Consider the following 231,263-nt stretch of genomic DNA (forward strand, 5'->3'; position numbering starts at 1 on the left):
TCCTTCTCTTTCTGTCACCTTCCCTGCATTAAATCAATCATTAAATCCTGCTAATTTTACCTCCAAAACATATATCAATTTTGTATACTTCTGTGGCAGAAGATGTTAGTTGTCTCCATTGTTCATTGTTCCCTTTGTTCTTAGTCATAAAACCCCAGGTTTTCAACTAGACTGTAGTCCTAGAATAACCATTTTATTTCTCAACACTCCTTGCAACCACATGGGGCCGTGTGACTAAGTTCTGTCCAACGATCTGTAACTAAAATGTCATGTGTAATTTCTATAAATGCCCTTAAAGGGAGGGGACAACACCTTTTCTTCTCTTCCTCATTCATGTTGACTGTAATTAAAATAACATGGCTGGAATTAGAGCAGCCATCTTGGACCAGGAGGTAGAGACTACATGTTGGAAAATAAGATGGAAGGATCTAGTCCCTGGTGATCGGGAAGCCACCAGTCTAATTCTAGGCTAACTATGGGCAGAGTTCAATTATGTGAACAAGAAATAAACATCTTATCTTCCCAAGCTACTATAATACAGAGTTTTCAGTCACAGCTACTCCTAATTTCAAATGATAAAACATCTCTCCATTTCAACCATCAACCACTTGGTCCAAGCCCAGCCCATCTCACCTGAACTACTGCAATAGCATCCTAACTGTTCCTGCCACATTCAATCTCGACCTCTCTCCATTCAATTCTACACACTCCAACCAGAGTATTCCTATAAAAATATATGTACGATTAAATCACTTTTGTTTACAATCCTTTAATGAATTCCTATTCATTTTAGGACAAGTTTAAAATTCTCAAGACAGCCTATTCAATCTCACATTGGTCCCTAAAACTTCAGCCCATCCCTTGATATTTCCCATCCCACAATCTGTGCTACTGTTGCATTCATTGTAAATCTCTCCCCGATCCCTATTGCTTAACTAACTCTTACTAATCTTTCAGGTCACTGATAAATGGAAATTTCCTCAGGAATTATAGCGAGGAGCCACTTCCTCATGACATCTTGCACTGTTCTTGATAGTCTTTTTCTCCTTTCCACCTACAGCATTATTTGTGCAATTTTCCTTTAATGTAGAGGGTTCAAATGGTGTATGGGTCTAAAGTGCTCCCATAGAGCACTTTCTTTTTCATTAAACTTGAAACACTTCAGTCAGTAAATCTTCTTTTTGGTTTGTCACAGGTTCCAACAATTCATGTCATGTCACTGACTTAGGTCCCTCTCCTCTATTATCTAGGCCTTTGAAACTTTGGCCTGTCTCCCCCACTAAACAAGAAGCTCCATCAGGGTAAGGATAGTGCTTGTCTTCCACATCATTCTATGCCCTCTATCTTAATATGTTTGGGACATATTAAGGTGTTATAGAAATCCCTGTCCAGTGATTGAGGGCAATGAATGAACCACCCTTGCCACCATTTTTAATAGACTATTTTTTCTTTCTTTTGTTTTTTTATATCACATACTATAGGGAGATAAATGTGGGAAGCATCCATTTGGTAATTATTGCATACCAAATTTTGAACAAATTTAGCATTCTAAAATTGAAACTTTTCCCTTCTTTTCTACTAGTGGACTAAGTAGAAAGTAAAATCATATATTTACACTCTTGAAAGTTTTGAGAAAGACACAAGAACATTTCATCTGGGCCATTTTAGTTCTGCTCTCAAGGAGTTAGGCACTTGGATGTCAGTGACCCAATTCCACATTGGCTTTTTAAACTCAAGATACTCCGAAATGTGTGTTTCTATAAAGAGTCTGTCCTTGCCAATGGCAACACCAAAAATAAATCCAGATCACATTGCTGAAAATCCTTATCACATCAAACATGGTGCTAAACACAAAACAGGAATTTTTGCTTTATATCAATAGTTTTAAAATGAAGATAATAACACATCCTTGTACTGTCTAGACATTTTTTTTATGTTTTCTATTTCCTCATCCCTTGAAATGGCAAAAGTTTAAGGATTTGTATTTATTTTCTTATTTTTTGAGGTTACAAAAACTAGAGACTCTTCTAAAGCCCTGGGTCTTCTACATTTTGACAGAGAGCATTGGGGATGAGTTACTTCTAAAAATTATAATTCCAGGTTCTACACCCCTACACATCACTATGCATTTTCATTGCTCTGAAAATTTCTTATACCACCTTAACACACACACACACACACACACACACACACACACACACACACACACACACACATTTTGTTAGGTTTTCCTCACTTGGTGAAGACTGTAATCCTGTTAATATCTCTAACTAGAGTTATCTAAGCTCTAGATAAAAATACCAGAATCCTTTAAAAAAATTTCCCCTGTACAGGGGAGGAGGGGGAGGAAGGGAGAGAGAGAGAAATCAGTTTAAACTTATAATGTTCAAAATCAAAATTTTAAATGGAATATAGTTTCTTAAAAGATCTGTATAGAAAATATTTCCATAAGCAAACTAGTAAGGATATTTTCTTCCGTTAAAACAAAGTAAATCTAGTGATGTTTATGAAAGTCAATCATAAATGTGACAACTGATGTCATGAGTTGTTTTTTTCATCAGTGTAATATCTCACCAAGTATGAAAACATCAGATCACTAGTTTTGTTCTATGTTTGTACAAATAGCTAAATGATTTGTTGAAACATTATATATTTTTCTATTACTCTTCCTCTCCCTTCTACTCATACATTTTTTGATTTGAAGACCAAAAGTAATCATCTTCTGTAATTTCAGCTCTCCATTTAAAAATATTTCTACTGGGCCTTCCTTCAACTCATTGGAAAGACAAATCACATTGTCTAAAAGTTATGGATTGTGTGCTGCTGTAGCTGTTTCTTTTTTGCTGAGAGCAATCTGTCCACCCACCCTCTGCCCTTCAAAAATGACTTTCCACAAAACTCATAGTTCTCTAAAATACCCTCTCAACATTTTTCAGATGATAAAGTTGTTCCATATTTCCATTAGATGTCTCAGAAAATCCAAAATCATTTGAGTCTGTCACTGATGCTATCACTGATAATAATAATAATAGCTAGTATTTATTAAGCACTTAGTCTCCTCCAGGTGATGTGTTAAGTATTTTATATGTGCAGACTCATTTTATCTTCTCAATAACCCACCATTAGTCAAGAATCTTTGGGTTGCAAATGGCAAAAGTCCACCTCAAAATTTTTTAAGGAAAAGAAAAGGCATAGGCTTGCATACCTGGAGGTCTTGGAACATAGTTGGCTAAAGACATGACACAGCCTCACTGATATCATCCAGACACTTTTTTCTCTCAGCTCTACTTCCTTCTAAATTGTTTTATTCTCAGGCTGTCTCTATGTTATTTTGAAATGAATGCCATTAGCTCCATGTTTACATCCTATCAACAAAACAACCTGCTGTGAACTGTCTTGTGTCCCTCCCAACTAAATTCATATGTTGAAGCCCCAACCCCCAATGTGACTATACTGGAGATATAACTGCCTTTAGGAGGCAGTTAAGGTTAAATGAGGTTGTAAGGTTGGGGCCCTAATCTGATGGGATTGGTGTCTTTATAAGAGAAGATGAAGACACTGGAGAGCTTGTGCTCTCCACCATGTGGGGACACAGCGAGGAGGCAGCCACCTACAAGCCAGAAAGTATCGTCACCAGAAACTGACTCTGCTAGCATCTTGATCTTGGAAGTTTCAACCTCCAGAACTGTGAGAAATAAATCTCTGTTATTTAAGCCATCCAGTTTATGGTATTTTGTTATGGCAGCCCAGCTGACTAATACACAACCCTCGAAGGGTTTCCCCAGCAACCTCAGCAAAAGTCCCAGAATTGATTCTGATTGGCCTTGTTCAGGTCACAGTCCACCACTGAAACAATCACAGCAGTGAGGGTTCTTTTATTACCACGTCTGGGTCACCTGCTGACCCTTCGAGCTCATTCTGTGAGATCAGTCTTAAACTATTTGGATCAAAGTTAAGGGGAGATTATTCTCTATAGGAAAATTATTACCACAAACAAAAAAAAAAAAAAACAGAAAGTGATACAAAGAAAAACAAAACAGGAGTAGATCTGCTGTACATATACTACGGAAAAGGTTATTTCCACTTTGTATAAGAGGAAACAGGCTGAGTTGGTGAAGTTACTTGCTGAAAAATTCAAGTCTGGCACATAGCAGAGCTGGGTGGGACTCAGACTCCCAAGTCTAAACTCTGAGCCACAGTACTCTTCAACCTTCTTGACGCTGAAGACCTTAGGGAATGATATGTAATGCTATTTGAGCCCTCTTCATGGCCACTGCCCTGCTTCCCTTATCACAGGGAAATTTAGCAAGATGCTAAATAAGTAGTATGCCTCTTTCTCTATAATTTTTATCAAAATGATAAAAACAAAACCCCACAGCCAAAACAAAAACAAGAAATGATAACTTTTCTGGATTGGATCAATGGTCCATTTAGTCCAACAGCATCTTCAGCAATACATTTGGGATGCAATTTGCCCCTGATTACAATTTTAACAAGAACAACATTTCCCAAGCATTTTAGGGTCCTTTAATCATGGCTCTTTTAATGGTGAATGTATCAAAATATTTTTAAGCTCTTATTAATATTTCTCTCAACTCACTGTCCACCACAGGAAGTAGTATCTCCTTTTTTTATCCTAAGCATGTCTCACTTAAGCTCCAAAGGAGGCTGCTCTCTCTTGTGTTCAGGATTTGGTGAGACAGTTTCTACTGACACCCAAATCAGACTGTTGATCTTATAGATTAGCTGGGATTTTACTTCCCGATGCACCTCTCCTCTTTCCAGGTTAGATCTTGGGCAGTTAAGTTCATCCTCATGAGCCATCCTCCCGTGACATCTTTTCTGAAAAAATGCACTTAGCATTTGAGATATGGCTCATAATCATTTAAGGAAAAGCATGCTCCAAGACAAGGCGTCAATAGAGGCAAAGACTAAGCCATCTCAGTGTCTCTGGTCCAGATCAGCTAGGAACAGAAATCACTGTGCAGTGAGGGAGACAATGGAGAAGCAGGAAAGGGGTTGGTAAGCAGTAGGCTGTTGAAAGAATCTTCATCCATTGGATTTATAATAAAACTAGATTCCACAGCAGAGATGTGAGTCTAGAGTGTTCATGAAAACCCTTCAGGCTATTTACTTATGGGCACTGTCACAGTTTATTACAATATTGCTGCAAGGGCAAAATTCTCTAGTAAGGGGATCAAAAATGCGTTCTTTATAGGAAAATGTTACAGGGAAAAAAAAAAGAAAAGAATGTTTGCTGAAGATGCTAGATTGTCGAGGGTCAGTCAGCAGGGTGGATAAGTGACAGGTTTCCCAGAACAAGAATTTGTTCCATTAATTTTTACCAGAAAATTACTTAAGCATTTTATTGGGAATGTTCATTTCTTCCCAGAAAGGAGATTGCAAATTATTATGTCATATACAAAGATTCTTTCCTACACCAGGTTTGGGGCAACTTCTCTTTTATAGTAGCCAGCGTGTTTAAAGGTAATGGCCATGGAAATTCACGTGACAGTGTTAAGAATTGGAAGCTGTATAGCCGAGGGGGATCTGAGTGTGGGTTTTGCAGCCAGATGGACCTGGGTGTTCAACCTTAAACCTTAGTTTATTCATATGCAAAATGAAGGTGATAATCACTACTTCGTTGAGAAGGGAATATTAATAAATACTATTTGGGCTTCCCTGGTGGCGCAGTGGTTGAGAGTCCGCCTGCCGATGCAGGGAACACGGGTTCGTGCCCTGGTCCGGAAGATCCCACGTGCCGCGGAGCGGCTGGGCCCGTGAGCCATGGCCACTGAACCTGCGCGTCCCGAGCCTGTGCTCCGCAACGGGAGAGGCCACAACAGTGAGAGGCCGGCGTACCAAAAAAAAACAAAAAACAAAAAAAACCAAACTATTTTATTCTTATTTTTTTCTCTGAATGTTTATAATTAATCACTTTTATATTGATCACTTTCATGATCATCATTATCATAAACAATAATATTTATTATTGCTATAAAGTCTTCATGGCAACCAGGACCTGTGCTTATATCTACCATGGCCCCTTTCAAGGCCTCAGGGTAACTTTTAAAAATGTAAAAAATTTGGGCACCAGAATTTTAGGGAATAGTGAACACTGAGTTTTCCACACTATGGGAATCGGGCAAATTCCTAGACCAAATCCAATTCTGAGCGAAGTTTTCACACACACACAAATTTGTAAGTAGAACTGTCTCCTCCCAAGAGCCCATTGCCATGGTAATCCACTAAATAAAATAGGCTCAAAGGAAATATTTTTAATGCTTTCTTGTTCAGAGGCCTTGGTTCAGAGATCTTGTCTTCTAAATGGACCATCAGTAAGTTCCTGTTGCCCTCTGTCAAACATCAAAAATCCAGAGCAATTCAGGTTTACACATCACATAAGGAAACATACCTTCATCCCCTTCTCCACCTTCAAACTTGTGTCTGGGGACTGCAGCAGACCTGAGGTTTGGTGGCCTGCTTGTTCAACCGTGGAGTCCTCTCCAGCATGAAGGAACAAAGGGAATCCATCTAGCCATTTGTCTATTCATTCTGGGAGCCCCTGAGCAGCCAGGACAGAGGCATGGCAAGCCCCCCCCCCAAATACATCAGGCCTCTGTATGATTAGTCATATTGCTCCTTGGCAAAAGCAATGTCCGTATTTTAAGATGTAAATTAAAGGAGCATTTAATGGGAATGCAAACACTGCATTTTTCAATGCTGGATTAGACCTTTTCTGTTTTCCGATCAATAATGCACTTACATCACCTATCTCGGTAATCATCACACTTTAGTGTAATTCCTTGTTTAATCATCTGATGCCCTTACTAGACTGTGAATTGGGGGTTCCGGAGAGAGCTGTGTCTGCCTTGCTTAGTGCTATACATCTGGAGCCCAATACAGAGCCAGTACACTTGATGAGCAAATGTACAGAGGATAGGTGACTGAATAAATATTTCAGTTGATTACTTGAAATCGTGAAAAACAAAATGTACTGGACAATTAAGGAGATGATGATTTTATCTAGGTTACTGCAACAGGGAGAATGTTCATTTTGTCAGAAAGGGAGGGGGTCTGGGCTTTTACAGAGTTGGATAGACAAGGGCGTCATCCTCAAGTCTCATGAAGAAGGATGGAGACAGGTCCTACCTTGGCACATGTGAGGGCAGTTAGCCATTTCCCAGAACACAAGAATGGCGGGATTTCTCTACCAGTGCTGCTCTCCAGGAACACGGGGCTCAGATAAAGTTCCACATTGTCAAAATAAAGTAGGGATTCCCTGGTGGCACAGTGGTTGAGAGTCCGCCTGCCGATGCAGGGGACACGGGTTCGTGCCCTGGTCCGGGAAGATCCCACGCGCCGTGGAGCGGCTGGGCCCGTGAGCCATGGCTGCTGAGCCTGCGCGTCCGGAGCCTGTGCTCCGCAAAGGGAAAGGCCACAGCAGTGAGAGGCCCGCGTACCGCAATAAAATAAAATAAAATAAAATAAAGTAGATAAAGCATTTAGCACAAAGTCTAAGAGCACATAGTAGGCCCTTCTAAGTGGCAGCAATTGTTGTATCAAATCAACAGAAGAGTAAAGGGTATCCTTCCTAAGACACCATCACTGTTTCCTTATCAGTAGCCGTTCCCACCAGTGTCTGAGGTTCTTGGGAGCTTCTCACTCTAGGCTGCCTGCCAGGCTCCTGGTAATTTCAAGGACCCTCACTAGTTTCCTCCCAACACTTTCACTTATCAGATGAGGCATACTTATCAGTCCATCTCCCTTGGAGGCCTGTTCCTATTCAGCACAGTGCCAAACACACATTTCGCAGAGTAAGTGCTCCGTAAACACATAAATTAATGTATGATCAAGAGCCTGAGCTTTAGAAAATCTAACGTCATATTGATGATAAAAATTGTCCTTGTTTTCCCTCTCAGTAATGCACATATTTGGCTGCAGAAGCTTGTGGGTTTATGTCATTAGGCAAAAATTTATCACGACTCTAGAGTCCTTTTCCTGTCACATTTTAGAATCATTCTTTTAAATTTTTCGAATATTCCTGTTCTAAATGCATTACTTTGCACTTGTCCACACTTAAACTCATCTACCGCTTTCCTGCCCATTAGCACAGCCTCCTAAGTCTTCCCTGCTCACCAGGGAATTGGTACTCATCAACTTGGTTTTTCCCTATTCAGAATAGTTCAGCAGCATTAGCTGTAGACTTGGAGATTTCATAGTACAAACCCTTCTGCAGATCATTTATAAAGGTATTAAATAAGACTGACTCAGACCAACCCCTGAGGAACCCCACTGTGCTTATCCTTTTCCTTCTAAACAAATGTGCATTACTCCCTACTCAGTTTGCTTCCCGTCTCTAAGCCAGTACTGAATCTGAGACAAAATCCCTTACCCAATCTACGGTGACAACAGTTCCCATTAAACTGTACTTTGGGGTCTCACAAAGCACAAAATATCACCTGAGGAACAGAGGCAATTCATAGTTTGCCAATATGACAATATCCTCACCACAGTGCCATTTAAGAACTATTTAACCCAAAGGTTAAATGCTGTCCCCATAGAAATTCAGGCACAACAGATGGCCAGCAGAACTGAGGTGCAATGGAATATTTGAAACCCACATTTCATCAAGAGCATTTATTTAGTAGATGGGGTTTCCAAATCCTGAAGACTTCAGATGAAGATGTGTCCATTTAGGAATGTTGCTACCTTTGAATTGAGGCTTTGTCAGTTGTTTCACAGAAACCTTGAAGGGCTCTTTGTGAACTTAAAATTCTTAATATCCATGAGCCAAAATTACTCTCTTTGGCTCAGTTTGCACCTATGCTAACTTTAACATCTGTTAACTTCAGGAGTCACTAAGAAGGACTCAAAGAGCTCCTCCTGTTCAGAGCCTTCTTCTACCCCTACTGCAACAAGAATGCCTCTCTATCATTAAATTTCTCACACTGTAATGCAATTATCTGTTTATGTATTTCTTCACCGGAACATGAGTTGACTTACAGTGGGGATCACATCGTATTCATCTCTATGTCACAGGAGCCTAGCACATAGTAGGTGCCTACCGCATATTCCTTGAATGAGTGAATGAATGAACAAATGAATAACCAAACAAGCCACACAGCACTCTTCCCCATCCTAACCTTGTACTTCAAGGAATTAGAAAAGAACAAAGTCCAAAGTTAGCAGAAGTAAGGAAAAAAAAGAAGAGCAGAGAGGAAATAAATGAATAGAGACCAGAAAAACTTTAGAAAAGATCAACAAAACTAAAAGCTGGTTTTTCAATAAATTTGACAAACCTTTAGTTAGACTAACCAAAATAACATAAAAAGAAGACAAATAAAATGAGAAGTGAAAGAGGAGACATTGTAACTGATACCACAGAAATGCAAAGGATTATAATGAACTAGTCTAAACAATTTTATGCCAACAAATTGGATAACCTAGAAGAACTGAATAAATTCCTCAAAACATATAACCATACAACCTAGAAACATACAAGACAGAATCATGAAGAAATAGAAAATCTGAGCAGACAAATAAAAAGTAAAGAGATTGAATCTGTAATCAAAAACCTTCGAATAAAGAAAAGTCCAGGTCTAGATGATTTCACTGATGAATTCTACCAAGCATTTAAAGATGAATTCACACCAATCCTTCTCAAACTCATCCCAAAAATTGAAGCAGAGGGAACGTTCCCAGTCTTATTTCATGGAGCCAGTCTTACCCTGATACGAATCCAAATAAGGACACTACAAGAAAAGAAAACTACAGGCCACTATCCCTGATAAGGGCTTCCCTGGTGGCACAGTGGTTGAGAGTCCGCCTGCCGATGCAGGGGACGCGGTTCGTGCCCCAGTCCGGGAAGATCCCACATGCTGCGGAGCGGCTGGGCCTGTGAGCCATGGCTGCTGAGCCTGCGCGTCCGGAGCCTGTGCTCTGCAACAGGAGAGGCCACAACAGTGAGAGGCCTGCATACTACACACACACACACAAAAATATCCCTGATAAATATAGATGTAAAAATTTTCAACAAAATACAAGCAAACCAAACTCAACAGCATATTAAAAGGATCATACACCATAATCAAGTGGGATTTATCCTTGGGCTGCAAGGATGGTTCAACATACATAAATCAATAAACATGATATACCACATTACTAGAATGAAAGATAAAATTCACATAATTATCTAAATATATGCAGAAAAAGTAATGGAGAAAATTCAACATTTTTTCACAATTAAAAATACTCTCAACAAGTTAGGTATAGAAGAAACATAGCTCAACATAATATAGGCCCTATATGACAAGCCCAGAGCTAATACCATACTCATGGTGAAAGGCTGAAAGCTTTTCCTCTAAGATCAGGAAGTAAATTACACCATGGATGTCCACTTTCACCACTCCTATTCAACATAGTACTGGAAGTCCTAGCTAGAGTAATTAGGCAAGAAAAAGAAGTAAAAAGCATTAAAATTAAAAAGGAAGAAGTAAAATGGTCTCTATAGATGATATAATCTTGTATATCAAATAATCCTAAAAACTCCACCAAAAAAACCTGTTAGAACTTCTAAATGAATTCAGTAAAGTTGTAGGATACAAAATCAACATACACAAATCAGTTGCATTTCTATATACTAACAATGAACTATTTGGAAAAAGAAAATAAAACAATCCTATTTACAATGGCATCAAAAAAGATAAAATACTTAGGAATAAATTTAACCAAGGAGGTGAAAAATCTGAACACTGAAAACTACAGGACATTAAAAAAGACACAAATGGAAAGATATCTCATGTTCATGAATCGGAAGAATTAATACTGTTAAAATGTCATTTTACCCAAGGCTGTCTATTAGATTCGATGCAATACTCATCAAAATTCCAGTGGTATTTTACCCAGAAAAAAAAAAAAATCCTCAAATTTGTATGAAACCACCAAAGACCCCAAATAGCAAAAACAGTCCTGAGAAAAAAGAACAAAGCTGGAGGCATCACACTTCCTGATTTCAAACTATATCACAAAGCTACAGTAATCAAAATAGTATAATACTGTCATAAAAACAGACACATAGAACCATGGAATGGAACTGAGAGCATAGAAATAAACCCATACGTATACTGTCAACTAATATTGACAAAGGAGACAAGAACATGCAATGGGGAAAGGATAGTCTCTTCAACAAATGGTGTTGGGAAAATTGGATAAGCACATGCAGGAAAACGAAATTGGACCCCTATCTTACACCACACACAAAAATTAACTTGAAATGGATTAAAGACTTAAACATAAGACCTGATACCATAAAACTCCTAGAAGAAAACATGGGAAAGAAGCTCCTTTACATCGGTCATGGCAATGATTTTTTGGATATGACACTAAAAGCACAAGTGACAAAAGCAAAAATAAACAAGTGTTACTACATCAAACTAAAAAGCTTCTGCACAGCAAAAGAAACAATCAACAAAATTAAAAGGCAATCTATGGAATGGAAGAAGATATTTGCAACCACATATCTGATAAGGGGTTAATATCCAAAATATATAAAGAACTCATACAACTCAACAGCCAAAGAATACAAATAGTCTGATTTTTAAAATGGGAAGAGGATTGAATAGATATTTTTCCAAAGAAGACAAACAAATGGCCAACGGGTACATGAAAAGATGCTCAACATCACTAGTCATCAGAAAAATGTAAATCAAAACTACAGTGAGATATCACTTCACACCTATTAGGTGTGAAAAAGACAAGAGATAAGTGTTGGCGAGGATAAGGAGAAAAGAGAACGCTTCTGCACTGTTGTTAGGAATGTAAATTTGTGCAGCCACTATGGAAAACTGTATGGAGGTTCCTCAAAAAATTAAATATAGAACTACTATATTATCCAGCAATTCCACTTCTAGGTACATATCTGAAGGAAATAAAATCATTATCTCATAGAAATATCTGTACCTCCATGTTCATTGCAGCATTATTCACAAGTGCCAAGACATGGAAGCAACATAAGTCCCCATCAATGGATGAAATTAATGGATTAAAAAAATGTGGAATACATATACATTGGAATAGTATATATAATGGAATATTATTCTGCCATAAAATGAGGGAAATTCTGCCATTTGCAACAACATGGATGGACCTTGAGGGCATTAAGCTAAGTGAAATAAGTCAGACAGAGAAAGAAAAATGCTGTATGTTTTCTCTTACATGCGCAATCTAAAAGAACCCAACTCATAAAGAGTAGAAGAGTGGTTGGCAGGTACTGGGGCGGGTAGGGGAAATATTGGCTGAGTACAAACTTCCGGTTACAAGAGGAATAAGTTCCAAGTGATCTAATGTATAATATGGTGACTATAGTAAACAAGACTGTATTATATACTTGAAAGTTGCTAAGAAAGTAAATCTGAAATGACCTCACTCCCCCCCAAAATTGCAATTATGTGAGGTGATGGAGGTGTTAACTATCTTATTGTGGTAATCATTTCATAAAACATGTGTATCAAATTATTATGTTGTGTGCCTTAAACTTACACAACGTTATATGTCAATTATATCTTAATCAATCTGAGGGGAAAAGATCACTCTTGCTACTGTGTTCAGGAAACTTTAAGGAGGTATGAGTGGTGGGATAATGGAACTGAATTACTAATTAGCGGCAATTTGGGCATTTACTGCGGGTCTCCTATGTGGGTCAGGCAGCTTGCTAAGAGTCAAAGATTTAAAGGTAATAAGATGTGGTCTCTGACTTCACAGATCTGGTCTTGTGTGGGCTGCGGATAGTTGATTACAGTGCGGAGCGATGCAGAAGCCGCGGAGGATGCAGGATGCATAGGAGGAAAAGCACGCCCATGTCTGGAGTCAGATTAGCCCAGGTTTGAATCCTAGCTCCACTCCTTGCTAGCTGGGTGACTTCACACTAACTGACCTTCCTGAGGTCGGTCCTCACCTGGAAAATAACATCACTTCAGTGCATTCCAGAGATGGTTAAATGAGATCATGCATTTAAAACACCCAGGAAGACACTTGACACAGAGGATTGTGCTCAATAAATGAGGTCAGTCCTGTTACAGGGGATAAGCAGTACACTAACGAGGCTCAGAGGAAGGGGATCCACCCCGATAACCTTCTAATCCTGCTGGGGGAAGAGGGGAAAATGTCGCAGAGGAGGTAACATCTGAGCTGGGTCATGCAAAATTAGAGTTTTCCAGAGAGGAAAACAAGATGCTCCAGAAAGAGATTTCTTGAGCTTAGCGTGTCATTTTGAATCCTGCCCATCTACCTCCTGGAACAGCTTTTGTCAGTCACTCTGGGATTCAGAAAGAGCACCTACCTTAGAGGTCAAGAGAGCCAGGACAGCAAAGGTCTTCCTTCCACACGTTCTTCAGTATGCAGGAAACACACCCACTGGCCAAAGAGGAGGGGGAGGTTGAAGTAGACGTTGGGAGAGATGAAAAGCTACAACCTTCACCTTGAACAACTCCGGGGTAAGGGGGGTGGGGGCATCATTCTTGTTGTACTCTAAGCGCACAGCACCTCCTTGTGGCAGTACAGGGAATAGCCCCTGGGGTGAGGAGTACAGCTGCTCTGCAGAGGAGCGCTCACAGCCACCAAGACTCAGAGAAGCCAAGCCATGGGCTTCCTCTGTGCCAAAAGGGTTGTGACCCAGACCCCTGTAGGTCCTGCGCAATGCAGAGCTTTGCAGCAGCAGTGACTGCACCGCCAGGTGCCAAGCATTGTGCCTGTGGATACCAAGGTAAACATAAGGGAGTTACACCTAGGAGAGGGAAGAGCTTCACTGGATCTGCATGCAGGTGTGCAAAAAAATGGACTGCTCTAGGCTTCTCTACGTTGAAGGCAAATTTTCACTAAGATCACACTTCAAAAATGTTTTAAAACCATCTTCCTGGGCTTCCCTGGTGGCGCAGTGGTTGGGAGTCCGCCTGCCGATGCGGGAGACACGGGTTCGTGCCCCGGTCCGGGAAGATCCCACATGCCGCGGAGCGGCTAGGCCCGTGAGCCATGGCCGCTGAGCCTGCGCGTCCGGAGCCTGTGCTCTGCAACGGGAGAGGCCACAACAGTGAGAGGCCCGCGTACCGGGAAAAAAAAAAAAAAAAAATCTTCCTTTACCCCTTCAAACATTTCCCCTCCCAGCTTCCCTGAGGCGGCCCCTTGTGCGGGGGCTCTTTCTCCACCTTCCCTTAGATCCATTCACTGCTTTGTTTGCAAAGTGGACTGAGCGGGGAGGGTAAGCCTACACCAGAGGAATGAATCACTTTCCGTGTGATTTCCATAGGTGGCTTACCTGTGACAGGGAATTTTTCAACAGGGACTCTTCCCAGTATAACCCAGCTTATCTCAGTTGACACACCTGCATCTACCTGCTTCCAGACCTCAACACCCTGACAAAGAAGGCCTTAACCTGCCCCTCAGCTTGACTAACCTTTAGACTGGTTAATTTCTGACTATAGCCCCATTACTGACCTCCCTTTTCTTAGAGCATTAACTTTAGAAAATTTGTATTGTAAATTCTCTCTCTGCCCCTTTGCCACTTAGCTTCTGCAATCTAGGAGTCATTCTCTAGGAAGCGGGGGTGGGGGCAGCCGGGAGCAGCCCTTGGAAATGTAATCATCAAAAAAGATCGGGCTCCTATTGCCCTAATCCATGGGCAGTAGGAGGCTAACTTCAACAAGCAAACACAGGTGGCCTAATCACATCAACCAACCTTCTCCTAACACTCTCCAGTACTTTCCCATTGGCACACCTCAATATTAAAAGCCCTCCAGGCTTTTCGTTTTCCCGTGGAGTTGAGTTCCCTCCCTTGTTGCATAATCTTGAGACCCCTATTGCAATAGTCTCAAATTAAGTCTTCCTTGCCTGTTTAACTCCACGCAGTGCAATTTTTCTTTGCCAACATTTTCTCCTTTAAGTAGACTCCCTCCTTTTGAGGCTCTGGCCATCCCCCAGCCTGTTCGCAGCAGGCCAAGGGAAGTCTCAATCATAGCAATGTTTCCCAGCTGCTACTTTGCAACTTAACAGCAACAGCCTAGGAGATGCGCTTGAGTTCCTTTTGTTATGAGCAAACTGGAGAACATATGCCAAATTGCATTATGCTGCATGAGGATGCACTCTTCCTTTATTTCTTTTTATCCAAACTGTTCCAGTTACCCAAAGCTCAATTTTGCGAATGCGTAGACATAAAATTCCTTTTCTACATTCCTATATCCTAGTCAAAACAAACCATTTTCTGCCTGCCAAAATCTGGCGAAGGGACAGCATGAAAAAGAGGAAAGAGCACGAGGTTCTGGCCACTAACCAGCTGGTTTAATCTTAGGACAACCTTCGCCCTTCTCCAGATATTCTTTCCTCTGAATAGTAAAGAAGCACAATGAGAAGGAGGATTCTCCATGTTTCATCATTCGTATTCCCACTAATTACCAGGTCAAATAACATGACTCCCACCGTGAGAGGAACCAAAGCCAACTCTCTCTGAAGAGGATATTTATATAGTTACAGGCCCCCTGTTGCTCTATTTATCATCTTGTGTGTGTTTAAACGCTGCAGTGGTAGAGCTGAGAATAAGTTTTCTTTGCTATCATTTCTAAGCACAAGAAAAATAGTAATTCCATCAGTGGCTGAAATTCTGTACTAATGCCATTAGCATATATGTTATTGCTACAGTAAATCTAAAACAAAACTATTTTTAATTGTAGTAGTATTATGTACAGTGATGGGAGGGGAGTGATTAAGAGCAATATGAGATCCAAAATGAATCATCTGTATATAGAGACGTCTTACTGATCCATGAAACTGGGGTTTATGTTATATAACAGGTGGGGAAAAAATATATTCATATTCTTTTCCCCTCCCCCAACAGTTCTGACCATGGCCCTGCCTTTCTCCCTAACTCCCCACCTACCTCTCACTTCTGTACTTCATTATGCTGATGGCAAGAATGGTGAGAAGCGAGCAGGAAAGCCTAGATTTCCACAAGAAAGGCAAAAAAAGGATGATGAGAGAAAAGAGAGGAGACAGAGAAGTGTGTCTGGGTTTGGAAGAATATTTAAAGTTGTGAGTTGAGAGAAAATGAGATCTTCTGGAAGGAACTTCTGTCCATGAGGAATATTTCAAGAGAGGCAATGATTGGGACAAATATTTTAAGCTCTGCTATATATTAGGAACGTTCTTTGCCACCTCGTCAGACTGAGAAATTTTTTTTAAATTTTGCCTTTGTTGTTGATACGGGTTTTCTTAAAGTCACTACCATGTATGACTGCTGTACTACACCAGAAAGCAGCACAAGAATGCTTGCTTTATTCCAGTTATGATTACGGACTTTTTTTTTTTAATCCTGAGTTCCACTATCCTGCAGTCTGCAATTTATATTAAGTGCTTGGCATTATAATCCCGAGGGGTCCATCACCCTAAGGGGAACACCACTCCATAGCTGGCATCTAGCGTTTGATGTTTTGATGTTTGAAGGGGTAAAGGAAGATTTTTTTTTTTTTTTTTTGCGGTACGTGGGCCTCTCACCGTTGTGGCATCTAGTTGGCATTTAGTGTTTGAAAGACTGTGACAGAAAGTGACACCTCAGAGGTGGCTCCTACGATTGTCTCTACCGTCTTTATCAATTCCCGGTAGTGATAATGAGGTATCGTTTTCCACTAGTATGAACGGTCTTCAAGACATGGCTAAAAGTATTATGGAATCTCTTCCTGCCCTAGCATGAGCAGGGTAAACAAATCTAGCAAGTGCAGTAGTCTGTATCCTTCGAAATTTACCCCAAGCTTGATTCCAGACAGAACAGTTACTGATTCAAGGGATTCTTGCTGTCAGGGTATAACTGTAAAGTTACCTGAGTCTAGCCACATTTTCCTCTCATAGAGATATGGTGACAAAGATTTTCTCCTTGACCAAACTCTAATTGGTATCCTCCGAGATCTTTTTCAACTAAGCCCCATCCTTGGGCATGTCCTCAAGAGCAAGAATCCTACTAAGTCAGTTTAGCTAGAATCCCCCATCCTCCACATCTCCATACCTAATCAGGGTCTCCAGTCACCACCATTCCCCAGGTGACATCTGATCAACCCAGCCTGCCTTCAGCAAGAATCCCATTAGATCAATTTAGCCAGAATCCCTCCCCTCCCCTTGATGTTTCCTCTTAATAATTTTCCACGCACCAAGTCCTGCACATACACTGTTTCTTGGCTATAAATTCTCACTTTGCCTTGTTGTTTTTAGAGTTGAGCCCAGGGCTTCCCTGGTGGCGCAGTGGTTGAGCATCCACCTGCCGATTCAGGGGACACGGGTTCGTGCCCCGGTCCCGGAGGATCCCACATGTCATGGAGCGGCTGGGCCCGTGAGCCATGGCCGCTGAGCCTGTGCGTCCGGAGCCTGTGCTCCGCAACGGGAGAGGCCACAACAGTGAGAGGCCCGCGTACCGCCAAAAAAAAAAAAAAAAAAAAAAAGCAAGCTACAAAACAATATGCACTTTTTAAAAAATTTTTGTTGAGGACAAAAATATATAGGCCTAGGGAAAAATAATCCAAAAGAATATACCTTAGAGATGTTCATCCCCCCCCACCTCTCCTCCCGACCTGGGGAGGTAGAATTACATATGATTTTTATTTACTTTTTTACAAAATTGGCACATGCTTAAATTTTATCAACAGATAGTTTCTAATCCATGGAAGAAAAACAAAAATATTTTTTAAATACCAAAAGCAAATGAAAAATAATACCTGGCCATTGAGAGCCGTGTCAAAACGCTGACATTTGTTCAGATGTGCACCTGGGAATTTTCAGTAGCAGAAAGACAAGGACAAAGCAGTGGGTTCAAATAGCTTGCCTTCAGGTGGCCAAGAAGAACTTTTGCTGAGCCATGAAAAATATTAAAGAGAGGAAGAAAGAGACTTGGGAGAAGACAATAGCCGTGAGGTCAATGCGAGATGACCAGAACTTAGGTGGGGAAGCAGGCCTGGCAGAGGAAGATGGAAGGAGAGAGCCAGGAATCCTAAAGAGCAAGAAATGGTGAAATTTTATAAGAGCCTCAGCATGTGGATGGGTGACGATGAGAAGAATGTCCAAAATGACTTCTTCTATTACAGACCCGGGACACGGCATGCTATGGGAGGAGGCGGGGTCTCTGGAATTCCTTTTTTAAAAAAACACATTATAACTTCATCATCCTACACTTAGCAATGGCAGGGCTTCTTAGAAATATCCTAAATCAGGCAGGCAAATTCAGAGATAAAACAAGTAGAGGAATCATCTCCTCATTAGTTTTAGAAAAATATTTGAAAGGAAATAAGGTTGTGATGAAAGCAAGTGGAAAGGAACAAGAACTGTGAGTCAGACCAATGTTCACAGAAATACTTTTTAAAATTGGAAGCAACATGCCTATCACATAGCAAATCTTAATAAATGCAGATATAGTTACCTGTCACAAGTTTTAGCTCTCCTAGTAAATTAAGAGCTCCTTCTAAAGTTTTCTCTCCGTAGTCTCACTCGAAAGTGCCTAATACATGGCCTTGCCTGTAGTAAGTACTCAACAAATGTCTGTGGAAAGAATACATGAAGGCAGTTAATAGTTCTAGTTTGTCCTTCCTGAGTGCCAAAGAAAAGGACAAGGTATGATTAACCACAAACTGGATGATTGCTCCCTGTAAAGTGAACTCACCTGGACTCACAGACTGTCGCAGGCAGAAGGAATTTTAGAAATCAAGTCCAGTGGTTTTCTACCACCTTGGGATGGGGAATGGCTCATACTCAGCACCAATCAGAGCAACTCAGCTTTTCTCTGTTTTATATATTGAGCTTCTGAATAAGATTTCACTTGTGCCAAGTTTTTGAAGACAACGTCTCAGAATCACTGAATCTGAAACCCTCTCATTTCATACGGGAAGGAAACAGCAGAAGAAAGATGCAGAGCTGTGGCTAGAAACCAGTCCTTCTGAGGCTTTTCCCAAAGTTCTTCCTAGCACGTCAAATAAGCCCCTAATTTGGGGTATGTTTTTTCAAGCCATTTCCATGCAGAGTTGCCAAATGGAACACCTGACGCCCATTACATTTGAATATCAGATAAACAACACAAATTTTTTTTAGTATGTCTCAAATACAGCTGCACTTGTCCAGCTGTCCAAACACCAGGGTCCATAAATGCTTCATCTTTGAAGCTGCTACGCACCAAGGTTTTCAGTGTATCACTATCAAGAGACGACTCTTTTTTAAAAATTTATTTTATTGAAGTGTAGTTGATTTACATTGTGTTAATTTCTGCTGTACAGCAAAGTGATTCAGTTATAGGTATATTCTTTTTCACATTCTTTTCCATTATGGCTTATCAGGATATTGAATATAGTTCCCTGTGCTATACAGTAGGACCTTGTTTATCCTTTCTGTATATAATAGTTTTCATCTGCTCATCCCAAACTCCCAATCTATCCTGCACCCACCCCCCGCTCCCTTGGCAACCACAAGTCTGTTCTCTACGTCTGTGAATCTGTTTCTGTTTGGTAGATGAGTTCATTTGTGTCATGTTTTAGATTCCACATGTAAGTGATATCATATGGTATTTGCTGAGAGACTATTCTTTAATTCCCAGTTTGAACAATAAAAACCCAGCTCGTAAATCATATCCTCCATGTGCTATTACGGAAGGAGCAGCCATTACCCCAACAATCCTGACCTTCATTAGGGTGGATGAAGGCTTTCCTGTCGAAAGTGAAAGGCACAACTGCTCAGTGTTACCTTAAAGATAATGCCCTCCGCATGTTCACAATTCAGTGGATCCAGCAGATGTGCCCATTTGGGACTGATGAGAACATGCGTTTGTGTAAGGGAGCTGTAGTATCTGTGTTGCTGACTTTGAGGGTCAGCTAAACACTCAAACCATAAGTCATCAGTTGCTTCCTTGTCTTGGGCATCAAATTATCAGTACATTTCTTTCCGGGTAAACAAATATCTTTTCACTCTGGTTCCATCCCATAATGAGCTCCATCACATATGGCATTTACCAAGCATGCTGCTAGACAGAGAGAGGTAAAGTAAGACACTCCCACCCTTGACGTGCCCACATTTTAGAAAGGGAGGTAAACGGGAAATATAATGTAGATCCTGAGTGCTGTAATGAGGGTAGAGAAGCATGAACCACTATGAGGAGAGGAGGGACGTGAGATAGAAGCAAACTGGAAGTTAGGCAAAGATGAGAGGGTGAGTTGCAACCACAGGGACAGGACAGCATGATCAAAGGCACAGAGGCATGAAATGCCAGTGTGCTCAAGGAACTAGGAGTAGTTTGGTGTTGCTCAAGCGTAAAGTTCAAGATGAGAAAAAATGACAAGGTTAAAAATCTGACCTGACTTTATAACATAAAATAGAAAACCACTAGGAAAGCTTTAGGCAGGGAAGTGACACGGTCAGGTATAGGTTTTGGGTAAAGCTGTCTGGAGGCAGTATAGAAAGGGATGCAAGGTGGGATGAAGGGCAAGGGAGAAAATGTACGAAGCCTGGCCTCAAGGAGTCATGGCCGGTCCACATCGAAGATGGAGACAGTCTCAGCTAGGGTAATGAGGAAGGGAAAGAGGAGATGGGCTTGAGAAATATTTCGGAGGTCAAATAGGCAAGATGCGGTGGTTGGTTTTATGTAAATGGTAAGAGCGGGAAAGGAGAGGATGACACCCTGGTGACCAGGTGGGTAATATTCTGCCTGATTAGGCAGCAGTCCCCCTGTTGACTCTCAGATACCCTCTGGTGTCCATTCCTTTGTCATCACAGATTGAAATATGTACTCATTTGTGTGCTTATTTGCTTAGTAGCAGTCTGCCCCTCCAGACTGAAAACACAGTGGGGTAGAATCATGTCTGGTTTTGCTCATCCTTGTACCACCAGCACTAGCAAAATGAGTGGTACATAATCAGCACTCAATAAATAGTTGTCAAAGAGAAAGACAAATACTGAATACTGCATGGTATTGCATGTGTGGTATATTTTAAAAAAGGGGGTGGAGTCTAAACTCCTAGAAAGAGACAACAGAAAAGTTGTTATCAGGCTGGGGGGGGGGTAGGGAAAATAGGGAGAAGTTGATAAGAGAGTACAAACCTTCAGTTATAAGAACAACTAGGTCTAAGGACCTAATGTATAACATGGTGGCTATAGTTGACAATACTATTGTGTAACTGAAATTTTCTAAGAGAGTAGAACTTAAATGTTCTCATCCAAAAAAAAAATGGTAAACATGGGAGATGAAAAATGTGTTCATTAACTTGGTGGGAGGAATCCTTTCACAATGTATACATATATCAAATCATCACGTTGTATACTTTAAATATCTTAGAACTTGGTCAATTATACTTTAATAAGGCTAAATAAATAGTTCCCAAAAAATACAGAATGAGAGAGAATATACAGGAAAAAAGACACTTTTAATGAGTTCCTTTTTGGACACCGTGAATTTGAAATGACTGCAAAACTCCAGGTGTAGATAACCAGGAAGCAGCTAGAAATGAGTTTGAAACTCAGGGAGATTAGGTTTGGAGATAAAGACTTGAGAGATACCCACATATAATAAAAGCCTAAAAGTGAGAAGGGCATCAGGAGCAGACCTGATGAAGTTCAACATTGAAAGGGATTTCCTTCCTCCTACTTCTTAGTCAATTACCTTTGCATTTGTCTTCTGGAAGTACACTGTCACTGTCCCCTGGGCAGCTCACAGAGGGAGCATGTGGCAGCTCCAGGGGACATGGCTCTGTGCTGTGATCCAGGGAGGGCCCAACCTTTATGACCTTTCCAAGGAGACATCATATGCCTATAATATCTTCCCACCTTTTTGCAACTCGATTCTCCCAAATTCTTTAAACAACCCCCGATTTCCAGGAAAGCCTCTTCCATGAAATCCTCCCACACTGGACCATAGAAAAGCAATTATCCTGAATATCCTGGCCATCAAATAGCAAATTGCCACTCTGCTTTCTTTGTTTTTAATTTATATTTTTTAATTTATTTTATTTTTGGCTGCATTGGGTCTTTATTTTTGCACGTGGGCTTTCTCTAGTGGTGGAGAGTGGGGGCTACTCTTCGTTGCAGCGTGTGGGCTTGTCATTGCAGTGGCTTCTCTTGTTGCAGAGCACGGGCTCTAGGTGCACAGGCTTCAGTAGTTGCAGCACACGGGCTCAGTAGTTGTGGCTCATGGGCTTAGTTGCTCCGCGGCATGTGGGATCTTCCCGGACCAGGGCTTGAACTTGTGTCCCCTGCACTGGCAGGCGGATTCTTAACCACTGCACCACCAGGGAAGTCCCGCCGCTCTGCTTAATCAAAATGTAGAAATCTTACTCTTTCCCAGTTCTTTTTCAAATGAGATACCTTTTTTTGACATCTACCTTTAATATCAGATTCAGCCTGTCTTGATGTCCTGTTGGTCTATTACTACTTGGTTTATTGTTTCTAGTCAGTTGACTGTGTTTTTGGCCACAGCAGGGGTCTGTGTGCTTTGACCTAGTTTGGACCCTAAGAAATCACAGGCTATGTCAGTTAAGGTGACCAGACATCCTGGATTTTTGAGCACCATCCTATTAAAAATATTCACCCTATAGCCAGGTGATACGTCAAACTATGTATTTTGGTTCCGAAGAGGTGGCTGGGGCAGGAATGCTTGGTAAATTGCCTGGTATTTATAATTTTTATGCTTTTTTGGAAATATATATGCTTTTCAGAAATAACAACTGAAAAAGGAAGTTGGGCTTCTAAATTCCTGGCTTTGTCTAAAGCCCACAGGGCTTCTTTAACTTGAGTTTAAAAAAACAGTAACTAGAAAGGATAATACCCAAGGTCAATACAATAAATATATTTATGTCTATGTACCACTGTATAAGTTTTCAGTGATGGGTCAGTTAGGACTGAATTTATATGCAAATAACAGGAAGCCCTTTTCCCCCTAACAAGTTCGGAGACAGGCAGTCCCTCACTAGCACAGTAGCTGCCCAGGACCGATGACCCAGGCTCCTCCTGCCTGTACGCTCTGCCATCCTTAGCAATACTGGCGTTATCCTCACACTTGTCATCTCTTGGACGGGGATGGTTGCTCCACCTCCAAGTTTAACGTCCCCAAGAAGATGGAGAAAATGAGTTGAGGAAAAGAGAGAAAAGAAACTTCTTTGTCATTTTATTCATGAAGGGAAGCCCTCCCCAGTGATTTTCACCTCCATCTCATTGACCATTTCCAGCTACAAGAGGACAGAGATCAAGTTTGTAGCTTTTATGGCTTCTATGATGGAAGTAGGCATGCGATGGGAGAAATGAAAATTGGGAGATGCCAATCAAGTACTTGTAGACTTAAAAATATTTCTAAGTCACATTATTATATCTGCATATTTCCTAAAACCTTGCAAGCATATCTTAAGCTAATTTATTTTTGCTGATGTTGATTTCTATTTGCAAGATTCTTGGAGTAATCTTATGTCAAAATTTCCCCTTTATATGAACAATATTACCCTCTTCTATCATATAGTCTATTTTATCAAAGTGAGGTAGGAAAGGATTGAAAATATTTCTAGATGCTAGTCCAGGTAATTGGGTGAATACGATATATTTTTAGCCACATTACTTTTAAAATTAGTTCCTGGAATTTTCCTCAGTGATAGAACATCTTTGGATGGCAAGCAACAGTACCAAAGATAATTTTACCTATCTTCCCACATTTTTGCCCTGCTTGCCACATTACATAAATTGGAGTTGATGCAGCTGTGAAGTCAGAGAATGGGTTTTGTTTATGTGGGGGCTTTTTCCTAAAGAAGTGCTTTGTCTCCCTCTGGTGAACAAACTTATCTTTGCAACATCAGCTGTAGTTCTCAGGCCCGGCTACACTTTAGGATCACCAGGGTTGCAATAATCCCAATACCCAGGCCCCATCCCAGACCAATTCAATCAGGTCTGGAATAGGACCCAGCCATCAGTATTTTTTCTAAAAGATACGTAGGTAATTTTAATGTGCAATTAGGGTTAAGAACCACTGAGTTAAAAGAAGCTCTAAATCAATGATGAATACTGGACATTCATTCCTCCTCTAAGATTGCCAGAAAGGAAAAAGAGAATCTATGTATGCAAATTCTATAATCTTCCAAAGGCCCTTTTACAATTTCTAGAGGGGAAATCACCAAGGACTTGTTAAGAATATGAGAAATTTAAATCTGAACTTCCCTGGTGGCGCAGTGGTTAAGAAGCCGCCTGCCAATGCAGGGAACACATGTTTGAGCCCTGGTCCAGGAAGATCCCACATGCCATGGAGCAACAAAGCCCGTGCACCACAACTACTGAGCCTGCACTCTAGAGCCCGTGAGTCACAACTACTGAGCCCCCGTGCCACAACTACTGAAGCCCGTGTGCCTAGAGCCTGTGCTCCACAACGAAGAGGAGCCACCGCAATGAGAAGCCCGTGCACCACAACGAAGAGTAGCCCCTGCTCGCCACAACTAGAAAAAGCCCGTGCACAGCAACGAAGACCCAACGCAGCCAAAAATAAATAAATAAATTTCTTTTTAAAAAAAGGCATATATACAACTATAGACGTTCTTACACATGTAACATGGAAGCTACATCTTATTTATTCCTTTTTACATATCCTAGAAGATTTCAAATGAAGATATATAGATTGAAACTGGTTGCTGTCTTTTTAAAATCTTCTCAAACTAATTCCCACTGATAATGGCTGTTTTCATCATAATACATGCATTATTGGTACAAAATTTAGTTATTACAAAGGAGACCAGTTCTATTTCTGGCAATACTGGACTAGATGGTTCTGATCAACTTTCTCACTAAGTACTACTTAAAAATTATACAAAATATGTATCATTAAAAGAGTGAAAAGAGTGAGAAAAAACATTTGCAAACATGTAAATGACAAAAGAGCTCATATCTAGAAGATACAGAATTCCTAAAAATAAATAAGGAAAAAACTGACAACACAATTTAAAAATGGGCAAAGGACTTAATAAAAGGAGATAGTCAAAAAATATATGAAAAGATCTCAACTTCATTAGTAATCAAAGAAATGCAAAATAAAACCATACAATACTAAGCGATTGTGAGTGACTGCAACTCTCATACCCTGCTAGTGATAATGTACTTTTCTACAAACATTTTGGGAAACTGGTAGTATCTTCTAAAGTTGAACATACAAATATATCCTATGACTTAGCAATTTCAATTCCAGGTACACCCCATAGATATGCATGTTTATGGCAGCATTATTTGTAAATAACAAGAAACTAGAAAACTAAATGTCCGTCAATTGTAGAATGGATAAATTGTGATTATATAATGGAATACCACATAGCAATAAAAGTGAAAAAACTATAAAGAAAAACATGGATAAATCTGACAAGTATAATTTAGCACAAATGGTGTCAGACAGAACAAATGCATACTTTTTTTGAATTCTATGCTGTTAGAAATTAAGATAGTTGGGACTTCCCTGGTGGTCTAGTGGTTAAGAGTCCTCACTTCCACTGCAGGGGGTCTGGGTTCGAGGATCCCTGGTTGGGGAACTAAGATCCTGTATGCCTAGTGGCACGGCCATAAAAAAAGATAGTTGGTTACCTTTACCTTTTTTTTTTTAACATCTTTATTGGAGTTTAATTGCTTTACAGTGTTGTATTAGTTTCTGCTTTATAACAAAGTGAATCAGTTATACATATATCCCCATATCTCCTCTCTCTTGCGTACCTTTCAGTAATAGGGAGATGTCATGCCTGGGACGGGGAAAGAGAGTAATGATAGAATTTTTGCTTTGAGTTTTCATTAGATAAATGTATTCACTTTGTGATAATTCATTGAGCTGTATACAGTTTTGTGTACTTCAAATTTTTAAAGATTTTAAAAAACCAGGATATTAAAAAATAGTTAAGAATCGAGTCTTCCTTGTGCTTTTCTCCTTAAGTGGAGGAATTTTTTTGTTTTTGTTTTTTTTTAAGGGCTTCAAATGCTTGGCTTTTTATTTATTTATTTTTGGCTGTGTTGGGTCTTCATTTCTGTACGAGGGCTTTCTCTAGTTGTGGCAAACGGGGGCCACTCTTCATCGCGGTGCGCAGGCCTCTCACTATCGCGGCCTCTCCCGTTGCGGAGCACAGGCTCCAGACGCGCAGGCTCAGTAGTTGTGGCTCACAGGCCCAGTCGCTCTGCGGCCTGCGGGATCTTCCCAGACCAGGGCTCGAACCCGTGTCCCCTGCATTAGCAGGCAGACTCTCAACCACTGTGCCACCAGGGAAGCCCAGTGGAAGAGTTTTAATTGATGAGATGTAACTGGCAGTGCTCCTCAAACTTTACTGTACATGACTTACCTGGAGATCCTGTTTAAAAAGGCAGCTTTTTTCCAGGAGTCTAGGGTGGAGCCCAAGCTTCTGTATTTCTAGCAAGCTTCCAAGGGATTCCCAGGCTGCCGGGCCATTGACTGCACTTTAAATAACAAGGACCTCGGGCAGTCCTTCCAAACTATGTTCCTCAAAAAGTAATGCTTCACAAATCATTTATAGATGTTATTAAATCTATTAAAATTTTAATCAAAATTTACTTTAAAAAATAATATGAAACACTTTTAGGCTCTTCCTCTTATTTATGATGAACAAACATGTTTGGCACCTTGCTGGATGTGTACCAGTTGGCAACTGGCATTAGGTATGTTGGACTGTCTACTACAAGAGCCAACAAACTTTTTCTGTGTAGGGCCAAATGGTAAAAATTTTAGGGTTTGCAGACCACATGGTGTCACAGCCACTCCACTCTGTCACTATAGTATGAATATAACTATAGATATACAAGTGAAGGGCATGGCTGTGGTCTACTAAATAGATCCCTGGTCTACTGGATCACTGGTCAACGATATGTATCTTGTCTTCAAATTTCCACTTAATGTGTTATCTGAGAGAATATTTTAAATCTCTCATTTGTTTTCTATTAAAATTTTCAAAAACTAGTTTTAACTTTTACCACTAATCCATGTGCATATTTTATCTCAAGAACATCATTTTGGTGTTGTAAATGATTATTCACGGTTATTCGTTGCTAAATAAGTTTTAAAATGGTCTTCTAAGGACAAGCAGCGTCCCAAAACAAATGATAAACAGAATGATAATACAGGGGGGCTAAGTGTTAATATATAAATCGTATTCTTGAAGCATACACTGCGGGGCTAAGTGTTAATATATATATCGTATTCTTGAAGCATACCCTGCTAGACTACTGGCCTAACTGCACTAGTTTCGTGGGACTAGCCATCGGTCATCATATTGCTGAATTGGTGTACACATTGCACAGAAATTGTATCTCTCAATTTAGATTGTATATAGAACCTAGTCATGCCAAGTCCATACCACGAGGCCCATCTGCTATTTTACATAAACTTATGTTCTTGATGCACATGGAAGGTATAATCAGAGAAAATAAAAAGTGAGTTTTAGAACCAAAGACCAAATTTTTAGCTAACTATTAATTATACTAGTCTCTGCTAGCTCAAGCCTTAGGTTCAAAAAGCCACAATGAAGCCTCCCATTTATGAAAGTTTAGCCTACTTGGCCATGAAACAGGTCTAAGCAAAGCCTAAATTTCCTTTTTATTTGGGGGGGGGGAATATAGATATTTTCTTACTGATTTTAATTTTTAAAATTTTTATTGGAGTATAGTTGATTTACAATGTTGTGTTAGTTTCTGCTGTACAGCAGCAGTGCATCAGTTATACATATGCCCACTCTTTTTTAGATTCTTTTCCCACATAGGCATTACAGACTATTGAGTTCCCTGTACTATACAGTAAGTGCTTATTAGTTACCTATTTTATACATAGTAGTTCCTTCATTAGTTCCATATTTGGGGAAACTAGGGACTTGACTGTGTGTGTGTGACACTGAGACAGAGTTCAGATATTGGTTCAAAGCTGCTAGTCACCTATAATAAATGAAAAGCTTTGAAGATTCAAATTAGCCAGTAAAATTCCAGTCTAGTGCCCAGTCTGGTCATTCTTTGGGATTTGGCCAAAGCAGATATACTGATAGCTACTATGCTTTACCAAATATGTGGAGGGGCAGGAAAATGCCCATCTTGACCAAACTGCAATCATAGCAATTACATCTGCAGTGATGGTTGTAGGCGGAGATCAAATATGTAAAGTACAGTACTTTCATCTTGCTCCAAAGTAGTGAAGACGACCAAGATTAGGGAAGCTGGGCAGCTGGGAAGTGAAGCACAATTTGGTATGGTGGATTATAGTAATCGGAACATCACGTTCGTGGGTTCCTCCTTCTGGCTGAGATTCGAGACTCAGATCAGTGAGAATATTCAGAATATTGGACTACGACTTTGCAAAAACTGGTATAATTGGATCAAGTGATGAACAAACCTCTGAAAGCCATAGGGACAAAATATAACAGGCTTGTTTAACATACTACCAGTAATATTTTACTAATTTTCTTTGAAGTTGTTCCGTTAACTTTAATATAAAGTCTTTATTTCTCTTGAATGCTACTGAAGACGAAAACAACTGTAACCAAAGGAGAACTCAGCAGTATATATCCTCTTTCCATTTTTAGATATACAACATTTAGCTTTCTTCTGTTATGCTTTTAAATAGTATTTATCATCAGCTTTTGATAAGCATTTGCTAACCTGACTTGTAACCACAAATCAGGTATAACTTTACATAAGAAAAAAATTAAACTTATAAAACACATAAATTAGAAAGTGATTACCCTAAGTATTATCACTTATTATTTCCTTTACAAAAGGCTTCACAACAAGATTCCTCTAATGATCTCCCCTAAGGCATTTAGAATTAATTCAACTTACACTTGTCTTATATTCCATTTTGAATTCCAGCTACAGATTTTCAAACTGTCACCCAAAGCTGCTATCAACCACTTCATCAAGTGGAATTATTAATACCTGTATTCTAAAGTGAGCTTTAATAAAATGCTTCAATTATAATTCTATTACTTTTAAGTCACCATACCTTACAGTTCTTTGTCAAAATATGCCTCCAAAACATTTTCCAAAGTATGATCTCTTGCCACAATAAAGAACGAGTGCAGTTACTCTACAGGGAAAAAAAAAATTTCTTTTAAATATCATGCTAGAAGCCAAAATCTTTCTATTGAGGTAAAGTTTCATACAATAAAATTCATTCATTTCAAAGACAATTTTATTTATTTATTTATTTTTTTTTTGCGGTACGCGGGCCTCTCACTGTTGTGGCCTCTCCCGTTGCGGAGCACAGGCTCCGGACGCGCAGGCTCAGCGGCCATGGCTCACGGGCCCAGCCGCTCCGCGGCATGTGGGATCTTCCCGGACCGGGGCATGAACCCGTGTCCCCTGCATCAGCAGGCAGACTCTCAACCACTGCGCCACCAGGGAAGCCCTCAAAGACAATTTTATGTTTAGAAATTGCATACAGAATACAAAACAATCAAGGCATAGAGTATAGCCATTTCCCCAAGAAGTTTCCTCATGTCCTCGGATCCCATCTCTTGACCGCAGCCTCAAGGCAATCACTGATCTTCCTTCTCTCACTGCAGTTTTACTTCTACTTGTGGCTTTAATTTGCCTTCCCATGATAACCAATAACCTTGAGTATCTTTTCATATGTACAGTGACAATATACAATATACATACAGTATACTGATCACTGCCTGTATCTTCTTTAGTGGAGCACCTATTCAAGTCTTTTACCAGATTTTTGTTGAGTAGGTTGTGTTCTCACTACAATTTTAAGAGTTTTTAATATATTTTTATATATACGTGCTCTGCCTGTACATACTCCAATGTTTTCTCCAGGTCAGCAGCTTATCTGCAACCTGTTGTATTTCTCAAGACTTTGCTGGTTTTCCTATCAAAGTTTTCTCTTTATTGTTGGTTTTTAGTAGTTTGACTATGATTTTCCCAGGTGTACTATTCTTTGGATTTATCTTAATTGGAGTTTACAGCCAATGTTTCAAAGCCAATGTTTCCTCATAAAAGTTGTAAAATGTTTGGCCGTTATTTCTTCAAGTATATTTTTCTGCCCTATTTTCATTCTTTTAGCCTTCTGGATCTCCAATTACACCTGTTAATCCATGTGATATTATTCCATAGGACCTTCAGGCTCTGTTCTTTCTCCAATCTCCCTTATCCTCAGATTGGACAATTTTAATTGATCTGTTTTCACGTTCACTGCTACTTTCTTCTGACACCTCTAATCTGCTGTTAAATCTATCCAGATTGTTTACATCAGTTATTTTTGTTTTAAAAATTCCACTTGTTTTCTCTATTCTTTCCATCTCTCTGCTGAGATTCCCTTTGCCTTACTCATTGAGATAGCATTTCCTTTAAATCTGAACATGCGCACAACAGCTGCTTGACAGTTTCTGCAAAATTCAACAGTTGTGCCATGTCAAGATTTATTTTCATGTTTTTTTCTTTACCATAGGACTCATTTTCCTGTTTCTTTCCATATATGCTAATTTTTGACTGGTATGTCACACATTATAAAAGATATGTTAAAGAGAATCTGTGCTATATCTTCCTCTGAAGTGTTGATTTTTGTTCCAGTAGGCATTTTGATTACTGATTGCTTTCAACTTATGCAGACTTGGTGTTATGTTTTGTTAGTATAAGCGTGTGGAAAGCCCAAGGTATTTCTCAAGCCCTTCCAATTGTCAAACTGTCTCCTTTGCAGATGTTGTTGAGGCTTGATTTCAGTCTACATTCTGGGATGTAGACACTCATTTACAGTATGAGAGCTGAAACAAGAAGCCAGTGTAATCTTGTTCAACCTTAGCTGGGAACATGCATGTTGGGTGACTAAAATTTTTGGCCACTCTGGGGATGTCTGAGAATGACTACAAAAGTGCCTAGGTACTGATTTGGGGATGACAAATAAAGTTTAGCAAATAAGCAAATTTGTAATCATGTAATCTGTGAATAATGAGGATCAATTATATATATACACGTGTGTGTGTGTGTGTGTGTGTGTGTGTGTATATATATATATATAAGCATGAAACCATGTAGCATAATAAAAACATGTTCATGCTTAAAGAGGTTTCAGTTTTAAATTAACTATTTTGATGGAAATTTTCCCCAAACACATATAAGTGTCTCCTAAACAAGACACCAAAGATAACATTTATTCCTGTCTCAGGGACATGATTATAGTAAACAATGCTAAAATCCAATGAAACCTTAAAGGTTTCAGATGCATAAATGTGTGCTCTTAAAGAGCCCCAGTTGGCAACAATTCTTGATGCCTCTGCCTTGCTTTTTGTTTCTTGTTGGTATTTTTTTAAACCAAAGCTTAATATACGTTAGTTGTGTGAACTTGAAAAAGTAAATTTTATGGGTCTCAGTTTTCTCATCTATAAAATGAGGAAAGTGTATTTCTAAGGTCTCTTCAGGTCTAAAATTCTATCTTCCCTAGATAACAGTATAATTTTTTGGCCTCTAGATGTTATCGCCTCTTCCCTTCTAACTTTTTGCTTCTTAATCTTCTGTGTCCTGGGAAAATCAGAAAACCAACTCTATTCAATTATTTAAAAATAAAAGACATTCTAATTAAAGGCCTGAGATCTTTTCTAAATTATGTGCATACATATTTTAGCAACTAGAAGACTTGTACACACTTACTCCCTGAATCTCAGCTATAATCCAAACAGATATGTAAAATTACCTGTATTTCCTAACAGATACAGTAAAAGCAATTCCTAAAACACTGTTAAATATAAGTAAACCAAATATCTGACCTGTGATATCTATGTATAGAAAAACAAACAAAAAATAACAGCATCTTTCCTAGGTTCCTCACTGGTCCCATGCCTGGGATAACAGGAAAATACATACAGTTTGAAAAGAAGCTATTATTTAAAAGCCTTAGAAAAGTAGACAAGCAAACTTACTGTTGACTTATTTTCTTTATTGAATTAAAATTACACTATTATAAAATAGCAATGTACACACAAAGGGATCTGATGCACCATAGTATATACAATTATCTTTAAAAGGTCAGGATGCAAGTTATAATGATTATGAATATAAATTTTATATTAAAACATTCTCCATAAGTGATTTATTTGACTGTTTTGGTTCGAAGTCGTCGTTTGAGAATCTGATGATCACTTTCTTTCACTTTATGGTCCATAAAAATCTGAAATTAACAATTTCATAATTTTTTATAAATAAAAATAAAAATGAAAGCTTGCTTACAATTAATAAGCTATGTTCACGTTCCATGACAGTACTTTCTGTCCTCCTGGACTGCAGATATACAATCTTCTATAAAAAAGCATGCCTAAGGTAGTAGATTTTATAAAGATTCTTTCAATACTACCTAATTCTGGAATTAAAATAATCCACACTTTTACTGAATTCATAGCTTGAAATAATTACTAAAATATTTGGAGACAAGTGCCTCAAATAATTTTTAGGAAATGATTTTTTGCAGTAACAAGTATATAACTTAGAAAGTAGAAACAGCATTATTTTGCAACTAAGAAAAGAAATAACTTCAGCCAAGGGAGAAAATTATGTACTTATCAGACAGATGGAGAAAAGTAACCAAGAGAACAGTACTTCCAAAAGCATGACCTAATGATCCTAATTCTTTACTACTTGCTTCAAGTGTCTATCTTATATCTGATAGCTACTGTTGCAAAAGGTCTCTCCCGATTTTTCTTGGCCATTTTCTGTTGAAGGCTTTTTCTTTAATTCCTTTTCTACCTTCACTTCCATCCACTAGGCAGATGCAAAAATGATAGAAAATTAGAACTTTCCCTGTAACAGAACAGCCTGTTCTAAGTAAGGAGAATGAGTCATAAAGTCAGGGTGACAATCTATATAGTCTTTTCTTAAGAAAACCTGGAAGCCTTAGAGGGAAAGTGGGAGGAAATGACTGAATGTCAATTCTATATTTTTAGCAGGCAGACTTAGGGCCAGATTTGTACAACTCTTGTGATAAAGATAATAAGAAAAACAGATGTTAGAAGCCAATAAATTATTAAATAGTGATAATTCTATTGATGGAATTAAAATTGCTCTTATGAGTTTATAAATGCAGATGCATGTGACACTTGTATACATTAATGCAGCGTTTATATTCAATTACTACAAATTTAACACATCCAGTACCAAAAGTACAACATTTAAAGCGTGTTTTAAGAGATATGGTCTACAGAATAAAAGTTCAAACCATTACATAATTCAAATTGTTATGAATACTTCAGAATTAAGAAGAACATAAACAGTTTTACTTTTAAGAAAACTTAAATAGTAGCTTACCACTTGGCCAGATATATCAATAGGAGATGAAATTTCGTTTGTGTATAATTTCCGTTTGGCCCGTTTTGGTCGAGACACATTTTCTTTACTTACTTCTACATTTGAGAGCTTTGAAGAGCTTATTGTTTCAATTATCTTCTTTGCTATGAAAAAAATACATTAGTTAAATCTTGAAATAATTTTCTAACTGCAAATATTTGAAATCCTTAATAAAGAACCATATTAAAAAGAAAAGCACTGCAATTCATAAATGGTAAAAGGACACGAATAGAAAACTCACAAAGAAAAAAGAATTAAATGCCTAATAAACACACAAATTAGTGATCAACAGCAAAAATAAAAGGGCAAATAAATAAAATATCACTTCACTAATGTTCAACATATTGAAAAGGTTTGGTAAATTACAGTACAACCAGTAAAACTCAGGCATCTTTAATGACTTGGAAGAGGTTTATACTACGTTAAGGAAAAGATCAGGATACGTATATAGTGGACCATGCATCACTAAGAACAATAAGGTGGTAGAGCTAGTTCAGTACTCACACGTAAAGACGTCCACAATGAATATTAAGTGAAAGTAACTTGTGAGCCCTTTACTTCTACTTAACAAACGCGTGCACATGCACACATAGAGTAAAAGAAACCAAATTGTTAACAGTTGATTGCTTCTGGTAAGTTGAATAGGAATTTTAAAATTTCTTACTTTGTACATATGCTTTTTTTTTTTAATAGACACATATTGATTTTAACAGAAAACATACTTCCATTTGGGAAAACTGCTGGATAGAAAATCCATGTACATATGATATCAACTATATATTTCTTTAAATAGAAAACACATTTAAGGAAACATGCTGAACTGAGGTCTACTTGTCAAGGGCTGAGCTGAGCCTGAGAGCTGAGCTGCCAGATGTCAGAGTGGCTAATTAAGACAAATCAAAATGAAAGTTAAAGTCTAACCACTTAACTGCAGTTGAATAAGCAAGAGGCTAAACCCGAGAAAGCGCCAACTCCCACCGCCCTTCTACATTCCCCCGTGGAATCATGCACAGTCTGGGTCAGGTGGATCAGCACAGAAGTTGGGGTGATCTTATTGCCAGGTGAGCCCTAAACAAAAGGCTCTTGCACTTGCAGTTTTATGGACCTTGGTGCTGGAGACCAGCGGGGAGGGCGAGGAGCGGAAAAGTAGAGTCAGAGTGGAGAAAAGTGTCTTCAAGTTTCCCTCCGCTTCCCCGTCATAACGTCTTTGGCAGAGATGCCTGAGGACGTTCTCTACTGAAGGCTCCCAATTAACAGGATACACATGAAGGCACCTAGGCTAGGAATGCAGATATGTGTAAGAGTATGGCTGGCAAGAGACCTGAGTCCTCGACTAACTCCCTTCACAGACTAGGACGCACTGGCTGTGTATCAAGTTTGATGCGGGGACGGTAGCTTTCCCTCATGAGACCTAACAGGTAAAACCTTTGTAATTGCCTAAGGTCAGCCTGAAACAAATCACACAGAGGATTTTGGCCTGGAGCTTCGAAATTCCTCACTACTGTGTGCCAACCACTATACTAAGAGCTGAGGATGTAAACTACACAGACATTTTGCACTTGTAGAGCTTATATTCTACTGGAAAAGATAATAAGAAAACAAAAAGTTATATAGTTTAAATAATTCATTTTGCACTTTGAAAAGATCACTCTGGCTTCCATGTACTGAATGGGTAAGAGATAGACAAAAGGGATAAACTGGGAAACCAGCGTTACTGAGTAATGGATTAACAGTAGTTATCAGAGCAGCAGAATTTTAAGCACTAATCTCTGTTTTCTTCTTCTCTCCCTTTATTTCCAAGTGATCAACAACAGACATGTATTGCAGTTACAATCCCAAACAGGGATACTTTATATTACTAGAAATAAGTTTTTAAAATTCCCCACCGGGTGTATAGGTAGGGAAGCTGTTAAGGAGCTGAGCCAACCAAGCAAGGGCGCCATTACCAGGTGGGCGCCTCCCTCTCCTTGAAAACATATTTCTTTTTAACATATAAGCAACGGTCAACATAATTTAAATAAAATACAGAAGCACCTACAATAAAAAGTCCCACCTCTCCAAATTTAGACATTTAACAGTTTGCTGTTTGTCTCTCCAGATATTTTCTATGCTTATACAAACTATACCTTTCAGAGAATGTAAATATTTTTTGAAAAATATATACAAATGGGTCTAAGTCTGAAGTTCCCAAACTGTGTACCAAGACACGCTGCAGCAAATTCACGAGAGCAGCTCCGAATATTTTAAATTTTTGAGGAAAACAGTGACACTCTGTAACTCAGGGTAGTTCAGTTTCAAAAAGATATCACATTGCCTTCCTTCTGATGATTACATATTTTGGCAACCTGGATTTTCAGGAGCTGAATTTTCAGTGATTGTTTGGCCCTAAGTATTAACGGATGGAACTATTAGGTGTTTCTTTGGGTGCATGGACACAATGAAAAAAATTACTGAGACATTAAGGGCGCTGTGAACCAAGAAAGTTTGGGAAGCTCTGCGGTTAAGTTTTTACAGAAAGTATTTTTACACAACCAATCTGACTCAATTCAGCTGTCCCTGCTTTCAGTCCTTTTCCCTCCTCATTCTCCCCACCTCCAGTCTCCAATTTACCCTATTGCTACCATTCAGGTACTCTAATGAAAACTCACTCCTTCCTGCCCCCTTCCTCCCAATAATCTCTCCACATTCTAGATGCCAGATGCATATTGCTACCTGTAATTGCCTGCACATTCCCTACACTTTCCTGGTACTCTATTTGTGTTAAAACTGTTCCCTCTGGTAGATGTGTATATAAATATATATTTATGTATACGTGTATAGAGAGAATATATATCTTAGCACACATTTATACACAAGTATTAGTATGTCTACATTATATTATAAAGAAAAAAGCATTAAGCAACTAAACTCAATACATATTTATAGAAATATATGCTTTTGATATATATGATTAGGTAATGTTTATACATGCAGAGAAAAAAACAGTAGGAGAAAATATACCATAATACTAACAGTGGTTATCTCTAGGAGGTATAATCTTCCAACATTTCAACACCCAGGTTAAATCCCATCTCTTCTATAAAATCTTCCCATAGCCCCCAAACAAAGAGCTCTCTTCCTCCAATACTACCATGCACTTTCCTTGTATCTCTACAACTATTACATTAAGCAGCCTTCTCTGCATCAATTACTTAAATACAGATCTTTCTCTTCCATTACCCAGTGAACACCAAGGCATATCATCCTTTCATGTTTCCTCCCTAAATACCTAACATAAGACACTGTCTACTGTAAATATAATAGTCACTGTTGTTGAGTTTATACACCAATCAGATATTAGAAAACACCATATATCTAATGTAAAAGGTCATTTAATTAATATTCTGCAAACCTTTTGATTGAAGAATAGTTGGAGAATGTTGTAAGAAATCTCCAAATTTCTGTAGCGTTCCTTCTTTTTTCTTAGCAGGCACGTTTATACTAATTGTGGATGCCTGACTCCGTAAAGAATAAGTTTTCTTAGATGATGGGCGTGTGGAAACCTAATAAACAAACACTTCTTGTTATTGTTGATGAGGAATGTTAGAAGGAAACAGTTACAGCCATAGTTGAATTAAAGAGGTCAGGCACAGGTTATGAATTCTCAGGCAGGGAACTTGAGATTAAGAATATAAGGAGAGGGGGGCTTCCCTGGTTGCGCAGTGGTTGAGAGTCTGCCTGCCGATGCAGGGGACACGGGTTCATGCCCCGGTCTGGGAAGATCCCACGTGCCGTGGAGCAGCTGGACCCCTGGGCCATGGCCACTGAGCCTGTGCTCCGCAACAGGAGAGGCCACAACAGTGAGAGGCCCGCGTACCACACACACACAAAAAAGAATATAAGGAGAGGGATGAAAGGGCCGGAGAATGAGTGTGATAGAATGATAAGTCAGAGGTGAACACATCAAGGGGTACTTGCTACTTGCCAAATGCCAAAGGTTATATATTCAGAGCTGAATTAGATGAATAGAAAATGAAAGACAAATAAGTTATAACTGGACAATACCCAACTTCTGAATAATTATTACTAATCAAATTTGACATTTTTATTTTCATCTTCTACTTTATAAATGTAAGTTATGAAAATGGTCAATTTTGGACAAATTAGAAGACAAACCTTTTGTTCCTTTTTGACAGAAGAATTTCTATGCTCAGAAACAGGGGACTTCAAATTCGTTCTGGGTGTAGCATTCTTCTTATTTTCAAAATTCACAAAGTCCTAAAAATAATGAATTTCAGCACTGATTAATTTCTTGACAGTGTTTTCTTTCTCTCTCTAGACTCCAGGGGAGGAAAAAAAAGAACAAAAGCAAACTAACAAACAAACAACAACAAAACAAGAAAATGGTTCTTAACCAGGGGCAATTCTGACGCCAGGGGACATAGGCATTGTCTGAAGATATTTTTGGTTGTCACTGCTGGGGATAAGGGGAAGGTTTAATGGAAACTAGTGGGTAGAGACCAGGAATACTGCTAAAAACCCCTTAAAATGTACAGGGCATTGAACTGTCCTAAACAAAGAAATATCTGGCTGAAAATGTCAATCACGCCGAAGTTGAGAAACCCTGACTGAAGGTACAATGTTTTTTGCCAACTTCATTGAAATATTACTCATATATAACATATGTAAGTTTAAGCGCACAGCATGATGATGCAATACATGTTTTTATCACAAAATGATTGAAGGTATGAATTTTTCACACGCATCATGATGAAATTACATTAGTTAAATGAAGGGATAACATCTTTTATTTGAACCCCATCTTGACAATACAACATAGCAATATATTTATCTACCCTTTTCCCAACTCCCAAATCATGCTGAGCATAACCTCTCATTGATACTTAGTGACACTGAAAACAAAACTCTGCAGTATAAGCACAGGTAAAACGTGAAAGTTAAGAAATACAATCTGTTTTTGCTACTAAAAAGGCATGACCTCTCACTCTTCTTTTCCCCACTTAATCTTAAGACAAAGTCTTTTGTAGTACATTAACTGAACTGAACTTGTGCAAATATTAATCGTACTAAAGATTATAAGCATAAAAGGAAAAAAAAAAGGCAAGAACAGAAGCAGAGAGATCATGACTGAACCTCAGAATTCAAGTTACCCAGTAAAGTCTTAAGGATCACAAGAAGAAGATTTCGTAAAAGACGAAAGACAGATGGTAATCAGGGGAAGCAAAGGAAGAAAGATTGTAACTCCATCATACTTGTAGTGTTCAATAAAGAGCTCTTTGGAGTCTTCACTAGATTAGAATATAGCACTGTATAAATTAGTTTCCTGAGGACTTTACAACACTCAGTTTATTACAGCAGTAAAGAGCTAGCAAAATCAGTTAAAACTTTTAAGTTTCTACGTGGTTTACCCTACAACAATCTGTGTATCTATTCTGAAACTGGGAGTATATGCCGGCAGTAAAATGAATAAAATAACTTTATCTTAACCCTCTGAGTATACAAGCGATTTTTCCTTTTCTTTTGAAAAAAATGAATCAAGTCAACATAGATGTTAGTCACCATGTTAACAAAGATGATGAAATTAAACTACTTAGTACAGTTGGCCCTTGAACAAAACAGGTTTGAAATGCATGAGTCTGCTTATACGCTGATTGTTTTCAATAGTTAGTAGAGACTACATCCCTACATGATCTATAGTTGGTTGAATCCACGGATGAGGAACCTCACATACTGAGGGCCGACTGTAAGTTACACAAGATTTTTCTGCGCTGCGGCTGGCACCTAACCCTCATGTCGTTCAAGGGTCAACTGTGTCTTAATGGTATCGAAAGTGTACTAAATATAAATTAAATAAATATAGAATAAAAGTTAACTAAGGCGCTCCAAAACAATCGCTAAAGGTGTTCTATGTGTAGAAGGAAATATGCTAAATAATATTCACTCAGCAAACGTATTACCTGACAGAGAGCCTCAGGAGTATGGTTAATATTATTTCTGCTCTTCCACCAACTCGAAAATATACTACTCTTTAAAGGCGTGAAAAAGACAAGTTGGAAAAAAAGTTACTGTGCCAGAGAGTTTATAATTATAGTTTTAAACATAAATATTTCTGTTAACATAAATATTGCCATTTATTATGTATCTACCACATGTGGAACAAAAGCAAAACATTTTAAACATATTATATCTAATTCTTTATTTCCGAAAGGAGGGAAGTGAGGATCGGAAAGTTTATGTGACTGGCTAGAATATGATAGAAGGTTTGGTAACCCCATGATCAGAAAGCTGCGGCAGGAAGAAGTAAATAGTTCTTGGCCTACCACTAAACTGAGACCCAAATTTTAATACTGGCTCATAGAAGAAGAATTTCTCTTCTGAAACCAACTATGATCATAGAGACCTAAGATTTTAGTTAAATGACAAAGATTATATTCAAGCAAGTTAGTCGTTCCAGTTTCTCTAATTCCTTTTATCAATCCCTTTTCTCTTCCATTGGAGGGAAAGTGACTGAGTTTGAACAGGACCGGTATCCTGAAATAGCTCACTACTAAAATTCACCACCATTTGACCTGTCATAGCTTCACTAAAAGAAGGAATAATCTATATATTTTAAAATCTATAAGCTTTTTGTTTGAGGACTATTCACCACAGTAATATTCTTAAAACAGTATTAAATATACCATAAACTATGATTTTGGTCTCTAATAGCAGTGCTTATGAATAGGAGGGCAATGTAACAGAGTTTAACTATATATTATCACTGAGCTTAATAATAATAAGGTTTACTTGTTTAATTCACTTAATAGTTAAGTATTTACCTCCTCCATTTCATTACTCTTCCTCTTCCGGGCCTTGGGAATCTTAACCGTCACTGGTGAGGTACAACCCAGGTGTTTCACTGCCATTTTGTTTGGCTGTAAAGGTGTAAATTGAATCTCTAACTCAGGTTTTGGAAATCGAGTACTTTGATTATTTTCTGTTGACACTTCACAAGAGTCAAGGACTACAGATCCATCCTACAACAGAATTTAAAAGGAAAACAAATCTTATTTGCAGAATATGAATTTCTAAATTGCCAAAAATTAACTGTCTCAATTACCTATTAAAAACAATAAATTGGAAAAGATAAAAAGTTTGCTTGATCAAATTTGCTACAGCAAGGACAGAAAGACTGAGTTATCATCTACTTTCTCCAGGTTTGTACACGGTATGTTAAAATTGAGAGAAACTTAGAGATCAGTATTTCCCAAACCTGTGTCATCGTAAGAATTATCTAGAGAAATTGTTTAAAAGATTCTTGGACCCTACCACAAACTTACTAAATCAGAACTCTCCAAGGAAAGAGTCAATGATTTTTAATAAGCGCCCTAGTTATGGTAAACTAAAGTTTGCTGTAAATTCTTTACTGTTCTTCCCACTGAGAGATAGAGTCTCATTCCCCTTCCTTGAATTGGGGCTGGCCTTAATGGCTTCCATGACTGATAGCACGTGGTGGAAGTCACATGATTCTTCTGAAGCCTTGTAAGGAATGGCTTGTGTTATTTCCCCAGATCAAAATGCCTTTCTCTTCCCATTCTCTGCTTGGTAAACTTCTATTCACCTTCAAGACCCAGTACGATGTTACTTTTTCTAATCCACGTCCACAACCACTCAGGCAAAATTCATCATATCCTCCTCATCAGTGTTCCTTCTTAGCACTCTCTTTATAACACTTAGTCCATAAGGTGAAACAAGATAGTCATTAAATACCTGTCTTATTAGACTTCTTATTCCTTGAGGATGGCGATCATATCTTACTTATGTCTTTATCCTCAGTGCAAGGTTCCCAACAATGAATGCTCCCAATAAATGTGTTTTTAAAATAAATATTTAAAAAGTAATTTTATTTTCAACAAGTGACATAGAATTTGTATCTATTTCATAGGCAATCTGAGAAACTACGTTATCCGATGCAAGTCACAGAACCCTAAGCCCACTTCAAACTAAGGAAACTCATTGTGAGGTTATTGGGATTTGGTGATACAGTTATAAAATGGGTAAAATTTCCAAAAAATGCTATTTAATAGAATGCTTATTAAATGGACTGCTTATGAGGGAAAATAGTCATCCATATTTTATCTTTTGTGGGATTTCCTATTTCTGACCATCAAATTTGTTTATAATCAAAGATCTGTTTGAGATCAGTATCATTTTGAGAGGAAATTAATACCATTTGGGGATCAAATTTCCCCAAAAGAATTGCATCTCCCCTCAAAAGCCTTCAGTTTTCCTTTCCATAGCCAAGAGCACACACAGCTAACTGTATAGCAAGATACCTACAACAACTGATTAAATTATACTTGCAAGTATTATTTAGTAATTAATGGTCATTGGTAAAGAGGGTTAAAACGTGGACTGTGTTATCAAATACTCACTTCTACTTCATCCCTGGAAATTTCAAAACTTGTTGACTGAGGTTCAGTTTCAACCCTGCCAGGATCCATTGAACTCGTATGTCTGGGCTGGATATCCATGGTCTGTTTTTCCTAGTAAGGAAATATTAAAGCAACAAGCCACCGTAACCGAATATACATTAAAATACTTCACCTAAAGAATATAGTATCAAGATTTGGGTGGATTAAATAGTGGAAGTAATTAAAGACTTCTTCAATGACCAACTAACTCTCCTTCTTCTTCTCTTTCATCCTCAGAGAGTTAGGAAAGGCTGGGCAACTTTCCAGCCTCTTCTGAATCTGATCTAAAGAGAAATTTGAAAGATTACTTTCAACTTCCAAGGTGTTTTACATATATTCTCTCATTTTACTTTCACTGCAACTCTGAGATTTGGCAAGAATTGTTATTCCTACTTTCCAGATGAAGAAATAGAGAGAAATTAAATAACATGACCACTGTCTGTACTGAGTTGGAGCTTGAACCCCCCAAATCACTTTGATAACACAATTTTGAAAAACTAGAGGTGTCTTAGGAATGCAACTATAGCATTCGAATAGAAAAGACCACACTGATAACTAAACCTTTCCTTGCTGCACACTCTTCATCTCACTTAATCAGTCATAGGGTATGCTCTATTCCTAAACCCTGCTTAAGGGATCTATAAAATAATCAGAATACATTTTTAAACTTGATAAATTCCAACGTGCACCTTCTAATCACTACCATCAAAATCAAAAGTCAAATACATCTCTTATGTCACCTACCCATAATTGTCAAATAAAAAAGATGCTATTGCATTCATAATGGGGAAAGCAACTAGCATGTACTGACTTCCACTGTGGTAATAACTGTGCTAATTGGTTTACAAATGCTCTCGATTAATTTTCACAATTCTATTAGAAAGACATTATCATCTCTGTTTTAAAGTTTGGAAATGTTAAGTAATTTTCCTAAAGGTCCCAAAACCACACTGACAGCAGTTGATACCTAGTTTTTCTAACTTTCTATTCTGTGCAATTTATACCACATGCTAATACCTCTGTTTTGAGCAGTCTTTCTCTTAGAATCATGAAGTCTTTTGATGTAAGAGACATATACACACAAACACATTTAATTTTATTATTGTCTGAAGGCTGCAGAACAGCAGATTTTCAAATGCAGATTATTTACTCTGAAAAGACTAGCTTCAGATGTACCCTGATTCAATTTACCTGGGAAATAGCTATCTGTGAAATGCAATACTTTCGTTACCTAGGGTTCCTAGCCCCAATGCAATATTACAAAAGTAGCTCCTGGGAATTCCCTGGTGGTCCAGTGGTTAGGACTCGGTGCTCTCACTGCCGGGGCCTGGGTTCAATCCCTGGTTGGGGAACTAAGATCCCTGCAAGCCGTGTGGTGCAGCCAGAGGGGGGGGGAAAAAGTAGCTCCTGAATGACTCACATCTCCTCACCATTATGCTTATTTTCAAAAACAATTTGTATCTTTATCATAAATTTAGGATGGGTTCAAGTATTTAAATATCACCAAGCATTCAGGCTGGGTCATATTTCCACATTTTAAAGGCAGATTAGGGACTAAATCATCAGTTGTTTATTTTCTAATTATTCTATCTAAGAGATATGACCAAAATATTGGAGAAAGTACTATTTCTCAATTAGTCATTGATGAGTCAACCATAATGATAAACTCTGAAAACTCAAAATTCATGACCAATATCCAAATTATTTATTTATTTTTTTTGCGGTACGCAGGTCTCTCACTGCTGTGGCCTCTCCCGTTGCGGAGCACAGGCTCCGGACGCGCAGGCTCAGCGGCCATGGCTCACGGGCCTAGCCGCTCTGCGGCATGTGGGATCTTCCCGGACCGGGGCACGAACCCATGTCCCCTGCATCGGCATGCGGACTCTCAACCACTGCGCCACCAGGGAAGCCCCTATCCAAATAATTTTTTCAAACTATGATTCCCCACTGATCTACTTACATTTTTATTCTTTAAAAGTTAATCAATTAAATAATTTTGAATACTTCCTATGTTTAATTTAAAAAGGCATAGAAAGAACATGATTCTACTGACTGTTTTAGAAGTTTCTGATGTGATCTTTTTTAATTGTTCAATTTCATTATCTTTCTGTATATTACTGGAGATCAGTGCTTTCAGCTGTATTTCTAAAGCTGCAACCAGCTGATCACGTTCTTCCCGCCACTGTTGGAGGTTACCATCTTTCTCAGCCAACTGTGCTTGAAGCATTTCCTAAACAGAATATGGACAAAATGTTAAAATAAACCTTGCAAAATTATGAATCTAAGAAATTTCTGAATTTCTAAATAACACAATAAATACAACTGTGAACAGGATATATAACAAATTACGTAGTCAAGTCTCGATAAAATATTTACTTATAAAGCCAAACACATAATGCCTTCATATATCTTAAATGTTCACATTGGGCACTTCTTTCAATAAAAAATTACAGCTTTTAAACTAATTCTAGCATTTCCCCCAATATCTGAGAAATGAGATGGTAAAATTACAATAAAACAAATGACAAAACTAATAGCAACAAACAATAGAGAAATGAAAATTAAAAATACCGTTTTCACTGGGTTCAAAAATCATGAAATAGTTAGTGGTAAATTAAAGAAAATACGTGCAAGACCTAAACATGACAAACTACAAAACATTGCTGAAAGAAATAAAAGAACACTTAAATAAACAAAGAGAGAATCTGTGTTCAAGGATCAAAAGATTCAATATTGTTAAGATGCCAGGTCTCCCCCAAAAGATCTAGAGTCAAAGCAACTTCAAAATTCAAGCAAGCGCGCACGCACGTGTGTGTGTGTCTGTGTGTGCTTTGACAGAAATGAAAAAGCTGACTCTAAAAATAATATGAAAATGCAAATGACATAACAGTCAAAATTATGTTGAAAATGAAGAACAAAGTAGGAACGGGCTTCCCTGGTGGCGCAGTGGTTGAGAGTCCGCCTGCCGATGCAAGGGACACGGGTTCGTGCCCCAGTCCGGGAAGTTCCCACATGCCGCAGAGCTGCTGGGCCCGTGAGCCATGGCTGCTGAGCCTGTGCGTCCGGAGCCTGTGCTCCGCAACAGGAGAGGCCATAACAGTGAGAGGCCCGCGTACCACAAAAAAAAAAAAAAAAAAAGAAAAAAAGTAGGAGCAATCACACTACATCATTTCAAGACTACTATAATAATAATAATCAAGACCGTGATATTGGCGTAAGGATAGACAGACATCAGAAAGCAGAGGATAGGGTCCACAAATGTTATGGTCAATTGATACTCTATAAAAATGCCAAAGAATTTCAATGGAGGAAAGGACAATCTTTTCAACAAAGAGTGATGGAACAACTGAATAGCCAAATGGAAAAAAAGAAAAAACCTTAATTTTAATCTCACACAATGTATGAAAGTTAACGCTTGGACAACTGATTTATGACAAAAGATGCAGAGCAGTAAAAAAGAAACAGTTTCTTCAACATGTACTACCAGGTTGATCGTTAATACACATTTACAGTGACAACAACCGCTTTTACCCCATCTCACTCCAACACAAAAATTACTTCTAGGGTCTAAGTATGGAAGGTAAAACCCCCAACTTTTCAGGAATAATGTAAGAAATGCCCTTGAGGTTCATAAAGGAAAAGATTGGGAAAATGAATTACAATACCTAAGAATTTCTGTTCTAAAAAGGCAACAGGAGAGTAAAAAGTAAACCAGAGATTGAAAGAAGGTAACTGCAACACGCTCCTATCCAGAAAGTATAAAAGTATAAGGAACTCCTATAAAAAAAAAAAAGATAGTCCAATAGAAGATAAGCAAGGGGACTTGGATAGGCAGAGCCAATAAACTAAACATCCAACAATACTAGTTGGAGTATAAATGGATACAACTATTTTGAAAATCAGTCTGGCATTCTACTAGAGTTCCACATACGTTTACCCTATCAACTAGCAATTCTATTCTTGGCTATATAGGCAATAGAAATGTATACACATGTGCACTAAGAGAAATATATAAAAATGTTAACAGGAGATCTTACGCATTAACAGCCCCAAACAGGAAACAATCAACATATATTCAACTTTAAATTGAACAGACTGAGGTATACTTATACACTGAAATATTCAGCAATGAAAACAGACTAACTCCAGTTACCTGCAATAGTATAAATGATCCTCACAAACATAATACTGAGTGAAAGAAACCAGACACAAGAAATGCATTCTATATATTTATGTTTTCATTTATATAAAATTCATAAATGAGCAAAACTAAAGTTTAACATTAAAAGATAGAACAGTTATTACCATTCAGAAGAGGGTTCCATTTTTTAAACTCGGTGGTAGTTAAGTGGGGGCTGGCTTTATAATAATAATTCACTGAACTATATGTTTGTTTTGTTTACTTACTGTGTTATGTATGTTACAATTTTAAAAGCTTTAAAAAACATCAACAATTTATTTCTTAAATATCATAGACACATATCCTAGGTACGATTGTAAAGAAATATATGGGAGAAAGGAGAAAGCTAGCTTTCTCTAGGATTAAAAACTCAAAGGAGGTTTACTTGCTGGCATTGCTGCTAGAGGGACTACTGATTAGGAAAAGAAAGTAGGCCCATTCCTGGGTTGGAGGTAGAGTGACTGACTATGACAGCCAAGAGCTTTGATTTCACTTCTTGCCTCTTATTACTGTCCAGGAAGGTTGGATGGGCTGTGGACAGAAAGAGAACCAGCAGCAACATTTCCTGTTAAGATAAATGCAGCATTACAATCTTGCTCAACCCAACACTTCCTGAAGGCACCTCCAGTCATGTGGAGTTCGCACATGAAGTGAAATATATTGCCATCTCATTGCTGTAGTAATGACAAGTATTAGTCTCACATAACTTGTCACATGACAAAGAGAGTCAAGACTCTAAGGAAACACAACAACTAAATGGAACGTAGTATCCTAGATTAGATCCTATATCCAGAAAAAAACAGTGGGAAAGCTGGTGAAATTCTAGTAAGGTCTATAAGTTAGCTAACAGTACTATAATAATATTGATTTGTTGATTTTGATCACTGTACTATTGTTATGTAAGATCTAACATCAGAAGTTGGGTGATAGGTATACAGAAATTCCCTGTACTAGTTTTGCAACTTTTCTGGAAATAAAATGATTTCAAAATAAAAAGATAAAAAAATTTTAAAAATCATTGGAAAAAATCATCCCTAACTTATTGAAAATTAACAGTCCTGTTTGTACAGGAAAGTTTAGCTGCTGTAAGTAAAATTCTGTCATTAACAAAGGAAATGCCAATAGATGACAATGTGATACTGCCACGTTACTATTACTGTAAATAGAGAACTAGTTTTTCATTTAAAAATAATGTTAATGTATTACTCAACAGCTTTCCTCGGATCAATGATGACTTTAAACTTCTTTTTTCTGATTGAGTGTCAAACAGACTAAGTTGTCGATTTAAATAGGAGGAAAAAAGACAAGCTAAGATAGAATCACTTAAGAACTAGAGCCAGTCAATGTAAAACTGAACGTTATTTCTACCTATAGTCTTCTAGAAACTGTTTAGTTGACTTTAAAAAAAAGACCTGATAAAATGAGCTTTTGAGGTAAAATATAAACACCATGTTAGTAGAATTTACAGTTCAAAATGTAAATGTTTTACAATACAGTAGGGATAACCCTGTGGCAGTCAAAAGAAGAGATTTTTAAGTTCTGAATCTAAATATTGAGATATAATTATTTCCCCAACAATAAGAACTTCAAGATAAAATGGGCTAGAAAAGTCATCTTACAAACAGACAAACTGCCTTTGAAAAAAAGACAAAAAACAAAACCACGCAACCATGTAGATACTGATAAGAATATAAGAATCCCAGGGAAAAATTTAAGAAACCAAAGAAAGCAGGCAAAATACATAGAAGAAAAAGTATGATTGTTACCAACCATTTCGTTTTGTTGCTTCAAACAATGCTCTCTGCCTTCAGCATATTTTTTCATCTCTTTGTTTCGTAGATTCTCAGCTTCTTTTGCTTGAGTGAGAAGCATCATTTTTTCTTCTAACCATTTTTTTCTATCAGCTTTATATTTCTGTTCAGATTCCTATATGTATACATAGCATAAGTAACTATCATATGCTTCAAAAGCAATTAATAAATCTGTATTTACAACATTTCCATGTAATCCAGCACTTTTCATTTCACCTCTTCAAAAAGTTAAAAACAAGTGTTTTTCTTTAAATAATGACAAGATTTGAGTTTATTTCAGATTATCAAAAGAACATTGTTGGTTTTCTTTCCTAAATAGTTATTTCGTTTATAAACTTTACTTTGCTATAAAGTGCATTTGAGGACTTTCCATCATCAGTGAGCTTAAGAAGAAGACACAATTGAAATTTCTGAAAGAGTTACAGAGAACCAAGCCTTCTTAAATGCCAGATTAAAAAAAAAAAATTGACTTACGGTAGTCATTTCTAATTGTATGGTTCCAGAAATAAAATTTTCCTGGGTATACAGGATGCCAAATAAAGAATAACTTGTGCAACAGGGCAAACATTTATTAGTTTAAGGAACAGCTGGACAGAAAATATAGTTGATCAGTAAATTTCAAAGAGGTTTCCATAGATCCTTTGGGTTCAAAAATGTCTAATTTATACATTCAAGTAAAACTTCATTTGAAACAAAAACAGTAATACCACATTAAAAGCTATGTATTTAAAAATCCCATTTATTATCTAAGATATGTGATCACATTATTTTAGAACAATGTAGAACATACTGGTATTCCTTAATATGAACATTCTCAATGTAATTAATGTTATTTTTTTTCATAATTAATGGAATGGAAAGGGTAAATTCTAAAGTATATAATTAATAGTTACAAAAGAAAGTAACTGATTTCTTTTGTATTTGTTCAGTATCTGATTATATACAGCCTGAATTTAAGAAAATAATCTAGATGCAGTCTTTTCAAAATCACTGTTATGTTTTCTTCAATCCCAAAACTACAGTTGGATTGCAACTTCTAATAAATAAAATGTACAAAATTGTACGTAGTATTTTTAAGTCCCATTAAAAAAATATTTCCCCCATATGTTGTATTCTACACATAGTGTGTGAAAGCTAAACATGGAAAAACATATAAACACAAAACAGAATATCTTCTCTGTAGTAGTATAGTTTCAAATGTATTCCAGTGTTCAGACATTCAACTCTATTCTTTTCCAGTTTAATAATTAAATTTACAATAATCAAAATAATTTTCCTAATAGTCATCTTCTCCCCAGCAGTATTTGATGAGTTAGAAGTTTAAAGCGTAGAAAATAGGTACAAAGACATAAGAAGTGATGATTTAAAAATTAAATATGTAAAACTGAAGACCCAACCACTGCACTTTCATTGGCACTTACTTAGCAGCTTGTATCTTGGGAATTTCTTCCCTGTGTCACTTGAGTGTATACTGAAAAATTATATATTAACATTTCCCAGCTATTGGTTCATCCATATCTAAATTAATTATAAAATATTTACTAAATTATCCTTTTATGAGAAATATAATGCATATATATAAAGATACAATTACATATATAGATAAAAATCATACCTGTAACTCATCTTGAAGCTTACTGAGCTTTATATTAAGTACATCTGTGTTATCCTCAAGTTCTTTATTTGACCTTTGATTGCTTTTGGTTTCCAAATCTTTGCATTTTTCCTTCCATTTTTCCAATTCTGATTTGAAAACATAAAATTATTTTTAAAGTACATGCAAAAGTTATACCACATAGAGCTACATGTGGCATGGGATACAGACAAGAATCAGCAGAGCCCAGAAGCAGAAGTACACAGACCAAGATAGAACCGAGACCCTTCTAAGAGCTTACGAAATTCTTAGAGAAGAACTACAAAAACCTCTCAATAACCCACTGAATAGTGTTCTGACTATACAGTATAAATGCATGCCAATATACAGGAAACTTCATGTTCTCAAAAATTAAAAACAAAAACAACCGGCTGATGGTATTCTGAAGGATACAGTCAGAGTATTTATTGAGATAAACATAGAAGATGATACCAGTTGCTATACAGAGGTGAAACTCAGTTGAAAGTTTATTCTTAACATCTGGGGAACACTGCAAGCTATCATCCAGGTATTATGAAAGTGTCCTTATTCCTTCTCTGACTTAGGTACAATTTTCATCATAATGAAAAATGACAAGGGACAGGATGTTCCAAAAACACACCAAATACTTTTTCATTATGAATTATTATAAACACTGAACTATGTTTAAAAAGGAAAGAAATCTAGGAAAATAAAGAAAATGAAAGTATGCTTTGAGATATTTAAGCAATCTTGTTTCACCTGTGGCCAGTCTTTCAGTTTCCTTTAATTTAGCCTCAAGCACTTGATCCTGTTCTACTTGAGTTTGTTCTTGTTCTTCTAGGGTCATTCGCATGTCTTCAATTATTTTCTCTTTAACGCTTAGATCTAAAAATTTGGAAAGAACATTTCAGAAATTACTAACATCTACATCTAGATATCCAATTTTTCCTTTGAGTTCTTCTAAAATTAAAATACACTTTTATTAACTATAATAGAATATGAGTTCCAAATAGAAACTTTGTCCTGTTCACTGCTATATTTTCAATGTCTAGAACAGTACTGGCATATATGAAGGATCAACTAAATAACTGATGTACAGATGGATGCTTGGATGAATGCAAGAATAAATGGATGGAAAAGGAACTTTTTCAGATAAAACTAACAATTTTCAATATAATTAAACTATTAATAAAAATAATAAAAACTATTATTTTACTGTACTTTGCTTTATTGTGCTTCACATATACTGTGTTTTTTACAAATTGAAGGTTTGTGGCAACCCTGCATTAAGCAAGTCTATCAGTGCCATTTTCTAACAGCATTTGCTCACTTCCTGCCTCTGTATCACATTTTAGTAATTCTTGCAATAATTCAAACTGTTTCATTATTGTTGTATTTGTTACAGTGATCTATGATCACTGATCTTTACGTTACTCCTGTGATTGTTTTGGGACACTATGAACTACACCCATGTAAGACAGCAAGCTTAATCCATAAACAGTGTGTGTGCTGTGACTGCTCCAATGACCAGCTGTGCCCCATCTCTCCCTCTCCTCTGGCCTCCCTGTTTCCTGAGACACAACAATACTGAAATTAGTCTAATTAGTAACACTACAGTGACCTCTAAGCATTCAAGTGAAAGGAAGAGTCACATGTCTCTCACTTTGAATCAAAAGCTAGAAATGAAAGGATTAAGCTAAGTTTAGTAAGGAAGGCATGTCAAAAGCCTGACTGGCCAAAAGCTAGCCCTCTTGCACCGAACAGCCAAGTTGTGAATGCAAAGTAAAGCTCCTGAAGAGACTTTAAAGTGCTACTCTAGTGAATACTCAAATGACAAGAAAGCAAAACAGACTTATTGCTGATATGGAGAAAGTTTCAGTGGTCTAGATAGAAGATCAAAACCAACCACAACATCCCCTTAAGCCACAGCCTACTCTAGAGCAAGGCCCTAATTCTCTCCAATTCTGCGAAGGCTGAGAGAGGTAAGGAAGCTGCAGAAAAAAAGTTTCAAGCTAGCAGAGGTTAATTCATGAGGTTTAAGGAAAGAAGCTGTCTTCAAAACATAACAGTGCAAGGTGAAGCAGCCAAGTGCTAATGTAGAAGCTGCAGCAAGTTATCCAGAAGATGTGACTGAACTGCTGGAATTTCATGACAAAACCTGAACAGACGACGAGTTGCTTCTTATGGATGAACAAGGAAAGTGGTTTCTTGAGACGGAATCTACTCCTGGTGAAGACTGTTGAAATGACAACAAAGGATTCAGAATATAGCATAAACTGAGTTGATGAAGCAGTGGCAGAGTCTGAGAGGCCTGACTCCAATTTTGAAAGAAATTCTACTGTGGGTAAAATGCTATAAAGCAGTGCACGCTACAGAGAAATTGTTCACGAAAGGAAGAGTCAACTGATGCGGCAAATCTCCTCGTTGTCTTACTTTAAGAAACTGCCGCAGCCACCCCAACCTTCAGCCACCACCACCCTGATCAGCCAGCAGCCTTCAGCATCGAGGCCAGGTCCTTCCTCCACCAGCAAAAAGATTACAACTCCCTGAAGGCTCAGGTGATGGTTAGCATTTTTTAGCAATAAAGTATGTTTTCATTAGGTATGAGCACTGTTTTTTTAGACATAATACTATTGCACACTTAACAGACCACAATATAGTGTGAACATAACTTTTATGCACTGGAAAACCAAAAAAAAAATTGTGCAACTTATTTCACTATGACCTGCACTTTATTGTGGTGGTCTGGAACCGAACATGAAACATCTCTGAGGTATGCCCGTACTAATAACAGAGATCTTGGGATTTAGAAAAAACATTATTTGTCAAAACACTTACTTTTAGTGTTAATATTCTCAAACCAAAACTAAAACTTTTACCTCCTAAAAACAATAAATTCTCAATCCCAAATTTAAATCTCAAGTAATTATTTTTTCTAGAAAAATTTTCAAAGCCAAATATTTACTCCTATTGTTTTTAAAACCAACTCATCAGGAATAACTGTATTATTATAACCTTACCAAAACTGTTTCTGGCCCTTGAAAAATGACTACAATAATGGCTTATAAACAATTCTATTCTAATCCTGCTTGATAGAAAGAGATAAGGAGGAAAGATTGGTTTGTCATCTCTGGTGATAGACACATAGTAGCAGGGCTCACTTCTGACACCTCTCACCAAGATTGCTATGAATGTCAGAGGTGATGAATCTATAAATGCATAGCTCAAACTCAGGGCACTAAAAGTGACAAAAAAAATGACACAAATATCAAAAGACGGCTCCCTTAAAAATGCTTAATATAAAGTAAGCTTAAAACAAAACAGTGAGAAAAAATTTTAACGAGTAATTTTCAGTCTTTCTGTTCAGTGATGTAAGCTGCCAGGAGAGCTAATGAAACAGAATTCCTCTTTAGGATTGAAGGAGTACTGGTATTCTATCTAAAACTTTTTCTTTCAAAAAGCATGATTTGCAAATATATTCAGATTATACAATTAATTATAATTTTATTCAAAGAATCTGTTCCTTTTACACCCTATCTATTGCTCTAAATTGGAGGGCTCAAAAGAAGGAGTTTAAGTATCTAGATAGCAATCAGTAAGGCCCCAGGACACCAATGTTAACTTCGCTAGTGGCTATCCACCTATTATTTGAAAGGTAGGAACAGTAAAAGAAACAAGAGCATTCTTATATCAGTCACTGCCTCCAATAACTTACATTTTATCTCAGGAAAGAATCCAGAAATATGCAACAAATAAAACAGAAAATAAAGCAACATAAAGACAGGAATGAGATATCTCATCAAAGCTATCTAAAGATATCTATGAACTATCATGGCTAAATAAATGCCTGGCAAATGAACAAGCAATCAAATGTTTAACATTCAGGGGAGAGGATCACTGAAAGCTATATAAAGAAATGACACACAAATGTCATGTAAAACTCTGCATTAGAAACACTCAGTGACTGGGAATTCCCTGGCGGTCCAGTGGTTAGGACACGGCACTCTCACTGCCAGGGCCCCAGGTTCGATCCCTGGTTGGGGAACTAAGATCCCGCAAGCCGCCCGGCGTGGCCAAAAACAAAAAAAAATACTCAGTGATAGTTCAAATGTACTTTAGAATACCAGTATACCAGACGTACACAAGTACAAAAGATTGAGACCATGTGATACCTTGTTTCACTTATCACACTGGCTGTAAGTTCAAAGTGTGATAACACCTAATACTGGCAAAAATGTGCGGAAATGGGCACTCTATACACTATTATTGAAAATATAAACTGGCATAATGACTTTGGGGAGCAGTTTAGCAATATTCATCAAAATTTTAAACACAACATGTGGGCCAACAATTACACTGCTAGGAATTTCCCATACAAATATATTTACATGTGTGCCCAAAGACTTTTATACAAATATATTCATGTTAATGTCTGTAACAAAAAATAATGTCTGAAATAACCAAAAAAATTTTTTGTTAATAAAAGGGGTCATATTACTGGAGAGTAGATTAGAAGATATGTTGATTGTTACTCCCTGTGAATATGACCTTACTTGGAAACAGAGGCTTTGCAAATGTAATCAAGTTAAGAATAAGGTCATACTGGATAGAGTAGGCCCTAAATCCAATATGACTGGTATCCTTATAAGAGGGAAATTTGGACAGAGACAGATAGAGTGAAGACACAGACACATTCAGAGGGAAGATGTCCATGTTAAGACAGAGGCAGAGATTGGAGTTATCTCAGAAGTGTGAATGCGGAGTGATTGCTAATGGGTGCAGGGTTTCTTTCTAGGGTGATGAAAATGTTCTGGAATTAGATAGTGGTAGTGGTTGTACGAGCTTGTGAATTTACTAAAATCCACCATACTGTACACTTTTAAAGGGTAAATTTTATGGTATCTATATCTCCATTTTAAAAAATTAATAAGATAGCTAAGTGAATGGCATTCAGTATTTAAATAGAAATGTAGAAGCCAGGGAAAGCCTTAAGAGCTAAAAATGCACTTTTTTTTTGTCAGGGAATGTCTCATACATACTTAAAATCACAAGAGTGAATGAAGTCTCAAGAGAGAAAACACAAAGAAAAAAAATGATGATGGCTTAATCAGGAAATCTGTCAAAGTGGCTGAGGCTCATTCTGAGAGAAAGGCAGTAACCCTAAGAATAGATCACAAAAGCCGAGGTAAGAGTTTCAAAAGGGGGCAAGCTACGCCTTACCTTTATGTTTAGTAAAAATATGCTCATACACAATAAATACTACTTAAAAAATGAAAATGAAAGAAAGTGAGTAGACAATAATTCAAAATAATTAAAAAATAAAGGAAAGATTGCAAAAAGCTAAAAGATTTGAAAATATGTAGGTTACAAGTGATCTGGGTGAAAGTTTAAAGAGCATGGAGAAGATGGAAGATTAAAAGTACTCAAAATGGGCCTATGCCACACGTCTCAATATCTGGCAAAGAAAGAAAAAATTAAAATACGATAAAAACTATATCCTGGTCCAAAGAATGTTTTTCAGAGTATCTATTCACATCCAACAATGACAAAGCAGCCAAAGTAAAGGGAAACTCCAAAAAGATTACGGAAATAGGAGATATTAGAGGACAGTGGCCTAAAAAGGTAGGAGAAAATAGGACTGTGTGCAGAGATATATTTTCACATCAAAGTTACTGATCTAAGTGAACCCCACAAAAGTCCAAGTCATCCAAATAAGTAATAATCTTGTTGTCTTACACCTGCTCTTTAGTTGGCCAAGTACAAATGGCATGAATTAGTGAAGACAGTCTGGAACTTAAGACTGAAACAGACATGGGTTCAAATCCCAGCTCTACTACTCACACAACTAAGAAGTTAAGGGGTGACTGATGGGAAGCAGAGGAATCTGCATAATTTTATGAACAGAAATCTGTACATATCATCTACAAAGATAATTTTGTAATATTTCAAATAAAAAAATCAATCCAAATTGATAAAAAAAATTTAGCACATACAATTTCAATCTAAAGTATTAGTTTTTAAAAACATTTTAAAAATATTTTTTAATTTTAAAGATATTTTATTTGAAGTATAACCTTTATATTATTTTGACTAGAAATCCATTCCATTCATTGTGACCTATGTAACTTTAATTTTATTTTTCACAAAATACTGGCCATTATCTAGAAATCAATGTTGCTTTGACTGAATATTTCTTTTTTTTTGCGGTATGCGGGCCTCTCACTGTTGTGGCCTCTCCCGTTGTGGAGCACAGGCTCTGGACGCGCAAGCTCAGCAGACATGGCCCACGGGCCCAGCCGCTCCGTGGCATGTGGGATCCTCCCAGACCGGGGCACAAACCTGTGTCCCCTGCATCGGCAGGCGGACTCTCAACCACTGCGCCACCAGGGAAGCCCTGACTGAATATTTCTTAATGTTTTACTTCTCCAAGGATAAACTTTATGGTGGTAAGTTACTCTTTAGAATCAATGCTTTTCTCTTTTAATAAAGTTACATCTTATGTTACCCTTCTTTAACTTTACAATTTTCAAAGGAAAATATTAAACCAATTGTTATTTTAACTACTTATTTTGCAGTCATTTTAGTACTGGAAGTAGAGGTTTGTTTCTGACCTTTGCACACTCTCTCATACTGCTGTATAGATTCTTCCACTTTATGATTACTTAACTGCTCCTGCAAAATAAAAGAATATGAATTAAATGCAAATGTAACTTAACTACAGCCCATTATTTAATAGTGGGACTTGAAAACAGGGCTTAATATTAAGTTTGAAATCTGTCTCCTAGAAGGCTGACTAATAGTCTCCAGCTCCCAAGTTTGTTTCACCTCAGAGAAAAGGGCAGGGTGAGAGTGGTAATAAGAAAAAAAACAAGACCCCCAAACTTTAAACCTTTAATCTACCCCAAAAATGCCAAATCCTCTTCTTCGCTCAACATTTCAAGCTAGCATGTATGTTCTCTTACACAACACAAAAAGCATAAAGAGAGAGAAATGAAAGTTTACTATGTATTTAATGTGGGAGGGACAAAGAAAACCATAAATAAATTCCTTAACAGTAAACTCAAAATGCAGAAAAAATAGAATCCCCACATGCCATACAAGTAAAAAGTAGCTGGGAGGTTTGAAAAGGACGCAAGGTTAATTTCTGGGCACTGGAAATCCTTCAATTCTAGTTTTAACCTGCCAGGTAATCCAACCTTCACTCCTCTCATCTAACTTCAGCAATATCTTCTCATTTTATAAGTTTTAGAATAATCATTACAGAACCTGGAAATCTCTGAATACTATTATGAAATCAGCTGGAGATGGAAAGACGGTGAAGAGACAAAGAATGAAGGAGGAAAATGATGGAGAACGATGGACAGAGACGGAAACAGATGGAGAACGAAGGAGGTGGACTGAGGGACGGATGGGGACAGAAAAAGACGAAGAATGACAGAGGTGGACAGACGGGGAGGGAAACAGACGGAGAGCGACGGAGGTGGAAGGAAGGGGACGGAAACAGACAGAGAACCACGGAGGTGCTCGGGCAGTGATGGAAAGAACTTATCAATAGATGGTGTCTGGCTACATAGGGGTGCACTGTAACAGGTTTTCAATCTGTTTTGAAACCTCACCATACCATTGGGTTGACACTGAAATCATCTGTTATCACCAAGTACTCATAGCTGTTCCCCAAAGTCCCCTAAGGTGTTGGAATCGTGAAATAATTGTCTTCCTGAAAGTAGGATTTTTTTTTAACTAACAAATTTATTTATTTTTGGTTGCACTGGGTCTTCGTTGCTGCGCGCGGGCTTTCTCTAGTTGTGGCGAGCGGGGGCTACTCTTCCTTGCAGTGCGCGGGCTTCTCATTGCGGTGGCTTCTCCTGTTGTGGAGCACGGGCTCTGCTACTCCACAGTATGTGGGATCTTACTGGATCCTTAAGTCCCTAGGATTTTTTTAACAGCTTATTTTCCTAAAAGCTTCTAAAAAGTCTCCTGAAAACACCATGACTCTTGTTCTGTGGGTGTAGGGGAACATGCAGGCAGACTAGGAGACAGTCCCCCCGAAACCCTGCTCCCGAGGACTGGAAATCTCCCTAAACCTTGGGACGTCCTACTGCAGTGACAGATGGAGAGAGGGTTGGTCTGAGACCCAGAAGCAGGGGTTTGCGGAGTTGGCTCCACAGAGGAGAGGGTGTGGTGCTTGGGAGCCGCAGCCCACACTTTGCAGCCACCTGCTGTCCAGACGGTGCCCAGGATACCGAAATCCAGGGTGGGTGGGGAGGCCTCGAACTCGGGCACTGCGGGCAGGGCTCCCCAGCTAACCCTGACCCTGGCAGAGCTGGGGCTCCAGGACCCTTCCCTGACCGCAAATGCAAACGCACCTCTGCTGCAACCCCAGCAGTGCTGCGCACCCTGACCAGACAACTGGGCTGGGTTTACCACCTGAGAGTTCTCACTAAGTTGTGACAAAACAAAACATTTTTAAGGCAGGATAAGGAAAAAAAAAAATTTTTTTTTTCAAATATAAAGTTCTCTCTGTGCCCACCCCCTACCCCACTTTAGTGTGCATTATGCATCTGCATTAACCCTTCCTTAGAAGACACAGGAATGCCTGCTGGATCGTAAAGAGCTATTTTCTCCTGGTGCCAGCAGGATAACGCTTTAGGAGATAACCTTCCTGCTTATGGTGAAAGGGGCCATGACTACCCACAACTCCCTTTGTACTGCAGATCTGGATTGTGTAAACTGTCAACAATATACCACTGGATGTATAACCCTTTGTCTCAAAAGGTATGTAAACCCTGCTTTGACCTCTAATGGGTAGAACAGTCTTAAGAGCTTTCTGAAAGACTGTCTCCCAGGTTACAATCCTCAGATTGGCTCAAATAAAACTATCCATTTCTTACTTAAAAAAAAAACAAAAAAGAACTGATACATTTAATTAAACACTAAAATATACCAACAGAATCTACTAAAATCACCTTTAAAAACAAAACTGTTACCTTAAGTTGCTGAATGGTTCGCTGTTTCATATCTATTTCCTGAGAACACTGGTTTTTCTTTTTCTCCAGTTCATTAATTTTAATCCTCAACAATTTCTCCTCATCACGCATTACAGATACCTACAAAGTAATAAATCAAATTAAATATTTCTAGAAATACTAATTGCTTTTTGTTTAAGATTCATGGCCACTTGTTCAAAGATTCATGTCCTTTAAATCACATGAGAAAAATTACAGATTCTAACATACATGATATGGCTTCAAATTATCAGAAAATTTCTTGATGATATGGCTTCAGATTATCAGAAAATTTCCTGATACTCCAAGGGAGATACATATGAAGAGGCCATTTTCTTTTTACAATATTTTAAGACTCTCAAACCCTGTAAGTGCTCTCAAAAAAGAAACAACATAGACTCTTGCATGCAACAGCAAAATCATTATCATGGAAAAATCAATAGAGATACTCTAGGGGAAAAACACTGGCTCAGATTTCCAAGATCTATTAAGTAATGTGATCCAGTAATATAAGAAATACTTCAAAAGCTAATACTGGCACATAGAGAATGAAAATGGAACAATTACAAGATCAAAAGGTACCCATGCAAGTGAAGGTCAATTGATTTTTGGTATTACTGGTAATTTAATTCTATAAACCTATTAAAGAAATAAAAAAGCATTATGATTAGTATGCAAATCTTAGAGGAGAGGAGGAGAGAGGAGGGGAAAGGGAAGGGGACGGGAGGAGAGATAGCAGGTAATCTATGTACGCCTTTAGTTCAATTTCCATGATACCAATCCTAGAGACCTCAAAAACTGAAGGAAGTTAATTGAACAAAGTTCCCCTTCATAAAAAGCATGGTATCTCCAAGCTTTTTATAATAATAAAATAATAAAAATAAATAATAATAAAATAATAGTTCTGAGGGATTTGGTTTCAGGTGATTTTTACACTTCTTTTTAGGCTTTTTGTATATTCCAAATTTACTACAATAAATATTCCTTTTATAATCATACATTAATAATATTTACTTTTATTGGCTTATTTTGTTCAAAAATATGGGACTTCCAGTAATAAACAGCACCTTCATCAATTTTACAGATATAAACTGTCTGCCAATAAAGTACAGAAACTACGTGTTGCACCAAGATGCACATAAGGACTGCTTCAGTTTCCATCCTGGCTCTAACATTTACTGGCCAAGTGAACTTGGACAAGTTCTCTCTCAATGCCTACTTCCTTAGTCATAAAATGGAAGTTAAAAAAATGCCTATCGCTAATATTTGTGTGAAAATTAAATGAGATGATACATGTAAACTCAGAACAACCAATCCAGACTAAGCTTCTATTATTATTAGCATTGACATCATACATTGTTTATTTTGAAAAACAGAAAACACTATTAATACCCACCCTTAGAGGAATGTTAAATAGTCATCTATACAATAAAACATTACGTAAAAAGAAATATCTAAATTCTGCTATAAAAAAATCTTAAAATTATATTTTTAAAGGAATTATTTATATATAGTTGATCCCATTTATAAAAATAAAACCATACAAGCACTATTTACATATATTTATTATGTAAAATGCATATAAAAAGATCTAAAAGAACACAGAAGGACTGTCAAGAGTGGTCATATTTAAGAAGAGAGAAATGAGACTGGGGAGAAGGCTTTCACTTTTACCTTCATTTCTTAAAAAATATTTCCTGGGCTTCCCTGGTGGTTCAGTGGCTAAGAAGCCGCCTGCCAATGCAGGGGACACAGGTTCGAGCCCTGGTCCAGGAAGATCCCACATGCCGTGGAGCAACTAAGCCTGTGTGCTACTTTGCGCTCTAGAGCCCGCGAGCCATGACTCCTGAGCCCGTGAGCCACAGCTCCTGAAGCCTGCGTGCCTAGAGCCCATGCTCTGCAACAAGAGAAGCCACCGCAATGAGAAGCCTGAGCACCGCAACAGAGAGTAGCCCCTGCTCGCTGCAACTAGAGAAAGCCTGCGTGCAGCAAGGAAGACCCAACGCAGCCAAAAATACATAAATTAATTTTTTTAAAATTTCCTAATAATGTATTATAATGAAAAGGTTTTAATTGGAAAAAGAAGCCATTTTTAAAGAACTGAGTAACTAGCTCCATATGAACACAAGTCAATTATACCATGTTTGATAATGCTTACTGATCATCATGGTGTTAAGAAATAGTATCTTAAACCAGGAAGTTTCTATACTCCAAGAATCTTTAGCCAGGATATCACTTAACAGAAATAAACAACCTATATTACAACAATCTAAAACAAAAAAACATTTTAAGAGGACGTCCCTGGTGGTGCAGTGGTTAAGAATAAGCCTGCCAATGCAGGGGACACGGGTTCGATCCCTGGTCTGGGAAGATCCCACATGCTGCAGAACAACTAAGCCCGTGTGCCACAACTACTGAGCCTGCGCTCTAGAGCCCGTGAGCCACAACTACTGAGCCCGCGTGCCTAGAGCCCGAGCTCTGCAACAAGAGAAGCCACTGCAATGAGAAGCCCACGTACCGCAACGAACAGTAGCCCTCGCTCACCACAACTAGAGAGAAAGCCCGTGCGCAGCAATAAAGACCCAACACAGCCAAAAAAAAAAATTTTTTTTTAAATAGATCAGAAAAGACAAAGGAATGGTGTTCTAGCCTATCCTGTAGTAAAGTCAAGAGAGGCAGACCAGATCTCACAATCAGTAATTCAAAATCAAACTACATAGGCCTTGCTCATACATTACATTTGATAGAAATGAGGAAAATGTATGAAGGCTTAAATACAGCCTAATGGTTATTTCCTTATTTGTTTTGTTGAGGATACTATGAACAACATGTGGACTGATAATAGGAATGTAAATCCAAAGTTCCCTCTGGACTACTTAGCTAAGTGAAAGGAACCTAACAAAAGGCAATAAGGTGCATAGGGCTAGGACTGCAGTTTATATTTTGGAGTAATTTAATCCATTTACCTGTCATTTGCCCAGAATTTATAAAGCTTTCAAGCCTGTCTACCACCTATAGAAACTCTAGTCTTGATCCTGAGGTGTTAAAACCGAAATGTCATTCGAAATTTATTTTACAAGTTCAGAATCTACACTAGATACAAAGGTAAGTAATTTATATCCAATGAGGGGAGAAACAAAGGCTGCCCTGGCCAAAATTACATTCCTAGAAAGCAAACAATTCAGGCTTCTGAATGACAAACAAGTGCTTTTCCAAATTATGATTTTTAACTTGCTGATCTGACTAAAAATTTTCCGATGCCTAATTACAGTTTAGGTCGTCTTTACTGTCTTACATTTCTAATCTAGTCCACTTTGAAATACTTGTTGTGTGGCCTGGAAACTTTCTGTGTATAATTATCAGAAACAACATATATTTTTGCATTTTATCTATGGTGGTATTTTTTGGATTTTTCTTCCATTAATCAAAAATTGTATAACTAAATACAATAGAATAGATAACTATAGAAGAGATAACTAAACTGTATAGTCACACATGGAGTATTACACAGCAGTGAAAGTGATTAATTATAACCATAAATAAATGTCAGGAATATGATGTGAAAATGCTCAGAACACGATATAATGTTTAGAGATAAAAAAACAAATATGATTTAACTTATATTTTTAAAAGATTAAAAAAAGATAAGCACAAAACATTCATTACAGTAACCTCAGTGGGGGTAGGAAACAGAGAAAATTGATGAGACCCACAAGCATTTGTTGTATCAATATTCTTCAGACCTTACACATTTAAGTATTCTTTTGTAACTAACTCAAGGTAAAGAAAAATATTTAAAATTACTTCAGCTTTTTAAAAAAGTCTAATTATGATTCAAAATCCAACAGTCATAAAAGAAAAATAAGTTGCTCCAAGGCAAAAAAAAAGAACATAATCAAAATGAAGAAAAATGGCAATGTGGGGGAGAGATAGGGGGATATCTATAATTAATATCCTTCAAAAGTTAATTTCCAGAAAATATACAAATCAATTTTCACTGCAAAGTAAAGGAGCTGCTACAGTGGAGGATTACTGGACTGAATGTCAACATTATGACGCAGAAAAAAAAATATATATATATGTGTCATCTTGGGCATGTTACTTAACTTCTTGTCTCATGTGTAAAATGAGATAGTAGTAGTATTGTTGGGAAATTATGTGAGATAGTATATGTAATGTAGAGCACTTAGAATGGTCTATGGTTCAACCAAAGACTATATATGTGTTTGCTTTCTTCATGGTATTTTATTGTGTATATGCAATATAATTAATTAAGCTAGTTTCCCATTGATCAATGTATAGCATTTTCAATTCCTCTGCTATTCCAATGTTGTTGTCAATATCCTTACATATCCATTACCACTGGCAAAAAACAAACAAACAAACAAAAAGATAGTCTCCTTATTTTTCTCCTAAAAGATTAGCTTTTCATATTTAGATTTTCATTATGCTTATGGTTGCTTGATTTTTGTATTTGGTTTGTATTAGAAATCTATGACTATTCCCACTGCCACCCTTAAGTAAAATAAATCACCCTTAAATTAAAAAAAAAGTTAATTTCCTAAGTATGTAACAAGCTCCCACAAAGCAATAATAAAAAGAAAAACAATAACCCAAACTAAAATACAAAGAATATGAATATACAGACCACAGGAAAAAAAAATAGAAATGAATTTTAAACCAAAAAATGTTCACTCATAATTAGAGATATGCAAGTTAGAATTACAGTTGAGGTACACTATTTACATGTCAAATTAGCAAATATCAAAAAAAAAAATGATGGGGGCTTCCCTGGTGGCGCAGTGGTTGAGAGTCTGCCTGCCGATGCAGGAGACGTGCGGGTTCGTGCCCCGATCCGGGAAGATCCCACATGCCGCGGAGCGGCTGGGCCCGTGCGCCATGGCCGCTGAGCCTGCGCGTCCAGAGCCTGTGCTCCGCGATGGGAGAGGCTGCAGCGGTGAGAGGCCCGAGTACCGCAAAAAAACAAAAACAAAACAAACAACAAAAAAAAGATAAAATACTACTTTGTGGATAAGTATAGAGAAAAGTACTCTCTTGTTCTCATACATTAGTTCTGGTGAGTAAACTAGCATAATCTCTAAAAAGCATAATAAATATCAAAATTACAAATGTACAAACCAATGACCCATAAATTCCACTTTTAGGAATTTATACCAGAGGAAGACTTGCAAATGTTCAAAATGGCATCACTGCATGATTAACAGAAGACTGGAAATTACCTTAATTGTCCAACAATACGGGGCTGATTAATGGTAAATAAATGTTCAGAGTCATAAAAAAGAAAAAAGCTCATTTGGAGACTCTTTATATCCTGAGATGGAAATATTGAGAGAAGAAAACCAAGCTTCACATAGTGTTTATAGGATGTTTCCATTTTTTATAGGAAGAGAAGGAAGGAAAAACAGAGGGAGGAGGGAGAAGTGAAGAGAAAAAAAAATAGTTGGTAACATCTGACACCTTGGAGGGAAACTTGATGGCTGGGAGGCCGTTTTTTCCCTCACTATACATATTTTCATATATTTTAAATTTGGAATCATGTGATTATATTTCCTATTTTTAAATCAAATTATAATAAAAACTTGTTACAATTGCACTACATACTCTCCTAAATACTATCTGCAAACAAAAGTTTGCTATTTACTTTTCAGGGGGGACTTGAACTTAGCAGCCCTTAAAAGAAAAAAAAAGGTTCTAATCTTACATAAGGCACATATTTTTCTTAATATTAGACCTCCTTCAGTTTGTTTAATCTGACTAAATTTTCTTTTGTGAAATAACTTTTCTCTTCATTTAAGAAAAATTATGGAGTTGACAAATGTTCTGGTCAATACTAAACTTAGTGTCTAAACTTGATATATAAGGGAAACAATCTTTATCATTTAAATTGGCCGCACACTTTTTCAAATAAACTACCTCTTTCTGTACTTGCTCAATCTGCTTTTTGGCATCCGCCAGTTTCTCTTTCAGCTCAGCATAATCTTCTTCCTTCTTCTGAAGATCTGCTTTCAGATTCTGGGTAAGAGCAGCACTTGCAGAGAGCTCCTCTTTCAACCTAAAAAAAAAATCACTTATCTATAGTGACATATCACTAATCGCTTAGAATCATATGCGTGAGCTACTAATAATATACAAAATTAGATCTTTTCACAAATTTGGAATGTCCAAACCATGAAGAAATCTTTCAAGGAGGATTTCAGGAGATTTTATAAACAGATCTTTGCATATAACTTTTGGTTCCAAAGGTTTATATAAACAAAATTGAAGCTCTTCAGTCATCATACATGTTATACTTAACCAGATTAAGATATGCCCACCCAGATTCTTTAAAAGCTACACAGAAAAGTCAATAAATGCTTTCCATATTTTCAAACATTTTAATAACTTTTAGCTTACTTTTCTGTTTCTTGCCAGTTTGTTTCTTTTTCTTCTTCCTTTAATTGAAGTGAATGCTTTGCATCTTGCAAATTGTTTGTTAATTTTGTGATTTCTTCTTTCAGTTTGACTTCCCTTTCACTTAAATCTTTGGCGTTTTTGATAGAATCTTGAAGATTTGCTTGAAATTCCTTCAGATTTCTTTCTTGCTTTAAAATGATAGATTCCTTTTCCGTAATTTCTTGTTCTAACTTGGCTGAACGGCTACATTCATCTTTCTGAGTTTCTAACATTGCTTCAAGTTCCTTTATTTTCACCTTATAGCAAGTAACATCTTGAGTAAGTTCTGAAAGTGCTCTCTTTCCTTCAACTACATGCTGTACTTGAATATCAAGACCAACAGTTTTTTCTCGCAATTCTTCCTTCAGCTGCTGTATAAGACTTTCTTTTTCTTTTAGTAGATCTTTATTCTCCCTCTCCTCCGTTTTTAGTCTATTGTTTGCATCTTTACAGTCTTTTACTTCTGCCTGTAATTTTTCAATTTGTTCATCCAGTTCCTGGATCTGATGTCTTTTTTTGGAGGAACTCTTTACAATCTCCTTACATTCTTCCCAAATGGCTTCAACAGTAGAGTGGAAAGACCTTTCCCTACCAAGTTCTTGAATACCATTTTCTTTAACTTGCTTACTTATCAAATAATCATTATCCAAAAGATGTAACTGTGTATTCGGCAAATTATCCTCTTGAGAACCATTTGACAGATCCCTGAGATTGAGTAAATCTATGTTTGAGATCTCAGAAACTGAATCAAGTGTACGCAATTCATCTATTTTTGCTTGCATTAATTTTATTTGTGAAACATTATTTGTGATGTTTCTTCTAGCAGTTTCTATCTCCTTTGACAATTTCATGATCCTCTCCTCCTGTTCTTGATTTATACCTCTCTGCACATGTAATTCAGAAATCGCATTGTCATAATTCGACTGAATTTGTTGGACCTCTACACTAAAACTACAACTCTTTTTTTCAGAAGAAGAGAGTTCCTGCTGCAAACTGACAATCTGTTTATTTAATTCTGCTTTTTCTTCCTTTTCATTTTTAAGTTCATTCTCAACAATGAGTAAACGTGTTTTCAGCTCTTCATTATTTTCTTGTAAAACTCTAATGTTTTCCTCATCTTCTGAAATGCTCTCTTGCATTTCTTCACTTTTCTTTTGGTTTTCAGTGATGGCTGGACTAACATGTGTAGGTCCTTTAAAAATAAAAAAAATATATTATTAATCTAGCAAACCTTAATAAAAATCAAAAAGTTACCATATAAGCCAATATTCAAACACAGGAAACATACGAAAGCACACTTTTAATGAAAAACAGAAATAAGCTATTAGTAAAAAAGAAAAATCAGGTTGCAAAACATACAAAGCATACACCAATTTATGTAAAAATTGTAGTTCCATTAAGTCACAGCAGGAAAAGTTAGCAAAGGATGTGCAAGAAAATCCTGGCAACTACTTCTGAGTGGGATTACTAGCTACTTCTACTTTCTTTTTATAGCTTTTATGTTATTTAAATTGTCTACTACAAATCTTTATTATTACTATGAGATAGAAGGTAGGGAATTATACCCTAAGGCAGACTAAAGAACAGTCTTAAAGTACAATTATACTATAGATCTACTAAATTAGTGATTTGCAAACTGAGTACCTGATACTTTCACAGGTAAAATTAGGAGAAAAATGGTTAAATTTATGCCAAGTCTAATGTAGCCCTGCCCTTCACTAGCTGCATAACTGTCAGTAAACTGCTTGACCCCATGGCTGCTTCCTCAAATGGAAAATGGAAAATAATAGCAATAATACCACCTATCTCAGAGTTATTGTGAAGATCAAGATTATCAATGAGCTTAGAACACTGTGCTTGGGATATAGTTAGATATTATTAGAAACTGAAAATCTGTACAGAAGAGTTCAGCCAATTAAAAATAAATAAAAGTTTGTCTTTTCCAGGCTTAATATCTACATTTCTAAAATAAGGATATTTCTACCTGCCCTACTTACTACAGGATAGTGTTAAGAGGGCCAAATAAGTTAATATATAATGTATGTTAAAGCATTCTGAAAATGTTATGTAAGTACAAGAACATAGTTGGTATAGATTAAACTATGTCCAGAGAAGATGCACTATTAGCTAAAACTTAATTCTTAATATTTGACAAATTAACTCATCTCACACAACTGTCCAGTATAAACTATGTTCAAATTTTTCTCACAGATTACATGATTAACTCTTGAAACATAATTCTCAATTCTCCAGATACACAAATTTATCTTTTTATGTCTTCATACAATTTCCATTGATATAATAACTGATCTGATGAGTGTCTCATATCCTAGGAAAATTACTTCAAAACATATAAGAATCTGATGCTTTGGTTTTTAAATTTTTTTCCTGTTCTATTTCACTTCATGGTTTGATGTTTATATGTGTGAACTTTATATACACAACTCTAATACAATTTTTATGAATTTTCTACACAATACTGTACTGATATAATCAACTCAACATGTCCTTTGACCTTCATTCACTCCCCCACTGGCCACTTATCTGTCAATTTTACCTATATTTTTATTTGGTAGTCTCACTAAGCACGTTGAGAATCCAACTCCTCATGCTTAAAGGCCCCAGATATAATATGAAATCCATAAGAGCAGAAGACAGTTATAAGGGAGAGATGGATTGAAATTCTCCTCACTAAGAAACCTGTTACTTTCAGTTGGTAACTGTCCAATGAATCTTTAAAAAGTGTATTTTATAGTTTTCTTTTTAGTGTGTGCCACCATATTATACTATGCATCTGAGCACATTAGATTATACTGAAATAATATGTTTGTCACTCTCATTTACTAGATTCCAACCTTCCTGACAGCAGACTCTCTGTGTCTAATGCATCTTTATATACATGAACAATAATCCTAAATGAACTTTTAAAAATATTTATTTATTTGTTTTGGCTGTGCCAGGTCTTATTTGCAGCATGCAGGCTTCTTAGTTGCAGCATGCGGACTCTTAGTTGCAGCATGCACGCAGGATCTAGTTCACTGACCAGGGATTGAACCCAGGCCCCCTGCATTGGGACTGCAGTCTTACCCACTGGACCACCATGGAGGTCCCCGTAAATGAATTATTTTTGAAATTTAGCTACATAGCTTATGTTCTCCTTTTCTATCTCTAAGACATATCATTATATCAGAAAAACATAACTTTTGTCATCAGTAAACTATTCTGGTTCTAGATATGTGCAAATTTATAATCTAACATGCCTCAGTTATATTAACTTGGTTACTTTAGTGCAATTTTATGTTTTAAATTTTAAGCTGTTCTCTTTACAGCGCCTTTTTTATAACAGTGGTTCTCTAGTTTTAGAGAATTGGCAAAAGAGCTTATAATATAGATTCCTGAGAACAAATACCAAACATACTGACTTGATAAATCTGGAATGTACTGTACACGCAAACACTTTGAGGGTACATGCACACTGCTCCAGGAATCTATTTTTCTAAATTTCTGGAAGACCTTGATAGTCACCCGTGTAATAACATTTGGGATCTAAACATATCAGTTTGCTTCATTACTAAGCCCCTATATGGCAGCCCTACATGTAACTGTTCCATAAGAGATAAATGTCAAATATCACATAGTAATGACATACAAGCCCTTAAGTTTTTCCTCCTGTCTGTGGCAGGCTCTCATGCAGCCTAGATGAGAGATAATAGTACCCTATGTAATGAATCTGTTCAATTAAGAAGGCATTTTCAAGATCATAAAAAGATATTTAAAATTAAATCTACTATCCTACATACAAATAGGTTTCTATCTTCCTATATGCTAATCACAGCTGACATTGTGAGAAAAATAAAGCAAAAGCACAAGCATTTATGAAAGGTCTTCCAGACACTATTATATAATGCGGGGGAAAAAACTTAAGCGACTGTACAAGATTTTTAATCTTATGACCCCATTTGATAAATTAAAATCACAGCTCTCTCCCAGCATTACCCAAATAAAAAAGTTAGACAAGGACACTAGAAAAAAAAGAAAATTACAGGTCAATATCACTGATGAACATAGATGGAAACATCCTCAACAAAATATCAGCAAATCGAATTCAACAGCACATTAAAAGGATCATACACCATGATCAAGGGGGATTTATCCCAGAGATGCAAGGATAGTTCAATATATGCAAATCAGTAAATGTGATATACTCTATTAATAAAATGAAGAATAAAAATCATATGATCACTTCACTAGCCGCAGAAAGAGTATTTAACAAAATTCAACATCCTTCATGATAAAAACTCTCAACAGACTGGAGAGGGAACATACCTCAACATAATAAAAGCCATATATGACAAACCCACAGCTAATGTCATCCTCAACCGTGAAAACCTGAAAGCTTTTCCTCTAAGATCAAGAACAAAACAAGTATGTCCACTCTCACCATTTCTATTTAACATTAGTACTGGAAATCTGAGCCAGAGAATCAGGCAAGAAAAAGAAACAAACTGTATCCAGATTGGCAAGGAAGAAGTAAAACTGTCTGTTTACAGATGACAGAATTTTATATTACAGAAAATCCTAAAGACTCCACCAGAAAACCTTTAGAATACAGAAATTCACTAAAGTTGGAAGATACAAAATCAATATACAAGAAACACTATACAAAACAAAAAACTGTACACTAACAACAAACTATCAGAAAGAGAAAATAAGAAAAGAAAGCCTATTTACAATAGCATAAAAAAGAATAAAATATTTAGGAAAAACTTTAACCAAGGTGGTGAAAACCTCTACACTGAAAACTATAAAACACTGGTGAAAGAGAATGAAAAAAGACATACAAAATAAGGAAAGATATTCCATGTTCATGGATTAGAAGAATTAATATTGTTAAAAATGTCCATATTACCCAAAGTAATCTACAAGTTCAATTCAATACCTATCAAATTTCCAATGGCATTTTTCACAGAAATAGAACAGCAATCTAAAAATTCACATGGAACCACAAAAGACCCGAATAGCAAAAGCAATCTTGAGAAAGAACAAGGTTGGAGGCATTACACTTTCTAATTTCAACTATACTATAAAGCTACAGTAATCAAAACAGTATGGTACTGGCATAAAACCAGATTCATAGACCAATGAAATAGTTTCAAAAGCCCAAAATTAAACCGACACACATATGTCCAACTTATTTAACAAGAAAGCCAAGAATACTCAATGGAAAAGGACAGTCTCTTCAATATTGTGTTGGGAAAACTGGATATCCACATGCAAAAGAATGAAATTGAACTCCTATCTTACTCCACTTATAAAAATTAACTCAAAATGGATGAAGGACTTAAAACATAGCACCTGAAACCATAAAACTCCTAGAAGAAAACATAGGGGAAAAGCTCCTTGACACTGGACTATGCAACAGGTTTTAGATATTACACCAAAAGCTTGAGCATCAAAAGCAAAAAATAAATAAGTGAAACTATATCAAACTAAAAAGCTTCTACACAGCAAATGAATCAGTCAACAAAATGAAAAGGCAACCCGTGGAATGGGAGAAAATATTTGCAAACCGTCTATCTGACAAGGGGTTAATATCCAAAATATATAGGGAACTCATACAACTCAACAGCCAAAAAACCAAACAATCCAATTTAAAAATGGGCAGAGGAACTAAACAGACACTTTTCCAAAGAAGACATACAAATAGTCAACAGGTACAGGAAAAGGTGTTCAACATCACTAATCATTAGGGAAATGCAAATCAAAACTACAGTGAGATATCACTTAACACTTGTTAGGCTGTCTATTATCAAAAAGAGATAACAAATGCTGGCAAGGATGAGGGGAGAAGGGAATCTGCACACAGTTGATGGGAATATAAAGTAGTACAACCACTAGAAAAACAGTATAAAGGTTCCTCAAAAAATTAAATATAGAACTATCTTATGAGCTAACAATCCCACTTCTGAGTATATATCCAAAGGAAATGAAATTACTATCTCAAAGTTCATGCAAGTTCATGCTCTATGTTCATTGCAACATTTTTTACAATAGCCAGGACATGGAAACAACCTAAGTGTCCGTGGATGGATGTATGGATTTTTTTAAATGTGGAATAAATATGTATACAATGGAATATTATTATTCAGCCTAAATAAGAAGGAAATCCTGCCATTTGCAATGACAGGGATGAACCTGGAGGGCATTATGTGAAATAAGTGAAATAAGCCACACAGAGAAAGAAAAATATGGTATGGTATCAATACGAGGAGAAAAAAAGATCCAACTCATAGAAACAGAGAGTAGAACGGTGGTTGTCAGGGGCTGAGGGGTGATGGAAATAGGGAGAGGCTTGTAAAAGGGTATAATTTTTCAGTTTAAGATGAATAAGGTCATAGGATCTAAGTATAATATGGTGACTATAATTGATAACATTGTATTGTATAACTGAAATTTGCCTAGAGAGTATAACTTAACTGTTCTCACCAAAAAAGAAAAAAGAGGGGGAAAATAGGTGAATAAGTGAGGTGACAGATGTATTAATTAATGGTGATAAGGTGGGAAACTTTTCACAATGTATATCAAATCATGTTAAACATTTTAAATATATTACAAAATTATTGGTCAATTGTACCTCAATAAGGCTGAGAAAAAAATCCCAGTCCTCTCAAGATACTGATGTCTCCAGTGAGAGTACCCCCTCACCCCAAAAATCACTATATAATTTGGAAATCTCATCTCCCTACTCCATCCAAGAAAATATCCAGTTTTACATTCAGTAGTATACATGTGAAAGCAAGTTTTATTTGTAAGTTTCCATTTTTCAAATACAATCCATATTCTTTTCCTTCACCGGATTGTTTAAATGCTCTTGGGCAGCAGTAATTACGTAATCCCATAACAGGATTCCAAGATCTCTTTAACAGACTAACTTTAAAAGCTCATTGGACAAGGTTTTACTACCTATAACTTATATTGTCTCTTCTGCCTCAAAAAGGACAGGAAAAACATGGCATTACCCCTGCTGTATAGCCTGCTTTCTGAAAAGCTGTTGAGTTTATTTTTGATGATTTTCCTATGTTTGTACTTACATTTTCCTAATTTACTTCCTTCAGTTTATTCTAAGGATTCCATCTACTCTGGAGACTTAGAGATTTACCCCTATTTACGTTTACAACAAACTTGCCCATTTACTCTTATGAATTTTTAAAAATAATGTTCAACCAGTGCATTATTTTTATCAGACTGTCTCCTAACATCTTACAAAGCTGTGGCAAGTCATCCCAAAGTGGAATAACTGGCTTTTCCACTGATTCATACCTCTGTTCTACTTTCCCTTTAAGTAATTCTGAACTTATGATGTTATTTTCTCACCTATGACTTCATCAGTGGAAATGACTAATCCTTTTGCCCTTTAAGAAGACAAGTTATAAAGATGTCTGAACCCTTTATCAGGAGAGAAAGATGGGATCTAAGCAAGTTAAAAATGACAACAATCAGAAATTCAGAGCTCACAAATAAATCCTGAATATCCTGAGAAGAGATTTGAGTCATGCATACTATATGGATATAGTCCCTAAACCCTGAAGTGAATTACAGTAAGTGCAATAAAGCTTTTGTGATCAAGTAATGTTGTTCTCTTAATTTTACTATATTTCAATAACTAGGATAGGACTTCCCTGGTGGTGCAGTGGTTAAGAATCCGCCTGCCAATGCAGGGGACACGGGTTCAAGCCCTGGTCCAGGAAGATTCCACATGCCGCGGAGCAATTAAGCCCGTGTGCCACAACTACTGAAGCCTACGCGCCTAGACCCTGTGCTCCGCAACAAGAGAAGCCACCGCAATGAGAAGCCCACGCACCATAAATAGAGAAAGCATGCGCACAGCGACAAAGACCCAATGCAGCCAAAAATAAATAAATAAATTTATTTAAAAAAAAAAAAGTAGGATCATTACATAAGGTAGTTCAGATAATTTGTTTTGCACCTGATTTTCTTGTTCAGATATTCATATTATTCTTTCAGAAATTTTTACGTTTTACATCAAAAGATTCATAGAACATATTCAGAACAGCCTTGTCAGTGAGAAATTAAAGCATTAGTCTAGCAGTAAAGATGAAATAGGTTTTACTGTATATAAACCTAATATAGGTTAACATAAAAAGTAAACATAAACAGAAAGATAATTACTTTAATTCAATATTTCTATCACATTCAACCTATACATATACTGCTTACCTATATTTTGCTACAAAAATTAGTTCTGGTTGAAAAGTTACAGGTAAGCAGATTGTAGCATATCTCTGGTTTGTCTCCTTTATCACTATTCTGAAGGCTTATTTCTTGAACCGTTTACATGGTTATCAGCTTCCCAAAGTACAGATACAGGGACCTCAAACAAGTAAATTCACTTTCATAGGGAAATGGCTTTGCATTCCCTTTAAGAACAGAAAACATATATTCAGTAAAACTATCAACCCCCTAATCCTATCCTAGTATTTATAGGAGTCACATATTTTGTTCTGGAGATTTTTTAGTAGCAGGTAGAGGGGAAGAAGGGGGGCTATAGCTACAATTTTATGATCCTTTATGTAGTCCCTTTAGTCTCTAACAACAAATAATTGAGAAATAGCCACAGTGGTTACGAATTTAAGGAGGAAAAAAAATACTTTATGTTACCTAAACTTACTTAAATCTACCCATATCCAAATTATTTGTCACTAACAACTAGAGTTATTATACAATCACCTTCTTCATGAATGGGTTACCCTTAGGATTAGTCATACCACGCAGATCACTCGCTTCTGCCAACTTTCACTTCCACTTCCTAGTGATCTACTGTTCCTGCATTCTCAACTACCCTATATTCTCAACTACTCTGTGGCACCGATCAAGGTGAAAAACTAGAGGAACAGTGCTATGGAAATCATAACAAGGCTATACTCCCTGTAGCTAAGGTACCACTCCTTCAATGATAACAGAAGGTGACCATGCATATTAGTCTCAATCTATTAGCTCACATTTTATTGGATTAATATATCTAGTGCTATATTATCCTTTAAGTTATCTACTTTTGAAAACATTAATTTTACTGAGGTTCTATGAGGTGTTTATTATATTGTTGTATTACCCAATTGTTTTTATTCTTAACAACCTCAGGAGGCAGGTATATTTAACTTATTTTACTCATGACCAAAGAAAGACTTAATTTATCCATTTTTCTCAAGGTGAAGCAGCTAACTAGGTTTCTTTGGGGTTTTTTTGGCTCATAATTCATAATATATTATTACTCATAAATATTAATAACATTCTAAATCCATCTTTTAAGAAAATTTTATTGGGGTGTAGTTGCTTTACAATATGTGTTAGTTTATACTGTACAGCAAAGTGAATCAGCTATATGTATACATATATCCCCTCTTTTTTGGATTTCCTTCTCATTTAGGTCACCACAGAGCACTGAGTAGAGTTCCCTGTGCTATACAGTAGGTTCTCATTAGTTATGTGTTTTATATATATAGTATCTGATACTATATATATATATATATATATATATATATATATATATATATATATAGTGTATATATGTCAATCCCAATCTCCCAATTCATCCCACACACCCCTTCCCCCTTGGTATCCATATGTTTGTTCTCTGCGTCTGTGTTTCTATTTCTGCTTTGTAAATAAGATCGTCTCTAGCAATTTTTTCAGATTCCGCATATATGCATTAATATACGAGATTTGTTTTTCTCTTTCTGCTAATTAGGTTTCTAAAGCTAACGCACCTTCTCTTAGAAAGGCCTCCCTCCCTGTATCAGACTGTAAAAGTTTTCCAAAAGACAGAATGAATAGCTTAGAGACAAGGTGAAAGCTGCCATGTTCTTCCATATAACCAGGGGTGTATAGTATAGAGAAGCATGTGCCCACTTTTTTTTTAGTAATTTCATAGAAAAATAAACTTGACCACATTTGTCTTTAGTAATGTTTAGCTCAAAGTCTTACTGTCAAATGGCTTTTTCTTCAAATGAAACAACAATGTGGAGAAATTTTGGCAGAAAATGTACTATAATCATGAAGATGAAAGTGATGACTTTTAACTACTACAGGCACAGAAGTAAAAGAATTATTGCCATGTTAAAGTGATAAAAGCACAATATCTAAAAACATACTTATTAAAATAAAGGCAGCTTTAAATATACCCATCCTCTAGACAGTTTATAACATGTTAGTGTAAAACTTCGGGACATTTATATTTTCTCAGTTTTTTTTCCTTAGATAAGTAAATTTCCTTCTCTTTACAGCCCTTCTGTTTCCTGGTTTAGGAGTCAGCTTTCTTAAAAGCCTCCTGCTAGCAGCTGAAGAGTACCTTTCTTTGCTGGTGGTTCATCTTGTTGAAGTTCAATTTCATTTAATCTTTTTCTTCCTGAATAGGTTTTAGTTTTGCTGTCGTTAGACATTTCAATCATCTCATTACAAACCAATTTATTGTTTATTATTAAAGTAGATGTACCAGCATTGTCCTAAAGTAAAATAAATTAAAATTAGTTCACATATAGAAAGCTATAATACATTTAAGAACTATATAAATTATGATTCAATACTGTATCATAAAAATTTTATTTTCAAGTTTATTGAAACATTTTCTAAGTTATTTCTTAAATCTCACCCTAAAATAACCAACGGCTCTAGGAAGTGAGCAATATTAACTAACTTGTACATTCACTAAGGACAAAAAAAAACTTGTTAAGTGTGTAGTTTCACCCCGATACTAAAAACAAATTCATCTTTAGATTTTCTAAGGGAATCAGGTGGGTTAGAGACTTATTTGCAGATAACCACAGAACCCTAAAACACTTACCCTAAGTCATAAACAAAATGTGCTTTGAAAAGAAAAATATGAAAACACTATGACAAAATTGTTTCTTATAGGTACTTTTACTTAAAATCTTGAGTAATCTTGAGTAACTGGAGAAACTCATCAATTGTTTTACAACTAAAGCTTCTCAAAGTAACAATGTCTTTGTTAGTTTGTTCACAAGTCGCAGAAAAGGTTCTAGCCTTAGCTTCTAGCTTATGTATATCAAAGATACACAGTCTACACACTGCTTTAAAAGTGAAATCCTAGCACCACCTCCCATGACACCACCTTCAGAGCTCCGGTGGCAACATGCATCCGTGAGCCTACCCCTGGGCTGCCTACCCGAGGCCCACCTCTACCCATGGTCCTGTATATGAGCCGAGCAAACAGGATGTCTCTGGGTCCTTGTCCCCAGCCGGCTGGACAAGTGCTGCCCGCCAACCTGGCTCCATCAACCTTTCATGACCAAATGATAGCTGGCAAGCTCTGCTACCCAGTCCCTCTGCTACCTTCCACCCTACCATCTGGCAAAGGATGGACCCTCTTCTGTGCATTGACTACCTGTGGAAATGTGACCAAGTAGTGTGAAATGCATGTTTAGCAAATGTTAGGTACTGTATTTGAACCAATAAATGTGAATCCTTCTGCACGTGGAAACAAACAAACAAAAAAAAACAAAAAAAATGAGCTCCTAGTTTATCTAGATGATAAAAGCCATTTAGATTTTTATTTTTTAAGGCAAAGACTATGCCTCCCTAAAAGGACAGCGAAGAAAAGGTACCCAGAAAGAGGAAGGGTGAAACCTTAGCAGTTAAGTGTATGTTTATAAAGTAATTAAAAGTATGGTAAAGGCAGAGATTTTTTTAAAAGCAGAGTTTAATTAAATCCCTACATACTGGTAGCAATCCATTTTTTGGGGAAAAAAAACTATATGAGAAAACAAAACATCATTTTACATCGTAAAATCAGCAAATGTTCTTAAGAGATATAGATAAAATGACTTTAAGTCAAAAAGTAATACATTATTAAAAAAAAAAAAAAAGCAAAGTCCTTTTAGATATCCCTAAACAAAGGATATCATGAAGAACAACCTCCATGCTTTTTCACAATTAGTCCCTTGGTGTTGCTGATAAATGACAAAATCCTGGGGTAGAGGGATCAGACCTCTGACAAACTTTGAGTTTTCAAACAGACCATGACAATTTCAAGTTGTCTCCTCTTCCACTCTCAGACCTATCATAATCACCTAGTCATTTTTTTCCTCCTTCAAATTATACAATTTTCACCAAGAAAATCCATCCTCCACAAATCTCAGTTATTCAAAGGAATGTTTTCTGCCTAGGGTATGCTTGGTAGGAAGGATGCTAAAGAACCATGCAAAACAAGCTTTTAATCATTAAAAGAGTCTGCTTTCAAAACAACCTTTGGAACAGTGACCCTAGATCAACAGTTAATCAACACCATGAGGTTAAGTTCTCTTAACCCTAGGCAAGTTATTTGACACCTCCATAAAAATAAAAAATAACAGTATCTACATCATAAGATTGTTCTGAGATTTAAACAAGTAAATATATGTAAAGAACTTAAGAGTTCATAGTAAATGTTCTATAAAAATGGATATATATAAAAGTCTCAAAGAGCTACCAGACAAGTTGGTTTTGTTTTGTTTTTGATGTACGAGAGACATTATGGGGTACTACTGTACTTTCTACTTTACATAGTTTAATATAGCTGAATTTTTACAACTAGCAGCTATTTTTGTAACTAGAAAAAATAAAGGAAAAGGAAAAGATCACGAATTGTGTAAACAATAGCTGTAATGTCTTGTACTAAGTACATTATTTTGGTTACCTTTTTAAGTACTGGGTATTAGATACCAAGATCTTGAATTATTTATATCTGATCATATCTTAAAATATTCAGTTCTTTAGAAGGACAAATGTAAGTTAAGAGAAGGTCAGGAAAAATATTAAGTTTAGAACTTTAAATTCACTTCACCTCTATGTATACCTGCAATTTCATATTTATATCTATCAATGTCAAATTCATCTACAACCATTTAGAGTAATTATCTGATCTGAAGGTACAAAGTGCTAGAGATTTTCAGGATTCCAATGCTGCACACTGCTCAGGCCATATCCTAAATTTTAGAACACTCACTAACTTCAGACAAAATAAACACCATTTAAATATATCTAACCAACACAATAAACCTAGTAAAAGAATGACATAGATCTGTATGTGCTGCCATACAATTATCTCTAAGATGTCTTCTAAGGGAAGAAAGCAAGACACAGAACGACAATCCCATTTGTACAAATTTTTTTAAAAGTGTGTTTGCTTCATATATATATATATATATATACATACATACATACACATACACACACACACACACACATAAATCTTTTCTGGAAAGACTAAAGAAACTTTCCAGAGGCCATCTTTGGAAAAAGGTATGAGGGTGAAGGCATTTATGCTCATCAATTTTTTTTATCACATTCATTTATTACTTTATTTTTAAAATAGATGTACCTAGTCATAATTCATGCTGCTTATTTTACTTAATTATTAATTTCCTTATCAAGACAAAATAAAACTTAAAAGTATTACCTTAATAGACTTCTCAAGCTCTTGAACCAATGAATTTAAATTAATTTCTGATTCTGAAAAAATAAGAATATTAAAAATGAATATCTAAGCACCTAAAAAAATATATCACTGAATAATCATGAAACATAAGCTGCTATAGTAGATGCTTTATTGTTATACTCAGGAAAAAGAATTTTCATAGCACTAGAATCACACAAGCACTTAGCTACAAATTCTACCACCAGAGAGTAATGTTTCTGAAAAAGCCACTTTCAAAACTCAGGGTAAAAATGAAACACATATGCTCAATAGTAAAAAATTTCTGGTATAATGTCAGAAAAGAATTAGCTGGTACCTTTCTGATACACTTCAGAATGAGACATCACTTACCTGTTATTTTCCACCCATCTTGTTTCACACAGAAAAGGGCAGAGTATTTCATCTAACACTTGAAACTCAGATGTGACAAACCATATATATATATATATATATTTATTTATTTATTTATTCATATTTATATATATAAAAATATTTATATTAAAGTAAATATATAATATATATATAAACAAAAGTTAACAGCTTTACAATTTCCTATGAGATTTCTTAATTTGCTGATAAAGCTATACTTAGTTTTTGGTTTTTTTTGAGAAGCCCGTTTTCTAGTAATATTGGTCTAAAAGTAAAGAATAGCAAAAAAATATTTGTACTAGTAAGTTACTATAAACTCAAACAAATGGTAAAATATTAAATACATTACCGCCATCATTTTCTGGCCACTTGGTAAATAAGCTGCATAAATCTCATACTTACCAACTGTCTTTTTATGAATTTATAGCATCTACATGGGGTAAAATACATCCACTTACCATTTTCTCTCTTTTTTAACTCTTCCTGGGTTTTGGTTAATTCTTCTTTGGTTTTAGCTAATTCAGCTTTAACTTGATTAAACTTTAATTCTAAACAAGCAATAGCTTCCTGGGGGTCAGCAAGAGATGCAATACATAAGTGAGCAATTTCAGCCTGTTTCTTAATATCAGTGACATCATCTTGAAGAGAACCAATAATATCTTCAATTCCTACATAATTCTGTCCTTCCTAAAAATAGCAAAATCCACATACCTAATGTTAACAGTGGCTTTCACTATTTCAGTGCGGTATCATCTGATTGAGATAGTTTTAAAAATAAACAGCAAAAAAATTCACAACTTTAAAATTTTTAAATAGATTATATAGAACTACCTCCAATTATGAAAAAGTTGTGCTCCATTACTCACTTTCTGTTCTACGGAACATGAAACATTGTGTGTCCCTGACATAGTTTGGGATTTGGTCTGAATTATGAAACTGGAAATTTGTTTCCTGCGCTAGCCGAACAAAGCCTTTGAAGGCTCATTATATAACTGAAAGTATACCTGAACTAGGTAATCGTAATCGCTCTGTAATGACTTATCATAGTTTATGACATTGTTTTTATGGAGAAATAATGTTTCAGGTATAATGTTTCAGGTAGTAGGGAATGGTCAGTCAGCCAAGCAAGAGTGATCTTTCTATATATAAATGTTTTTGTTTTAATCAGAACAGAACTAAATGACCCTTTAGGTCTCTCAGCCATTTAAAATTCTTTAAGTTTAAGACAAATCTGAGAGGGGTATCCCATAATCAGACAAAAAGGTATCTACCTACAATCAACACAATGACTCAATCAACACCAAACTGAGATATAAATGTAACAGATATATATTTTTATAAGTTCAATAGCTATATTTAAACTATTTGTGCTTACATTCTTAACAAAGCATGCTTAATTATAATAAAGCTACATATTAATTTTTTTGTTTTAATTCTAAAGTATATTAATATTTCTCATCATTGATGTGGTATACTAAATCCTGGTACCTAAACCTCATGGATTTAATATTTCAGTTAACATACTTCAGTTTCAGCTTTCACGGCACGATCTTCATTGTTTGGTTCTTCTTGAGTGTCACATTTACCAATCAAATCCTTGAAGATAGCCAAACGACATTCAGCATTTTCTTCTAATATCTCTCGTTCCTGAAGGAGAGTTTCCCTTCATAACAGAAATTAATCCCATTAAGAAACAGAAAAAGCACTACTTTGTGCTTTTATTTTAAATTTCTAAGATTAAGTACATTATAAATTAAAAGTCAGTTTAAATAATCATTCATGTATAATTCACAATCACCATGGGGATTAGTAACAGCTATTTTCAAGCCTGCATGAAGGTCAGAATTCAGAAGTCACCTAATATAAAATAAAAAGCCAAAAAAAAAATTTAAACAAGTAAATAAAATTCTCAATTTTTACCAGGACATGAACGAAAAAACTTACTTAAAGTCAGCTTCCCGTTGAGCCAAATACTGAGTAAACTCCTGTGTAACTTCTTCACGGATTTTAAATTCCAATGTTAACTTTTCTTTTCTTTCATTTATTAGTTTTTTTTTCAAGTCTTCTATTAAATCCAAAAGTTTCTAAAATATAAATATTAAAATTCTAATTAAAAAAACAAATATATTCCAAGAGAAAGACTGTGCAAGTGTTCAAAAATAAAAATTTTTCCATTTAGATTGTAATTAAGCACCCTTTTATTAGAGACGATATTTTCACTTTAAATTGTGTATTTGCAGAGATTAACTAATCTGAAAAATCAAGTACGCCTCTCCACGTTTTAGAAACAGATATACAGTAATTCAAATGTCTCACTGTCTAGCTACACAAAGAAAGAAGAGAAAATAAAATTTGAGCATCTATTATCTACCAGAAACTACTTTGGGGAGTTCATATTTTATTTCATTTAATCCACACAATCCTCTGTAAGCTTGGTAGCAGCATCCACATTTCTTAGGTGGAGAAGGTAAAGACCAGGTCTGTGGTACATGCTTAAGTTTGAGTTTAAAATTAGTCTGTCAAAACATAAAGTTGAAGTATTATATGGAGTAGTTACTAAGAACCCCCAAACATGTTCCAAAATGACAAAGAGAATGTTACATAACTTAACCTATTGGGGACTTCCCTGGCGGTGCAGTGGTTAAGAATCCGCCTGCCAATGCGGGGGGCATGGGTTCGAGCCCTGGTCCGGGAAGATCCCACATGGCGCAGAACAACTAAGCCCATGTGCCACAACTTCTGAGCCTGCACTCTAGAGCACGTGAGCCACAACTACTGAGCCTGTGCTCTAGAGCCCGCGAGCCACAACTACTGAGGCCGTGCACCTAGAGCCCGTGCTCCGCAACAAGTGAAGCCACCGCAATGAGAAGCCCGCGCGCCACAACTAGAGAAAGTCCGCACACAGCAACAAAGACCCAACACAGCCAAAAATAAATAAATAAATAATAAAATAAATTTTAAAACTTATCCTATTGGGCTTTTATAACTATTCAAATGTGAGCAACAACTCTGTCTTTGAAAGCACATACATAATTAATCACGTAATACAGACAATGAACAATAAGGCAATTACAACTTGACATCATAGCCAGTATAGATATGTAATAAATTATAGCATTCAAGAAAAAAGCCTAATATTCTTTTTCAAGGCTTTTGATTAAAGTTTCTCAATAATAAATTAATAAACTCTCTCAAAGTTACAGATCTTTCAGTTTTTCGATTTTGTATTTGAAAATATTTCTATAGATATCCTGACTTTGAAATTCTGCTTCTAAGAACTTATACTGAGGAATTAATTATATAATAGGACCCAGCATTTTGGCTGTAAGAATGGTCACTGTGTTTTTTGCAACAGTGAGTGGTTGTATGTAAATAAAGAAAAAGTGAAACCCAGCTCAACAGTCAAAGAGATGGGTTCAACTATGGTACCATCATACAGTAAACTACTGTAATGAATTATGATGACATATATATAATTCATACTTTTCACAATTTATTTTTAAGTGAAGAAAATTAGGTTACAATAGTATAATGTATAGTAAAAACCTACTAACGTGAGCAGTAGATTAGAGAGAGATCTATATTTAATTATTTTTTTTCTTTTCCTAGATTCCACCAAGGTTATATAATACTTTTATAATTTTGAATAACCACAGACTTTCCCACTGTTTAAAATAATAAATAATAACTACTGAAGAAGAAATGTGGGAGACTTAGAGAAATCTGCATGAATGTGGGAAACCTTGGAAAATTGGTTTCTTTCAATAATTCTCAACAACAATTAGTTTTCTATCATTGTTAGCATCTGACAAAGTTTTTGGTGAAAAAAATTCTGGTTGGTTAGCCTAGTTAAATGAATTGTAAGTGTAAATATGCTAATATCAATATATTTCATAATGATCTTTAATACAATCCTCTAATTAAAATGCTAATAATGTAAAGCATGCAAAGTCTATAATCATTTTTTAAAATATTAGGAAAAAACCTCGATTAAATTTTAATTTTAAAGTTCCTAGTCATAAAATAAATAAATAAATAAAAATAAAGTACCTAGTCAACATTATAAGATATGCATTTACACTACATAATCCTTTATAAACTACACTATTCTTCCCTAATAAATTCTGAAATTCTACTAACATTTTAAGTTTAATGGATATTCTATATAAACTTCAGTTTTGAGAAGATCAATAAAAGCTAAAATAGGACTATTAACGGCTCATTTTGTCACTGAGGGAAGTACTACATTACAGAGATCCAAGGTAAACAAGGTCCAATCACATAGTAACCAGATTAACTGAGACTAGTGGCATCTGAAGCTTTCATTTTCATTTCCAAACAACACAGGCACAACTATAGCTTTCAGGGACACTGAAATAAACTATTAAAATGAGAGTATTTAACTCAATACATCATCCATCTACTTAGACTTCTACAGTCCAAAAGAGTACTATGATGTCAGATGTGGCAATACCACTGAAGCACATCCATGAGCACAGGATTACTAGTGTTCCTGTGACGCTGGTAAGAATACTCCATGTATACATATGCAATAGTTATGACCAGTTAATGAGGGGAACTGGTACTGTGGACATGATCTACATTTCAGGATTAATAACAACTTAAATATATGTGTGAATTGTATTTGGACAGAGGATAAAAGAACTGCCACTGGGCTTCCCTGGTGGTTCAGTGGTTAAGAATCTGCCTGCCAAGGCAGGGGACACCGGTTCAAGCCCGGATCCGGGAAGAGCCCACATGCCACGGAGCAACTAAGCCCGTAAGCCACAACTACTGAGCCTGTGCTCTAGAGCCTGTGAGCCCGCGCGCCTAGAGTCCATGCTCCACAACAAGAGAAGCTACTGCAATAAGCCCACACACCACAACTAAGAGTAGCCCCCGCTCGCCGCAACTAAAGAAAGCCCGCGTGCAGGAACCAAGACAAAACGCAGCCAAAAATAAATTAATTAATTAAAAAAAAAAAGAACCACCATTAAATCTTATTTGTTTACCATAAATATAAGACAACCAAATAATTTTTGTTTTTGAATAAATAGGATAATCAGTACTGGGCAGACGTTTTGCACAATTGTACTTACGACTGCAGAGTAAAAGCTTGGTGGAATATGCTAAAATCACTGGGTGAAAGGACACTGGGGAACAAGATATTCACATGGTGTCAAAGCATCTTCACAGATGATACGCTTTTACAATGAAGAGAGATCTAAACACAAAACCTTAGCCAAATAAGCAAAATTTAGCATCACCAAAAATGGGGAAATCAGACATCAGCTGCCTCCTGATGTGATGTAATGGGAAATTCACAACTTCACCTATGAATAGGCTTATCTAAAGTGTTAAACCTGAATCAGGAAGTAATAAGACAGATCCAGACTGGAGATACTCTACAAGACAACTCACCACAATTTTTCAAAAACATCTACACTAGATTAGAGATTAACTAAAGAAACATGATAATCAAAAGCAATGTATTAACTTTGGTTGTAGATCAATAACAAAGTGGCTATAAAGGAAATACTGACCACTGGATAAATCTCAATATGGACAATATAACATTACTTTATTTTATCAATGTGAAATTGCTTAGGTATGAAAATAGTCTTTTGATCATGAGGAAAATGTCCACGTTCTTGGGAAACATGCTGAAGTAGTTATTTGTAAGGTGTCATTACGTCTGCATCTTGTTTTCAAATGATACACCAAAAAGATGTGTATTCACACACTCACAGAAAGAATTAAAGTAAATACGATAAAATGTTAACAACTGGCAAATTCAGGTGAAGTGCAAATGTGTATTCATTGTATTATTCTTTCTGTGGATGTGAAAATTTTCAAAATATGAAGATGAAAGACAAAATTAGTGTATTGTTAAAAAAATGAGAGAAACAGCCTTAAGAATTATTAACCCTAACTTCAGAATAATAAATAAGCCAAATTTAGAAGTATGAGTTCTTAATACATACTCTCTTCTCCTCATGGCTACTGAAAGCCTTATCATCCTCTAATGTTTTATCTAGATCTTCATCAGTAAATTCACTTTCCACATTTTGCTTTTCTTCAGCTTTTTCTAGATCCTCAACCAAATCTTCATCTTCCACCACGTCTTCTAGACTACTTTCCCATGAAATTGTGGATCTCTTTTCATTTAGTATTTTATTATCTGAACTATTAGTATCTAGTGATACATCTTGAGAAGATTTGGCAGGTCCAAATGATTTCTCTTGAGAGGAATTTAAAGTGTCTGGAACACAAACCTGTTAAAATATTCAATGTAACTTTTAAAACAGAAAAGGCAAGAACTGTCCACACAAAACAAAAATTTTGTAAATTTAAGTCAAATGACAACTTGAGAATTAAAAAACAAAAACAATGCAAACAAACATGCAAGAAGGAACTAGCATCCTTAAGTAAATATTTGATAAGAAAAAAGCTAATTACACATGTATACTACAGATTAATTTACTTTCCTGGGTTAAGTTCTTAGTATCAATACTATTCCTAGCAGGGTGTTTCCTGATTAGCCACTAAATGAACCAGATGGACAGCAGAGCTGACAATTTGCTGCAAGAATTACTCGAAATTTGTAATGGGTAAGTTTATTTATTACTGAGGTCATTTTACTCTTAAGCAGGGGTTACTTTGAATATTTTTCCTATGTCCTACTACTTGATCAAGTATTACATTTTAAATTTTCAGTTATTTTCTAGGTTTAGAGCTAGTGCAAAATGTATTAACTACTCCAAGAAAAAAATAATTAATACTCTAATGATAAGAAGCTTAATAAAATTGTGCAGAAATTTAATTATATTTACTTTTTGTGCAATGGCTGAGAACTTCAACACATTGAGTGTCTCATCGTAGGCAAGAAAACATTGGCTGATGTTGACAATCATACATATTTTCCCTTTACCATTGAAAAAACTTTGAAAATAGTGGGTCAGTTTACTTTCCCGAAAAGGCACATGCTGTTGAAACCTACGGAAAAATTTTTCAAAAAACTGTAAGTTAAAACATATCTCATGAAGTCAGTATGCTGATAAATTTTACAAAGAAATAATATAGCTATCATGGACTTAAATTCTAGGTTAATAATTAGTTCCACCCATAATAATCATTTTCTGTTTATTCATGTTGTTTTCTTTAAATACTACTACTAGTTATAATAGTAATTCTAATACTAGGCAAAATGTAAAGAAAGTCACATTGAATTGGGTTGTGTTTTCTAGTGTAGGCCAATTACGCAATATATACACCTTAACTAGAAATGGTATAGGCTGATTCATAATTAATGCAGAAATCTATCACATCTAGAAAAACAGAATGCATTAATAAGAATAACGTGGTTTTAGATGCTAAACCAGCATCATCAGAAGCTTACTATCCAAGATGTTTGTTGATATATATTTGCTATGGAAAATATTGTGTTTACTTGATGAGCCACTGGCATTGACTGACATTTTTTTTTATTTCTATCATTTTTTTTAGCCAAGATTTCTAAGTAATTTTAATTACAATCCATGTATAGTCATAAGAAGCAAGTTAAAAACAAGAGAACTTTCTAAAACCAGCAAAGCTGAAGGTCTAAATATTGTAATACTTAATATGCTAATAACATGTTCAGCAACTCTTACTTTGATTTTTCACTGTTCTTCAAAACATTGATACACTTTCCCAGAGTCAATAAAGAAGCGTTGATGTTCCCAGTCTCTCTTAACCTTTCACCTTCATTCTGTGTCTTCATGCTTCGTTCTGAACCAGCAAGATCACATAAAGACAATCTAAAAAAAAAAAAAAAAAAACTTTAAAAAATTCTTCAAAACAAAACAATTCAGAATAATTACAATTTAAAGAATGCTCAACTTACTCACTGACTCGCATTACACGAGGCATTTCCGATTCTTCAATCTGTAATACTCTAATAGTGAATATGCTGTGACTAAAAGAAGTAAACAAAGATCAAATATTATCGTTCACTTTTAATTTCTGCATTCTAAATAGGAGACAAGCATCTAAATCAACATCTATTTATATCCTAATACTAGCCATAGCTCCAGCGCTGCATTCTCCAACTAGCTGTCAGATATTTCAATTCAGTGCTCCACTATCACCTACATACCACCCAACTACCTAAAACCAAATATCTTATCTTTCTTGCACTTAGCCCCAAATCCTTCAAACCTACTCCTCTTCTTATTTCTATTAATGAAATCATTTATAATAAAGTCTCAATTTGCTTGCAGAGATATTACTAGTTAAAATGGTATTATTTACAGCTAATCTACTTTGAATATATACCTAAAGCAAAGTATACATCTGGCCTAAATACAGGCTTATCTGGATTATATATTACCTTCACTCCACACATGGGGGACAGGGTTCTTTCCCCCTTAAGAGAAAACCTGTTTTAAGTATAAACTTAAACTTATTTTCTTTTGTCTCTCATCCACCAATCCCTTCTATCAAAAACATCCTTCCTTTTTCTTTAGCTATGCAAAAATATATATCATACATATATGATATATGATATGTATATCACATATTATATATGATACATGATATGTATATCATGTATCATATATCATAAACATTAAAAAAAATCCTTCCTTAGCCCTTTGAGATTTTGGCCCAACTCAGTATGCATACAGTGTCTCTGTTCATGCAGTAAGTAGGAAAAACACAGAGAAAAGTCCACCATTACAGGTAACTAAAATACTGAGTTTAGATATTCACATACAGAAAGAGTAAAAATACCTCAGACTGAGTGTAAATTAGTAAATCTTACGTTAGAACAAGAAACAGTCCTGATAATCTTATGTGTTTAGTGCTCTTCAGTTTACAGAATGTTTTTATGCCTATGAATTCATTTAATATATCAGAGAACCTACTGTCCACTTTAATCTTAAATTAGTTGTGTTTAAATTAGCACACCTCAGGCTTACACCACAGGGCTTACTCCTTACCTTCTACTGGAAGCATTGTTCAGTTTTGTGAAAGCAACACTCTGGTGCTTTATTCCTAGTTTTAAAAGTCTATATGCTTCTTTGGAATCAGATACTTGAACCCACTGTAGATCTTTAAAAAATAAAGAGGACACATATCAATTTATAAAAACACAGCATTTGCAGTACAATGTAATCTCTTTGAAGATATGTAATCTCTTTCCCAAAGACATATAATAAAATCTTTCTTTTAATAACACGCCCTAGGTATAGTCAACGCAGCTATTCCATACTCCATTAGAAAAGAATTACACAAGGGACTTCCCTGGTGGTGTAGTGGTTAAGAATCCGCCTTCCAATGCAGGGGACGTGGTTTCAATCTCTGGTCGGGGGACTCAGATCCCACATGCCATGGGGCAACTAAGCCCGCACGCTCTAGAGCCCACACGCCACAACTAGAGAGAGGCCCACGCGCTGCAATGAAAATCCCGCATGCCACAACTAAGACCCAATGCAGCCAAATAAATAAATAAATAAATATAAAAAAAGAAGTATGCAAGAAGAGGATATTATAATGATTTTCCAGTATTTAAGTAGTACAAACACAGAAAGTAAATGTTCTTCAGCAGAATCTGCCAAAGGGAAAATTAAAAATAGGTAAGATTCCTTAGAATTAGACATGCAGAAAGAAAAAGACAAAATATATTACAGATTAAACCTAGAAAATTACCTAGCTATGAGACATTATAGACTGCAATTCATTTGTGAGTCATGAAGTCAAATTTATTGAGTCACAACTAGCATTTTGTAAAAATGAGGTACAATATAGAAAACAACAAAGTGCATTCCTTGTAGTAAGGGTAAGTATAATTAATGAAACTTTTCAATTGTATATATGTATATATATACATATGCAGGTACAGGATCATGATGTTATTAATATGTATTTCCTACTGTGGGGTAGTGATTTTTAAAAGGTTGGAAAAACAGCACTATGGAACAGAAACATTTACTGATACATGGCTCTGAAGTTTGAACACTGTTACAAAGCAGCAGAATAATGTGAATACCCACACACACAGCTTTTCCCATTCCCTAAAATCCAATCAATAATACTCTAGCAAATACAACATTAAACTAGACCCCTTCACCTTCAAGTTTAATTAACATACCAAAACATACTTTCAAAGCACAAACTATTATCTTGATGTTAATAATCAGTATACAGGACCTCCCTGGTGGTGAAGTGGTTAAGAATCCGCCTGCCAACGCAGGGGATACGGGTTCGAGCCCTGGTCCGGGAAGATACCACATGCCACAGAGCAACTACGCCCGAGCACCACAACTACTGAGCCTGTGCTCTAGAGCCCACGAGCCACAACTACTGAGCCCGTGTGCCACAACTTCAGAAGCCCACGTGCCTAGAGCCCGTGCTCTGCAACAAGAGAAGCCACCACAATGAGAAACCCGTGCACTGCAACGAAGAGCAGCCCCTGCTCGCCACAACTAGAGAAAGCCCGTGCACAGCAACGAAGACCCAATGCGGCCAAAAATAAATAGATTAAAAAATAAAAAATAATTAGTATAAAAATTTTCAATTTCCAGTCTGCTTTCCTACAACAAAGCCTAGAAAGGAATTTCAGAGCAATAAAGTAAAAAATACTCACTAGTATACCTTTTATAAAAGAATAGCCCTTTACATCTTGGGAAAGGCGTAGCATCTTTCTCTTTTGGAATTTAGATGAGACAGGAACAAACAAATCATAAATACATTCATTGTAAATCTCAAAGAAAGAAACCCACACAGAAAATTTTATATTATTATCCATATTCAAGCTCGCGTGTTCACAGTCTCTCACGGACTCTTCAAACTCTGGGATATTCAAAGAGTTTGTTAAACTTCCTACAGAAAATAAAAAAGATAATCACAAAATTAAACGAGACAATAGGATAGATCAAGACTCCTGGACTTGAAAAACTAAGTATCCTTAATCTTTTGACCAGCAATGTTAAAAACTTTTTGGACCAAAGCAGATATAAATATTTGTATTAACCAAAATCCGCTTATCTTTCTTTTCTTTTCTGCAAATACACTAATAAATGTAAAAATAATTTTACATAAAAATTAAACATGAAGGACAAAGGAAAAATAGTGTCTCTCTCGAAACAACATGCAAGTTAACCAGTGAAAGGGACTTATTTATTAAGTCAAAATAAAACTTTACAATGACTGATGTTTCATATAGTTATGTACCATTTTCCAAGTATTACTGTTTATTAAAGAAATTAAATCACCAGAAGTGATTCAAAAATTAAAAGCTTTTCAAATAATCAACATTTTAAAAGTAAACGAGAAAGGAAACCTTACCATAAAGAGTATCATAACTGTCATTATGCATAACAACCTGAAAAAGATTTTTTTTAAAAAGTTAAAAAACATTGTTAGTTAAGATTAAATAACCAGCTTATTAATTACCTATCCAAGTAAGCCACCTGCCTTTCATCTACTCAATTCAACGACCTCTATTAATTTCCTTCCTAGTGAAATAATACATCCTAATAATAGGAAATTTGGGAAACCACAGAAAATATTAAAGAGAATATCATCATATATAATCACCGCCACTCAGAGGCAATTACTAGTAAAATTTCAATATATTCCCTTCTATATTTTTCCCTACACTTATTCCATTGTAAGCTTTTTCTCTCTATAATTAAAAATTATTTGTAAACATTTGGTGGCTGCCTAACTGAAGAGATGTGATGTGAAATGACTTAACTAAATAATACTAAGATAAACATCTTAATATATTATTTTTTTCTTCTGTAATTTAATTGTTCCCTTAGGCCATATACCTAAATCTGAATTGGTGGATGAAAATATGAACTTATTTTAAAGTTCTCACTCTTAGTATAGTATTGCCAAATTGCTTTGGAGAGACACATTTTACAATCAATATATGAAAGTGAAAGTGTGTATTTCACATCGTACACCTGAAACTTCTATAATATTGTACATTGACTATACCTCAATAAAAAGAACTTTTAAAAAAAGTGCATATCTCAAGTTTTTAAAATTTTAATAATTTCATAGGCAAAATAATATTTTGTTTTAACCAGGTAACTTGTTAGGGAAAGTTTTTCTCATTATTAATGACTTTAATTTCCTCTATGAATTATCCATGCAATTATCCACCAATCTCCATAAATTTTGTTAAAATACTCAAAATTTTACTTGCAGAGACCATAATCATGGATTCTGAACTTTGCTCTCCACTGAGCAACAATATTTTATTACCTTGAAACACTGATTTCTAAATTACTTTAAGAAGAAAATCCCCATCAGTGTTTTGAATATATTTATAAAGACTGTTAATAGTTTTTAACAATTTTAAATAGATAAAATAAATGTCTGAAAGCATAACACAAAATCCACAAGGCAAAGAAGGAATAAATAGACAAGTATACTTTATAAAAAAAAAATTATTAAATAAAAAACTATTAAAAAGAAGAATGAGGAAAAAACATAACCTAACAGATAAGACACATGAATTAAGGTAGTAAAAGATTTACGACATGTTAAATGAAAGAGCAAGTTACAGAATGTCTGTATAATAAAATCTCATTTTTGTTAAAAAAAAAAAGACCAGGGCTTCCCTGGTGGCGCAGTGGTTGAGAGTCCACCTGCCAATGCAGCGGACGCAGGTTCGTGCCCCGGTCCGGGAGGATCCCACATGCCGCAGAACGGCTGGGCCCGTGAGCCATGGCCGCTGGGCCTATGTGTCCGGAGCCTGTGCTCCGCAACGGGAGAGGCCATGACAGTGAGAGGCCTGTGTACCGCAAAAAAAAAAAAGACCATATCCTACATATAGAGAAAAAGATATGAAGATATATGCAACTATATATGACTATGTTTCTGTGTGTATATATAGACACATACAGAAAGCTCTGTACATAGATTTTTTTGTGTGTACAGAGAGAAAAAGATCAAAAAGGATATGTTCATATCTCCTAATATTGGTTTTCTCTTCAGGAATGGAACTATAGGAAATTTTCACTTTTATTTTTCACATTCTCTTGTTTAGATTTTGTGTATACATATTACTTTTACAATTAAAAAAAAGAATTTTAAAAAATCATTATATAGAAAGTTGCTGTTTCTACAGCAACCAAAAAAGATTTAAGAACCATTTACATTTGTATTGTTTGAACATTTCTGCTGTTTGTACAGTATGAAATAAGAAGAGATGACTTCAAAAAAGCTTTTAATACTTTTCTCAAAAAGAAAAGACAATAGCCACAAGCACCACAAAACAGTCCAATATAGGCTGAAACAAACTAAAGAGCTACTAAAAGGTCAGAATTATGTATATTTTACATACTAAAATACTCCCATACCTCTTTAATTTGTCGAAGCAATGCACTTTTGCTAGCTACTTCTTCTTTCTCTTGGTCTGGTGATAAACGTAAGTATTCTCTGGACCTATGTGGTTTAAGGGTCATCTTTGTACACAGTCTTTCCTGAAGACTATCAAATAATACATTCAAAGTTCGAGGTAGAATGCCAATATTTTCTTCTGTGCCTATGAAGAGAATTTTTGTTTTATACTCTCTTAGGAAAAAACATTCTTGACCTACCAAGGCTCCTTTTATACCACTCACAGGCAAGAGTGAAAAGCTGAGACAAAAGTGAGAGAAGTTGAAGGATTACTCGGTTTTCCATCATTTTGGTCTTCACTGTATAGTTGACATTTTATCAACTATTATTCTGATGCAAACCCTGAAATTTTACATTCAGATCAGGCTTTAAGATTGGCTATCATTCATTATCACAAAGTATAAAAGTAAAATAAAATATAAAGTGTTTCCCTGGTTATCCATGCTTCATTCCCTATGTCACATCAATCCTTTTTCTAAGGTTTTTTTTTTAAATTTATTTATTTATTTATTTTTGGCTGCGTCAGGTCTTCGTTGCTACACACGGGCTTTCTCTAGTTGCAACAAGCAGGGGCTACTCTTCGTTGTGGTGCGTGGGCTTCTCATTGCAGTGGCTTCTCTTGCTGCAGAGCATGGGCTCTAGGTGCGTGGGCTTCCGTAGTTGTGGCACACAGGCTCAGTAGTTGTGGCTCACGGGCTCTAGAGCGCAGCCTCAGTAGTTGTGGCGCACAGGCTTAGCTGCTTCGTGGCATGTGGGATCTTCCCAGACCAGGGCTCGAACCCGTGTCCCCTGCGTTGGCAGGCGGATTCTTAACCACTGCACCACCAGGGAAGCCCCCTTCTGAGTTTTTATCATCATGTAATTCTCTACATATGGGTAAAGTTGTCGATCTGAATTAAAAGCCATTGGCAATACACATTCAATATGCTATTACTATTAAAAATGGAGCAAATGTGCTAGGCAATGGAAACATAACTAACTATAAGAAGTATTATGAAAATGAGTACATTATTAGTGCCTCTTTCTTCCTTTCTAGCAAAAATAAAACTATTTACCTTGAAATGTATAAGTTTTTCCTGAATTGGTTAGCCCATAAGTAAAAATCAGCCGACTTTGTCCTTTCAAGAGGTCTTTAACTGGCTGTAGAATGCAGCCCTGGAAGAATTCCTTCTGTGTAGTTTCTGGGCCAAAAACCTAAACAAGCATTTTTTAAAAAAAATCTTTTTAGAATGTTCAAGTTAATATCCACAATGAGTTCTACCCTTTCATGTTTTTAATATTTAAAAGATTTGTCCTACAAGATTCATTCTTAAAATAGTTGCCATATCCCCAATTCCCACAAATACACCTGCTAGTTTAACTACTTTCAAAAAGCTTTCAAGATAGAAATCTGACCCAACCAATAACTTTCTTTTTTTTTGGCTGTGTTGGATCTTCGTTTCTATGCGAGGGCTTTCTCTAGTTGTGGCAAGCGGGGGCCACTCTTCATCGCGGTGCGTGGGCCTTTCACTGTCGCTTCCTCTCTTGTCGCGGAGCGCAGGCTCAGTAGTTGTGGCTCACGGGCCCAGCTGCTCCGCGGCAAAGTGGGATCCTCCCAGACCAGGGCTCGAACCCGTGTCCCCTGCATTGGCAGGCAGATTCTCAACCACTGCGCCACCAGGGAAGCCCCCAACCAATACCTTTTCATCTAGATTTTGAAAAGGATACTTCCCTCCACCAAAAAAAGATTGCAAGAACTCTACAAAGATTTTCTCACTTCCAATTATATATTTACACACCTGAAATTTGAGTCCTACCATTGAGAAAAAAATACCAGTACCTAAGATCTAAGTTTCATAAGCACAAGATGTATATAGTTCATTATATATAATTAGGTAGCAATTTAGCCTAAGCCAAGTTTCTTTTCCTGAAAAGAAAAATCTTCCATTTCACATGGGTACCTACCTTGGAAAAACTGAATGTCTGTGCCATCTGCCCAGAGCTTTTCTCACTTAATCGACCAAGGATACTTTGAGGATCCTTCAGCACAATGGTCTGTGAATCCAGAATATACACACAGCCCTAGAACACAAATAAATAAATAAAAACTAACAATAAGTAAATTAAAACAATGGTATTTTGCCCATTTAATGGAAGTAAAACATATTAAATTCAACACAAACCTCAGACTCATGTTCTTTTTCTGACTGTGTCAATGGTCTTACTCGAAGACAAACCTGGAGATAATCTTTGGATTCCAAACTGTTTGCCTTAAAAGGAGAAAATATTTTAAAAATAAAAAATATGGCTTTTCAGAGATCATCTTTCTTTAAAGTGGCTGATTGCTATAAAACAATCTGAGATTATACAAAACCTCTAAGCAAACAGTGACTCTTCTGTTTTTAACCACTTTATATGTTAAAAGAAAAATAAATCTGTTTTTAAAAAAACAAAAATACCACAAAAGACTCAATTTCCTCTGCCTTCTATATTTATACTTGAAGTTTACAATATGCTTCTTTGCCATAAGATCCTAACCTTTAAAACCAATACAAATAACAAGGCTCTAAGTCACTAAAACACAGAAATGTAGAATAAATCACAAGTAACCAGAATAGTCTATTAACCCAAATGCTCAATTGCATCACACACTTAGAATTTTTTTTGCTGTATGGCATTCTCTTTACTGCTTCCTTTGAGGAAGAAATGAGCTTAGTTCATTTTTTAAAAAATAATTTTAAATAAATGTTTTAATGGTTTTTTTTTAAAAAAAGGAAACAATGACTTGAAAAACACAACTCACCAAACAAGACACAAGAAGTAGACGATTTGAATAACCCTATATCTACTAAAGAAATTAAATTTACATTCAAACAAAATAATCCCACAAAAAAACTCCAAACCCTGGTAATTCATTGGTAAATTCTCTCAAACATTTAAGGATATAATCACACAAATTAAAGACAAACTCTTTAAGAAAATAAAGGAAGAGAGAACACTTTTCAACGAATTTTGAGTCTGCCATAACCTGGTCACCACAACCTGACAAAGATACCCTCAGAAAAAAATTACAAAACAATATCCTTAATTAAGATAGAGGCATGGGCTTCCCTGGTGGCGCAGTGGTTGAGAGTCCGCCTGCCGATGCAGGGACACGGGTTCGTGCCCCGGTCTGGGAAGATCCCACATGCCGCGGAGCGACTGGGCCCATGAGCCATGGCCGCTGAGCCTGCGCGTCCGGAGCCTGTGCTCCGCAACGGGAGAGGCCACAGCAGTGAGACGCCCGCGTACCGGGAAAAAAAAAAAAGTAGAGGCAAAACGTTCTCCAAAGTGGTTGTACCATCTTCTATTCCTACAAGCAATGGATGAACATTCTAGTTGCTCTGCATGCTCACCAATGGGTGGTGTGGCCAGTCTTCTTCATTATAGCCATTCTAGTGGGTGTGAGGGTGGTATCTGATTGTGGTTTTAATTTATGCCTTTCCCTTTTGACTAATGATGTTGAGCACCTTTTCAGGTGCATATTGACCCTACGAATATCTTCTTTTGTGAAGTGTCTGTTCAAATCTTTTGTCCATTTTTATTAGACTGTTTGTTTTCTTATTATTAACGTGTAAGTGTTTTAAATATATTCTGGATAAAAGTTCTCTGTCAGAATAAAAAAGAGGCAAAAATCCCCTAACAAAAATATTAGCTAATATGTAAAACAGGATAGTACATCCTAACAAAAAATGGTTTATCCCAGAAAAGCAAGGTCAATTTAGCATTCAAAAATCAATTAGGGTACTTAAAAACATTAAAAGAATGAGAAGAAACTTTTATCTCTAATAGATGCAAAAAAAGTGCATTTGAATGATGACTTGAATGTGATATATGAATTCAACATCCATTCATAATAAGAATTCTTAGCAAACTGGAATAGAAGGGATCTTCCTTAGCCTGATAAAGAGCATTTATAAGATACCTATAGTTAACATCATACTTAATGATGCAAGACTGAATCAAAGATGAGTAGCAAGATGAGTAACAACCCAGGGATTTCTGCTCTCACTTCTATTCAACACGGTACTAGAGGTTCTAGAGGTTTTAGCCAATGTAATCAGGTGAAGGTGGAGGTGGAGGTGGAGGAAGAGGAGGAAGGGCTGGGGAAGAGAGAGAAAGGGAAGAGGAGGAGGAAAAGGAAAAAAAAGGAAAAGCATCCAGAATGGCAAGGTAGAAATAAAATCATCTTTATTCACAGACAACACGAACATACAAAAATCTGACATCTTCAAAAAAGTTACTAGAACTATTAAATGAGTTTAGCAACATAGCATAATAGGAGATCAAAATGCAAAAATCAATTGTTTTTCTACATGCTGGCAAGAAATAGAAGTTGATTTTAAAGAGCGATACCATTTAGGATAACCTCAAAAATTATGAACTACTTAGAGAAAAATCTTACAAAAGATATGAAACACCTATATACTGAAAACTAAAAAACAGTGCTCAGAGAAAGTAAAGGAGACCAAAATAAATGGAGATACACCTTGTTCATTATTTGATAGACTCAATGTTGTTAATATGTCAATTCTTCCAAAACTGATCTACAGATTCAATGGAATTGCAATCAAAACCACAGGAGGCTTTTTTTTTTTTTGGAAGAAATTTAAAAGCTCATTTAAAAACTCACAGAGAAATACAAAGTACCTAGGACAGTCAAAACAACTCTGAAAAAGAAGAAATTTGCTAGGCTAACACTACCACCTGATTTCAACACTTATTTTAAAGCTACAGTAATCAAAACAGTGGGGTATTGGCAGCCAGACAAAAAGATCAATGAAACAGAATACATACAGTATTCAAAAATAAACCTCCACATACAAGGGCATTTAATTTATGACAAAGGTGCAAAGGAAATACAGTACAGAAAGGATAGTTTTTTCAACAAACTGTGCTAGAACAACTGGATATCTATATGCAATAAAAAAATAGGAATTTGAACATATACCTCACATTATGCAAAAAATTGATTCCAAATGGATCATAGACCTAAATATAAAATTAAAACTGTAAAACTTCTGAAAGAAAACACAGAAGAAAATCTTTGTGGCCTTGAGTTAGGTAAAGATTTCTTAGATACGCCACAAACAGCACAATAGTAACAGAACAAACTGGTAAAATGGACTTCATCAAAATTAAAAACTTCTCTTCCAAAAACACTTAAGGGATGAAAAGACAAGCCATAGAGGAAATGTTTGCAAAGGACATATCTGACAGATAGATGTATCTGGAAAACATAAAGAACACTTAAGATTCAATAAGAAAACAATCCAATTTTATTTAATGGGCAAAAGATTTAAATTGACATTTCTCCAAAGATATACAAAAGGCAAATAACCACATGAAAACATATTCAACATCTTTAGACATTAGGTAAATGCAAATATCAATTTGATACCAATACACACCTATTAGAATGACTAAAAATAAAAAGATGACCCATAATAGCCAGCATAAAATTGAAAGAATAAAGTTGGAGGACCGACAATACCCAACTTCAAGACATGTTATAAAGCTACAGTAACCAAGATAGTGTAGCACCGGCAAAAGAACAGAAGCAAGGGAACAGAAGAGAGCCTAGGAATAGATCCACATGAATATAGACAACTGATGTTTGACAAAGAAGCAAAGGCAATACAATGGAGCAGACAGTCTCTTCAACAAATGGTGCTGGAACAACTGGACATCCATATGCAAAAAAATTAACCTAGACATAGACTTTACACCCTTCACAAAAATAACTTAAAATATCTGGATGACCTTGGCTTTGGCAATGACTTTTGTGATTCAATGCCAAAGAAATGATCTATGAAAGGAATAATTGATAAGTTGGGCTTCGTTAAAATTAAAGTTTTCTGCTTTGTGAAAGACATAGTAAAGAGAATGAAAAGACTGGGAGAAAATATGTGCAAAAATATATATCAAATAAAGGACTATTACCAAAATATACAAAGAACTCTTAAAATTCAACAATAAGAACACAAACTGATTAAAATGGGCCAAATACCTTACCAGACACCTTACCAAATAAGATATACAGAGGAAAAATAGCATATAAAAAGATGTTCCACACTGTATGTCATCAGGAAAATGCAAATTAAAAAGAGATATCACTACCCACCTATCAGAATGGCCAAAATCTGAACACTGACAACACCAAATGCTGTTGAGGATATGCATCAACAAGAACTCTCATTCACTGCTGGTGGGAATGCAAAATGTTGCACCCATTTTGGAAGATAGTTAGGCAATTTCTTACAAAATTAAACATATTAGTACCATACACTCCAGCAATCACGTTCCTTTGTACCTAACCAAAGGAACTGAAAACTTAACATCCACACAAAATCTGCACGTGAATGCTCATAACAACTTTATTCACAGTTCCCAACCAAGATGGAAGCAACCAAGATGCCCTTCAATAGGTGAATGAATGACCACATGAAAACATATTCAACATCTTTAGACATTAGGTAAATGCAAATATCTATCTGATACCAATACATGAAAATATCCATACAATGGATACAGTACATCCATACAATGGAATATAGTTTAGAAATAAAGCAAATGAACCATCAAGCCATGACAAGACATGGAGGATGCCAATGACAAGACGTTAGCCTATTGCTAACTGAAAGAAGCCAATCTGAAATAGCTACTGTATAATCCCAGCTATATGATACTCTGGAAAAGGCGACAATTTGGAGACAGTTAAAAGACCAGTGGTTACTGGGGGTGGGGGAGAGACAAACAGGTGAAACACATGAATTTTAGGGCAGTGAAAATACACTGTATGATACCATAATGATGGCTACCTGTCATCACGTTTGTTCAGACCTACAGAATGTACAACACCAAGAGTGAACCACAATGTAACTATACAGCAAGGACTCTGGGTGATTATCATGTGTCAGAGTAGATTCATCAGTTGTAACAAATGCACCACTTTGGTAGGAGATGTTAATAATGAGGGAAGCTATATGGGGGTAGAGGGTATATGGAAAATCACTGTACCTTCTGCTCATTTTTGCTGTAAACATAAAACTGTTCTAAAAAATAGTCTGTTTAAAAACAAATAAGTAAATAAATAGACTGACGACACCAAGTGTTGGTGAAGATGTGGAGAAACTCAACTCTCCTACACTGCTGCTGAGAATATAAAATGCTATGATCACTTGGGAAAAGTTTGGTAGTTTCTTAAAAATGATCCAGCCATTCCAATCCTAGGTATTTATCCAAGGGGAAAAAAATAAAGGAAATATATGTCCATATAAAGATTTGTACACAAAAGTTCCTAGAAGCTTTGTAATAGCCAGAAACTATAAACACAAATGTCCCTCAGCAAGTGAACGGATAAATGGATAAATGAATTGTGGCATATCTAAACAATGGACAATAAAAAGGAATTACCTATTGATACACACAACATGCATAAAACTCAAAATAATTATGCTTAGTAAGAAAAGAGTACATACTTTATGACTACATTTATATAAAGTTCTAGAAGTACAAACTAATGTTTGATCAGCCGTTACTTGGAGGTGTGATGGGAGGGAGGGATTACAAGGAGGCACAAAGAAACTTTTAGGAGTAATGGAAATATTCACTATTCTTGACTGTAGTGACATTCTCACAAGCATATGCATTATGTCAAAACTTGTCAAAGACTATACTTCAAATATGTACAGCTTATTGTATCTTAATTTTACTTCAATAAAGCTGTTAAAAATATAATTTACAATAGCATCAAATGCCATGAAATGCTTAAGAATATATTTAACAAAAGATATTGAAGGCCCCTACACGGGGGCCTTTCAAAAGAAGTATAAAACATTGCTAAAACCTTAGAGACCTAAATAAATTGAGAAATATACCACAATCATGAATTAAAACTCTCCAATATTATTAAAATAGCAATTCTCTCCAAATTGATTCTAGATTCAATGCAATCCCAGTCAAAAATCCCAAGTAGGCTGGTTTGTTGAAACTGGTAAGTCAATTCTAAAATTTATGAGTATATTTACAAAGAACCTAGAAAAGGCAAAATATTCCTAAAAAAGAGAAGCAAATTTAGAGAATTCATACTATCTGATTTCACGTATTATTATAAACCTACAGAAATAGACAGTGAAGTATAGGCATAAGGATAAGCAAATAGGTCAATGAAAGAGAATAATCCAGAAATAGATCCACACATAGATACCCAGCCATTTGATTATCAATAAAGACACCAAAACAATTTAATGGGGAAAAGAAAGTGTTTTCAACACATAATGTTAAAGTAACTAGATAAATGGAGGTTAAAAAAAAAAAATCAACAAACCAATCAACCTGTATCCCTACATCAACTATACATAAAAACTAATTCAAGATGGATAACAAATATAACCATTAAAACAAAAGCTCTAACCATTTCTAGAAGAAAATGTTTTAAAAAACCTTCACCACCTTGGGCAAAGATTTCTTAGGACTTACAAAAGAAATCACCGTAAAAGAAAAAAAAGTTAAATTAGACTTCTTTAAAATTAAAAACCTCTATTAATCAAGACACTATTGATCTGATAAAGGATATGTATCTACAATGCATGAAGAACTCTCACAAATCAGTAATAAGACAAACAACCTAATTTTTTTAAGTAGGGAAATTATTTGAAGAGACATTTTACAAGAGAAGGTATAGGAATAGCCAAGAAATACTTGAAAAAGTGCTCATTTCGGGAAATGCAGACTAGAACCACAACAAGGTACTACTACTACACACTCATAAAATTACCAAGTGTTGGCAAAGAGGTGGAAGAACTGGAACCTGCATACATTGCTGGTGCTGGTACAGTCGCTTTGGAAAACAGTTTCAGTTTTCTTATGAAGTTAAATATGCACTTACCATGTGACCCACAATTACTCCTAAGTATCGACCCAAGAGAAATGAAAACAAAACATAAGTTCACAGAGAGGCTTGCACATAAACATTCAGAGAAGCATTATTTATAATGGCCCCAAAATGGAAATCACTCATATGTCCATGAAACTGTAAATGGATATGTGGCATATCTGCACAATGAACTACTATTCAGCAATAAAAAGTAACAAATTACTGACACATGATGCGTGATGGATCTCAAAAACAACATGCTAAGTAGGGATCAGCAAATTTTTTGTGTGTTAAGAAAAAACACTTAATATTTTTAGGCTCTACAGGCTCTACAGACTGTCACAACTACTCAACTCTGCCACTCTGTTGCGAAAGCAGACCTAGAAAATAAGTAAACCAATGAATATGACTTGTGATATTTGACTTTTACGTCATGAAACATGATTTTTCTTTTGATTTTTTTTCTTCAACCATTTAAAAATATAAAAACCATTCTTAGCTTGTAAGCAATACAAAAACAGGAAATATAAAAACAGGCCATTATTTACCAACCCTTGTATTATGTGAAGGAAGGCACACACAAAAGTCTAGTAATGTATAATTCCATTTAATGTATAATTCCAACAGGCATTTATCCCTTCCTCTCTTCTTTATCTATGATTAAATGAGCTAAAGTAGAAGAGCCTAGCACATGATGGGTATTAAATAATTATTATCCTTTTATATATGTTCCCTATACTCCTCTTTCCCCCTCCATCTTTCTTTATAAAATGGGTTAGTCCATCTCTCTAAGGCATCGAAATTAATAATCTAATCTGTAATAAATAGAATATAAATGGATTGAAAGTAAATGTATAAGAAAAAGTCTATAAACACAGCAAACATAGTGACAGTACGTAGGGCAGTAGAAAGACTTATTTCTTTAACACTACTAAGTTAATTTTTTTTAATCTGCATTATTTTTTAAACTAAGGCCTGCAATTCCTAGGGGCATAGTGGAATATTTTACATTTCTGAGGGAACCACAGCAGTACTTGACACATGTTGAACACCACGAACTATTAGCTTGAAGAAGTTCAGTTTCAACCTTAGATCACACTATTTCTTTTGATGATATCATATTTTAGTGAAGCTGGATTTTCCAGTGGTGGTTGTGATAGAAAGCAAGTACGACCCCAAAACAATGAAGAACAGGAAATGCAGGTGGCAGTGTCTAATTTGATTCCAAAGCTTGAGAAGTTGTGCAGCACCCCAAATGCACACATTGCCCATTAGTAAGTAACCGTGGTTATTGAAAACTAATATTTAAAAATTTCATAAGTTATTTTTTTCTCAAATGGCTACTAAGTCAGGGCATAAATAGTCATTAAGATGTCTGCACCTACTACGTGAAAAGGAACTGTTATGTATTTAGGGCACCATGAAAAAATGGCTGAGATAGAAGTTTGCCTTAAACCTACAAAGTTTGGAAAGCTCTGCTCTAGTTGTACCTGTCCACAAGTGTGTGTGTGTGTGTGTGTGTGTGTGTGTGTGTGTGTGTGCCCATTTGCTCTCAATCATGATAATCAACATAATACTTTTCTTGTACTTACCTCAGTGTTTGAAGCAACTAAGGAAAATTCACGAGAGAGGTCAAGCTTAATGCCATCAAAATTTATTTCCGAAGGCCTCGCAACTGGGTCAGCACTGAAAACATAAGATGGTCTAGGCACCCCATCTTGATTTACATTAGATTCCATTCTGCAAGAATAACAGTAACTTCCTTAGATAACCTTAATAAATCATATATCCATAGTTTATAAAGTCTGTGAGTCCAGCCCACTACTTCTTGCCATGTAACTACATTTCCAAAAGGAAAACATTAGACTATTTCACCTATAACATGATGACCCATGGAAAGGACAAAAGACAATTATTTACAGATTTTAAATCAAATACTACTGGATACAGCCTACCACTACTATTCATGTGCTGCAACCTATGGGGAGATTCAGCCAAAGAGATTTCATGAGTAAAGGTAACCCATAAAATAAGAGAGTATAAAACACTCAGACTCTGCCTGAAATCCTCTCAGAAATCAAACAGTAAGGGCGGAGTAAATTATAACCTTGTGTTATTTTAGTTATTTAGTGTCTTCTAAAGAATGTTACTTACAGACTTTGTAATGTTTTAGCAATTAGGAGTCGGTAATCTGGACAATTACTTTCAACTGAATTCTTCCAAATAATGCAAGTAAAAAGTGAAATAACGTATGTGAACATATTCAAAACAGTACCTGATACATCACAGGTCTTAAAAATTAAGGCGAACATGGAATAATGCATCAGTAAACTATTACAACTAAATTAAACATCAAGTCACTAAATTTAAAGGTAAACTTAGGGGTAATCTTCACTGATAAAATATTAACATTAAAATATTTACTGAGAATCTACTAGGCAAACAATACCAGGGAGAAATGGAGAGAGCACTCTATTCTTTGAATATTATGAAATATTCAGAACAGTGACTGCCCACTAGAGTTCCTGGTTCAAGAAGGTAGTTAGTAATGGGCAACCATGGGGGTTAAATAAATGAGCCAAAGATGGCCCCTGTATACTGGCCCTGCATTGTTTACTTCTTCACAGCAGGCTAAGATCATTAGTTCAAAAACCCACTGAGGGGCTTTCCTGGTGGCGCAGTGGTTGAAAGTCCGCCTGCCGATGCAGGGGACACGGGTTCGTGCCCCGGTCCGGGAAGAGAGAGGCCACAACAGTGAGAGGCCCGCGTACCGCAAAAAAAAAAAAAAAAAAAAAAAAAAAAAAAAACCACTGAGGTGTCAAACTCAAATTTTTACACATCTGTTTGCTTTACATATAGCCAAAATAAGCTCATTTTTAGCCATTTAGATCCCAACTGGTTCCCACATCCCATGAAACTGCACCCAACCATCTGCTAGCCACAGATAAAAGCCAGGACTATAAGACCCCAAGCCACTGCTACCCTTTGGAGGTCTCTGACATAGTGACTCCCTACTGTGCTGCTGAGCAATATCTCACTTACACAGAGCTCCCTCTCCTATTACCCCCACCCCTCCCCAATTCCCCTCTTCCCCTTCTAGGTGACTGGCCCTTCACTCTAGTCTCTGGAAAGTCTCAGGCTGTGAGCAACTTGCCAAGCACGCAAAGTGCCTGTCAAAGTGCTACTCCAGTAAAGCTCCTCGTAGGTTACTGCCACCTCGCGGTGTATCTTTTTCCTTGATCAGTCCTGAAACCCCCAAATTCAATACAACAGGGCTGTTTTTGGTTTCGTTTTTCCTAAATTGCAAAAAGAGTTAAAGAAATTACACATTTACCTTCAACAAAACCCAGCAAACTACAAGATCACCAATCATACAATTAAGTAAGTTTAATATCTTTATTACTTTTTTTATTGTATAATCAGAGATGTAATCAAAATGAGAAAATTACTCAAATGCAGTTTGATAGAGTATTTCAAACATGCAATTTATGGGTGAAAATTAAGAAAAAAGTATATGATAGAATAAAAAATAAACACTGATCTAGAATATGGGAGGAAAGTGTGCAGAAATATGAAAGTACTGGCTTGACATTTCATAACTCAAATTTCATAGAAATGCCCAGGAAACTGGAAGGTAAGCTTCAATCTTTGCTTTCAATTAATTTTTAGTTAAAAAAAACATACTGATAAATCTTTTATGAAATTACTAAGTTAAAAAGAATATTGTACCTCCTTAAAAAAGTAAGGTTACAGTAGTTTGTACGTGCTCATACGTTCAGTTTTCAATGAATAAACTGCCTCTTAACAATTATAAAATTAATGAGATGTACTATCACTTCCTGTACTTTTAGTTAACTTCTACTTATGTGTGGCCTCCCTAACTAGACTAGAAACTTCTTGAGGGCAAGGACCTTGTCTTATACTACTCTGTATCCCCTACAACAAATTCAGAGATTTATGTAGTGATAAAAACTCCCTGTATAGTGGCTTAATAATAATAAATAAAATCCTCTCTGCAAAAAAAAAAAAAAAAATTGGTCTTACTCTTTTCTGATATTATCTTTAGCAACAGCAAGGTTCAAGACCTCATTTCTCATTTCGGAAGGCTGTTCCCACGACTGAGAAACAGCATCTTTTATCTTCTCTCCAGTGAGATTTCATGGTTGAAGACTGATGAAAAATAAAATCTGTTACTGAATGACGTTTCTGAATGTCATCCACAAAATATAGTCTCAAAAAAAGTCTTCACAACTGATGAGTCCTTTATATTATTTTGCAAGCTGAAGTCTCAGGTCTTGGATATCTAATAAAAAGTACACACTGTTATGCTGCTTCGGGGTGAACATGCTACCTTGTTTTAAGAACAAAAACAAACCTGAGTTTGATCACCTTGGGGATTAAAAACAAGCTAACCTATAAGGCATGACCTTTTGTCAATTAGTCCTTCAGTAAGGAATATTAAAGAGCTGCACCAGGCAGGAATCACTGAGCCAAAAAGTAGAACGAGATGGGGGAAACCTCCCAAACTGGGCGATGACAGCAGTCACTGCACTCGTCACACACACCCCCTTCCGCTTAGCACTGCAAAGCCCAAGAAGGGCGAGCCCTGGGCACCGGCAGCAGCCTGTAAATAACTGCACAGACGACCACCACAGGGCCCCCATCCCTCCCAAATAACAGCACGTCACTTGCCGAGCAAACTGCTCACCTTAGGGATTCAGGACACCAGATTTGGCAATGGACGCCTGATCCTCAACACTAACAGCAGCAACAATAATAAAAATATTAATGATTGCAAATACTTAGTGCCTACTATACACCGGCACTTTCTAACAGGTTTACATATTATCATTTTATCTTCATAAGAGCCCGAAGAGGTAGGTTCTATTATTACCCCCTCTTACAGATGAGGAAGCTGGCCCAGAAAGATTAAAGACGTTGCCTTGCGTCACACAGCCAATAAGCGGCGGAGACCAGATTTAAACCTTAACACGAGTACAACGGCTCAACCCCCCACAGAAGCGCACCCGGTGGCCCAGGCGTCTTCATTGCTCCGCAACCCAGTTCCTGAGAGTAACCTCAGGGATGTCCCGAGCCCCGTCGGAAGGTGCTCACACTGCCTGAGACCTTTCCTCACCTCACCTGGTATGTGAGCAGTCCCCCACCTCCTTCCGCGTACTCTCACCTGCAAACGTTGCCCCGCCGGCCCAACCTGGGAGCAGCGCCGAGTTATTTTCGTTTTCAAATTCAAACGGAACGCTGGGAGTGGGCGGAGCTTCCGGAACGACGCCCGGAGCGCAGCCGGCTAGAGCTGTGGGCTTCTCTCCCACCCGCTCCCGGGAGAAGCTTTCAAATTTGGGGGCGGGGCTCGGAATGCCGGGCGACCAATGGGCGGAAGCGGCCTGGTGAGCGGCCAGTAGGCGGAGTTTCCCTGGGGCTCTGCTTGCCGGGCTAGGTAGGGCGCTGCCTCGGGGCTGCGGTGGGTACCACCCTCTGTTGGCGGCGGCGCGGATCTCGGATTCCATCCTGGAGACAATAAAGACGTGGCGGAGGCCCCGAGGTGAGGTAGCTGCCACACTTAGCCCCGCGACTACACTAGGGACCAGCCAACGAATGGCAGGCCTTGTCCTTGCGGGCCGGAGTAGGCTCCGCATCGGGAGAGTCACTTAGAATGAGCGCTGCCCGCACTCCGAGGGTCACTTCCTTCGCTGCATGATCCTACCTGTCGTCCACAGCGGCCCTCGTGGACGAGATACATTTTTCCCAGAAAAGATTTTCAAAAGCATTCTTTCTCTTTTTGTTTTTGCCATTCTGAAAATATAATGCAACTACCGGCGTGAGGCGCTGTACTGTGACATTCTATCTTCCATGCATAGGCAAGGTCTTTGCTGTGCCCGAAATGTAAGTGCCAGTACATCTTATCTGCTTCTTTTAAAGTGATCCTCTTCTTTTGATGCGGTGTTATTACAGTCATATGACAAGTATTTACTACTTAGGCCATCTCTCCCTGCTGTACTTCATTTTAAAGAAAAGTAACTGCTAACGTTAATTGAGCATTTACCTTGTGCCAGTCATGGTGCTAAGCATTTAAAACTGATTGTCGTACTGATCCTGAGAACAACCCTGTGAGGTAGGTACTGTTATTATGCCCCTTTTATAGGTTTCGAGGAAACTGAGTTCATATGATTAAGTAATTTGCTCAAAGGCATACAGCTATTAATGGTGGAACTGGGATTTTAAACTCAGCTGAATGACTTCAAGACCCACCCTCTCACATGTGATCTTATTTTTGACTCTTTTACTTGGTTAGTAGCATTTGTAGAATAGTACCTGGTTTGATGAGCTTACTGTCTTCCTTTTCTTATTCTATATTTATATTTCCCATAACCTCCCCCTTCCTTCTCTAACTTCCCACTGCCTGCTTATTCAGTTTGCCTTCTTTATCCACAAAAAAATCATATTTGTGGTGAGCTAGTTTGGAGTAGAGAAGAGGATGCAGGACCAGGAGTAAAAATGAACAGAGAAAGTAGGTGTGAAAGGGAAGAAAGGAGGGAAGATAGAATAAAACTGTGCTCTACTGTTCTGGCTGGAACTTAAGTCTTTAGGGGCCGCCGTGCCAAAGTCTCCATTTCTCCTTCAGGCACTTCTACCCCTAAATCTGCCCTTCCTGCCGTACCTCATAATGCCTTTATTGCTTTTACTAGCTGTTACTGATTTCCAGCTCCAGGTGCTACATTTATTTATGTTCATTAGATATTTATTGAAAACCTTCTATGTGCCAAACACTAGGCTAGGAGTCAGTTGAAACAGTGGAGGAGAGCTAGCAAAACAGACCCTAACCCTCCAGGAGCTTATATTCTAATAATTGAGAAAAAATTGCAAAGACAAATAATTGAGAAATTACAACTGTACTGAGTGGTTTGAAAGAAATGTTTAGAGCTGAAAGACTATGTCACAGGGGAACCTGAGCAAATAATGTTTGATCTGGATCGCCAAGGGTCATTCGGCGTTAACTAGGTTTAAAGAAGAGAGGAGGGCTTCCCTGGTGGCGCAGTGGTTGAGAGTCCGCCTGCCGATGCTGGAGACGCGGGTTCGTGCCCCGGTCCGGGAGGATCCCACATGCCGCGGAGCGGCTGGCCCCGTGAGCCATGGCCGCTGAGCCTGCGCGTCCGGAGCCTGTGCTCCGCAGTGGGAGAGGCCACAGCAGTGAGAGGCCCGCGTACCGCAAAAAAAAGAAAAAAGAGACGAGTAAGCACTCCAGGCATAAGGAATGTAATACCAGGCACAGGGGCAGGATAAATACTGTACAAAATCCAATGGATTCTCTGTCTTATTTTATTCTAGCTCCCAGAAGCATTCCACACAGTTTGTTTCATCCACACAGTTAAATGTTTCAGCCTTGAAACTTCACTTGGCCTCTGGGTCAGCAGAAGGTCATTCTCTCCTTGTTTACTCTTAACCTTACCAGCTGCCCAGCTTAGTCTTCTTTTCTGTCTCTTCTGCCTAAACTCTAAATTATGGGAATCCTCAGAGCTTGGTTTTGAGCTTCCCCTCTCCCCCACCTTTTTCTCTCCTCTACAGTATTCCTCTTGGCAAACTCATCAACTCCCATGGATTTAAATATCTTTATACTGATAACTCCTAAATTCCTTATCCTCCCCAGACGTCTCCTCTGAACTTCAACCAAAAGCAAATATCTCATTATCCACTTATCGTCTCCACTTGGATGTATAACAGACGTCTCTAACTTAACATATTCAGTATGGGACCTTGATTTTTCATTCCAAAACTTAAAGCTTCTCCTCCCAAATCTCTGTCTCAGTAAACGACACCACCATGTATCTACCCAGTTACTCATGAGAAAGAATCATTTCTGAGTCCTCCTTTTCCCTCACCACTCTCATCCAGCTCATAAATGTATCTGTTGTACTTTTGTGTTATAAGTGAAATAAATGCTCCTTTCCCTTTTCATTGCTCCGACCACTGCAGCCTCCCATCTGTCTACCTGCTTCAGGTCCTGTTCTCCATTCTTTATAGGGCAACGAAACCAATCTTAAAATGGAAATGATCATGTCAGTCCCTAGCTTAAAGCCCTTCAGTGCATTTTTAGAATAAAATAATATTTGTATGGTTCAGTGAAGAAAAAGTGCAAAAGAATATACAAAGTATGCTAACTTTTGTGTAAGCAAGAAGGAGAAATGAGAGTCTACATACTTATATGTATGTATACCACACACCCATTTTTGGCCTATTTTTGAAGATAGAAATACAAAAACTACAAAACAGAAAATTAGTTGAAAATGGTTATCTATAGGAGATGGGAATATTTTGCAAGGATTAGTGATAGGAGTGTGGCTCTCTGAATAAACTTCTTTTTTAAAAAAAGAGGACTTCCCTGGTGGCGTGGTGGTTAAGAATCCACCTGCCAATGCAGGGGACATGGGTTCGATCCCTGGTCCGGGAAGATCCCACATGCTGCAAAGCAGCTAAGCTCATGCACCACAACTACTGAGCCTGCTCTCTAGAGCCCACAAGCTACAACTACTGAGCCCATGTGCCACAACTACTGAAGCCCGTGTGCCTAGACCCTGTGCTCCAAAACAAGAGAAGCCACTGCAGTGAGAAGCCCAAGCACTGCAACAAAGAGTAGCGCCTGCTTACCGCAACTAGAGAAAGCCCACGTGCAGCAACGAAGACCCAATGCAGTCAAAAATAAATAAAATAAATTAAAAAAAAAGAGTTTTGCCTTTTCAAAAAATTAAATCTAAAACAATGGAAATAAAAGCAAGCCCTAAAATTTAACACAAAGAAAGAGATGAACTTACCTGTATATCAAATTGTCAGCATAGCCACACAGAGAAAAAGAACTTCTTCAATTAACTTGAGCGTAGTACTCTATATACTGGAGTTAGGAGTTGTGGGATCCAACGTAAGAGCAAAAGAAATGTAAAGACATCAATAACTTGGTTTAGTAGGTTTGATGTTTAAAGTGGTATTGGTTTAGTAATCTTGAATCTATCATACATGTGTTATAGGAAAAAGCAAAGGAGTAAATATATTCATGTTGTTTGGTACCAGGGTTCTCACTGTGGGAGAAGGGAAATAACAAATATGGTATGATAGAAAGTAAGGAAGAACCCCATGATGATGGATTTGAGTTGGTAGTAGAATTACATTATTATTATTATTTTTTTATCTTAATTGGGTCCACTGAGAGGGCCTGAAGATCTGGAAGCCCTGGCACCCCAGTAACAATGAGCACCCCTAGGACCAAGCCACACAAATGGTTTCTAAATACCACTTATCACTAAAAGGAACCAGTACTCCTTGGAGAAAAGGCTGATTCCAGGACTGGAGCAGGGAAATTATAAAGTGAGCCTAGAACATTCTTGTCAGAAAGCAAAGAAGTCCTTAGAGATTAATAGGGTCATTCCAAAAGGACACTGGATCTGGCCTAAAGGGGCTTCCACTAACCATGCTTGGAACAATTTGAACCTCAAAAAGAATAAGAATAATGATGGTAATAGATTAAAACAGATTTAATTTTTTTTTTTTTGCGGTACGTGGGCCTCTCACTGTTGTGGCCTCTCCCGTTGCGGAGCACAGGCTCCGGACGCGCAGGCTCAGCGGCCATGGCTCACGGGCCCAGCCACTCCGCAGCATGTGGGATCTTCCCGGACCGGGGCACGAACCCGTGTCCCCTGCATCGTCAGGTGGACTCTCAACCACTGTGCCACCAGGGAAGCCCAGGTTTAATTTTTTAAGTCCTCTTCGTTAGCGGGGTGGATGGGGGAGAAAAGGACTAACAATGAAAAGCTCTTCTTTACACAAGAATGCCAGTTAATGAATGCAAAAAGAATAATAAAATATTCCCCATATTGCAACTCCCATTGTAAAAATTGACATAGATAAAGCTTATCAAAGAATACTAAAACAATGGATAAAGGATGCTAAACCATTGGCTAAAAGGTTGTTGGGGAGCAGGATATTAACACTATCTCAAAGAATCACCCTAGAGATTAACTCTTAATTAGGGGAAAAGGTAACTTTACAATGTAGAGATTTATTTATGAGACATACCTTAATCAAGTGAGGAAACAACATCACCAGTAATGGGACTGTCTATCACCTGGTACTATTTGTGCCAGCAATGTTTAACCTGAATCTAATCACGAGGAAACAATCAGAAGGTAGAGCATCTTACAAGACAACAGACCCAGGGTCTTCAAAAATGTCAGTGTTCAGGAAAGAGAAAATCAAAAGGTGGTGGATTGCTTTAGTCAGGAGAGAGGTGTTGCTAAATGAAATTCATGAATCTTGATTGGTTCATAGATCTTTTAAAAAGTAACTGCAAAAACCAATTTGTGGACAACTGTGGAAATACAAATATGGACTACAACGTAGATGATACTGAATCAGTATTAAATTTTGGACATGTGATAATTTGTGACTATGTAGAAGCCTGTCTTTGTTTTTGAATATGTTTGCTTCAGTATTTAGCAGCAAAGTGTCACAGTGTCTGCAACTACTTACCTTCAGAAGATTTGGGGAACAAATAAAACAAAAACAAAATAGAAAGATGTTAGGGAGAACAAAAGAACAGAGAAAATAGAACCAAAAAAGCAAATGTGGCAAAAAGTTAATAATTTGTGGATCTAAATAAAGGGTATAACGATGTACATTGTGCCACTCTTTCAACTTTTCAAAACAGCTTGGAGCTTTTCTAAAATAAAAAGAAGAGGGAAAAAACTTCCTAATTCTTTACAATGGCCTACCAGGCCCTACAGGACCAGGCGCCAGCCAGTCTCACTCCCCACTTTCTTACCTTCGTGCAGTGAGTTGATCTACTCTGGGTACCGCAAACACACCAGGCTGTTTCCAGCATATGTGAACTTTGCGTGGGTTCTGTCCACCTGAATTCTCTCCTCCCCATTCATCGTGTGGCTCACTTCTCTTCCTCCTTTACATCTCATCTATATAATGTTACCTGCTTAGAGAAGATTTTCTGTCCATCTTATCTCAAATGACCCTCTTTTTATTTGCGGGCTCAATTCCATTTTCCTGCTTTTTACAACCAGCAATTATTATATTTTTATAATAATTATTATATGTCTGGTTTTTGTTGCCATTGTTGTTCTCCCACCTCCTAAAGGTAAGTTCTATGAGTACAAAAACTGTGTTTCTCTGTCACTGATGTATCCTCAATGACTCCATAAATACATGGTGATCAAATAAATATTTGCTGAACAATGAATGAAAGCTGACGTGCCTGGGGTGGGTAGATACCACGGAGAGGGCCAAGGCTAGATCACACAAGACTTAGTTACTGATTTGGGTCCTTATTCTAAGAACAATGAGAAATCAATGGACTGTTGTAAGCGTGCGCACCATACAATACAATTTGCCTCTGTGTTCTGAAAAGGTTAACCTGGAGCAGAGAATAGAGGCAGCCAAGGAGAATGCCATTGAACCAGCTAGGAGGCTATTGCAGGCATCCCAGCAAGAGGTGACAACAATGTGGACTTGGGAGATGCCTGAGCAGATGCAGAAGACTGAACGGATTTCAGAGGTACTTTTTTCCTACGTTTTCCATTTCAGCACCAGCCACTGGGTTTTCCCTTAGAAACATAGAGCCAACTTGACTGGGAGATGCTTAAGATTTAGTCCCCATTCCAGATAATTCCCTTGAAGTGAACATTAGCATAAGATGAAAAAATTGTTAAGTTACGTCAAGCCGATGGTCACAGCGTCTACTGGTAGTAATAGCTAACTTTTTATGTGCCAGATGCTATTCTCAGCACTTTACACTCATTCAATCCTACATACCCTATATTTTGTTATTAGTGTCCTGCATTTAACTGAGGAGAAAACTGAGACATGGCACTATTGAGGAATAGTAAAGGTATCTGCTACGTGGAGGTGTTAGGTTTAGTTCAGGTAATGTTTGTAAAGTACTTATAAAAGTGGCTGGCACATGTTAAATAATAATTTGTTGTATAAACAGTAAACAGTGGAATTGGAATTGGGTAGTTTGGCTGTGGAGTCTGTGCAATTAACCACTGCATTCTACTGCCTCTTAAAGTTTGGACTGAACACCCTTGGAATTCTATTAAAAGGACTGAGTGCCTAGCTCCTGCTGCAAAGCCACCTTCAAACACAGGAAAAACAGTTTTACAATGCCAAAACTCGATATGTATTGATTACAAAGATTTGAATAACAGGTTCAATGAACATTTATCGAGCACCCATTATGCAGCAGGTATCTCTACCCTTAAGACGTCTTCAGTTTAGAGCAAGCCTTTCTCAGTCTGAGATTTCAAGAGTTAATCCCTAAGGCACCCACTGTATGTAATGCATTAATTTCACTCCTGTGTCTCTAGAACGGTATTACTTCTGTACCATCCTGAGAAAATTGGAAAAATAGTGACACAAATAATTCTTTTATGTCCTGTGGTTTATATGGGGAACGCCATGCACAGTTTCAAAACAGTATGACAGGTGTTATGGTAGAAGTGTACAAGGAGTAATAGCTGCAGAATGAGTATGATTTAAGAGTGACACCTCTGAAGTTAGGCAGATCTGAATTTGAATATAAGCTCAGCCACTTACAGGAAGTGACCTCAGGAAAGACATTTAACTTCTTAAAGTCCCATAAAGGTGTGAGGATTAAAATAGCATTTGTGAGTTATTTAGTAAAGTCCTGACGCATCGTGTGTTTCATTATGGTGGTTATTTTCATCGTCTGCTTATTAAGTCACTGGAATGCAAGCTCATGAATGTCTGTCTAGGACCACTATAGCCCTGACACCTAGAACAGTGCCTTGCATATAACAGCCATTGGATAAATATTTTTTGTATTTAATTAATAAATGGCATCCAGCAAGGAAGATCTCATAAAGTGGCATGTAGGCTAAAATGAATGAATGGATTTGCCAGTGAATTGCAGAGGGAAGCCCTTCCCGGCAATGAAAACATATGAGGCAATGAGAAAAAAGACAAGAGCACACAAAAGTTTACAAAAACTGTAAGTACATAGTTCTGTAAAACTGTCAGTATAGCGAAAGTGGATAATGTCAGGAGATGAAAAAGGTAGGTGGGACCTAGAGCATGAAGAGCCTTGTATAACTGCTGAAAAGAGTTGAACTACTAGAGTTTATAGGGCATAGGAGGCTGTGCCCAGCAGAGACATGGAGGGAAAAGTGGAGGAAGAGAAGCAGCAGAAAGAATTAGGTCTATAATATCTCAGTCTCATGGTCTGGGAGTCAAGATATGAAGGACAAGACATAGAAGTTTATTATTTATAGGTGCAAAGGTAACCAGTAGAGGCAGAAAAATAACCATAATTCTCTTGGCTAAATGCTTCTCTGTCATTGTAGGAAGTAAATAGATAATATCTATAATTGATACATGAAGAGATAACATTAGGAGCATGCTATATTCAAAGATATGTCAAAAGAACCAAAAGTAAATTATAAGGGTGATTGCTTCTGGGAAGCAGGGCTGGAGTTGTGGGCAGGGGAAACTTTTCGTTATAAACTTTTTTTAAATTTGTAGTAAACATTTTCTAATGTAATGTGTCAGAGCAAAGACACATTTCTTCATTAAGCACTTACTCTGTGTCAGCTGTAAGACCCCATCGTCTTAGTGAAGGAGGCTCCCCACTCCTGAGTCTGCAGAGGTTGCATCTTTTGCCATCTTTCTAAAGTATGCTAAACTACCATGTGCCTGAGAGCTTCTGCACTTTCTGTTCCCTCTATCTGTTCCTTCCAAATGTCTCTGCAGACTAAGTCCACCTCATTATTCAATGTTACCCTCCCCAAAGAGGCTGTCTTTGCCCACCCTCCCTGCACTTGCTCCCTTCACCCTCCAACCAGTCACTTTCAAGCCAGTTGGCCTCTTTTACTTTCTTCATGACACTTACAATAACTGAAATTACCTTATTTATCTGTTTACACTATGTCTTCCCCACCACAGTGCAAGCTTATGAGACAGAGACCTCATCCATCTTGTTTACTATGTCCCTAGTACCTAGCACAGTGCATGGCACATAGTAGGTGCTCAATAAATATTCATTAGGTATTCAATAAAATTTTATTAATTGGATGTATAGATGAATTAGTACTGTGCATTTTCCTATATGCCATCTCATTTAGTCTTAAGACCCTAATACTTCTCCAGTATAAATATATACATGTAAATATATATACACACACACATACACCAGAGGTGGGTTTCCCAGTCCAGACTCTTCCAAGTGCCAAAACTGTGGCTTCTCTTTCTTCTTCATTTTCAATGTCCTCTGGTGGTGAAGGATCTCACACTATTTTGAAAAGATGTTTTGTGTCCTGTTAAGAAGGGTAAAATTAACAGACAGCAGTTCACGTGGGAGGCTACCAAAGTCGTAGGACACAGGTGGACATCCTTCACCTGGATGAGCTAAGAGGCCGAGCGCAGGTGCTGTGATGACCTGACAGTGATGACAGTAGCACCTATGGCTCTTCTACACAAAGAGGCATGCTCACTTGAATGGTGGGGATGGGCTGCAGTCACTGGCCTCCCTTCCACATAGCTCTCCAGGGTTGGTCAGCAACCATCTCACATGGGCTCCCTCCCCACTCTGCCCTTTTGTGGAAGTCAGTCAATTGAATATTAAATGTCTCTTTCTCTTTGAATCCATGATCTAACAATCTCAGTTGTCCACAAGTCAACATGGATACATGTAACTACACGGAAGTGTGGGGCAAGAAAGAAAAACACAGCATTAATATTTCAGGACCTTTTCTCACTGCAAATATGAAAAACCACAACATTCTGTTACCAAAATGGAAATATTTAAAACCAAAATAGTACTATTTATACATCATATCTTGCATTGTTTTATAAATAGCACAAGGCGGTGCTAGTGGACCTCACATACATATTTTTTAACAACAATTATAGCCTTTCTGGTCAACTTTTGTATTCTAAAGACTTCTGTTTCTGATGAGCTATTTCAAGATTCTAGCTTCCTCAGAAGGAGGAAGCAGGATTGTGCCAATGTCATCTTTTTATTTTAGAAAATATTATCTTTATTATATGCTTTTCAGATTTCAATTACTGAGAGAATAACGATGTCATGAATAGTTTGATTATTTTTTGGTTGAGGGAAGCCAATGAATTACTGTAATTAATTGATACATAATGAGACCAATTTTAGTAAATCCCTCAAAACATACAATCTTTGCTTTATGCCAACAGGGCCTTAGTGATATTGGGAGGGAAGAAGGGAAATGAGAAAGGGGAAAAAGAGGAAATGCATATTTGGATACTTTTTGTTTTCAGTCATCTAAAAGAATATTTCTGAGTCTTTAGTCACAGAGTTATAGAATATTAGAGACGTAAAGGGGCCTGCAAATTTATACGTTTATACAGTAAAGGGGCCTGCAAATTTATACATTTATACAGTATTTTTTACAAACTTATCACGTTTTAAATATAGTTATGTCAAAACTTAAAGCTTTCTTTCATTGAATGCATGGAAAGTGGTCCTATCCTGTGGTCAACCAGACCACAAATGACAAAGCCATATGACCTAATTGACAAAGCCAGTCCTCATTTGCAAGCTAATCACTAAAATCCGACTTATTTTCTGTCAAAAAAAGTCTTATTTTATTTTTCAGTTCAGATGTGTTAATATTTCTTTTAAGCAATAGTATCAAAAACACTGAGAAGTAAGTTATAGAATCCATGTTGTACAATATATTTCTAAAAGCAATCAAGATTAAAATGATACAACTCTCATATAATTAATTTTACATTAGTTCATTGAAACAAAGTAATACATTTTTCATTACTTAATTTGCAGTAATACAATGTAGTACCCAGCTAAGAGTAGAAGTTATGTATGAATCAGGACCTATGAGAGCAGGTATGATATTCTTTAGGAAATGTACAATACATGATTCAAAATCTGAAATGCTTAATAAAAATATACACTGTTTATATTAATCACGGTAATTAAAGCTAGCTGCTGTAAAAAAAAAACTCCACACTTTTTTTTCTTAATTTTTTTTTAATAAATTTATTTATTTTATTTTTGCTGCTGCTCGCAGGCTTTCTCTAGTTGTGGTGAGCGGGGGCTACCCTTCACTGCGGTGCGTGGGCTTCTCATTGCGGTGGCTTCTCTTGTTGCAGAGCATGGGCTCTAGGCACACGGGCTTCAGTAGTTGTGGCACGCGGGCTCAGTAGTTGTGGTCGCGTGCTCTAGAGCGCAGGCTCAGTAGTTGTGGAGCACGGGCTTAGTTGCTCTGTGGCATGTGGGATCTTCCTGGACCAGGGCTCGAACCCGTGTCCCCTGTACTGGCAGGCGGATTCTTAACCACTGCACCACCAGGGAAGCCCCACACTGTTTTATTTGTCATTCATTTCATAGCCCCAGTGAAAGTAGGGTGACTCTGGGGCAGCTGTCTTCAAAATAGCGGCTTGGTTCCTTTCATCTGGTAATCTGCAATATTGAACTCCATGGGCCCAGAAGAAGGGAAAGAGAGCTTGAATAATGGTGCTGGGGGAGTTTATAACGAGGCCTGGAAAGTGGTGTCCATTACTTCTGCTCATGTTCCTGTGATAGGAACCCAGGCATGTGGCCTCAATCTAACTGCAGGGGAGAAAGGGAAATGTGGTTTTCCTGCACACTCAGGAAGAAGCAGCCCAGCTGATGAGCACATAGCCCATCCCTGTCACATAGCTAATAACTAATTGGTCCAGCAGCTAGCAAATTCACCTGTTGTTATTAGGAGATAGTAAAAAGTAAATAATTCAGAAGATGAAATAAAATGGGAATGTACTATAATCAGAATAAATATCTCATGATCTAGATTTGATAAAATAGGGTTTAGCTCCCTTATTGGATGATATACAACTAATCTGAGAAAAATCTTGTAAAAATCTTACCTGTGGGTGTTAATCAGTATCTTTAAAAAGTTAGTATTCCTAAAAAAATCCAGTTACACTGAAAAATAATCGGCATCGCTACCACCACCGTTCATAGGCTATTTGAAGGTGCTTTCCTTTCTAGCTAATGACAAGGGCCAGGATGAGTATTTTTGAAATATCTGAAAAGAATTGCTTTCCTTTAAAAATTTTTTCAGCTGTGTTTGCTTTGCTCTCATAGAATTTTCAAGGGCATTGCATTCTTTGATTGCAGTCCAGAAAGGGCAGAAGTACAGTCACCCCCACTACCCATTCTGATTTAATTCAGAATATCCCAACATCAGCCCAAATACCCTGGTTCTAAAGCAACATTTTGCTCTTATCAGAAATATGTATAAGGAAGACAGACATTGGGCAGTTTTTTTATGTGCTTTGATTAATTATTCAAGGAGGCTTCCCCAGTCATTTGAATTGTCCCTTTCTTAGGTAACCAGGAGATTTTTACATCTTGGGACAATGCACCATAAGAAGATTCCAGATAAGTGAGTGTATGCCTTTCTTTTCTAAAGTAGAAGAATGGACCATAGTAAAGGGAGAGGTGGGAACATAGAATGTATGCTCAAGACAGAGGAAAGAGTATGTTTAAGCTGGGGGAAAAATAAATAGGGCTTTATGGTCAAGTAGACAGGTCAGTTCCAGGCTCTGTCACTTAGAAGTTTGTGACTGGACAAGGTCAACGGACCTTTCTGAGTCTGATGCTTCTTTCTTTTTTTTTTTTTTGTTATTGGAGTATAGTTGCTTTACAGTGTTGTGTTAGGTACTGCTATACAGCGAAGTGAATCAGCTCTATGTATACATAAACCCCCTCCCTCTTGGACCTCCCTCCCACTCCTCCCCCCATCCCACCCGTCTAGGTCATCAAACGCCAGCTTCTCTTGGGTACAGAAGGTACCAGTAAATGGTAGTTCTTATTACAATCTTACAGGAGAGACCCATGTAGAAAAATAACATGAGCATGGCCTAGATCATAACAAATATGATCTTCTCCTCTCCTGAGGGAGAGAATCCTCATTGGCTTTTATACATTTCTCACATTTATTTACTAGATTTTAAACACTTCTGGGTTTACAGGAACTGTGCTTTACTCATTTTTGTAAACTCCTCAGTCCTAAGGACTGCTCTTGCACCTAATGGAAAAAGACGAAAGACTTGGGACTGAATCAACCATCTTCAGTTCATATTAGATGTTCGATGAAGATCTGAACAAATATGATGAGAGGATGAGAAGAATGAGGGAGAAAAGCTGGCTCTCCAAAAAGAACTCATAAAATCACACATGATGTAGGGCCCAAACCACAAACACTTAAAAGGCATTCAAAATTCTAATGAATTATTTCTAAGTTGAAGGAAATATTTCAGTAGAATGTCTAAAATACGTTTTTAATTCTGAACTTGATTAACAATAATTCTGAGTCACAGTTGGGATGTACAATTTGTGGAGATGTTAAAAAAAAAAACCATTCAAATGAGTGGATATTTAGGGGATATTTGTAGGAGTGTTTGGGACAGATCCGAAATGGGTTGTTTTATTTCATTTGTTCTGATTACTCATTGTGGGGCAATAAGTAACTAGGCAGATTAAGTACCAAACAGATCATTTGGGACAAAAAGAAACATCTATATTCAATGACTATAAATTTAGCCTATCCAGCCTCTTCTTGCCATATCTTCACACGATCCAGCATGGGGCTCAACTACTGGCTGTGTCAGTCAACCAAGAGTATCAGGTTCCTTCGCTAAAAAATATTCCAACTCAAATCATCTTGGCACACAATAACAAAAAAATTTCTTTGTCCAATAAAGTGACCAAATTTTAGGAGACTGACTAGAAACAGAAAAGCAAGTTACTAATGGAGCTTTTCTGAAATGTTACCATCAAGTGTCTAGATGTGATCTGGGGTTTGTTTGTTTTTCTATTCATTCTAAGCAGCGCCCATGGGGCCTTTCATTGGAGGTGTCATATCTTTCATTGACAATGAGCTGTTTTATTCTGTTGTTTTTTGAATATTTCCTCTTCTCCGTTCCCTCCATTCTTTCCTTCTGGGACTCCTCTTTGTTTTTCTTTAAATGTTTGGTGATTCTCGGTTGTCCTTCTGTTTGCATTTTCAGTTGTCTCTTAGCCTTTCCTGTATGTCTGAGTGCTTATCTGTTCAATGTTTCTGCTTCCTGTGGTTATAGGGGAGAGGCAGGACATGCTACCAGACTGAGTGGATCAGTAGCTCGTCTTCTGGGTACGGGAACTCCCACTTTCTTTTGGGGTACACACACCTCTTGGTTACTATCCTGCTTATAATGCCCAGGGGGTCCCATTGGAATTGCCTTTGCTGTTTGCTGCACAGCACAGGTGGAAGGAGAAGAAGAACTGCCTGATTGTTCCCACTGCTGTAATGCTACCAAAATCACACTGAATGTTAGTTTGGGACTGCCTCCCGTCCCTGTATTCGCTTTCCCCAAGCTTGGAGCAGTACTGAAGCCTGACTCACAACTTACAGGTGCCCTCTTCTTTAGTATTGGGCAGTGGATCCCTCCTTCAGTGTTATCCCAGTTCTACTTTCTGTCTTTCAGCAATTTCTGCAGAATTTTTGATCCATTTAGAGCAATTCATCTTGTAAGTCAACATGACCTCCAAATATCTATATATCTACATATCTACATATATATATATATATATATATATATATATAATATCTTTTAGGTTAGTTTTAGGGTTTAGATCAGGGGAGGAAGGCTGGTTGAACATGTGTTTGTTAATATTGCCATATTGATCCAATATCTCTGTAGAAGTTTTCCAACATTTTTAAGAGACATACTACTTTTCAAACAAGATCTCATGTAGAGGATCAACATATTAAACAGGTAAAAGCAAAACTGATCTAGTTGAAGTAGAGGAAGCAGCCCTGCATGTGAACTCATTGGTCTCCCTTTGGCTCTTCACTGCAGTTCCTGAGACCCTCAGGAACTTAGGGTTGGAATGGAATCCAACCCTAAGATTCTGTGGAATCTAAGATTCTAAGAGTCTATGGAATCTTAGAGCTCTGCAGAACAGATGAAAAACCATTGACAAGATTTATAGTCCAGGAATGCCTGGCCCATTATAGGTTCTTAATAAATACTAGCTATCATTATGGATAAAGAAGATGTGCTGTGCAGATGGAATGGAATACTACTCAGCCATAAAAAAAGAATGAAATTTTGCCATTTGCAACCACGTGGATGAGCCTAGAGGGTATTAGGTTAGTGAAATAAGTCAGACAGAGAAAGACAAATACTGTATGATATCACTTATATGTGGAATCTGAAAAATGAAACAAACTAGTGAATATAACAAAAAAGAAACAGACTCACATATATAAGGAAAAAACCAGTGGTTACCAGTGAGGAGAGGGAAGGGGAGAGGGACAAGACAGGGGTAGAGGAGTAAGAGATACAAACTACTGTGTATAAAATAAATAAGCTACAAGGATATATTGTACAGCACAGGAACTATAGCCAATATTTTATAATAACTATAAATGGAGTATAATCTTTAAAAATTATGAATCACTGTACTGTATACCTGAAACGTATAATATTGTAAATCAACTTATACCTCAGTAAAAAAAAAGTCCCCAATTAATAGACAAAAAAAAAAAAAAAAGTAACTATCACTATCATTACTGTTAAAAACATTGCCCCCGGGCTTCCCTGGTGGCGCAGGGGTTGAGAGTCCGCCTGCCGATGCAGGGGACACGGGTTCGTGCCCCGGTCCGGGAGGATCCCACATGCCGCGGAGCGGCTGGGCCCGTGAGCCATGGCCGCTGAGCCTGCGCGTCCAGAGCCTGTGCTCCGCAACGGGAGAGGTCCGCGTACTGCAAAAAAAAAAACAAAAAAAAAAAAAACATTGCCCCTCTACCTTCCCTAGCCCAAGGCCTTCCGTAGGTCCCCATACTAACTTCTGCCATTCATTCTGTCAGTCCCATCTTGGAGAGAAGGAAAAAAATTTTTTTAGAGAATCAACAGCAGTTGAGCACCTACTAAATATACCCAGGCACTCTCCCAGGCCCTCACATGTTAACCTGGCTTAATCCTTACAGTGATGCTATGAGGCAAGTGTTTGATCTCCAGGATGTGATGAAGAAATAGGAGCTCAGACAGACATAGCAGGAATATACACAAATTCAAATGAGTAAGAAATGTCCAGTTATTTTATTTTCTTAAATTTAATTAAAACTAACTCCTAGCATGACTCCACTTGAATGGCAGGAAATGACATCTCAGCCATTCAGGGACCTGACTCGGGATTCTGGTTCTTGCCCAGTGTGCTAACGCATGGAGGGGGCCTGTCCTGTCCCCTCTCTTCCAACTGCGTGTATATCTGCTGGATCCCCATTTTCTGTACTAGAAAAGTTTCCTCTGGAGTGAGCCACTCCATGGCTTCTGTGTGACTTGCGATGTCGAGGATCTTTGAGGGGTTGGGGCAGGTCAAGGTACATCCCACCTCACAGCCATCCTCTCTGAGCACTAGCTTCCTCCTCCGGCCACTGCACCGAGGCTACTCAGATCTCAGGAATCCTCCTACCCACAGACCCCCATTTTTAGTGACAGGTATGTTTGTCTTTTCCTTCTTGCTGCCCTCGAAGAGTCTCCCTTTCTCCTTCTAAGAATCCGTAGGGGACTTCCCTGGTGGCACAGTGGTTAATAAGGCTCTGCATTCCCAATGCCGGGGCCCAGGTTCAATCCCTGGTCAGGGAACTCGATCCCACATGCATGCCACAACTAAGAGTTGGCATGCCACAATTAAGGAGTCCTCGAGCCACAACTAAGGAGCCCACATGCCAAAACTAAGACCCAACACAACCAAATAAATAAATAAATATTTTTTTAAAAAAGAAAGAATGTGTAGAAGACTCTAGCAGAGTTTGAACTTTAACAAAACAAAAAGTGCTCCATGGAAATGTCTGCTTTCCTTGTGCAAAAAAAAAACCCAAGGCAAGAAATACCATGAGTCTTTTGCTGAGAAAGGGAGTGGTGAGCACAGGATATAGAGAATATGAAAAATTGATTCTCAGTAAGTTTTCCCTGCCTCAAAAATTAAGTCACTGATTGACCCAAAGGCCCGCAGTAGTAAGAGGCAGACCAACACCACCTGACTAGGACACACATGGGTAGACCAAGCTCCAGTCGCTGCAGGGCAGGTGCTCCTGGGCAGGGGAGAGCAGCAGCTGCAGATTCTAGCTCAGAGTGGCCCTGTAACCACATTGATGGAGATCACGAGTGGATGAGATCCAGGACTAGTGTCTTAGCAGAGTCTGTAGTCTGAGCCGAGAGCTGACTCACCTGCAGGGACATTCCATCATCTTACACTAGACAAACAGTGTGTCCCAAGGACAGAATCTAAATTATTCTAATCTTAGAATTTCTGCATCTTTAGGCTTATGTAAAGCTTTGCTTGCCAGAAACAGAATGACAACACTATTAAAAAGCATTTAAATGGAACAAACCCAGGCACTTTCTCAGATTTTAGTACATGCGTCATGTAAGGGAGAGTTAAAAGGAAGTGACTTGGGCTTCCCTGGTGGCGCAGTGGTTGAGAGTCTGCCTGCTGATGCAGGGGACACGGCTTCGTGCCCTGGTCTGGGAAGATCCCACATGCCACGGAGCAGCTGGGACCGTGAGCCATGGCCGCTGAGCCTGCGCGTCCGGAGCCTATGCTCCACAACGGGAGAGGCCACAACAGTGAGAGGCCCGCGTACAGCAAAAAAAAAAAGGAAATGACTTTTTTACACATAAATGTGCTTACAGATTTTCAAATTATATCCCTTTGAACAATAATTTCATATTTTTAGATGAAAGACTTTTAATCCTTTTTCAAACAACCAAGAATTTAATTTTGTTCTAAATTAATTTACTTGCAATGTTAATAGGAATAGTTTGTCATTACTCAGATATAAAATGTTAAATGGCCAAGGAGTTAAATCACAGAGAAAACTGAACAACTTAATTTTGGATCTATCTTTATTTTTATGTATACAGTGGTATTTTTATATTGACCTCAACTGTCAAAAACACATTAAAAATAAAAAAGCAGGGATGTGGGAGGTGGTATAATTCCTCTGACAGCCAAAATAGTGGTTATAATGTTTATGTTTTCATAAGTGAGACCCTTGGACCCACAATTTTTGTGTTTACCCCAGTTCACTTTTCCTTTACTAAACATTCTAGATGTGTTGTAAATTATGGAACAAACAAACAAACAAAAACAAGAAAATTGAAAGTTCAAGGAAAAACTCTCCTGAAGATACACCAGCCAAAGGCTACCACTGTTAACATTTTCATCGGTTTCTTTTGGGGTGTCTTCCTATATATGTGTTTCAGATTCCCACTATTGTTACTGTAACTTCTTTCTTTTATAGTCATGGTTGGCATTGCATTCTCTTTTTTCTTTTTTACTTATTGTAAAATAAGTATTTCCCCCATTTAAAAAGTAGACTCTTCACAAGCCTTTTTCATGGCTAATAGTCTATCATATGGCTACATTACAATTCACTTAACTAGAGGGATTGTCTTCCAGAAAATTCATTCCTCTGGATTCCATACCTTGCTTCTCAAATGTGGCTTAAGTGCCAGGGGTTTCTGGATGCCACAGGATAAATACCTTCTTAAAGTAACCAATTTCTGACAAAATTGGAAGAGGAGATTCATTCTAGATAAACCCAGTCCAGAATTATGGAACAGAACAAGAAATGTATATGATTTTTAAGATAAAGCAGGAAAAGGATTTTTTAAATTAAATGAAATGTGGTAGAAGAGAAAATATTAACATTTGTGAAACGTCATTGCATCCTGCAATGTGATGGTCTTTTGTGATTCATACAATATTTGTCTTTTTGCAACTGGCTTATTTCACTTAGCATAATGTCCTCAAGGTTCATCCATGTTGTAGCTTGTGATAGGATTTCCTTCCTTTTTATGGGTGGATAATAATATTCCTATAAACCAAATTTTGTTTATCTCTTCATCCATTGATGTACATTTGTGTTGCTTCTACCTCTTGGTTATTGTGAATAGTGCTGTCATGAACACGGGTGTGAAAATATCTCTTTGAGATCCTGCATTCAACTTCTTTGGATATATACCCAAATATATATCCCAGTGGGATCACTGGATCATATGATGGCTCTATTTTTAATATTTTGAGGACCCTCCCTGTTATTTTCCGTAGTGGTATAACCCATTTAAAAAGGAAGAAGACACACAAGGAAACATCCTATTTGTAGGTCATGTTGGACCAACATTCTTGATTCACAAGGGGCAGGAATTCACTTCCCCATGTCAATTGTCCCCATTCCTTTCCCTGACAAAGCCCTGATTTTTGTTCGGGTATCCATTCTTTCTTCAGAAGGCCCATTACTCAAAGAAATTTAACCTCATCCCCGGCTCTGGGGGTATATCTTGCTTACTCTAAACCGCTCATGGGAATCCCACAACCTTGCCATTGCATGCTTTAGGAGCTCAGACGTCAATCATTTATGGCACAGCTCTTTCTTGGGGAGTGTTACTGGCAGAGGAGTGGATATGTGACCTAAGTTGGCCCAGTCAGACTGAAGGGAAACGTTTCTGTGGTACAATGGGTAAAAGGTCTTTTTCTCCTACAGAACATGAACAAAGAAATGTGTGTCCCTACTTGTTCCTGTAAGCCATTTATTAACAGTGAGGACTCTGGTCTGGAGACAAAACTGATACACAAAGGAATACTGAACCAAGAGAATATCAAAGAAATGGAGTGCAGCCCTTATGACATTGGGCCTGGAGCCCTTTTGAGCTCTGGATTGCCTGTTAATAAATTTCTTCACAGTGTAAGCTAGTCTGAACTGGGTTTTCTGTTACTTGCAGCCCAAAGCATCCTACCTGATATAACTCTTCTCTGCTATTCAGGAACCTTTGGGGAAAAGTTTGAGAATCACCTATCCATCTTACAACTCTGAGGTCTAACTGCTCCTGCTGCATTTCCTCTTTACACGTTGGCTGGTCAGTGTAGTCTTCCCACCACCAACCTGGGGATGTCACACCCCAGGACATTTTAAAATCTAAGAGAAAGTTCCATTTTGTAGCTGAAGGAGAGATGAGGAAAGGGGATATCCCTCCTTCAGGAGATGGCCTATGACTAGATCTAATCTAGAAGAGAGGTTGTACCCTGCTGATGACTTTGAAGGGAATGGAGTGCAGGGCTACTGCTAACCCCTACTATGAATTAGAAAAAAAGTGCCCTTCCCAAGACACTTTACTTCCATATGATGGTAAACTGTCACAATATATTGATTGTGTTAGCACAAAATATTTTTCTCTCATTTGCCAGAAAATTGTCATAATGAATCTACAAATGTATGCTATCTAGGGTGTAAATAGTTCTCTCTTATATCTGGCACCATTGAGCATGGTACCATCTGGACATAGAGCAGGGCATCCTCTTAGAGACAGAACACAGAATGCCGAGCAGATGAGAAAGCTGGTGGAGATGTACTTGCAGTCCACTGACTTGTAGTTCAGACATAATTTTGATACGTAAACACCTTTACCAGGTGAACTAGGATAGATAAGGGTTTTGTTTTTTTAAATTTGTCATTTTAAAATAATTTCAGACTTATAAAAAGATGCAAGAAAAAGTCACCAGGAAACAAAAATCAGTTATCATATATCCTTCACCTAGTTTCCAAATGTACACAATTATGTAATAATAGTACAATTATGAAAAACAGAAAATTTACTTGGATACCATACTATTAACTGATATATAGATCTATTCAAATTTCCCTAGTTGTCACACTAATGATTTTTTATGGTCCTTGATCCAATCCAGGATCATATATTGCATCTAGTTGTCATATTTTCTGTCTTCTTCAGGCTAAGACAGTTCCTCAGCTTTTCTTTGTCTTTCACGACATTGATACTTTGGGGGAATATTGGCCAGTTACTTTGTAGAATATCCTTCAAGCTGGGTGTGTCTGAGGTCCTCATGATTAAATTTAGCTTACGCATTTTTGGAAAGAATACTACAGAAGTGATGCTGTGTCCTTCTCAGGGTGTCATTTGAGGAGTCATGTGATGTTGGTGTATCTCATTACTAGTGACGTTAACTTTGATTACTTGGTTACAGTGTTGTGAGCCTGATTTCACCACTGTAAAGTTACTGTTACTCTCTTTTTTTTTTAATTTTATTTTTGGCTGTGTCAGGTCTTCATTGCTGTGCGCGGGTTTTCTCTAGTTGCGGCGAGCGGGGGCTACTCTTCATTGCAGTGCATGGGCTTCTCGTTGCGGTGGCTTCTCTTGTGGAGCAAGGGCTCTAGGCATGCAGGCGTCAGTAGTTGTGGCACGTGGGTTCAGTAGTTGTGACACATGGGCTTAGTTGCTCTGGGGCATGTGGGATCTTCCCAGACCAGGGCTCTAAGCCGTGTCCCCTGCATTGGTGGGTGGATTCTCAGTGACTGTGCCACCAGGGAAGCCCCTGTTATTCTCTTTATAATTAATAAGTATCTCGTGTGGAGATACTTTTTAAATATGCATATATCCTGTTTCTCATCAAACTTTGTCCCACTAATTTGATGAGTCTTAACCTACAGCAATTATTACTGTGGTATTGGCCAAATGTGAGGCCAAGATTTGGGCTTTAGAATAAAGTTGGAAAGAGTCTCCAGAAGTAGGTGAGGAATATCTCGCAATCTGACAGGTGATAAAGAGCAGTTTGGAATCAGACGGATTCACATTCAAATATTGGCTCCACTGTGTATTAGCTGTGTGGTTTTAAGCAGTCTACCTTATAGAGTTTTTATGGTGGTTATAATGAATAGAAATAACTTTGCACAGTCTCTGGCACACCATAAATGCTCAGTAAATTTTTAGCTATTATCATAATGATTTTGGTTATTGTAAGAATCTTCAATAAAAAGAAAACCCAAAGGTACTTTCTTGGCATAGTTCCTTACGTAAAAAGTGCCGTTTCTTTTTTCTTTCTTTCTTTCTTTCTTTTTTTTTTTAATTTTTAGCCTTTTATTAAATCTCAGTGGAAAGAAAATACTTCTGGTGTACCAGTTAAATGAGCAAGAAAGCACACTGAATATACACACACAGGCGTGCACGCGCGTGCCATATGCCCAGCACTTTGGATGTAATGACAAAGGAGAGAGACTAGCTGAGATTAAAAGTATTATAAACATAATATCCAGGATTATTGAGCACTTTAGCAGATACTGCTGGGTTTTTTTAAGCCAGGAGCCAATCTCCCATTCATAGTACAACTCTGCTGTATGAGTAACTGGAAATGTTATGGGCTAAAAAAAATTTCTTTCCCAAGTTCCCTTGCGGTCAGAGGTGGCGAATATGGCCAGTAAACAAAAGTCTGCTAGAGGTGACTTCAAGGAAAACTGCTGAATTTTGATAAAAGAGACACAGCTGACATGTGCCTTTTAACCTTCATTCTCCCCCCTTCTTCCTGCCTGGAATTCAGAAGCAATGCTTGTAGATGCAAGAGCCAGCTTGCAACCTAGGGACAGAAAGCCACATACTAAAGATGGCAGGGCAGGAAGATTAAAGGAGCCTGGTTCCTTCTGCACCCGGTCTTCTCTTTTTATAAATGAGGAAACTGAAGCTCAGAGATGTTAAGCAAATGATCTATGGTCAGTTAGCTCTTAAGCAGTGCAGCTGAGATTCAAATCTACGTCTATATGACTCCAGAGGCGTCTATTTTCTACTACAATACAAAGCTTCCTGAACATATCCAGAACTCTTTCTTCCCGCATTCACACAGTATGATGGACAAAGCAAAGTGTGATGGGCAAAACAAAACGTCCAATGTCTGACGGCAGAGCCACAAATATTACTTATTCATTCTCTTCGTTGACTACCAGCAATCCCAGTCTGATAAGCAAACATGACCCCTGACACTTCATCTTCTACTCATGCCAGTAAATAAGGCATCAAACCGTGATAAGCAACTCCTGATGAGTGTCACCAACAAGCAGTTGCCACCCACAGAGCACATCCACAACATCATGGCCTAAGTCAGAGGTCACAAAGAAATGGTAGATGTGTTTTGATTCGTTGGCTTGGACGCTTAATTAATTGCTTGAGCTAAGAAATATCCCATAATAATTGAGATTTCTTGCTGCTCTTACAAAACCGTGGCCTGAATTCCTGGGTGTTACCATTTGACTGGAGCTGCCCCTACTCCAGTACACCATTCCGTTCCGTACTGCTTCTCTGATGCTAAGCTAGAGTATCTGTTTCCAATTATCATCAGGTTTGTTCTCTTCTTCATGTCGACTGAAAAAAAGATGCACAACATGAGAATTGTGAGTTAAGTTTTATTGGGGGCAAAATGAAGACTATAGCCTGGGAGACAGCCTCTCAGATAGCTCTGAGGAACTGCTCCAAAGAGGTCAGTATATGTATGTGATTTTGGTGAAGAGGGATACATGCAACCAGGCACATATTTTGGCAGAAGGTTACTGCTGGTCACAAGAAGGTTGCTGCTGGTCACGAGGAGCAGATGTCTCCGGTAATGATTTTAGTGCTTTTCTAGATGTGAGGAGATGCAAGAAATCGGGCTCATAAAATATCCTGAAAATATCTAATTATGGGAAGACCTGTTCTGCCAGTTTTTCCCGAAGCACAGAGTACCTCATTTCTGATCTCCACCCTGAACTCCTTTCAGGGTAAGCAGGTCAACGACTGCAGTGGCTGGTGACCTAATCCTTGCAGAGGCAGATGGCAAGTGACAAGTTTTAGTTGGCATTATAATAAAAAATTTTCTCTCTGTTAAATATTTGATCTTTATCTAAAACAAAAATTGATAGATAGAGCTGTTCCTTATACCTGGCCCACTTAAGGCATTTCAGTTACTTACCAGGAGGCACAGAGTTGAAAGAACACTCAGACATGTGCTTTCTAAATCTGTTTTCATATTAACACCCCTTCTAGCTCATTCACAGTAACCCCATTCCATGTGTGTTACTTTAGCAAGCCTTACCAGCAACTGTCAAAGTAAGTATTATCTTTCTCATCAGGATAGGATAGATTAGATGATTTTTCAGAGATCTTGTTGTGTAATTACTGTGTTGGTTAGCATTTTGACTGCGGTTTTGTTGATTGGCACAGTTGTTTTCTCTGAGTATCCTTTTGGGAAAACAGGAATGGGTGAATAGGTGGACCAGTGGACCTTTGTTTCATCTAAATTGGTGACCTCACATCATTGCTTCTTCACTACCCTTTTCGTTAGCATTATAAAATGAGCTAATTATTATTGAACACTCTGTGTCAGGCACAGTGCTAAGAGATTCACATGCATTGATTTGTTTATTCATCATAACAGCACTCTGATATCTGTCAAAGGGTAAATTTTTTTGAAGTTGAATCATGACTCACATTCAAATATAAAATAAACGTATGTTTCTGGTTTTATTTAACATATCAATTAATGATATAATAACTAAGATGTTACAGCCAGTCCAAATGAGAATCCAAAGAGCAAATACATTAAGCCATCAGGAATGCTTAAATGAACTTACTTTATTGGTGTAAAACTGATCTTTATCCATGGGACAGTAATCAGTTGCATACCAGTAGACACAATTTGCATTTCTATGAATAAGAACATTTGCATTAGGGCTTCCCTGGTGGTGCAGTGGTTGAGAGCCCGCCTGCCTGCCGATGCAGGGGACACGGGTTCGTACCCTGGTCCGGGAAGATCCCACATGCCGCGGAGCGGCTGGGCCCGTGAGCCATGGCCACTGAGCCTGCGCGTCCAGAGCCTGTGCTCCGCAAAGGGAGAGGCACAGCAGTGAGAGGCCCGCGTAACGAAAAAAAAAAAATTGCATTACTCTGTTTTCTACAAATTATAGAGTTGTGAAATAACTCAAAGACAGTGAAATGCAGAGATAATCTGGATGAATAAACTAGATAGGACACCCACTAATCTTTTCTTATACTCATTTCAGAGTATTTCACAATTTTTCCTGAGAAGTACTTCTGTTGTTATTCCTCTTTTCCAAATAAGGAAACTGTAGCCAAAAGAGGTTAAGTAAATTTTCCAAGGTCTCATAACTAGTAAGTAGTGGAGTCGTGTTTGAACACAAGTCTTACTGAATCTGGCAAAAGTAATGCAGTTCATTAAATCATTTTTCCTCTTGGATTTATGATGCTTGAAAAGTTCAGTTCAAAGCAAGCAAGAATCAGAAAATGGAAGCCCACTGTTTCTTGCTTTCTTCAAAATAGATATTATAAACTGGTAGCCTGAATTCAGCAGAAGGAAATTTTTTTATACACAATGTTTAACTTTAAAAATTTTTTAAAGTGAGTTATGACCATTATCAGTTACCTATTGCTGAGCAACAAAATATATAAAAAAAAAATAGTGGCTTAAAACACAATAAGAATCTATTATCTCAGTGTCTTAGCTGGGTGGTTGTGTCTCATGGTCTCCTGTGAGGTTGCAGATGTAATGTTGGCTGGGGCTGTATCATCTAAAGGCTTGACTAGGGATGGATGATTCACTTTCAAGGTGGCTTACTCACACGATCGGCATAATGGTGCTGACTGTTGATGGGAGATCTCAATTATACCCCATGTAGGCCTCTTCACAGACTGCTTGACTGTCCTCATTTCACAGTGGCTGACCTCCCCTAGTGTGAGTAATCCCAGAGAAAGCAAGACAGTCTTTCATATGTTTTATGACCTAACCTTGGAAGTAGGTCACATATCATCAATCCCGTCATATTTTATTGGTCACTCAGACCAGCCCTGACACAATGATATACGTTGCGTAAGTGACGACACAAGGACATACAGTCACTTGTGACTACACAAGTGACTACACGAGATCATTGGAGATCATCTCAGGGACTGTCTATCACATGAACATTTAAACATCACAAGACTTCACATAGGAATCTGGATTTCTGGCTGCTCTAGAAAGATCAGATCTGGCAACCCTGCATTCCCGCATGACAGTAATTAGTTGGAGTTGAATGGCTACCACTCACTTAGAAAGAATATGCACTTCCTGAATTCATCCTGGTTCCCATTCAACTCACTTAGGTAACCTACTCAGCTCCTGTGCAATATCATTGACTTTTGACAAATGAAATGTGTGCAGAGTGATGCACCACTCATAGACCTAACTCCTAAAACATCCATGTGATTGTCCATGCTCTCTGTCCTCTTCCAGCTGCTGGCTGGATATCCATACTCAGAGCACCTTTGCGAGTCATGCACTGAAGATGGTAGAGCCTCTGTTAGCCTCATCTCTGACTGCACGGTGCAGAGTTCCCTCTCTCCACACTCGCCCTCACCCCTACTCTGGACTGTGGAGTGAGAAATGAATTTGATTGCGTTTGCTGTCTTAAGGTACTGAGATTGAGATTTGGAAGTTCTTTTTATGCAACTAGCAATAATACTATAACAAAAGTCACGAATGGGACCTTGAAGTGGGGTACTCCTAAAAAAAACCCCAAAACCTAAAATAAGTGGCACTGGCTTAGCGTGCCAGTTGTGGGAAGAAAGGAAACTGATCCCAGAGGCAGAAAAGGTGGCAATCCATGCTGTGCATGGCAAAACACTTGGCAAAAATTCTCTCTTGAGAGGAAGACCATATGCTTACAGACTGCTGGCTCCAAGAGAAGCAGTTGGAAGGAATCAAACTGTTAGTGCATTTTGGCCACAAGTGACTGGCAAGTTTTGGTAGTTTGCAGCAAGAAATGAAAGAAAATAGGAAAATTACATAAATTGGGGGTCTTGAAGTAGACTACTTCTAGACCCCAAATAGTAGAAAATAAGAGTGAGAAAACTGTGAGCAACACAGGACTGCTCAGTCACCACCACCTCTTGGCACAAGCCACGTCACACGTGGCTTTCCCTTTCAACCTGATAGCATCAAGGTGGCTGCCAGTAAAAAGAGGGAGGCATGAGGATAAGGGAACAAAGACAGAAAGGATATTGAGAACTATGTCTAGGAAAGTGTTTGGGCTGTAGTTTGTGGCAGAGGAACTGTCTAGAAGGAAATCAATGGGAAGCCTGTTAGGTTTCTGAGGAAATAGTATTTCCAAAGAAAACAGAAGTCTGGGACAAAGCCTAGTCAAGGCAGGAAACAACAACCAGCTTTGGACTCCCAGTTTTCCATGAGAAGGAAGCAGACTCCAAAATCTGCATAGTCCCGGAAATAATTTACCCTCTTATCACCCACTTCAGATATTGCCACAGAGGATAATGAACAACGAAGAGAATTCCTGAAGAGTGGAACCAGGGGTCACAGAAAAATATGGACAAAACAATGCCTCTCGTAGAGGAGAAACAGAGTCCAGTCAAAGACATTTCCCAATGCTTCCTGGTCAGGGAGATGTCACAGTGCCTGACCTACCGCTTTGGACCACTGCCGGCTTTCTGTCTTTCATTTCTTCCCTTTCCGTATGGGACACTGAAGTTCCTTGTCTCTGCTTACCAGTGTATATTTGGGGAGGAGAAAGGAGCAGGGGGCAGATGACTCATCTTTTTAGTTTATAAATTACTCAACCAAAAAGAACCACATGTGAACCAGATAGAGCTGACTGAGCATCACCCAGGGCTTTGAGCTGGATTCAGCAGTGACTTCGGATAATGTTCTAGCGGGTTGGGTGGAGAGGAGTTTATTCTATAAGTGGGAGGAAGGATGAAATGGAAAGTTATTGACCAAAAGGGAAAATAGTGGCGGAGACTGACCATGTGTTTTCCAAGGTCATTTCTTTTTCTTCCCAGGCATTAATTTAAACTATATTTCTCAGGCTCTTCTGCAATTGGGGTGGGTGGGTGGAGGGGCACATGACTGAGTCTGGCCAATGAGACAAAGTTGATGTATGCTGTTTCCAGTCTTGGTTCCTAAAGCACCTCCACATTCCTCTCTGTTGTCACTCCTCTGCTAGCTGATGTCAACATCTAGGGCAACACGAGTTTCCTAATTAACTGCACAGAGCAGACACCCCCAGCTGACAACATTGAACTCTTTGTGAACAACAAATACACTTTTATCGTATTAAGTCGCTGAGATTTTGGATTTATTTATTACAGAACCTAGTATTAAGTATGCTGACTAATAAAATTTCCACTGTACTAATTTAACATGCTAAATGTTATTATGACCAATGGGCAGCTTAAGGTTTCCTCGGAGATTCCAGAACTTTTAAATACATTATTTCAGCTGTTGGATGACTGCAGACTAGCTGATATGACAAATAAATTTTAATTTTCTGGGGGTTGCATTGATGACACAAATATACCCATCCATAATGGAATAATGAATGTCATATCTAAACATGCCTGAAGGGTGGACCAGAAATGGATGCCAAGGGAAGTGGTTAAAACTATTTTCAGGGGCTTCCCTGGTGGCGCAGTGGTTGAGAGTCCGCCTACCGATGCAGGGGACGCGGGATCGTGCCCCGGTCCGGGAAGATCCCACATGCCGTGGAGCGGCTGGACCCATGAGCCATGGCCACTGAGCCTGCGCGTCCGGAGCCTGTGCTCCGCAACGGGAGAGGCCACAGCAGTGAGAGGCCTGCGTACCGCAAAAAAAAAGAACAAAACTATTTTCAGGTATGGTCCTAGGCCCAATCCTAAGTCAATATCACAGATGGTCTATTGTAAAACATCCCTCAAAAGAGGGGGTTGGTACAGGAAAGAAGAGGCAGAGAAGCTAATCAGAGGACAGCCAGGCATCACAGACTTTAGCAACAGCAAGAAGCCACCACCATCCTTAGGCTGGCAAGACGCAGCGAGAAGGTGGTATCATCAGATCCCAGGAGTTACGATCACCCAGCAGAAGACAAAGTCAAGACAGGCATGTCCCATACCTGCTGGAGACTCAGAAGAGGGGCAGCAGCTTCGGGGAGATGCCTCCCAAGGCAGCAAGGGAAGGAGAAGACAACTCTGCCATTCTCACCAGCGCCTCCCATCGACTAAGCCAGCTGGAAGACAGCTGACCCTGGATCCTGAGAGAGCCGGCCTTCGGGAGCCAGCAGCAGGGTAGAGGTACGGCAGGCAAAGGATCTGAGCACGTAAGCATGGGACCCACAGAATCTGGTAAGAGCAGGAAGAGATACAGAACATTCGATTCTCAATAAAATCAAAGCTCAAGTGTTAGAGCAACTTAAAAGAGCGTTGCAATCAAAGGTGGGATATTTGTAAATTTCTTGCTTTTCAGAGGTCCTGTTCTAGTTGTGATTTGAGTCATCACTTTTTTTCATTTTTTATTTTAGGTCATGGAAGACCCAGCATGTGGGGGAACTTCTTTATTCTGTGTCCAAATATGAAATCTGTACAGGTGTAGCTTCTTTCTCCCTCAATTTTTGTAAGCAAATTTGATTAAGCATTTGAAAACTTTAGAGGTAAAAAATGGTGGAAGAAATTCTGCCTCTGCCAATTGGCAGCTCTGTGATATTGGACAATCCACACAACCAAACTATGCAGGTGTAAATTCCTCATATCTAAAATGGACACAGTAATATCTTCTTACTTATCTCACTGGCTTATTGAAATGATCATAGTTTTTGTTTGCTTTATTGAGAAAATGTATGTGAAGAGATTGGTATACAGAAAAGCATTATATATTGTTGAAACATTATATATATTAATACGCCTCCAAATCTGTCCCCCTACCATTCCATCCTTTATTTAGGGGGTTGGCTTTGCTGAGATATAATTTGAATACAAATACATCTAAGTGTACAATTTAATGAGTTTTGACCAATATATACAGTTATGTAACCACTACCACGATCATGATATAGAATATATCCACTGCCCCCCAAAATTATCCCTCATCCTCCTGTGCATTTTTATACTTTGAAACTCAATATGAGGGAATTCCCTGGCAGTCCAGTGGTTAGGACTCCACGCTTTCACTGCCAAGGGCCAAGTTTCAATTCCTGGTTGGGGAACTAAGATTCTGCAAGCCGCGGGTCCAGCCAAAAAAAAAAAAATGTCAATAGGTACCCACACAAAAACTTGTGCATAAATGTTCACAGCAGCATTATTTGTAATAGCTCAAAAGTGGCTATTAAAACAATAAAAATACTATTATACTATTCTATAATATGAATATAGAATATACAACATGAATATACATTTTTGAAGCCAGCCACCACATAAGTCTGACTACCCTGAGACTGCCATGTCGTGAGGAAGCCCAAGCCAGCCCAGCAGACTTATCATGTGGAAAGAGAATGATGACCAGCCAGCCCAGGCTGCTCCATCCACCACAACCTAGGCGCCAGACATGGAAGTGAGGAAGTCATCCTGGACATTTCAGCTCCAGCAGACACGATGGGGAGAAAAACTGAGGAACTAAACTGCAATCAGAATTAAGGCCTCAGATATATGGCCCCAGTTGAATCATCCCAACCATCTAGTCATCATGAAATAGACAAGCTATTTTCCCTGAGCCCTGTCCTGATTCCAGATCCACAAAATCAGGAGCAGAATACATGCTATTTAATGCCAGTAAACAAACGAAACCTTTTTTTATCCACCATGGAATCTGAAAAAGGTATTTGAATGAGAAACACTGGCTGAAAATAAGTGCCATCCCTACCCTAGCTGCTGAATTGGCTCCTGTGTAAAAATACAGTAGCTCATTATTGGCATTGACTTTGATTCAAAGTCATATGTGTGACCTCTGCAGAGCAGCAACAGGGATGGCATCTGAAAACTTACCCTGGCAGAATTTTCTTCAACTGCTTTAGCTCAGAGGACCAGGAGTGATCTGTGAAAGCTGGTGTTCCTCCAACTTGCAGAGGGTGCTCCAGACACTCTGCAGCTAGATACGACAATGCTACCTCAGCTTACCTGGTTTGGTGGGGGAGGCTCTGGCTTTTATGGGTACCCAGTCTGGGTTCAAATGCCACTCCACCGCCTAAATCAGTGTATGATTCTGGACAACTTAATGAATTTGGGGACACTGAATTTTCTCTTTGAAATGAGGGTAATAACACCTAACTTTGTAGGTATGTTATTAGGGTTAAGTGAGCCTGACTTAACTGGCATTTAAGAATAATGATAGCTAATATTTACTGAGCATCTCACAAATAACTTTAAATCCCTCATCACCATCCTCAAGAGGTTTCTCAACACTGCCTGGCAATTTCAGAAATACTGCCTGGCAGTTTCAGAAGTAAGGGGAATTTGCACTATTTTATACCCTTCCTCTCTCTTCACACCTTCCCCAGACCCTCTTTCCCTCCCTTTAAGCTGATGACTTCACATCATATTTCACCAATAAAAGAGAAGGAAACTATGTCATCTTTTAGTCACCAAATCTAGACTTCTCCCTGCATCTGCATCTACTTTTCCATTGCTCTTTCAACCATGGAGGAAGTGCCCCTCCTCCCATTAAAGACCAGTCCTTCATTTGTGTTCTAAATCCCATCGCCTTTTACTCTCACCAATGGATCATTCTATCGGCATTCAGATAGGCTCCAGTATCTCTTTGTCTTTGAAAACTTGACACCTAAAGTCCCTCCAGTTACTGCCTTGTTTCTCTGCTCCCTTTATGGCAGATTCTCAAGAAAGTTTCTATACACATCGTCTCTCCTTCGCCACCTATTTACTCCTCAGCTCACTCAGATTTGGATTCCAGCTCCACCACTCTTCTGAGATTGTTCCTGTCAGGGTCACCAATGACCTTCTTATTATCAACAGCAGTGTCTCCTTTATTGTTATCTTCTTATTTCACTTCTCAGCAGCATGAGGCCCACTTGGACTACGAAATATTCCCTGCTCTTAATTTCTGGGATACCTTATGGTGAACCAAACCAGATTTTCACCTGGTTTTCCTTCTCCTTTGTGAGAGTCTCCATCCTCAGTCTTTTTTCCTTTCTCAGCTCCGGGTGTCAATGTTAGTATTTCTCAAGTTTCGATCCTGGGTCCTGTTTTCTTCTGAACCTACACTGTTTCCCTAGATGATCTCATCCATCACAAGCTTTAAATGCAATATTATGCTGATGGCTTCCAAATGTATATCTATAGTTCAGGCCTCTCTTACCATCCCCATACTCACATCCCTACTGCCTAATTGACATACCTACTAGGATATCCAACTGGCATATGAAGTTTACCTCGTCCAATTCTACTTTATTGCTAAAACCAGAAAACTAGGAGCCACCCTTGACTTTTCCCCTTCCCTAATTTCATAAATTTATTTAATAATTTCTGTTGATTTTACTTCCAAAATAAGTCTCAAAACTGCCCACTTCTATCCATCTCTACTGCCAGACTCCCCTCATCTTTCATCTGGACGGCTGCCTCCAGGCTTTCCCACTTGCCCCTGCCCTTGTCCTTTCCTATGTAGCGGCCAGAGCTATCTTTCTAAACATAAATAAATCAGTTATTGTCACGTGTCTGCCTCAAAACTGTCACGGGTTTCCCATTATGCTTAGAATAATCCAAAGTGCTTACCGGAGACTACCGTGCCTCAAGCCTTCAAGCCCTTGTCTACACCTTCAACCTCATCTTACCCTACTCTTCTTCTCCCTCATCACGCTGTAGTCACACAGGCCTTCTGTGAGCTCCAAATTCTTCACTATCCCAGGGTCTTCTGACTGTGATGCCCTCTGCTTTGCTCTTCACCTAGATTGCTGCTTTTCATATTTTGGATCTTAACAGCATGATCTAAGAACGGTCTTGCCCGCAAATCCAAGAGGGGTTTAAACACGTGGAGGTTTGTTTATCTCTTATAACAAAATTTCCAGAAGTAGGCATTCTAGGGCCGGCACAACAGTTCCATGAGCTTATAGGGACTCAGCCTCTTTCTGTCTTTCAGCTCTACCATCCTTCATATATTGTCCTTCTCATGTCTGACCTCATACTTGCTGCCTCATGGTCACAGATGGCTGGTACACCTTAAGGCCTTAACTCTATCTTCAAGGCAAAATAAGAGGAGAGTAAAGGAGCAAAGCCCACTTCTGATTTAACTTTTTATTACGCAGAATTCCAAACATAACAAAGAGAATGATATGAAGACACTCCCCATCCATGGATCCATTATGCAACTACAATAATTATCAATCTGTGGCCAGTCATATTTCATCTATACCCTCTGCACACACTCTCCCTCTCCCCTTATTATTTTGAAGCAAATCCCAGACACTGTATCATTTTCCCCAAATATTTCACTATGTATCTCTAAAAGATAAAACTCTTCCTTTTTAAACAAAACCACAATACCATTATCACACAAAAATTAGCAGTTCATTAATATCATCAAATATCCAGTGTTCAAATTTCCAAGTGTCCCATAAAAGTCATATTTTTTATAGTTTAAAGTATCCAAATAAGACTACTACTTGCAATTGATATATCCTTGAAGTCCCTTTTGATCTGTAGGATCCCCTTTCTTTTGTTTTCTCTCAATTTATTTTTTGAAGAAACCAGGTCATTTGCCTTGTACAGTTTCCTACAATCTGGATTTTCCTAATTGCATCTGGATGGTGTCCTCTGTCTTCTATATCTTATAAGTTCATAGTTGGAACTACAGGTTTGATTAGATTCAGGTTTTTTGTTATGTTCTGCTGTCTGAAAGCATCTAATGTCTGATTGTTTCTCTTTGTGATAATAGCAGCTTTTGATGATTACTGCCTAGCTCCATTAATTATGTTATAAAATGGTGATGTTTTAATTATATCATTCCTTCTTCATTTATTAGCTGGAATACTTCTATAAAGAGAAACTTCCTGCCTTTATTATTAGATTACTCAATGGGTACAGAAAATAAAGGAAAGATAAAATGCTTGATTCTTTTCCTTAGTTTACCAGTTTCCAAAACAATGACTTGATTCACTAGTGTCCTCCAGTGATAACCAGTCAGCCTTTTTTAAAAAGTTGTCTTTATGAACTTTTGGATTTAAACATATTTGATGAGTTTCAATACATTGCAGTTATTATCCTTATTAATGCTCAAATTGTCTCATCTTTGCCCTTTGGGAGTGTTCTCAAATTGGTTCACCAGTTCCTTTGCTATGAAAAAAACCCAGCTCTTTCCTGAAACATCCTTTGGCTCATTTCCACTTCGTTCCCGCTGGCCAGAGTTGTGTCACGTGGCTACGCTGAGCTGGAAGGTAGTGGTAGTGTGGGTCATTCACCATCTCTTGAAAGAGGTTTCCTCTCGTGCCTCATCTAAAGAATGCACCCCCTATTATTCTGTAAGGCTCTATCTCGTTTGCTTCCTTTATGCTACTAACTGTAAACTGTAGTGATTTTATTTGTTCACCTGTTAAATGGGTCTGATTGCCTTACTGGTTGTAAGCTTCATGATATTTTCCCTAGCACAATACCTGTGGGCGCTCACAGAAGATACTCTGTAAGTATTTGTTGAATAAATAAGTAAATGAGGTAGATACCACTGTTATCCCCACTGTATACATTGCTGCCCAATACGGTAGCTCAGCCACCAGGGAAGCCCCAAGTCTTACCTTTTTTTTTGCACTTCGCGGAATGCACTTATTTTGCTCTTGTGGTGATTATGTACTTAAGGCTTGTCTTTTCTGTAATCTAGATAAGGACAGGGACTTGGTTTTTGCTTAAGAGTGTACCCCTGGTACTTAGCTTGGTGCCTGCTGTGTAGTAGCTGCTCAATTCTGAAGAAAGGAAAAGAGGGAGGCTCTGATGCAGGGGTCATCAGAATCTCCCCACAGCACGTTACTCACCAGAGCAGCGTGCATTTGCTTTTGGTGGCCTCTGACTGCCTGCAGCAGCACTTCTCCCCGGGGTCCTGAAGAAAGCAGTATGAGAAGCAGGGTCATTGAGAGTAGCACTGTCCTCAAAAATAGTGTCTTGTGTGAGGTGCCCCATGCGAATCTCTAAGAAAGGTACCAACACCGATAGCAAAAAGGCAAGAAAGCAAAAAAGAAGTCATTTTGGGTCGATATAATTCTGGCAGTTAAAGTTCTAGTAATTCTTTTTAAACTATATCTTGAAGAGTACCCTTTCTCCGAGCTCATACTGTCATCTGTGTGGCTATTAAGGGGTAGAAACTTGGGCAAATTTGGCTTTATTTCCATTTTAGCAAGGAACTAGAATTTCTACAGTGATGTGTAATGATGGCATGGTGGACAGGTTTTATCTGTGTCTTCAAAAAATAACAGTAAATTACAAGTCTTATTTAGAGTAATAGAAAACTAGTGCTGATGTCCCTTTTTTTTATGGGAGGGAGGGAGGGAGAGGGAGAGAGGAAGGAAGGAAGGAAGGGAGGAAGGAAGGAAGGGGGAGGGGAGGGGAGGAAGGGTTGAGTTAGACTGAGATAGGCAAATATTGATATGGCTCACAAATCAATGTAAGTTTAAGTACAAGAATGTCATGATCAGATCTATATTTTTAAAGGCTCACCCTTCTTAAAGTATAAAACCCAGAGAGAATATAGGTAGAAGATTTTGCTCCTTTTCTGCGTATTTTATCTTGCATGCTGAAACCACCACATTCCCAGTTGCCCAAACTAGAAACACAGAAATTATCCTAGCCTTACCTCTCCCTCACCCTGCAATTCGCCACTAAATCCTATAGATTCTTTAAATAATTTTTAAATCCACCTGATGATCTCATTCTGAATGGTGTGTCCTTCACTCAGTCCCTTCTCACCTCTTTCCTGGTTGTTTCCAGTAGTCTTCTATCTAGGCTTTCTAGCTAGGAACTTCCTCCCCTATTTTATTCTCCAGACTGCTGCCAGAGGTCCTTCCAGGATGCAAATCTAGTAGTTTTTCCACAACCTAAAACTCTTTAATGGTTTCTCATGGCCTTCAGGAGAAAGTCCAAATTGTTTCCTACGGTGCAGAAAGCCATCTGAGATTTGGACCCCATCTAAACTTTTTGTCCGTCACTTACCTCCTCCCCTCGTAGGTTGTGTTTCAGCCTTGTTGAACTCCTGGCAGGTTCCCAAACATGCCAGATGGTTTCAAAACACCTGCAGAGTCTCCACTCCCTCAGTTCTGAATGGAATTCCTTCCACCTTCCATGATGAAATCCCATTATTGTTCAAAATTCAGTTTACGGGTCATTTCCTCCCTGAAGCATGTCTTAACATCCATCTCAGCACCATCTTCCTCCTCTGTCTTCCTATTCCATCATTTCTCACTCTCTGGAGTCCTCTGGAATTCCCTTCCATGGCATTGGTGACATACTTTGTTTCATTCATTGTTGCTCCAAGGAAGGACCATCTGCATTTTTTTTTTAATCCTGTTTTGAAAAAAGTTACAGTTTTGTTTCTTTAATTTAAAAAATATTTATCATCATCATCACCATCATCACCATGCAGACTCCTGTGCTCCAAACCTACTGAAGGTCTATGAACCTCGGCCCAAAACTGGCTCTTAAAAATTCTCCTAGGTTACTGGTCATGTCTTGCTTGTTGATCAGGTGCTGGCTACACAGGGTGTTCATTTGTGCAAAATTCACTGAGCTTTACCCTTAGGGTATGTGTACATTTCTGTATGTATGTTATTTTCAACAGAAAGTTTAAAAGGAAAAAGCTCCCTAGGTTATTCTTATGATGGAGAACATTGACTTTCCTCTCCCTCTCTCTCTGAATTGTAAGCCCCTAGAGGACAACGAAGACATTTATTTTGGCTTTGTACTCCCTGCATTTGTTTTACTGCCTACAATATAGTACATGCTTAATAAATGATTAGTAAATAAAAAAATGAACAGAGGGAGAGAGTGCCTTGTGGCACTCTCCTCCCTCCCTTTCTTCCAAATATTATCTGTTCAACTCCCCTGCTGGAGCACATGATAGCTCACGCCTCAAAATTTCACCTCTGAAACCGCCCCCCCCCCATACAGCTGTGAGATGCCTCCTGGCTTCCTCTCTACCACATGCAGGGTGTAACTGATCCAGGGCACCAGCCTGACGATGATGAGAGAAAGGAAGCAGGTGGAGGACTTTCTGTCCCCAAACCAGTACTTCTGCCCTACCTGGGTCTGAGCCACCTGGCTCAGGCCTTCCTCACCATGCCTGGGAACCAAGCTGGAGAAAATATGTCCTTGGAGATACTGCATTGCTAAATCTTCTATTTGCATTTCTGATGTAAAGTGCTTCCTAAACTACTCAGCTTAAATTATGTAGGAATTTGAAAACTTTATGTTTGAATATTTAGGTGTAACAATGGAGGTTTTAGTTGTTGTTCTGTTTTTTTTAGCAAATTTACAGTAGAAAGTGAGACACCCTGGGTGAAATATTACCAAAGTCATTTATTCAGTCACAAATGATTACCAAGAGCTTCCTAGGGATACAATGATGAATGAGAGTCATCTGCCTTAATGGAGATTACAGTGTAGTGGAGGGAGACAATCAAATAATATCTAACTTTTTCATAGCACCTATGATGTGCTGGACACTTTACATATATATTCATTTCATCACTGTAACAACTCAGTGATGTTCTATGATTACCCCCATTGTAGCATTGCAGACTGATAGAGTCATGAAGGTCAAGTGTAGGAGGAGAGAGCCCTAATCTTGTCCTAAGGGTCAGGGAAGATTTCTTTAAATATAAGCAGTTGAAGCAGAGATCTGAGGATTGAGTTGGAATCTAGTAGACAAAGAGGTCTGGGAACAGGCAACGGAAACAGCAGATGCAAAGGGATATTCGTGTGTTTGAGGAACTGAAAGGCTTCTCTGTAGAGGGACCATCAGGAGATCAAGACGAGGCAGGGGAGGTAGACAGGGGCCAGATCACCTAGGTTTTTTCTCCATGTCTTCAAAAGTATAATAAGGTCAGGGAAGCAAAGATAGGAGAATTAAGGTTTATTCTTAGCTTTGTTCTTACTAACCTCAGCCATCCCTCTGTGGCTCCGTTTCCTTAGCTGAAAAAATGTGTGAATGGACCAAAGCACTCAAGTGGTCATGGGTTCTAAAGCTCTGATTCTAGGTCAGGCTCTGCTGGAAGGAATTCCGATCAAGGTGCGAGCCCTGGCTGCTGCTGAACGCACCGAGGCCTCTGACTCCTCTGTAGATTAAGTAAATACAGATGATGGAGAACATCACACACAATAAGTTACACAGTAAATATGGCTGTGAGTATGGTTTGTTCCCCTTGTTGGAAGTGAAGGGTGATCTGCTAATAATAACGGTGTAATAAGGATAACGACCTCTTGTGGGCGTTTAACTGTGTGCCAGGACTGTACCAGGTACTTTCAGATAGATTTCTCATGACAGCTCCTAGTTAGATTCAAAAGCTGAGGCCTCACGGGATTACACAGCTTTAGGAAGGTCCTCACCACCCAAATTTGTCCTGCCTACTGAGCGTCTCCAGTCCTGTCCCCTGTCGCCAGGTGTGTTAACTTGAGCAATGACTTTCTCTTGGTTCGATCAGGGGCTGAGTTGGAATTTGAACCCAGCTCTGACTCCGGAGCCTATGGGGTTGTCTACCCTGCGATGCTGCCTTCCCTTCTTAAAACACAGGCAACTCCTTACTCTATAAATAGAGTGACATTGTGTCTTAAACGTCCTTTCTGGGTGAGGAAAGTGCTTTTTATAGCTTGGGACTGCTTCTGTTTACTTGGTCTCTTCCAGCACCGGTTAATCCCGCCTACATCTGTGACCTTCACTGTCCTTACGCTGAATTCCTAGGTTTCCTCCCTGCAAAAGACAACTCCACGAGGCCACATGGAGTCTGTGTGCCAGCAAAGAAATTACACGCTTCTCCCTCTCCAAATCCGCCTATCTTTCTATAAATAATCGTTCTCCTTCCCCTCAGGCCTGTGAGTAGTTCGGTCACTTCACTAAACACACACACACACTCACAAAGGTTTCGGGGAGGAGGGTACGACGTGAATGACCTTGCAAAGGTATCTAGCTCACTGGGGACAGGATTAGCAAACCCAAACCTCTACAGATATTTGTCTTCCCCGCACATTCCTCCCGAAGCTTCTCGCTCCTCTCGCGCCGGCCTCGCCCAGTCCCCTCTCGGCTCGCTCCGCCATACGAAGCCCAACCCGCCCATCTCTCCTTTGCAAAGCCAGAGAACTTCAGTCCCCATGTTGAAGCTCGGCGGTGGCGGCGGCGGTGGCGGGCAGGACTGGGCATGCTCAGTAGCGGGGACAGGTCTGGGAGGCGAGGAAGCCGCGTTTGAAGTCGCGCGGCTGGGGGATCCGGGGAAGGCGGGCTGCCGGGGCCCCGGCCGGGGGTGCGCTGGTATCCCCGATTCCGCGCCGGGAGTGGGCATGCTCCAGGCCGGCGCCGGGGGGCCGGCGCGCGGGGGGCAGGGCGTGGAGGAGGTTGGAGCGCCGGCGGGAGGAGGGGAGGAGCGCTCGGCTCGCCATCCCTCGGCGCCGGCTCTGCGGCTGTTGAATCGGAAGCCGCAAGGAGGATCCGGGGAAATAAAGACGCCCGAGAATGACCTCCAGCGAGGCCGCCTGAGCCGGGCCCTGCGCGCCGCCCCACCAGCCCCTGGCATGGGCGACCACGGTGGGCAGCCGGAGCGCTCGGCCTCGCATGCCCCGGGGACTCCCGCCGGCGCTGCAGCCGTGAACGGAGTGCTGCACAACGGCTTCCACCCGCCGCCCATCCAGCCGCCGCGCCTCTGCAGCCGGAGCCTCCCGGGCGGCGGCGACGCGGCGCCCCCGCGCCTCCCTCTCCAGCCAGAGCTCCAGCCACAGCCGCCGCCCCCTCAGCACGACTCCCCGGCCAAGAAATGCCGGCTGCGGAGGAGGATGGACTCGGGGAGGAAGAACAGGCCGCGTAAGTCCCTCCGGGAGGGGAGCGCGGGCGCCAGGCAGGCGCAGCGCGGGGTCCGGCACCCGGGAGCGGCGGGCCAGGCACCGAAGCGCGCGTCGTGCACACCAGCGCCCACCGTCGGCGGACCGCTCTGAGGGGGCGCAAGCACTACAGATCGTTGCCTAAGCCTGACCCTTGCTTGCTTCCATCTGTAGAATAGGCGATTGGACTCGGAGTCTGAGCTGCTCCTCAGGTCACGGCTCAATGGAAGGCAAATGCACTGGCCACCTTACTAATTTGTCGGTGGGGAAATGCACGTGTGTCAACATTTGGTGGGGTCCGGGAGTAGGGGTAGAGCAGCGGTGGGTGGAGAGCCTGAGTTGCCCTCGTTCTTCTCCTCGCCCCTTTCCCTTATGAGAGCTTGTCTTTCTGGGTTGGCGCTCAGGGCAGTCAGCTTGCCCTTTGAATCGCAGAGAAGCCGCCAGCTCCATGGGCCTATTCGCAAGCGCGAGGTCTGGAGGCGTGGAGTTTGACAGCCCCGGAAAATCACAGCCTATTAAACGCTGTTTCCTCGCAGCCAATGAGAGGACCTGTTGGGAGGGACACACCCACTGATACCATGTGGGCCGGAACTATGTGGACCAATGAAGATTGGAGGTGAATTTTTTCGCGGAGTGGGGAGGTGGAGTTGAGGTTTCTAATAGTACTGTACAGTGCAGAATGCTGAAATGCGTTATTTCACAATCTAAAGCTTGTATATATGTTAGTTTGTGAAGAGTCCCTTCCCCGCTGGAAATTCTGAGATGCAAATTGTAGCTCGAATTTACAACAGGATTTTCTTATCTGAGCTGAACTTAATTCAATTTGTTACCTCTTTCTGGGTCTCCTTAATGAAGCTTATAAATGGCAGAAAGCAAAGTAAGTAGAATGCATGCTAATAAGTGATTGCATTCAAACATGCACCTTTTGCATACAGGTTATTCTGTTTCACATAGGGAAATTGCTAGATATGCTTTGGATTCGTCTGTAAAAGCTTGATATTTGGCAAACAGCTTCACTTTTTTCTGTTTCTGTTTATCAACTTAGACTCTTAGCTTTTCTGCATTCAGTTAAAGTCTCTGAGACTTTGGAAAGCATTTTAACTCGACTGTGGGACGCGGTAACTCTGATACTTGTATTTTGTAGGTCTGAAATGTTTCGGTTGAAAGTTAACGTCTTGTCGGGAACTTTGAACCCATACAACAGATTGGCTACAGTTATAAGGAAGGCATCTTAACACCTAAATTTCTGTTTACTTTTGTTTTTGAGTCTTGTTAGAAAATGACTTTCTTTGTGGATTTAGCATTGATTCCTAATGATTTATTAACTTGTTTTACTTATTTTGAAGCCACATTTTAGTTATTTCTCTGATTTACATTAACAAACTGTATGAGAATTCACAATGTAAATAGCTAAAATATAACGAAAGAGAACTGCTTTGAGTATATAGTATTGCTAGCTTAAATGGTCTGTGTTTAACTGAGTGTATAATACCTCTTGAAGTAATTTTTGAGGAATTGAAAATACACTCTCTTAACAATAGCATGAAGGCAGAGAAAAAATAACCTTGAGCCTTAACTTTTGCTTGCAGATCCGCAGGAAGTATTATTCTAGAATACAGGAAAGTATAACTTTATGCCTGTGTGCTTTGTCAGGTATTAGTTTTGTATTTTTTTTAATGAAAACCATAGTTATTTTAAGTCTAGCGATCACACTTATTTATCTTTTAAAAAGAATTCATCAAAATTGACTTTTCATTATCCTATCATGTTTTTTTTCTCAAATTTGAACAAACATTTCTGAAATAAATTTTATATGTTCTGAGCCACATCTGCTGTGTTGACTACCAAAATCTCTTAGTTAAAACTAGGCTTAATTTAGTACCTTTATACCTTGCCTATTAGCATTCAAGTATCTTTTTACAAAAAAAAATACTGCCCAATCAGTTGATATTTAGGTAATCTAAGACAAATCTACTTAGACTCAAGCACATCCCTATTTTCTGATGACTGATAGCTTTTTACATAAGCAATTATTACAGAGAGTATTTACATGCTTTAAATGAAATTTGAGTATGTGGTTGATAAAAGCTTCAAAGCTGGACAAATAATTAATTCCTACTTACAGTCTGCAACTTCAAACTCCTGCTTCTGTCCAAACCAGAGGTGTTTTAGGGCAGCCAGATATCACTTCTCTCAGATAGGCACCTGGATTGCACATGTGAGTAGGTATGTTTCTGTTTGCTGATATTTTGGGTAGAGTGTGATAAACATTAAAATACTTCATGTTTAAAAGCAATGAATGGAATGAAACAAACAATTCAGTAGTTTTTGATTATTTAAAAATTTTAAATCTGATCCCTCAGTGCAAGGACTATTCACAATCTTGTAATCTAAAAATCAGAATAGTGGCAGGTTGATTTTGCTAAATCAGGAAATCTTGTCCACTCTTTTAATCAAAAGATCACCTCACTCACTGTGCTTATTATCCTTGGAAAGCTTTTCCAAGACTTAACTGCTTCTTCAAGCTTTCTTGGTTACTTTAGCAACTGGGTGCCCTCAACCAAGTTAGGTCTCCTCTTGGAATGCTGGAGTCGGCTAGATGATCTTCAAGTATTGTTTCTTATATTGTACCTTCAGATTCTAAGATACTTCAGAGCTGATGGTTCTTTCTACATGACTTATACGCTAGTTATCCAGTCTGCCACATGGCTTAACGTTTTATTATTGTTATTTTAAAAGTTTTTATTTTTGCCCTGTGCTGATTGTTCCATGTATGTTATTGGTCTTTTCTCCGCAATTAAGTTGGAAGTCTTATTATAGTTGGTAGTTTTTTTCATATGCTGTGCAACTTGGGTACAGATATTTGAGTATTTGATTGATGTTGATGAGAAAGGTACAGGTGACATCATCACCACCTCACTGAAGTAGCCATTTCCATCTGTACGACAGACGATGGCGAAAGTCCTTCAGTGGAGTTTCCATGAGGTCTCTATAGGGAGACTCCTTTCGCGTGCTCCTTGGTGCTCTGATGTTTTTGAAGCATACAAAAGTAGCTGACTCCTTATGGAGTCAACTCATATACCAAATATTTCTAAACTAATGATAGTCCTAGCAAAATGCCAAGAGCCTAATGTTTGTAAATGGTGTAGTTATTCAAACTCTGGAGAGCTTGAGTGTGAATTGCAGCTGGATGACCTGGGGCCATTTATTTAACCTCTGTGCTTCAGTTTCAGTATTGGTAAGATGGAGCTAATCATACAGCCTCACCAGGTTGATGTGAGGATTAAATAAGATAATATATATATAAAGAACTTCGATTCCTGCTTGGCACATAGCAGTTATTCAGTAAATGCCAGCTGTCATCACCGCCATATAGAACACTGTCCACCACTAACCCACAGGACAAGACGACTGAGCTAGCAGAGACACCTCAGAATGACTTCCTTACTTAACAAGGAGGGGGGGGCTACAATAAGAAAGACCAAAAAGTTTTATTTGATTAACTATGACATTCCTAGCCCCACAATTACCTTTTTCCCCCTTTGCCTCCCAAAATATTGGGTAATACAAAAATGGAGGAAAAAAGCAGGAAAAAGTACTCACAGTACCATCACTCAGAGAAAATGACTGTTTAAAATGTGCTAAAGGTAATTTTGGATCACACTAAGATAAGATTTTGATAATTTTTTTTTATTGGACTGTATTTGATTTACAATGTTGTATTAGTTTCAGGTGTACAGAAAAGTGATTCAGTTATACATATACTTATATCTATTCTTTTTTAAATTCTTTTCCCATTTAGATTATTACAGAATATTGAGCAGAATTCCCTATGCTATATAGTAGGTCTTTGTTGATTATCTGTTTTAAATATAGTAGTATGTATATGTCAGTCCCAAACTCCCAATTTATCCTTTTTTATTTAAAAATGTTACCAAAAGCATTTTCTTACAGCATTAGAGCATCATTTGCAATGGTTGTATTATATTCCCAATGTTCCATTATATAGATATACCATAATTTATTTAACCTGTCTCTCATAGCTTTAGGCTGCAGCTAGAGTCTCTAAACATCATAAACAGTTCTGCAGCAACAACTTTGTACATAACTCTTTATTTTTGATGAAATTGGTGAATATGTACTTTTTGGAGAAGGAACAGAAATGGCACAAAGGAGTATATAGCTGTTGCCTTGAAATCCTGGATATTTTATTCATTTAGTTTCTTTTTTCAGCTTTATTGAGGTATAATTGACATTTAAAATGGCAATATATTTAAAGTGTAGAACATGATGATTTAATATATGCATGCATTATGACAAGATTCCCATCATCAAATTAAGAAATACATCCATCACCTCACATATTTACATTTTTATGAAAACACTTAATTCTGCTTTCTTAGCAAATTTCAGTTATACAATACAGTGTTATCAACTATAGTTACCATGTTTACATTAAATCCTCAGACCTTATTCATCTTATAACTGAAAGTCTGTACCCTTTTACTGGGCTCTCCCTATTTCCCTCACTACCACCACCCCAGTCCCTGGCAACCATTGTTATTCGACTCTGTTTCTATGAGTTCCACTTATTTTTTTTTAAGTTTCCATATATAAATGATACCACACACTGTTTGTCTTTCTCTGTCTGTCTTATTTCAGTTAGCATAATGCCGTCCAGCTTCATCCATGTTGTTGTAAATGACGGGATTTCCTTCTTTCTCATGGTTGAATAATATTCTATTGTGCACATATATGCCACACTTTATTCATTCATCCATCAGCGGACACTTAGGTTGTTTCCATACCTGGATATTTTAGACTCTAAGGATGCTTGGAGACAAGCCACACTAGTGAAGAGAGGAGAAAAACGCAAAGGAGGTAATTGTTTGAGCCAGCAAACACTATGCTGCAGAAAGCTAAATACCTGAGTACCATCAGAAGACTCAAGGTTGTGAGCTGCGCTCTTCCGTCCCAGTGTGTAGCAACAGGCAAAAATAAGGGATGGATCAGTGCCTGCAGCCTCCTCGTGGAAGTTCCGAATTCTGCGATTCTCCAGATAGAAAAATAGCAGAAGATGGGTGAGAGTTCATTATGCATGTAACACATTCGTGGGTGCAAACTGAAGAAACCCTAACCTGTTACCGGTTTTAGCTATACACCATTGTCAAAGTGTAAGGCTTCACTTTTCTAAATATTGGGATATTTACCTTTGGCACTTAGAATTTCCCCTACTTCTGAGTCAGGCTAATTAGAAAACCCAGGATAAAAAGATAAACAGGTAGAATTTTCTGGTTGTATCTGCATAGAGTGTGAATATATATGCATTTTTAAAAACATAATCAGAACTTCTAGATGAACAGGGAACTTTGCGAATCGAGAACAAAAGACTAAAATGGAAAGCGAGGGCACATTCTAGATTGCTCCCTTCTAGGGTGTGGTCAGATTTCTAAGTTTGTCAATGAAGTTATGAATTGTACAATGCACATTTGAACTGGAGATTTAAGAATTTAATGGCCCAAGTGTTCAGTGTCTAAGTGGTTAAGTCAGGTATCAGGATTTATTAGGGACGTGAACACCACTTTTCCCCAAAAGGCCAGTAAGTGAATTTCAACGTTAATACAAAGCATATTTTGTTTGGCATAGTAACAAAAGATGGAAAAAGTACTGTTACTTTTTAACATGTGGGACATTCAACAAGTGAATAAAACAAACTCCAGCCTGGTGTTTGGAGACATAATTGGTAGGGAAACACAGAGTACTGGTTTTAATTAACAGGTTTGAGGTTGGTTTTTTAATCTGTCTGATAGCCTGACTTTTAATAGTGTGTGTTATGCTTTAATACAAACCAATTACCATGAAAATCAATCAAGGTTTGACTTCCATTATGTTCAATTATATGCTTTAACTTTACTGTGTAGGCCAGTGTTCACCTTGGGATGACAATATTCTGAATCAGATAGGGCACACAGAATTTCTTTAGTTTTTTTTAACATCTTTTTTTTTTTTTTTTTTTTTGCGGTACGTGGGCCTCTCACTGTTGTGGCCTCTCCCATTGCGGAGCACAGGCTCCGGACGCGCAGGCTCAGCAGCCATGGCTCACGGGCCCAGCCGCTCCGCGGCATGTGGGATCTTCTTGGACCGGGGCACAAACCCGTGTCTCCTGCATCAGCAGGCGGACTCTCAACCACTGCGCCACCAGGGAAGCCCTAACATCTTTATTGGAGTATAATTCCTTTACAATGGTGTGTTAGTTTCTGCTTTATAACAAAGAGAATCAGCTATACATATATCCACATATCTCCTCCCTCTTGCATCTCCCTCCCACCCTCCCTATCCCACCCCTCTAGGCAGTCACAAAGCACCAAGCTGATCTCCTTGTGCTATGCGGCTGCTTCCTACTATCTGTTTTACATTTGGTAGTGTATATATGTAAATGCTAGTCTCTCACTTTGTCCCATCTTACCCTTTCCACTCGCCGTGTCAAGTCCATTCTCTACGTCAGTGTATTTATTCCTGTCCTGCCCCTAGGTTCTTCATAACCTTTTTTTTTTTTTTTTGGATTCCATGTATATGTGTTAGCATACAGTATTTGTTTTTCTCTTTCTGACTTACTGCACTCTGTATGACAGACTCTAGGTCCACCCACCTCACTACAAATAACTCAGTTTCGTTCCTTTTTATGGCCGAGTAATATTCCATTGTATATATGTGCCACATCTTCTTTATCCATTTATCTGTTGATAGACACTTAGGTTGCTTACATGTCCTGGCTATTGTAAATAGAGCTGCAGTGAACATTGTGCTACATGACTCTTTTTGAATTATGGTTTTCTCAGGGTATATGCCCAGTAGTGGGATTACTGGGTCATGTGGTAGTTCTATTTTTAATTTTTTAAGGAAGTTCCATACTGTTCTCCATAGTGGCTGTATCAATTTACATTCCCACCAACAGTGCAAGAGGGTTCCCTTTTCTCCACACCCTGTCCAGCATTTATTGTTTGTAGATTTTTTCATGATGACCATTGTGACTGGTGTGAGGTGATACCTCATTGTACTATTGATTTGCATTTCTCTAATGATTAGTGATGTTGAGCATCCTTTTATGTGTTTGTTGGCAATCTGTATAACTTCTTTGGAAAAATGTCTATTTAGATCTTCTGCCCATTTTTGGATTGGGTTGTTTGTTTTTTTGATATTGAGCTGCATGAGCTGCTTGTAAATTTTGAAGATTAATCCTTTGTCAGTTGCTTCTAGGAGGTGTGTCAAAAAGGATCTTGCTATGATTTATGTCATTGAGTGTTCTGCCTATGTTTTCCTCTAAGAGTTTTATTGTGTCTGGCCTTACATTTAGGTCATTAATCCATTTTGAATTTATTTTTGTGTCTGGTGTTAGGGAGTGTTCTAATTTCATTCTTTTACATGTAGCTGTCCAGTTTTCCCAGCACCACTTTTTGAAGAGGCTGTCTTTTCTCCATTGTATATTCTTGTCTCCTTTATCAAAAATAAGGTGAGTATATATGCATGGGTTTATTTCTGGGCTTTCTATCCTGTTCCATTGATCTATGTTTCTGTTTTTGTGCCAGTACCATACTGTCTTGATTACTGTAGCTTCATAGTATAGTCTGAAGTCAGGGAGCCTGATTCCTCCAGCTCCATTTTTCTTTCTCAAGATTGCTTTGGCTATTCGGGGTCTTTTGTGTTTCCATACAAATTGTGAAATTTTTTGTTCTAGTTCTGTGAAAAATGCCATTGGTTGTTTGATAAGGATTGCATTGAATCTGTAGATTTCTTTGGGTAATATAGTCATTTTCACAATGCTGATTCTTCCAGTCCAAGAATATGGTATATCTCTCCATCTGTTTGTATCATCTTTAATTTCTTTCCTCAGTGTCTTATACTTTTCTGCATACAGGTCTTTTGTCTCCTTAGGTAGGTTTATTCCTAGGTGTTTTATTCTTTTTGTTGCAATGGTAAATGGGAGTATTTCCTTAATTTCTCTTTCAGATTTTTCATCATTAGTGTATAGGAATGCAAGATATTTCTATGCATTAATTTTGTATCCTGCTACTTTGCCAAATTCATTGATTGATTAGCTCTAGTAGTTTTCTGGTAGCATCTTTAGGATTCTCTATGTATAGTATCATGTCATCCACAAACAGTGACAGCTTTACTTCTTCTTTTCTCATTTGGATTCCTTTTATTTCTTTTTCTTCTCTGCTTGCTGTGGCAAAAACTTCCAAAACTGTGTTGAATAATTGTGGTGAGAGTGGACAACCTTCTCTTGTTCCTGACCTTAGAGGAAATGATTTCAGTTTTTCACCATTGAGAGTGATGTTGGCTGTGGGTTTGTCATATATGGCCTTTATTATGTTGAGGTAAGTTCCCTCTATGCCTACTTTCTGCAGGGTTTTTATCATAAATCGGTGTTGAACTTTGTCGAAAGCTTTTTCTGCATCTATTGAGATGATCATACAGTTTTTATTCTTTAATTTGTTATTATGGTTTATCACATTGATTGATTTGCATGTATTGAAGAATCCTTGCATTCCTGGGATAAACCCCACTTGATCATGGTGTATGATCCTTTTAATGTGCTGTTGGATTCTGTTTGCTAGTATTTTGTTGAGGACTTTTGCATCTATGTTCATCAGTGATATTGGCCTGTAGTTTTCTTTCTTTCTAACATCTTTGTCTGATTTTGGTATCAAGGTGACGGTGGTCTCAAAGAATGAGTTTGGGAATGTTCCTCCCTCTATTATATTTTGGAAGAGTTAGAGAAGGATAGGTGTTAGCTCTTCTCTAAATGTTTGATAGAATTCGTCTGTGAAGCCATGTGGTCTTTTGTTTGTTGGAAGATTTTTAATCACAGTCTCAATTTCAGGGCTTGTGATTGGTCTGTTTATATTTTCTATTTCTTCCTGGCTCAGTCTCAGAAGGTTGTGCTTTTCTAAGAATTTGTCCATTTCTTCCAGGTTGTCCATTTTATTGGCATAGAGTTGCTTGTAGTAATCTATCATCCTTTGTATTTCTGCAGTGTCAGTTGTTACTTCTCCTTTTTCATTTCTAATTCTATTGATTTGAGTCTTTTCCCTTTTTTTCTTGATGAGTCTGGCTAAAGGTTTATCAATTTGTTTATCTTTTCAAAGAACCAGCTTTTAGTGTTAGTGATCTTTGCTATTGTTTCCTTCATTTCTTTTTCATTTATTTCTGATCTGATCTTTGTGATTTCTTTCCTTCTGCTAACTTTGGGATATTTTTTTCTTCTTTCTCTAATTGCTTTAGGTGTAGGGTTAGGTTGTTTATTTGAGATGTTTGTTGTTTCTTGAGGTAGGATTGTATTGCTATAAACTTCCCTCTTAGAACTGCTTTTGCTGCATCCCATGGTTTTGGGTTGTCATGTTTTCATTGTCATTTGTTTCTAAGTGTTTTTTGATTTCTTCAGTGATCTCTTGGTTATTTAGTAATGTATTGTTTAGCCTCCGTTGTTTGTATTTTTTTTGCAGATTTTATTCCTGTAATTAATATCTAGTCTCATAGTGTCGTGGTCAGAAAAGATACTTGGTACAATTTCAATTTTCTTAAATTTACCAAGGCTTGATTTGTGACCCAAGATATGATCTATCCTGGAGAATGTGCCATGAGCACTTGAGAAGAAAGTGTATTCTGTTGTTTTTGGATGGAATGTCTTATAAATATCAATTAAGTCCATCTGGTCTAGTGTGTCATTCAAAGCTTGTGTTTCCTTATTTATTTCATTTTGGATGATCTGTCCATTGGTGAAAGTGGGGTGTTAAAGTCCCCTACTATGATTGTGTTACTGTCAATTTCCCCTTTTATGGCTGTCAGCATTTGCCTTATGTATTGAGGTGCTCCTATGTTGGGTGCATAAATATTTGCAATTGCTATATCTTTCTTGGATTGATCCCTTAATCATTATGCCCTGTCCTTCTTTGTCTCTTGTAGTAGTCTTTATTTTAAAGTCTGTTTTGTCTGATATCAGAATTGCTTCTCCAGCTTTCTTTTGATTTCCATTTTTATAGAATATCTTTTTCCATCCCCTCACTCTTAGTCTGTATGTGTTCCAAGGTCTGAAGTGGGTGTCTTGTCGACAGCATATATACAGGTCTTGTTTTTGTATCCATTCAGCCAGTCTGTGTCTTTTGGTTGGAGCATTTAATCCATTTACATTTAAGGTAGTTATCGATATGTATGTTCCCATTATCATTTTCTTAATTGTTTTGTGTTTGTTATTGTATGTCTTTTCCTCCTCTTGTGTTTCCTGCCCAGAGAAGTTCCTTTAGCGTTTGTTGTAAAGCCAGTTTGGTGGTGCTGAATTCTCTTAGCTTTTGCTTGTCTGTAAAGGTTTTCATTTCCCCATCGAATCTGAATGAGATCCTTGCTGGATATAGTAATCTTGGTTGTAGGTTTTTCCCTTTCATCACTTTAAATATGTCCTGCCACTCGCTTCTGGCTTGCAGAGTTTCTGCTGAAAGATCACCTGTTAACCTTATGGGGATTCCCTTGTATGTCATTTGTTGCTTTTCCCATGAGCTTTTAATAATTTTTCTTTGCATTTAATTTTTGATAGTTTGATTAATATGTGTCTTGGCATGTTTCTCCTTGGATTTATCCTGTGTAGGACTCTCTGCGCTTCCTGGACTTGATTGACTATGTCCTTTCTCATATTAGGGAAGTTTTCAACTATAATCTCTTCAAATATTTTCTCAGTCCCTTTCTATTTCTCTTCTTCTTCGGGACCACTATAATTCGAATGTTGGTGTGTTAAATGTTGTCCCAGAGGTCTCTGAGACTGTCCTCAATTCTTTTCATTCTTTTTTCTTTATTCTGCTCCCTAGCAGTTAATTTCCACTATTTTATCTTCCAGGTCACCTATCCATTTTTCTGCCTCAGTTATTCTGCTATTGATTCCTTCTAGAGAATTTTTAATTTCATTTATTGTGTTATTCATTATTGTTTGTTTGCTCTTTGCTTTTTAGTTAGTTTGCTCTTTTAATTTTTTTTTTGTTTGCTCTTTAGTTTTTAGTTTAGTTTTAGTTTTAGTTTCTGCTATTGATTCCTTCTAGAGAATTTTTAATTTCATTTATTGTGTTATTCATTATTGTTTGTTTGCTCTTTAGTTTTTTTAATTTCATTTATTGTGTTATTCATTATTGTTTGTTTGCTCTTTAGTTTTTTGTTTGCTCTTTAGTTTAGCTCTTTTTGCTTTTTAGTTTTTGTTTGCTCTTTATTGTGTTATTCATTATTGTTTGTTTGCTCTTTTGTTTGCTCTTTAGTTTTTGTAGGTCCTTGTTAAACGTTTCTTGTATTTTCTCCATTCTGTTTCCAAGATTTTGGATCATCTTTACTGTCATTACTCTGAATTCTTTTTCAGGTAGACTGCCTATTTCCTCTTCATTTATTTGGTCTTGTGGGTTTTAACCTTGCTCCTTCATCTGCTGTGTGTTTCTCTGTCTTCTCATTTTGCTTCACTTACTGTGTTTGTGGTCTCCTTTTCGCAGGCTGCAGGTTCATAGTTCACATTGTTTTTGGTGTCTGCCCACAGTGGCTAAGGTTGGTTCAGTGGGTTGTGTAGGCTTCCTGGTGGAGGGGCCTGATGCCCGTGTTCCGGTGGACGATGCTGGATCTTGTCTTTCTGGTGTGCAGGACCATGTCCGGTGGTGTGTTTTGGGGTGTGTGTGACCTTATTATGATTTTAGGCAGCCTCTCTGCTAATGGGTGGGGTTGTGTTCCTGTCTTGCAAGTTGTTTGGCATGGGGTGTCCAGCACTGGAGCTTACTCATCATTGAGTGGAGCTGGGTCTTAGCGTTGAGATGGAGATCTCTGGGAGAGTTTTCGCTGTTTAATACTACATGGAGCCGGGAGTTCTCTGCTTGACCAATGTCCTGAACTCGGCTCTTCCACCTCAGAGGCACAGGCCTGACACCTGGCCGGCGCACCAAAACCCTGTCAGCCACACAGCTCAGGAGAAAAGGGAGAGAAAAGGAAAGCAAGAAAGAAAAGAAAATGAAAGAAAAGAAAGTTATTAAAATAAAAAATAAATTATTAAAAATAAGAAAAATTTAAAAGTAATAAAGTAAAAAAAAGAAAGAAAGAAGAGAGCAACCAAACCAAAGAAGAAGTCCACCAATGATAACAAGCCCTAGAAACTATACAAAAAAAAAACAAAACGAGAAAACCAGACAGAACCCTGGGACAAATGGTAAAAGCAAAGCTATACAGACAAAATCACACAAAGAAGCATACACGCACACACTCACAAAAAGAGAAAAAGGAAAAAAAAAGCATATATATATATATATATATTTTAAAAAAAAAGGAAGAGAGCAACCCAATCAATAAACCAATCTACCAATGATAATAAACTCTAAATACTAAACTAAGACAAACATAAAAGCAGAAACCAATTAGATGCAGAAAGCAAACCCCAAGTCTACATTTGCTCCCAAAGTCCACCGCCTCAATTTTGGGATGATTCGTTGTCTATTCAGGTATTCCACAGGTGGAGGGTACATCAAGTTGATTGTGGAGATTTATTCCACGGCTCCTGAGCCTGCTGGGAGAGATTTCCCTTTCTCTTCTTTGTTTGCACAGCTCCTGGGGTTCAGCTTTGGATTAGCCACACCTCTGTGTATAGGTCGCCTGAGGGCGTCTGTTCCCGCCCCGACAGGATGGGGTTAAAGTAGCAGCTGATTCTGGGGCTCTGACTCACTCAGGCCGGGGGGGAGGGAGGGGTACGGAGTGCGGGGCGAGCCTGAGGTGGCAGAGGCAGCGTGACATTGCAGCAGCCTGAGGAGCACCGTGTGTTCTCCCAGGGACGTTGTCCCTGGATCACACGACACTGGAAGTGGCAGGCTGCCCAGACTCCTGGAAGGGGAGGTGTGGATAGTGACCTGTGCTCGCACACAGGGTTCTTGGTGGCTGCAGCAGCAGCCTTAGCATCTCTTTCCCGTCTCTTGTGTCTGAGCTGATAGCCGCAGGTCGCGCTCATCTGTGGAGCTCGTTTAGGCGGTACTCTGAATCCCCTCTCCTCGTGCACCCCAAAACAATGGTTTCTTGCCTCTTAGGCAGTTCTAGACTTTTTCCCGGACTCCCGCCTAGTTAGCTGTGGCGCACTAGCCCCCTTTGGGCTGTGTTCACGCAGCCAACCCCAGTCCTTTCCCTGGGGTCTGACCTCCGAAGCCCGAGCCTCAGCTAGCAGCCCCCGCCTGCCCCGGTGGGTGAGCAGACAAGCCTCTCGGGCTGGTGAGTGCTGGTCGGCACCAGTCCTGTGTGCGGGAATCTCTCCGCTTTGCCCTCCGCACCCCTGTGGCTGTGCTCTCCTCCGCGGCGCCGAAACAGCCCCCTCCGCCTCCCGCCAAGGGGCTTCCTAGTGTGTGGAAACCTTTCCTCCTTCACAGCTCCCTCCCACTGGTGCAGGTCCCGTCCCTATCCTTTTGTCTCTGTTTTTTTCTTTTTTCTTTTGCCCTACCCAGGTACGTGGGGGGTTTCTTGCCTTTTGGGAAGTCTGAGGTCTTCTGCCAGCATTCAGTAGTTGTTCTGTAGGAGCTGTTCCACATGTAGATGTATTTCTAATCTCTCTGTGGGGAGGAAAGTGATCTCCACATCTTACTCCTCCGCCATCTTAAAGGTCCCCCCCAGAATTTCTAAGTAGACCTTTTCTCTAGATAGTGCAGCCCTCAATGGTAATGGTATCTCATTACTTAATTTATGACATCTTTTATATGCTTACAGTTGTTTAATCATACACGCGTACGTGTGGGACTGTTTTTTGTCCTTGGGAATATATCTGAACGCAGCCGATGATTCCACGGGATAAGGGAATGTTATTTTTAGGGGCAGTTACGTCAAAATAATGATCTGGGCCTCTAACAGATTTCTCTATGGTTTGGAAAGCGGGTGAAAAGACTCATGACAGTAGTGGGTACTTATGGTAGTCACTTTGATTGACTGAGTAATTAGCGTTCCTATTATTTTGCAACAACTATGTGTCCCATTGCTAAAGCATGTGATTACCACTCCCACACTCCATCTTACAGATGGGGAAAGCAAGGCCCAGAGAAGTGGAGCAACCTGCCTGAAGTCTGAATGGCAGAGCCAGAATTCAAAAACAAGTCTAACTCCATTGCCAGCTAGCCAGCTTTCTTTTATGCCACATTCAGCCTATTATTTTGCAAAAAGGAAGTGCATTCTGTAAAACTTGTAGAAGAGATAAGTGTGTGCAATTGGTACACCTTTGGCAAAAAGCTCATTCATGTATTTGTGGAACTAACAGTAGCCAACATTTAGAGATGCTTACTCTGTGCCAGGAAGCCACACACTACAGGGATTATCTCATCCAACACTCCCAGCACCCTGTGAGATAGGTACTGCTCTAGATTGAATGCTTGTGTCCCCCCAAAATTCAGATATTGTAATCCTAACCCCCAAGGTAATGGTATTAAGAAGTGGGGCCTTTGGGAGGTAATGAGGTCACGAGGATGAGACCAGAGAGTTCTCTAGAGGTTACAGCACAAAAGAGACAGCTGTCTAGGAATCGGGCTCTCACCAGACACCGAATCTGCCAGTGCCTTGATCTTGGATTCCAGGACTGTGAGAAATAAGTTTCTGTAATTTATAAGCTACCCAGTCTACGGTATTCTGTGACAGCAGCCTGAACAGCCTGAGACAGGTACCGTCACGATCTTCCTTCTGCAGATGAAGAAACTGTGTGAGGGCTCCTGGACTCAGGAAAACGGAGCTCAGATTTGGACTCTGCTGGGCCAGGGGACCGGATTCAGGACCCTAGTGGATTCCTAGGACGTGTCGGTAGTGTTTTGTAGTGGAAGGAGTTTTGGAGCCACCAGATCTGTATTCAGAGCCTCATTCTACTACTTACTAACAGTGTAGGCTCAGTTGAGATGCTTAACTTCTCAGAGGCTCACTTTGTTGACTAGAAATAACTGGTGTCCATCTTACCACTCGTGAGGACCAGACGTCAAAAATGTAGATAAAGTCTATGGTAGAATGCTTAGACCCTGATATGTGCATAGTAAAAGCTATTTTACTGTTAATACTAGCTGCTATTCATAAAGGATATTTAATATTAATATTTTTGCTATTGTTTAGTCACAGAAGCTTTCATAACGTTCTGAAATCTCAGGATTTTCATCAATTCATCTTACTCCAACTGAAAACCTTTGGGGACTGGGTTTCAGGGTATCCTCCAACCTGATCTGACATCACCTCCTGAATGGAAGCTTCCCTAATTCCCTCTGAGGTTTCTGGAGGCAGGACACATGGCCTGTGTGCCAGGTCTTTATCTCATTGTCACTTTCATAGATTACTCCATTGCAACTCCTGAGACCACGTACAAGCATGCCCTGCCTGAGAGTGATGTTGGCAACTTTGTGGATAAGGAGACTGTAATTTATTTTACTGCTAATCTAGTGTCAGGACAAAGTTATTTTTAAAACAGGAAGTATCTTTCTTTGATCTTTACTGTTTGATATCTCAGCCCTTGTGTGAGGCAGATAGGCACCAAAGAGAGGAGAAAGATTAGGAAACGGAGCACTTTTCTTTTATAAAAGCTGCATGAGTTGAACATGGCTTCAGAATTTAGAACAGCCACATCTAGTTCTTAGGCCTAGGTGGGTTTTTTTCTATTTTATCTTTTTATTTTATTTACTTTTTTAACATCGTTATTGGAGTATAATTGCTTTACAATGCTGTGTTAGTTTCTGCTTTATAACAGAGTGAAGCAGCTATACATATACATATGTTCCCATATCTCCTCCCTCTTGTCTCCCTATCCAACACCTCTAGGTAGACACAAAGCACGGAGCTGATCTCCCTGTGCTATGCGGCTGCTTCCCACTAGCTATCTGTTTTACATTTGGTAGTGTATCTATGTCCATGCCACTCTCTCATACTTCATCCCAGCTTACCCTTCCCCCTCCCTGTGTCCTCAAGTCCATTCTCTACGTCTGCGTCTTTATTCCTGTCCTGCCCCTAGGTTCTTCATATCTTTTTTTTTTTTAGATTCCATATATATGTGTTAACATACCATATTTGTTTTTCTCGTTCACTCTGTCACTCTGTATGACAGTCTCTAGGTCCATCCACCTGACTACAAATAACTCAATTTCGTTCCTTTTTATGGCTGAGTAATATTCCATTGTATATATGTGCCACATCTTCTTTATCCATTCATCTGTCGATGGACCCTCAGCCTAGCAAACTTTGTTCTGGCAGATGATAAAGTGGATATTTCTGGGTGCTTCTTGCCCTCAAGATTAGCACGTGAACCTGGCCTTGACTCTACACTGAATCTGAGGCCACAGGACCTTAGATAGAGGCTCAGGACGGTCTGGACATGCATGGGTCTCTGAGCTGAGGCCAGCCTGGGCAGTGCCAGTTACTGGAAATCCTCTGGGGCTTCTGGACAGACAACTCCTCTACAGCCTGATGTAGGCAGTTCAGGAGTGAAATAGGCAGAGATGGACTTAGTTAGCTTGAAACTCATGTGTCAGCAGGATGGTGAATCTTCCATCAAAACATCATCACTCAATAAAAATTATGGGAGGGTGGTCTTAGATGTCCTTCCTTATACTAAATCCAAATCTGCCTCCTAATTTCTACCCTGTGTTCCCTGACGGTACAGTCCATCTAATTTATCTTATACATGGCAGCTCATTCGATATTTAAAGACAGCTATTTTATTTTGACTTTTCCTTGGGGTCCTACCCTCTGAAGAACCGAGCGCCGTGCTCTCACCTGCCAGACTCCATCACCCATGTGATTCAGTACAGGTTGCATTGAAATACTAGAAAGTATTAAAGTTTAGACCGCAGGGTGGCTTCTTTGTGTTGTCATAAAGGAGATCAGGTAAGTATTGAACTGGGTGACCTTGAACGCTGAGGTTTAATACTCCCCATGGGTTGCACAGGGGCTAGTCAGTTTTTATTCCTTTGGGCCAAGGCACCGTGCTAGGCCCTGGGTGTGATACTTGGTTTCATGTGATTCCAAGCTGTAGTGTAGCCTGAAGCCAGTTACATGACTTGATTTTACTCAAACGCTATGGCAGTTCCTTTAAGTCATTAAAGTGTGTGTTTGAGTCAGAGGGCTTGAACGTAGTTGAGGCTGTTTGCCATTCATATTTCCCCCACTACCTACATTTGATGAAAAACACCCAAAGAGATACTATATGTTTCGGGGAAGGAAGGTAGTATTAGTTTGGTCAAGGAGATATGACATCTTACCTTTTGTGGAAGCTTTCTACTATGAAGAAGTGGCCCAAATGTGATTTATTCTTTGGCGTGACCACATAGTGTTTCATCAGCAATCTTAAGAAAAGGTAGAGGGTAACATTAATAATTACGCCAGGACCATCTTGGGCAAACCAGGAGTTCCAGTGGTGTGCTGGGTCCGGCTCCTACAGGCTCTGGGAGCTGGTTGTACACATTACTTCCCAACTCTGCATTTGATGCCCTTGTGTTGGTAGCTTGAAATTGGCCACTGTGGGTGTATTTACACAGTGGAAATTGGCAAATGCTGAAAATCAGGGCTTTATTTTCAGAGCCCTGAAATACTTAATTGTGAAATACTTAACAGTGCACCACTGCCTGCAATACATATCACATGTCACTCAGAGAAAAGTCCCAGAGGGCATCAGTAATACAAACTGAATTATTAAAGCATTTGGGGCAGAGAATGGGAGAAAAAGCTCAACATATCCTCTGATACGTAGGACAGTGCCAGAAGATGAGAAGTTAGGTGATGGACCCTCATTCTCAGGAAAGAAAGTATTCTACAAATGTTTGAGAGCCCACTGTAGTATAAGGGTAGAATTTAGAACCACATTACGGTCAGCCCTCTGTATTTGCAGATTCTGCATCTGCGGATTCAACCAACTACAGGTCAAAAATATTTGAACAAAAAATTCCAGAAAGTTCCAAAAAGCAAAACTTGAATTTGCCATGCACTGGCGACTATTTACATGGCATTTACATTGTATTAGGTATTATAAGTAATGTAGAGATGATTTAAAGTATATGGGAGGACGTGTGTAGGTTATATGCAAATACGATGCCATTTTACATAAGGGACTTGAGCATCTGAATTTTTTTGGTATTTGCTGGGCAGGGAGGGGTTCAGGGTTCTGGAACAAGTCCCCCTCGGATTTTGATGGACAACTATTATCTGCCACCCTTTTTCCCTCTGAAATTCCTACACCAGAAATAGTTGGGCTCAGTGCTGGATGACCCAATAGGTAGAACAAGCAGGTGTTAGTGTACCAGCAATCCAGCATGGGAACCACGGAAAGGAGAAGATAACATACATGTCGTTATATGTGTATACACACACACACACACACACACACACACACACGCTTTCACCCAAGTATTAATCATAGGAAAATCATAACTTTGGACTTCTTTATACTTATTTCACAATTCACTATTGTTTTTATTTTGAATGACAAATTATTTTGAGTTACACTTATTGCTTGTGGGTGGGGGAACAGCATAATTTTTTCTTTAAATAGGTGTAAATCTGGCCCCGGTTGAGCCTTGCATCTTTGTAAGGTGATTTAGAATTTATTGCTGCTGAAACAGCAGGGTGGAGTTGCCAGAATATCTTCATTTCATGTTCATGGTGAGGGTGGGAAGGTTGAGATTTGTCCCAGCCAAGAGGAGAAGGAACTCGGTGTGTATGTTTGGTTCCAGAACAGGATCTCTCAGGAGGGACTTCCCAGTTCATACCCCTTTGCATTTTACTCTAAAGGTAACTCATTGTTCTCCATTTATTCTCTCACTGTCCTGAAGAATTGTTTGGAGAGTGTTGGGGTTTTTTTTTTTAATCTTTTTATTTAGGAAAATTTCAAACATTATACAAAACTAGAGTGTATGGTATAACTAACTGCTAATTACTCATCACTCAGCTTCTACAATTATCAACTCACGTCCAATCTTATTTTATTTTGCCTATTACATGCAAACCTTCCCCTCCCAAACTGGATGATATTGAAGCAAATCTCAGATATCATAACATTTCAATGGTAAATATTTTCATATATATATCTAAAAGATAAGAACTCTTTAAAAAAACATAACCGTAATCTGTTTTTGTTAAAAACATTAACAACATATTATATCCAGTTGAGACAATAGTATTTTATGGTGCACAATTAGATGTAGAAATTCAGTTATCTAACCACAGTTAAAATTGTTACATCCTGTTTGTTGATAGATGAAAATCTGTTATCATGTTGCCCTGGAGGATTCCTTTGTTTGCCAGTACCTTTTATTGTTTGTTTATGATTAATTTTCAACCATTTCTTTATGGTCTGAGATTTTGAAACCTAATTCTTGTAATGAGATGGTCCTGTACCCCAAAATAGGTGCTTTGGGATCACCCCAAAATCACTGAACTAGAAGCGATTTTTATCGCCTACACAGTTTTTGTCTTGAGATTGAGAGATTAGGAACAGTCTTAAAAGAATTCCACACCCCTCCTTTCCTCTGGAGTAATTAGAGTGGGAACAGGCAAGCTAGCACTCAGTTTGAAGATGAAGACAGTTAGGATGTAAGTCTGGACTCAGGCCTGGGAATCTGGAGGTGCTAGATTCAGGGTTGAACCAACAGAGGCATTGCTGAAATTTGTGAGAAATTCGGGATTCTTCGCAATCTCTCTACCTATGACCCTGTATTTCAAGTTAACCACAAAAGCAAAGAAAAAGATCCTGAATCTATCTAATATCACTCTTGTTTGTCAAGCATTCCTAGGGATCCAACCAGTTAAACATCAGTGAATTCTTATCTATATAACTGCTAGAACTGGTTTACTTTTGTCGGTTTTATGACTTTATCAGTTCTGTGAAAAAAGTGCTTCAAATGCAGTTTATACACCCCTGCCTTCTTTGATGGAATAATGAGTGTCATTTAATATCTTCTAACAATCTAGGGACATTATTAATATCATTTTTTTTGCTGAGTTATAAAAGTAATGGCGTACAAAGTGTTTGCGTTTGCTCTTTTGTTTTCCAGTCAATGGATGTTTGCTATACATCAGTTTTATACAGGACAGAACTTTTAGGGGATCCAAATATTTCATACAAAATTCTTCTTTAAAAATATTTTTGTCTATTTAAAAGCTGTAATTAAAAAGGTGGAGATCACCCAACTTAATGTTTGGCTAGTTTCCTTAACCTCTCTGAGCCTCAGTTTCATCATCTGTAAAATGAGCATAATAACAGTGCCTACCTCATTGGCTATGGGAATTAAATTAAATATTACATGTGAAGCTCCTAGCACAGCACCTGCCACATAGTAAACCCTTAGTGTTAGTTGATGCAATGCTGCTGCATTTTTTTATAGACCCTGGAATAAGCTTCTTCTGAATTCTTATCAGCAGACCATTGATTGGCAAGTGTGCAGCTCTGAAGTATTTTTTGAAGTTTGGCCTGTGCATCTACGTCCACATAAACTTACACAAGCTAATACATCACTTCAGCACGTGTTTACCACACTCGATTAAATTTTGGGCAAGGCTTAGGCATATTTGCTTTTAGCAAATGCTCTAACAAGTAAGTGGATAACCTGTCAAGTCCTGATTATGTTGTCTTAGAGTTTTAGCACTTTTTATAAGGTTTTGATGCTTTTTGTTTGATTTTTATATTTATTACAAGCAAACTGAGGAGTTGTTAGATATTTTAGTATTCAGCTTTTTGTGAAAATTTTCCAGTAAATCTTTTCAAGCTACTGCATCAGTTTTGATTCAAGAAATCTCTGAGATTGTGAGGAAAGCTATTCAGAAAACCAGTTAGGATTTGCACCTGCTCTCTGCGACTCAAGCTTGTCTCCATATTGTGTAATCCAAACAAGGTACACAAATAAACTGGATGCTGAGGTTCCTGAAACTGCAGCTATCGTCCATAAATGACAGTTAACCAGCCTTTATTATGTTCATCGAAACAGCATCATTCTTATTGGTTAACTTTACACTAAATGTGTGATATGTTTTTAAAATAAACCAATTTAAATAAGATGTTGCTTTGATCTCTTTCAAATGTGAGGTCCAGAGTTAAAGTGTAAAAAATAAAGGTTCCAGTGCTAAAGAGTTTGAAAATCTCTCAGTGATAGAGAAGGGCAGTGTGCCCCCAGACTAAATGGTGCTAGAGAAATAAAATATTTTGAATACTCTTATATTTGTAAAGTTTTCATCTCTTTTCCCAATTAGATATTAAGTCTGGCTGTGCCTTTGACAAAAGTTGTGATAGTAAAAAAAACAGTTGTTACTAATCACAGTGATCATCACTTCTGGCATCTTGGCAGCGATAACCCAGAAGGCAGCTGAGAACCTAGAGGGAAGCAAACACTCCTGAGCCACCAAAGTCACTGTTGGAAAGTAGATAAAGTTGGAGACGCTCATGCATTTTACACTTGGAGCACTTCCTGGGCTCTCTCGGAGTCTGTTTACTCTTCCCAAAGTCACAGCTTTACCAGACTTGATTTTCTGGTTTCTCTGCAATCATACATAGCAGGATTGGGACAGACATTGCGGTGCACCGACAGCAGCCAAGAAATGAACAGCGTTAGCTTCTAAAAAGCAAGACACAGAAAGCTATAACAGAGACAGAAGGATATGCAAACCTGGCAGCCTGGGAAGCACACGTTTATGCGGTTCCTGAGGGCATCAGTATGTAGTGGGTGTGGTACAGTAATTGATTCTTACATGACTCCAAGTCATCAGAAAGAGCTAAGATTTTCTTCTATTTTCTTTAAGAATAGGAGAAGGTGGGTCATGCATTTGAGGAAGATTCCCTTCAAAAACAATGTATAACTTGGCATTTATATCTTAAAAGTCATTTATAAAAGGCAGGAATTGGGCCAGAGCTTTATATATGTTATAAAATCTGCTTTACTGAGATAGAATTCACCCATTTAAAGTGTACAGTTCAGTGTTTTTTAGTATATTCAGAGTGCAACCATCACCACAATTAAGTTTAAACTATATCATCACCCCCCAAAAAACCTTATTAGCAATCACTCCCCTTTTCCCCCATATCCGTAACTCCCAACCCTGGAGAACTACTAATCTTTTTGTCTCTATAGACTTGCCTATTGTGGATATTTCATATAAACGGAATCATATAATACCTGGTCTTTTGTGATTGACTCCTTTCACTTAGCATAGTGTTTTCAAGACTCACCCATGTCTTAGTATGTATCAGTATGTCGTTCCTTTTTACTGCCAAATAATATTTCATGTTATTTATCCATGCATCAATTGATGAACATTTGTATTGTTTCCACTTTTTGGCTATTATGAGTAATACTGCTCTTATCACTCACATACAAATTTTTGTGTGGGCATATATTTTCATTTCTCCTGGGTATATACCTGAGGCTGAACTTGCTAGGTCATATACTAGCTTATGTCTAACCTCTTGCAGGACTGCCAGACTGTTTTCCAAAGTGACTGTACTATTTTATATTCCAACCAGCAGTGTAGGAGGGTTCCAGTTTCTCCACATCCTCACCAACACTTGTTATTTTCCGTGCTTTAAATATAGTCATCCTAGTGTGCTTGAAGTAGTATCTCATTGTGGTTTTGATGTGCATTTCCCTAAAAGGTGTCTTACATCCCTCAAACACTAACATCCTTGTGATTTTGAAACTTTTTGTAGGTTAAAACTTTATATCCAGTTTAATTAGAAGGTTCTTGAATGGGGACTTCCCTGGTGGCACAGTGGTTAAGGATCCGCCTGCCAGTGCAGGGGACATGGGTTCCAGCCGTGGTCCGGGAAGATCCCACGTGACGCGGAGCAACTAAGCCAGTGCGCCACAACTACTGAGCCTGCGCTCTAGAGCCCGCAAGCCACAACTACTGAGCCCACATGCCACAATGACGGAAGCCCGCATGCCTAGAGCCCATGCTCTGCAACAAGAGAAGCCACCACAATGAGAAGCCCACGCACTGCAACAAAGAGTAGCCCCCACTAGCCGCAACTAGAGCCCACGCGCAATAACGAGGACCCACCACAGCCAAAAATAAAATATAAATAAATAAATAAATTTATTTTTAAAAAAAATCCTAGGACTTAAAAAAAAAAAAAAGAAGGTTCTTGAATGGCTAGGAATTGGTGTCAGGCTTTACTTTGTGACAGTTACTGTGCTCAGAAGGGAACCCTGCGAAGAGCTGCTGCCATTTGTAAATATTAAAGGATTCTTTTAATTAAGTAGTGTCTGGTACAACGGCAATGTGAATTTAACTCATAGCAGAGTTTTCACTCCTCTGCAGACTGTTTTTTTTTAATTTTTATTTTATGTTGGAGCATAGTTGATTAACAGTGTTGTGTTAGTTTCAGGTTACAACAAAGTGACTCAGCCATATATATGTATGTATCTATTCTTTTTCAAATTCTTTTCCCATTTAGGTTATTACAGAATTTTGAGCAGAGTACCCTGTGCTATACGGTAGGTCCTTGTTGGTTATGCATTTTAAATATAGCAGTGTGGACATGTCAATCCCAAACTCCCTAACTATCTCTCCCACCTCCCCTTCCCCCCTGGTAACCATAAATTCATTCTCTAAGTCTGTGAGTCCAGACTGTTCTTGATTAACGATCAGTCCTTGCAAACGAGAATGTAAGTGCCAGGGAAGCAGGTTCATTGCTGCGTCCTGACTCTGCCACAGTGGCTCCCACTGTCTATAGGAACAAAATATCTGTTTAATGAATCAGCGGAGGCATAAGCATGTAGCCTGGTCTCGGATTGTTGGAGGAGGGTCGTCGTGACCTCTTTATTGCAGCTTGCATTGCCATGTGAGCAGGTGGCACATCTCAAGGTCCCCACCCATCTTGACTTGAAAGATTTGACAGGCTTTCACAGCTAAAATAAATGAACAAAGCCCGTTTCTGGTAGTCCTGTTGTTCTGCCCTGCAGTGCCGCCTAGCAATGCTGTTCTCCCCGAAGCCTCTTTAATTAACCGCTCCCTGGAATTAAATTTTCAATAGCATCCCTAGAGTAAGTCAGCATGCTCTGGTGGCTTGTCAAGACAGAAAGCTAAACCTCTTGGTAGTTTATTCTGGGATTTGTTTAAGTAGGTAATGAGATTACCATCTTGAGCCTCAGTGTATGGCATTAGGTAGCTGGAAGAACCATTCCTAGGTGGATGCTGGGATCAGCTCTGGTGGCTGAAATGCTCACACTGGTGATAGTCGCACAGGTGCACTGTACTCAGGTCCCCATGGCATATCTCTGCATGGTCAAAACGGTGGAATATTTTTAGTCCACGGACTATTTCTTATGAATAAGGCGGTGTAGTTAAAGGTGAGAACCACATGGAAGGTTGATACTCACCTTCCCTTGCCTCTAGACTGGACGGGACAGGCAGCTTCTGGGTGAGAAATAGGGATGATGACCGTAACTGTCTGTAATTGTCTTTTCCTCACCCCCCACCCCTGCTCCCCCGCTTAACCTGAGAACATTGCTGTGGAATGGGAAACAAATTTCATCTGCCTCTCATTTTCCCTCCTTAAGACCTGGAACAGATTCAGGGCTTGACTGCAGGAGTGAGGGGGAGAAGATGAGCTCGGTGGTCTCTCTGCTCTGATTTCTCTCATAAGAAGTTGGCATAAAGAGGCTCTGGGACCTTGGGAAAGAAACTGCACCTCACTGAGCCTCTCAGGGACTTGAGGAAGAGACGCGAGGAAAAGTTTGTTTTAACCTCATGGCTTTGACATTTTGGGTCCCCTCATGTCTGCCTCCAACTTGGCCCTGCTAACTCCTGGCCCAGACCCAAGCTAAGAATACATTTACTGGTGCCACCAGAATGGCGCCCTGCAAGACCTTTTGTTCCTCCCAAATCTTAACCTACAAAAAAAAAGTGACATAGCTTTTATGTCGATGTATCTGTTTGTTCTTCTGATTTCATGTGGTTGTCTGTGCCATGGGTTGCAAATCAAAGAGTATCTGCCTGCCTGACCTAAATACATGAGTACTGTTGCCAGAGTGCTCTTCTTTATGGAAGAATGCCTGGTTGCCTTTAAAATGGGAGTCACTGGGAGAGATTGGTTCAAGATGGCAGAGGAGAAGGACATGTGCTCACTCCCTCTTGCAAGAGCACTGGAATCACAAGTAACTGCTGAACAATCATCAACAGGAAGACATTGGAACTCACCAAAAAGATACCCCACATCCAAAGACAAAGGAGAAGCCGCAATGAGGTGGTAGGACAGCCGCAATCACAATAAAATCAAATCCCATAACTGCTGGGTGGGTGACTCACAAACTGGCAAACAATTATACCACAGAAGTCCAATCACTGGAGTGAAGGTTCTGAGCCCCACGTCAGGTTTCCCAACCTGGAGGTCCAGCAACGGGAGGAGCAATTCCTAGAGAATCAGACTTTGAAGGCTAGTGGGACTTGATTGCAGGACTTCCAACAGGACTGGGGGAAACAGAGACTCCACTCTTGGAGGGCACACACAAAGTAGTGTGCACATCAGGACCCAGGGGAAGGAGCAGTGACTCCAGGGGAGACTGAACCAGACCTACCTGCTAGTGTTGGAGGGTCACTTGCAGAGATGGGGGTGTGTGTGGCTGTGGCTCACCTTGAGGACAAGGACACTGGCAGCAGAAGTTCTGGGAAGTACTGCTTGGTGTGAGCCCTCCTAGAGTCTGCCATTAGCCCCACCAAAGAGCCAGGTAGCCTCCAGTACTGGGTCGCCTCAGGCCAAACCACCAACAGGGAGGGAACCCAGCCCCCCGCATCAGCAGACAAGTGGATTAAAGTTTTACTGAGTTCTGCCCACCAGAGCAACAGCCAGCTCTGCCCACCACCAGTCCCTCCCATCAGGAAGCTTGCACAAGCCTCTTAGATAGCCTCATCCACCAGAGGGCAGACGGCAGAAGCAAGAAGAACTACAGTTCTGCAGCCTGTGGAAAGAGAACCACATTCACAGAAAGATAGACAAAATGGAAAGGCAGAGGACTAGATACCAGATGAAGGAACAAGATAAAACCCCACAAAAACAACTAAATAAACTGGAGATAGGCAACTTTCCAGAAAAAGAATTCAGAACAATGATAGTGAAGATGATCCAGGACCTCAGAAGAAGAATGGAGGCAAAGATCGAGAAGATGCAAGAAATGTTTAACAAAGACTTAGAAGAATTAAAGAACCAACCACTAGAAGAATTAAAGAACAAACAAACAGAGATGAACAATGCAATAACTGAAATGAAGAATACACTAGAAGGAATCAATAGCAGAATAACTGAGGCAGAAGAACGGATAAGTGACCTGAAAGACAGAATGGTGGAAGTCACTGCTGCGGAACAGAATAAAGAAAAAAGAATGAAAAGAAGTGAAGACAGCCTAAAAGACCTCTGAAACAACATTAAACGCAACAACATTCGCATTATAGGGGTCCCAGAAGAAGAAGAGAGAAAGGACCAGAGAAAATATTTGAAGAGATTATAGTCAAAAACTTCCCTAACGTGGGAAAGGAAATAGCCACCCAAGTCCAGGAAGTGCAGCGAGTCCCATACAGGATAGATCCAAGGAGAAACATGCCGAGACACATAGTAATCAAATTGGCAAAAATTAAAGACAAAGAAAAATTATTAAAAGCAACAAAGGAAAAATGACAAATAACATACAAGGGAACTCCCATAAGGTTAACAGCTGATTTCTCAGCAGAAACTCTACAGGCCAGAAGGGAGTGGCGCAATATATTTAAAGTAATGAAAGGGAAGAACCTACAACCAAGATTACTCTACGCAGCAAAGATCTCATTCAGATTCAACAGAAAAATCAAAAGCTTTACAGACAAGCAAAAACCAAGAGAATTCGCCACCACCAAACCAGCTCTACAACAAATGCTAAAGGAACTTCTCTAAGTGGGAAACACAAGAGAAGAAAAAGACCTACAAAAACAAACGCAAAACAATTATGAAAATGGTAATAGGCACATACATGTTGATAATTACCTTAAACGTGAATGGATTAAATGCTCCAAGCAAAAGACACTGGCTCGCCGAATGGATACAAAAACAAGACCCATATATATGCTGTCTAAAAGAGACCCACTTCAGACCTACGGACACAGACAGGCTGAAAGTGAGGAGATGAAAAAAGATATTCTGTACAAATGGAAATCAAAAGAAAGCTGGAGTAGCAATACTCATATCAGATAAAATAGGCTTTAAAATAAAGAATGTTACAAGAGACAAGGAAGGACACTACATAGTGATCAAGGGATCAATCCAAGAAGAAGATATAACGGTTATAAATATATATGCACCCAACATAGTAATACCTCAATGTGTAAGGCAAATGCTAACATCTATAAAAGAGGAAATCGGGCTTCCCTGGTGGTGCAGTGGTTGAGAGTCCGCCTGCCAGTGCAGGGGACACGGGTTCGTGCCCCGGTCCGGGAGGATCCCACATGCCGCGGAGCAGATGTGCCCGTGAGCCGTAGCCACTAGGCCTGCGTGTCCAGAGCCTGTGCTCTGCAACGGGAAAGGCCACAGCGGTGAGAGGCCTGCATACCGCAAAAAAAATAAATAAGTAAAAGAGGAAATTGACAGTAACACACTAATAGTAGGGGCCTTTAACACCTCACTTACACCAGTGGACATATCATCCAGACAGAAAATTAAAGGAAACACAAGCTTTAAATCACACAATAGACCAGATAGATTTAACTGATATTTATACGACATTCCATCCAAAAACAGCAGATTACACTTTCTTCTCAAGTGCACATGGAACATTCTCCAGGATAGATCACATCTTGGGTCACAAATCAAACCTCAGTAAATTTAAGAAAATTGAAATCGTATCAAGCATCTTTTCTGACCACAATGCTATGAGATTAGAAATCAGTTACAGGGAAAAAAATGTAAAAAACACAAACACATAGAGGCTAAACAATACGTTACTAAATAACCAAGAGATCACTGAAGAAATCAAGGAGGAAATTTTAAAATTTTTGATTATACTTGCTGGAGACAAATTATAACAAAAACATCATGATCCAAAACCTATGGGATGCAGCAAAAGCAATTCTAAGAGGGAAGTTTATACTAATACAATCCTACCTCAAGAAACAAGAAAAATCTCAAATAAGCAATCTAACCTTACGCCTAAAGGAACTAGAGAAAGAAGAACAAACAAAACGCAAAGTTAATAGAAGGAAAGAAATCATAAAGATCAGAGCAGAAATAAGTGAAATAGAAACAAAGAAAACGATAGCAAAGATCAACAAAACTAAAAGCTGGTTCTCTGAAAAGATAAACAAAATTGATAAACCTTTACCAGACTCATCAAGAAAAAGAGGGAGGGCTTCCCTGGTGGCGCAGTGGTTGAGAGTCCGCCTGCCGATGCAGGGGACACGGGTTCGTGCCCTGGTCCAGGAAGATCACACATGCCGCAGAGGGGCTGGGCCCGTGAGCCATGGCCACTGAGCCTGTGCATCCAGAGCCTGTGCTCCGCAACGGGAGAGGCCACAACAGTGAGAGGCCCGCGTACCGCCAAAAAAAAAAAAAGAAAAAGAGGGAGAGGATGCAAATCAATAAAATTAGAAATGAAAAGGGAGAAGTTACAGTGGACACCACAGAAATACAAAGCATCATAATAGACTACTACAAGCAACTCTATGCCAATAAAATGGACAACCTGGAAGAAATGGACAAATTCTTAGAAAGGTATAACCTTCCAAGACTGAACCAGGAAGAAATAGAAAATATGAACAGACCAGTCACAAGTCGTGAAATTGAAACTGTGATTAAAAATCTTCCAATGAACAAAAGTCCAGGACCAGATAGCTTCACAGGTGAATTCTATCAAACATTTAGAGAAGAGCTAACACTTACCCTTCTCAAACTGTTCCAAAAAATTTCAGAGGAAGGAACACTCCCAAACTCATTCTACGAGGCCACCATCACCCTGATACCAAAACCAGACAAAGATACTACAAAAAAAGAAAATTACAGACCAATATCACTGATGAATATAGATGCAAAAATCCTCAACAAAATACTAGCACACAGAATCCCAACAACTCATTAAAAGGATCATACACCATGATCAAGTGGGGTTTACCCCAGGGATGCAAGGATTCTTCAATATCACAATCAATGAGATACACCATATTAACAAATTGAAGAAGAAAAACCATATTATCCTCTCAATAGATGCAGAAAAAGCTTTTGACAAAATTCAACACCATTTATGATAAAAACTCTCCAGAATGTGGGCATAGAGGGAACCTACCGCAACATAATAAAGGCCATATACGACAAACCCACAGCAAACATCATTCTCAATGGTGAAAAACTGAAAGCATTTCCTCAAAGATGATGAAAAAGACAAGGATGTCCACTCTCGCCACTATTATTCAACATAGTTTTGGAAGTCGTAACCACGGCAATCAGAGAAGAAAAAGAAAGAAAAGGAATACAAATTCGAAAAGAAGTAAAACTGTCACTGTTAGCAGATGACATGATACTATACATTGAGAATCCTAAAGATGCCACCAGAAGACTACTAGAGCTAATCAATGAATTTGGTAAGGTTGCAGGATACAAAATTAATGCACAGAAATCTCTTGCATTCCTATACACTAACAACGAAGGATCAGAAAGAGAAATGAAGGAAACAATCCCATTCACCATTGCAACAAAAGGAATAAAGTACCCAGGAATAAACCTGCCTAAGGAGGTGAAAGGCCTATACTCTGAAAACTGTAAGTCACTGATGAAAGGAATCAAAGATGACACAAACAGATGTAGAGATATACCATGTTCTTGGATTGGAAGAATCAATATTGTGAAAATGACTATGCTACCCAAAGCAATCTACAAATTCAATGCAATCCCTATCAAATTACCAGTGACATTTTTTACAGAATTAGAACAAAAAAACTTAAAATTTCTATGGAGACACAAAACACACCGAATAGCCAAAGAGGTCTTGAGGGAAAAAAGTGGAGCTGAAGGAATCAGACTCCCTGACTTCAAAGCTACAGTAATCAAGACAGTATGGCATTGGCACAAAAAACAGAAATATAGATCAATGGAACAGGATAGAAAGCCCAGAGATAAACCCACGCACCTATGGTCAACTAATCTATGATAAAGGAGGCAAGGATATACAATGGAGAAAAGACAGTCTCTTCATAAGTGGTGCTGGGAAAACTGGACAGCTACATATAAAAGAATGAAATTAGTCCCTAACACCATACACAAAAATAAACTCAAAATGAATTAAAGACCTAAATGTAAGACCAGACACTATAAAACTCTTAGAGGAAAACATAGGAAGAACACTCTTTGACATAAATCACAGCAAGATCCTTTTTTGACCCACCTCCTAGAGTAAGGGAAATAAAAACAAAAATAAACAAATGGGACCTAATGTAACTTAAAAGTTTTTGCACAGCAAAGGAAAGTATAAACAAAACGAAAAGACAACCCTTAGAATGGGAGAAAATATTTGCCAACAGATCAACGGACAAAGGATTAATCTCCAAAATATATGAACAGCTCATGCAGCTCAATATCAAAAAAGCAAACAACCCAATCCAAAAATGGGCAGAAGACCTAAATAGACATCTCTCCAGAGAAGACATACAGATGCCCAAGAGGCACGTGAAAAGCTGCTCAACTTCACTAATTATTAGAGAAATGCAAACCAGAAGTACAATGAGGTATCACCTCACACCGGTTAGAATGGGCATCATCAGAAAATCTACAAACACCAAAGCTGGAGAGGGTGTGAAGAAAAGGGAACCCTCTTGCACTGTTGGTGGGAATGTAAATTGATACAGCCACTGTGGAGAACAGTACGGAGGTTCCTTAAAAAACTAAAAATAGAACTACCATATGACCCAGCAATCCCACTCCTGGGCATGTACCCAGAGAAAACCATAATTCAGAAAGACACCTGCACCCCAATGTTCTTTGCAGCATTATTTACAATAGCCAGGACATGGAAGCAACCTAAATGCCCACTGACAGATGAATGGATAAAGAAGATGTGGCACAAATATATAATGGAATATTAGCCATAAAAAGTAACGAAATTGGGTCATTTGTAGAGACATGGGTGGACTTAGAGACTATCATACAGAGTGAAGTAAGTCAGAAAGAGAAAAACAAATATCGTATGTTAACGCATATATGTGGAATCTAGAAAAATGGTACAGATTACAAGGCAGAAATAGAGACACAGATGTAGAAAACAAATGTATGGACCTCAAGTGGGGAAAGTGGGGGGAGAGGGTGGTGGGATGAATTGGGAGATTGGGATTGACATATATACACTAATATGTATAAAATAGGTAACTAATAAGAACCTGCTGCATAAAAAATAAATTAATTAAATTAAATTTTTTAAAAATGGGAGTCACTGGGAGAGAAGAGCACTTGGATGAAATTTAATTATATATGGAACATTTCTAGACCCATATCCGTGGGGTTTAGTCCCAGATGAATGATAACTGGAAACTTCAGAAGCTGTATTTAAGATGTGAAAATCACCTGTGGCACTCATGTTATAAATTGCCCAGAAATAATTTAATTAACAAGTGATAGGTTGTTCCCAAGTCCCTCCTGGGAATGGGGTGTCAGCTGGGTCATTACCGTGCATTGCCCTCAGCTGGCAGCCTGAGTTCCCTGGCAGTCAGGAGCAAAGGCAGCTCATTCAAACTCTGATTGTCACTTTCAAATAGTGGTCCAGCTACTTAGAGCATTCATTGCGATTCAGCTAGAACTGTGGTTTTGAGCTTGACCTGTGAGAATTCCAGGGGACCCTCTTTGAAAACATTTTCTCCAGTCCCACTGCTTTGCGCTCTCCAGGCAGTGGCCTAGGAATTTTTGTTTTGTTTTGTTTTGTTTTTTTAACGTTTTGGCCACACCTCACGGCATGTGGGATCTTATTTCCCCGACCAGGGATCAACCCACACCCACTGCAGTGGAAGTGCAGAGTCTTTTGGACCGCCAGGGAAGTCGCAGGGAGTCTATATTTTTAACAAGTGCCTTTGATGGTTTTTATGATGAGGCAAATTTGAGAAACATCGTGGTTGAATACAGCCAGTTTTAAAAAATAAAGATAATTAAAACATTTGACTTTAAAGTTTAGTTGCATAAAATACTAAAATGGAAGTTGCTTTCCAGAAATACAATTGTAAACAAATCGTAGAGATCCAGTTCAAATTACACACACAAAGTAAACTGGTCACGTATTGTCATTTCTAACCTGGGGTTGGGTGTCGAGCAGAATATAAACAGCTTAACTTTCATAGACCTCAGGCACTTTTGCCTTTGCGGGGCCCCTTGCTCCATAAAAAAGAAATAAAAATTGTATTTTACGACTCTTTGGATATAAAGATGGATGTGTTGATAAGATGTATCACAACATTTTCTTTGACCTGAAAATTCATGTATTTTCTTCTGATTTTAAAAGAAATTGCAATATTTTCGTGATGGCTTAGAAATACTGTAGGCACCGAGCCCATTGTGCCTAACAGTTAATTTGGGCCTGCATGGCAGAGGTGGTGAAATCCAGAAGTTAGTCCTGGAGGCTGATGTGATAATACTTCTACTTGTCTCGGGAGTTCTGAAAGGAATCCTCACCATCCTTTTGCTCTTACTCATGTGATACTATGATCAGCACTTTTGTTCCCACCCTTGTCTGGGTGAGAGGGAGAAAGTTGATGGGCATCTGAGGCTGTGTCAGTGGAAGAAGGGTTACTGTCACACGGGGGTATGCAGCCTTTCCCGTGGTGATCCATTCCCACAAACATACCTGTGCTTCCTTAACTGTGTTTTGAATTGCCAAGTTTAACATACAGGTTTTGCCTTGACGATAAGGGAGTAATTCAGGTCTTTTCCTACCTGAAGGAGCCCTGGTGATGTCAAGCATCTAACTGGCTAAAGGACTCTGCTCTTGGGTGTCAGGCTTCCCCTGTCATTCTTTTTTTTTTTTTTTAAACTTTTTAAATTGAAGTATAGTTGCTGTACAATATTATATAAGTTGCAGGTGTACAATATAGTGATTCACAATTTTTAAAGGTTTTAGTCCATTTATAGTTATTACAAGATCTTGGGTATATTCCATGTGCTGTACAATATATCCTTGTAGCTTATTTTATACCTAATAGTTTGTACCTTTCACTTCCCTACCCCTGTCTTGCCCCTCTCCCCTTCCCTCTCCCCACTGGTAACCACTAGTTTGTCCTCTATATCTGTGAGTCTGTTTCTTTTTTGTTATATTCACTAGTTTGTTTTATTTTTTCGATTCCACATATGATAGCATACACTATTTGTCTTTCTCTGTTTTACTTATTTCACTAAGCATAATGCCCTCCAAGTCCATCCATGTTGTTGCAAATGGCAAAATTTAATTCTTTTTTTATGACTGAGTAGTACGCCATTGTATATATGTACCACATCTTTTTTATATTGCCATCTTGGATTTCGGTAACAGGCTTGAGATGGGCAGAATATTGCTTGAGACAGGAAGGAACTGTTGAGATGAGGAATGCAGGCATACTTTTTTTCATGGACAAGACCACAGATCTGCTCTCTGCTCACTGAAGCAAAATTAAAACAGTTTTTTTTTTTCTTTTGCATCATTACAGAGAAGTTTTTGTTTGAGAATTCTAAAATAACTCTGATTATGAAGATTCAACATATTGACTGTAAAAAATTGAAAAACATCATATCAGCAAAGCCAGAAGAAGGAAAAAACCTTAATCCACTATACATAATGCCTGTTAACATTTTGGCCTGAAGTTTCTAGTCTTGTTTTCTGCGAACAATAGCTGTTCAATTTTTATACAAAATTGTAATCGTACGAAATGTACCATTTAATCACCCACACTTTTCACCTAACAGTATATGATGAACATTCTCCTTACATCATTAATTGACATCCTACACAATGATTTTAATGGTGATGTATTGTTCCTTTGTGTTAGTGGATGATCGTTTATTTAACCAGCCTTCTATTTTTGGACATTGAATTTCACATCCTCATTATTAGTAAAACTTTAATGATTTTTGTAAGATAAAATTTTAAATGCATGCATAGTTATTTCTTTAGGGTAAAGTGGAACTAATGTAACAAAGGGCATAGGAATCTGGAACTTTTTGATGCATATTTCCAAATAGTGCAGAGGAAGGATTGCAACAGTTTATATTCCCATTAGTACTCTGTAAGCGCTTGTGTTCTTGTATCCTTGCCATGTGACTGAAATATAAACTAAAGAAATCTGGTATGCATTAATTTGAAAGAAACCATGATTCAGGTTTCTTTGCATAAGAGTATTTAATGTTTAGCAGATTGCTCTGTGTGCAGTAATTATGGGTTTCTTCACAATGTTATGAAAACCCTTTTATTAAATTTTACATTTGCCATTTTCTTCAAGGTCCTTAAATAGTTCTTAGGGTCTCAACTGTTACGTTTTATGCTGTTAAAAGTACGGTTTTGGAGAACTTTGTGTGTGTGTATTTAGGATGATAGAATATGAGAACCAGACAGAACTTTAGTTAGTTGGGTTAGTCTACCTCCATCTTACAGATTAGTAAATGGCTCAAGAAAGAAACTTGCCCACAATCATTCTATCTCTTGCAAGTGACAGACAACTCAGACTAGCGGAGCGAAATGGGGAATTTGTTGCTCAGGAAACTAAGAATAGGTTCTGTTACCTACTGTGACTGACCTTGGGTAATTCCTTGATCTTTCTAAACCTTGATTTTCTTATCTGTAAACAGGGTGTTGAACTCCACCAAAGGTTCCTTCTACCTCTTAAAGTTCAATGTTTCTATGAATATATTAGCAAAGAATTTTATTATACTATCAACCAAATTTAGACATAGTGAAGGGAAGGCTAGCACTCAGGAAATTTTTAAAGAAATCCAGTTTGTATTACACACTTGGATCTAAGTTAAAGTTGTTGTGGTTGTTTTTAACTTGCAGAGATCCTTAGGCAACTTGAACATGGTCAGTATTCACATAGTGTAAAAATATCTCCAAAGCGCTTGAAAAGTCTCTTATCTGTTGATCACACATCATCTTCAAACATCTTTTCCACCTGTTTATTAGTTTGCTTAACAAACCTATTAACAAATAGTGGGGCAAGAAATGCAGTCCTTTTGCTCCCTGTTCACAACTATTATAACAAATTTCAAGTTGGTGAACCTAGGGAAAACTGTCCATGACAGCAGCAGGTTGCTGAGTCAGACCCGTGCACAGAGGAGCTAATCTTGAGCACTGGGCACCTACTTTACACACAGGAAGACACACCGATGGCAGGGAAACTTGCTGCACTAGGAATACGCTAAAGCTCTGTGGCTGGTTGTTTGAGAGGAGGTAGATTTTCTCATGTCAGGCCCCCTTAGCTCTTTAAGATTGTTTCCTTGACTGGTAGGAAACCTTTCCTCTCTGTTTGTGTGTGGTTGTTTTGTTTTTGATTTTGGTTTTGGTTTTTCTCACTTTACTCATTTATGCTATTTGGAATTCACTGTGTAACCCTTGAAATTTACTGCAAGAAGCTTAAGTGTCCCTCATTGTGAAGCAATTATACTCCGGTAAAGATGTTATATATATTTAAGTGCCCCTCAGAGACTATTCTAGTGTTCTGAAAAGGTCTTTAAGAAACAGGTTTTGTCTTAAAGCCATTGACTACCAATAAAATTTTTAAATATTTTCACCACACTATGTAGAATACAGGTTTATTTCAGGGTTTTAACTACTATCAGATTGCCAATTCAGGTTTGTGTTTCCAGAAATTTTTACACAAATAAATGCAACAGAGCCTATGTACCCTTTTATTAACACTCAGCTACCACATGTTTATCAGCAATACTGGCAGTCCCTGGATCTGGTTCTGCAGGAGAGGGAAGGCTCCAGGGAAAACAACAGCCAAAGATTTTGATGGAAAGTATACTAGTCGGGACAGGCAAGATCATCCTGCGGAAACAACCTCCAAATCTCAGTACCTTAAAACAACAAAGGTTTATTTCTCCTTCGCACCGTAAGTTCATTGATGGACAGCTGGGGTTCCAATATGGCTCGTCTTGACTCTGCATCCTGGCTGATGGAGCAATCATTATCTTTAATTTTGGTGGTCACGGTAACAGAGAAAGAGTTCTGCAAGGTCTGACACAAGCCGTAAGTGCTGTCGCCTGAAAGTGACACACACCATTTCCATTCCTAACTCACTGTCCAGATGAAACACATTGCCCGGCTCCATTCAGAAATGGCCAGGAACTGTAGTCTGACCCCATGGGCCAGGAAGCAAGGGAAGCAGCAGCCCTAATGACAACCACAGTTTGCTCTTCTGATTACCAGATATTTGGCTCGCTGCCCCTCCTGCAGGTGAAACACTCATCCCCTCCCCAAAGGAGAGAACCCCGCAGTCCCACCCAGTCACAGCATCTGGATGATGCAGTTGGCACTAAATTAGGGGGTCATTTTGACATCAACTCTGGATGTGGGTCCTCTTGATCTACAGACTTCTGAACTAAAAAAGGCATCTGGGTTTAAAAGGGAGGAGTAAAGGGTGAATGCAGACATTCTGTATCTAGAACGAGCATCACTTCTGGCAAACACAGAACAGGCCCTTAGTGGTTCAGCTGAATTTATCAAAGCATCTGCATACCCTGGATTAAAGAAAACGTGAGTCATGGATTGTGTCCATCCACAGCTCGTATACGGGAAGTGTAGTTTAGGTAGACCTTGATATCAGGAAGATAAATAAAACTGAACATTTAAAATACGACAGTGTCCTATAAAAGCATTAAAATGTGAATAGAAGAGCATTTAATTTTTCATGAAGGTAAGAAATGAATATAGGTAAGTGAAAGCAATTTCTATTGCCATTCAAACTATAGTTTTCCAATCCTTGCTCCCTTTTACCTTAACCCAAACTGTTGATATGACATTTAACTGAAATTCCAAAACTCTACACTTTTCCCCCCCTGTTTTGCTGAGTTGCTAACAAAAGCTTTGAAATGGCTCAAAACTGCGCAGGAGGTGAAGCAGGAAGAAGAAACTGGAATTGTAAATAACTTATAAAATGCTTAGCTGTCCCCTGATGCATTTTAAAAAGTGAGACCTCTTTTCAGTTTCCTGTACTTAACAATATCCAACCAAATAAAGGCCATGTAGGGGCTTTTCTGGGTTACACACAACTTATTCTGTCCATTCCGTGCTAAGGTGTCTCCTATTTTCCATTATCACTGAATTCTTATTTTTTTACTTCTTTATATACTGCAAGTTCTAAGTATAGAATTTTCTCATCCTCTCCCCTGATTTCTAACCTTTACCTATAAAACCTGCTTATCCTGCCACCCTCTGACAATATTAACAACCTGAAGGGGTGGCCCTCTGTATCTTCCTGTGGGCTCATAAAATCATAAACACTTAAGGTTCTTCTTTCCACCTGCCTGCCTGCTGTCCTTCATTCCTCCCTTCCTCCTTTCTTTCCTCCCTCCCTCCCCTACTTTTTTTTCAAACCAGAAGGGGTTAATAAATTATTTACACTTCTTGGTATCTCTTGCTTTTCTCATTAACAGAAGATTGGGGGTGTATCCCTCTAGGCAGTTAGTATAGATCTCATTCATTCTTTTTAATGTCTGCCTAATATTCCATGGTTTGGAAGTCATGCTTTATTGAAGTTTCTCTGTTAAAGGGTATATGCACATTGTTTCCAATTTGTTTTGATCTTGCTTTTTTGTTTTTCTTAAATTTGGTCACTGTAAGGGGTGCAGTGAACTTCCTTATACCCGTCCTCGAATACTGGTCCTTTTTCTAATATGGTCCAAGAGAGGGATTAACTGTATTTAAAATGTATGTGTACTTTTAATTTTAATAGATGTTGCTAGATGTTTAATAGATGTTGTTGTCTTTCAAAAATAGTTATCCTAGCAATGTTCCAGAATACCCTTCCCCCATCCTATCCAGTAGTATGTCTTTCCTACTTTGATGAGAATGGATTACACCTGCAACCCCAATTGCATAGCCTGGGCACCTGTTGATGTACTATAGCGTATTTCAGTGGGGTTTAAAACTAGGGCTCTGGATGGCCTGTGTGATTAGGGGTAGTTGCGATTTTTTGTGTGTGTTTCTTTAAAAATCCATGGAAAGTTTATGGGAGGGAGGGAACTGGAGGCCATTCTTATGCAGTCCACTCCTTTCACAGATAAGGAAATTGAGATCCAGGGAGGTGGAGGGAGTTAATGTGAGCTAGTTACTGGCTGCTGCTTCTGGGAAGCAATTGGTCTGAATTCTAAATCAAGGATTTACCTACTACCTACACTGTGGGCCATGCTGACAGTAATTTTTAGAGAATGGACCAAGAAATGTCATCTGTGAGATAGGGATAAACTGTTTCCAGTTTTCTATTCTCTCCTGCTAGGCTGGATAAGCAAGCTTCCCACCCTACACTGGGCTGTGTGGGATTTGCTTTGCAAACTTCTGCAAAGATAATAGGACATTTGTTAAATTGGTCTTGTCAGTGGCATTTGCTGCTCTTACTCTTTTTGGGAGTTTGAGGTTTTCTTTTTCTATACCATTAGAGTTACTGCTTACTAAGTGTGGAGCAGCTGGCTTGGATCACAGCTAAAATGACAACAGGGAAGCACAGGAGAGAAGATTCTGTTCAGGAATGGCTTCCTCCTATGTACTCCTTCCTCCTCCCTCCCCAGTGTACCCATGAAGAGAGCTGAATAGTGGGGCTGCCTAGAAAAAAGAAGCCCTCTAGGTCCCAGGTATGTTCCTGGCCATGTAATCTCTAGGTGTAATGTGCACAGTTTGACCAGGGCTCAAATGGATGTTCTCTAGGGCTGAATAAAATAAGCTTTTTGAAAGAAACCACTTTTACTTCTTGAGTCTTTAGACTCAGTTTTAATAGAAGTTTCAGCTTTAGCCCATGCAGTCTGCTGAGGAAGGTGAAAAGGGAGACTCCAGATTTTGGATTCCCACTTGGGTTTGCCCTGTGTTCATTACAGAACATATGACAGCCCAGCGTTCACTTTCCAGGTTGCCTCTAAATAAAGTCAGCCTGTTCAGGGAGCTCAGCCCGTTCTCTTAATAACAATAAAAATAATTACGATGGAAATTCATTTTGTCATAGATAAGCCTCTCCAGCAGATTAAAATATAAATATAGATTTATATATAAAAATACAACACAGGGCTTCCCTGGTGGCGCAGTGGTTGAGAGTCCACCTGCCGATGCAGGGAACATGGGTTCGTGCCCCGGTCCGGGAAGATCCCACATGCCGCAGAGCGGCTGGGCCCGTGAGCCATGGCCGCTGAGCCTGTGCGTCCAGAGCCTGTGCTCCGCAACGGGAGAGGCCACAACAGTGAGAGGCCCGCGTACCGCAAAATATATATATATATATAAAAAACACAAAACATGCCTTTGTGTTGCAGACCTGGTCAGGAGCTATGCTATTTGTGGGCTTGACTCTCAGTGGTCATGGTTCTCGTGGCTTAGCTGTTTGCAAGCCTGCAAGTTGGAACCTCTGGGGAATGTAAAAAAAAAAAAGCTCGTGCCTAGATCCTCCCTCAGAATTAAATCAGAATCTGTGGCAGAGGACACATGGGTGAGGTGAGGACTTCTGGGCGGGCCATTTGAGGTGGAGAGTTTCTCTCCTTAATAAAGAAAGAAATGAGTTGTAGCTCAAGCTGTTCTTTTGAGAATCCTGTCGCCATAGGGATCATCATGTGTGCCCCTCAGCTCTCACAGCCCACTCTCTCTCCTTTCTCCTTCCTATTTATTCTGTAGATTAAAGCAGTGGAGTCATGTCATATAAAGGCAGCACATGAAGGCAAAAATTGAATGCTGTAAAAATGATCATCGAAGAATGAGCTAGGAAGACACGGTGAGGCGTAGAGGTCAACGTACCATCTCTTGGTACACTTAGCATAGCCAGCGTTTCCTCTGGCATCAGAACAGATCACTGTTTTCTTTGGCTGAGATTCTGATAAAATAGCATTTGGGAGCCAGAGTGTATGCAAAATATGTATCTTTAAGTATGGGAGTTAACTCTATTTGGTGAGATTCTGGAGCCCTGAGAACCACGTGGCAATTGAGACTGGCTTAGGGAATCTTATTCTCATCTCACATTCAATTCCGAGGCCGATTCTGAATGAAATGTAGGCAGAATCATGGACACCATTTAAAGTGTGAATTTCTCCTCGCCTGTCTCTTTTAGGCACCTATAGTTGAATTCAGGTAAACTGCATGGTAAATGCAGCTATAGATGCAACACCACTGCATTTCATTATTGACTATTCAAAGACGGCCCATTTCTTTGTCCGGAATTCAAGGGCACTCTGTCTTTCTGTCCGCTAGCGTTCCCGTGGTTCGGCATGGATATCGGTGGGACGCTGGTTAAATTGGTCTACTTTGAACCGAAGGATATTACAGCTGAAGAGGAACAAGAGGAAGTGGAGAACCTGAAGAGCATCAGGAAGTATTTGACTTCGAACACGGCTTACGGGAAAACCGGGATCCGAGACGTTCACCTGGAACTGAAAAACTTGACCATGTGTGGGCGGAAGGGGAACCTGCATTTCATCCGCTTTCCCAGCTGCGCGATGCACAGGTTCATCCAGATGGGCAGCGAGAAGAACTTCTCCAGCCTCCACACCACTCTCTGTGCCACGGGAGGCGGGGCTTTTAAGTTCGAAGAGGACTTCAGAACGGTAGGTCCGCTTTACCCCCCTGCAAACAACAAAACCACCTCTTAGAGAAAGAAAGAAAACCTCTCCCATGGCCATGATCATGGCATCTCTTATGGAAGAACCTGACCACTAGGCTTGGGACTTTGGACAAGCTTACTTCACCCCTCTGTGCCTCAGTTTCCTCATCTATAGGAGAGTAAAAATAGTTTCTGCCTCATAGGGTTGTTACATGAAGGATTGAATGAGATAATATGTACCCAGCACTTAGTGCTCAGTACATATTGGCCGTCCTCATCATTTTTGTTACAATTACGTCTGCACAATATGCCAAAGACAAGGTGATGTAAATCCCCTTCTGAAGTATTTTAGTTTTCCACAGACTCTTATGTTTCATGAAAACCATAATCATTGTGCCAGTTTCATAGATATATAGACTGAGGCCTGCAGGAAAGGCTTTCTACGCATCTTACTAAAAATGATTACTTCTTTCTACCCATTTGCTCTGTATCATTTGTGTTTTATGAATGTCCTTCAGAAGTTTTGCTCACAAACAAAAATGAAATCTTTGACATTATTTGGAGGTGAATTGCTTTGTTGGTGAACATGATTTAGGGAGTATGGCTCTACATAATAAGAATAATACTATATCCTGACTGGCAGTGTTGCTTCTTTAGATTTGACAAAGTTGGCTAAGTGGAAGATATGGGTGAGTGACATGAAGTCCGAACTTTCTCTTTGTTAAGCAATCCCTAACACCTATGTGTTCCAATTTCCCCATTTCTGCAGTCAAGATAATCTCTATACTGTCTAGCTTCATCTCACAGGGAATAAAATGAGAAGAAAGAGAAACAATAGATAGAGAAAATAAAGAAAATTCATTTCACAGTAGTGATTGAACATAGGAGAAGGAAGGGTTGGAAGATGTGGGATTAGTCTCGCCAGAAAGTTTATCATTAATGAATAAATTAATAAATCAATGCATTATTCATGGTACTTAATAAAGCTATAATTGCAAATTTTATTTGCATCATCAAAAGTAACATCATTTATCTCATTGATAAGTGGTTTCTACAAGAGCTGGCAATAGAGCCCTAGAGCATTATATTAAGTCAGATTGATTATATTCAGGCTTTGGCTTTTCCTCCTGTGTCCCCTTTCCCTTGCCAGCAGGATCTGACACTGCCACTTACTTCTATGATCCATGGGATCTTTTTCCCTCTAAAGGGACCCAATGATTGAAGAGTTTTGAAACTGAGAAAGTTGAGATCCAGGGGCATGAAAATTAAGTTCAAATTCATAAATGAAAAAGCACCGATCCTGAATTCTAGTGCTGTTTCTGCATTTAACTAGCTGGGTGACTGGGCAAGACATGTCCCTCCTGTGGGCCTCAGTTTCATCATTTTCAGAAAGTGGCAGTAAGGTGTTTAGGCGGATAAGGAAACTAAAGCTAAAGAGAGATGAAGAGGCGCTAAATACCGTCCCCTAGGTGAGAGCTGGGTGTCGGCTCAATTCTGATTCAGGAAGTGCTGACCCACCCCTAGCGCTGTGAGCTCCCCAGGTCCCTCAAGGATGTCCTCTGTGTCCATCTCCACTAGGGAGCCTGAAGTGTACCAAGGTGACCTGGGACATTTAAGCAAACTCCATCAAAGTCTCCGTCCCTCCTCTTGGGTAATGCCCTGGATTCCAGAAAGTTACTCAATCTGTGTTGGCCACGAGCAAGTGTGTTTCTCAAGTTTCTGAACTGAGAAAGGTCATATCTTATTACAGCCAAGATAAAGAAGCCTCTGCTCCTTCAGGAGGTTTCTGGAGCCTAGTGAACAGACTGGTGCAGGGAGCAAGTTTGGAGTATTTGCCTAACAGCCTGGCCATCTATAAAAGAAAGTATTATATAGCCTGCCTTCTACTTCCATGCTCAGTCTTGGCCAAAGTGAAGACAATTGAAGACAGATCTCTTCCTGTAGCCCGTCTGTCAGTAAGTGATATGCCCTGATCCTTCCAAAGTTTGTGAGGATGAATAGGTTTTATCATTCTCTTTCCTAAGCATTCATTCTCATTCAACAAGTATTTATCATACTCTATCAATGCAACAAGTACTGTTATGAACAAAACAAAGCCCCTGCCTTCCTGGAGCTTATATTCTAGTGCAGGGAGATGGTCAATAATCAAATAAGTGATTATGGAGTATATCAAATGGCAATAAGTGGGGAAAATAAATAGGTAAGGGGGATAGGAAGTGCTGGGCAGGTCTTTGTGTGATGAGGTAACTTTGGAGTAGGAACCCGAAGAAGAAGTAGAGCAATCCAGGCTGGTATGGGGAAGAGTTAGGGTTAGTAAGTGCTAAGGCCCTTAGGTATAATGTATCCAAGCTCTTCCCTTTTCCAGAATGGGAAATTGAAGGTGCACACTAAGTTGTAAAGGATCAACATATACTACTATACTATGTAGTAAACAATCTGACAAATAATAAAGCAGTGTATGTACATACCTGTAAAGTCCTGTCGTTGTTATATAAAATCACTCTTTTGAGCATAATACAAGTTTGCAGACATGTATTTTAAAAACCCGAGTAACTAGGGCTATCTAAATGATGTTCAGCCGACCCTGAATAGTTAGCAATTGTTACGTCTGATGACTGTGTCCTTTTCATATATAGTAAATGTATTTAAATCCTTAGATAATGTTAACTAGTCTTCATCAATTTTAGAATGTACAAGAAAGAGTTACAAAGCCACGAGACAAGCATTAAACTAGACCCCTGTGTAGAATACTTTCAGTTGAACAAAGCTGCATTTCTTTCTTCCTTTTTCTTTCTTTTTTTCCTTCCTCCTTCTTCCTTTCCCCTTTTCCTTCCTTCCTTCCTCCCTCCCTCCCTCCCTCTCTCCTTCCTTCCTTCAACATTTTAGGATCACTGTCACAAACACATTTCTGCCTGGCAAAAGTTTGCCTTCAAAATTAATGATTCAACAAAATGGAACACAAAAGACAAACTTAAACAACATATGCTCCAAGAGATCGGTAGGCCAGTGAAGAATCCTGCAATTTGAGAAAGTGGTTCTCAAAGGGGAGGCTCCCATGTGGTTGTATACCAGGGCACTTAATCCTGTAGATTTCATTGAACTTTGTGTTTCTCCCCACTGTCTATGTTCTGCGAGTGTTGTTTTGAATAACCTACCAGAATATTTTATGTACCAGATCTAATATTTTCATCCACAAGTACACTTCCCAACTTCAACAGGAGTCCTATTTAGAATGCAAAGTATTCTAATGATAGAAAATTTTCAGAAAAAAGTCATCCCTTTTGTCCACTTAGGTCTTCATTACAAGAGATACTTTTCCTTGTAAGTTTCGTTCAGTTCAAGACTAACATTCATTAGAACTTAGAAGTGACTCTTTTCATTTTTTAGAAGAAAACAAATACCTACCGTCTAAACAAGCAGGATATAACAACAATCTTACTGGGTTTACATGAGATTTAGGGAACAGTAAAAGATTCTCTTATAGCTTCACTACATTTTTTTCAAGGTGTGAGGACTTAAGAATTGGCCTTCATTAAGCCAGAAATCTCTAAGGACACAACCGAAAAAAGTTAATAATGGTGGAAAAGTCATCAGGAGGGGATAATAAGGTAATTGTGGATGTGTGACATTCTAAATCTAAGTAGACCATTCATTATTAGCTGGGTTCCTATTATTAATCCAGGAACTGATTTGTGATATTGCAGGAGCATAAGCTTTGTAGATACCGTCATCCTACACTTCATTCTGGCTCGACCCTTTTGGCCATTCATGTACCCCTTTTATCATTGGGTGCCAGGAGGAAGAAGCCATCTTTGAGGTTTTGTTATTTTTCTCACTCACAGACCACATTTGAAATTTCTCTCTCTCTCAGGTCTCAGTTAGCTGTCCTGTGTGAGGAGAAAAGAGCCCCGAGTGTAATTTATAATTCAGAGTCAACCATTTTATATGCAAATTGTTCTTGGTTGAGTAAGATAACCTTTTCTGCCACTTCCATTATGATTTATGGAGCCAGGGTCAGCAAAAGCACCTTGGGAAGTGTGGGGTATCACACAGATGCGTATTTTATTCATTTTGTGCAGAACGATTTGGTGACTCATTTCTCAAGCACAGGAGAGTGATGGGACTGGTTTGGGGTAGGTCCATAGAGAGTAGGTATGGGACCTCCTGGGATGGTTTTTACCGGATTTATTTACTCAGCTATTTATTTAGTTACTTTTTAAGTTTATCTTATTGAAGTCTAGTTGATTTACAATGTTGCATTAATTTCTGCTATACAGCAGAGTGATTCAGTTCTACATATATATACATTCTTTTTCATATTCTTTTCCATTCTGGTTTATCACAGGGTATTGAATATAGTTCCCTGTGCTATACAGTAGGACCTTGTTGTTTAGCCATCTTATATGTAATAGTATTTATTTTGGACAGACTGAAGCACATAAGGAGAACCTCTTAGAGTTGTATCCTGAACATGTGTTTAGAATCCATATTTTTTCTAACTTCATCATACAGGGAATCACTGAATTCCTTTGAGAAATTAGAGTTTTCGGCTTGGAAATGATGTTTCCAAATGTATTTCAACTTGAGATAAGAAGACCTGAATTATTTTACTTCTTATATAAAATGCATGTATAACTCATGTTTCCAAAGCATGTTCACACAGCCATCTCACTGGATTCTTGAAAACAGCCCTGCAGGTTAGCCAAGGCAGCTCCTATTGGGGAGAGTATGTGATTTTATTGAAGGCCTGTTGTCACCGTACTGGAGTGGGGTCATGCATTAATCCCAGCTCTTCAGCTCCAAAGTCTGTGTGGTCCTAGGACTAACAGCGTCAGCATCACCTGTGATATTGTTAGACATGCAATCAGAAACTCTGGGAGTGGGACCCAGCGATCTGTGATTTAACAAGCCCCCCAGGTGATTCTGATGGCACCTAAAATTTGAGAACCCCACTGCACCCATGCTTGCTTGGGTGACTTTGGGACTAGGCAAAGCAAAGTTAGTTTATCATAGTAGTAGTTTGAAAAAAAAATTACTCTTTTTACTTTATTTCTTCCCCTACTTCCGTTATTTACAGAGTGTGAGTCTTAGGGCAAGTTTGGTTTGTTGGTGTTAAGTTTGGGGAATAGTTTAAGCTTAATGATTTAGGAATTGGCAGAACTCATACTTTCCAAAAGTGCTAAGGAGAGTCACAAGCAGTGGGGTGCTGAAATCAGCTCCTACTGGTTCACGAGAGCCCATTGTGTGCATGAGAGCGCATTGTGTCTTCCCAACGCTGTGTTTAGTGACATCGTGTTGGTAGCTTGAAGTTGGCTATGGTGGGAGTGATTATACCATGGAAATTGGTAAATGCTATAAACCAGGGCATTTGCTCCCAGAGAGCTGGTTGTTAAACATTTACCAGCACGCCTTGGTGACAAGGTTATGTTCACATTAGCTGAAGCTTCATCTGCATGTTTGCTGGATCTGATGGGTTTTTTTTTTTTAATTTAAAACTAGCTGCCAGCATTTAAAAATTGGAAGTTTTCACATAAAAATCTGGGTTTCCAGCTCTTGAGAAATAGAATCATTTGGCAACATTAAGCCCTTATTACCACATGGCAACAACGGGCTGCAGTGAATTTTAAATACATGTGGATTGTCTGTGGGCCACAATCCCCATCATTCTGTTACTTTAACATTTAGTCAAGGGACTTCACTCCTTTATTGGCTCCTGCAGCATTTGCTACCCTGGTATAAAGAAAACTAAACCCAAAGAAAGAGTGTTTCTCCGTAGCTGGGATCTGAACATCCTGTCCAAGTAATGATTTGACTCATCGCTTACACTTGGGAGCCTGTCTGTATTCCTGGATGGAAAAGACCTTTGAGGGAGGTCTCCATAGGTCTCCATGAAAGTGACTAATATTTCTGTTTCCCTGTTTGGGGATGCATGACCTCAGGCTTCAGAAATATCCATCCCTCAGTGAAATGTTATAGAAGAGATGTTCGTTTGCTGCTAGCACTTTATTTGAAAGTGGTTTTGAGGGGAAAGGTGAGATCTTTCCCTTCAGAGCAAAGCTGCGTGCTTTGTTTACTTGCCCTGACAGGTTTTTCTTTTTCCCGAACATAGTTTCAGGATGTCCCCTGAACAGACGGTGTCACTGTTCGTGTTTGTGATGTTGGTTCTGGGCACTGCTGTCAATATTGTTGATGGACCTCCGATTAATTTTTAAGCAGGTGAACCTATGGCCCCAAGACTGGGTGATGAAATCGCTACTTTTCAGTTTGTGGTGATCCAGGAGGGGACAGTTTTCCCTGTTCCATTTAAGAAATGTTTATTAAGCCATTATTATGGACGGGCCTTTGAGCGTGGTGCTCAGGGGCACCCATGGAACCGAAAACAAGCCAGAACGTGACCCACGCTGTGAGCGCGTTGGAAGACGTTGATAGGGCCAGGGAATCCCGGAGGATGAGAAGGTAGCGTTTCCACGGCTGTGTCACTATAGCGTTTAGGTCTCCAGATAGCCTTATACCTATAGTATTACCCCCTGAACACGTGAATCATGACATGCGTCTCACCCAAAAGTTTCACTTGGTGAAAAATGAAATGTTCAAAGTCACTTATGAGATAGATGAACTTTATCACCAAGTGTCATTTAGAACGATTGTTTCTGTGTATCAAGAAAACGTCTAGTGCTCGTTTCGGCAGCACATATACTAAAAATTGGAACGATACAGAGAAGATTAGCATGGCCCCTGCGCAAGGATGACACGCAAATTTGTGAAGCGTTCCATATTTTTAAAGATGTTAAAAAAAACGAAAACGTCTACCACCTTGCTGGTAACCTATTCTAACTAATTCTGCTCTGCAGGTATAGCTTCAGTGGATTTTTGTTGAATGGGACATTCAGGTGAGTGATAAAAAGTCAAAAGTTTTCTTCTAGCTATTAACTTTTATAATGAAGATGATGCTTTTGGGGCAAAATATCTAAGTATAGTAGTTGTGTAGGTGGTTTCCAGATCCCAGAAGCAGGACTCATTATGAATGAAGACAAGAGAAGAACAGCGCGTTATGAGGAGGCGTTTGCTAGTTGTATCACTTAGGGAAAATTATTTAAGCTCTATGAGCCTTAACCATAGAGTTAGGATAACAATACCTCCTCATAGGGTTTTTGTGAGAATTAAATGATCTAGTACAGGTGCTTGGCATATAGTAAATAATAAGTACCAGTTATTATTTTCTTAAAGAGATTTTTTTAAATTTAAATTAGAACTTAAAAATGATCTTCCATCATTGGCTCAGTTTCATGTTGGTGAATGTTAGATTCTTTTTTTTTTTTTTTGGACCAGCAGTAATATCACTCTTGAGGATCGTGAATAAACTTTTGAGAATGCAAAGTACCCATCCTCTGCTAAGGCTAGCCCTCAGCCAGCTTATTCCCTTTTACTTTTTCCCCCCGTACCTAGGAGAATAGGAGTTTTTGTTTCATAGGAGCATGAAAGGACACTCTGGGACCACCTCAGCTATTAATAAAAGAGGCAATATTTTTTGAGTCCTTTGCACTTGCCAAGCCCTGTGTTAACATTTTACGTATATTATTATCATGTAACCTTCACAATACTGCACTGTGGGTATTATTCCCATTTTACAGAGGAGGAAACTGAGGCTTGAGAAGTTAAGTAACTTGCCCCACATCCCTCAATTAGGTAAGAGTTGGAGTTATAGCTTTCAAAGCCAGGTCTGTCGAACTCCAAAGCCCAGGCTTGGGAAAAGGAGAGTTGGGCTGTGTGGGCTCAGAGGAGATTGTCCCCAGCTCCCAGGCTCACATGCCTCCCTCAGGACTCCGTATCCTGCCAAGAAGTGTAGGAGCCTTTCTGCTTTCAGAACATTTCTCACTTGCCTCACCCTGAGGTATGCTGGGTGAGTGTTCTAACAGTCCTGTGACTGCTCTGACAAATTACCACAAACCTAGCAGCTTAAAACAATGGAAATTTACTCAGTCATAGTTCTGGAGGCCAGAGGGCCGAAATCAAGGTGTTGGCAGGACCGCACTTCCTTCAGAGACTCCTGGGCAGAATCCATTCTCTGCCTCTCCCAGCGTCTGGTGGCCATCGGCCTTCCTTGGCCTGTGGTGCAGTTCTCCAGGCTCTGCCTCGCGTCTTTACACGGCCTTCTCCTCTGTGTCTGTCAGATCTTTCCTGTGTCTCGTAAGGAAACTGTCAGTGGGCTTAGAGCCCACCCAGATAACCCAGGATGCCCTCTGCATCTCAAGATTCTTCACTGAATCACACCTGCAAAGACCCTTTTTCCAAATAAGGCAGCATTCACAGGTTCTGAAAATTAGGACATGGACGTAACTTTCAGGGGCAACCCTTCTGCCTACCCCACGTGCTAGTGGCTTCCTTGCCAGCTATCAGGTAGGGTCCTATCTCTCAGCAGGCACCGTGGGTAGACACGACATCCGGTAAAGGCTGCCTTTCCAGTGGAATGACTGGTTCTCAACAAGATTTCACAGCGTGGTGCTTGAAGGATGTTTCCATGCTTTTCCTGTTCATGACACATGTTAAGTTCAGCTGAAAGCTTCCGGGGGCTTCCCCTGAGGTGGTAGTGGTCTCTCTCACAAGGGTTCCTTCTCTTTCAGATTGCTGACCTTCAGCTCCACAAACTGGACGAACTGGACTGTCTGATTCAGGGCCTGCTTTACGTTGACTCTGTTGGCTTCAACGGCAAGCCGGAATGTTACTATTTTGAAAATCCCACAAATCCCGAATTGTGTCAAAAAAGGCCGTACTGTCTGGATAACCCGTACCCTATGTTGCTGGTGAACATGGGCTCAGGTGTCAGCATCCTAGCAGTGTACTCCAAGGACAACTATAAAAGAGTTACAGGGACCAGGTAAACGTGGTTTCCACTAGAAGAACCTTTTTGTGCTTAAACTCAGGCCTCTTCCTTGAAGACCACTTTCTGAAAAGGTTATTTATATTTAATACATTTTTAAAAGAAAGATCTTACCCTCCTCGGCCAACCAAAAAGGATCTATTGGGTATGTTACACAGGGTCATTTATAGAAAGGTTAATAAAACACAGCCTTGGTTGGAAACTGGTAAGGTTGTGGGAAAAAGTGTTGCACACACCAGAAATTTTCCCAGAGGCAGACATATCAAGTGCCAGGTGAATGGCAGGGACCACACGCACAGTAGAATCCAGGTGGAAGGATGCTTGGGATGGTCAAAGAGAGCTTCTTTCTGGAAGTACCTTGGTGCCTAGCACAGGAAGAATTGCTTGAAATAGTCGTTCCAATCAGTGAGCCAGGTTGGGTTTACAAAGAGTGTTTTTTACCCTCAGGTAAATGCTCCAGCTGCAAACTGGAATAGTCAGCACACCTCGCGGGGAATTGGGGAGTGCAGTGGACGGGAAAACAGCCCTGCAACTAGAGCAGAGCAGAGTACCATGTTTCTTAATGTACACACTCCCCAAGGGTACGTGGGCTCAGCTTCCTGTTAATGGGGATTCAACACGGGAAAAAGACCCAGGGTCAGAAGTCTTTGAGAAACTGTAGTATAAACAAAATGAAACAGGTTTTCCTTACTTATAAGAAGATTTGGTATGAAGTGTTTCTTCAACTTATTGGAGCACAGAGCCCAGTTTTGGAAGAACAACTTAAGGAACTAGTGTTGCGTGCTTTGAAACATGGTATTGAAACCCTTGTTTTTGATAGATGAAGATATCACGTAACTTCTCTGGGCCTCAGTTTCCTTGTTTGTGCCATGAAGTGAGTGAGTTGTTTCTTAGTTTCTACAAGCTTTTCCAGTTCTGAAATTCTGCGGTTCTACTCACCCGTTAGGAGGAGAGCACTGCTTTTCTCCTGTATTGACATGACTTGTGATGGGTTCTGCAGACATCAGTGGTTCACCACTGGGGAAGGGAAGATTGAGGCCCCCAGGGGACGTTTGGCAACGTCTGGAGACATTTTTTGGTTGTCACAACTGGAGGTGCAATGATAATGGCATCTAGTGACCAGAGGTTAGGGACGCTGCTAAGTATCCTACAGTGCATTGGTCAGTCCCCCACAGCAAAAAAAGTATCAAGCCCCAAATGTTAACAGTTAGTGGTGTTAAGAAACCCTGAACCACACATTCTGACTGATCCTGCTTGTGTCCGGAATATAGGCTTTGGTGTGTACGTTAATTGCCGCTAGTCAATACATTTCCTCACTGAGAATACAGCACTAACCTTACTTGCTCACATGAGCATCACAACGGGCCCCGTGGCCTCATTAGGACTGTCAGAACTGTCCGAGACAAACGCAGAATTCGGCTGAGCTGGTTTTGCCTTGAGAGAGTGATCTCCTGAGAAAGGTATAATTTTTAAGAAACTACAAACTGCTTCCCCAAAGGAGCCATTGAATTGGTAGAGCTAGTCTCAAGGTAACAACAAGCTAAACATTTTCCAGAATTGGAGATATTTATAATTTTGTTCATTAACACTTAACAAATTCATGAATTATATCACAGGTACTCTCTCTCAAACTTGGGGGTTCTAAGGATCTGGGTTGTCTTTGAATAACGAGCCCAATTGTGACGTTTGATATCTGTCACGTGTGCAATAATGTCTGTCCATTCCAGTTATTGGTAAATGCCAGTTAATGATCACTGATTTGCAACATCAACAAATCCTCTGTGGATGCCCGAGCTTCCTTACAAGCTCTCTTTAACCAGTAGTTTTGGAAAGGTGCTACAGGAGACTGAAGGTTACTAGAGAGCCCTTTCTGGGGCTGCCACAGGTGGGGGAGGGGAATGAAATATCAAGTCTCTGGGCCCCAGATCTTGTCCAACCAGAGTTGTTCTGCCAAAGGTATTTTTTGATCCAAGTTAGAAAACCACGGATCTAAACTAGAGGCATACCTCGGAGATACTGCAGGTTCCATTCTAGACCTCCGCAATAGCGAGTATCGCCATAAGGCGAATCACACGAATTTTTTGGTTTCTCAGTGCATATAAATGTTGTGTTTACACTGTACTGTAGTCTATTAAGTGTGCACTAGAATTATGTTTTAAAAACGTATATGCCTTTATTAAAAAATATGTTATTGCTAAAAAATGCTAGCCATCATCTAAGCCTTCAGTGGGTAATAATCCTTATCGATAGTAGCACCAAACATCACAGATCACCATAACAAATAGAATAATAATTTTAAAATTTGAAATATTGGGAGAATTACCCAAAATGTGACACAGAGACACAAAGTGAGCAAGTGTTGTTGGAAAAATGGCACCGATAGACTTGCGGATGCAGGATTGCTGCAAACCTTCAATTTGTAAAAAATGCAATATCTGCAAAGTGTAATAAAGGGCAGCACAGGAAAATGAGGTGTGCCTGTGTTTTGGTCAGCAGTGAACATCCGTGTGTGGAATACACTTTGGGAATCACTGATTTAAGCAAAGGCTTCAGTTTTAATTTTGTTACTCCTACTGTGATAGCTATAACTCTAGGCTTTTTGTTATTCTCATATACCCTATTTTCCCATTAAGCATTTTTATTTTTAGGAAGCCACATCGTTACAGGATATCAGTTTCCTTTTAAGCATGTGATTTTAAATGGTTTGTTTCAGTGTTGTCTGTAACTTTACTGCATCCTAGATTAGTAGCAACATTTCTGTAGACCAACTCCAATTTTATTATAGAAGTCAACTGAAAAAACAGAACTTAACAGCTAACATTGTTAGAATGTGTAATCTATTAAAAGGGGAATGAAAAGAATTTTAAAACTTCAGTGAAACGAACAGTGCAGTTCATTTCATTCTTTTGGAATCAGTTTTAAGGGCATGGATAATTAAGTAATTGGATTCTTCTACTTCTTCCGAAAATTCCTCACTACAAGTTGGTTGGGTTTTTTTAAAAAAATGATGTTTTGGTCTCTGATTTGCTGAGAATCTTGCTGTGTGTCTGCTGAAACAAACATGTATCTGATTATGAGAGAATCACTAGACTAGAGAGTGGTTAGCAGGTTAAGGAGGTCAATAAAGTGCTCTTCTGCAACCGTGCATTCTTTCCTCCTATCTGCAGTACTCCAGCTGTGCCAATTCATGCTCGCTTCCTCCATTCAGCTCCGATTCTTTGTCTGGAGTCACCTGTCACTTTCCAGTCATACAAAGCCCATGTCCTTTTTCACTCATACCAACACATCAGATGATGAGTTGCCTTCTTTCTAAGTCAGCCAGTGTCTTCAGGTACCTATGTCTGGAGTTGGTTGTTGAACACCTTGATGAATCCAAATACCTGATAGTCAAAGAAAGGTTATTAGTGTGGATGAAAGGTAGGAACTAGAAATGTGAGCCAAGCCTTTTAAAAGAATATAAAGAGAGAAAACAAGGCAAATTCAGATGACACGCAAACCAAAAAGTGTTCCCATTAAACCACGCTAGCTTTCTAGGGTAGACTGAAACTAACGACGTCGCATGAGGTGCCCTGTTAAATGTAAATGAAGACAAACTTTCTTAGAGGGAATCCAAACTTTCTACTGTGACTGAGGTGTCAAGGCAGTAATGCCCACAGAGCTCTTTTTGTCCTTGTGGTACTGCACCTACAGTTTGGATACGGTGACTTGTGCCCAGCTACCTAATTTTCCATGAGGACCCATCATTTCAATCAAGTATGTATTTTTGTAAGAATCGCTATTTAAGAAATATCACAGTTAGTCCTTAGATGTGATTTAAAGAACCGTGTGTCTATAATCTGGTGCCTTCTTGGTAACAGTTATTGACAGTCAGTATAATTTACCCTAAATTTTCTTTTTTCAAATTTAAGTTTTAAAAATAACCTCGATCTCAACTTGAATTTTCTCTTAAAAGCCAGTAGCCAAACACATGTGGAATTCCCAGGACTAGCAGCTCTTGAGGCTTCAGAACAAATTGATGTGCATTTGCTCTTCTGTCTAGTAGGTAAAGAGTAAGGCCCATTCATGGCCATATCAGTGCTCTTTCCTGCCAGGAGCTCACTGGTGACAGCTTTACTCTGAATCTGCTTTACTTCCCCTCAGGTAACTTTGATATTAATACACAATTGAGTTCACTTTCAACTATCATAATTGGTTTCTAATTTTTTCTCAAAAGACTATTTTAGAAGAATTTCCCCCCAAACAACTGAAAGCTTTTAAAACACGGTTTGAGCATTGAAACCATTTTAAGATCTTTGTTACTATTCTTTGACTATTGGGTGGTAAGTAAAGTACTAATAACCTTTTCTAGAATTTACTAGAAAAAAATCCAATATGAGATCCATCGGTGGTTTCCTTTTTGAAATTTTTGAGGAGCTTAAATGAAATTATTTCTGCTAGAGAAGCAAGGTCAGATGAAAGATACAGCTTGGGGGCCAGCTATTCCACGCAGCGTCCCAGTTCAGTTTTGTCACCACAGAGTTTGTCTCTATAGATATGAACTGTGCTTCAGGTACACACAGTTTCTTTTTCTAAGTATTTGTTTAGCTACATATGTTTGTATTTTTTCTTTTTAATAGAGGTCATTTCTCTGGTTATTTGCTGCTTTCAGACCACGCAAATAAGGGAGATAGATCATGATTTGGCCCCATTTTATAGGTGGGAAGATTGCATGAGGCACTTAGGTCAGTGGCTAGTTCAAGGTCTCACAACGGAAATCAGTGAGAGTCTTTCTCTGGTTTTGTTCTTAAACTTCAGGGCGAATTTTCCTTGATGTTTCTTTTAGTCTCTGCCCTCTTTTTTTATCCAATCTACCCTAAAGCTCTTTTTCACCCAGCACTTTGATTCAAGTGCCCCTTTGTTTTTCTTCTGTTCTTATTAACCCATATTAGTGATATTGATGTAGTTGGGGACTTGGATGGGCATCTCTTAAAGTAAAACTTAAAAAATAAACCTTATTGTTCCTTCAGTCTTGGAGGTGGAACATTCCTAGGCCTATGTTGCTTGCTGACTGGTTGTGAGACCTTTGAAGAAGCTCTGGAAATGGCAGCTAAAGGCGACAGCACCAATGTTGATAAGCTGGTGAAGGACATTTACGGAGGAGACTATGAACGATTTGGCCTTCAAGGATCTGCGGTAGCATCAAGGTAGAGACTAAGTAGCTAGGAGCAGTAGCGATTAAACACAAGGCAACCTCTCCACCCTGGCTGTTCATTTAGTTGTTGTTTTTTTTAAATGTCAACCCACCAGCCTGGTGCAAGGATCTATGGTATTGGAGCTCAGACTTGATCTCCTGCCCTTGATGAAGCACTGAGATGTTTAGCTCTTGATGCTTGTACTTAAAATAAGGCAGCTTTGAAAGAAGGTTCTGGAAAACTGCAACAGTTTCCCCCGTTCCATTCTTGTCCAGATATCTAGAGGCATTTAAATTTTTTTTTTTTTTCCCCGTTAATAGCCATGCTACTTGGTCCCTATTAAGAAAAGGGCAGCCAACCATTCATACCGTAATCCTGTCTGCTTGTAAACCATGGTAGCCAAATCAGGTCATTTGAGCTCAATCAGAGTTATTCTTAAAGCTTTCCACAGTACTTTGGTGGAAGCATGGGGCCTGCCTAAGGATGATTTTGAACACTCTCGCTACTATTTCCAACATAGCTTTGGCAACATGATGAGTAAGGAAAAGCGAGATTCCATCAGCAAGGAAGACCTCGCCCGAGCCACCCTGGTCACCATCACCAACAACATTGGCTCCATTGCTCGGATGTGTGCATTGAATGAGGTAAGGCCTTAACCTAGGGAAAGCCATGTGTCATTCATAAACATCGTTTGGCAGTGCAATAACTGTTGACCCTCACAAAACCACAGATCCTTAGGAAACCTGCCCTTCCTCGTAGCCACACCTGGTAGGACATGAGGGGCGTGTGTTGCGGGGAGGGACAGGAGTATGTTTAAGTTTTAAGTAGGCACTAGATGATGACAAACAAAACCATCTAACTGTGGAAACATGGTAAAAATGACAATCTATACCATAACCTCTCCAACCTCATGGACACACACCTAATGAAGGCTGGCGAAAATCTCTCTGCGTCCTTGCAAATAATTGCAGGTAAAACATTCCACTTGCAATATTCGATATTCTCTCTGCTTTCAGCTTCTTTACAGTGTTGCCTTGTGGCATGGAGTTCAAGCAGCATTGTACAGGGCTATCAAAGCACAGAGAGCTTGCTACAGCTGGGGCCAGCCAGAGCCCCAGGCACAAGAAAGGGTGGACCTGATGACAGACCAAGCTTTGGTACCATGTGTTAAAACACCGCAAAATTCCTTTGCAAAGAATGGAACCCTTTTCTGAAATACAAGATGTGTAAAGTAGGTGTGTAATACAGCTGAGTTGTATTAGGAGGACAAGAAAGAGGGGGCATGGAATAGGTAATAGTAGAAGAAGCACTAAAGAATCTAGTAGCATCAGTAGTAGACTTTTTTTTAATATAAATTTTAAGAGAAATATGACATACCTACAGAAGAGGGCTCAAATCACAAGTGTACAGCCTGACGAATTTTCACACACACACACACACACACACACACCCCCTAATACCCACCACACAGATCAAAAATTAGAACATTACAGGTACTGCAGAAACCCTTTCCAACCCCCTTCTAGTTGAATAGTGGACTGTTAAACAGGGTATGAGGCAGTCTTTATAATAGGTGGATGGCAGCCCTTCCTTTGAACTCTGGGGTTACAAGAGAGACATCCTCCTTTCACAATATTTTTTTTTCACATCTTTATTGGAGTATAAATGCTTTACAATGTTGTGTTCATTTCTGCTGTACAACAAAGTGAATCAGCTATATGTATACATATATCCCCACATCCCCTTCCTCTTGAGCCTCCCTCCCACCCTCCCTATCCCATCCTTCAAGGTCATCACAAAGCATCAAGTTGATCTTGTGCTATGCAGAAGCTTCCCACTAGCCATCCATTTTACATTTGGTAGGGTAAATATGTCAATGCTACTCTCTTACTTCGTCCCAGCTTCCCCTTCCCACCCTGTGCCCTCAAGTCTGTCCTCTACGTCTGCATCTGCATCTTTATTCCTGCCCTGCCACTAGGTTCATCAGTACCACTTTTTTAAATTCCATATATATGCGTTAGCATACAGTATTTGTTTTTCTCTTTCTGACTTACTTCACTCTATATGACAGACCCTAGGTCCATCCACCTCACTACAAGTAACTCACTTTCGTTTCTTTTCATGGCTGAGTAATATTCCATTGTATATATGTGCCACATCTTCTTTATCCATTCATCTGTCGATGGACACTTAGGTTGCTTCCACGTCCTAACTATTGTAAATAGTGCTGCAGTGAACATTGTGGTACATGACTCTTTGAATTATGGTTTTCTCAGGGAATATGCCCAGTAGTGGGATTCCTGGGTCATATGGTAGTTCTATTTTTAGTTTTTTAAGGAACCTCAATACTGTTCTCCATAGTGGCTGTATCAATTTACATTCCCACCAACACTGCAGGAGGATTCCCTTTTCTCCACACCCTCTCCAGCATTTATTGTTTGTAGAATTTTTGATGATGGCCATTTTGACCGGTGTGAGGTGATACCTCATTGTGGTTTTGATTTGCATTTCTCTAATGATTACTGATGTTGAGCATCATTTCATGTATTTGTTGGCCATCCGTATGTCTTCTTCGGAGAAATGTCTATTTAGGTCTTCCACCCATTTTTGGATTAGGTTGTTTGTTTTTTTGATATTGAGCTGCATGAGCTGCTTGTATATTTTGGAGATTAATCCTTTGTCAGTTGCTTCGTTTGCAAATATTTTCTCCCATTCTGAGGGTTGTCTTTTCATCCTGTTTATAGTTTCCTTTGCTGCGCAAAAGCTTTTACGTTTCATTAGGTCCCATTTGTTTATTTTTGTTTTTATTTCCATTACCCTAGCAGGAGGGTCAAATAAGATCTTGCTGTGATTTATGTCATAGAGTGTTCTTCCTATGTTTTCCTCTAAGCGTTTGATAGTGTCTGGCCTTACATTTAGGTCTTTAATCCATTTTGAGTTTATTTTTGTGTATGGTGTTAGGGAGTGTTCTAATTTCATTCTTTTACATGTAGCTGTCCAGTTTTCCCAGCACCACTTACTGAAGAGGCTGTCTCCATTGTCTATTCTTGCCTCCTTTGTCAAAGATAAGGGGACCGTATGTGTGGAGGTTTTCTCTGGGCTTTCTATCGTGTTCCATTGATCTATATTTCTGTTTTTGTGTCAGTACCATATTGTCTTAATTACTGTAGCTTTGTAGTATAGTCTGAAGTCAGGGAGCCTGATTCCTCCAGCTCCGTTTTTCTTTCTCAAGATGGCTTTGGCTATTCACGGTCTTTGTGTTGCCATACAAATTGTAAACTTTCTTGTTCTAGTTCTGTGAAAAATGCCATTGGTAATTTGACAAGGATTGCATTGAACCTGTAGCTTGCTTTTGGTAGTATAGTCATTTTCACAGTGAAAAATGCCATTGGTAGTTTGACAAGGATTGCATTGAACCTGTAGCTTGCTTTTGGTAGTATAGTCATTTTCACAATATTGATTCTGCCAGTCCAGGAGCATGGTATATCTCTCCATCTGTTTATGTTATCTTTGATTTCTTTCATCAGTGTTTTATATTTTCTGAGTACAGGTCTTTTGACTCCTTAGGGAGGTTTTTTCCTAGGTATTTTATTCTTTTTGTTGCAGTGGTAAATGGGATTTTTTCCTTAATTTCTCTTTATGATCTTTCATTGTTAGTGTATAAGAATGCAAGAGATTTCTGTGCATTAATTTTGTATCCTGCTACTTTACCAAATTCATTGATTAGCTGTAATAGTTTTCTGATAGCATCTTTAGGATTCTCTATGTATAGTATCATGTCATCTGCAAACAGTGACAGTTTTCCTTCTTCTTTTCCAATTTGGATTCCTTTAATTTCTTTTTCTTCTCTAACTGCTGTGGCTAGGACTTCCAATACTACGTTGAATAATAGTGGTGAGAGTGGACAACCTTGTCTTGTTCCTGATCTTAGAGGAAATGATTTCAGTTTCTCACCATTGAGAAGGATGTTGGCTGTGGGTTTGTCATATATGGCTTTTATTATGTTGAGGTAGGTTCCCTCTGTGCCCACTTTCTGGAGAGCTTTTATCATAAATGGTGTTGAATTTTGTCAAAAGCTTTTTCTGCATCTATTGAGAGGATCATATGGTTTTTATTCTTCAGTTTGTTAATATGGTGTAGCACATTGATTGATTTGTGTATATTGAAGAATCCTTGCATCCCTGGGATAAATCCCACTTGATCATGGTGTACGATCCTTTCACTGTGTTGTTGGATTCTGTTTGCTATTATTTTGTTGAGGATTTTTGTGTCTATGTCCATCAGTGATGTTGGTCTATAATTTTCTTTTTTGGTGATATCTTTGTCTGGTTTTGGTATCAGGGTGATTGTGGCCTCATAGAATGAGTTTGGGAGTATTCCTCACTCCACAATTTTTTGGAAGAGTTTGAGAAGGATGGATATTAACGCTTCTCTAAATGATAGAATTCGCCTGTGAAGCCCTCTAGTCCTAGACTTCTGTTTGTTGGAAGATTTTTAATTACAGTTTCAATTTCATTATCTGTGATTGGTCTGTTTATATTCTCCAGTTCTTCCTGGTTCAATCTTGCAAAGCTGTACTTGTCCAAGAATTTGTCCATTTCTTCCAAGTTGTCCATTTTATTGGCATATAGTTGCTGGTAGTAGTCTCTTATGATCTTTTGTATTTCTGTGGTGTCAGTTGTAATCTCTCCTTTTTCATTTTTAATTTTATTGATTTGAGTCCTCTCCCTTTTTTTCTTGATGAGTCCCTGGCTAAAGGTTTATAAACTTTTTTTATCTTCTCAAAAAACCAGCTTTTAGTTTTATCGATCTTTGCTATTATTTTCTTCATTTCTATTTCATTTATCTCTGCTCTGATTTTGTGATTTCTTTCCTTCTACTAACTTTGGGTTTTCTTTGTTCTTCTTTTCCTAGTTGCTTTAGGTGTAAGGTTAGGTTGTTTATTTGAGTTTTTTCTTGTTTCTTGAGGTGAGCTTGAATTGCTATGAACCTCCCTCTTAGAAATGCTTTTGCTGCGTTCCATACGTTTTGGATCGTTTTGTTTTCGTTGTCATTTGTTTCTAGGTATTTTTTTAATTTCTTCTTTGATTTCTTCAGTGATTTCTTGGTTATTTAGCAGTGCACTGTTTAGCCTCCATGTACTTGTGTTTTTTACTGTTTTTTCCTGTAATTGATTTCTAATCTTATAGCGTTGTAGTCAGAAAAGATGCTTGATACAATTTCAATTTTATTAAATTTTCCAAGCCTTGATTTGTGACCCAAGATGTGATCTATTCTAGAGAACGTACCATGTGCACTTGAGAAGAAAGTATTCTAGAAGAACGTACCATGTGCACTTCCACTTTCAGCTGGAATGTCCTAAAAATATCTATTAAGTCTATCTGGTCTGTTGTGTCACTTAAAGCTTTTGTTTCCTTATTTATTTTCTGTCTGGATGATGTGTCTATTGGTGTAAGTGGGGTGTTAAAATTCCCCAGTATTATGGTGTTACTGTCGATTGCCTTATGTCTTGAGGTGCTCCTATGTTGGGTGCATAAATATTTACAGTTGTTATATCTTCTTCTTGGATTGATCCCTTGATCATTATGTAGTGTCCTTCCTTATCTCTTGTAACAGTCTTTATTTTAAAATCTATTTTATCTGATATGAGTATTGCTACTGCAGCTTTCTTGTGATTTCCATTTGCATGGAATATCTTTTTCCATCCCCTCACTTTCAGTCTGTATGTGTCCCTAGGTCTGAAGTGGGTTTCTTGTAGACAGCATATATAAGGGTCTTGTTTTTGTATCCATTCAGCCAGTCTGTGTCTTTTGGTTGGGGCATTTAATCCATTTACATTTGAGGTGATTTTCAATATGTATGTTCCTATTACCATTTTCTTAATTGATTTGGGTTTGTTTTTATGAGTCTTTTTGTTCTCCTGTGTTTCCCACTTAGAGAAGTTCCTTCAGCATTTGTTTTAAAGCTAGTTTGGTGGTGCTGAATTTTCGTGGCTTTTGGTTGTCTGTAAAGCTTTTGATTTCTCTGTCGAATCTGAATGAGATCCTTGCTGGGTAGAGTAAGGTTGTAGGTTTTTTCTTGGTTGTAGGTTTTTCCCTTTCATCACTTTAAATATGTCCTGCCACTCCCTTCTGGCTTGCAGAGTTTCTGCTGAAAGATCAGCTGTTAACCTTATGGTGATTCCCCTTGTATGTTATTTGTTGCTTTTCCCTTGCTGCTTTTAATAATTTTTCTTTGTATTTAATTTTTGATAGTTTGATTAATATGTGTCTCAACATGTTTCTCTTTGGGTTTATCCTGTATGGGACTCTCTGCACTTCCTGGACTTGATTGACTATTTCCTTTCCCATGTTAGGGTAGTTTTCGACTATAATGTCTTCAAATATTTTCTCAGACCCTTTCTTTTTCTCTTCTTCTTCTGGGGCCCGTATAATTCGAATGTTGGTGTGTTAAATGTTGTCCCAGAGGTCTCTGAGACTGCCCTCAATCCTTTTCATTCTTTCTTCTTTCTTCTGCTCCCTGGCAGTTATTCCCACCATTTTATCTTCCAGCTCACTCATCCATTCTTCTGCCTCAGTTATTCTGCTAGTGATTTCTTCTAGAGTATTTTTAATTTCAATTATTGTGTTGTTCATCATTGTTTGCTCTTTAGTTCTTCTAGATCTTTGTTAAACATTTCTTGTATTTTCACCACTCTGTTTCCGAGATTTTGGATCATCTTTACTATCATTACTCTGAATTCTTTTTCAGGTAGGTTGCCTACTTCATCTTCATTTATTTGGTCTTGTAGGTTTTTACCATGCTGTTTCATCTGTAACATATTTTTGTCATTTCTTTTTTTTTTTTTTTTTTGATTGGTGTGGCTGTATTCCTGTCTTACTGGTTGTTTGGCCTGAGGCGTCCACACTGGAGTTTACAGGCAGTTGGGTAGAGCTGGGTCTTGGTGTGAAATGAGGACCTCTGGGAGTCCTTACTCTGATTAATATTCCCTGGGGTCTGAGCTTCTCAGTTAGTCCAGCGGTTTGGACTTGGTGCTCCCACCACAGGAGCTCAGGCCCAACCTCCAGCCTGGGAACCAAGATTCCGCAAGCCACATGGTGTGGCAAAAAAAAAAAAAAGAAAGAGAAAAAAAAAGGAGCAGTTCAATAACAAAGAATAAAAAATAAAATAAAATTAGAAAGATAAAAATATATTAGGAAAAATAAAATCGAAACAAATGCAACAAGGTAAAAAATGAAAAAAAGAAGAAAAAATTAAAAAAAGAAGGAGGGGGAACAAGCCAAAAGGAGCAGAATAATAACAAAGTATAAAGAACAAAATAAAATTCCAAAAATAAAAGAACTATTAGAAAAAATGAAAATGTAAGTGAATCAACTACAAGGTGAAACAGAACCCTAATCTAAAAGAGGAAAAAAGAAAAAAAATAAAAAGCCTTGGCTATGGGGGGCAGAGTTTAGGCAGGGGGTGGAACTTAGGCAGGGGCGATGCTCAAGCGTGGGGTGGGGCCTCTGCTTAGGACCTGCGCAGAGGGGGAGAGGCAGCATGTCCAAACAGGAGCCTCTGGAGTGTGGAGTTCCAGAGTTTGGAGGTAAGGCCCTGGGTGAGGGTGTGTGGCTGGGGTTTATGCCCAGCGTGTTGGAGGGGGTCTCAGAGGGGGTCTCCGAGTGCAGAGGCAGGGCAGTGGCTGGGGGTGTGGGGTGAGGCTTGGGCTCTGCAGGGTAGGAGGGAGGCTCCAGGGCAGGGGATTAGGCCTGGGAGCCCAACAGGCTCCCCAGTGCCTAAGTGGACAGGGAAAGCACTGGCCACGTTCCCTTCCCTTCCTCCATGCCTACCCCCACCCAGGGTCTCCCCTGTCCCTGCTGGACCCCTAATCGTGGGCCCACCTCCCACCCCTCTACCCAGGGAAAATTTTCACAGTGGTTAATGGGTTCATGTATTGTTAAAGCTTCAGACAGTTAGAAGGCGATGTTCCCAGACCCTGGTTGCTCTTGATAGACTGAACAGAATAATGCCAGCTCCCAAGACTCCCTTCCCTTTGATATGAGTGACCATAGCAACTGGCTCTGTGAGTGAGTGAGGAGTGAGCAGTGTCTGTGTGGCAGATAGGCTGAGCTCAGTGTGAGGGGTGTGTTCAGAATACAAATCTGTACCCGTGACAACAAAAATATAAATGTATTTTTTGTTATATTGTAACCCACATACTGACCAAACAGGATATTTCACCATATATCCTAAAGGTAGAGACTGGGTATTGTTTCTTTTTTGTATTCCCAGTGTTTGGCATAGAGCAACCTGACCACAGTTGTTAGATGAATAACCATGCCGTAGCCATTTAATTTATTGAGTTGGTTGGGAGTTCCCTGGTGGCCTAGTGGTTGGGGTTTGGAGCTGTCATTGCCATGGCCCAGATTCGATCCCTGGTCAGGGAACTGAGATCCCATGAGCCACGTGCCATGGCCAAAATAATTTTTAAAAAAAATTTTTTTAATAAATAAAATTTTAAAAATAATTTATGAGTTGGTAATAATATATTTTATAGTTGGAAGTTTGGGGGATTTAAGGAATACACAGGCAAATTTAGATGAACTCCAGTTTTAATTTCATATGTGAATGTTGGGAGCTAAATTTCATATCAGATCTAAGGCAGCCTAACATAATACCTGTAAATGAGCCCAGTATTAGTCTCTGCCTCCCCCCACCAAATTCTTCCCCTCATGTTCTTGTGGAATGCATTCTGAGGTTTGTTTGACTTCATCTTGGAAATCCTGAAATAATTCCACTTAAAAAAAAAATTCACTCTGCAAGGTCCTGGAGTACCGTGATACACAGCACATTGGGTCTGTTGCTAAATGTTATTTTTATGTCATGGTTCCATTGTTTTTCTTTCATTTTTTTTTTTCCAGAATATTGACAGAGTTGTGTTTGTTGGGAATTTTCTCAGAATCAATATGGTCTCCATGAAGCTGCTAGCATATGCCATGGATTTTTGGTCCAAAGGACAGCTAAAAGCTCTGTTTTTGGAACATGAGGTAGGTTGAGTTCACATGGACTTAATTGTCCTACATGGAAGTTTTTGGGTTGTCTAACATATGAGCGGGTTCCTTAGTTTGCATTTATGCAAAAGATAAGGAAGAACATTATATAAAATGGAAGCTCTATTATCCAACAATCAGGACTAGTAGATGGTTAATTTAAAAAAACAAAAAAAATGTTTAAATGATTAATCATGGAAAAATATCTTCCTACTTTTACCATTCTATTTTAATATAAAATGTATAAATGTTCATTCACTCACCAATTTCTTGATGTAGGACCAAGACCTATTTTTGAGCATGGGTTCTGCTGATCAGAGCTTTGTAATTGTCTTTTTTTTCCCCATAATCCACAAGTATTATGCAACTTTTATGATATCTGGTTTGTTTCTTTAAAGTAGATCAAGAAATTAAAGATACTTATGAAGCAATTTGGTTGCAGAGTCATTCTAGATTTTCCCAATCTTTCATAGGTAGGATCCACCTAAACAGAGGGCAGTGGTTTGTGACTACCTTTTTCAATCTTTGTTTCATTTTTTTCCATTTTTATTGAGATATAATTGACATATAGCATTGTATAAGTTTAAGGTACACAACAATGATTTGATATATGTATATACTGTAAAATGGTTATCAGTGTAAGTTTAGTTATCGTCCATCACCACACATTGTTACATTTTTTTTTCCTCGTGATGAGAACTTTTAAGATCTACTTTCCTAGCAACTTTCACTTGTTAACTAGCTTTTTAATCTTTCTCAAGAATTTAACTGGATTTTCAAAGAGGTGACCATTCATCTTGTACTCTTTTTATTGGTTTAGGTGGCATATAATTACATTAGATTATTACATTAACAATCAAACTGTCATAAACAAATTTGAGGATAAACACAGGTGACTCTTGGCAAGTAAACAACTCAGCTGTTGAGAACAGAAGTGCTTGGGCTGCTCCGACTGGCCTGGTGGCCTTGAGAGGCTGGTATGCTAGCCATTAGGCAGCCTGTTTACAGAAGAAGTGGAGCGCTCCGGTTAATGCAAAGGGTCCCTTATATCCAGTTTCTACACTAATACAAATCGGAGGTTTCTAAAACTGAGTGGGGAGCCCTCATCTCTTCCCACCTCTTCTATTCCCCTTTAAAATCAATACTGTAGAGAGCAGCTGTTTATCACGGGAGGTACCCAAAGCCTTGGGTATATTGCAGCAGAAAGAACATTGGGAGAACGAGTGTCATAAATTTTAATTGTAATGAATAACTACTGTGGCATTTTTCTCATCTCCGAACTGAATTATTTATTTGAAAAGTTGCTGATGCATTTATAAATTATTTAGAGCTCTCTAAGCCTATGTTTTGTTTTATTAAAGCATCTAAAACAATCCGAAGTTAAATACCAAATAGTTAACTGTTTAACTGTACTAAAGAAAGTTTTTCTTTTTGTCTTTTTAAGGAGGCTAAGGCATGAAGCGATATAACTTTTTTATGGGGGGCGAGGGCAGTGGAGTCTCAGAATTTTCACTCGCCCTCCTCCAACCAGAGCAGCTCCTTTTTTATCTGCTCAGTTACCCATTTCCCTTGTAAGATTTTGTTTAAAAAAATAATTAAAATGAAAAAGGAGACCACTCTTCTAGCCCATCTGGTGTTGCCATATTTAGCGATTAAAAATCTAGGACACAGTTGTTTTACCTGGCATTTATCTGGCAACCCTAAGTTTAGATCCTCTTGGACTAAGGCAGAAAACAAAGCCTGGAAGCCGTCAGGGATTAAAAGCCATCTACAAGGGCACACAGGGAGTTAGTTGATGGTAAGATAAGGAAAAAGAGCCAGCATTTGGGGGAAACCTACTTCTCTGGATAAAAAGGCATCCCTTTGTACAATCTTAGGCCTCTGTGAATGATGGCTTTGGTTTGTTACTAAGTATCATAACTCAGTCTCTATGGCCGATGAAAGTAGAGCAATTTTATATCTCCTTGTAGGTGTTTCTCAGAAATTTCTCTACCTTCTTAGGTTCACTCTCACTTAGGCAGGTCTTCCTGGAGGATATTATGGAGAGAGGACTTTTGGGAGGTGCTGGTGAGGTGGCCTTCCTGCCCTGCCTGGAGTCCTCACTCACTCAGTCCCACTCACTCCACTTATGTAAGTGTGCGTCTCCTAAGAGAAGTAGTCTAGCCAAGCCGTTGAGAGCGCAGGCCCTCACTGACTTGGAGACCTTAGGCAATGACTCTACCTTTCCATTTCTGTTTTAGCTTTTGTGGAATGGGGTGATAATATTATTTGTCTCATAAAGTTACTGTGACGATTAAGTGAGGAAATCCATGTAAATTTCTAGCATATAGTGAGCCCTCAGAGGTCAGCTGGAAGTGGAGGCAAAGATCCTACATGTAGTGTTCTGCCAAATGCCACCCATTTCGCAGTAAGTAACTGTTGAGTCAGGCAAATACCAGAGGAGGAGAGTCTCTTGGCTTTTGGAAACCAGCTTCTCTAAACATTTCCATTTTTCAGCTTCCTTCATTTTCACAGATACGTGAGCTTTTCCTTTACAGATGAGCAAAGGGAAACTTGAGCTGATTTAGATGCCTTTCTGGGATCTACTGAGGGAAGCTTAGAGCTGTACCTTGTGAGACATTACAACTTTGAAGTCAGATTTGCGATTGAACCCTGGCACAACTCATGTGACCTTGAAAGGGTAATTTACTTTGTTACCTCCCATTTCTCATCTGTGGAATGGGAGTAATGTGAATTTTGCCATGACAAGGATTAAAATGAAATAATCCTAATCCTAAAAATCCTAAAAATTGTCAACGCTGATGTAGTATACACTGTGGGGCCAGATATTTTTCTACGCACTTTACATCAGTTAATTTATTTAATGTATATAAACAAATAGATATCCAATGCATTTATTATTATTATTATTATATCATGTTTCATGCCAGAGGTCAGGTTTTAAGTTTCTTGTATCTATAGCATTAGGGGGCAGCATTCCTCGAATTATGAAAAACAGTAGGTATTGGACTAAGGTTCAGAGATAATCGTACAGAAGTTTTCTCATTGTTGTTGTAGGGTTATTTTGGAGCTGTTGGGGCACTGCTGGAACTGTTCAAAATGACTGATGACCAGTAGAGATGGGACAGGGATCCAAGCTCTGCGGCTCGAGAGGGTGAAAGCCACTGTGGGACGGAAGCCAAGCCATTATGGCAGATGAACCTGCTGGATTTGTAAATAATTAAAATCCTTCTAGCTGATCTTTTCTCTTGGGTTTTGAGCTTATGATTCAAAATGGGGAATACAAGAGTTTTTTCTGTATACTGTATTTTTTAAAAAAATATTTGTGCAGCGTGGCCAAACCTACCAATCTTATGCATTGACTTTGAAAAATGATATGATATTTAAGAAGGACCTGAAATGTAAGTGCTGTTTATTTTTCTTCTGGGGTTTACTGATCAGTGTGGTAATTTTAACTTCATTTAGTAATTACTCTAGGAGATTTTACCTTGACTTATATTTTTCATGACGTTTCATGATTTGCTGTTGGTTTCAAATGAAACTACAAATCTGTCATGTTTTACTGTGAACACTATTTTGTTTGTTTGTTTACCTTTTTGGGTCTTGTTTTTTCTGTTTGAATGTCTTAGGGAAAAAGAGAGTCCTTCCCCCTGTTTCTGTCCTCAGATGACTCCCCGTCCCCCCTCCAGTACCGTTCTTTAATGTAATTGTTCATATTAATCAAGGTGCTGACCAACTCAATACAAAGTTAAGCACGAGATCTAAAGCTCTCAAAAGTGCCCTTGAAGAGAAAACTCTGAAAAAGTGTTCATGAATTTAGTGAGTCGGACAAAAGTTGAAAATTATATGCAATTTTGTCGTATCCCTTATGAACATATAGTGTTGCGGTAGATTCATTTTATGTTAGGTTATGTTAAATGGAAATGTTCTCTGATGAGGTGTCCTCATCCATGCACAGCGTATGAATGGCAACAAATCCTTGTGCAAGATATTGGGATTTACAGGGGAAAGTCTCCCGGTAGATTAACTGTTCACGTTGGGATGTTTAGGAGAAGTCATGGGTTGAGATGTCGTGTGGTAATATCTGTGTTTTGTACATGTATGTAGCTAGGAGCTTTGTAACAAGGCGTCTTAAATAATAATAAAGTTGTTTTTTATTTGAAATATTTTAAACTGTATTTCAATCCCACTTTCTAAAATTAAGAAAATTATTATACTGATCTATATATTTTTTTTCTGTTTGAAAGATATCATTGGGACTGATGGGTAACTTTCAAATGAGAGTCTTATACAAATACTGAAACACATGAGATCTAATGATTTAGAACTAATTAATCTTTTGAATTGAGCATATTGCTGAAAGGGATTTTTGAAGGGCAGTACAATTGCTCCATGATGAAACTTTCCTTCTCTGCCTCTGGGCACTATCTTTAATTTCCATGTCTTCAAGTCTTGAAGAAGTTGATGTTAATGGAAGTATTCATTTGTCTGGTTGAAATAAAGCCTGTTTCTGTTGTGATTTTTTTTAGTGTATATGTTATTTTCATTTCTTAACCTTTATGTCCATCTTATCTGCTTTTGTATCATAAAATGAATATGTGTTGTACTTTTGCTACTCTACATTTCATAACTTGAAGCTTTCACATAAGCATGGTAAGGTCCAAAACACTGTGTCTTCAGTTGAAGCTGTAGCCCTATGCAGGGGTTTGTTTTTTTTTTTAATGTAGCTTTATTGTTCTTATACAACTAACTCCTTATTCCCAAAAGATCACTACTATATTTTGTTATTCTGAAAGAGTTCCAAAATTTGGTCATCACAATTATATTTGATCAACTTATGCCTGGCTTAAAAAAATTCAAGCAATTAAGATGCTCTTGAAAAAGGTAAGTGTGAAAATACACATATCCTCTGTGATAGTACCTTTTTTAAATTGTTCTCTTCTGCCATTCCTACTCTCATCTGTTAGGGAATAGCACCCCTTGGATCATGGTTCTGCAAAAAATAAAATCAGAGCAAGTTAGTATGACTACATAATTTTTTAATTATCTGGAATTACTTGATCTCTCATTACAAATGTTTAAAACATGAAGAGATAAATTACTCCGTTATACAAATATCAGTTAAATGTTGTTTACTTATAGCCAGCATTTTTTTTTTTTTTAATGAGGGAGTTGTAGCCTGAGGAATTTTTTTTACATTCACTTGAATTATAGAAACTTTCCTTTGTCTCAACATCATGAAGAAACTTGGCAAGACTAAAGAATTTTTATCTTGAACTCCATGAATTCAGGGTGATCAGGTGGTCCAGAACATGACTTTTGGTTCTGAGACAGCTGCAGTTTTGATCCAGCTCAGCTATTGACAAGCTTTGTGGACAAGCTGCTAACCCTCTCTCTAAACCCTAATTTTCTCACTCATAAAATGGGGCAAATAGTAGTTTTTACCTATGTATTTAAAAAGCTTAGCACAAGGGCTAACACATAGTAAAAGCTTCATTAATGCTAGCTATGCTGGAAAAAAAATAGATGTTTGTAAATTAATGCATTAAATCAGTGATTTCTAAACTGGAATGTGGGGAATCCATTTTAGCATAAAACATCACACAGATCTGCATATGCTAGTACACGTCTACAGCCCCATATCCACACTTCCAGAATCCCAAACTCTTAACATTTCTCTTGACAGAAAAAGTTGATTTGAGCATTATTTATCATTCTTTGGCGGGCTCTTCACATGTTTTGTTGCAAAGCTATTAATGTGTTTGATTACAGGGTCTGCCCAAGACCCTACCAGAGGTGTTAATTAAGTAGGGAGCAAGGGCTTCCCTGGTGGCGCAGTGGTTGAGAATCTGCCTGCTAATGCAGGGGACACGGGTTCGAGCCCTGGTCTGGGAGGATCCCACATGCCGCAGAGCAACTGGGCCCGTGAGCCACAACTACTGAGCCTGTGCCTCTGGAGCCTGTGCTCCACAACAAGAGAGGCCGCGATAGTGAGAGGCCCGCGCACCGCGATGAAGAGTGGCCCCCGCTTGCCGCAACTAGAGAAAGCCCTCGCACAGAAACGAAGACCCAACACAGCCAAAATAAATTAATTAATTAATAAACTCCTACCCCCAACATCTTCTTAAAAAAAAAAGTAGGGAACAAGTCTGAATCTTAAAACAGAAGTGGTCTCAAGAGTTTCAGATAAAGGACTCATGGAAAGATTTACCTGTATTCTTCAGCTTATGTACTTTTCCATATTCCATATTTACATGGATTCAGAGTCCCTTTGTTGGGAACCATTGTTACAGGTAATTTATACTTGACATCATTCAGTCATACAAGGAATATTAAGAAGTTATTTTGTGCCAGGAAGGAGCACTGAGTAAACTAGGAGGAATAGGATACAACCCCCGCTGTCCGGTGTGGGGAAGACAGAAGCCTTAAACCAACACATATAATTAAGTGTCACAGGTGTCATTCATTCATTCATTCACAACAGTGAACAAAACAGACCCATCCTCACAGACCTTACATTCTGGAAGGGAAGACAGATACATTCTTAATTACATAATGTTACATCAGTACTACAAAGAGAAAAAGTAGGGTGGAGGGGCCTCAGAAGGAGGTAATTCTGTTTAGAAAATGAAAAGGGGATTGAAACTTCTCTGGTTAGAGTGCTCAAAGACAATCTCTCTTAGAAGGTGACATTGGAGCAGAGGTGAATAAAGCTGAGAACACACCATGGAAATACCTGGGGAAAATACTTTTACTCCTGGAAAATGAGAATGGAGGTTGTGAAGACCTGTAAGGAGGCCAGTCTGCCCGGAGTAAACAACGGGCAGAGTGGTGGGAAATGCAGTTTTAGGAGTAGCCGTGGACCAGGTCCTATACAAAGTCCCACAACTGAGGGTAGAAAACTGCCCTTGAAGGAGGCATTGGTCCCCTCTCCTGGAGGAGGGTGCAAGAAAAGTTTTCACAGAGTCTTAACCAACAAGTAGAGACCACCGAGTAGAGCAGGATGAGAGAAGCACTGAGAGAAGAAACAACCTGGCTTGTCCGGGACGCCGTTTGCTTCAGCCGGAGTGTGGTTAGTGGGAGCGAAACCAGATACTAGGAGAGAAGAAAACAGATTATGGAAGGACTCGTATTCCATGTAAAAGATGTTTCTGTAGCCCGTGTGAAGCCATCAAAGAGTGTCAAGTAAAGTGAAACTAGAATTAATCTGGCTTCAAAGTGATAATAGAGCAAAGTGATTCCGCTTATATAAAATGTCTAGAATAGGCAAAGAGACAGAAATTCGATTAGTGGTTTCCCAGGGCTGGGGATTTGGAAGAAATGAGGACTTACTGCTAATAGTTATGAGGCTTCTTTTTTGGTGATGAAAATGTTCTAAAATTGATTGAAGTGATGATTGTACAACTCAACTAGAAACCACTGAATTAATTAAATGGTATGTGAATTATATTTCAGTAAAGATACTTTTCAAAAATAAGTTAAATTTGAAGGTTGAAAACATCCTTTAAATACAGCACCAAAGTGAAATTAGGTATGTTAATTGGATATTCTTTATTTTAGCCTAATTGGTGTCGTTTTCAGTTTTGTAAAATATTCTACTCATTGTATTTGATTTGCTACCTGCTTTCCCCCGTGCATTCCTTGAACATTTTTAGACACAACAACCAAGTGCATTTAGTCAAATGTGTATGGCAGAGTTGATGTGGTTACAATAGTAAATAATAAATGCCAACAGCCTCAGCCCCAGTTGCCTAAGGTTTCTTCTTTTTGAACAAATGGATTTCCTTTCTAATTTTTGCAGTTATAGCTTAATAAGAGTTTTAATTTTCCCTTAGATTTAAAACAACTAGAAAGAACTGGACTTCTTTTATATTAGACTTTTTCTTCTCTCTTCTCTTCCTCCCCTTCACTCTGTTCATGAAATTTGCTGTTGCTATTTTAACCAGGTTCAGCATCTAAAGAATTCATGCCATGTGGCTGCCATAATGTGGCTAATGAGTTGTCTATTTTAGTTCCAGAGTGAGGCAGGTGGTCTATGTCTTCTTGTGTACCTTTAAGAGATACTTAAATTGTAATTTTAAAGAAAATTTAAATTTTAAAATAATTGTTTTCCATTGACTACTCGCTTACTTACCCTGACTTATTAAATATTTTTTTCATGGTATGTTCTCAGACTATGTTTTCTAGCATTTTTCTTGTGTTTGCATACTTGTGTGAGTGTGTATACATGGTGCATTGAGGAAGAAATAAACCCCAAGTTAATCCTGCAAGTAATGCATCTGGAGTTTATATGAGAACCATAATTTATGCAGAGGGTATTTTTAAATTCAATACTTGAACAGTTTGTCAAATGTTACATTATTTTAAATGTAGGCCAAGAGTGTTTCTGTATTAAGCTCCACAAGTGTGTGGGTTAAAATTAGGCAAGTTAAATTGGATTGTGAATGTTAAACAGGAATATTTTTAAGCATTCTCCTTTGGGGTTTGATTACTATTTATATTGGATTTATAAATTTTGAAAGAAGCAGTCACTCTTGTCTGTCTGTTCACGTGCCAACATCAACATTGAATTTATCAAGTAATTATTTATGCAATGTTTAGACAGGCAAAATGAAATGGAGAAGGGAGCCAATTATCTGTGGATCCTACCCACACAGTTTTCAGCAACTGCAGAGAAAATGGGTTGGTTGTCAAGAACAACTGTTTTGTTGACTCTGCCCTGAACATTTAGTTAATTATGCAATTCCTCCTGTCCTTTAGCCTGTGTTTCTACATTCCATGCCTGGCCTCAGCTGTCTGTGTCAGTCATGACTGTGGTCGTTAATTAACCATGACGACTGCCTCAGCAAAATCAAGCTGGAGGAATCCCTGTCCATTACAAAGCTTGGTCTCAGGGAACCTTAAGGACCATTTCACCTGTGGCATAATCTATTTTAGTGGCCATCGAGAAAGATACTACCAAGATATAACCACCCTTGGATATAAGAAATTAACCTTTTTAAAAGGGTATATGACATTAAGATTTGCTTTAAAAAGAAAACGCCAAACTGAGTCTCGTTTTCGGATCCCACACAACTTCCAAACACACTGGCATGCAAACTTTAAGATTTATTAACTCATTATATAATGTTAACTATCGATTAATTAGTTAATTAAAGCTTATGTTTTAATGTCAGCTTTTACCTATTGACCCAGTGCTGCAAAAGAGAATTTGGAAGCAATGATGGAGTCTTACATTTCAACTCAGGGGAAATCAGTTTTGATCATTCGATTGGTAAGTTGCAAAACTATGCTAAAAGCCTTGCCCAGAGTAAGGTTACCAAGTATGAGAAGCGAAACTTAAACCTTTTGCCTTTATTCTAATTTTTAAATTCCTAAGTAAATGTGAGCTGTTTAGGGAATATCAGTTAGGAAGGAGCCAACTTACTAGCCTGCTTTAAACTCTCTTGAACTCTCACAGGTTCTGACCTGGCACCGGATGAAGAGGGAGGGCTTGGGACAGAGAAGACCTTTGACATTCTTCCAAACCTGCATTTCTTTGATTCTAAAAATTGGGCATTGAGCCTACCCTTTATAAAATTATCACATGAGAATAAATGGTGTTTACACGGAAAAGAGCTCATAACAGTGACAGCTCTGAGGGATTAAGCCTTTCATGTGCTTGGCATTCCGTGTACATAACCTCCTTTAATCTACTCAGCAAATGAACATGGTGGGGATTCCTGTCTCCATTTTACAGAAAAGACTGAGGTTTGGAGAGGTAAAGGAGCATGCCCACGATACCAATCACCAAGAATCTTGAAATGGCCTTTTGGGAAAAATCAAGGCTTCTCTGAGTCCAAATGATCCAGATATTTACTTCCATTTTCCAAAGGGATTGTATATAGACACAATGTCTGACTGTGTAACTCTCACTCCTATCATTCATCTCATTGAAATTTCTTCATACCCAGGCTCAATATTTCACATTGGCTGATCTGAGGTCCTAGCTCAAGGGCCTTCCTTCTCTGTTATTCGGTTAATAGTAACATTCCCCCGCCTGGCCTTCTCTCTTTCTTCTTTAGTCACACTTCCACCACACTCTATACAAGCATTGATGCTAGACTTGCACATACTAGAGTGCTTATAAAACAGACAGAAAACAAAAAGCTTATTGACTAAACTTCTATGCAGTTAAAATAATCTGTATTTCATCTTGTCCAAGAAGAAATACTTGAGTCTACAAAATACTGGCTTATTGTGAAGACCCATGCCAAAATTATTTTTGCAAAATGGAATAATTATTGACTTCTGTACTAATTTTTTCTACTATAATTTGAAATAATTTCTATTTTAGTCAATAACTTACATTTCTGAGCTCTGATATTACTTTTGAAAATTTATTCTTCTCATGAAACAGTTCATCTTGATGTGATTTTTAATTAATCTTTCAATTCTTAAATTTTGAAAGAGTATATAGAAATTATGGTATTTGGTTTTTAAGTGTTTCTCATTAGATTTTAAATTTTTAGTAGTTATGCAATTTTTAGTATCAGCAAATAAACCTCTTTTCAATAGTTAATATTTAAATGACCTATCATTTTGTCTTGATTATGATTTTTATTGGGAAGAGTATGTCTTCTAAATCCACTGTCATCCTCAAAGACAGAAGAAGAGTTCTTTATTGAGTTATTTTTATTCCTGTTCAATTTTTTTTTTTGTCCCTAGAAATGATGTAGGTCAAAGACAGTTTTCTTTTTCAAAGGGAATCCTATGTTCTCAATAACTTAGCACAGAGTTAAATTGCTTAAATACTCATAGCATCTCAGATGTCAGATGGCTTTAACAAAAGGAGATGCTCAGGATACAGAATATCTTACGTTGTGGTATAGGCCAACATGCCTCAGAATAACCTGGAGAGTTTGTTTAACACGACTATTTGGGGACCTCTCCCTGGACCATCTGTATCTGAATCTCTAAGATTGGGGTCCCAGAATGCATGAAAAAAGATCTTCTCAAATAATCCTTAAAAACCTAAAATTTGAGAATCACTGTCTTAGAGGTTATATTACGACTAACATTAAAAATCATATCCACATTTAAATAAACCTTCCTGATTCTCTGGCAGGTCACACCCATTTGCAGGAAAGCAACATTGTTCGATGATCAACTACTGATTAAAGAAACCCAGCTGCTGTCTCTGTTAAAAATGATGGTACCACATAGACATTAATCAACCATGGCCACTACATAATGACTGACACCCTTCAAAACAATAGACACAAAGAGCACAGTTTTATAGCTTGGTTTTCAATTTCTGTTCCATTCCCACATTTTTCTAATACCTCTTTCAGGGTTCTGAATTTAGTTTGTAGGGAAGAAGGAATCTCTTAGCTGGCAGTTACTCTGCTTAAGATTGTCTGAGGTTCATCTCGGATGAGCCACTAGTCTCTCTCCAAGTATGGAAGCAACAAAAGACATCTTCATAAGGTCAGCCTGCACTTACTACTGCTGTCATCTCTGGTTACTTAATAAACACTTTGCATTTTTGAAGTGCTCTGCAAACACACCGGAAACTTTAAGGACAATTTGCACAGAAACTTAAAGAGTCCACGTCTTGGGCTTCCCTGGTGGCGCAGTGGTTAAGAATTCACCTGCCAATGTAGGGGACACGGGTTCAAGCCCTGGTCGGGGAAGATCCCACATGCCGCGGAGCAACTAAGCCCATGCAACACAACTACTGAGCCTGCACTCTAGAGCCCGCGTGCCACAACTACTGAAGCCCGCACGCCTACAGCCCGTGTTCTGCAACAAGAGAAGCCACCGGCAATGAGAAACCCGTGCACCACAACAAAGAGTAGCCCCAGCTCGTCACAACTAGAGAAACCCCGTGCGCAGCAACCAGGATCCAATGCAGTCAAAAATTAATTAATTAATTAATTAATTTTTAAAAATAATAATAAAAAATAAATTCTTCAGGCTCAGGAAGAGGAGTTACTCTAAATTCCCAATGACTGCAAGTCACTTATTCACCTAGGTATTTAGGTATATTTATTAATATACCTAATTATTTAGGTATATTATTCACCTAGGTGTTTAGGTATAAATTTCCAGCATATCCTGAAACACTGTTATTTTGAAAAACCTGTACCATATTAAATTAAAGATCATTAAAATAAGCATATTTTCTTCAGTCTTACTGTGTAATTGCTAAAAATGTTCTCCCCGGGGTCATTTAATTTATCTAAAACTAAAGCACGTTTTTTTCCCCACTTAAGGAGGTAATGATGAAGTGAAAATATAAAGGAAAAAAGCCCACTTTTTGTTTTTGCTTTGTATACACTCTATTATTCTGAAAGGTCCATCATTTTGAAAGCTTAAGGCATATGAATCATTTCACTGCAAAGGTATATACATATGTCTACATCTACGTCTATACAGCTGTTTTCATGACTTTCAATATGTGTTCATAGATTGCTATTATATCTTATCATTAATAAACATTTATATTATATTAAAAACTCTTAAAAAAGTTACAAATGAACTTATTTCCAAAACAAAAAGAGACTCACAGATATAGAAAACAAACTTATGGTTACCAAAGGGAAAAGGAGGGTGGGGAGAGGGATAAATTAGGAGGTTGGGATTAACATATACACACTACTATATATAAAATAGTTAACCAACAGTATATAGCACAGGGAACGCTACTAAATATTTTGCAATAACCTATAAGGGAAAAGAATCTGAAAAAAATATATATAAACATTTATGTGTATAACCGAATCACTGTGCTGTACACCTGAAATTAACTGTAAATCAATTGTACTCCAATAAAAACAATTTTTAAAATTTTAAAAAACTCTATTCAAAGCAAGCTTTTACTAATTGTTGTACTTCATGTAATTATGACCTCCTACAGCTTCCTTGTAGCACTTAAACAAAGAGTCAACAGGGGGGATACAAAATCCCCAAATGATTTCGACATTTGGACCAATCACATCACTTGAGCCAAGACTCTTTGTTCTTAAAATCTCAGCTGGCTGTTCTAATGGCTGGCTACCCACCCGGCCCACCAAGCAGGGTTGTTTGTCAAGACTTTGAGGCACATATTCTGCTTCCAGAATCAATACCGCGTAGTGATTATTTCTCTCTCTTTTTTGTTTCTTTTCCCCCAATACTTTATTTTCAATAATCTTCACTTTCCTGAAGGAACTAATTTGGGGAATGGGGACCACTCTTTCAAAAAAAAAGTTAAAGTTAGTATTTTAATCCCCCAAAGGCAAGGACTATAAAGAACCTTCCAATCACATGACCGCACCACATTTTTGTGTTTAAATTAAGTCAGGGTTATGAGGGCGATTAATAACACACACTGACTCAAAAAGTCAGCTGGCATGATTAGGAAGGGCAAATTTTCTGGTTTTAGTAGAGAAACAAAATAAGCATATAATTGACCTTTGCATTCCATTCTACTTGAAAAAGGATTTCCAGCCTTTTAAAAAATCTTCATACTTCTGGTCCATATCACACTCGGAATTAGATACTTTAAAAATATGCCATTAACCAAATTTTGTCTTGGCAGTTGGTTTAAATATTTATTTAAGATATGTAGCAGTTGCTGCACTTAGAATTTAAAACAGATGGCAGGACTATATTGGCACTGTGCATTACTGGCAGAAGTGGACCATTTGAACTTTCTTAAAGTTTTGCAGCTTTGAAGCTTGAGGGGACATGATTGACCCTCTTTTCCTCTGTCCTTAGGGGAGCACAGAATTGGTTAGGGATGCTAACTCAGAAATCATGACACTGAAGATGTGTGCAGCTGTTTAGGAGAGTGAATGTAAGAGGCAGGTACCCGTAGGATTCTCACCTCCCCTCCCCTTCCAGCTCACTTATTCTGTCTCCTTGTTAAGGCATTTACTTCTTTTTCTGGGTCTCTGGAGACTTATTGCTGGCACACATTCCCACACTGAGACAATTCATTTTCCTCATTAGGAAAGATTAAGAAAAGAATAGAAGACTGTGTGAAGGCAAAATGCAAAGTCCAGCATTTCTCTGCTGATCTCAGCTATTAATGACCCAAAAGTCCATATCTTGGTAGAATCTTAAAGATTCTAAGAGTTTAGCACAGGGTCTGGCACATAGTAGGTACTCAGTAAATCTTGAACAACGGAATGCTTCCTCCAGCTAGACTTTCCTCAGCCTTTTTGTGTTTTTAAAATTGAAGTATAGTTGATTTACAAATGTTGTGTTACTTCAAGTGTACAGCAAAGTGATTCAGTTACACACATATATACTTTTTCAGTCTTTTCTATTATAGGCTATTACAAGATATTGAATATGGTTTCCTGTGCTATAACATGGATGGACCTAGAGATTATCATACTAAATGAAGTAAGCCAGAAAGAGAAAGACAAATACCATATGATATCATTTATACGTGGAATCTAAAATACAACATAAATGAACTTATCTATGAAACAGAAGCAGAATCATAGACATAGAGACCAGACTTGTGGTTGCTAAGGCGGGGGGTGGGGAGGGATGGACTGGGAGTTTGGGATGAGCACATGCAAACTATTACATGTATGTATAACTGAATCACTTTGCTGTACACCAGAAACTAATACAGCATTGTAAATCAACTACACTTTAATAAAATAAATTAAAAAAATAATAAACCATGTTTCTTTGTTTTGCTGATTTAAAAATTATAAAACTAACACAACCTCCATGTAATAACTCAATAACACATCAAATGAGAGTCTCACTTTACTCTTACCTATTTCCACTCTTCCTGTCTCCCCAGAAGTAAGCACTGATGTCAGTTCGGTACATACATTGCCAATTTTTTCCTATTCATTTGCATGTATAGGTACTCATGGAAATATATCATTTTAATAACATATTAGTTACGGATGCATATTTATATATTAGACATATAAAAATATGCGTGGAAATAATAAACATGAAGTTCAAGATAAGGTTATGAAAGAGCTGACCTCCTCTCTCAGTCACAACAGAGTGTGAGAGTTCACTTCCAGCTATTTGTCTAGTGCCCATAGGTGAGAGCTGCCTCTCACTGCTAGAACAGGCATCAACGAGACGCACAGTGCTGCACCGGTTTGGGCTTCATGGCAGCGTGTTTAAATTTACGCTGAGTTTTCTGCACAGTGTGTTGGTTTCCATAAACTCCAGATCTGAAGCGAACTTCTCCAGGAGGCTTCCTGCACTGCCCCACCCTGCCTCGGCCCCCATTGTGAAGTGTGACGCCCTTCTCCAGTTGGCAGAATACAGGCGCTCCTCCTTTCGTTGTGCTTCGCTTCATTGCACTTCACAGATGTTGTATTTTTTAAGAACTGAAGGTTTGTGGCAACCCTGCAACGAGCAGGTACTATCGGTGCCATTTTTCCAACAATTTGCTCATTTGATGTCTCTGTGTCACATTTTGGTAATTCTCACAATACTTCAAGCGTTTTTATTATTATTATGTTTGTTATGGTGATCTGTGGTCACTGATCTTTGATGAGACTATTGTCATTGTTTGGGGGCACCAACCAAGAACTTTATCAATAAATGTTGTGTGTGTTCTGACAGCTTTACTGACCGGCCATTCTCCATCTCACTCCCTCTCCTTGGACCTCCCTGTTCCCTGAGACGCAATATTGAAATTAGGCCAATTTATAACCCTACAATGGCCTCTAAGTGAAAGGAAGGATGCACACCTCTCACTTCATTTTTTTCCTCTGTGCAGCTTGCAGGATCTTAGTTCCCTGACCAGGGATTGAATCCAGGCCACGGCAGTGAAAGCGTGGAGTCCTAACCACTAGACCGCTAGGGAATTCCCAAGAGACGCACATCTCTCACTTTAAATCAAAAGCTAGAAATAATTAAGCTTAATGAGGGAGGCGTGTTAAAAGCTACATAGGTTGAAAGCTAGGCCTCTTGCTCCGGTCAGGCAAGCTGTGAATGCAAAGGAAAAGTTTTTATTTTTTTAAATTTTTATTGGCATATAGTTGATTTAAAATGCTGTGTTAGTTTCAGGTGTACAGCAAAGTGAATCAGTTATACATATATGTATATCCCCTCTTTTTTTTTTTTAGATTCTTTTCCCATTGAATAGAGTTCCCTGTGCTATACAGTAAGTCCTTATTAGTTATCTATTTTATATATAGTAGTGTGTATATGTCAGTCCCAATCTCCGAATTTATCTCTCCCCCCTTCCAGGAAAAGTTCTTGAAGGAAATTAAAGTGTTACTCCAGAGAACACAGGAATGATAAGAAAGTAAAACAGCCTAATTACTGATATGGAGAAAGTTTTAGTGGTCTGGATAGAAGATCAAACCAGCCACAACATTCCCGTAGGCCAAAGCCTAATCCAGAGCAAGGCCCTCATTCTCTTCAATTCTACGAAGGCCGAGGAAGGTAAGGAAGCTGCAGAAGAAAAGTTTGGAGCTAGCAGGGGTTTTGTTCATGAGGCTTAAGGGGAAAAGCTGCCTCCACAAGTTGGACGGGCAAGGGGAAGCAGCAAGGGCTGATGTAGAAGCTGCAGCCAGTTACCTAGAAGATCTGGCTATGATAATGAGTGAAGGTGGCTACACTAAACGACAGATTTTCAATGTAGATAAAACAGCCTTCTGTTGCAAGAAGATGTCAGCTAGGACTTTCCTAGCTAGAGAGGAGAAGCCAATGCCTCGCTTCAAAGCTTCAAAGGACAGGCTGACTATCCTGTTACGGGCTAATGCAGCTCATCACACAATAAGTTAAAGCCAATGCTCATTTACCATTCCAAAATCCTGGAGCCCTTAAGAACTATGCTAAATCTACGCTGCCTGTGCTCTATAAATGAAACAGCAAGCCTGGATGATAGCATGTGTGCTTACAACATAGTTTACTAAATATTTTAAGCCCACTGTTAAGAACTACTGCTTCAGAAAAAGAGATTCCTTTCAAAATATTACTGCTCATTGACAAAACACCAGGTCACCTACGAACTCTGATGGAGATAGACAACGAGATTAATATTGTTTTAATGGCTGATAACACAACATCCATTCTGCAGCCCAGGGATCAAGGAGTCATTTCAACTGTCTTATTATTGAAGAAACACATTCCATAAGGCTACAGCTGCCACAGAGAGTGATTCCTCTGATGGATGTGGGCAAGGTCAACTGAAAGCCTTCTGGAAAGAATTCACCATTCTAGATGCCATTAAGGACATTCTTAAGGGAATAGGTCAAGATATCAACATTAACAGGAATTTGGCAGAAGTTGATTCCAGCCCTCATGGATGCCTTTGAGGGGTTCAGGACTCCAGCAGAGGAAGTAACTGCAGATGTAGTGGAGATAACAAGAGAACTAGAATCAGAAGTGGAGCCTGAAGATGTGACTGAATTGCTGCAATCTCACAATAAACCTTTTGCAGATGAGGAGTTGCTTCTCATGGATGAGTAAAGAAAGTGATTTCTTGAGATGGAATCTACTCCTGGTGACCGTGCTGTGAAGACTGTTGAAATGACAGCAAAGGATTTAGAATAGTACATAAACGTAGTTGACAAAGCAGCGGCAGGGTTTGAGAGTATTAACTTCAATTTGGAAAGACATTCTACTGTGGGTAAAATGCTCTCAAACAGCAGTGCATGCTGCAGAGAAAATCGTTCATGAAAAGAAGAGTCAATTGATGTGGCAAACTTCACTGTTGTCTTATTTTAAGAAACTGCCGCAGCCACCCCAGCCTTCAGAAACCACCACCCTGATCGGTCAGCAGCCTTCAGTCTCGAGGCCAGGCCCTCCACCAGCAAAAAGATTACAAATAACTGAAAGTTCCGGGCTTCCCTGGTGGCGCAGTGGTTGAGAGTCCGCCTGCCGATGCAGGGGACACGGGTTCGTGCCCAGGTCCGGGAGGATCCCACATGCTGCAGAGCGGCTGGGCCCGTGAGCCATGGCCGCTGAGCCTGTGCTCCGCAACGGGAGAGGCCACAACAGTGAGAGGCCCACGTACCACACACACACAAAAAAGTTCCAATGATGGTTAACATTTTTTAGCAATAAAGTATTTTTAAATTAAAGTATGTAGGACTTCTCTGGTGGCCCAGTGGTTAAGAATCCGCCTGCCAGTGTAGGGGACACGGGTTCGAGCCCTGGTCCGGGAAGATCCCACATGCTGTGGAGCAACGAAGCCCGTGTGCCACAACTACTGACCTTGCGCTCTGGAGCCTGTGAGCCACAGCTACTGAGCCGAAGCGCCGCAACTACTGGAGGCTGCGTGCCTAGAGCCCGTGCTCCGCAACAAGAGAAGCCACTGCAATGAGAAGCCCACGCACCGCAACGAAGAGTAGCCCCCACTCGCTGCAACTAGAGAAAACCTGTGCACAGCAACAAAGACCCAATGCAGCCAAAATAAAATAAATAAATTATGTTTAATAAAGTATGTATATATTTTTTAGACATAATGCTATTGCACGCTTCAAAGACTTCAGTATATTGTAAATTAACTTGTATATGCACTGGAAAACCAGAAAATTCATGTGGCTTGCTTTATTGCCGTGGTCTCCAACAAAACCCACAATATCTCTGAGGTATGCCTGTAGTTATCTTTTCTCTCCCTTATGCCACTTATCACGTTCCACCATCTAGTCCTGTTTTTTGAACGTATAACCCTTCACCACTAACTTGTAGCTTTTAAGGATAGAAACTGGGTTATGCATCTTCGTATTCTCTTTCTGCCTAGAACATTGCCTCAGTCAACAAATGACAGGACACGTATGGTTTAACACTCGTTTTGTATAAATGAAGGTATTACAGATGAATACATTCTATATATTTATTTTATTTAAAATAAGGCAAAATTCACTTAATGGCATCTAGAAGGGTGAATCCTTTCCAGAAGTGTTTCAATTGACTTTGCCCATTTTATTTATTTGTTTTGTTTGTTTGTTTTTTTGCGGTACGCGGGCCTCTCACTGTTGCGGCCTCTCCCGTTGCGGAGCACAGGCTCCGGACGCGCAGGCTCCGCGGCCATGGCTCACGGGCCCAGCCGCTCCGCGGCACGTGGGATCTTCCCGGACCGGGGCACGAACCCGCGTCCCCTGCATCGTCAGGCAGACTCTCAACCACTGCGCCACCAGGGAAGCCCGACTTTGCCCATTTTAAAGAGAGCAATTCAGGGGCATTTAATATATTCACAACCGTATGCATCTACTATCTAGTTCCTAAACATCTTCATCACCCCAAAAGAAAGCCCCCTGCCCATAAAGCAGTTACTTCCTCAGCCCCTGGCAGACACTAACGTGCTTTCTGTCTCCGTGGATTTACCTTTTCTGGATATGTCATATAAATGGAATCATACAGTACATAATCTTTTGTGTCTGGATTCTTTGACTTAGCACAATATCTTCAAGATTCATCCATGAAGTAGCACGTATTAATATTTCATTCCTTTTTGTGGTTAAATAAACTGTTCTATATATTTTATTTGCAATGTGTTGCAGGTATATGTCATCTGCCCGATTTTACCTCTAGATGGCATTACTTTCTTGGGAATTTCCTGGTCTGTCCCAATACTAGTTAGTGAAATTAACTAAATTACACTGTAACCTTATATCAATTCAAGAACTGCTTTCATGCATCTCCCTCCCTCCCACCCTCCCTGTCCAGGGAAGAGATATGGGAACATATGTATATGTATAACTGATTCACTTTGTTATAAAGCAGAAACTAACACACCATTGTAAAGCAATTATACCCCAATAAAGATAAAAAAAAAAAAAAAAGAACTGCTTTCACTGCAAAGCCAAATGAGCCCTAATGAATCAGCCATTATGGCTGCTTTGACACTACAGCATACAATATGCCGAGGATCTGGCCATTACATGCTGTTATAAGCAACAGTGGCTTCTGGGTAAGTAGAGATTACTTTCCAGATGTGTTTTAAAAATATCTATTTCATACTGAATTATTGTAGCTTGAATCGTTTTATTAATCTGGCAGTAAATAATAATACCCCAGTCAGGACTGGAATAACAAAATACTATATGGGATTTTGTAATGTCATTGTGAAATCTACATGATACTTGGTTTGATTTATAGACCTGGCGCCTCCTATTACCTAAAGGACCATGGACAAATCTCACTGGTCTTGCTTAATCCTCTAGAAAGAGAGGAAAGTAAATTAAAACCTTCCTTGTGGGGTTTTATGAGTATCAAATGAAAAATGACTGTGAAAATGCACTGTAATCTGGGAAGCACTATGCTAATTGTTACCAATTTTGAGGACTTAAAGATTCATACTCATCGGTGTTTATATTATGCATAAAAATGTTATTCTCTTTAAGGTAGTCAGTGTCATTAAGCTCAGGGCTTCTCAAGAATTTTAACAGTTTAGAAAGCAATTCTATTTTGAGTATCTTCCTGAAACTATCATCAGAGAGAGTGGTCTGAGAAGATTCTGTGAGGAAATTACAGCACTTTTAAGTAAGTGATCTCTGTACTGGATACTCCTAGTTTGTTTAGTTTAGTTAGGTGAGGTAACTTTGACTTGAATGAAATGTATTTTAGTATGAGAAGTATTTGTCCTGTCTGGTGATAATAGTTCAGAGCTTCTTTGTACCTTTAGTGCCCAAGAGAATTTGACATATAATAACCCTTAAACATATAATGACAAATGAGTTCCATTTCCTATATTTCTCCTTTATTTGACTAGGAGTTTATTTAGGGTAACAATAATTTTATTGTTTATTGAATTCTCATTACCAAATAGTGCCTGGCAGTCGAAAAAAACAAAAAAACCCAACCAAACACACAAAAAAAGAAGCGTTCGTTGTATGCAAAATGAGTAAATTACTGGATACAAATATTGCTACTAAAGATGCAGAAAATACAGGTTTAAAATAGTTTGTTTTAAATTATTAACAGCTTATTTCAAAGTTGTGCATTCTCTCCTAGCTGACCTAGTTGCTTAATTAAAGCTGCCCAAGCAGTTAACACCTGGCGCATCTTTTGACAGACAAAAAATCAAAGCAGGTAAGTAGTGTTCATAGGTAGGTCTACAAATGATTCATGTGCCCTAAAGTTCTTAAAACATAAGCAATACAGAGTTCTTTGCATATGTAGGAAGCACTGGGGTCTTGAAAACAGAATGGGCAGAGGCTTGGGGACAAATGGATGAAATGAGATAATACAAAACATTCAATTCCGTACTTGGCTCCCAGCACCTTTGTGCTAATTAGGTAAAGACCTCTCTGGACAGATGCAGCCCTGCAGGCCTACAGTTTGGCAAGCTGAGTGGGGATTGGATTACTGTTCCCAAGCTCCCTTGGGCAGCAACCTTGCACAATGAACAACCTGCAGAACAATTTTTGGAGGCCCTCCGACTAGCTATTGTCATCGAGAGACAGCATGACAGAGTGAGTAGTCAGCCTCCCCAGCTTACCAGTGGGTACCTTGTAAGAGAGTAATCTTTCCGTGGCTTGGTTACTCACTTGTAAAATGAGACAATACTAATATTCCCCTCGCTGGGTCATTATGCAGAGTGAATGACTGAATGTATGTAAAACACATAGACAGTGCATGGCAAATGTATATATTCCATAAAATGTTAGGTATTGTTATCAATATTAGACTACTTCTCAATAACAGACAAGGCAAAGTGGTATCAACTCTTTGACAGTCTTGAGGCATGGGGTTTAGGATGGTAAGGCTTTGAAGGAAGGGTGGTCGTGGACACAAAGCTCCCTGTTTTGCGGAGAAGTAGGAGCAATGAAACCCTA

General features: G+C 38.5%; 2 protein-coding genes across 8 annotated transcripts; one reads left to right on the forward strand and one right to left on the reverse strand.

The window, feature by feature from the left end:
* Positions 1-31,928: 31,928 nt before the first annotated feature.
* KIF20B (kinesin family member 20B) lies at positions 31,929-106,240 on the reverse strand. Of its 3 annotated transcripts, none has more exons than XM_082854674.1 (32): positions 106,188-106,240; positions 102,595-102,742; positions 94,269-94,355; positions 94,051-94,167; positions 93,162-93,300; positions 92,067-92,251; positions 90,037-90,073; positions 89,344-89,571; positions 87,690-87,801; positions 86,594-86,665; positions 86,361-86,507; positions 85,542-85,704; positions 84,693-84,983; positions 80,653-80,792; positions 80,233-80,371; positions 79,167-79,395; positions 78,322-78,374; positions 75,217-75,370; positions 64,812-66,042; positions 64,332-64,470; positions 58,380-58,499; positions 56,004-56,064; positions 50,152-50,277; positions 49,393-49,520; positions 47,737-47,892; positions 43,840-44,016; positions 41,748-41,858; positions 40,152-40,349; positions 37,489-37,590; positions 36,725-36,875; positions 33,295-33,437; positions 31,929-32,164 (listed from the first exon to the last, which is right to left on the reverse strand). In XM_082854674.1, exons 2-32 carry the CDS (start codon positions 102,739-102,741, stop codon positions 32,087-32,089), a joined length of 5,361 nt encoding a protein of 1,786 aa, XP_082710800.1. In that variant the 5' UTR covers position 102,742; positions 106,188-106,240; the 3' UTR covers positions 31,929-32,086. The 3 variants fall into 3 exon arrangements, with proteins under 3 accessions (XP_082710800.1, XP_082710799.1, XP_082710801.1); XM_082854673.1 differs by lacking the exon at positions 106,188-106,240 and adding an exon at positions 105,047-105,221; XM_082854675.1 differs by lacking the exon at positions 106,188-106,240 and adding an exon at positions 105,047-105,220 and having other exon boundaries at positions 79,167-79,275.
* A 232-nt stretch (positions 106,241-106,472) lies between these two features.
* Positions 106,473-214,321, forward strand: PANK1 (pantothenate kinase 1). Of its 5 annotated transcripts, none has more exons than XM_082854684.1 (8): positions 106,473-106,562; positions 112,425-112,571; positions 186,085-186,437; positions 195,055-195,308; positions 200,318-200,494; positions 201,003-201,126; positions 209,386-209,511; positions 212,572-214,227. In XM_082854684.1, the coding sequence occupies exons 3-8, from the start codon at positions 186,102-186,104 to the stop codon at positions 212,629-212,631; spliced, it is 1,077 nt and encodes a 358-aa protein (XP_082710810.1). In that variant the 5' UTR covers positions 106,473-106,562; positions 112,425-112,571; positions 186,085-186,101; the 3' UTR covers positions 212,632-214,227. The 5 variants fall into 5 exon arrangements, with proteins under 5 accessions (XP_082710810.1, XP_082710811.1, XP_082710808.1 ...); XM_082854685.1 differs by lacking the exon at positions 106,473-106,562 and adding an exon at positions 106,879-106,903; XM_082854682.1 differs by lacking the exons at positions 106,473-106,562; positions 112,425-112,571 and adding an exon at positions 144,758-145,688 and having other exon boundaries at positions 212,572-214,321.
* The last annotated feature ends 16,942 nt before the right edge of the window (positions 214,322-231,263 follow it).

The sequence above is a fragment of the Leucopleurus acutus genome (genome assembly GCF_964270905.1).
Source record: "Leucopleurus acutus genome assembly, chromosome: 14".
Taxonomy (NCBI): domain Eukaryota; kingdom Metazoa; phylum Chordata; class Mammalia; order Artiodactyla; family Delphinidae; genus Leucopleurus; species Leucopleurus acutus.

Coding starts and splice junctions, on each gene's coding strand:
- KIF20B (XM_082854673.1), bottom strand. CDS start 105,099: ATGAGAAATGAGGTCTTGAACCTTGCTGTTGCTAAAGATAATATCAGA. Junction 56,065..58,379: donor GAACCATTCAGCAACTTAAG/GTAACAGTTTTG, acceptor TTTATTTTGCAG/GAGCAGTTAAGTAATCATAA. Junction 50,278..56,003: donor GTATGAGAGAGTGTGCAAAG/GTCAGAAACAAA, acceptor CCAAATTTTTAG/ATCTAAGCGTTAAAGAGAAA.
- PANK1 (XM_082854682.1), top strand. CDS start 144,986: ATGTTGAAGCTCGGCGGTGGCGGCGGCGGTGGCGGGCAGGACTGGGCA. Junction 145,689..186,084: donor GGGGAGGAAGAACAGGCCGC/GTAAGTCCCTCC, acceptor TCTGTCCGCTAG/CGTTCCCGTGGTTCGGCATG. Junction 201,127..209,385: donor GGATGTGTGCATTGAATGAG/GTAAGGCCTTAA, acceptor TTTTTTTTCCAG/AATATTGACAGAGTTGTGTT.